The 237080-nt window shown below is 39.6% G+C and overlaps 4 protein-coding genes across 11 annotated transcripts in view; 3 read left to right on the plus strand and 1 right to left on the minus strand.

The window, feature by feature from the left end:
• LOC134542617 (GMP synthase [glutamine-hydrolyzing]) overlaps positions 1–6440 on the plus strand; it is a 417842-nt gene extending 411402 nt beyond the window's left edge. For both annotated transcript variants that reach the window (XM_063387016.1, XM_063387017.1), the window contains one exon: positions 2776–6440. In XM_063387016.1, the coding sequence (XP_063243086.1) occupies positions 2776–2877 (102 nt within the window). In that variant the 3' untranslated portion in view covers positions 2878–6440. The remainder of the gene's footprint in view (positions 1–2775) is intronic.
• Positions 6441–34270: 27830 nt separating this feature from the next.
• Positions 34271–36951, minus strand: LOC134542658 (actin-related protein 2/3 complex subunit 3-like). Its single transcript, XM_063387075.1, has one exon. The coding sequence runs from the start codon at positions 36820–36822 to the stop codon at positions 36292–36294; it is 531 nt and encodes a 176-aa protein (XP_063243145.1). The 5' UTR covers positions 36823–36951; the 3' UTR covers positions 34271–36291.
• Positions 36952–71924: 34973 nt separating this feature from the next.
• On the plus strand, positions 71925–218941 carry LOC134542659 (germinal-center associated nuclear protein). 7 transcript variants are annotated; one of them, XM_063387078.1, is made up of 25 exons: positions 71954–72146; positions 83375–83562; positions 93995–94112; positions 97660–97765; positions 101292–101497; positions 103017–103147; positions 123746–123958; positions 127275–127543; positions 135214–135439; positions 139930–140142; positions 142618–143121; positions 145829–145905; positions 147224–147349; positions 153649–153793; positions 157861–158024; positions 160533–160738; positions 163326–163543; positions 169568–169894; positions 170370–170528; positions 175393–175530; positions 179656–179780; positions 182397–182505; positions 197563–197746; positions 218029–218199; positions 218709–218941. In XM_063387078.1, the coding sequence occupies exons 1-25, from the start codon at positions 72035–72037 to the stop codon at positions 218711–218713; spliced, it is 4440 nt and encodes a 1479-aa protein (XP_063243148.1). In that variant the 5' UTR covers positions 71954–72034; the 3' UTR covers positions 218714–218941. The 7 variants fall into 7 exon arrangements, with proteins under 7 accessions (XP_063243149.1, XP_063243148.1, XP_063243147.1 ...); XM_063387079.1 differs by having other exon boundaries at positions 71925–72008; positions 218029–218941; XM_063387077.1 differs by having other exon boundaries at positions 218029–218941.
• LOC134542596 (uncharacterized) lies at positions 201902–207558 on the plus strand. Its single transcript, XM_063386975.1, has 2 exons — positions 201902–202617; positions 202704–207558. The coding sequence occupies exon 2, from the start codon at positions 203317–203319 to the stop codon at positions 205252–205254; it is 1938 nt and encodes a 645-aa protein (XP_063243045.1). The 5' UTR covers positions 201902–202617; positions 202704–203316; the 3' UTR covers positions 205255–207558.
• Positions 218942–237080: the final 18139 nt, after the last annotated feature.

Consider the following 237080-nt stretch of genomic DNA (forward strand, 5'->3'; position numbering starts at 1 on the left):
ACATAAAAAGGGTAGTAAAGGCCTATATCATTATTAAATGGCTTTACTAAAATCTTTGAAAAAATAATATTTAAACATATTAACTTCCCAATAAACAACAGATTAGCTCCTAATCAGCATGGCTTTAGAAATAGTATGACAACTTCTACTAATCTTCTCTCATTTATTAATCCTATATACAATAAAGTTACAACAAGGGGGCAGGTTGATGCATGTTATTTTGATCTGGCTAAAGCCTTTGATACTGTCAATCACTCCATTTTACTAGCTAAGCTTTCTAACTTCGGTCTCTGTAATAATTATATAACCTGGTTTACTAGTTACCTTAAAGATAGATGTTTCTTTGTTTCACTTAATAAAAACACTTCTACTTTATATCATGCTACTTCTGGTGTGCCTCAAGGGGGTACTTTATCTCCCTTATTATTCAATATTTATATCAATGATATTTTTAAAGTTCTTCATCATACTACTGGTTTTCTGTTTGCTGACGATCTTAAAATATCCAGAGAAATTTCCTCCTTAAATGACTGTCTGCTTCTTCAATCTGATATTACTGAAATTGATAATTGGTGTAAAATGAATTTAGTTTCACTTAACAAAGATAAAACAAAAATTATTTCTTTCACAAGGAAAATTCATCCAGTTAAATATGATTATTTTCTTGACAACTCAAAAATTTCCAAAGCTCTTAGTATAAAAGATCTTGGTGTTATTCTTGACTCCAAACTATTCTTTCATCAACATGTTAATTCTTTAGTATCCTTTTCCCGTAGAACCTTATTTTTAATAAATTATATAACTTACTATGCATCTAATACTGATTCCATTCTTACTCTTTATTTGTCCTTAGTTAGAAGTAAACTCGAATATTGCTCAGTTATCGGGAACAGTATTAACACCACCGATAGTGACAAAATTGAATCCATACAAAATAAATTTTTCAAAATAATTAGTTCTAGACACCATCAATTACCCAAATTAGAATCTCTTTCAAATCGTCGCATCCATCTGGATGCCCTGTTTGTGTTTAAGTGCTATAGTTCAAAAATTAATTGCTTATACTTACTTGATAACTCTGGTATTCGAGTCCCGCAGTTCAAAAGCCGCCTTCGATCCCTATTATGTTCCTTACACAATAATAATGATTTAATTTACAGACTTATCTCAAATTTCAATAAATATGAAAATTTTATTAAAAACTTTAAATTTTAATTTTTTACGATTACCCTAATATCTTGAGTAATTTTATAATCCTGTTTATTCTTCCCATTCTAGATGATTTAGTTAAGATTATCTCAGTTGCTGTTTTTTTTTGTTTGTTATTGTGTCGTCTTTTATTATCCTGTGTATGTTGTATTTATTCGCTTGTATGTGTAGTCTTTTATTATCCTGTTTATGTTGTATTTATTCGCTTGTATGTGTCGTGTTTTTATTACTTGTTCTGTGCACACCTCCAAAGCTTCGGCTGTTGGTGTGCATGTCACAAATATAATAAATAAATAATAAATAAAAAAAATGTTACTTAAAAATGTCAAGCAACAGTTCTGAAACAAAAAATTTGTCGGCGCTTTTGTGTTACGTAAAGAGATTTCTTTTGTCTTCAGAAAGCGGTAATCGGCAAAAAGGATCGGCATGGATGAAGCTGATCATGCAAATGGCAAAATGATCCAAATCGGCCGATCTTAATAATCGGCAATCGGCATCGGCTCACCCATAGTTCCCAGTATTGAGTGCTTGACTTCTGCAGTCTGCTTATAGACGTTGAATAACCGAGTCTCGTAGATAATACCCTGTTTTCAGCTAGCCACCAATATCAGCAAACAGCAATCCCTCGTAGTTTCACTGACTATGGGTAGAGTGGTATTCCGATGCGAACCCTCTGTTTTTGCTTGTTGATGTTCTTGTTCAAAAAGACTTTGTTTTTTGTTAGTATCAGACGTTTCTAGTTAGTGACCATCTGCTTGAAATTTTACGATAATTGCACTAACTATTATAATGACCATCGTAGTTGATTCCAATATTAATTCAGTAGTGTTCTGTAGAGAAACAATTACACAGCTGTGAAAACAACCTGCATATATGTTATAGGACTGTGCCGCCATGTAAATATCTGCTCTTTTTCGCATAAGAAAACAATTTACAACATGCCTGAGAGCCTTTGTTACCACACGGCTGGGGCCACTCCATCGCGCATCTGTCCTTTTCCTTCTTTACATGTAACATATACATTCTTGAAACAACAGTAGCCTAAAAATGAACTTAAATGTAAAAAATTGTGGCACTGAACCAATGTTTAAATACTTTAAATGAAATAATATTACAAAAATTATATGTACACAATTACTAGACTAACCAACAGTATCGAAACAAGCAATGGCTTTTAAGGGCTTTATGAACATAATTCAGAACATTAAGCAACTACAAATACAGTCAAGAAAGACCCTGTCTTCGTATCATCAACAGATGTGTATGGATTACCCTAACGTGCAGTAGAAATAAATGGTTTATTTTAAATTATCTGAGTAATAGTTACATCATAGAAGAATGTATGATTCATACTGGTTGTGTGACTGCAGTACATTAATTTTCAATTTAAATAAATTTTTTAAAATTATATTTGTACATATTCTTACGAGATGTTTTCCAGAATGTCACTTTGAAGCAAATGCACGGTGCTTGGCTGTAAATAAAATGCATGAAACGTTTCTTTCAACTTGAGACACTGTAAGAGCATGCCTGGCAGTGAACACAGGCTGTGTGTGCCGTGCGCAGGTGGTGACGCGCATGGCCACGGACGTGCTGGCCGTGCCGGGCATCTCGCGCGTGCTCTACGACCTCACCAGCAAGCCCCCGGGCACCACCGAGTGGGAGTGACCCCGCGCCCGCCGCCAGCTCCCGCTCCGCCGCTCTGCCGCTCGCGTTCCGCAGAGCCACCACCCACGGACTGTAAACAAACACTGTGCGTCCTCTTTGTGGGAGCCCACCAGGTACCATGTTGTAAAAAAATATCTCGTTTCAATCTGCAGGAATGTATAAATGGCTTTCGTAAATGTTAAATTTTGTTATTTTTTTTGCATTCCCTCGGGGCCCCTAACTCGCGCGACCAACTGACGGGTTTTCGACGGAGGATGAGACTTTATTGCTCCCCGCCCGTGGAATCATGACCGCGGCACGGCTCGAGTCGTGTCGGCTGGCAACAATCCGTCGTGTTACGTTCCAGTAGAAGCCTGGAGCGTGGGAGTCGAGGATTTAGTGATTGGTTTCCGGTGATATTGTGTACCAACGATAAAATTACTGTTTCGATTAAAAATAACTAATTGTTTTACTAAAATGATTGTATTTTTTGTTTCCCATGTCATGTTTTTGTTGATATCAAATTTTTAATCATTTTACAGTTAAATTGATTTATATGGTTTTTGAATTTAGTTACAATTAAAAATGGGCTGGTTATATTCTCAAAGATTCCAAGGAATATATTAGTAAAAGAGAAAATTCGAAGGATAACACTAACATCTAATTGTGTAAAGTCTAGAAATGTGGTACATTAGCACAACTGTTAACAACATAGCTTAGTGACAGAAGTACGACCATCTACCAGCTAAGTATTCACTTCAGGAAACTGTTGTGGGGGGAAAAGGAACTTCTTATATCCTGCACATGTATATATTATACATACCATTGGTGTGTTACCCTGTTTTATCACAAAATCATCGCACCAATATTTTAGGGCGTCAAAATTTTTATCAAAATACCTGTCGTGTAAACGTCGCATGATGTTTTTTGTCCCGCTATTAAATTCCTAGTGCTTTGTGTAGGTATCTTTTCCGTATAAAATGATGTATTTTAATGTAGTAATCTGATATTTATTCGGACATGACCACTTAATTATTTAATTAACAAAAATACGAAGTTGTCTGATGTGTAAATTTTCTTTTAAAGATGTTTTTAAACGTTATAACCTTTATCTGTTCATCTGCGTCACCACAGTGGCTGCATGCACGAAAAAGTGTCCTGTAACGCAATTTGTCCCACTACGGATGTGTCCCGTTACGCTCATTGTACGCATGCGCCGTATCTCTCTTCCACTCGATTGGAACAACAATCGATTTGACTTTTCAAATCATATTTTCGTCTTTTGGAATTATTAATATTATATAATTTATCGATCGTCCACCGATTTTCAGCACAATCGGTACAGTTATTTAAAAGTAATGTTGAATTTTCAAATACGTTTTTAACGAACAATGGTGTTTTACAGTTACACATAATAATTCAAATTATTATTTGCACAATGTTTTAAAAAACATTGTAACACATTATAAATAAGTTTGGTGTATTTGGGATGCGTATTTGGTATAAAATCGTATTATTAAAACAAAATAATATTATTCCCCTACGGTGCTGATATCTACGGTGACGGACGCGAACCGAATGAATCGTGCTCTCTGTCAGCTGCCGCGGGAACCAGGCACTCGTTAATTCATATTTTCCTTTGTTTATCGCGATGGGCGTTATTATTAATGAATTATAAATAAAATTTTGTGACTGGGGCCACAATTGCATATCATTTTGAGCACTGGAAGACATAAAAGCGTAAAATATTCTCGACGAATTTTAATCTGTGGTTTTGATTGCTTATTACAACAACTTCGGCAATAAAGGTTAATTATTCTTGCATTTTAAAAATCTGATTACTAGTATAATTTCAAGTATTTATTCTTTTAATATTAAAATTAAAATGATTCAATTTTATTCATAAAAGTATGCAATCATTCCATCAATGTTTTGTTATGACGTCACGTTAAACTATCGTCCGTAAACCGACTTTACAGACAACCAATTTTTTTTAATAACAAAACTGTTGCATGAAAATTACATTTAATGAAAATGCAGAGTGTACAAAAGTATTCCAAACAAAATTAATTAGTCATTCAACAAAACATATTTTGTATCAATTTAAATGATAATAAAACTGTGATTCAAACGTGAGGCGGAACTAACGTAGCGTACCCATAACTATCGTCGTAGTACACACTAACCACGAAAGAGTGCAGGCCAAGCTATCGAATGTAGTTTACTCAATACAAGACAGAGTGTTATCAATGTTAGACTACAGGCATTCTCTATACAGGCATCAACGTAACCAAACATGTATGATGCCACCTAGTACTTGGCTACATTTTCATTTACATAAGTGCTTCATTGCGTCAATGGAACAGATAAATTTTATAACTTTAAAAAAGTGTTTAGAAGAGAATTTACACATTTTAAACTTTATTTCTGATTGTTAAATAAGTAAACAATAATATTCTAACAACAATGGATTTCAGCTTAGAGAAAAATATAGTTTCATACTTGAAACAAAGCTTTTGGGGAACATCTTACATGGAAAAAAATTACGTACATCTAATGGAGAAAATGGCGGGACCGAAACATTTGACCGTATTTTGTGGGAATGTCTTAAAACTATTTTTACTATAATCAAAGTATTTTTCCATACCTGACTGCAACTTGAAAACTGTCCTGTGATATTTGGCAAAGTATGTTTACTACCTGCACGAAGCATCAGCATCTAATAGCGGGATTAAAACATCAAGCAACGTTTATGAGATAGGTAATTAATTTTTTCCAAATTTTGACTCCTTAAAATAACGGCGCAGTCATTCTGCGATAAAACACTGTAATTTTATTACTGACTCGTAAGGTCTAAATGTAGATTTTAAAATGTGATTAAAGTGATTTGACCCATCACCAGAGGCAAGATTATATTATCAATAGTAATAGGGCAGTTATACAAATAACAGTATTTATGTTTGAATTGAAATATCTACTTTAACGTACGTAAGTTTGTTTCCAGTTTATGCTTATTTATATAGACTTTATTACTGAAGATGTTATTTAGAAGCCCAAAGCTCACTGAATATATATATCTTGCTTAGACATGAGTAAAAGTAAGAGCATATAAGTAATTAATAATCTTTATTCTCCGAGAACTTCTAAGAATTGAACTTTATGTGAACTAGTTTTGCCTGGTTACTCACAAACACACCAGTAGTCCTGAGGTTTAATACTTGTGCTGCCCGATGTAGTAACGGCTGGACAATAATATATAAACTCTATACTGGTGATTGGTGAAGTTACAGTTGTGCTGAAGGGATACTACTATTTCCAGACTATTGATCACCGTGAAATGTATGTATGTATTTGGATATTTGAAGACATTTGCAAGTGAAATCAGGGTCCAGACTAATGAGTCATGATACTTTACATTTTGGATTAACTTTTATGTGATAAGCAACTAATGTTCAATATTGAGTACAATTTCAATTACATTATTTTATGTTCTAAATAATTATAAACTTGTTTATTAAATACTTTTTGAATTGTTGTAATGTATCTCAAAAATGACACATAAAATTGTTTGACTTGCTTGTTAATTATATGCAATTATTATTTGTTTGAGTATTAGTAATAATGGAACAATTTGCCTGTTTAATGATTACATTATCAACCTATCATTATCTAGTTTGTTTGATAAAATAAGTACACTAGAGTCCCGTTATAGCGAGATGTCACGGTTCCGGGTTTGATCCTCGCTATAACCGTGTCCTCGCTATAACCGAATTGGACAGATTTTGGCCCCCAAAAAATAAAAATTACCTGAAAATAGCATAAAAATTGTGTTTAAACCTGTATAATTCGAAAATAGCAGGTTATATTAACGAAATATTAATTTCTGTGAGCAGATGTGTGAATTCTCTTTAAAACGATACCCCATAAGTACGGATGCAATCACCGATTGTGTCAAAATAACCAGAATACCCTACCACGACACGTAAGTATAGCATATCAGCCCGCGGTCGACGCAGCATTGTCCTGCTATCTATTGTCGACACGGGCTGTCTGCTGGCGGCCATGTTGGTTCGGGATGTTGTTGACAGGTGGCGCTAGTGTAGCGCGACGATTAAAAAGGAGTGCGGCAACGCACGTACGCCTCAAACGAAATAGTCACTGGAAAACTATACTTTTTTCATTTAAAGAAACCTGTCAACTTTTTTAGAAAATAAATTTGGGATTAAACTCAAACCATCACCACCCCTTTCCCGGACAGATACCCCAACAACTGACCGAAACAAAAGTTACAAGAAAACTGCCCTAGCGATTCGGAAATAAATACGGTAGTGCCTACTAGAGGTGTAAAAGTAACGAAAAAATGTGTACCCGTACGTATTCGTTACTATAACAATTAGTACTCGTTACTATCGTTACGTTACTCGTTACTTCTGATACCGCATAACATGCTATGTTATGTTGCAGCAACGAATCCAGTCGTATTGCGTACGCGTACAGTATGACGTCGCATAAATAATAATAAATAGAATATAAACAATTAACAATATTTGATAATTAATAGTTTTTGTTAACCAAGAAACAATTAAATCTCATTAGAGCAGCTTTTTAATATTATCTCTTTTAAGATAACAACCAAAAAAATGTGAAAATACGCTATTATAAAAACTAAAACATACATATTTCTAATTTGTAAAAAATACTTTCTTACATTGTTTCTGTTCCAATCTCGAACTTTGTCTACACACACCATACCTTTAATAAACAGTAAAAAAACTTGGACGGCGAATTTCCAAATTATACTTTACTTAATAAACAAACCTCGTTCTTTGTAACGTAAATTCATTTAATATGCGCGCGCATGCGTAAAACATACGAAAAATGCGAGTAACGAGATGCAGCCGTGTGTAACGTTTCGTTACTCGTCACTAGATGGCGCACCCGTTACTCAGTACCGAATACATACGGTTTGCTACAGCTCTAGTGCCGACGGAAGTTTGATAAAAGAAAGAAAGGACGGGATTCTATTTTTAAAGCCACGCACTTAGGTGGCGACTGCACGGCTGAAGGATGTGACAGGCGTCAACGGCAAGATGTCTAGTGACGAGCGAGAGGGGTGGTGATAAAGCAGGCAAATAACAAAAGCGCGCTTCAAGCGATCACGCCGTAAATTCCTCAAAAATACCTCGTTATAGCCGTGTTCTCGCTATTACCGTGCTCTCTATAACGAGATTCTACTGTATTTACCATTGAAAATTATTCATATGTTAATTCAATAGCCTATTATAAAATACCCTGTTTAAATGCATAAATGTTGCACATTTTATACTGAAATAAAGTTTGAAAAGTAGGGGTACGACTATTATGCAAAAAAATATTTTTTTTTTAAGGTAAAATTATTTGTAAAAACAGAACCTATGCATGGAAAGTACTTTTATTTAAAAAGTAGAGTATACAAATGCACGCCAAACATTTTAAATTAATAAGTCATGCAACAAAAACATTTTGTTCAACTTTAAATAGAAAAACCAAAAATGTAACGCGAACATGAGTCGGAACGCATAACAATCGTTGTAGTTGTAGTACACATCACGAGAAAGCGCGGGCTATCAAATGTAGTAAACTCAGCACTAGACGTTGCATGTTATCGGTGAGCTATCTGTATCGATATTCGACTACGTGTGCGCGCTCTATACGGGAAGCAACATAACCAAACATGAATGATGCCAACTAGCGCTGGCTACATTTTTATAAGCGGTACACCCTGGCGACGACTAAGACGTAAAGATAAAGGCTATAACGTTTGAAACCGTCTTTAAAAGAAAATTTACACATCAGACAACTTTGTACTTTTGTTAATTAAATAATTAAGTGGTAATAAACCGTCTTTAAAAGAAAATTTACACATCAGACAACTTTGTACTTTTGTTAATTAAATAATTAAGTGGTAATATCCGAATGAATATTAGATTTCAACTTTAAAATACATTTTTTTATATGAGAAAACTACCTACACAAAGCGCTCAGAATCTATAAACCATCATGCAACATTTATGCGAGAAATTTTTTTCTCCAAATTTTGATGTTCTAAAATAATGGTGCGACAGTTATGCGATAAAACACGGTAGCTATAAACTTACATAACCTATATCAGTACCCCTTAGTTTTTTCGCCCCTTTCTTAGATAGATTGACCTACCATCCGTAACACGAATATAACTGCAGTTCATAAATTCTATGAAATAATACAGTATATGTCACTATGAATAAATCGACTAGGCCTAACTCATATAATAGAAACAAATCTGATGTTATAAAGCGTCTGCATGGATGGACTGGCGCCGGCTGCCCCACGAGGACAGGCCTGGAGAGTTGAGGCGACCGAGTGAGTGGTGGGGGAAACAGGAGCACACAGAGAGAACCCACAGGCCACGGCAACGTCTGACATGTTTCCCTCCTGCAGAGATCAGGGTTCGACCCCCGGTCGCTTGGCTGGAGGTGCTCACTCCCGGGACTCTCATATAAATAGTAAATATTAATATTAAATTATTTGTGACGTGATAACATCTTATAAATCGATGAACGCCGCCAGCATGCACGAAAAAGCATGACTCATTGTCACGTTCCGCCTGAGCCGAGCGTTCGAGAACCGGCCATCCACCGTGCGAGAAAATCTTCTATAATATCAAACAGGTTAAGGCAGGCTTTTAAAAAGCAGCAATTTAAAAAATTTGATTTATTTATCCAATTTCGTCATTTCAAATTAACAATTTATTTACATTGATTTTATTTCAGTTTATTTCTATAACTAATTGTTCGTGATTATATTTAAACAAATTATTTAAATTAAATTTGCAAAAACTGTAAATAATATTTAAAAATTAAAAAGTATGCAATTTTTCATCAATGTTTTCTTATGACTATATCACATAAAATTATCGTCCGTAAACCAACTTGACAGACATCCTTTTTTTTTTTTTTGTGTTTGACTAATCTTCAAGGTCAGACGGCAGCCTACTTCACCATGAAGGGGGAGCGGGGACAATTCCGCACGGCTTAACAGCAGGGGGTGCCAGTGGAATGCGTGCAACAGAGGCACAACTACTGTACAGCCCAAGAGAAGTGTGTTGTAGGCAGCTGACATAGTATAATAAAATAAGTGTTGCAAAACTAGATATTTTTTTAATTCATAAATGTTAATGTAATTTTCTTTTGTATTTTGCTGCTGTTTGAAACCGAGCTGAGGGAATGGTTCGCCAGGCACGTAAGATCTGGAGAGACAGGCTTCTGGAACCACAAGGAAAAGACTCTGGAGTTTGTCAGTGCTGTTGCCGTGCGCCAGATTGGCTGATATTTTTCCATGTTATTTCTGATTGGTTGAAAGTTAAGTTTTGTTCCTCCAGGACAGGAGACGGTCGTGTTTCAGTCGCAGTCTGTACGAGGTACCAGTTGGTTGAGTATCGGGCGGTGACTCCCAAACAACACGTTAACGTAAGTCGAATAGTAAATTTTGCGATTGTGGTCCGTGTGCTACCTTTTATATTCAACTTTTTTCATATTTTGTAACTTTTATTTAGAATTCAGTGACCAGTCATTGGTGACAGCCCAAAAAAAATATCGAGTAACATCTTTGTTCTGTGGAAGAGTCAGTCAGCTTGAACCGTGAGTTGCAAGCAACCGCAGGGTTTACGTGCAAACAGTATTTATATTCATTTTTTCAGTACTGCAAACAGTATATCTTCGTTTTATAGTCAGTGAAGAGGTGATGTGCGAATGTATAATATGAGACATGTATCTATTTTTCATGGTCGCAAGCTGGCGGCCATGATGACTTGTGAGTTTTCATGAAGTATTAAATAACAGTAAAAAGCAGTTTGTGACAGAGGGATCTTATTTCCATAATCAAGCATCAACAGTACATTTATTTTGGGAACTGAAGGCTCTGTCTCAGTCATGAAAAAATTGTCCTTGCGGCACTCAGGCCGTTGAGGGGTGGAAAGATGAGCAGAATTCACAACACAATGCCTTACCCCCTCTCTAGACCAGCGAGGGAGGTAGGTTTTCCTTCGCCCCTTGGTTACCCTTCACCCCTCCTCTACGCAAGGAACCGGTATTTACGGACTGCACCCCTTCCCCTCTTCCTTCCTGTAAGTTGTTATCTCACAGGCGACCGGGAGGGAAAATCCTTCCGTCTGGCCTAGGCTCAGTAGCCTCGCATTTCAGACATGTGATTTGTCACGGCGACTATCGGTAACACACCGCACCAGTCAGAAGGTGTCTGTGTGTCAACTGCTTTGATATTAGTTTGTATAGACCTGGTAACACAGGATTCTGCTCTGGTTTTATAACTGGTTTGTTTTTATATCTCAGAGCTATGGATAAGCTTATCAGTATAAATAGTTTTCCAATAACATATTGGTAAAAAATACGGTAATTATGGTGCTTATAAGAGCTTGTTTGGCTAGCCTTGCGCTGCATACCTACTCCATACATTACAATCTGTAAGTACGAGGTTTACTTTGACCAATGCCAAACAGCAAATCGACACATCAACACACTGCATTTCTTGGAAACACTGTACCGTTGTCATGTAATTTTCATAACACGTCAAATTCGGCCATTAAAAAGACTTAAAGGAAACTACACAGGCAAGATTTAAAAATGAGTTTGTTGACAATTTTCACAATTTTTTTTTTTTTTCATATACTAAATAGGATAAAAGCTAAAGGATCATCCCTAGATAATAAATGTTTAAATTTTATTTTAAAAAACATTAAGCCCACACCGTTTACTTCCTAAGATACGCATACAAACCGAGTCTCACAAAAAAGAAACTACGTCCCCAGTCCTCTTGTAGATGTATGGGAACGTTTTCAGTTTTCTGTATAATCAGTTTTAAGACACAGTAATATACAATAAAAGAAAGTAAACATCAATGCAAGTTACTCTCCAAATGAACAAAGTTGTCCGATTAAATGTAAAACGTCAAAGAACCATATTATAAACTCATCTGCTTAAATGTCATGCTGTAAACAAGGGAGCATGAAAATGTTCTGCATTTCATGGAATAAAGCGGGAGTACAAATTTGATTCTATATATATATATATATATATTTTTAAGAAATAAAATTGTACAGATTTGGTACTTACTACACCAGAAAGTGAAGTATAGTTTCTGTAAGATTTCTTCCCCCGGCACTCCGGCAGCAACAGTTACAACTGTGAGTAATGGAATGTCATCATGTCCTATGTGACCACGTTTCTTGGCCTCTTCAATTTCTTCCTTCACAGCTGTTTTCATTTCAGCTTGCACGGCCTTCGCCCAAAGTTCCTCCAAATTGTCATGATATTTTTTAAATGTGTTAGGTGCCATTCATGTGTTACCTCCTGCCCGGAAGGGCGGGAGGACAAGGTTTAGAATCTCAGAGAATGGTTCAAAATTTCGTGAAACAAAAGTTTTTTTATTGACAAAACTTGTAACAGCATCCCACCCTTCATTACACGAATGATCAGACTTTATAAACTTCTGAGTTATTATTTTGATGACTACCACAAGTGCCCAGGGTGTCTGTGAACAGAATAATATGATTAACAATATTGGATCACTGAAATAAATTACACACATTTAATTAATGCCTTGTTATAAAGCAAACAGCAATCAAAATTTTACTTGTAGCAAATATGAATGTATTATCTGTACTAACATGAATTTACAATTGCCAAACAATATCAATTTACCGTTAGAGAATAACAAATGTTAAATAATATAATCCAGGAGAACTGACATGAAATTGCTTATAGCACAGTTTAAATATTTCCTGTACGTTGGTTACACAGTTTATAAAAAATCTCGATTAAACTCTAAATACATACTCTCTCATTGTGGTCTGATTACTTTAAAGTTATCAAATAGTGTTTCTGGTGTAAGTCTCAAGTTGTAAATTTATGACACTAAAATGTTTATGTTCTTACACACATGTTTAGTTATTGTCAGCGAGTTCTATTCAAATGTCCTTTGACTAGTGACAGCGGTAGTCCGTGGTGCCCCGCCAATATTGCGGCGAGTAGTCTTTATTGTTACATTTTACATTTTATTGTGTCATGAGGGTAAGCTCTGCACGCTGGCGACCAGGCCCGCGGTTACTTTTTTTGCCGCTAGATGTCAGGGATGTGTCTGTCGGACCCGGGAGAAGGTTTTTGCATCAGGTCATCGTCCCGTCCGGTCACTGCTCTTAGCTTAATTTCTCAGAACTAAAGTGAGGAGGAGAGAGAGGAAGGGGGGGCAGAAATAGCCACTAAGGTGGGAACGCAGCTCCACTGGAGACTGCTTCGTGACGAGACATGCTTTTCTCAGCAGGCCTCTACAAGGTAGCAGCTTGCAGCCCAGGAGCTGCTCAAAGCAGTTTTGGTCATGCAGGGAATTAAAATTACAAACTCGGGGCGTGACTGCAGGCGAGAGAAATTTCAACCGGGCTGACCATGTCCACATTAGACAGCAAAATATCAGATTGGCCCCCTGGGAAGGGGCTTCGGTCCACTGGCACAAAGTTTAAATCCGTGGCGTACACCGGCATAACAAAAAGTAAATCACCCCCATTAACAACCAGATAAATTTAAAAAAAAATAGAAACCCCGAAAAATTTTAAAATTATAGAAAAAATTAAAAAAAAGTGACGAAATGCCTAATTTCCGGCACATACTCCCCCGCTTGAATGCGGAGCATATAGGGAAAATAAAACAAACACTTACACTGCTCATTAAAACTAGTACCAGGTTCGCCTGTATCCTACTACTTATATTCTAACACCTTTGAGACGCGTCCGCCTCTCAGGCACAACATATCGATAACCCTTAAACAAACTTATTAACTAAGAGCTTATTAACTAAGTGGCCACTTAAAACTAATACAACGTAAAGCTAGCATTCTTATTTCTAGTACCATGGATTTTTAAGACCTCGAGGATTTCTGGCATGCCTAATATTAGAGAGTTCCCTATGTTAGGGTAAAGAAATTAAACACATCTACTTTAAGTCAGCCTGTGTTTTCTTTAGATGGGAGATGTGCGCTCTGGTCACGAATTCTCCCGAACTGGGGTCAGCTAGGCTAACCGTCACTGGCGTTAAAAATCGCTGTATTTGAAAAGGACCTCTCCAGCGGTACGCCAGCTTGGCGGAAAACTTATCCACTGCCTTGCTGAGTGGGTGTGCCTTACAAAGCACAAAATCGCCTACCCTATAAGGGTTAGGAGATCTGTTTTCGTTGTATTTCTTTTTTCTGCTCTCATGAGCCAGATTAAGATTTTTACGAGCTCTTCTCCAAATCTCCCTGATGTCTCTCGGATCATCGGGCAATAGGTCATTCAAAGACCAAAGATTTGAAAGAGGGGTATTTGGTCGGTAAGTGAACATGAGTTCGAAAGGAGTACTTTTGTGTCCTTCATGATGTGCATAATTAAAGGCCATTTGCAGCCACACCAAATTCGAATCCCATTTATCCTGCTCCTGCGCATGGTAAGCTATTAAAGCAGACCGGAGATTGCGGTTGAATCTCTCAGCATGCGAGGGCTGTGGATAATAAGGCGAGGTTGTGACGTGCAGAATGCCATGTGAGAAGCACATGTTCTTAAAAATCCTAGCCGTGAACTGGGTTGCATTATCTGACACTACTATAGACGGGACTCCCGACGTCTTGAAGATCTGATTACGTAGCGCAGATACAGTGTTTTCTGCGGTGGCTTTTCGCATGGGGATGAGCCAGACAAATTTTGTGAAAGCGTCGATACACACCAGCAGCATAGTGTTTCCTGTCTTTGAGCGCGGGAAAGGCCCGACAAAGTCGATAAACATTTTTTGCATGGGGCGTTCGGCCACATCTGAAGTTAAATAACCGAAACGAGTGTTCTGCGCTGGCTTACTCAGCGCACAGATTTTGCATAGTTTCACCTGCTCGGTGATGTCCTTGTGCATGCCGTCCCACACGAAATGACGTCGGATACCCTGAATGGTCTTATATATACCGAGGTGTGCGCCCACCGGCGAGGTGTGATAATAATGGAATATCATATTACGTAGATTTTGCGGGAGCACGATTTTGTATGTTTTTGATTGGGGGGTGCGTTTTTGCAACAGCCCCTTAGACATCCTAAAGTATTTTGGCGCCGTTCCTGAACTAAAACGTTTAATAATACTGGAAATGTGTGGGTCAGCTTCCTGCTGGCTCTGTAAATCCTGAAATGCCAACGGAAAGTCTGTCAATAGGGCTTGACATAAGAGTGGTGTTCCTTCGGGCGGAGCCTGAGTTGGGTTTTCGAACATGCGAGACAGTGTGTCCGCTACTATATTCTGTGTGCCACGAATATGTTGGATTTTGAACTTCAAGGAGGAAATTTTTGCAATCCATCGCCCGAGTTTCCCTAATTGTTTCGGGTGTGCCAAAAGCCAGGCTAATGCCTGATTATCTGTCTCTAACAGGAATTCCCTGTGTTCTATAAATTGACGGAATTTGTCGATGCCGAAAACCACGGCGAGGCATTCTAATTCGTAGATCGAGGAGGCTTTCCTCTCGGCGTGGGTAAGTGTCCGCGACGCAAACGCAATGGGCTGTCTGCAGCCTTCGACTTCCTGTGACAGTACTGCGCCTATAGCCACACTGGACGCATCAGTCTGTAAAATGAAAGGTTTGGTGAAGTCTGCCATGCGGAGTACAGGCGGGGAAGAAATCGCCTGTTTCAGGAAATTAAAAGCTTTTTCTTGTTCCGGACCCCATGTGAAAGGTGTGTTTTTCTTACGCAACGTATTTAGTGGTGCTGCGTGCTCAGCGAAATTAGGAATATATTTTGAGTAAAAATTTGCCATACCGATAAAACGTGAAATACCCTTAGGGTTTGTGGGAGGCGGAAAATCACGAATAGCTTGAGTACGTGAAGGATCAATGGTGACTCCCTTGCTAGAAACCAGGTGTCCTAGAAAAGACAGTTCTTGAACTGCAAACTTAACCTTTTTTGTGTTGACAGTTAACCCTGCTTTACGAAATCTACTTAGGACTTCCTCTAAATGTTTGATGTGTTCTTCGAATGTTTCTGAATATACGACGACATCGTCTAGGTAGTTGTACACTGTTTTGAATTTTAGATCTCCTAGTATCTGATCCAGGAGTCGGGTTAGTACTTGGGCTCCCGTGGCAAGTCCGAAAGGTACTACTGTGTATTGGTACAAGTTCCAAGGGACACAGAAGGCTGTGATGGGTTTTGAATCCGCAGTAAGGGGAATTTGGTGGTAGGCAGAATTTAGATCAAACACACTAAAATATTTGGCCTTACTGAACCAATGAAAAGCAGTGTTTAGGTCTGGCAAAGGTATGTTTTGTATGACTATTTTCTCATTAACTTTTCTGTAATCAATTACACATCGTTGTTGATCCTTGCCCTTAGGCACCAGGAAAGCTGGGGAACTGTAGGCGGAGGTCGAGGGTTCGATTACCCCTTTTTCCAAAAGCTCCTGAACATGATTGCGCATCGTCTGCATCTTAGGGCCTAAAAATTGATAAGGGTGAGATCTCACTGGTATTTTATCCGCTAACTCAATTTGGTACTCGACTAAATTTGTGCGACCTAGTTTACTACTCAAGACATCTGGAAAACTACTGCATAATTTATCAATGGCGGCCCGCTGCTGTGTATTAAGGTGCTCGTGTGAAGTGGTGTTACCCTGATCCAAGATGGCTGCCGTTGGCTCGGCCGGAACTGAAACTATTTGTTCAGGGGTCCCACAAGGAATAGGATTACCCATGTTGAATTTAAAAACGAAATTCTTCGCCTGAAGATTAATGATTAGACCTGTCTTGGCAATGAAATCAGACCCGTAGATTAGGTCTGTAGCAAGTTGATCAGACACCAAAAATGGGAAATTCCATGAATATAAATCAATCTTCACCTTGATCACAACTGCTAACTTAATATTTAATGGCTGTTCTGAAGCTGTGAAACATTGTAACTTAGTGGTCTCAGTCCTTAGAATTAATTTGCTCTGTTTCAACTTGTTAAACAAACGTCCAGAAATTAGGCTGCGCGCTGATCCCGTATCAATTAGTCCCGGTACAGTGTGTTCGCCAATCGTTGTTACTGCATACGGAATTACTGTAGGAATATTGCCAAAAATTTGGTGGCACTTTCTCTTGCCCTTATTTGTAGGATCAACACACGTTTTACATGAGTACGTGTGCGTTGAATTACCATTTCCCTTATTTTTGTTATTTCTCCTGCTATTGTGCTTTCTTTGTTTATGTTTGTGAGCTCGCTTGTTACTTTTATTCCTGGACTCCTTGTTGTTAGGATTCTTGTTTTTGTGTAATGGTGTTTCTTGTGTACGGCCATTACTTGGCCCAAGTTGAACTTCCCACTTATAAGAAAAATTTTTAACACTTGAATTTTTCGGTGGCCCTGAATAAGGTTGTTCAGGCCACCGCGTTATGCGTTTTTTGGAGTGTCGCCATTTTGTTTGTTGTTTTTGTGGTAACACTGGGCCAGGGAATGCCCGTCTCTTTTACAGAAATTACAATGTGCATTTTGTTGATATCTCCCTTGTGGCCTTGAAGAGAAAAATGTATTGCCCTGATGTTTCTGTGCTGCATTCTTATGTTGCGAATTACTGCGCTCCGTTCCCGCGCTGCTACCTTGTTGACTAGCGAATGTGGCTTGTTTATTTCGCTGAAAATCAGCGTATTCTATGTTTGTGGCGTGTACGCAAAGTTTGTCAAGCTCAGCATAATTTTGGGGGCGTGCCTGGAACACTGAGCGCGAGCGCTCCGCTGGGTTCAAACCGTCTAGAATCGTACTCACGACCTCTCTCTCTGAAACCTTTAGCCTGAGTACCTGGTTGGCTTCGCGTATGTCAGCCACGTAATTTGGCAAGGCTTCATTACGCTGCTGCAGGCGGTTAAACCACTCCAACCGGATGTTTGTGAGTAGCCTACTCGGTATACAAAAATTTAACACGTCTTCATGAAACTCGTCGAAAGTGAGGTCATTCTCAATGGCTGCCATGATCCTCTCACTTAGGGGAGCTTGGGTGTACGGGTAAACAATTTCAAAAATTTGTTTGTCGGGAATCCTTCCCTTTTGCCGTAGCTTTAACAAGACTCGAAGGAAATCAATCAGTTTGTGTGCGTCCAGACCCGACGCCTCTGGCAAATCCTTGAGTAGCCTTTCTACAGGATGGGTGATTTTTCCGTAGAAACTATAGCCAGTTTCTGGGGCTGTCGTGCTCCGCAATACTGAGTCGTGGGGCTGAGCCGCGGCTCCTGCCGGCTGAGGTGAAGGCTGGTGTGACACCGGGTGCGACTGAGTCTGTTCCCGAGTCGCACCCGAGGGGCTGATTTGTGGTGGAGTGAGCTGGGGCGTAGTGAGTGGCGGCTGCAGAATACCAGCACTCGGAAGTGGGGTGGTTTGCCATGAAGGAAACTGTGGCTGAAATTGAGCATAAGGGTTAAAATAGCCCTGAGTGGTCGGATACGGGAAAAACATGTTTGGTGGGTATGGTTGCGTCATGTGGTGTGCCATGGTTGGTAATCCCTGTGAAAATGTCACGCTAGTGACGGGGTGGGTTGTCACATGACCCGTTGTAATGTTTGTCGCCGCTGTCGTCGACTGCACAAGCGGCTCTGAATGAGTGGTAGATACGTGTATCGGTTGGTTTGGAAGCGACGTTAGTGGCTGTGAGTCAGGGGCTGCGTCTGGTAATCTGCTCGTTTCCGTCTCCTGTCTGTTTACCGTCGCCCGTACTTCTGATTGTCGCGTGTCGGGTTGCTCTACTCCCAGGGGCAAGCTAGGAGCGTCCCCTTCCGGGAAGGCGGGACAATCGATGCCTAAAGCCTGTGCCTCAGCCACATAATGCTGACTGCGTCGTGTGTCTTCCAAAACGGCTACTCTCGCCGCCAATTTTGAATGGAAACCTGCCGTCTGTTGCAAACATCGTTCTACCTCTTTTATATAAATTCCATGGAGAAGGTCTGCCGAAAGCTGTTTCAGGTTTTGCAAACGTCGGGTAACATGTTTTAGCCTGACTATATGTCGCTCGACATTGGGTAAATTTTCCTCCACATCTAGATAACTTACGAAAGCCGATATATCATAAAACTTGGCGCAAGCCAGGTTGAATTCTTCAGTTACATCTAAATCCAAATTCGATACACTAGTGGGCACGCCATCATGAAGGGCGGCCCTGAGCCTCTTCCTGAGGACTTGCACATTGCCACTGGAGGGCAAATTGCGTAGCTGTAACTCATAGGTCAGCTCATCTGACAGCAATAACTCCGGCTTAAACATACTGCTCGGACGTAAATTACTGCTAATTAAAACAAAAATTTAACACACATGTACGATTCAAACGTACACCATAAATACTCCTCTCTTAACAACTATCTTAATTTTAAATACCTCCTAAGGCTTCCTATATTAATATAAACTACCAACTTACCCCAATGCGCGGGCAGTAAGTCACACTTTCAAGGTGGGGGGGTATGTGCCCAAACTTATTTGCGTAAAGAGTCGCCGTACTACTCAGACAACTGCGCGAGCTTCCCCTGTCAGTTTGACTTGCCAACCTGTATACTCAACAGGGGGACTGACCTGCCACTCGCAAGGTCGTCTGCCACGACGGACAAGGGAGAGGGGTGTGCGGGAGGAACAGGGCCGTGTCGTCGCCCTCAGATAACGGGCGTGTCGCTGGCTCAAGCGGGATGATGGTGGGGGGGGGGGGGGGGACGCCAGCTGAGGCGAGAGATAAGACACGTCACGCTGCCGGCCTGCTAGCGGACCGCACGCCGCGACTTCTTGCGCCGCGCGCAGACTAAGTCCACACGGGCCTTTAAAACTCAATCATAACTTTAAAATAGAAAAGCAATATAACTACCGGGTGTACCAGCGATCAGTTCACAATGTTATTATTACAAACTTGCTATCACAAAATTTAATTAATTTTTTTTATATATATATATATATTTTTTTTAGGTATGCCTACTCGATTTGGGTATGCCTATAGACCAAACCATGCTCTGCTACCAATTGTAACGCCCCTCGTGCCTCAAAGTTGAATTATTTTAAATTAATTAAAAAGGGCCTTGGAAACTTGCTGGGTAAGAAAAATAAGAATATTAAGTAATTGACCAGAGGTGGCACGAGGTGGAGAACAAGACAATTTGGAACTCCCTGACACAAGCAACTTGGGAGGAGTATGGATCTTTTAAGGGAAGAAGGTATATCATAAATAAATTAACACTACACAAGTAGCTTGGTCTATAGGTTCCCTGGTTTATTATTAAGGAATTTTGTGTTCGTATTATTCAAACCTGACAATAAAAATCTTAGTAAATAACAAAGTTAAAGGGGGCGCCCCAGGAGTAATTAAAACAGTACATGTTACACCTTAGCAAAAATTATTACATAATTAAAAATTTGAAAATTGCACCAAATTTTCATGTCCCAACAATTACCTCGATGATTAGTTTTATTGATTCTACATATTCTTGAGGAAAGCACTGTTCGCTGGTAGGCTATTCATTCGATTTATGTAGTTCGTAGCTAGAAAGTTGGGGGGGGGGGGGAATGTTGATTTCACATTACCACCCGGGTCTTCAAAAAATAACGTCGGGTCGCGGGAACCTCTCTTCTAACGTGACCCGCAGTGGAGGAGCAGGACCACGAGCTGGGAGCGATTTCTCTCTCCAGCACTTCGACCCTGTCTGAAACCCAAATCAAATTCAAAACGAATTAGACTTGCTTCCAGACAGTCCTATACCGTCGGCGCAAAAGGCCAACAAACGGGAAAGGGGGGGGGGGAAAAAGAAAAAAAATTACTCACCAACCAGGGTGTAGAGTTCGGAGCTCACTAGGTGTCTCGCGCCGACATCAGGATGCCGCGGACCGAGAAATCAGGATGCGCGGACGAAACCGGAATTTTTAGAATTAAATAAGAAGAAATAAAAATTTAACTACGCATGACTTTTCTAAAAAACTACCTCTGCCTGGCTACTGTACAAACGGGATCACATCCCTTAAGCAAACTGACTACATTCTCGTGCACGCGAAAATCACCGTTCCCGCAAAAAGCCTCTTAGCGCAGAGGACGTAGGTGAGACGAGGTCAGTAGCCGAGGTCAGAGGGCTGAGTGCCCCGCAATCGGCCAAAACCCCTAATTAAATCGGGCGGTAAGGCCCCGGGTCAAAGGAGGGGGTAGGTTCGGTTATAAGCCGAAAATTTCCGAAGGAGTCCGAGGCGGTCATGGCAACAACACGACATGCGCGCTCTCTACCGGACCGAAACGAAAACAAAGAACAATCGACTTCTCCGGGCCGCGAGAGGAAAGCATAGTGCCTTATGGCACCGCGACGCTGCCTTCTAGCGGCGTAAGGGGAAACTACTTGAGGTGGTGAGCAGACTTGCCACCAGGTGTCATGAGGGTAAGCTCTGCACGCTGGCGACCAGGCCCGCGGTTACTTTTTTTGCCGCTAGATGTCAGGGATGTGTCTGTCGGACCCGGGAGAAGGTTTTTGCATTAGGTCATCGTCCCGTCCGGTCACTGCTCTTAGCTTAATTTCTCAGAACTAAAGTGAGGAGGAGAGAGAGGAAGGGGGGGCAGAAATAGCCACTAAGGTGGGAACGCAGCTCCACTGGAGACTGCTTCGTGACGAGACATGCTTTTCTCAGCAGGCCTCTACAAGGTAGCAGCTTGCAGCCCAGGAGCTGCTCAAAGCAGTTTTGGTCATGCAGGGAATTAAAATTACAAACTCGGGGCGTGACTGCAGGCGAGAGAAATTTCAACCGGGCTGACCATGTCCACATTAGACAGCAAAATATCAGATTGGCCCCCTGGGAAGGGGCTTCGGTCCACTGGCACAAAGTTTAAATCCGTGGCGTACACCGGCATAACAAAAAGTAAATCACCCCCATTAACAACCAGATAAATTTAAAAAAAAATAGAAACCCCGAAAAATTTTAAAATTATAGAAAAAATTAAAAAAAAGTGACGAAATGCCTAATTTCCGGCACACAATTGCCAAACAATATCAATTTACCGTTAGAGAATAACAAATGTTAAATAATATAATCCAGGAGAACTGACATGAAATTGCTTATAGCACAGTTTAAATATTTCCTGTACGTTGGTTACACAGTTTATAAAAAATCTCGATTAAACTCTAAATACATACTCTCTCATTGTGGTCTGATTACTTTAAAGTTATCAAATAGTGTTTCTGGTGTAAGTCTCAAGTTGTAAATTTATGACACTAAAATGTTTATGTTCTTACACACATGTTTAGTTATTGTCAGCGAGTTCTATTCAAATGTCCTTTGACTAGTGACAGCGGTAGTCCGTGGTGCCCCGCCAATATTGCGGCGAGTAGTCTTTATTGTTACTCGCCTTGGTAGGTAGCTGCCTCCGGGAGAACTCAGCAGACAACTCCGCTGGTAGCGCGCCCGTTACACCAATTGAATGGGCAGGAAGGTTCTGGCGACGTCTATGTGGACTCGCCCCGTCATTCGTTCTACGAAGTAGCTGTGTACTGAAGTTTAAACAGGAATGGTGGTTACATTGTCCTGCACTGTTTGGGAACTTATAAAACTGTTCATTCGAATCCAGTTACGTAAAGGCTACGTTGGTTGCGGACGTGTCAGTTTGTTATGTCATGCTAATCATCAACGTACTGCTGGTTGGTACACTTTACGTTATGCGATACTCGACCTCTCCTCCGACACTTGCCACACTGCCCCACTGCCGTTTTACTATCAGCTCCAGTCTAACATTTGCTTATCCCGTGACCTTCACGAGACAGTTCCCTTTATTCTACAGACGAGGCAAAACTTCTGTTTCCTCACTCTAAGTCCAAAATAATTCTGCTTGAAATTATTCTAAGTCCCTCGTGGACTTGTGATTTTTCTACTGGATTGAAAATAATTTCAGAGTCCCTTACGGACTTAGTTTCTGACGGCGTCTCTTACCGTATTTTCTTGCTGAAGCGGTCGCCACGTCGTCGGGCAGCGTGACGGAGGAGGCGGTTGGTGTAGATCTGTGTCGCTGCAGGTTCACGCAGCTGGGCCAGTCGGAGACACCTGCAGGAGCGTTGGCTGGGCCGGTATTTATAGTCCGCCGGGGCCCGACCGAGGAACAGTCTGGATACCCGCCGGCGGAAGTACGTCACGTCGGTAGTTACGGACGAAGCCCGCGAAGCCGGGCGGAGTCGAAGCGGCCCGAGCGGCCCCAAAGCATTGCCGGCCGGCGCGCAGGAATCGAACGTTGCGCGCCCCTGTGCTGCGGGTGGTATCCATTAGAAGGGCAGGGGCGCTGTCTGGTTGTCCTGTAGTTACGCAGTGCGAAACTGCGTAACACATGGGATATCCACTGTAGTCATCATTTCTTCTAGCTGAGACTGTCCTCCGCCAGTACTTATTGATGCTGACAGCAGCAGTGTTTACATCCATGGATGTAGAGCTCCATTTTATATTCGTCCAAACGGTGGATTTCAAATCGCACATTTCGCATTTCAGTACTCTTCCCGAATTCTGGCCTTCTCTTTTCTCAGAAATGGGAATCATATTTTTCAATGAACAATTAAAGGGAATGTGATCATCTAAGTCTTTTAACTGTTGGAACAGGAAGCCGATATCAACAATACGTCTACCTTTAAAGAAATATGCATATTTCTGTGTATTCGTATCAACAACATTGATGTTTCTGGAAAAAAACAAAGGGCACCATATACGGGCAATGATAAATGTGTACTGCAAAGTTGCTATTAAATATGGTTGCTATTAAATACCTAAAAAAATAAACAGTACGCTGGTACAATTTGTAATTCTTCATATACTTCACAATTTTAAGGACAGTTTAACATAACTGGAACCGGAATAGTTTTTTTTCCTATGCGTAAAACAGCAAAGTACCAGTAAAATAATATTTAGATCCTAAGGCAAGTGCACAATGGAAAATAAAGTGGTAAGGACTATGAGAGGCTGTTCTAATAGACAACTTTTGTAAGGCATTGCTTAAATTCTAAATTGTGTGTCTACCAAAGTATGCACAACACAGTTTCCCCTCGTCAATACTAACACAACGCAGTTTATAACAGTAGGTGAATAATTTTAATTTCAGGGACATACAGAGTCAGGTAGGGACAATTTTCAAATGTTGATTTCAAAAGACCTAAACTTACCGTGAACAGCCTACACTGTAAAACAATACATACAGTAAAAATTGTTTTATACTTTTTAAAAAAGAAAAATTTCGAAACTAGCTGGCAAGAATTTTATGGTGACAATACACATTATTTACAATAAATTTTACAAGTAATTTGTGTGTGGTCTGCCAGCATTATATATCTTGTCCAATTGTCGAATGAAAATAATTTTTTGAAATATTTGGCTATAATTTATTTGTAAAATCGCAAAAATCTGTATGTATAATTTTGTAAATTTTTTGAAGTAGCTAATACCGCCATAGATCAGTGTAAATTATCTCATTTATGTAATTACCTTAGTTTGTATTATGGTACTTCTGTTAAAATAAATAATAGTTGGACGGCTTTTATATAAATGGAACCAAGTATAATGGAACATGAATGCCATGGTCACGTTGTCAAACAAACAAATAATACACCATTTTAATTACCTTAATACCCATCGTTCAGTAATTGTCCATTGCAAATCTACATAATCAGTCTTAAAACAATCTGGCAAGTGTTCTTCATCTGTCGGATATAAGTTTTGTGTTAAAAATGCCAGATACCCTGAAAGCATAACTTATACCATATGAGATGACAAATAAATCACAAAAATGTTCTTAAAAGTCAGTTGGTTATGAGAAACTATTACTTACACATTTCAGCATAAAACACATAAGCAAATTATTATTCATCTTCCATTGTGAAGTCTGTGTTATTCACAAAGCCATCTATGTCATCTTCAACCTCTGTACTCGACTGAAATTTCTGATAAAAATGCCAGACTCCTTGAGGTATAAGATGACGAATAGATTTAATATCCTTAAGCTTTTCCTTACTCATAGGTTTTCCTTCAGGCCACAGGGAAATTAATTTAGATGAAATCCATCTGAGGGCCTCCCCCGTCGCTTGTTCTTGTTAATGTTATCATCAATGAAAGTTTCTTGGGAATGGCTGGTCTTCATCTGAAGAACTTGTGGTTTACATCTCTCCAATTTAATTTGACTAACTGTGAGACAGTTAATTTTATTTCCTTCTGTGTCAATCTTCCTGTTGGTGATCTCTTTTTCTATTTCACTGGTTGGTCCCTTTAAAGTCGTCATTCTGCATTTGTGTCAAAACAAATTTTCTCTTTTTACGGCATCCTTCCATTACCTTTATGTAGTCATCCAAAGTATATAGTCGCTGTTGTTGTTTTATGGAAGATTCCACATCGCCAAAATCAGAATCATTCGGGAGGTAAGTGTGACCTGAAACTAATTACTTAAGTGTCACAGAATTCAGTGAGTTTAGATCACCAAACAATGTGTTCATCATTAGTACCATTTTGATATTCCTATTCTGGCCCCCACATGAGTCACACCACAAAATGATGTCTGTGACATTCCTTCCGACATGAGTAACAATATGCTTTCGCAAGCTGGAACCCACTTCTTGGGCACCTCTTCCAGCAGTGCCTTTTACCCAAACATAAAAAAACTTTTGGATTCTTTCCCAGAGTGTATCCCAGTATTATAAACCCATATTTGCCTCTTGTAATAAATTATATTTGTTGGGATTCTTGGCAGAGGCAATGTTATCCCCATGTCATAACATAACGTTTCCACATTTTCACATTCCTTTGCAGTCTTAAGATCACGATTCATTGCATCTCTTGCTTCTTCAGCTTCTGACTGATGCACATTTAACTCATTCATAATTGTTTCCTTTTCAATGTTGTTGCAGTTTTGCATTGCTGCATGAAATCTGTCACATGCATTGCATGTATCTTTTTTCAGCTTTTTCCGTTTTATATTAAAATCTCTGTGAAGTATCATTCTGTAGCAACTAAAACTTACTACTCCATTTTCTTCATTTTCCTCATTGTATAATTCATACATTTTTGATTCTGTAGGTTCTGTAGGTAGGTATTCTGTATCACCACTCACTCGCCGACATTAGTGTGATTTATACCTAGGAAACTTGTTGATGTATCCTTAATTTTTTGAATTTCAACTGGAGAAATTCGAGGCACACCTTTTCTTTGAGTTCCTCTCTTGTCAGTTACACAATCGGAGCGAATTTTGTTTAGTGATGTGTTGACTCGTTTTGTTGATACTTCCAAGGTATGAGTAAACATTTCTCTGCAGACATTCACTTTATCCAGTTCGTATTTTCTAGTGTATTGTCGTTTGTTAGATGACCTTTTTCTTTTAACATTTACCTCTTGAATATGTGCAGCAATGAAAGCAGTCTGGCAATCATAAGATCCTAAGTCCAAAAATTTCTCAAACATTTTTTTTTCTGGAATCAATATTTACATTGTCTTTGCATCGTTTGGGGCAGTTACAATTAAAATCATTGAATTTCTTGGGACTACAGTAAGTACCTTTAACTACAAAATGAGGTTTGTTGCTGTCTTTTAGTTTTTTCCGTGACTGAATTGTTTAACTTGCATGCTTTCGTTTTCTCCCCTTTTTAGGTCTACCTCCTTATTTTGAGTCGTTTGTCCATCTAACTTTTCAGGTACATTACTATTATATTCATTCTCTTCCTCTATGTCTTTGGTCTCTCTATGTTCACCTTCATTGCCTGAATCTAAATGTGGAGTGTAGTCTGGATCTTGAACACTATCATCCCAGTCTTCATCATCATTTGTATGATCCTTTTGACAATATACATCATGATCTTGTTATAAAAAAACACACAATAACTAATCTAATATTAACTTATAGAATTTTGTACCCTCAAGTATTTCAAAATCTACATTGAATTAAAAACAAATTGAATCCAACAGCTGTTTGATTTCACAATATTATTACTGTACAATCACCATAATATCACTTGGTTCTTTTTAAATCAAGAAAGAAAATACACATTAAACTTTCTTTAAACAGAACCAACCGCCAAATGTCACTTGGTTCAGTTTAAATAAAAGTAGAAAACCTCTATGCAAAATGGTTGTTGGTTCAAGTGCTCACAGATAGCAGCACAGCCTAGATATCACTTGGGTCTATTTTTTAAAAGAATTTAGTGTGTTTCATGCATTGTTATGGGTATATCTCAAAAATGTAAAAAATGGCGCTTGGTTCTTTTTATATAAAAGCCGTCCAGTTTAAGAAACTAAAAAACATGCTTTGATAAAAAAAACAGACTAAAAAGTAAAAATAAAGTTTAAAAAACTACAAAAACACACTTTAATAGAAAACCCAAATAAAATAAAAAGTATAGAATAATTTTCAGTAAATTTAAATTAAGAATAGTGTGACTATCAAAAAGAAATTATTTAATTGTAAAAATGTGTGGGGTGCTTTTTAAGATATTTCCATAATGACTTTACTTTTACCAAAATCTGTCAATAAAATATTATAATTGACATCAAGCACACCATGTGTTTTACAATAATTTTTTTTTTGTTAATCACACCAATCTTAATTTTAATTTATTGAAAATTATTTTATACTTTTTAGTTTGGTTTTCTATTAAAGCGTGTTTCTTTAGTTTTTTTTTTTAAATATTTACTTTTTAATTTTTAGTTTGGTTTTCTATCAAGCGTGTTTTTTTTTACTATTATTTATTTTTACTTTTTAGTTCAATTTATCATTAATGTTTGGTTTTTAATTTTAAACGATAATTTATTAAGTTCCCTCTGGAAACTTTATTTTATACGAGTACATGGTGCAAGACACTACCGTGTCTCTGGGTATAAAAAATCTCTAATCCTGAAGATCCTGATCAGGATAATGGGACAAACTGGTACTTTGTACAGAATGAAACTCGGTGGTGCTTTGTCGTCTCGAGCTAAACAGGGTCCGCTCCCGCGCCGACGAAGCTAAAACAATAAAACAAATACCTGGAACGCGGGAAAGACAACATCCGCCCGACCGACCACATCGTGTATCTTCGTGTATTGTCGGAAGCAAAAAAGAAAAGAGGGTCGCAGGTAAGTTGTGGCCACAGCGGGTGGTACCCCACCCCCTAAACCTCCCTTGCGAAAGTCCAAGCTCTCGCTCTGCCGGAGCGCGGAACTGCCGGTGGTGGGGAACAGATTTCAGGGTCGCGCATTCTTGAGGCAAACGCCGGAACTAAATATAAATATTTGAAATACTGTTTATAAGCAAACCATCTATCGAATGTACACAAATGTATATATATTCAATATCGTCGTAAAATTTCCTATAGCTGTATTTTAAAATAAAACCATTTTTTGATAATTAAGAAAATGAACAAATATAATATTTTTTTTAACTTATTAAAAACAGTTAAGCCGCTAACTTTTATTATGCAGACAATGTCTACTTGCTGTAGATAATTAATTTTATGTTTTCTGATGTTTCTAAGATGTGCTAAGAGTGCAGCAAAATGAACACTTTTTCCCATTGTATATCTGCTATGAGACCGAGCCTTAACATATTTTTATCTGCAAGTTTCATGGATGTGCACTCTAGACCGCACGTTAGCCAGCTGAGGTCAGAAGTGTCGCAAGGGCTAGGAGTGGCCAGTCCCGCCACACGGCAGGTTTGCCTTCGCTATGAGCTCACAACTTTTGCATCAGCATGTTAGCTGTACATGGATGAAGAAGTTAAATTGTGTTTTTACATCATTTAATATGTACTTGTACTGCCTGTTACAATTATACAAACACTCAGTGTTAATCTTTGTTCATTGGCATACGTTAGGACTTGAAGCTGTACAACTACAGTTTTGGAGTAGTCAAATTATCTGTGAAGTGACTTGTTTTTCGTCCATTTTAAAGTTACTTCTAATAATAAATGTTATTACGATTTATTAACGTGGGGAAAAACTACCGGGTTCGTATAGGGATAGCCCAATATTTGTTTATTGCACAGTTTTATTGACTGCTGATATTTACAACACTAATAAATAATGCCTACTAATCAATTACTCGCACTCAGTATCTCAAGTCCTTGCACCCCGCACACCTCGTCACACTCCGTCGCCGCCGTCGCACTTCCCTTCGCTCGGGATCCGCTCGGAACTCTGCTGGGGGAATAGAACCAACAAGCACAGCTGGGGCCAGCCGCGGTATCCTGCACCAAGCAGCGTCCATTCGCTGCGGCGGCCCGGGAATTCCCCAGGCTGCCCGGCGCCGAGGCAGGACGATGTGCGGGGAGCGGAGGGGGAGGGGGTAGCGACCACCCTCGCAATGCGGGCAGGCGCGCGTCCAGCCCGCGGTCTGGTCTTCACGTTCCTAACATTAACAATCAATATTTCCCATGGCATGTGTGTGTTGTCTCAAATACTTGAATAAAGATTCTTCCTTTCCCATTCCTCAAGCATCACCAACTGTCTGTAATTCTATTGACAACACTTGCTTTTCATTGTACTAGCTCGTAATTGAAAATGTGGGTTCAGCCAAAGAAATGAATTACTCCCCTTTATATTCTGCTGTGGCATACCCTTTTTAATAATTTGCCTTCATATTAAAGTTAATATATAGGCTGTGGAATTAAAAAAATATGTAGAGCCATCAGTGTTTATGAAACACATTGTGAACTCTCATTACCATTAGCCTTGAGTGTCAACCATTTAAAACGAAATGTGTTGCAAAACTAGAATGGATTGCAATGTAAAGACTTCTAGACCCTTCTTTAAAGAAACCAACGTGTGTTTCACAGAGCTAACAATGGATATAGTCGGGGCCGGATTCAGAGGTCTGGAGGCCTCGGGGGCAACAGGAGCGGAGGCCCCCTGGCCCCAAATTATTTTCCAAATAATATGAACAATTTTTTTCAGTCGAGTTTTTCAATAAATAATTTATTGTGAAAAGTAGATTCTCTTAGTATTTAAAAAACATACATAAATAGAATCGGAGACAAGAATTAATATGAAATTAAATTTTAGTGTTAATGAATATTTCTGTTAATATTTAACAATAATATAATCATGTATGTACAAAGTACTGTAGGTAAAGGTAAAACAGCGAAAAAAGAATATCAAAGGAAAAGATGTTTACTAGTGTTCACTTGTCGGAATTTGAAAGTCTCTATTGTGGGGGTTCTCTGTGGAGGCCCCGGGGCTTTCGCCCCGGTTGCCCTCCCCTAAATCCGGCCCTGGAGATAGTAAGTAATAAACAAAACTAATTAGATATTAAAATTAATTATGTGTGAAACAATTATGGTAGTTATATTTATTTGGCCTTAACAACAGTCAACAGCAAGGTCATAAAGCTCTACTTCTGTGGGTCCCGTGGGTACGTACATGCAGCACGAGAGAAGAAACAATCTGTAACTTCACACACACAATACCTGAAGGTCGACGTGCCACTTTCAAATGTACTTATGTTAAAAGAGTTGAGTATTAAATGATTGAAATACTTGCAAGACTTTTTTTTATCCTAAAAAATATATTAAAAAATTTATGTTAATTATTTTATGAAATCAGCGAGTCAATTATGCTGTTCAATGTATTAAACATTTGTAAATAATAAGTAGAGAAATTATTGAAATTAATTATAAGGAAATAGTAGGTCTATTAATTGTGATTTTGGCCTCACTATTTACTCTGGTTTTCATAGCCCTCCCCACTTTCTAATACCAAGAATCCAGTTAAAATTGAAAAAAACATTCCATTGTAGAATAATTAAGCCTCATTGTATTTGTTTCAATACAAAGAAAAAATATATGTGGGGTGAGAATGATCAGCAGGGGTGAGATTGATCATATGACACATTTGTAAACATCTCCATATAAATACTTAATCTTTAACATGGGAATTTTTTGGCTCCTATGTTGGTTATACTGATTGCATGATACACAGTATATTATGAACACAACTGGTTGATATGATGATGATGACTTGCAGGAGCAGATGAATTATATAAGTAATTAAATGTTTTTCTTCTGTATCTGTAAACTTTTGACTAGGAAAGGAAATACTGACATCATATTTTATTCAAATAGTTAAAGATGTTTAGGTTGATCATTTGTGATGTAAATAAAACTTATTAAAAACTTTTATCATTAACCTAAATTATTAAACATGCACAATTATTACCTGGGGTTAGATTGATCACCCTAAAGATATACTATCTAGCTTTCGGAATGTGTACATAAGGTGTGTATTTGTTGTGATTTTATTTACCAGTACAAAGGGTTTAATTTTTTCCCCCTACTTTTTAGGTTATGATAGTGCACTGAGAAATGTGTAAACATTTGGTGGTTAACTGTCAAATCTGAGTAGGCCATACAGTCTCCTGAACAACAAAATGGGAAGGATTTACATCAGTAAACCAGGGAGTCGGACCTACGGAAATTTTAGCGAACAGCAAATTGAAGATGCCTTGAAAGATGTGGTAGATAATGGACTATCTTTACGCAAAGCGGCAAAGAGGCACAACATATCGTACGGAACTTTGAATAACAAGTATCATGGCAAATGTATTAAAAAAACCGGTGGCCAACCTGTGTTCTCAGAAAAAGAAGAGACAGTTATTATTTCAAGTGTTTTGAAGTGTTCTGACTTGGGATACCCTCTCACATCAACAGACCTTTGAATGTTCGTGAAAAGTCACCTCGACAAATGTGGCCGTAATATTTCCAAATTCAAAAACAATTTACCAGGAGAAGAGTGGGTAAGAAGCTTGCTACGAAGAAACAAGAATGTTGCTGCCAAACGATCGGCAACAAACATTACTACTTCTAGATCCAGTGTAACACCAGACACCTTAAAAAAGTACTTTGGACATTTGGAAGAAACTGTTAATGACATACCAGAAAGCAATATATTCAACTATGATGAATCTAATGTGACCGATAATCCCGGAAAGAAGCTTTGTATTTATCGCCGGGGAACTAAATACCCGGAAAAAGTTTGTAACCACTCCAAATCATCGACTTCCATAATGATGTGTGGCTCGGCTTCTTGAGTTCTGCTCCCACCTTATGTCATATACAAGTCTGAGAATATGTGGAACACCTGGACACACAATGGTCCAAAAGGAGCACCTTGCTGTGACAAGCCATGTTGCTCATTAGGCGCTAGGTACAAAAGAACAGTGCATGGTTGGATAGACATGTCTACATTCAATGACTGGTTTTCCTTAACATTCCTACCACATGCTAGGCGGCTTGAAGGGAAAAAAGTGTTAATGGGAGACAACTTGGCATCACATTTCAACCCAGATGTCATAAGGCTGTGTGAAGAAAACAATATTTCATTTGTTTGCATACCTCCAAACTCAACAAGCATTTGCCAGCCACTGGATGTAGCATTTTTCAGGCCTTTTAAGGAAGCATGGAGAAAAACCCTTACTGCATGGAAATTGTGCAATCAGAGGAAAAGTGGCATTCCAAAAGATGAGCTTCCAGCGCTCTTACGCGACACACTTTTACACATGAACGCAGTGCCCCCCAAGAAAGGAGACCTGGAAGGTAGTGCTATTAAGAGGAACTTGATGGCTGGATTTAAGGCATGTGGCATTGTTCCCCTTAATGCACAAAAAGTGCTAGACAAACTTCCAGGTGGAGAATCTGAAGTGACTGTTGAAGGTATAAATGATTCACTAGTACAATTTCTTAGCAATCAAAGATATGGTTCTACAACTGCAAAATCTTGTCGAGGAAGAAAACGTGTGCGCGTTGAGCCAGGACGAAGTATTACGCATGCAAGTGCAATAAATGAATGTGGTACTGGTAGTACTAGTGACAGCAGTCCAAATGTTTCTACAGCATTGCCGAGTAGTGAAAGCAATGAAAGTGACGGTGACGATCATGAATGCTCATTAGAATATGAGAAGCCAACAACGGACAATGTTAAAGGTGGGCAGTACATTTTAGCAAGATTTCTGGGTGGCAACAGGAAAAAAACTGAGTTTCGATATGTGTGTATAGTTGAAGAAGTGATGGATGATGGGAATGTAGGTGTGATAAGAATGAAGTCAATGGAAGAGTCTAAGAAAAGTTTCAAAGTTGTTGACAATGATGTTTCTGTAATTAAGTTCAAAGAGATTCTTGCAGTTCTTCCAAATCCAATAATCTAAATGATTGGTGAGCGCATTAAATGCATTTTTAAAGCAAGTATTGATGTCAAAGAACGATGATGTATTCATCTACTTTTCTGTACTAAGACACTTAACCTTACGTAGTTCATATAGTTGTCAGTGTTTGTGAAATGTTTATTTGAAACTCTTGTCTGTCTTTCTTTCTAGGTATTTAACTAAGACATTGAAGAGTTCAATGAATATATTTTTAAGTTCACATATTAAAATCAGTGTAGCAAATATATGTACTCCGGTGGACTGATGTATACGACTTAAGCTATTACTCTTTATGCAATTAATGTTATAGTTATCTACCTTTTTCAAGTGTTAAGTAGGTGCCCAAAGTGTGTTTGAAATGTCATAAAATTTATTGGGTTTTATTTGTTTATGACATAATGTTAATAGGGAGACATTATAAAACAACATTAAGGTTTATCTAATTATTTACTAAGAATCCGTTCCATTTATCTAATCAGTCTCAGACCAATGATCAATCTCAAACCAGTGATCAAACTCACCCCAAGGTATATAAATACCTATAACTCAAAAACCACCTGATGGATTTATCTGGGGGTTAGATTGTTCATTATTGAAGCAAAGCCTAGCAGCACTGTCATTTAAACAAGGTGTGATCAATCTCACCCCAGATGTAGGTGTGAGATTGATCACCTCCATTTCTTAAATTTTCGTGCCTTAAATTATTTTTAGCAAAATTTGTTTCATACAAAATGTTCCCCTTGTAAAGCTGTATCTAATGAAGGAATGTGCATCTTAAAACAATAAATACTTATTTATCAAATGGCAATTAAATATATGATCAGATTGATCAATCTCACCCCACTTTACGGTATATAAACATTTTATTTCCCAGATACACAAATTTTCTCTCTGCTCATCATTTCTGTTTTACATGAAAGAATCATGACAGGCTAAATTTGCCACAGCAGTAGTTTAAGATAATGGATCAATTAGAAGAAATATTTGTTTATATTAGTATTTGATTGCAGCTGAAAGAAGCTCATGATCAGAACCAAGTGGGATAAAGAGATAAAAAATATTTTTATCAGCAACTAGAATAAATTCAAGGTTTTTGCCAAATGAGGCATTGAAATATTATTCATGACTTTTTACCTGTAAATATTTATTTGAAAGGTAGGTTTGCTACAGATTTTACATGGCACTCACCATACTGTAGATTCTTAAAAAAAATGAGTGATGTTTCAACTATTTAGGTGTACCAAACTGGTTACAAATATTTATTTATCACATTTAAAATAATAGTTATTTGTTTTAATGCAATTAGTAAACATTTTAAACAACAAAAATTGTAAATATCTATACACAATTCTTCATTTCGTGTACTAACCTACTTGGATTTGTTAGACGATATGGGTTGTCAGTAATGATACCTACTTTTATTGCTGAACAGTTCAAGCCGAAACCTTTGTTTTTATGACAGTCAAACAAATACTGTTGTAGAATATAGCAAATTTATTTTAATTAGTTTAGTGTTTCAATACATCTCCTGCGTGCCACTAACCACACTGAGAACCGAGGAAAGGTGACTACAGGGTTGTCCATGAAGTAACACAACTGGCCACCACGTGGCGCTCCAGTGGGAGGGGTCCACGCTAAGCCACGGACCGGCAGCAGTCGCGTCCCAGGAACACGCCCGGCACACAAGCTGGTTCTGAGGTTTTCGTCACGGCAGAAAATGTCCAAAATGGAACATCCGCTGGAGCAGCATTACGAGATTAAATTTTGGTTTTGCCCAGGCGAAAGAGACGCTTGCCTCGGTTAAGGAGGCTTACAAAGACGACGCCTAGGTTTTCCAGTGATTGAGTTGAGTTCAAGAACGGACGGGAGACATTTGAAGACATGGAGCGATCTGGACGCATTTCACGAGTGTTTTGGACGAAAATGTGGCCAAGGTAAAATATCTCCTGGACTCTGTCATTTGAGTGTAAGATTAGTCACTGAACACATCAATATGTGCAAAAGAATGGTTCACAAAATTATTTCTGAAAATTTGAACATGCAGAAGATTTGTGCGAAATTGGTGCAAAAAGTGTTAAGTGATAAACAAAATGACGAGGAGCTGACATTTCCCGTAAGACAATGGAGCAGTTAGAAAGTGAACCGGACTTTTAGGACGATGTAATAACAGGCAACGAATCATGGGTGTTCCAGTGCGACCCTGAAACCAAGCGCCAAAGTTTGCAGTGGTTCACCTCGAACTCCTCACACCTCAAAAAAATGAGAATGTCAAAGTCTGAGGTAAACACTAAAGACAATGTTCACTGTCATTTTTGACAAGTGTGGGATGGTCCACAAAGAATTTGTATCTGCGGGACGCATCCTTGCGCACCTGCACCGAGCCATGTAAAGGAAACGACCGGAGATGGGGGATGGCTGGAAGCTTCACCACCACTTCGCTGCCTTCGTTGCGAGCGCCACCTGACCCGGACTGCTTCCTGTTCCTACAGCTCAGGAGAATCATGGAGATGTTCCCGCCATCCAACGGGCTGTCAGTCAGTGAAAGAGGTCACGGCAGCTGACTTCCAGCTTGGGAATCACGTTGGCAATGGTGTATCAACACCCAAGGTGACTATACTGTAGAATTTTAATATGAACCGATCACATCAATAAATTCTTTTTACCAGATCTAGTCTCGTTACTTTACGGACAAACCCTGTATTTGTGCATTGTGTTTTTTATGTTACCTTCATGTTTCAATCAGTTGTATGAATTTTTTTACAAAGGAAATAACTTTGTAAAGTACCTATTCTATTTTTATAATTATGCCAGGTAGTGATAATGACAGTGAAGGGTTGGTTAGGTTGAATCAGCAACATTAAAAATAATGTAATATCTTTAGCATGTATAAATTCTCGCATAATATTATTTTATATTACAATTGTAGTCTGGAAATTTGGTAGTTGTAGAGTGCTTTCACATGAAGAAAAATTGTGTAGATCACCAAAATAAGAAATTGGCAAATAACTACTGATGAAAAATTGATAAAACTGCTTTGAATAATTTTTACCACACAACTTCCCTGCCTGCACTGATCTCCTCACGTTCAAGTTTACTCAGAATCAGTTATAATTCAGCAACTCCTTTTTGCAGGATACTCAACCAACATTACTTGTAGATCCTCACAAACACATTTGCTGAATTTAAAAAAAAAACATAAGTAGCAGATGTGAAAGGTCCCAAGGAAGATCCGCCTGATGCAGTAGCATGCACTAGAAGCCGGGGCCCGACAGCGACTTGTCCATGAACTTCTTGCGCGCGAAGCAGATCCACCACTTGGAGGGCGCGCCGTCAGCGCAGTACACGCGCTCACACACGCGCGCACTCGTCTCCTGGCGGAGCTGCGCCAGGTACTGCCGCATCAGCTCCAGCTCCGCATCGCTACCCGCGCGCGCGTACACCGAGTTCAGCGGGAAGCCGGGGTCGCCCGGGAGGTCGAACCTGGAGATGGCCAGCGAGTACAGCTCCTGCGAGCCCTTGCTCTTGGTGGGACACTTGAGCAGCCTCTTCAGGCACTCGCTGATGTACAGCGTGATGTAGATCAGCACCCGGTCCGCGGGACTCTTGATCTCGTAGGTCCTGAAGAACACGTTCGCTTTGAAGTGATCCAGTGCTTCGTCGATTATATCGGCTTCTTTGGACACGGTCGGTGCGGGACCCCTGTACTGAGTTCTCAACGGAAGTATTGCCATGTTGCCGACAGTTTGGTTGAAGTTAAGGAAACTCGAATGATATGCGGGCATTTTGTAACCCAGTAACCTAATTAAATTATTACTCAAAGTGCAAATAACAACAATTCTGAACAGTTTTATAGCACTAACCTCACGTTCTAGTACGTAGACAATTGACTAACAATAATCAGTACACGCCCCTAACCAATGTTGCCAATCGTATTAGCTAAAAATACTTAGCAGAAATATTACAATTTTCAAAGAATGAAACTGGCTGATGATTATTAAAATTATATCATTTTTTAATGTGGCACGCCTAACGATAACATCATTCATGATCGTTAGAAAGCCATTAACAATTTTTTTTATGTTGATAGTGTCCTACAGCATGAAGCCCACGGCCATAGGGTCAGGTGTCCTTATTCGAAGCTTTATCATATCTAATCAATCAAATCTCTGTATGTAAATTAACACCCATGCCTTACCCGGGACTCGAACCCAGAACCCCTCGCACCGCAAGCCGGTGTACATCCGACTGCGCTACGGAGGTCGGCAGCCATTAACAAGACTATTCCTAACGAGAAACCTAACATTAACATCACGTTCTGTCCCTGCCCAAACACGCCCGAATATTCACCTTCGGCCAACCTTAGAATTTGTTTTATTTAGGCACAGGAAAAATGAATTCAAATATTAAAAGTGTTCGGTTAGGTTAGATTTAAAACACTTTAAAACACTATGGACGGTTAGTTAGGTTAGTATAGCTACATTAAAATAAACAGAGAATATAAATATATATAAATAAACCCAAGGTTGGCCGAAGGTGAACATTCGGGCGTGTTCGGGCAGAACCAGAAATTGATGTACATCTTGATCAGGGTAGCCCCTACGCCAGGTAAGTATACCAAAATGCGAATAGGTTTTAACTTAATTCACCTGTAACTTTATACACCGACAGTTCCTCTATATTTAACTAGTAGTATAGTAGTAGATATTAGAGATTTGTAAATTAGTAATAAGTCCTAGATACCGTAACCTGGGGTGAATGGGGACAAGAGGGTGAATAGGGACAGAAACTGGGAAAAACTATATTTATAATATATTTTTCTTAAACTAATGAGTATTAAATTTCTATATAGTAGACTACGTTAAAAAATTGTTTGTTTATCTAAAATAGCAAGTGCAATTGTATTCTGTAGCTTTTATTTCATGTTGGCAGCCCTAGTTAACAGCTGTTGAATTGGGAGGCCATATTGTGCCATCACAAATGTTGTTTGCTACAAGCTTATTTCAGCTTCTATGTTTTCTTGAAGTAAATGTCAGCTTTTAGTGTAGTCTGGTAAGTTTTTACACAAAAAATATTAAAGATCCTACTATTTTTAAAAAAATGATCAGTTGATTTTTATCAAGCTTGTAATTTCTTCATAAAAATGGGGTGAATGGGGACATAAAATCAACTTGTATACAAATCACAAAAATTTTGTTGTTACAGTTTGTTATTAGTCATATTATTAAATTGAATTTATTATAACTAACATTATTCAGTTCTATATTTTGTTTTGTAAGTTGTAATTTAGGACTTTACTTTCTTTTTCAGTGATTAAAATGCCTAGAAAATACAAAAGGGATCCTCGTTCAAAAGAGCATCGTCCTATAGACAGGAAAAAGGTGAATCTGGCAGTGCAAGCAGTTAAAATGGCATGACTATTAGGAAGGCTGAAGAAAAATTTGGAGTTTCAAAGTCTGCCCTGCATCGTTATTTGAAGCAGTTTAGAGACAATGAAGGTAAACATATTGATTTCAAGAGTAAACGTGGTCAGACTTTGCTCCCTTCAGATTTTGAGAAGGATATTGTTGAGTGCCTCCAAACGTGTGCTGGATGGGGATATCCTCTAAGTGAGTTCGACTTATGCTGTTTTGTCAAATACCACTCAGACAGAGAGGGCAAGACCATAGCAAAATTCAAAAACAACATGCCTGGCTATGAGTGGGCACTTCGCTTTTTAACTCGACACAAAACTGACCTCTCTCAAAGATTATGTCAAAACATTAAAAGGAGCAGAGAAGAAGTCTCACCTGTATCAATAAGTTCTTTGATGAACTAGAAGCGACTACAGATGGCATACGATCACATTTAATAATTAATTATGATGAGACAGTACTCTCTGACGACCCAGGCCGATGGAAACTCATTTTCAAAAGAGGCTGCAAGTACCCCGAACGAGTAATGAATCGGAGTAAAGCAAGTGTATCTGTCATGTTTGCTGCAACTGCTTCATGTTTGCTGCAACTGCTTCTGGGAAGATGTCTCCATATGTGATTTACAAGTCCACATATTTGTACGATTTGTGGAGTGAAGGTGGACCTCCTGGAACCTTTTACAATCGTAGTAAGTCCGGTTGGATGGATGGCAACTGCTTTCTTGACTGGTTCAAACGAGTTATCATCCCATACTGTCGTCGATTCGAAGGAAAGAAACTTCTCATAGGTGACAACTTAAGCTCAGACTTATCTCCTACAGTAGTCAGATTATGCGAGGAAAATTAAATCTTGTTTGTTTTCCTTCCTCCAAACTTGACACATCTGACACAGCCTTTGGATGTCAGTCTATTCAGGCCTCTCAAGATGAGCTGGAGAAAAGTTATAGAAGAAACTAAGGCCAAGGCTCAAGGAAAACACAAGCCATTTGATAAGAAATATTTCCCTTCCCTCCTGAAAAAGACCATGAATTTGATGGATAGGGAACTTGAACATAACATCCAGGCTGGATTTGCTAAGGCAGGCATTTTTCCTCTCAACAGGAAAAGGGTGCTCGACAAGCTACCTGCTTGACATAATAAGGATGAACAAAAAGAACAGACTGTAGACAGCAGCCTAACAGAATTCCTAAAAACTATGAGGTATGGAACTTCTGATGAAGAAGTAACAAGGGGCAGAAAAAAGAGACTAAATGTCCCTGCAGGGCGTAGTGTGACAGTTGCAGATTTAGAGGGATCTGATACAAATGATTCTGAATCAGAACATGTGATGTCAGAACATGATGAATTGGTTTTAAATAGACACGCATCCAGTGAATGTGAGATACCTAACGGCAAGGAAGGAGAAAAAGATCCAACAGAAGGGGACTGGGTAAAAGTCAGATTTGCATACGATCGGGGCATCAAGATTTTCATAGGAAGGATAGTGAAGAAATTTGAGACGGATGAGCACCGGTACATTGGAACATTTCTGCGGCAATCAACCAAGTGCTCAAACATACCTATTTGTTTTTCCCAATGTGCCAGATGAAAGTGACTTCTCAAAGAATGACATTTTAGCTGTCCTGAATGAACCAACTGTGCGCAGGGGACATTACTCATTCACTCCAAATCCACTTTCGACTTGAACTCAGTGTAAATTTGAGAGCAGTTTCATGATTCTTATAATTATTGACATGTGTTCCAAATATTATTAGTGTGCATTGATCATTGCTATAACGATTTTTTAAGCAGAACAATATTGTCAACATTTCATTAGGAGCCTCCTTTCATTAAATAAAATAGAAAATACCATGTAAAATTAAATAATTACTATTTCCTTATTTGGTAGTACAAATGTAAATGTCTGCTTGATGCTTTGTAAATTATGTCCCTATATACCCCAGTGATTTAAAAATAGGGACTACCATTAATGATACACTATTGTCCCTATTAACCCCGACATTGGGGTGAATAGGGACACCAATAAAAAAAATTAATATATGTTAAATGACCGCAGGTATCAAACTTTAATAACAGGCTATGAATAGCTTAAGGGGAGTGCAAGAAGGAAAAAAAACTGTCTGTTCACAAAAAAATTACATTTAAAAGTTACTTGTAAAAACAATTAAAAACTGTCCCTATTCACCCCAGTTTACGGTACTAAGTAAAAGTCATTAAAATATATATTTCTAAAATAAAAATTAAAAAAAATAAAAATAAAATATTTTTAGTTCTTATTTTAGTTTTATCTTAAGCACTGCACGTCCATCCCTGAGTTGGGTGTATGCATATTTCGTAACGAAATGCCTAGTTTGTAAGTCATTTATCTGTTTTCGTCTTGGTTTCATAGTTTTTTAGGTGCTGACTGGCGGCGGAGTGAGTGGTCAGTGCAACCACTCACCACCAGGGGCGCTTGCGTCCCTGGTCACTAAATCCAGTACTGGACAATTATTAAAGCGGACCACGAGTCCAAGTGCCCAACCCCCGCATGGTAGACTCTTTTCTACTCTGTCCAACACTTCATCCAGACCATCCTCTGTCTCCTGTAAATTCCTACACGTAATGCATGCCAATTTGCATCCCGCATGAATGTGCCCAGGGTTTTCCCTGTGTCTATGCAGGTTTTACCTTGGCCCAACCTATCTCTAGTTATAGTCTAGATTTAAGAGTGAAGGGAGTTAGTCATGGCACCAATCGCTGCCATGGTTGGCCAATCCCCTCCTAGCACACGATGCATGCGACCCTCTTCCTGCATGGCTAATCCCAGCATGACTAGGCGTATAGGCTTCGGCCTGAGACGCACCTAGGCCCCTCCCTAACCCGGACCCCTCCAAAATACACTTAGTTTTAGTTAGGTTAGGAAAAAAAATGTACATCTTAGGCTTCCCCATTCTTAACACCATGTTAACAAGTCGGGAAGCCTAAGATGTACATCAAGTTCTAGGTCTGCCCGAACATGCCCGAATATTCACCTTCGGCCAACCTTGTTGCAAATGCAGATGGTAGGATCGAACATAGAGAGTACTGCATGCAGGGAAAAAAAGGGATATGACTTGTATAGAGGCTTTTTGGACAACTGTGTCGGGTCGATGTTATCGAACCAGAATCAACCATCGGCGAACTTAATTGACTGGGATGCATCAAAAAACTCGGTAGTGCCACCAGTCGTGTATGATGTACAGGTTGCCACAGGGGCCAAGTACATAGTGCTGCCAGAGTTCAGCAGGCTCGTGCACAAGGACCCACGTAGGTTTTGCAGTAGTATAAGAGGTGCATGGCACATTGCAGTGTGCCAGTAGAGAAGTGGTTGCAATGCTCAGAGACAAGTTGCATGGTTGAGCTCATGAGTAGTGGACCCTGTGGGGGAGTTACAACATGCAGTGGTCGGAGTTCACTTCGCATCTCATGCAGCACTTTGATGATAGCCGGGCAGTCCTGAAATGCAAGTCCTGCTTCTATCGTGAGGCCCAGATTCGGTGGAGAAAATCGTGGCAGGCAAGTTGCAGCTTTATCATTGCATAGCCCCAGGGGAAGTGACCCAACAAGAGTTGCTGGATGTCACTGCATTGGTGCTTGGAGAATTTAAACCCATCCTCAGGACATATGGCAACAGGACTGTTGAAGAATATGTGCGACAAGCCGCAACCACAGATGTCAACATGCAATGCCTTCTGGGATGCCCGACACTCACAACCACTCCTGGATGAGAGCCGAGACATGAATGCGGGCGCTCGCACTTCCAGATGGAGATGCAACACCCGAACATTCAAAGCAAATGGCAGCACAGAGGATCAAAGGCCCATCATGTGAGAGATGCCAGATCGCTGCCTCAGTGTGATGGAACACTGGCAATAGGAGTGATGGAGGCTGACCTATACAGTGCCACCTTGGATTCTCGCCGGGCATGTACCATTGACATCAGGACTGCCCAAAACAACACCACCACCACCAAGAATAACACCTGGTGGGAAAGGGGCAGCTGGGGGTTAAGGACCAACAGTTCTGCCCCTCGCACCACCTAACCCTCTTCCCCAAGCCACAGACTAAACACACCTGACACTGCGACAGCTTACCACACCAGACGACTGGCTTCAGGTCCATGTCACCCTGAACAGGAGACATACAGCCACTTTGGTAGACACAAATGTGAGCAATGTATTTGTAGCCCAACACTTTTTACTGTCAGCAGACGTCACACCAAGAAACTGAGTACTGCTCCTGGCTATGAGCATCACAGTCGGGGCAACAATCAGAGACACCATCATAACTGTGAGTGTGAGGGAGCTGGGTACCCATATTGCAGCATTTGTTGTAGAGGGACTCAGGGAGAACCTGGTACTCAGGCGACCTTGGTTAGTGGAGCACGACACAGCGATGGCACCAGCCTCGAGGCTAGTGAATGTTGACCAACATGAGAACCTGGCAGTATATGCACTAAGTAGAGCATCACATTCCCCGAGGTTAGAATACTTGGACAATTATGTACCCCTAAAATATCAGGAGCCATTCAGGCGGTTATTAAGGAAAGCGCAGAGTGTCTTTGTCACTGCTGACCCACTCAGGTGCACAATGGTGACAGAACACCGAATTCCTACTAACCATGACCGAGCAGTGTATGAGGCCCCTGGGGATATGGTTTCTGTGAGCAAAGGGATATATGCGAGCAGGTCCACAAAATATTGTGAGATGGTGTCATTTAACATTATAACAATGCATATAAGTCGTCCATTATCCTATCTGCCAAGAAGGATGGAAGCATGCATTTCTGTGAGGACTTCCATCCCCTGAAAAGTGTTACAGTCAGAACCCCACCACCGCAGATATGTGTGGTCTTGGCAAGCCTGGGCAATGAATGGGTGATTATGACCCATAACTTACATTTGGGCTATTGGCAGGTGACCATCCACCCAAGTGACAGAGAGAAGACCACATTCACTTTGCCCGATGGTAGACACTTTCAGTTCTGTGCCATGCCCTTCGAACTCAAATGTGCGCCGACCACATTTAAAACTATGATGACCCACGTACTGGAAGGGTACATTGGCCAGTTCGTGAAAGCCTAACTCGATGACATAATCGTGTACTTCGAGACTAGGGAGGATCATGTGTGGCACCTGACCCTGTTCCTTGAGCATTCTAGACACACCACCTGAACTGCACCACTCAAAAGTGCCCCACTGGATGGAGAGGGGTGCAGTTCTTGGGACTTGCAATGGATGCTGAGGGTAATCGTTTGCACCCGATGCACCAGGCGAAAATTGCAGGAGCAGAACCACTTAGAATACACAGCAATTTCAGAAGTTCTTGGGACTCGCCAACTGGCTACGGAACTATACCTCGCAATTCTCAACGCTCACTGCCCCCCAGACAGATCCATTATCACCCACAAAGTGGTACCACTGGAACCTGACTATACGTGAAACGCTGGAAAGCTTGAAGGTAGCTTTTACCTGATGCCACACTCTGTCGCAAATAAACACAGAAAGAGTGTTGTATGTCCAGACAGGCATGAACACTGAGGGGGTGGGCACGGTGTGCTGGAAATTAGGTATTTCGGAACATTTTTAAAATTTTTATTATAATTTTAAATTTTTTTTGGAAATTTTTTTTTTCATATAAATTGATTACAAAGGGGTGATTTACACTTTGTTAGGCTGGTGTACTCTACTTAGTTAAACTTTGCTGCAGTGGCCCGAGGCACCTTCTCACAGGGGCAAATCTGATCTTTTGCAAGTCTAAAGACGACGTTAGCAGCTCGGATGACATTTCTCCCGCTTGCAGTCACACCCGGGGCCTGTACAATTAATTCCCTGCATGACTAAATTTGCATACAACAGCTCAGGACGAGTTGTTACCACTTCTTAGAGACCAGCTTAGAGCAGCTCTTCCCGTCATGCATACGTCTTAGGTTCACTCATAGAAAGTCACGTTAGGGCGCGTTTTCCCATGCCGAGTGGTGTCGCTTAGTCCCCCCTCTTACCCCGCCCCCTAGCGACTGTCATTGACAGTTCATGAACCCAGTTGGGCGAGTGGCCTGGGTCAAGGCCGTTCAGCCTCCAGAGCTGCGGTGCGATTTGGAGACACCCACGACATCTAACGAGCTCCTTTTGAACTAAGCACCTCGTGGCTGACCAGAGAAAGGCCACCAGTGCTCCCTGTGCGCCTGAGATGAGTACTTCCATTCCCCCTCTCAGTTAGGCTGCCAGAGCGCAGCACTGGCTACAGCATAAGAACACAGGCTTCACCATCTCGACCTGGCTAGAGTCGATAGGCGGTTGTTTTCGGAGTGTCTATCTAGATAGCGCAGTGATCGCGCGAAGTTCGAGTTAACCACTCGAGTTGTGTTTTGTTCTCGCCCCGCCCCTTCGGGCATCTTCGGGTACCTTCGGTAACCCTCCCCCCCCCCCCCATAACCCATGTTCCTGGCCGGAACCCTGTTTTCAATTAAGACACTTTCCGCGCGCCCCAACACTACTGCGCGCGACCTCTTTCTGGCTGGTATATGGTAATCGTCGACGTGGATTCCGGCGGAGATCATTGCATTATGTAGTCAACATGCTACAAGGGATGAGATCCCTATATTAGATTATATTATATAGCCAGCCAGTAGTAAAAATTAGAGTTATTTCTTGTACTTCTTCTTCTATGTAAATGAAATTATGAAATTATTATTATTCTACCGCGTCGGGATTTGGCAAGCTTAGACGCGGCATCATCCTCCCTACTTTGGTGAGTGTTTTTTCTTCTTCTTCGCTAAATCCCCCCCACACCCTTTTAGGCCTTTTGTGCCAATGTTTTTCGGGACTGTCTGCAAACAGGTCTTATTCGCAAGAATGGATTTCTGTTGCAGGCAGGGTCCAAGAATCCAAGAATCCAAGTAACAGGAAGAGATTCTCCTAGAGCCAGCCCCGGAGCTCTGGTTGTTTTTCTCGGGAGTCTTCCCAGCGCTGTTTCCTGCGATGGCCTAGGGACTACTGCCCTGGTCCTCTAAGGCCTATTGCCACCTTTTTGATCCATCACCTACCAAATTGTCAACGATTCGTGATTAAAAACAAGCTTAAAAGTGTCAGTTTACAGACAGTTAGGAAGATGTGAACTTAAGCAACAGGAACTTACAAATTTATATATATCAAGAAGAAATAATTTTATTGTTTTGTTTGGTTAATGTCTTATGATTGGACCAAAAACTAATTTCACTGATAGCTTGTCTTTACACATTCATAAAATTAATATAATATATTTAATGTAATAATTTTTGTTAACATGTAATACGGTTTTAGGGCCCGTCTGTAGTTTATATATATATATATATATATATATATATATATATATATATATATATATATATATTGACGTCCCTCGGCTTCTGGTCCCCGTTTTCCCGTTGAAATAAATGTCCTGTTATGCCCGTACTGCCCTCGTCGGAGAGGTGTGGGTCCAGGCCAACGTGGCCGGGACCGGGAAAGGCGGGACCTGGAGGGAGAGTGAAGTGATTGCGAGGAATGTTGGTAGGTTGTCGCAAGCAGAACACGGCATTAACGAATTTCACGAGCCGTCTTTTATTATCGCTTATAAAGTCCTGCCGCAGCCTGGCGGAACCGTCGCGGAACAAATGCCCTACCACGGCGACACGGACTCCCTGATAACGGGGCGGTTCTCAAATACGTTTCGGCGCGAATCGTAAAGTTTATTAATGCTAAGCTGACCCAGTGAGAGAGGGCCCGAAGACGGAGCGCTGTACATACGCGGCCCGTTACGTAATGTTCCGTGGACGGCGAAAAGTTCAGAGACTCGTAGCACCACGTTCGCGTTGTAGAAACTGCCCGCTAGACACGTCTCCCGATGACTCGTAAGTTAACAATGCTAAGCTGATTCGCGGTGGCAGCTCAGCTGCCGTGACAAACTGCGGGCTGAGCGAACGTTCAATCCCGAGCGCAACGTGCGCGGCTCGCGGAGCAACGAACACGTCTGTCTCCGCTCGAGACCAGGACGCGACTGCCTCTCCCCGCTCGCCCGCGGGCCGGCGCCCGCGGGTGGCGGGGAGGGAGGGGAAATCGGCCGGCGTGGGAGAAAGCTCCGTCCCGCGGCGCGCCAGGCTGCGATTACATACTACGGCGAAACCCTTCAGAACAGTTATTGAATTATTTACAAAGACATACACGAGACATTAATGAATAAATAAGTTATTTACATTTAAGACCCTTGATCGTTTGCAAATATATATACACAGACATAACCCTCACTGGCATGCTAGGGCGCACGCGGGTGCGTCCCTGGCCGTCGCACTCCACTGGGGACACACAGGGAGGACGTTGACGAGGCATAACGGCCTGAGGGAGCCGAGGAGACACTTGGGTCGACGTCAATATATATATATATATATATATATATATATATATATATATATATATGTGTGTGTGTGTGTGTATGTGTGTGTGATATGTCCATTGAGTACTATTATGAAATTTAATCTTAAACAGGAAAATAAAATTCTAAGGAATAAACCAAGATGCCTATAAACATGTTTGTATTGTCTCTTTAATAAATAACGATCCTAATTCCCACTCCTGTTTTAAAGGAAAATATAAATTAGTTTGTCTGGTCTCGTTGCTCCCACTGATGGTATATTTGCTTGGTCTTTTTTGCTCACACACATCCAGTTCTAAATCAGCCACTTGGGCAATTATATTTTATATTGTAGCATGAGTGTCAGTTACAAAGTGATAGCAGAGCGTGGTTTAGTTCGCATATACGCGACAGTTATGTCTATGTGCATATCTTGGTGATTATTAAAAAAAAATCAAATTTTTAATTTTCACTAGTTTTGGTCTATCAGTAACCTTATTGTATCAAGAATTGTAAGATGTCTCTGATGCACAGATTTTGCTTTGAAGTATAAAGTTATATTCTAGTCCGTATTAGAGGCCTTCCAGTGAGGCCGTAACTCAGCGCATGACCCTGAACCGTGCCGGCCGCCCCCCTATTTGTGGAGCATATCACGATGTACGTGCCTGCGTGCTCGTGTGACCTCTACCTCCCTGTTCGCTTCGACCGTTCCCCAAGAGTTGTAATTCACAGCCGAAGTAACTTCGCCACGCAAACAGTAGCCTGTCTCAAAGAAATTGATTTTCTCTTTCGCTCGCCCCAAAATCCTTTTGGCACTCCAGCTGTGTTATTTACACTTGGGAAAGCCAGTGTCGTCCTCACGTGACTCTTGTTCCGTCTTGTGTGGAGGGCGACTATCTTATCTCTCCCCCCTCACTATATTTCTGCATGGCGTAGCCTGTCGGCCCGCGCCACGTGATTAGAAGTACGTCGAGCATACCCCGGTGCCAACAGGCGTCCATTTATTCTTTTCACACAATAATAATACATACAGGGATATGTTACCACTACAAATATTTATATTTATATATTTTTTCTAGCTGAATGCTATTTAAAAAACATTTATGTGCTTTCTCAGTCAAAAGGCACATACTCCCGCCGTATATAGGTATTGGCAGAACAACGAATTAAATGTAAGACATAGTGTAAGTGTTAAATTCTAAGTTAGTCTTAAGAGGTTCTGTGTGCATTAATTTTAAGTGTCGATGGATTAGATTTTGTCTAAGTGTTTTCGTTGGTTATCCACAAACATTAACGTAGCAAAATGTTCGCACCCGAGCTTTTGCTTAAGGACGAAGTCCAATACGAGTTAATGCTTCGAAACATTTCTGACTCTGGGGACGCTCAAGCTCTTAGACGTCGTCTTAGGGTGGCTATACAAGATGCCATCCCAATGTCTGCCCGAAACCTTGATATCGATTGTTTGAACGATTTCAATGTCACTTGTTTAAAGTTCCAAGAAATTGTCCAGGCCACACAGGACATAGAAAATGAACAAAGTTAGGCCAACATTTCTAGGTACCTAACAAGATTCGCTCATGTCACATGCAGGTTCAATAACCTAAGTACCTTATCCAAAGGAAAATTGAATGGTATCTACCAGCGTTAAATCGAAAAAAGTCTTCAACATGCACCCAGCCTTATGGATAAGATAAGAGATAAAGCTACAGTTCTCGACAATACCCGGCAAGATTTAGACCAGATTTCTCGAACCCAAGCCCTCGGGATAGATCCCGGAGCCATTTCCAAAGGGGAAATCCCTGATTAACCACCTGAGCCTGTCCCGACTGAAGTGCAGTACCTAGAGGTTACAGACAGAGTATTGCCGGACATTTCATTACCAGTTCATCCCACCTTCCGGCCACTCAGTGAGCATCCCGCTCTCTCCATCGTCCCAACGAACACCCACACAGCGACGGTCATACCCCCTGACCAGCAGGCTGCTGCCCAGCTGCTATTCACAGCTGCCCCTAACCAGTCGACAACCACTCAGCATGTCACTAGTGTGACATTTTCGCAGCCATTTTTAGAGGCCAGCAACTACCCAGTCAACCACAGTTTGAGCAGTATGTATTGGCCTTCCACAACCACAAATCTACCTTTCAACCCATACCAACAGATCACATCGGTTTTGCCCTCCTGGCAAACCACCCTGCTGCAACCCGCGACTCATGTTCCACACCAGCTGACCACACCCCAAGTCACACCCTCCCTCTCAACCCAGCCACTGTTTACCACCCCCCGGCTCAACCAACTCTGACCTCGCAAACCCACTAGCCAGCCACAGCACAATCCACTCAAATACCAACCAGTAGCCCGGAAACAAGCTACAGTTTTTACTCTAAAATTCCACACCCCATTGAAAGATTGCTATCAGGTCTACCGGAAACAAATGGTTTTAACCCAAAGAAATTAATCGAATTTTTGAGACATTTACTCAAATAACACGTTAAGGGTGGTATACATGACAAACAGCTTTTCGAGAAAAATTTTCCCTTAACACAGCCACCTTTGAGTGAGCGCACTATGTTTGCCATTCAAAATAACCTCTCCTTTGACCAGTATCATGCCGACATTTTAGATTTTTTTATTCCAGCGCGGCTACTTTTAGACATACGTTTAGAATGGTATAATAATTTGCAGCAACGCAACGAACCCCTCAAAAGTTACATTTCTGATGTCAAAGAAGCGATGACTGTTCTTAGACTAGGTGTTTCAGAACACGAGGTTGTCAGTACGATCCTGGATGGTCTCAGCCCAGAAGAACACTCTAGATCAGTGTTTCAGACCCGCCCGCAGACTTTTGCGCAATTGGATAAGCTGTGCATACACTCCACAAATGTTGAATTTGCTGATTTTCAGAGAAATTGGCTAGGATATTTTAGCAGTTACCAAAAACGCAGAACTACCGTCGAACCCAGGATGTTCCATAAACCACAACCATCACACCAACAACAAAAACATCAGGGCAGTACCTATTTAGCTTCCAAACCTAAGTCTACCGAGGCACAAGCATTGTTTTGTAATTTCTGCAAGAGGCCAGGACATAATATGGAACAGTGCCGAGACAAAAATAAGCGACAAGAAAATTACAATCATCCAAAAAACATGTAAGGCGGTGGCCTAAAAAATTAACTTCGAGTCCACCGAAAATACTCTCACAAGAAATTTTTCCGACATTGTCGACATGCGGCCAGAGATGGTAAACAATAAATCACAACAAAAGAACAGTTCTAATTTAAATCCACCCAGAACTCACAAGGAAGATAAGGGCAAACACAAAAACTAAAAACATAACATTGAAACAGGGGGAAACAAACAGATCAAAACAAACACAGAGAAGATCTTACTGAGATTCACACATGTAAAACATGCGTTACCCCCACTAACACTGGCAAGAGAAAATGTCACAACATTTTTGGTTGTCTTCCTACTGTATTACCCTACAAAAACCTTGATTGGCAAACATGAATTACCAGGTACAATTGACACTGGATCAGTGCGAAGTTTCATTTCTGGCAAATTATTTCGTACATTAAGACAGAGCAAGTTGATCCTGAAAACTGAAGCCACCGATTTACATTGTGTCACGGCATCTGAACAGCCCTTAAATGTGAACACTGCAGTAGTAATTAAAATCCAAATTTATCTATATTCATGGTGTTTTCCGTTTTAAGTGTTGGAAGAACTGGCTACAGACCTTATTTATGGCTCTGATTTCATCGCCAAAACGGGTTTAATTATAGACCTTCAGGACAGAAATTTTATCTTTAAGTTCTACAAAAACATTCGTATTCCTTTTGGAGTGCCAGAGAAAATGAATTTGGGACTTACCAACAAGTGTCTAGCCACAGCAGAAGATGAATGTGTGACTGGCTTAGATCATCTCAACCCACAGGAAAAGGCCGCAATTAGAGACTTATGCAGTAGTTTCCCTGAATTTCTTACCAGTAAATTAGGGCGAACACATCTAATTGAGTACGAGATTCAGTTGATAGATAAGAATCTGGTTAAATCACACCCATATCAGTTGTTAGGACCTAAGATGGAAATAATGCGAAACCATGTTTAGAATCTCTTGGATAAACAGATCATCGAACCCTCTACCTCACCATACAGTTCCCCAGCCTTTCTGGTGCCTAAAGGCAAAGATCAGCAACACTGCGTGGTGGATTTCAGAAAAGTTAATCAGCACATATCCATAGAAAGAACTCCTTTACCCGACATCAATGCGGCATTTCATTGGTTTAGTAAAGCCAAGTATTTTAGTGTTTTCGATTTGAACTCAGCCTATCACCAAATTCCCTTGGCTAAGGATTCAAAACATATTACAGCCTTCTGTGTTCCCTGGAACTTATATCAGTACACAGTAGTATCATTTGGATTGGCCACCGGCGCACAAGTCCTCACTCGACTCCTGGACCAATTATTAGGCGATCTCAAATTTAAATCAGTATACAATTTATTATCTGGACGATGTAGTCGTTTTTCAGAATCCTTTGAGGAACACACAAAACATTAGGCAGAAGTGCTACTCAGATTGCACAAGGCAGCACTTACAGTAAACACAAAAAAGGTTAAATTTGCAGTCCAAGAGCTTTCTTTTTTAGGTCACTTAGTTTCAAACAAAGGCGTGACGATAGATCCTTCTCGCACTCAGGCCATACGCGATTTTCAACCACCAAAAACCCCAAGGGCATAGCCCGCTTCATTGGCATGGCCAATTTTTATTCGAAGTACATTCCTCACAACGCAGAGAAGGCTGCACCACTTAACTCACTGCGTAAGAAAAACTCACCTTTTGTTTGGGTCCAGAACAGGAAAAATCCTTTCAAGTTTTAAAACAGGCGCTAGCCAGCTCCCCTGTCCTCCGCATGTTTGGATTTCGCAAACCCTTTTATTTTGCAAACAGATGCATCTAGTGTCGCTATTGGCACTGTACTATCACAAGAGTTTGAAGGCCACCGACAGCCGATTGCTTTTGCTTCGCGCACACTCACACATCAAGAGAAGAAATCCTCATCAGTATACGAATTGGAATGCTTAGGAGTAGTATTTGGAATAGATAAATTTCGCTAATTTTTGGAACACTGAGAATTTCTCCTAGAAACAGATAACCAAGACTTGGAATGGCTGTTGGCACACCCTAAACAGCTAGGTTAACTTGGCCGCTTGATTGCCAAAATTTCTTCTCTAAAAATTTAAAATTCAACACATTCGCGGCTCGCAAAACATTGTAGCGGACACCCTGTCTCGCATGTTTGAGAACCCTACAATTCAGAACCCTACAGACAAAAACCGATTTTGTGCCAATCACTTATTACCGATTTTCCTTTAGCTTTGCAGGATCTTCAATTCCACCAGCAAGCCGACCCACACATTTCAAATATTATTGCGCTTGTCAAGGCAGGATCTGGACCAAAGTACTATAGAATGTCCAAGGGACTCCTACAAAGAAGGTCTCAACAGTCTAAATCATACAGAATTGTTCTTCCACAAAATCTTCGTGACATGATATTCACTTATTATCATACTTCACCTCTCGGCGCACATTTAGGGATATATAAAACCATACAAATCATTCGAAGACATTTCATTTGGGACGGTATGCATAAAGACATTACTGAGCGTGTAAAATAGTGCAAACTTTGTGCTTTGAGCAAACCCGCACAAAAAACCCAGTTTGGTTTCCTATCTTCTGAAGTAGCCGATCGACCCATGCAGAAACTGTTCATTGATTTTGTCGGCCCCTTCCCACGTTCGAAAACTGGCCACACCATGCTTTTAGTGTGTATTGATGCCTTTACGAAATTTGTGTGGCTGATTCCGCTATGTAAAGCTATGGTTGCCACCACAATCTCAGCTTTGCGAAACCATGTATTTAAAATTTCTGGGGTATCCTCTATTATAGTTTCTGACCACAATTTGACCACAAGTTTTGGACCACAATTTATTTCCAAGTCATTCAAAAACATGTGCTTTTTACATGGCATCTTGCATATCACCACTTCACCATATTATCCAAAGCCATCGCATGCGGAGAGATTTAATAGCAATCACCATTCGGCTCTCATAGCCTATCATGCGCATGCGCAGGATATGTGGAACTCCAATTTGGTATGGCTGCAGATGGCGTTTAATTACGCACGCCACGAAGGACACAAAACAAACCCATTTGAACTGATGTTTGCATATAAACCAAAAACACCTCTTTCCAATCTTTGGTTGTTGCACGACCTTTTACCCGATGATCCGAAGGACATCAGGGAGATCTGGAGAAGAGCACATCGAAATCTAAACCTTGCTCATGAGGCAAGTAAAGTCAAGTACAATAAAAATCGTTCACCTTATCCTTACAGGGTAGGTGATATAGTGCTATGTAAGGCACACCCACAGAGTAGAGCGATCGACAAACGATCAGCCAAACTCTCGTATCGTTGGTTCTGTCCCTTGCAGATCCAGCGATTTTCTTCGCCGGTGACAGCTAGCCTAGCTGATCCCAGTTCCGGAGAATTTGTGACCAGAGCTCACATCTCCCATTTGAAGAAAACACTGGTAAACCTACAGTAGGTTTGGTTTTCTTTTACTCCTATCAAAGGAGCCTCACTGAACTTCGGCATGCCTAGCATCGTTAATATGTCATTTCTCAAAAAAAAACAAAAAAAACCCGGGTAGTCATTTTTTAAGTTATACAAAACCGTGGTACTAGATATAAGAATGCTAGCATTAAGGTGTATTAGTTTAAGTGGCCACTTAGTTTGTAAGTTTGTTTTGTAATAGGTTAAGTTTGAGTGGGAGGTATCTACATACCGCGCTCCTGTTTAGAAAGTAAGTAGTAGGATATAGTCGAACCTGGTTATGCGCCTAACTAAAGAGAATAAATGTTTTTTTTTCTCTATGCTCCGCATTCAAGCGGGGGAGATTGTGCCGGAAATTAGGTATTTCGGCACGTTTTATTTTATTTTATTTTTTGATGTGACAAAGTCTAATAAATCGATGAACACCGGCTGCACGCACGAAAAAATGTCCCGTTGCGCACATTTTTCCGTTAGGAGGTGTCCCATTACGCTCATTGTACATTGCGCTGCATCCATCTCTCTTCCACTCGACTGTTTATAAAGTGAAGTGAAAAGTTAATGTGGTTTTCATTGCTTATTACAGCAACAATTTCGGCAATAAAGGTTAATTATTCTTGCATTTTAAAAATCAGATTACTAGTAATATTTCAAGTATTTATTCTTTAATTATTAAAATAATAATAGTTTAATTTTATTCATAAATTATGCAATCATTTCATCAATGTTATGTTATGACGTTGTCACGTTAAACTATCGTCCGTAAACAGACTTTACAGACAACCAATTTTTGACGTGACGTCTAATAAATCGATGAACGCCGGCTGCATGCACGAAAAGGTGTACCGTTACCCACATTGTTCCGTTACGCTGTGTCCCATTACGCACATTGTTCCATTACGCTGTGTCCCGTTACACTCATTGTACGCTTGTGCCGCATCTATCTCTCTTCCACTCGACTGGTTAAAAAGTGAAGTGAAAAGTTAATGTGGTTTTCATTGCTTATTACAACAATTTCGGCCATAAAGGTTAATTATTCTTGCATTTTAAAAATCTGATAACTAGTATAATTTCAAGTATTTATTCTTTTATTATTAAAATAAAAATGATTCAATTTTATTCATAAAGTATGCAATCATTTCATCGATGTTTTGTTATGACATCACGTTAAACTATCGTCTGTAAAACGACTTTACAGACAACCAATTTTTGCAGTGACATCTAATAAATCGATGAACGCCGGCTGTACGCACGAAAAAGTGTCCCGTAATGCACATTGTCCCAATACAATGTGTCCCATTACACTCATTGTATCCTTGTGCCGCATCTCTCTTCCACTCGATTGGAACAACTATCGATTTTACTTTTCAATCATGTTTTCGTTGTTTGAATTATTAATATTATGTAATTTAACGATCGTTCACCAATTTTCAGCACAATCGGTAGGGTTATTTAAAAGTAATGTTGAATTTTCAAATACGTTTTTGTGTTTTACAGTTACACATAATAATTAAAATTACACCCGGGATCTTTTGCACAATGTTTTAAAAAAATATTGTAACACATTATCAATAAGTTTGGTGTATTTGGGATGTGTATTTGTTATAAAATCGTATTATAAAAACGAAATAATATTATTCCCCTACGGTGATGCCATCTATGGTGACGGACGCGAAACGAACGAATCGCGCAATCTATCCGCTTCCGCAGCAACCAGGAACTCGTTAATACATATTTTCCTTTGTTTAACGCGAAGGGCGTTATTATTAATGAATTATAAATAAAATTTCGTGCCCGGGACCACAATTGCATATCATTTTGAGCACTGGAAGACATAAAAATGTAAAATATTCTCGACGAATTTTAATCTCGGCCCCAGTGCACCACGAGCATCTGGGTAAGAGATTAAAGCTGAAATTCTTTCTTAAACTTACTAATACTTATTTTATTAACTTCAAGGGCATTTTTATTAAATTCTATGTTTAATTTCACGACAAACAAACTTTGTCGTTAAATGTGTAATTACGTAAAAGCGTAAAACATTCTCGACGATCTTGAAGTTAGTATAAACATGGCGGCCGACTAGCAGCTGACAATATATTTTAAATTCGAATTCAAATTCGAATTCCCGCCACCGCGATACCTCCCATTTTTGTACTTGTAAAAATAAAAACAGCGCGCGCGACACTACAAAAGTAATAAACATATTATTTGAATTAATGAGTGCAAATAAAAGTACATTTATCAATTAAATTGTAGATTTCATTTCAATCCTTCTTTGTATCCATACAAAATAGTGTTAATTCAATAAAAATTATTCAATTTTATCCATAAAAGTATGCAGAGGTAGATTTTATCATACAAAATTTAAAAATTAAAAAAAAATTACTTCCTCAAAGAATAACATATTTTTAATGCCTAAATGGTTTGCTTGCAAAAACCTATTACGGCTCAGTCTCAAACCAAAATGGATATTTCATTTTCTTCTGGATCAATCATTTCATCAATGTTTATTATGACGTCACATTAAACTATCGTCCGTAAACCGACTTTACAGACAACCAATTTTTATTTTATTTTAATTTAAATTATTTTCGGAAATTTTATTTTCCATATAAAATGGTCACAGGGGCAAATCTGATCTTTTGCAAGTCTAAAGACGACGTTAGCAGCTCGGATGACATTTCTCCCGCTTGCAGTCATGCCCGGGGCCTGTACAATTAATTCCCTGCATGACTAAATTTGCATACAACAGCTCAGGACGAGTTGTTACCACTTAGAGCAGCTCTTCCCATCATGCATACGTCTTAGGTTCACTCATAGAAAGTCACGTTAGGGCGCGTTTTCCCATGCCGAGTGGTGTCGTTTAGTCCCCCCTCTTACCCCGCCCCCTAGCGACTGTCATTGACAGTTCATGAACCCAGTTGGGCGAGTGGCCTGAGTCAAGGCCGTTCAGCCGCCAGAACTGCGGTGCGATTTGGAGACACCCACGACATCTAACAAGCTCCTTTAGAACAAGCACCTCGTGGCTGACCAGAGAAAGGCCACCAGCGCTCCCTGTGCGCTTGAGATGAGTACTTCCATTCCCCCTCTCAGTTAGGCTGCCAGAGCGCAGCACTGGCTACAGCATAAGAACACAGGCTTCACCATCTCGACCTGGCTAGAGTCGATAAGCGGTTGTTTTCGGAGTTGCGCTCTAGATAGCGCAGTGATCGCGCGAAGTATGAGTTAACCACTCGAGTTGTGTCTTGTTCTCGCCCCGCCCCTTCAAGCATCTTCGGGTACCTTCTGTACACCCCCCCCCCCCCCCAAACCTTTGTTCCAGGGCTGAACCCTGTTTTTAATTAAGACACTTTCCGCGCGCCCCGACACTACTGCGCGCCCCGACATTACTGCGCGCGACCTCTTTCTGGCTGGTATACGGTAATCGTCGACGCGGATTATGGCGGAGATCGTTGCATTATGTAGTCAACATGCTACAGGGGATGAGATCTCTAGATTAGATTATATTATATAGCCAACCAGTAGTAAAAATTAGAGTTATTTTTTTGTACTTCTTCTTCTATGTAAATGAAATGAAATTATGAAATTATTATATCTACCGCGTCGGGATTTGGCCAGCTTAGACGTGGCATCATCCTCCCTACTTTGGTGAGTGTTTTTTCTTCTTCGCTAAATCCCCCCCACACCCTTTTAGGCTTTTTGTGCCAATGTTTTTCGGGACTGTCAGCAAACAGGTCTTATTCGCAAGAATGGATTTCTGTTGCAGGCAGGGTCCAAGAATCCAAGAATCCAAGTAACAGGAAGAGATTCTCCTAGAGCCAGCCCCGGAGCTCTGGTTGTTTTTCTCGGGAGTCTTCCCAGCGCTGTTTCCTGCGATGGCCTAGAGACTACTGCCCTGGTCCTCTAAGGCCTATTGCCACCTTTTTGATCCATCACCTACCAAATTGTCAACGATTCGTGATTAAAAACAAGCTTAAAAGTGTTAGCTTACAGTCAGATAGGAAGATGTGAACTTAAGCAACAGGAACTTACAAATTTATATATCAAGAAGAAATAATTTTATTGTTTTGTTTGGTTAATATTTTATGATTGGAACAAAAACTAATTTCACAGATAGCTTGTCTTTACACATTCATAAAATTAATATAATGTATTTAATGTATTAATTTTTGCTTATCATGTAATATGGTTTTGGGCCCATCTGTAGTTTTCATAGCACTTAGCATTCTTTCTTTATATATATATATATATATATATATATATATATATATATATATATATATGATATGTCGATTGAGTAGTATTTTGATATTTAATCTTAAACAGGAAAAGAAAATTCGAAGGGTAAACCAAGATGCTTATAAACATGTTTGTAGTATCTCTTTAATAAATAACGATCCTCTTTCCCACTCCTGTTTTGAGGGAAAATCTAATTAGATTGTCTGTTCTATCGTTGCTCCCACTGATAGTATATTTACTTGATCTTTTTTGCTTATACACTTCCAGTTCTGAATCAGCCACTTGGGCAATTATATTTTATATTTTAGCATGAGAATCAGTTACAACGGTGCTATACCAATAGGACGTAAATGGAGACAGGTGTATAATTTACTTTGACAGCCTCAAGTTCAGGCACACCGAACGGAAATACGAAAGCAATTAACAGGAGTGCCGGACAGTGGTGTGGGCACTGAGGATGTACCACCCTCACCTGGAGGGTAGGCAATTTGTGCTGCCAATAAATTCCTCAAGAGATCACAGACCACCAAGGGTGTAAAAGCAAAGTCGTGAGGTGGGTGATGTTCCTACAATAATTTGTCCAGAGCATAAAATGAGCTCAGATGCTCTGTTACAGGACCTAGATGAGAGATCATTCCTGGAAAACAGTGTATAGTGGGATGAGATACTTCCGCCTGGCCGCAAGATGTGTGACCACAACTCAAGAGTCCTGACCTGCTGCCTGCTTGTGCTAGATGTGGATGACGACCCACATCCTGTGGACCTGGTCGAGTTGAAATGGGTTCACAATGCCCAACACACCTCTAAGGACACCAAGTGCAGACGAGCGAAGCAATTAGAGGAACCATGTGAGCCATGTGAGCCCTGGACCTCGAAAGATGCATGCTCTATACACGAGGAATGGAATCCGACCTAGAATGGTGCACATACATACAGCTGGAAGCATGTGAAGCAGTGTTGCGCTTCATGGTTTATAACATTGCAGGAAACTCAGGGGCAGACCAAACATGGCGAGCAGCTTGTCAGCACTACCACTGGTCAGGCATGGCCCGGGACGTGTGGGAGTATGTAAGGACATGTGAGACATGTCAGGAGCAAAATACGCATTGGAGCAATGATACGAAATAGTAATAATCCCACCTCACCACTACCCTGTTCTGGTTCATTGTGCTAGACATCATGGGGTCATATTTGAGCACCACCCAGGGAAAGAGGTTCCTGGCGGTAGAGACAGATTTCCTCACACACTGGGTAGAAGCATACCCAAACAGCAATGTTCGGGCCAACACTATTAGGACAATATTGCAGACAGAATTCTCCCTGCATTTGAGCTACCCGAGATACCTGGTGACAGACGTCAGCCAATTCGTTGGGAGGCAGTGGCGTGAGATGTGTAACTCGTGGGATGTCGAACACTGGAGCACGCTTCCCTACTATCCACGAGGCAACCTGATGGAGATGTGAAACCAGGAGTGAAAGTGCAGATGTGTATTAGGCTGGGTAGCGACCATACCAAGTGGGGCAACCACCTTGAAGAGGCTATTTTCTCCATCTTTCTCAAAACCAATGCGGCCACAGGGATGACCCCAGCGGAAATGGTCCAAGGCCAAAATTTGCCCATGCCAGGGGAAGACCCAATAGGCACTGTCATCTGTAAGAGGTGTGACAATCATGTGCATTATAGGCACCCTTTTTTAAATTTTATTTTAATTGAGTTATTAAATTTTTTTAACTTAAATTCTTTGTTCCTTGTCGTTTTATTCAGCCCAGTGTATGGCCGAGCCAATTCTTCTCCACCATGTATTTTTCTCTACCCCCCCCCCCAAACCATCCAGTTCACAGCTACGCTAATGCTACGCTGCGACTTGGAGTGCTGCTTGAAGCGCCCCTGTCCCATAACCACCCATCTTGCTGTCATGTGCTAAGTCTCGTTACACGAAGCCATTTCGTGACCAGACTTCTAGGGGCAAGCAGAAATTCAGCCCCTGGTGACTTCCCCGAAGTCTCGCAATCAGCAATCTTGGACAATCTACCTGCTCAAATATTAGGTGCCGCAGACACATCGCCTGTTTCGTTGCCTAGGTTCTCAGGAACCTTGCAGAATTTCCCCCGCACTCACCAGTCGCCTCGTCCAGAACCCAGGCCAGGTCAGTCAGCGGTCATAACATCCCCCTCCTCTCTGGTCCATGGAGGTCATAACCCACAGCCGCTCTCACACTCTCGTTCGCACACCCTGCCAGCGATGAGAGGAATTAATATCCACCGGACTGCTAAAATACATATCCGCGATCCATCTAGCAGAAGCGAGAGACACTAACACCTCCCTACCATCCTGGCTGTCCACCTGAGAGCAGCACTATCGTGCCCATAAGAACAATGTTCAAGTTGAATCGACCATCGACCTGACCGCTCGCCAGGCGAGTTGAGTTCCCCACTTCTCCGTCCAGAGTGCGCTGGCCAAGGATGACAACTTCGAGTGACTATGGTGACGAGTACCAATGAATACCGAAGGCTCCCCCCCACCCTCTTTCAAGGGAGACTTGGCATTTTAATTTAGCGCCCCGACCGCGCCCTGAGGTCACTTTTCTTAGGGCAGCCAACCACGAACATCTCCAGTCAACGACTCTCCTGACTTACGCGAGAATTAGAAGACCGCCGATCAATCAATTGGATTGTAGTCTACTACAGTTAAGACCTCAAGTGCCGATTTACTATTTTAGCTTTTAGTCTGCCCTAAGTAGTCGCAAGTTAATTTTTTTTTTCGGCTTCCAACTTTCTTCATATCCATCGTGGTTTACAAAGCCAACCGTGTTCTACCGCGTTGGTCTATGAGGCGGCAGCCAGGCAGCTGAATTCTCCCCGCAGTGGTGAGTTATTTTATGTTTTTACCCCATTTTTACCAATCCTGGTGGCGAATCCCGCCACCGTACCTAACGCCTGCATCCGAGGTAATTCGTACTGAATGGCCTTTGTTGCAGTGCAGGTTCGAGAACACCCCTGGAACCCAGTTCATCCCAGAACATCCCACATCAAGATTTTGAACCAGCAGTTTCACAACACTCGGTGAAATGACTTCATCATTTTGCTATCTCTCTCTCTTCGTCGTCTGCAGCTCACTATGCTTGACCGCCAACATATATCAAGTCTACCTACCACCCTTGCCAGTTTATAGATGTTTTTATATTTTTTATTTTATTGTTTTGTTTCATATTTCAGAACTGTAAATTTATAATTTCAAGTGCTAGCCAATGCCACGAAACAATTTTGTGTAATTATATGTTAACCTTCATAAGTAACCCTGTTGAAGCCCGGGTACGTTTATCAATTGTTTTTAACCATTTTTTTAATAATGCTGTCTTAAATTTGTAATATGCAAACCATATAAAAATTATGAAAGCACAGTCAAAATAAAATAAAAAATCAATTTTTATTCAGAATAAATCAAATAGCTCGCCAACCAAACCTCGGATTCTCTTTTATAAGCCTTACGATCCTCTCCACCATCTGTAAGCCCACAGGGGCGGTAATAAATTCTTGTTCACCCTCCTTAGTGCCCCTCTGAAGTATTATTGACATATCTTTTATTATAAGTTTATCTTTCCAGTACGTTTCCAAATTTTTGTATCTTAGAATTTTCTCTAAGAAATTACTTATTAAAATTATTAGCGCACTAAGGAGAGGCGTAACAACTGGTAGCAGAGCGTGGTTTGGGTATAAGCTATAATGCAAAATAAAGAATTAATATATATGCATATATAAATAAATAATTTTTTTTGTAACCTAAATTTTTATGTACTATTTAATAAGTATTTATCAGCTGGCACCTAACCTGATTCACCAAAATTAATTTTAATTAAAAATTTTCTCACTTTATTTTACTTTGTGCGCAAGGCATTGAACCGATGTAACCCCTCTTGCTCCCACAAGGTCACGCATCACCCCGCGCGATGCCATGCCAGTCGGCGAACGCGCCTTATCTTTTGCTTCACAAGAACGATCCTCTTGACCCCCCCCCCCTATAACCCTTGCCTGTTCGAGTGCTGACACTGGCCTCGCGTCAGGTCATTAGCCCTTCTTACCTTGTACTGCTGTCGCGTCTTTAGACCGACAATTTTCTAGTATATATTTCCCTGGGCCGTTCCTTTTAAGTAAAATTGTTTCTAGTGTTTTAAAGATCCACATTGGTGGATCACTCGGAACTACTTAAGCAAAATTATATACTCAATTATTTTGAGCACATACTTTCCCAACCTGCTGGAGTAACAATGATATTATTAAACTTAAGTTAAGTTAAGAGTGTTATGCATAAATATTAAGGTAATTATAAGGAGTACCTTTAAGTGCTTTGTTGGGATTTTCTGACCAACCAACATCAAAATTTAGCATTCCTTTTATTTTTGTAAGATTGGACCAAGGTTCAACAACAAAATTAACACAATGCTCATGCCAGAGTGTCTCCTCCGGGATCAGTTTATGTATGAAATACAGTACCGAGGCTTATCAGATCTTGGCAACGTGAACACGCTTCAGAAGCGACTACGAGCGGCGTGCACAGAAGAGATTCAGTCACAAATCGCTAATCTCGCGCACGTGGACCCATTGAATGAATTTAATTGTGTTTGTAACAAATTTCACTATCTCTACAGCTATACTAATTATGTAGCAGATGAAACAAATACGAGCAACATCCTACGTGCACTAACTCGCTTGAACCATATCGCCACAAGGTATACTAACCTCAAGATATTAGCCGCAAACAAATTAAATGGGATCTGCCAAAAGGAGATCGACAAATGTAGGCAACAGATCCCTGGTCTAACCTTCAAATTGCGGAGCAAACTAGCCGCAATAGATCAAGCATTACTTGAACCTGTAGATGCATTTGCAGGAGGAGTAACTGACACTCAAGTACACATACCTCTAACACAAATGGAACCTGAAAGTAGCATCAGCTCCCCACCACCTCCTTTACCCTTCCCTCCATCAACCACCATGATGTCACACCACCAGGCATTACCTGTCATTACCTCGACATCCACCCAATTTCATTTTCCATCTGCGACTGTCATGGTGATCGGTACTCACCTGAGTACCAATGTCACTTACACTCATCCCACCCAATCATTCACAGCTCACCAATTCCATCTACCCCAACCCATTTACCTCCCCTCCACCTCACCCGCCATGTTCAACCCTACCACCAATTTCTATCTGGCCTCTCATCCCTTCAAATCTCTCTGGAACCTCGCCCCACATCCTCGGCCGTTGGCACAACAGCTTCACCACTGCTAGCTTTCCCTTCCGCTCCGGCAGTAAATCTGCCACATACACCATCTGTGCTGACGGGTAGCCAAGTAGAGCCACATGTACCACAAATCAGCCCCTCCACCACATATCTGTCATTGGCACCGCAGGTATATCATATGCAATTATCCCCAACCCCAGCAACCTCCACCTCCATCCCATACTTTAACTTCGAACCCAGTACCCGTACTAGCTCCTTTCAATCAGACAACTGGAGGCAGTTTCTACGCAAAGATTCCACACCCCGTGGAAAGATTGCTGGCGGGTTTTAAAGAAGCAACAGACTTAGATCCAAAAAATTTAATTGAATCCCTCAAACACACGATCAGGCTAAAACAAAAAACAAGTATCCCAGACACGGAGCTTCTCGTAAATTTTCCTTTCACGCAACCACCTTTGAGCGAACGAGTAACACTTGCTATCGAACAAAATCTCTCGTTCGATCAATTCCATGAAGATGTACTTAATTTCTTCATACCAGCGCGCTTATTAACCAATATCTGGTTAGAGTGGTATAACCGGCTCCAACAAAGAAACGAGGCTTTGCCCCACTACATCGCCGACATTAAATTGGCGGCTCAGGTACTTCGTTTGCAAGTCTCCGAGGGAGAAATTGTTTCAAATATTCTTGATGGAATTAACTCTCAAGAACGATCGCGCGCAGTTTTCCAGGCCCGACCGCAAAATTTTGCCGAGCTTGACCGCTTGTGCATCTCCAACACAAACATGGAGTATGCTGACCACCAGCGGAATAGAGAGACTAATTTCACAACGCAGCAGTACGCAAAGAAAGCAACAGAAAATAAACCGCAGTATTCTAATGAACCTTTCGAACAAAGACACAGCCATGAACCCTTTGCTAAGCCACAGTACAAAGATGAGCGAATACCAGTTTGCAGATACTGTATAAAACTGGGACACTACATTGAACAGTGCCGTGCAAAAAACTATCGACCAAATTATCAAAATTTTCATCACTCAAAAAACATGTAAATCGCTGGCCAGAAAGAATTCTTCCTGAGCCAGCAGTCCAAACAACAGTAAGACATTTTTGTTTTCACACAGACTCAAAACAAAAATCCAACCTCAAATTCCAACAACAAAACACAGCTTCCCCAAATAGGTAGAAAAATAAACAAAGAAAATAGAAACAGAGGAAAACAAAGAAAACCAAAGTCCGCCAAATAAAACAAACTGAACAATGCAACATCGTTAGTCCCATGTGCAAGAAATGTAATTGTCCTCGAACCACTGACAAATGAAGCTGCCATAACATCATTGCTAATCTACCCACAGTTATATCCTATGCCAGCACAACCGTGGGAAAACAAGAAGTCCCAAGTCTAATTGATACGGGATCCGTGCGTTCGTTTGTGTCAGGCAAACTTTTCAAAAAGTTACAAGACAGGGCCATTTAGAAAATGCAGCCCATAGATATACAGTGTTTCACTGCGACTGAACAGACTTTGAAAATAAATATTGTGACTTTCGGTAAATTAAAATTGATTGGTTTAATGGATTTTCCCATTATTGGTAGCCGATGATTTAGCCACAGATTTAATTTTTGGTTCCGATTTAATTGGAAAAATGGGCATGATCATTGATTTACAGGCACGAAGATTTCACTTCAAATTTAAGAAACAAGTTTTTGTTTCCTTTGGGTCTCCAGACGCAGAGTGTCACAGTAATGTAAATTCCACAAAAACAGATGTTAAGGGTGAAAAGAAAATTTCGCTAACCCACCTTAAAGCTGATCAGAGATAGGAAATCGAGAAATTATGCAGACGTTTTCCAGATATTTTAAGTGATAAACTAGGACGCACCCATCTCACACAATATGAAATTAAGCTTTTGGACAAAACCCCAGTTAGGTGTAATCCTTATCAATTATTAGGACCTAAATTGCAGGTAATGCGTGAGCATATACAGAACCTGTTGGACAAGGATGTAATCGAGCTGTTCACTTCTAACTTCGCGTCTCCAGCATTTTTAGCATATACAGAACCTGTTGAACAAGGACGTAATCGAGCCGTTCACTTCTAACTTTGCGTCCCCAGCATTTTTGGTACCCAAAGATCAAGATCAAGGTCACTGCATGGTGGTCGACTTTCGACGGGTCATCAGACAAATTGAAGTGGAAATGACCCCATTACCATATCTAACTTCAGCGTATCACTGGTTTAGCAAAGACAAATGTTTTAGTGTTTTTGACCTCAATTCGGCCTATCATCAAATACCACTAACTTTAGAGTCAAAACATGTCACCGGATTCTGCGTTCCGTGGAATCTGTACCAGTACAAAGTAGTACCTTTTGGCCTAGCCACGGGTGCACAGGTGTTAACACGGCTACTCGACCAAAATTTTGGCGATTTGAAATACAAATAAGTTTTCAATTATTTGGATGTCGTCATCTATTCAGAAACCTTTGAAGAGCACCTGGCTCATTTGCAAGAAGTCCTTGAGCGACTACGCAAAGCTGGCCTAACGGTTAATACAAAAAAAGTAAAATTTGCAGTACAAGAAATTTCTTTCCACGGACAGCTGATTTCTAGTAGGGGAGTGACGATAGACCCAAGTCGCACCCAGGCCATAGCAGATTTCCAACCACCTAAAGATGCGAAAGGAATCTCACATTTCATTGGCATGGCAAATTTCTATGCAAAATTTATCCCCAAGTTTGCCGAACATGCCGCCCCACTCAAAGCTCTACGAAAGAAAAATTCTGTTTTCAAATGGGGTGCAGAACAAGACAAAGCCTTCACATTTCTAAAACAATCAATAGCCAGCCCACCTGTTCTCAGAATGGCTGATTTCAGTAGGCCTTTCATACTGCAAACCGACGCCTCCAGCGTAGCCATTGGCGCAGTGCTTTCACAAGAGTTTGAGGGTTGTAGGCAGCCTATAGCTTTCGCCTCGCGCACGCTAACGCACCAAGAACGAAAAGCCTCTTCGGTGTATGAACTCGAGTGCCTTGCCATAGTTTTCGGCATAGACAAGTTGCCGCCGTATTTGGAACATAAAGAATTTCTACTGGAAACAGACAATCAGGCCCTTGCTTGGCTTTTGTCTCACCCCAAGCAATTAGGTAAATTAGGTCGCTGGATTGTAAAAATTGCTTCTCTCAAATTCAATATTCAACACATTAAAGGTTCCCAAAACATCGTGGCAGACACCCTTTCTCGAATGTTCGAGTCACATTCCAATTCCAATATTCAGAAAGAAACTCCTGTTGCATGTCATGCATTGTTAATAGATTTTCATTTAGCATTTTCCGATCTACAAGCAAATCAAGATTCTGACCCACAACTGTCCGTCATAATCACGCAAATAAATTCAGGCTCACCTCCAAAGTATTACAAACTTTCTAAGGGAATTCTTTACCGGAGAACCCAGCAATGCAAAAGTTTCAGAATAGCCCTACCTCAAAATCTCAGGTACATGATTTTTCAATACTATCACTCATCACCTTTAGACGCACATTTAGGTATCTTCAAAACAATTGGAAACATTCGAAAGCATTTCATTTGGGATGGGATGCACAAGGACATAACCCAGCGAGTAAAATTATGTAAATTATGTGCGTTGAGTAAGCCAGCCTAGCAAACACAATTCGGATTTTTGAGTTCTGATGTGTCCGAAAGGCCCATGCAAAAACTTTTCATCGATTTTGTGGGACCCTTTCCAAGGTCAAAGGATGGAAAATCAATTCTTTTGGTATGCGTCGACACATTTTCAAAATTTGTGTGGCTAATCCATGTCAGAACAGCTACGGCCGAAATCACCATTCGAGCCCTTCAAAATAATATATTCAAGATTTCCGGTGTATCTTCCATCATTGTTTCCAACAACGCCACAAATTTCAAATCAGCACTTTTTAAAAACATGTGTTTCTCACACAGGATACAACACGTGACAACGACTCCCTACTATCCCCAGCCTTCACATGCAGAGCATTTCAACCGAAACCTCCAGTCTGCTTTAATAGCATTCCATGCGAACTTGCAGGATAGGTGGGACTCCAATCTCGTGTGGTTGCAAATGGCCTTCAACACGACCCGACATGAAGGTCACAAGACAACACTGTTTGAACTCATGTTCACATACAAACCCAACATACCACTCTCTAACCAATGGACGTTGAGTGAGTTACTATCAGACGACACACGTAACATTAAATATGTCTGGAGTAGAGCTCGTAAAAACCTGAACTTGGCCCACGAGGCAAGCAGGCAAAATTGCAATAAAAGACGTTCCCCCAATGCCTACAGAGTAGGTGATTTAGTGCTGTGCAAATCACACACCCTGAGCAAGGTGATCGACAAGCGATCCACCAAGCTCTCATATCGTTGGAATGGCCCCTGGCAGATCCAACGATTCTTAACGACAATCACGGTCGCTCTAGCCGACCCCAGCTCCGGCTATTATCGTGCGCGCGCACACATCTCACAGTTGAAGAAAGTGCATCCGAACATGATGTAAGGGCACTGTTCACTGGTTTTATTTTACAGGAACAGCGCTAATATATAAGCATGCCAAACTCAACACACACAGTTGATATTTCAAAATTCCTAGGCCCTAATTATAAGTATAAAAACAATGGTACTAGTTTATAAGATGTTTAAGTTAAGTAGTTTTAAGATAACAGGTATAGTTTTAAGTGGCACTTAGTTAATAAGTTATTTATAAGTTTTAGCTCTAATTGTAACCTGTAAGAACTCTACCTATTGTAAGTAGTTTACTATAATCGATCCTGGTACAGGGTAAGTCACCATAGTGTTTAGTTGGCTCATGTTGGACACCCTGACTCCGTCTTTCAGGGAGGAAGTATGAGCCAATCATGTGCATTATAGGCACCCTTTTTTAATTTTAAATTTTCGTGTTTCTTTTATTTTTTTACTTATATTCTTTGCTCCCTGCAATTTTATTCAGCCCAGTGTACGGCTGGGCCAATTCTTTTTCAGTGTGTTTTTTTTTCTCTCCTCCCCACACCATCCGGTTCACAGCTTCGCCAATGCTACGTTGCGACTTGAAGTGCTGCTTGAAGCACCCCTGTCCCATAACCGCTGTCATGTACTAAGTCTCATTAAACGAAGCCATTTCGTGACCAGACTTCTGGGGGCAAGCAGACATTCAGCCCCTGGTGACTTCCCCGAAGTCTCGCAATCAGCAATCTTGGACAACCAACCTGCTCAAATTCTTGGTGCCGCAGACACTTCGCGGTGTTTCGTCGCCTCGGTTCTCAGGAACCTTGCAGAATTTCCCCCGCACTCATCAGTCCCCTCGTCGAGAACCCAGGCCAGGTCAGTCACCAGTCATAACATCCCCCCTCCTCTCTGGTCCATGGAGGTCATAACCCACAGCCGCTCTCACACTCTCGTCCGCACACCCTGCCGGTGACGAGAGAAATAAATATCCGCCAGACTGCTAAAAGACATATCCGCGATCCATCTAGAGGAAGTGAGAGACTCTAACCCCTCCCTACCATCCTGGCTGTCCACCTGAGGGCAGCACTGTCGTGCCCATAAGAACAATGTTCAAGTTGAATCGACCCTCGACCTTACCGCTCGCCAGGCGAGTTGAGTTCCCCACCTCTCCGTCCAGAGCGCGCTGGCCAAGGATACCAACTTCGAGTGACTATGGCGACGAGCACCAATGAATACCGAAGGCTCCCCCCCCCCACTCTCTTTTAAGGGAGACTTGGCCTTTTAATTTAGCGCCCCTAACCGTGCCCCAAGGTCACTTTTCTTAGGGCAGCCAACCAGGAATGTCTCCGGTCAGCGACTATCCTGACTTACGCGAGAATTAGAAGACCGTCTATCAATCAATTGGAATGTAGTCTACTACAGTTAAGTCCTTAAGTGCTGATTTACTATTTTTAGATTTTAGTCTGTCCTAAGTAGTCGTAAGTTAATTTTTTTTTCGGCTTCTAACTTTCTTCATATCCATCACGGTTTCCAAAGCCAACCGTGTGCTACCGCGTAGTATTCCCTGTTACAGTTCAAAACGTTGTCTTCTTGCAAAGTCTTAGTAAACTTATTTAATGTTGGAACCAATTTCCTTACTGTATAAAACTCGTGAATTTTTCTCCGCACGGCACCACATGTAAAATCGTCTACTTCGATTATTTTCCTATGCTCTGTTTTCTTACCCGTCGGTGTCAAAAAAACAAAACTGGTTTTGCTCTTTAATTTCGCCTTACCTTCTGCTAGAATTCGTCTTAGGGCGGTATTCTAAGACATTTCAGTAAGGTAGCCAATATGCACTGCCTTGTTGGGCAGCTGCCATACCCTAACTCTCGGGTCATATTCCAAAACGTGTCCTAACTGAACCCCTGTAAGGTATCAGATCGGCAGCCGTTTTAATAAACGAGGACTTGTGCGAGGCTATAAACAGTTGTACTTCGTGGAATACATCGTAATTTTAGCTTATTTTTTTAAATCTATGGAATTATAATGCGAAATAAAATATTTAATTTTGGTTGTACAAGAATAAACAATGAATTTTTGGCCGTATTTATGTTTGCTGTTTTTTAAGAAATTAGGGGGGGGGGGGGGAATTGTAATCGTAAAAGTTCCGTTAAAGTTCATTAAAAAGGAAAAAATATATATACAGTTATGGATCAAATCGGCAATAGATAGGACACCAAAAATCAGTGCCCTAAAAATAAGGGACTGGCCGTGTCCTATCGTGCACTTGGAATATGGTTAGGGTACAGGTATTGCATATTCAACACCTAAACCCTTATTTTTGTGTCTTGGAATACGGCCCTTACTGTTGATATTGAGACACCTGTTGCATCACTTGTTGTTTCAGCGACATTGAACGTCAATTTATACAACTGTTTTTGTTTACTGTGATGTGTTGCAACATTGTAAACAATCTCACGAGCTTGTCCCTGCACTGGCGTGCCAGATTTAATACGTAATTTAAATCCCGACATAGAAGCCATTACGTAGATCGGTTCGTGTAATACAGAATGCGAGACAGCCGAGCACGAAGGTGTTTTCAGCCAGACAGTGGCTTCATTACTAACCCCCTCCACTTCCTGACGCGTTCATCATGTGACCGTCTGCTGGCAGTGTGATCTGCGCAGGTTCTTTTCCTTGTTGTCACACTATACCTATATGTTAGGGTATTGTTTCAATATAAAGGTATGTTTTTATTGAACACATGTTCAAATTTTTATATATATATTTTTTTTCAAATATTTGTTTCTCTCCCATCGAATCCTGGTAAAAAAAAAACATTGAGCGAACATCGTAAATGCAATTTGCCGTCACCCGACCTCTGTGAAAGGTCCGGGGGGTACCTGACGGGCGCTAAGGGCGTCGCGATGCTGCTGTTGTCTGGAGGGGCGCCAGGCTAGCGAACTGCTAGGCCGTTGATGTTGGGTCGTGGGTACTCTGCCCCCGCGTGCCCCGCCAGGTACACGGCTGGAATCTAACCTGAATGGCTTTCCCTTGACTGTGGAGGACGGGAGACTACGGAAAATTAGTGTACACGAGTTGGTGAGAATTACCTTTAATTTAGTCCCGCTACAAAACACCCTCACTATCACTTGGCGACGTCTAGCGGTTACACAATTAACACAAAAAAAAAACACTACGCGACACAAGTCGTTACCGCGGCAGTCTCGCGGGGCGTGGGTCGATGCTCGCTGGAGACGGCCAGCGCCGAAAGTTAACGGGTGCGTGGGGGGGGGGGGGGGCTCGATGAGCGGGCTCCTAAGTTCGGAGAAACACTTACGTGAGTGCAGCCGGCAGGCGTATGCATGGCGTCCTTAATTAAAAATATGTTCGCTGGAGTCGTCCAGTACCGTACGTTCCGTGATACGATACGTAGCGCTGTATCACACTGAAGACGGTCGGGATAGGTCCTGTTCCGCAAAATACGCACCGAGTCGACGTGGGCAGCGGTGAATTAATAAAAGGAGTTAGAAATTTGAAGATGTAGTACAGAATAAAAATAATCGATGAAACAAACTTGAATGCTGCCCACGGACACACGTCTGTTCCCGGTGCGGAGTGGTTTGAGACTGCCGAACATGGCCGCCTCGCAAGGAAGAGAAAACTTTCTCTTCTTTGTGAGTCGGCGTCAAAAAACTTATATTAATTGAATTTACTCTATTACCAGTTAAAACACGTTCCAGGTGCCCAATTAAAATGTAGCACCTGGTAATTGGGTGCTTAAGGATTAACAATGGGGTTTAATGTATTTAATTATTCAAATTGTGATGTCAAGTTGGCGACTGTAAATTTACTAACATATTGTCCCACTGCGAATTGTTTTAGAGGGATTTCTCCTAGTCTGACTTGATCATAGTCACGGTCATTTTAATTAAGGCCAGTGGTCGCGGTGACTGTTAATGAGGTTTGTTGTCTGCTCCGTGCGTGGTGTACTCGCCCGGAGTGGCTACGACGCACTTATTACATGTCGGATAATTAGTAATTTCGTACTAATGGCTTTTCCCTTAATTGAATTATGGGTTCGAGCCTCCGGGGTTCCGTACCTTTAAATTTCATTACGTCTATTGGGGTCACGCCCGAGGCGCTCGCCTGACTCAATCCGGCTGGGCAAGGGGCGCGCTCCGAAAACGGGATACGGTACTGGCGGTGCGGAGCACGGGCTTAATGGCCATGGTCGGTACGATGTCAAACTCTACAAATTTAAGAAAACAAATATGAAGAACAATTTTTTCCCCAGCTTACCTAAACAAAGCACATCGTAATATTTAGTACTATAATCATACGTATATATTAAATTACTTGCATCAGATAAATCATTATAACCTCCTTCTGTGTCAAAATATCTGGAATAGGTTAAAATTTAACCCACGTTTTTGGTGGTACCGAAGTTACAGAACGATCAAGACCTTGTGATTCTTAGGCTATTCATCTTTATAACCGTTGGCGTATATTAACCTGGTCGATCCCATCTCTGAGTTATGGCTGTGAGGTTCTTGCTGAAAAAAAAAAAAAATCAAATATACAAATAATATGAAGAATTCCCTAGGTAGGAAATAGTGTCGGTGTTGGAAAATGTATAATTTCGGGGTGAATCCAGGCGAGGATAAGGGTGATAAATCAACCAAACTTTTTGGGCCAAGTGATAGTAATGCTTTTAAGAAGGCATTGATAGACGCTACTAAAGGTATGCGTTTAGTCATAATTATTTTACTGTAATTAGTAAGTTGTGTAAAAAATGTTTGGGGTTTTGACTATAGAAATGTAGGATACCATACGCAGAAGGCACAGGCGTTGGTGTTTTTTTTTTTAAAATTTGTTAGTTTCGAATTAATTTTTTTAAAATTTTAAATTTAAACTCTGCTGCGGTTGGACGCAAGCATTCACCCTCTCACTCTTCTCCAGAAAGATATTTTTCAGCATTCTTCAATATTCACTTGGAATGCAAGCTACAGTAACGTACCGACTTTAAATATCCTTGTCTTTTTGACAAATTTATATTCTTAAGAATACCTGGAGAACTATAGGATCAATTTTCAGCTGGTATCAGTAACGTGGTGACGACAGGATCAAGGATACTTCTCGTTGAAAACACTCTCGGCTTCACTATTAAAGCACAACACAAATTTACTGCACTATATTTACATTACAGATAATATTTATAGTAATTTTATACAATCCTTTAACCCTAAAATATACTATTTTTCAAATGTGGCTGGAATAGTATTAAAATGTTTACACTCAAGCTTGGCCTGTCTGCATTTCTGCGTAGGCAAACGTGTAGATAGTTATATTAGGCCTACATAAGGATTTCATGAAATATGATATTTCTTAATGTGCCTCGGCAGAATCCTTAGAGATATACCAAGGACCTGAATCAATCCGTTTTCAGGTATTTGCATTTTTTTTTAGTGTGGTGCTCCTTTAGTAGACATTTTAACTATCATATTCTAAGAGATCGTGTTATTAAGTCAAGTAGTTTACTGTTTGAATGAATGGTTATGTTATTAAGTACATGGTAAATACAGTAAATTGTAGACTAGCAGCTCTTTCGTATAAAATGATTTTACAGTAGGTATTTTTAATGTTGGTAACTTAACCTAACAGACCATCCATAAAATTTCTCTTTGTGACTATTCCACACTACTACTCGTTCTGGTATACCTACAAAATATATTTGTTAACCATTTTCCGAGATAATTTTTTAAGATTTTTTATGATTTTAATGTTTGTGTTTGATTTAAATAATTAAAAATTTTAAACTTTTGTTATTTTTTCTGAGCTGGATGTTAGTAATTTTAGATGTTTATTTTCTGTGTGTTATTTTAGCAGTTGTTTAAAAATGTTTTAAATACTTTAGTTTATAAAGACTGTTGGAAATAAAGTGTCGTTAAGAACAGAGACAGTGTAATGTGAGGTTGCGAGAGCTGTTGAGTGTTAGCACGTCGGTTGAGTGGAGCCGAGCAGTGGCGTGTCACAGGAGACCAGCAGGTGGCTGCGAACGACTGAGTGAGCGGGGTGACAGCAGCCCGTGCACTGTGCTGTCGGCTTACTTCTCTGTGCTACGGGCCTGGTTGTGTTAGGTCAGTTGAGTCGACGTCTCACTAAACCCGGACGTTTCGCTACGCCGTGTGTGTCGTTCATTTGCTGACCTGTTTACGCTCGCGTGTACTCGGCAGGTTAGAGGTGGAATACCACAACTACATACAGTAGTCCCGAAGCTATAACTGTCCGACTGGCTCGGAATGCAAGGGACTAGGTCTCTCAGTCCGCATGGAAAGGCTGCGTGATGTCGGAAGGACGTAAAGCACCGACTGAGCGAACGATGAACCACTCACAATGCTGTAGCGAAGCAGGGCGCAGCGCTCGCAGAGAGACGAGCCACGCACCGGCGCACGGCGAGCGAGAACCAGGGGAGGGGAGCGCACGAGAGGCGCGGGATACAGTACGCTGTCTGGGTCAACGCGCTGACGTACAGGGAGTACACATACACACTTCCAACCAGTCAGTAAATATATAAAGCAATAAACACCAAAGAACAGAATGAAACTAGACTAGACGGTGACGGGCAGCAGCGGGCCTAGGGACCAGGAAGCACACACCAGATGTCAACCTTGTTTTCTTAGTTACAACTTCCGTGCCATTTTCTCTGTAGTACAACAGTTAGTGTTGTAATATTCTTTCGTGTGATTGAACTGATATTAAATAAAAGTAAATATGTGGGATCTATGTAACATTGGTTCGTTGATAATAATTAGGTCTCAAAAGAAAATAATCTAATTAAATAATCAATGTAATGGTATTTATTATATTTATTCTCAATTAATCTTAGAGTAAACTTATGACAACTTTTAATTAATAATCCATTAAGTAGACATATTATAACAAATAAACAGAAAAAGGAAATAATTATTTTAAATCAAATTACATGCAAATTTACCTATCTCGATGACCCATTGATACTGATGAATTATTCATCATTTAATTGTAAGTACGTGAGACTCTAAAATGATTAATATTTTTAATTTTTGAAGAAATATGCTCCGGTTTAGTTCAGGGGAGGGACAAAGGAGACATCGTTCTCCCAAGACTTCTGGTCTCGTCCTCAACCTCTTCAGGATATGTACTCGTACCGTCTTGCTGCAGAACAAAAAAAAAAACTAACTACGACCCAGGAGGAATACTACTGAAGACCACTCTTCTGGTCATCTTTCAGGATGGGCTGAAAAGTCTGTATATTGGTTGTATCTCACCAGCGTCGACAGGAATCGCTGCATGCAGAAGATCGGTCGTCTTGAAGCACACAAATGCAGATTACGATTCCCTATAGCCCGTTTGGAGTAAAGTTGGACTGTCTTTACTGAATGCTGACAGAAAAGCTAGCTAAATATGCGATCGCAGCGTCTCTTCTGGTACTCTGCGCACAAATCCCGCATCCAGGAACTGCAGAAAGCACGGGGGAATTCCGCTCGCTTAGCCGATACAAATTTCCAGTCTCTCCTTTTTTTATCACACTCAAACAAACCAAAAAAATAAATGTCCGCCCCAGCGAAACCTTCCAACTAGGAGGAATAAATCAACAAACTCTTTCTTTACCTGACGAGAATGCAAAACTTAAAGACTCTAACTAATAGCGCCCATATGCTGAATCGGTCATAGACAGAACAATATATATGAGTTAATTTTTATAAAGAAGAATAACATAACAAATATCGCTGACACCTAGTTACTTGTGGCGTATTTCTGGGTCATCGCACTTAGTATTACCATGCATTTAAGACAAAATTTATGCATATTCTTAGTTATATAACAAAATATACATGAAGCTAAAACATGATAATAATAATAATAACAAACATGTAAACATGCTTCAATGGTTACAGTGTAATAATGTATCAACACTATGGTCACACTTTTGAAAATTTTATTATATTTATTATGCTGATTCAGTAACAAAACTCTGTGAATAATTAAATTGCTGTGGTTTTAATGCATATATTGTGTGATACAGTCCCAATGTGTATAATGTGTCTGATTATCAAGTAATTTTTTCTGTAAAAATTATCTATGAGTCAAATTATTCTAGTCATAGAAACATTCTACCTCTAACTTTCATAGACTGTAGTGAGTGCATTGATGATAAAAGTAATTATAAAATAAAATGTTTTGTATGAATCATTTTTTCCTTTTAATAATGTAAAATGAATGCTACATATTGGCACAACATATAAAACTTTAAACAACACGACATGTAACTTATTCAATATCAACAAGCAATTAGGGCATTAAACACAATAATACCATTCTATACAGCACAAGTAAATAAATATTTTGGTGCAATATCCAGACAGTTTCTAAAAATAATAGGAAGCAATAGTTGGGTATAGTTGTGTGGGGCACAGATCAAATATACAGTTTATGCTGTTTACTGATTGATTTAAATAGCAAACAATAACTCTTTAGTCTCTATCAGTGGATTTGAAATAAAATTTCCATTTGCTTGCATTTACTTGTAGGGGAAATGAAAATCTTCATTTAAGAAGTCCTATTAATATTGGAAGGCTAAACTGATTTGTTAGTAATACGTATTTCTCTCAAATGAACATTCAGTTACTTTAATTAACTTTGTTATTTTTATAGTTCAATTATGAAATAAAGATATGTTCTTTATTAACAGAGCTATTGTCTAGAATTGAATTGAAACTTAGATAAGCTTGGAATGTTCACACTCACCAATTGACAAGTTGGCTAGATAGTAGTACAAACCATTCAACTATAAATTATAGTTGATGTATAAAACCTATACACAATATGTTGTGGTATTGACCTGTATAACACATACATTAATTCTTCCAGCATGTTGTAAAAGCACCTAACTAGCTAAGGCCTAGTTAATCTTGCAGAGAAAACGCCAAAAATTCATTTTCCTACTATCAGCCATGGAATAATCCTCTTTTCTAAAATTTATCTAGAATTTTCAATAATACAATTCAAAACTGACCACTCTGATACATAAACAGTGCTGGCAGACAATAGCATGCTGCACTTCAGTACAAAATAAGGGCTTTGTTCTAAAACTAAATTTGGAAACATTTAATAAATAACATTTGCAATGAAATAGACTAACCGAATGTCAAATAAATCTCGAACCAAGCATTTTAATTAAACATCAGTGACAGTGGAAGCATGACATTCCAAAGAGAAAATAAGTTAATTGAGGTGTGTGTGTTTCTTACACCGTGTGCAGGGATAAACTGAACTATGAAAAATGTAAATACTATACGACTTTAGTACACATGTGTGCATACTGTATATTGCAGGGTTTCCGTTTTAATTTAGAATTATTTGGAGAACACTTTGTTGTTTTTGAGCGAATAGTTTATTTGAGATGTATTTGAAATACTATCTGAATGACAAACTGAATTAATTTCCTTCTTTTATAGTACTGTATGAATATGAATTCTAGGATGTAGTGACTTAGTTCTCCCTTGATGAAGAGATTGTTGTCTCATTCTCTGAAGTTGGTTTTCTTGTGGCTGTAGGGTATTGGATATAACTCCACTGCATATTCACTGCCGTATGCTATGTAACTTATGGGCCATTCCATACCAAAATGAGCCTAAGTGCAAAAAATTTAAAAAAATTATAAACAATGTTTATTGACGTAATACTGTAGAAAAAAGTCTCACAGTCCATTGTCCAAAAAATTATTATGATTCATTAATTATTTCTTTTGTTTTCTACAGTTTAACTTTGTCTATCTGTGTGGGGAATCAAGAGTAAAATTGTTCATTAAGTTGGCAATATTGTTTTTAATATTGATAATCAGTTGATGCCTTTGATTTTAGTGCAGTGACCTTGTTGAAAGTTTATACTTTACTGCAGCATTCTCAATAATAGTAAGATAATTAAAATTGCTTCAATATAGCTCAAGTTTATTTTGTTATCATCTGTGTAACACCCGTTACCAAAAACATATAAAAGTTTACATAATAACTAAACCATAACACTTATAAAATTAATGTCTAACAAATGTGAGGTCATGTCTCTCAGTAGCATTTTGATTACCAAAGAAAATATTAATATTGAAATTTAAGGAGTAAAAATATGGTAACGGGTGTTACGTAGCATTGGTAACGGGTGTTACAAGCGCTATTAACATGTTGATTTTGTGTACAGAAATTGTTAAGGTACCATATTATTGTACTGGAAAACAAAAACTTAACCAAAAAGAATTTTGTAGATGTGTTATGAAACCAATTCTTGTTTTAAATGGTTAGTTGGAATTTTATCTGCCAAACTGTCCCACAATAACTGCCTCAAACTTTCACAAGCTATTTAAATTATAAATGTAATTATAGTAAAGTAGCTTACCTTGGATTATTTTAAGTAATATGTGTAAAAGAAAGTGTAACACTCTCCTGGCTGTGTATGCCAAAGTTGTGTGTTTAAATTAAAACTAGGTAGTAACATGAAACTTCTTTTTCATGTCTTGTCTGTAGTCCTTAATACCTCTTAGTTTATTTTGCTGGGAACACTTTAATATAATATCTACAGTCAAACGACATGTGTGGATGACAGTAAAAGGAGACAGAAGAATTCACATTGAAACTGCTAGAGATTTCATCCCATAATCACGTAAACAGGAAAGTTACTGGAATAGAAAGTTTTTATGTTGACAAGACAGAGGTGTTACAGAGTGAAACTGTACTAAATAACTACTGGAAAAGTGTTTTTCCAATTCCACAAATACAAGCAAGTCATCACTTCAGGGTGTACGATTTTAATAACATTCTAGTTGGGAAGACCTCATCAAGTTTGATGTCAAAAGACGATTAGAGCTGAAATTGATGAATCTGATTTTGAACCATCTGTATCTGTGTTGACAGAGATTGGGTGTCGTCTCCATTACAATGATGTGTACTCAGATTCAGGCAGTGAGGACAATCCTAAAAGTTGCCAGTTTATAGAAACTTTTCCTATTGCTAGCCCAGGAGATATACAGTCTGGTATGTTTTTTCTAATAAATGTTCCAAGCTTGCGAGGTCACAATAATTCAGAAGGAACTGTATATAGATATGCTGCAATTTCTCAAGGAAGCGTAGATGATGAAAAGTGTTTGTCAGTGATGTTTTTGAAATCTTGTGGACCAGACAAAACTGTCTTTATTGCTGATGATGGAAACATTACATATGTACATTTCAATCAAGTAATTAGTAAATTACCAAACCCAAACGTACAGCCAAAGGGTATTTTCACAATTCTGTACAAATTTAAAAAAAAAAGTAGATGTGTTTGAAAGAGTTTAGGTAGACATTTACTTGTAGTAATAAGTCAGTTTATAATTTCGTTTTGCTATAGTGTAATTTTTAATGGAAACTTGAGCATGTCGTCAGTGATATTTCAGAAATCTTGTGAATTAGGCTAATGAAAATTGTCATTAGGAGGATATTATATGTGTTCATTTAATTTAAGTACTTAATTAGTAAATAACCCAACCAACCAAACAGTATACATACACAATGAAACAATGATGTTGAAATTTGGAAATTATTAGATAAGTTATGTTTAAAAAAATGAGTAGATGTATATAAATATATTTATTTTAAGCTGTGAGAACTAAAAGTAAATATATATGCTTATTTTGAAATTAAACATATTTTTTAGCAAATAGACAAGTTACACCTTACTTTTATTTCATTATTTTGGCATCTTGGACCTATAATTTGGACAATATCCATGGGTACTTAGGATGTGTAACACCCGTTACTTTACTATTTTACTAATGGATTGGTTAATAGTTTGTCTACAAACAACTTCTTGACATCAGTGCGAAGCCTATAAGCTTGGCTTGGATTCATAATTTTTTTCCAATTTTTTTTTAATTTCAGTTCACAGAGTTTTGAGATTAATCACTCTGATCTAAAGTAAGATGTCCATTTGCTGTAACACCCGTTACCATTTTTTCCATACTTTATTTTGCATTTGATATGCTAATAAACTGCTTCTACAGCAATACTTATATTCATTTAGCAAAGTGCTATTAACAGGTATGTTAAATGATTTCTTAACCTTTTTTAGTTTATTTAATATTGACTTTTTTTGTTGTCCGGACGTAACACCCGTTACTATGGAATGCCTGTTATTCACTTACAAACCTGCAGGGCTTATCAGCCGTGCTTTTGGAAGTGTCTTTAAAATTATAAGTATTTTAAATACATTTGTACATAACTATTTTTGTTCTACATAACAGATTTAAATAAGTGATTACCATCATACAATTGAACATAACAATAAACGAGGTATATGGGACTGTCTGGAGCGACTCCTGAGTCATGGCATTGCTGCTCACGTAAGGCAGACGTGAGCGTGACGGTTAGCCCCACATTGCTGCACGAGGTGTGATGGTGATGCAAGAGTGGTATCTAAGAGGCTCTTGTTCTTATTGTTGTGTTATAACCATGTATTCTTTCTTCCTCACCATTCACCAAATAATTTGTTATGATTATGTCGACTGCAGTACTACTGACAGTCGTACGGACGAAAATGTGTCTGGAAGTCATAAAATTCTTGCAAGAACCTCAGAACAGGTGGAACATGAAGCACATTGAAATGTTTTAGAAGTGATAGGCGAAAAACAATGCCTACTTTTGTGCCACTATTTGGCACTCGTCAAGTTTTCTTTTATTTATCAAATTTTTTTTTACATTTGGGTAATTTTTGATATTTATTTGGTTGCCTCATTTTTTTTTGGGCAGTTAACTTTGCCATCCTGTTAAGAAGCTTGACTGGTAACCATGTAGCCTCGGCCAGCCACAGCCGTGTTCCCGCCGGTTCCCAGGGCGTGGTTTCTGTTCCCGTCTCCGGTGCCCCGTGCACAGGCCGCGCTTCCGGGCTTGGCCGGTGATGCCACCTCTCTGCCGGAGCTTCCGGTGCATACGCGTACGCTAGCATCCTCCCCTCCCCGGTTTAACAATGTGGTGCTGCGTTAAGACCATCCTCCCTCTGCCTGCGGGGGTGTCCAGGGTTCATGCCCGTCCTGTGGGCAGCCTTGGACCAGCTAGTCCTGGTGGGGTCACGAGCAAGAGCCACCGCCACATTCCCTGTACTGACCTTAGGACTGCACTTGAGCTCGGCACGCCATCTACCATGCTGTCCCTCCACCTCCCGGGTTGCCCTCCCGCGTTGTAATAACTCTGCTACTCGACAGGGTCCAGGGCCCGTCCACTATCTTCCTCCCCCTCCTTCCCCAGGCTGCGGCTGCTCCCACCCCGCACGGCTCTCGGCGGTACTGGGCTAGATACTGCATGTAGTTGAGCGAGCGTGCTTGTCTCTCAGCTGTGTAGTCTTCTCTGCTGGTTTTTGTTTTGTGTCTTCGCTGGTGGTGTGCTCCGCCACCGAGCGCTCCCGCTCGTCCCACCACGTCCGACCCACATGACATGCCAGTGGAATATAACTATATATTTTGGTTCTCAGTCTCCCCTCTTTTGGGAATCTTACGACACCTCTTCCTTCTCCTCACAGTCTTCATGTTTCTCGCTTCTTTCATCAGAAGATACCATAAGAACAATTTTGTCTTTCAATGATGATGAAACAATTAAAGTTTGCTGGTTTCAGTCCTCCTTTTTTTAAATTTCTCTCACCAGCCTCTTTGTCATTTTTTCTGCTTCTATAGCTACATTTTTCCTTTTTTTTTCCTTGGAAAAATAATTGTTTCAAGAACTTGAACTAGCAACGGAGGGAATTTTCTTTTTGATGCAGTTTCTTTTACTTGGGCTTCTGAGAATGCCAAAACAAAGTTCACTTGAAAGCGAAGGGATGGATGTTTTTATGGGAGAACAACAGAAAGACCTTTCGATGTTGATGGAATGGAACCAGGAATAATATACAAAGCAGTATTCTCAATGATAGTGCACAAATCTTTGTCAGTATTTGGAGAAGTAGATGATAGTCCAGTAATTATTTGTTGAATTCGTGGATTATGTGGTTCCTCACATTGTGCAGTTGAGATGTTTTAGACCTTTTTGTAATCTTTCAAGTCTCCAATGATCTCAGAAATGCCAACATTTGTCAGGTGCACAGGTGCGCAGGTGTGAGAGGTAGTGTTGGGTGTGCAGGCAGGTGTGAGAGGTAGTGTTGGGTGTGCAGGCAGGTGTGAGAGGCAGTGTTGGGTGTGCAGGCAGGTGTGAGAGGTAGTGTTGGGTGTGCAGGCAGGTGTGAGAGGTAGTGTTGGGTGTGCAGGCAGGTGTGAGAGGTAGTGTTGGGTGTGCAGGCAGGTGTGAGAGGTAGTGTTGGGTGTGCAGGCAGGTGTGAGAGGTAGTGTTGGGTGTGCAGGCAGGTGTGAGAGGTAGTGTTGGGTGTGCAGGCAGGTGTGAGAGGCAGTGTTGGGTGTGCAGGCAGGTGTGAGAGGTAGTGTTGGGTGTGCAGGCAGGTGTGAGAGGCAGTGTTGGGTGTGCAGGCAGGTGTGAGAGGTAGTGTTGGGTGTGCAGGCAGGTGTGAGAGGTAGTGTTGGGTGTGCAGGCAGGTGTGAGAGGTAGTGTTGGGTGTGCAGGCAGGTGTGAGAGGTAGTGTTGGGTGTGCAGGCAGGTGTGAGAGGCAGTGTTGGGTGTGCAGGCAGGTGTGAGAGGCAGTGTTGGGTATGCAGGCAGGTGTGAGAGGTAGTGTTGGGTGTGCAGGCAGGTGTGAGAGGTAGTGTTGGGTGTGCAGGCAGGTGTGAGAGGTAGTGTTGGGTGTGCAGGCAGGTGTGAGAGGTAGTGTTGGGTGTGCAGGCAGGTGTGAGAGGCAGTGTTGGGTGTGCAGGCAGGTGTGAGAGGTAGTGTTGGGTGTGCAGGCAGGTGTGAGAAACAGTGTTGGGTGTGCAGGCAGGTGTGAGAGGTAGTGTTGGGTGTGCAGGCAGGTGTGAGAGGTAGTGTTGGGTGTGCAGGCAGGTGTGAGAGGTAGTGTTGGGTGTGCAGGCAGGTGTGAGAGGTAGTGTTGGGTGTGCAGGCAGGTGTGAGAGGCAGTGTTGGGTGTGCAGGCAGGTGTGAGAGGCAGTGTTGGGTGTGCAGGCAGGTGTGAGAGGTAGTGTTGGGTGTGCAGGCAGGTGTGAGAGGCAGTGTTGGGTGTGCAGGCAGGTGTGAGAGGTAGTGTTGGGTGTGCAGGCAGGTGTGAGAGGCAGTGTTGGGTGTGCAGGCAGGTGTGAGAGGCAGTGTTGGGTGTGCAGGCAGGTGTGAGAGGCAGTGTTGGGTGTGCAGGCAGGTGTGAGAGGTAGTGTTGGGTGTGCAGGCAGGTGTGAGAGGCAGTGTTGGGTGTGCAGGCAGGTGTGAGAGGCAGTGTTGGGTGTGCAGGCAGGTGTGAGAGGCAGTGTTGGGTGTGCAGGCAGGTGTGAGAGGTAGTGTTGGGTGTGCAGGCAGGTGTGAGAGGTAGTGTTGGGTGTGCAGGCAGGTGTGAGAGGCAGTGTTGGGTGTGCAGGCAGGTGTGAGAGGTAGTGTTGGGTGTGCAGGCAGGTGTGAGAGGCAGTGTTGGGTGTGCAGGCAGGTGTGAGAGGTAGTGTTGGGTGTGCAGGCAGGTGTGAGAGTTAGTGTTGGGTGTGCAGGCAGGTGTGAGAGGTAGTGTTGGGTGTGCAGGCAGGTGTGAGAGGTAGTGTTGGGTGTGCAGGCAGGTGTGAGAGGTAGTGTTGGGTGTGCAGGCAGGTGTGAGAGGTAGTGTTGGGTGTGCAGGCAGGTGTGAGAGGTAGTGTTGGGTGTGCAGGCAGGTGTGAGAGGCAGTGTTGGGTGTGCAGGCAGGTGTGAGAGGCAGTGTTGGGTGTGCAGGCAGGTGTGAGAGGCAGTGTTGGGTGTGCAGGCAGGTGTGAGAGGCAGTGTTGGGTGTGCAGGCAGGTGTGAGAGGTAGTGTTGGGTGTGCAGGCAGGTGTGAGAGGCAGTGTTGGGTGTGCAGGCAGGATGAGCGAGGAGCAGTCTGCCACACCGGCCACGGACCAGCTGCACGCCATCTACATCAGCAGTGTGCCACACAGTCTCCTGCACAAGGACACCATGACACAACACTTCTCGCAGTTTGGCGGGGTGCGCAGAGTTTACATCAGCAACGTGCGTCGCAGCGCCATCGTGCACTTCAGTGATCACGTGAGCTTCCTGTTGTTTACCCTCTTTTATCGCATAATTGTTGCACTCGCATAATCGTCGCATCCATATTTTAGGGCGTCAAAATTTGGATTAAAAAACTTCTCGCGTAAACGTCGCATAATGTTTTTGGTCCCGCTATTAGATTCCGAGCCTTTTTGTGTAGGCATCTTTTCCGTATAAAACAGTGTAATTTAAAGTAGAAATCTAATATATTTCGGAAATTAACTATTTTACTTATTTAATTAACGGAAATATGAAGTTGTCTGATGTGTAAATTTTCTTTTACAGACTTTTTAAACGTTATAACTTTTATCTGTTCGTCTACGTTGCCGTGGTGTACCGCTTATTAAACTGTAGCTAGCTCTAGTTGGCATCATTCATGTTTTGTTATGTGGCTTCCGATATAGAGAGCGCACACGTAGTCGAATATCAATATCTCGCCGATTGCATGCAACACGTGCTATCTGTCGAGTGTCGAGTTAACTACATCTGATGGCCCACAATATTTCGTTGTAAATGTGTACTTTTGACAATATGTAGTTATGCGTTCGTTCTGGCTCGCATTCGGGTCACAGATTTTGTTTTTTTTATTTAAAGTTGAAGAAATGTTTTTGTTGCATGACTTCTTAATTTAAATTTGTTTGGCGTGCTATTTAATATTTCATTTTTTAAATAAACGTACTTTCCATGAATTTATATTGTTTTTATGAATAATTTTCCTAACAAAAATTTTTTTCTCGCATAAACGTCGCACCCCTACTTTTCAAACTTGATTTTAGTATAAAGTGTGTGACGATTATGCGAGAAAACACGGTACTTGCTTTCTGGTTGGCTATGGTCATTAATACAGTGCACTTATGTTGTGAGGACTGTGACGTGATCAAGCACGTGGGTACCAAGTATACAGCCAGGTGTTCGGAGCTCACTGTAATTAGTGGGATCCGTTCGTGACAGAGCTGTGTGTGCAACGCAGTTGGAAGAAGGAATATGATCCGACAGTATTCCAGAGTACCACATATCCATGTTTAGGTCTACACTGTAATTATCTTTTTCTACATCCTCGCACACATTAAACTATTTTCCTAGATTGTTTAAGTGACATGCAGATCTATGGCTGCTCCAAATAAAATGAGTCAGACCTTTTCCTAAAGCATATGCAACTTTTCATTTGAAGTGTACTGGTATCCACTCGCTCCCAGCACTTTCAAACTCACTTTAAAATTAAAGAACAGAAAACTGTGAAAACCTAATGTTGATACAAGGCTGCAAGAGAAAGGTTTAATTAGGAAGAATGGTTGCAGTTTCAGACAGTAATATAGGGAATTGGAGCAAACGACTATAAGTTTATTAAATTTAGAGAACATAGACTCTCACAACTCCTACATGGCCACAAGGGCAAAAAACTTACAAACAAGAGCAGAAACTGCTTAAAAAGTGGGACATTGTGATATTACATTTCACATAATTGAATATTTTATTTAGTTTCTCCCAACCATAAATGATAATTGTTTGTAAAATAACATTTATATTAATGCTCTATGCAATAGTGCTTTGAATTTATGATGTAAAGGAAAAAGACAATCTGTTGATTGGAATTCTTTAATGTAAGAAATTTTTTTATTAATGGTAGAAAGTTTTATCATATCAGAAGTGTAAGGGAAATGAATTACTGTTAATAAGACATTGAGGTAATGAAATGAAATATTATTCAAAAGTACTGACTACGTAATTAAATATGAATGTGCATCAAGAAATTGTGAAATACCATTATAGTTTGCTACGATGTGATATATGAAACTAGCTGGAATTCTAGATATTTTGAAGTTAGTCAACTAACTATGTTTTAAGCAGTTGAAATACGAAGACTTTTAATTCAAATTCGACGGAGAACTTCGAGAAGGAGCTGATAAACTTTGAACTACACCAATTTAACTACATTCTACAAGAGATGGTACTACAATTGTCTTTGAAGAGAAGTCGCCGCGATCGTCTGGAACCAGTCTGCAATGCAAAGAACACGCCCGACGAGGACTGATGCTGATGATTCCACTTTCTTCCATCGTACTGTGAGCTGTTTCAACTCAGCTTGTACTGCGACACATCCTATTGTACGCGATGTTTGAACAGCATCGTGCAAAATCATCGATATATCCTTTGATTAATTAATTGTCCAATTTTATGTATCATAGAACGGTATGTACTCAACTTAGTGTATTGTGCATGTAAATGTTTACTTCGAAAGTGTTTATGTAATTTTGTGATATTCCAAATTCCATCTCCACACATTGATATTATTCCTTCCCATATTACTTAATATTTACTTGTCTTGAACCAACTTAAATTGCCTTGTTGAATGCTTTTTTTGACCAATTTTAATGTCAATCTTCAGTTCATTTCTGTACTAACTAAAAGCCTATTGAGTACCCTAGAGAGAAAGAGATTCTTGCAATTGCTTTACTCACACTGAGCTTAGTCAGGATAATATTGTTTGACTTAATTATATGATATATATCTATTAACCTACTCTCTCATATCACTAACTGAAACTGGCTAATCTCCACCGATGGAAATTGGAATATCAAATCTTATATTATTATAATCTTAAAAAGTTATGTAAATAAGTATTTAGGTGTTAAGATATTACTGATCGACTATGATGCGGGAATTTGTATTCATATGTTTGTAATGAAATCTGGCCAGATAGTCGTTATAAATATAGATCTAACAAAGTTAATATTTATATTTCATGGTAGATTTGGCTGGACAGGTCAGTGATATACAGTTTATGAAGGTTAATTGGCGCCCTAGAATACGGAAGCAATTTATTACACTACACTCAAATTTTAATATTCAGAATACATTTAAATATTACATTAAACCGACCAAGTATATTTTAGAAGTAGGTGTTGGTTTCTATGGGCTTTGACTTTTCAACTTTGATACGAATCGATAGCAAAGTTGAAGGTGTGGTGTTACATAGAAAATGGCACTACAACGTGGGCCCGATAGAAAGTGGCCCGTCAACGTGGGACGGAGTCCGACAACGTATTTTTATGTAAGAAAGAATCAAACATTATTATAAGGTAAAACAACTTCATGAGGAATATAAGATTACATTCTATGAAGGGGAAAAACAGTCCTGGCTAAAACATGAATACATACCAGTCAAGTGCTAAACTAGGATTCACTAAAACTTAATAATTTAGGTTACAGGGCTCAAACAATAGAGTATAATACATTGATGCCAAGCACTCGGAGAAGGGTCAAACTATGTGAGAACCACTTTGCTGCAAGAACAGTTCAACCAGAACCCAGACAGTGTTGAAAGAGGGAAACAAGGAAACATATCCTAACACAATGGCTTTACGGGCCTCCGAGTAGAACATGGCAGATCCCAGAGGAAGGGTGCACAGCCTGGTGCAGAGTCACACTGGAGTGCGGCAGCTGAAACTAACCATTTAACAACCGGGTCAAACCAGAAAAGTTGCAAATTAATAGTTTGCAAAGACACCCGAAAATGCTCACTGGGACACTCATTGATCACTATAGCTCCTTACTCTGAGGCCGGCACCGTAACCTCATGTGCTCAGCCAGAAGCGAGTGATTGTGACACCAGGAACTATGTGTTTATATAATTCACTTTGGGGGAAGTCAATGGAAAATTGCAGTCTTTGTCACTTTTTTTTTAATCATTGGAAATGACGGTGGTATGCGAATTGTGCAATTTTAAGTTTAATGGTGGCTTATGGTCCAGAAAGAAGTAAAGAAAGCCATTGCTTTTTGCTTGGCCTTATTTTTAATATTGGCAGACTAACTGATGTGTCTGTACTTGATGCTTAGTTAAACTAGTGCGTGTAGAATGCTCGTGACGGTCATGCCACTCACATATCAAACCTAGCCCTGGAGGAATATCATTGTGTGAGGGTAATCCAGTGAGGCAGTAAACACCGAAACAGACGTTTTATGAAATCTAAAATTATAGTTTTAAAGTTATAATGAAACTGATGCAATGTTTAGCCAAAGTGACCATCGACACCCCAACCGAAGGCCATAATGAGGCGTATATTTGATCAACCATGGTAGCATAATGCTTTATTAAGATGTAGTTATGAATACTGGAGGGGGAATGCTTGTACGGTACAGAGTTTGGCTGGGTTGTAATCGGGGATAGCTCACATAAAAGCATTGGCATTGGTGGGGTGAAGGCCATCTAATGACCTATTTTGTCATTTTATGAAACCCGAAACATACTCTACTTTGAGCAGCCGGTGTACTTGGAAACTGCTGTTTACCTATTGCAGTCTGCAAGGAATCGGAGAAATGTATCCTGAGTTACCTGTAGCCTATTGATGTTACATTTTGCTGCATTACCCCAGATCTCGTAGGCATAAAAAATTTGGGGTTGAAGGATTTGTAGATGTAGTTGGAGCTCCATTCTCCTGAAGAATTGTGGAGCCTCTAGCATGGAGTGTAAGGTGCCAGAGGCTACCCTGCAACCTTAGTGGTGTGCCACTTTTACTAATCAATCTCGACAAAAACAATTCGTTGACATAAATGATGAACCACCTGGTGAACTTCAGTGTCTGAAAAGTTAAATGAAAATAAGTTTATTAATCACAGTCTGCATGGTTGCTCTTCATTGCAGAGCTGCAATCCATATACTCCCTGATGCCTGTGTTGTACAGCAGTGTTTCCTATCAAGATGTCCTGGTTGACGAGAGAAGTGTGCTGTCCCACCTACTTCGTGATCAGGGCCAGTGACTGCCAACTGCTAGTTCATATGTCGCAGGAGACTGCCAGGCGGGCCAAGGAGTCCGGAGTCCCGCTGCAGGGACACAAGCTGGATGTGTACTGGAGCATGTGGCCTGAGCTAGTTCATGTGTCTCAGGAGACTGCCAAGCGAGCCAAGGAGTCCGGAGTCCCGCTGCAGGGACACAAGCTGGATGTGTACTGCAGCAAGTGGCCTGAGCTAGTTCATGTGTCTCAGGAGACTGCCAAGCGAGCCAAGGAGTCCGGAGTCCCGCTGCAGGGACACAAGCTGGATGTGTACTGGAGCAAGTGGCCTGAGCTAGTTCATGTGTCGCAGGAGACTGCCAGGCGGGCCAAGGAGTCCGGAGTCCCGCTGCAGGGACACAAGCTGGATGTGTACTGGAGCAAGTGGCCTGAGCTAGTTCATGTGTCTCAGGAGACTGCCAGGCGGGCCAAGGAGTCCGGAGTCCCGCTGCAGGGACACAAGCTAGATGTGTACTGCAGCAAGTGGCCTGAGCTAGTTCATGTGTCGCAGGAGACTGCCAGGCGGGCCAAGGAGTCCGGAGTCCCGCTGCAGGGACACAAGCTGGATGTGTACTGGAGCAAGTGGCCTGAGCTAGTTCATGTGTCGCAGGAGACTGCCAGGCGGGCCAAGGAGTCCGGAGTCCCGCTGCAGGGACACAAGCTGGATGTGTACTGGAGCAAGTGGCCTGAGCTAGTTCATGTGTCTCAGGAGACTGCCAGGCGGGCCAAGGAGTCCGGAGTCCCGCTGCAGGGACACAAGCTAGATGTGTACTGGAGCAAGTGGCCTGAGCTAGTTCATGTGTCGCAGGAGACTGCCAGGCGGGCCAAGGAGTCCGGAGTCCCGCTGCAGGGACACAAGCTGGATGTGTACTGGAGCAAGTGGCCTGAGCTAGTTCATGTGTCGCAGGAGACTGCCAGGCGGGCCAAGGAGTCCGGAGTCCCGCTGCAGGGACACAAGCTAGATGTGTACTGGAGCAAGTGGCCTGAGCTAGTTCATGTGTCTCAGGAGACTGCCAGGCGGGCCAAGGAGTCCGGAGTCCCGCTGCAGGGACACAAGCTGGATGTGTACTGGAGCAAGTGGCCTGAGCTAGTTCATGTGTCTCAGGAGACTGCCAGGCGGGCCAAGGAGTCCGGAGTCCCGCTGCAGGGACACAAGCTGGATGTGTACTGCAGCAAGTGGCCTGAGCTAGTTCATGTGTCTCAGGAGACTGCCAGGCGGGCCAAGGAGTCCGGAGTCCCGCTGCAGGGACACAAGCTGGATGTGTACTGGAGCAAGTGGCCTGAGCTAGTTCATGTGTCCCAGGAGACTGCCAGGCGGGCCAAGGAGTCCGGAGTCCCGCTGCAGGGACACAAGCTGGATGTGTACTGGAGCAAGTGGCCTGAGCTAGTTCATGTGTCCCAGGAGACTGCCAAGCGGGCCAAGGAGTCCGGAGTCCCGCTGCAGGGACACAAGCTGGATGTGTACTGGAGCAAGTGGCCTGAGCTAGTTCATGTGTCGCAGGAGACTGCCAGGCGGGCCAAGGAGTCCGGAGTCCCGCTGCAGGGACACAAGCTGGATGTGTACTGGAGCAAGTGGCCTGAGCTAGTTCATGTGTCGCAGGAGACTGCCAGGCGGGCCAAGGAGTCCGGAGTCCCGCTGCAGGGACACAAGCTAGATGTGTACTGGAGCAAGTGGCCTGAGCTAGTTCATGTGTCCCAGGAGACTGCCAGGCGGGCCAAGGAGTCCGGAGTCCCGCTGCAGGGACACAAGCTGGATGTGTACTGGAGCAAGTGGCCTGAGCTAGTTCATGTGTCGCAGGAGACTGCCAGGCGGGCCAAGGAGTCCGGAGTCCCGCTGCAGGGACACAAGCTGGATGTGTACTGGAGCAAGTGGCCTGAGCTAGTTCATGTGTCTCAGGAGACTGCCAGGCGGGCCAAGGAGTCCGGAGTCCCGCTGCAGGGACACAAGCTGGATGTGTACTGGAGCAAGTGGCCTGAGCTAGTTCATGTGTCGCAGGAGACTGCCAGGCGGGCCAAGGAGTCCGGAGTCCCGCTGCAGGGACACAAGCTGGATGTGTACTGGAGCAAGTGGCCTGAGCTAGTTCATGTGTCGCAGGAGACTGCCAGGCGGGCCAAGGAGTCCGGAGTCCCGCTGCAGGGACACAAGCTAGATGTGTACTGGAGCAAGTGGCCTGAGCTAGTTCATGTGTCCCAGGAGACTGCCAGGCGGGCCAAGGAGTCCGGAGTCCCGCTGCAGGGACACAAGCTGGATGTGTACTGCAGCAAGTGGCCTGAGCTAGTTCATGTGTCTCAGGAGACTGCCAGGCGGGCCAAGGAGTCCGGAGTCCCGCTGCAGGGACACAAGCTGGATGTGTACTGGAGCAAGTGGCCTGAGCTAGTTCATGCGTCGCAGGAGACTGCCAGGCGGGCCAAGGAGTCCGGAGTCCCGCTGCAGGGACACAAGCTGGATGTGTACTGGAGCAAGTGGCCTGAGCTAGTTCATGTGTCGCAGGAGACTGCCAGGCGGGCCAAGGAGTCCGGAGTCCCGCTGCAGGGACACAAGCTGGATGTGTACTGGAGCAAGTGGCCTGAGCTAGTTCATGTGTCTCAGGAGACTGCCAGGCGGGCCAAGGAGTCCGGAGTCCCGCTGCAGGGACACAAGCTGGATGTGTACTGCAGCAAGTGGCCTGAGCTAGTTCATGTGTCTCAGGAGACTGCCAGGCGGGCCAAGGAGTCCGGAGTCCCGCTGCAGGGACACAAGCTAGATGTGTACTGGAGCAAGTGGCCTGAGCTAGTTCATGTGTCGCAGGAGACTGCCAGGCGGGCCAAGGAGTCCGGAGTCCCGCTGCAGGGACACAAGCTGGATGTGTACTGCAGCAAGTGGCCTGAGCTAGTTCATGTGTCTCAGGAGACTGCCAGGCGGGCCAAGGAGTCCGGAGTCCCGCTGCAGGGACACAAGCTAGATGTGTACTGGAGCAAGTGGCCTGAGCTAGTTCATGTGTCTCAGGAGACTGCCAGGCGGGCCAAGGAGTCCGGAGTCCCGCTGCAGGGACACAAGCTGGATGTGTACTGGAGCAAGTGGCCTGAGCTAGTTCATGTGTCCCAGGAGACTGCCAGGCGGGCCAAGGAGTCCGGAGTCCCGCTGCAGGGACACAAGCTGGATGTGTACTGGAGCAAGTGGCCTGAGCTAGTTCATGTGTCTCAGGAGACTGCCAGGCGGGCCAAGGAGTCCGGAGTCCCGCTGCAGGGACACAAGCTAGATGTGTACTGCAGCAAGTGGCCTGAGCTAGTTCATGTGTCTCAGGAGACTGCCAGGCGGGCCAAGGAGTCCGGAGTCCCGCTGCAGGGACACAAGCTAGATGTGTACTGCAGCAAGTGGCCTGAGCTAGTTCATGTGTCTCAGGAGACTGCCAGGCGGGCCAAGGAGTCCGGAGTCCCGCTGCAGGGACACAAGCTAGATGTGTACTGGAGCAAGTGGCCTGAGCTAGTTCATGTGTCCCAGGAGACTGCCAGGCGGGCCAAGGAGTCCGGAGTCCCGCTGCAGGGACACAAGCTAGATGTGTACTGGAGCAAGTGGCCTGAGCTAGTTCATGTGTCTCAGGAGACTGCCAGGCGGGCAAAGGAGTCCGGAGTCCCGCTGCAGGGACACAAGCTAGATGTGTACTGCAGCAAGTGGCCTGAGCTAGTTCATGTGTCTCAGGAGACTGCCAGGCGGGCCAAGGAGTCCGGAGTCCCGCTGCAGGGACACAAGCTAGATGTGTACTGCAGCAAGTGGCCTGAGCTAGTTCATGTGTCTCAGGAGACTGCCAGGCGGGCCAAGGAGTCCGGAGTCCCGCTGCAGGGACACAAGCTAGATGTGTACTGGAGCAAGTGGCCTGAGCTAGTTCATGTGTCTCAGGAGACTGCCAGGCGGGCCAAGGAGTCCGGAGTCCCGCTGCAGGGACACAAGCTAGATGTGTACTGGAGCAAGTGGCCTGAGCTAGTTCATGTGTCCCAGGAGACTGCCAGGCGGGCCAAGGAGTCCGGAGTCCCGCTGCAGGGACACAAGCTGGATGTGTACTGGAGCAAGTGGCCTGAGCTAGTTCATGTGTCTCAGGAGACTGCCAGGCGGGCCAAGGAGTCCGGAGTCCCGCTGCAGGGACACAAGCTAGATGTGTACTGGAGCAAGTGGCCTGAGCTAGTTCATGTGTCTCAGGAGACTGCCAGGCGGGCCAAGGAGTCCGGAGTCCCGCTGCAGGGACACAAGCTGGATGTGTACTGGAGCAAGTGGCCTGAGCTAGTTCATGTGTCTCAGGAGACTGCCAGGCGGGCCAAGGAGTCCGGAGTCCCGCTGCAGGGACACAAGCTAGATGTGTACTGGAGCAAGTGGCCTGAGCTAGTTCATGTGTCTCAGGAGACTGCCAGGCGGGCCAAGGAGTCCGGAGTCCCGCTGCAGGGACACAAGCTGGATGTGTACTGGAGCAAGTGGCCTGAGCTAGTTCATGTGTCTCAGGAGACTGCCAGGCGGGCCAAGGAGTCCGGAGTCCCGCTGCAGGGACACAAGCTGGATGTGTACTGGAGCAAGTGGCCTGAGCTAGTTCATGTGTCTCAGGAGACTGCCAGGCGGGCCAAGGAGTCCGGAGTCCCGCTGCAGGGACACAAGCTAGATGTGTACTGGAGCAAGTGGCCTGAGCTAGTTCATGTGTCTCAGGAGACTGCCAGGCGGGCCAAGGAGTCCGGAGTCCCGCTGCAGGGACACAAGCTGGATGTGTACTGCAGCAAGTGGCCTGAGCTAGTTCATGTGTCTCAGGAGACTGCCAGGCGGGCCAAGGAGTCCGGAGTCCCGCTGCAGGGACACAAGCTAGATGTGTACTGGAGCAAGTGGCCTGAGCTAGTTCATGTGTCTCAGGAGACTGCCAGGCGGGCCAAGGAGTCCGGAGTCCCGCTGCAGGGACACAAGCTGGATGTGTACTGCAGCAAGTGGCCTGAGCTAGTTCATGTGTCTCAGGAGACTGCCAGGCGGGCCAAGGAGTCCGGAGTCCCGCTGCAGGGACACAAGCTGGATGTGTACTGGAGCAAGTGGCCTGAGCTAGTTCATGTGTCTCAGGAGACTGCCAGGCGGGCCAAGGAGTCCGGAGTCCCGCTGCAGGGACACAAGCTAGATGTGTACTGGAGCAAGTGGCCTGAGCTAGTTCATGTGTCTCAGGAGACTGCCAGGCGGGCCAAGGAGTCCGGAGTCCCGCTGCAGGGACACAAGCTAGATGTGTACTGGAGCAAGTGGCCTGAGCTAGTTCATGTGTCTCAGGAGACTGCCAGGCGGGCCAAGGAGTCCGGAGTCCCGCTGCAGGGACACAAGCTGGATGTGTACTGGAGCAAGTGGCCTGAGCTAGTTCATGTGTCTCAGGAGACTGCCAGGCGGGCCAAGGAGTCCGGAGTCCCGCTGCAGGGACACAAGCTAGATGTGTACTGGAGCAAGTGGCCTGAGCTAGTTCATGTGTCCCAGGAGACTGCCAGGCGGGCCAAGGAGTCCGGAGTCCCGCTGCAGGGACACAAGCTAGATGTGTACTGGAGCAAGTGGCCTGAGCTAGTTCATGTGTCTCAGGAGACTGCCAGGCGGGCCAAGGAGTCCGGAGTCCCGCTGCAGGGACACAAGCTGGATGTGTACTGGAGCAAGTGGCCTGAGCTAGTTCATGTGTCCCAGGAGACTGCCAGGCGGGCCAAGGAGTCCGGAGTCCCGCTGCAGGGACACAAGCTGGATGTTTACTGGAGCAAGTCGGCCAAGGTGCTTCCCGTAGTCCCGGGGCCTGACCAGTCTGCAGGTACGTCTGGTTTGCTCATTACTGTACTTAGTTTATTACATTTCAAATTAGATTTATTTTTAATATTGATGTGATAACGTCTTTAAATCGATGAATGCAGGCTGCTCGCATGAAAATTTGTCACATTCCGCCTGAGCCGAGCGTGCAATAACCGGCCAACCACCGTGCGTGAAAATCTTCTATAATATCAAACAGGTTAAGGCGGGCTTTTTAACTAATTGTTCGTGATTATATTTTTAACAAATTATTTAAAATAAATTTGCATAAACTGTAAATAATATTTGAAAATTAAAAAGTGTGCAATTTTTCATCAGTGTTTTCTTATGACGTTATCATGTAAAATATCGTCCGTAAACTGACTTTACAGACAACCCCCTTTTTTTATTTTTATTTATTGAATAGAGATTTGCCTTCCAACAGTTATAGAACTTTAGGGGTAGGCACAACATAAAGATAAAAATATATTACACCAAGGACACGAGCAAGAACGACTTAACATATTTGAGTGAACCGCTACAAAAAAAAGTGAGGATAATAAAAATACAAAAACAATAACTTATTTGTAAAATATACTGATGTCATGATGTGTAAATAAAGAAATGTAAGTAAGTAAGTGAAGTAAATTTATATTTTTAAAAATTGAAAGTTGTTGGAAAATAAAGGATAAAAAGATAGAATACTGTGTTTTATAGAATAATAGTCACACATTTTATACTAAAATCAAGTGTGATAAGTAGGGGTGCAATTTTAATAATAATAAAAAATTAGGTAAAGTTATTCATAAAAACAAAACCCATCCATGGAATACATGTTTATTTAAAAAGTTGATTATACAAAAGCATGCCAAGAAATTTAAATTAATAAGTCATGCAACAAAATCCTTTCTTCAACTTTAAATAGAAAAAATCTGTGACCCAAATGCGAGCCTGTACTAACGTATAACTATCGTCGTAGTACACACTTACCACGAAAGAGTGCGTGCCATCAAATGTAGTTAACTTGGCACTAGAAAGAGAGCGCGCGTTGCATGCAATCGGCGACATATCGATATTCAACTACGTGTGTACGCTTTATACGGGAAGCATCATAACCAAACATGAATGATGCCAACTAGCGCTGGCTACATTTTTATAAGCGGTACACCGTGGCGATGCAGACGAACAGATAAAGATTATTTATAACTTTTAAAAACATCTTTAAAAGAAAATTGACACATCAGACAACTTTGTATTTCCTTTAATTAAATAAGTAAGTCGTAATGTCCTTCAACTTTAAAATACATTCTTTTATATGGGAAAACTACCTACACAAAGTGCTTATCATACAATTTTTATGCGAGAAATTTTTTTTCTCCAAATTTTGATATCCTAAAATAATGGTGTGATTATGCGCGCGTGACGATTATGCGATAAAACACGAAATTAATAGTTCATTCAAGTTAGGTCAGTTTATTTAGCCTATGAAAATAATAACACTGTTAATAGTTTACTGATATTCTTAAGTAGTGGGGTTCGCTTCAGCTAGTTGACACTCGGTGGGAGTCACAAGAAAACTGAGTGTGTGTGAGAACCTAAATTATAGGTAATGTCAAATTCTAAAAAAAGTTATTTCACTCAAAATACATGTGTTAGATATGTCATAATGCTGAGAATCACATTTTAGCAGTGTGTTAATGTCGCGATAAGCACAAATGAGAACAATACTGTTTCTTTAACACTTATATGTTTGCATCAGTGAGGCGAAAATGTGCAGAACAGTGTATTCACGAAGTTTGCTGTTTACTTTATGATATCGCAGATAATCACAAAGTTTTATATATCAAAACAAATAATATCGTAACTGGAACACTTTGTATTTGTCGTAGATAGTCAGTATTCTAATTTGCATACAAAATTCAACGGATTTCAACACCACATTATACCGTAGCACTAATCCATATTGAACGCTAAAAAATTCAATTTTAATAATTTTGAATGTTCTTAAATTAACAAAGTGATACTTCCTGATTGGCTGGAAAGCGTAGTTCAGGCTCACATTCAGGTCACAGATTTTGTTTTTCTATTTAAAGTGGAAGAAAGGTTTTTGTTGCATGACTTATTGATTTAAATTGTTTGGTGTGTTTTTGTATACTCTACTTTTTAAATATGTACTTTCCATCAATGGGTTTTGTTTATTTTAATGAATAACTTTACATAACAATTTTTTTTTCCTATAAAAATTGCACCCCTACTTTTTTTCAATCTTGATATTAATGTAAAATGTACTACGAATATGTGATAAAACACAGTAGTCCTGAGAGGGATCTGTGAATTGTGCTGACATTAAATGAATAGTCATAGAGTTCTGGGTTTTGTAGATACTGTTTGCAGTTCGAAGTAAAGGACTGTTTATAATAACAAAATTAATAAAATGCAGGGAATAAAAGTAAAAGTTATTAAATAACATCTATGCTAACACTTCTTTTAGTACACAGTACATATTAGCATTTGATTTTATAATTATAACGTTTTTGAACAAAACAAGCTCTAGCTAGTTCTACAATTTAAAAAATGAATAAGAGTTTGTTGTGGAAGCTTCTTTATATTAATTTAAGTTTTTTGTGTTTTGAATATTTTCTATTTTATTATAATCTGTTCTATTAATATTATCCGAAATAATAAAGCAATTTCCTAATTTGGTTGTAATTAAAGCAAAATAAATGAAACAATTGAATCAGAATTATTAGCATAAATAATATATTTAATTAGGGAGGAAGAATATAAATAATCATGTTTATGAATGTTTAATTCAGAGCCTAAAATGATTCTAAGATCTTTAATGCAGGTTTTTTTTTAGATATATTCAAATAAGTCGTACAAGCACAATCAAAGTGATTGATTGAAATGTATATATACATATGCGTGTGTACATATTGCAACAACTCAGGCTACCCTCTCCGCACTTGTCAAACAGTTTAAAGATTTATTGTGTTTTCTGATCATATGGAGTATCTACCTAGTGAGGTTTTTTGATATTGTATAAATAACAGTTATTTATCCTTTTGAGAGTAATTATTCATTTGCAACATTTATTATGAAAATAATTTATGTAGGACCCCTACATTATTTTTTGTTTTCACGTGTTTCTGATGATATGCTTGGTTAATGGTGTATAAGCCAATTAAAAGTAATTTTTATCTGTGGTTTACTTGCGTAGTTACTTTTTTATATTTTTCCACACATATTTTAAGATATTTTTTGTTCTATTTTCTTTGATTCATAAAGGTGTGGGCAAAGGGATCGACTGTTCCAGAACAACAGGGCTGATGCAAAGCGTTTATCAGTTTTGTGAGTGCGAAAGAGAGGGACAGACCTAGCTTGAGGCCTAGCTAGCGTGATGTGTTGCATGTGCCCATGATTGGCTAGTTATCTTTCCTGTGCATTCTTGTGATTGATTGGAAATGATGTCGAAGAGCGCTCTTGTCGCTCCAACTCCCTGGGATTGCAATCCCGCCAAGGCGCACCCGGAAAGGGCAACAGGTGACGATGCCCGCCGTGTTGTGTTCCAGTGAGCGAACCCCCGGAGGCGCGCGCGAGGAGACGGAGCGCCAAGTACACGGTGTCGGCCGAGGTGCAGGAGGAGCTGATGGCGATGTCCGGGGGAGACGTCACCAGGTCAGATGCCATGACTCCACAATCTTATACCTAGAGAATCACTAGAAGTGGCCAAGTTAAATAAGCCCAACTATATTGTTTTCATTTGCAATAATATTGTCAACATTTCTATGAAAGTGGGTTAAGAAATTAAAAACACACCCAGATCACACATACATTTTAGGGCATCAAAATTTGGATAAATAAACCTCTCGTGTAAACTTCGCATTATGTTTTTGGTCCCGCTATTAGATTCCGAGCGTCTTGTGTAGGTATCTTTTCCGTATAAAACAATGTATTTTAAAGTAAAAATCAAATGTTTATTCAGAAAAAATTCTCTTACTTATTTAACTAACGGAAATACAATGTTGTCTGATATGTAAATTTTCTTTTAAAGACATTATAAAAATGTATCCAGCGCTAGATGGCATAATTCATGTTTGGTTATGTTGCTTCCTGTATAGAGTGCGTGCACGTAGTCAAATATCGATATTGGTATCTTGCCAATTGCATGCAACGCGCGTTCTCTGTCAAGTGCCGAGTTAACTACATTTAATGGCCCGCACTCTTTTGTGGTAAGTGTGTACTACGACGATAGTTATGCGTTAGTTCAGTCTTGCATTTGGGTCACAGATTTTGTTTTTCTATTTAAATTTGATTAAAGTTTTTTGTTGCATGACATATTAATTTAAATTGTTTGGCTTGCTTTTGTATACTCCACTTTTAAATAAACGTACTTTCCATGAATGGGCTTCATTTTTATGAGTAACTTTACCTAACAAAAAATTTTTTTTTTTTCCGCATAAACGTGGCACCCCTACTTTTCTAACTTGTTTCTAGTATAAAATGTGTGATGATTATGCGATAAAACACGGGATAAGTACATTTTCTGACAGTGTTCGTATGAAATTCTCTCCTGCTATGATCTTTAACAGTCCTAATTTTTGTGTTTCACTTAACCCTGTGGACGTTTATATTGGCATTAAAAGACTAACTGATCCTGGGATATATTCGTTTTACTGTGATTCAAGTACACAATAAATTTAATAATAACTTAAGCTTTGGTGTCACAGCAAAGGAACCATCAACATGTGTGTGAAAACAGTGCACATCGCACAAGCACTGTTCACGCAGGCAGCGACCTGCTGTGCTCAAACAATAAACTTATGTATTTTTTTAAATGTCCTTGCACATGCCTAAAACCAATATTTATCTGACTTCTTTTAAGCTAAAAAATATTTACGTATAGGTATTCAAAATATAACAAGAAATTAGCTTTAGTGTACAAAAGACTAAATAAAAAAAATTGGTTGTCTGTAAAGTCGGTTTACGGACGATAGTTTAACGTGACAACATCATAACAAAACATTGATGAAATAATTGCATACTTTTATGAATAAAAATCAATCATTTTTATTGAATTATCACTATTTTGTACTAATATAAAGAAGGAGTGAAATGAAATCTACAATTTAATTGATAAATTTACTTTTATTTGCACTCATTAATTCAAATATGTTTATTACTTTAACGAAGAAATAGTTTTAACTATAACTTTTATACATGTTTGCTATTTAACTTCTTCCAATCTGTGTTATTCTGTTAAGGAAAGGACGATGATAGTAAAAGTAGGAAACGGATGGCAGTGTTTCAAGTTTAATGTGCCTCGAAAAAGTCAAATCGATGGTTGTTCCAATTGAGTGGAAGAAAGATAGATGCGGCGCAAGCGTACAATGAGCGTAACGGGAGTTATTTATTACACTGAGATTGAAATATTTATAATTAAGTAAACTTAATTAATAATAAACACTTTAAAATATGAAAACCAAAACATATTCGATTCTCCAACTCAATCGTAATAAACTGCACGCCACAGGGAAATCTCAGTTTTATAAACATTTCAGAAAACGAAACCATTTTTTCTCCAATAAATATCCAAGATGTTTTTTTTTGTAGGTATGTAATTGTTTTTAGTTTATAGTTTGCTATACGACGAAATTCGTAATTATAGTTTAAGCTCTCGAAATCTCGAAATTCTTTTAAAGTCACTGTGTTAATTATTTAATTTACATATCTTTCTTTGATACATCATGTTATAAATGCTTAAATAATAGTAGCCTAATTTTATTTTTCACTGCTAGTATTTTTGAGCTGTATTAAATTAATTTATAACTTTTGTGAATATTCGTAATACTGTTCGAATCCATGTACGTACAATGATTCCGGATTCGGGTAATTGTGGATTCGAACCGTACCCGAAAATATCGGGTACTCGCACATCCCTACTTTTAACCAAAAGTAGTTTCTCACTAGTAAAACTACACATTTCCAATCAGGCTATCGTTCACTCGCATGCCTTTGCAACGTACTATAATGTGGACTGCATTGCTCATCACAAACTATCAAGTCTCTTTAAGAGACTAATAAAACATACTTACAAAGGGAAAAAAAAATTTTAAAATTTTAATTTATGGTTAAAATTACCGGCAATTTGTGCAGGTACGTTAAAGTTACAAGTAAGATTTTTAGAGTCACAATATCTAATTATTAATGCTGACAAAAAAGAGAAAATGGTATTGAAAGTCACAAACAGAAAAAAATATGGATTTATATATGAAAAGCCTACGGTAGTTAATAGTTATTAGAGTCCCTTCACATTAGTCATTGTAGTAGTACAATAATTGTTATCGTTATGGAATATTGGAAAGTTGTAATTTAAACAAGAGTTACTGAAATTATTGATAAATCATTTTTCTTTTAGATATGTAATAGGAAACGTTGACGAAATCATGGGATAGAGTTGTTAAACCTGTAACATTTTGGTGATACATATGCTGATTCATTACTTAGATTGCACTCATGGCTTCTCCGACATACACAAAATTAATATTATAAATAAAACTAGTACTCCATACATGATTAAAAGAGAATGATATTCTGGTTGTACTCTTAAAAAATTATTATTAGTTTAGCTTATATAAAAAAATTAGTTGTCTGTAAAGTCGGTTTACGGACGATAGTTTAACGTGACGTCATAACAAAACATTGATGAAATGATTGCATACTTTTATGAATAAAATGGAATCATTTTTATTGAATTATCACTATTTTGTACTAATACAAAGAAGGAGTGAAATTAAATCTACAATTTAATTGATAAATTTACTTTTATTTGCACTCATTAATTCAAATATGTTTATTACTTTAACGAAGAGATTATTATAACTATAACTTTTATGCATGTTTGCTATTTAACTTCTTCCAATCTGTGTTATTCTGTTAAGGATAGGACGATGATAGGAAAAGTAGGAAACGGATGGCAGTGTTTCAAGTTTAATGTGCCTCGAAAAAGTCAAATCGATGGTTGTTCCAATTGAGTGGAAGAGAGCTAGATGCGGTGCAAGCGTACAATGAGCGTAACGGGACACATTGTAGTGGGACGATGTGCGTAATGTGACACCTTTTTGTGCGTGCAGCTGGCGTTCATCGATTTATTAGAAGTTGTCACGTCAAAAACCCTCTTGAGGAAGCACACACAATGACGCAGGTACGAGGAGCGGCCGGTGCCTCACAAGCGGCGGGCGGCGGGCGGGCGTCGCAGCCGCCCCGCCGAGGGGCCACGCCCCGGGCCCGGCCCCGGCCCCGGGGACCAGGCGGAGGTGGACGGCCTGCTGGCCCTCGCCGGCAAGCCGGCCCTCTCGCCCGAGGACCGCTACAAGACCCTGGAGGCTCGCGACCGCCTGCTGCGCAAGAGTGAGTGTGGGAACTTTCCTCTTTACACATGACTGTCTGTTTTTGTGGATTAAAATCACAAGTAAATTTTAATGCTTATTTTACATCTAAATTGTGCTCGGAAGCATTATGTTGCAGGTTTAATTTATAGTAACTCGGAAATCAATTGCATTAATTTGTTTCGGCTTTTATTTTCAAGTTCGGTATTCTGGATGTTTGTAACCTGGTTACACCACAGAGACATGGAGTATCACGGAGCCTGCATGGGTCAAGCGTAACACGTGGGGGAATGTCAAACACCTGTACTGCTGTTTCTTACTGGCTAAAGCAAAATGCAATAGAATGCAGCCTGTTTTTGTTCTCGTCTTATTAGCCAATTTTACACCTAGATGGAAAAAAAAACCTGTGCAAAGATTGTGGACGTGTTGTGTTTGGGTATCAACTAGTGATTAATCGAATCCCAATCTTCCCGAATTCAAATTTCAAATCCAAATCTCAAAGAGTGCCTGGAATTCACTCCTCGAATCAAAATTCAGGTATCAAGGGTTAGAAATTAAATAATAATAATAAAAAAATGCTTCATCGAAGCTCTTGTTGGTTGGTGAGGTTGTTAGCTACATTTGAAATGGGTAATTCCTAATGTGACCAAAATGTGCCTCGAAGTCATAAAATTCTTGCAAGAATCACAGAAAAGGTGGAACATGAAGCACGTTGACAGTATTTTAAATGAAGCTTACCTATACCAACATTACAAAACCAACCCATTTCAGAATATCACTGTACACCCACCCCTTGAAGTAAAGCCCTAATTGGTTCCAAGAAAACAAATCGCCAATCAAAAAAGTGCTAATCAAATATGTTTTGCCATTAGATTGTATGTTAATCAAAATAATTCATTTTCCATTCAGGTAAGTGTGCTTACTTAATACCATGTTAATGAAGACACTACTCTTGTTAAATTCAATTTACATTACTCATATATCTCTAAGTAAATTTGATGTACATTTAAACTTTTAAAACACATTTAAATAATTATGCCTATAGAGCTCAATTAAAAAAAATTGTCAATCACACTAACTCATCATACTTGTTATTTGTGCTCTAGAGGATTCAAAAATGTAATTTTGTTTTCTTCATACCTCACTCAGGGCAGCAATTTTGGAAGTTAATCAGGAGTAAGGTGTTGGTGTTAATCGCTTGTTTCTTATTAATACTCAGTATCTTATTTTCTGATTGATTAAAAGCTTAGATTTAATAGTTTTTATACGTACACCACTATATATCTAGTATTTTCACTTTTGTAATATAATGTAACTGAGTACTTCAGTCTGCTGCAGAGCTTACTAACAAAATATATTTATCGAAATTTGTTCAGTATTAATTCATTGACACCAAAATAAACAACTGGACAACAATTTAAAAAATTATACAATGCAAATTATGTAAATATCCATTTCTTATTTTCCCCCCCATAGATCCACACCAATGCTAGTAATCTTGTTCCCTGGGCGGTAGTGACTGCAGAGCCGTGTGTGTGCAGTGCACGGCAGAGGCGCGATGAAGAGGTCTCCGCTGCAGGGCACGTGTCCCGACATGTGCTCGGAGAAGGAGCGCTACCACAGGGAGATCACCAACCAGGTGGCTGTCTACGAGAGACTCTCGTCCTCCGAGGTACGCATCCGTGCACGTAGAGGGCACCGTGCCTCGGGACACCTCACAGTTCCTGGCAAACCTCGCATTCGTCATGCGTTGTGTTCCAACCCGGCACGCATGGTTCCCACCGTCGTGTGCGTGCCTGAGTTCGGCCGAGTGCTGCCCTGATGTGTCTTTTATTTAGATTTCATGACACTACACTTTTGTATTTTTTAATAGGTTAATATTTGTGCATTTGGTAACTTCAAGCATTATTTTATTTATTTGGGGCATTTTTTTATTTACACGGGTTGTTATTACTTAAACTAACCTGTGGCTGAAGCCGGACAGTGGTTACCAGCTGTACTCTACCCGTCCAGATGTGCGTTAGCAGCGAGGACTGATGTCACCATCTCTGCTTGCTGGAACCCACGCGTACCGCTCCGGTGCCCTGCACTGGAAGCCACATCGCTCTGATAGCGCGGGCTACCAGCTGTCGTGGGCCTGATCACAGCGCACCACTTCACATGGTGGTTGTCCTGAGGACCCGGTGCTGGGCTAAGACTAGATCCCTCCCTCTTCTCCCCTTGCCCTCGCACTTGGTGGTGGCCCAAGGTTATGCCAGTGCTTGACCATGTTAGCAACTAAAATAAGGTCCTTGCAGTTGGGGATTCTGCCACCAGGGAGCGCTATCACTCCTCTCTGGGCGTGACGACACCCATGTGGGAGCAATATTCGCACACCGATTACCAAGACCTGGCCCGCTCTCAGAATCGGGCACATTTAAGATGTTACTGCCCTTGTGTGGTTAAAGAAAGCTTTATATCAGTTTTGTTATAAAAGTCCTGAAAGCTGCTTTGAGTGGGAGAAGGACACTACAGTTTACTCAGAGGTACACAAGGGAGAAACATTAAGAAAAGGAACTTACTTCTCAATTAGGAAGAAGAAAATGGATCATATTTGAAAAAATAAATAAATAAAACGGATAGGTTGGCTTAAAGCTTACCCTTTTTATTGTTAATTATAATTTTTGTTATTTTCTTTTAATAGTTTTGTAATACCCCAAGTGTCTTAAAGAATAATTAAATAATAAGGTTAAAAGATTTGGAAGCTTTGATTACTGAGGCCCTCAATTAATAACTATAAAAGTCAACAACAGAGGCGACACTAGAAGTAAACAAAGAAAATTTAGGGACTCCCTACAAATACTTGGGAGTAAAAGGATCGTTATTATATATTAAATAAATAAAAACAACTGTTACGTCTATAGACTTCCTTATTTTATTAATCATTGTTCTTTTTTTTGATAGATTAAATTTTCCTTAGTAAAGACTGTTTTTCATTGATAAGTGATCTTATTTACATAACTCACAATTACACTTATTATATGATATTCCTTAACGTTATTTACGATAGGGCCGGCCCTTAATGTATAACAAAAATTAAAATATTTAAAAACAAGAATGATATTAACATTGGTAACTTTAAAGATTGTACATATAGTCCTTCCAAAACATAATATAAATTTCTTCTCCTCGAACTGCCTTTTACTGTCCGCTGTCTTAACTGGGTTACACTAATCTTGGGTTCGTGAATAGAAAGATAGAATTATGCGGGTATCACCCGGGGCTGTAGGTAGACGGTGATCAAGGTAGTAGGCCTAATGATGTTGGATTCTGCGCAGGAACCGACTCCAGAGGTTCTGGCAGAGGATTTTGGTTGCCCCAAACTTGGAACCCTGTCTGAAACAAAAGTCCAAATTCCAAAGAATTAGACCTGTTTCCAGACAGTATACTTAAATGGCGCAAAAGGCCAATAGAGGGAAATTAAAGGGGGGGGGGGGGGATGACGTCAAGACTTACCAAAACAGGGTGTTGGTCCTGGCGCTCAGGAGAGGGCGTCTCGTCTCCGCAAACTCGAACCACGATTCGCGGTAGCCACGGAAGTCATCATGATTAAATTTTAAAAAAAAATATAAAAAAATACTAAGTTTCTCTAGGTACTTTCAACTAAACTACTGACTGGTTAATAATTTTAGCTAGGGACTCCATCCCTTTAGTCTGAGAAGACTACATAATATACGATGTCGATGATTCGCAGAAGATCGCAGATACAAACGGTACCAGTCAGTCAGGAGGCGCGCACCGAAGTAAGTTCAGAGCGGGATCTCACCAGGATATCATAAGCGCGGGGTCTCTAGAGAATGGGAGGGGGGGTAGGCTCTGAGCCGAAAATTACCGAGCCCACCCGAAGGTGTCCGGCATAAAAAAAATTAGATCTTACTGGAGTGACTGCGCGACTGAGGCGCTATCTTTTGGTGGCGAGAGGAAGTACTAATAAATCGACTAGTGACCGACGAGAGAGTCAAGCTAGGGGGTTAATGGAGTAACCAGTGGTGCCACCTAGCGGCCTGAGACATAAGGAGGGGAGAGAGGTTGTCGTTACCTCCGCGCGAGCGCGGGTAGTGTCGGCGCTGCCGACGCCTCACAAATGGCATTAGTTACCACAGCCGTCGCTAGGTGTCGTTAAGGTGCAGAATCGTAACTGCGGCTGTCAAGCCTGAGATGGCCTTGACTTCGGTTAACGCACTCGAGCGGTCGTCGCTCCTAGCCACTTCTGAGAAGAGAGGGTGGGTGAGCAGGCGGGGGGTGGCTTCAAAAAACGCATGGTCTGTGGGACACAAGGCCCACGGGATCCTCCTGTCGTGTCTTGCTGCTAGTGAACCTTATACCGATTCGTGACAGAGTTAGCAGGGCTCAGCACTGCTTCACAAGCTGCTCTTAGCAAAAGGAGACCCGCGAAGAAATAACGTTACCGGCTCCGACGTGCCTGGAGGCGGGAGAAATATTAGCCAGAATGCTAGCCTAGCATGAGGCTGGGAAAGAAAATCAGCTCGCCTCTGAGAACAGAGGCTGAGGGCCTGGCCGTAAAGAAAATAAGATGAGAGAAAAAAATAATAATATTTCCAAAATATTTCAGATCACAAAATTTTAAATAAACGTGCCTAAATCCCTAATACACGGCACATACTCCCCCGCGTTAAAGCGGAGCTTAGGGGAAAGCAAAAACAAAAACCAAAAACTAGAGTAGGACGAGTTACCAGGTTCGCCTGTATCCTACTATTTACATGCTAACACACAAAAAAAATATTAAACACTCTTATGAACTAATGTGCACATTCTTAATGACTAACATGATTAAATTCATTATCTTAAATAAAATTAGGTATTAACTTAAGTGGCCACTTAAAGTAACACCTTATATTAAGTTTTCTTACAAACTAGTACCATGGATTTTTATTGTTACTTAATGTTACTACCTAGGTTTTGTATTCTTCAGTTAAACTTCTTATTGAGTCTTAAATATATATATTTCTGGCATGCCAAGGCTTAGAGAAAGTAATCGCTCCTATTTTAAATTCGGATGCGCTTTCTTAAGGTGGGAGATGTGCGCTCGTGTTACATACTCTCCGGAACTGGGGTCGGCTAGACTCACAGTCACTGGGGTTAGAAACCGTTGGATCTGTAATGGTCCAGTCCAGCGATACGATAACTTGGCCGATCGCTTATCGATGGCCTTACTCTGCGGGTGTGCTTTGCACATTACCGTGTCACCTACCCTGTATGGGTTAGGGGAGCGGTACTTATTGTACCTTCTCTGACTTGTTTGGTGAGCCAAATTTAAATTCCTACGCGCCTTTCTCCAAATCTCCGCGATGTCCTTGGGATCATCCGGCAGTAGGTCTTCGAGAGACCAAAGATTGGAAAGGGGTGTGTTGGGCTTATAAGTAAACATAATCTCAAATGGGGTGGATTTGTGTCCTTCATGTCGGGCATAATTAAATGCCATCTGTAACCACACCAAATTACTGTCCCATTTTTCCTGCGCATTCGCGTGGAACGCTATGAGCGCCGAACGAAGATTTCTATTAAATCTCTCCGCGTGCGAGGGTTTAGGGTAGTATGGCGATGTTGTCACATGCTGTATACCATGCGAGAAACACATGTTCTTGAAAGTTCTGGATGTAAACTGTGTTCCGTTGTCGGATACAATTATGTTCGGTAATCCTGAAGTTTTAAAAATATGATTTTGTAATGCACGCACAGTGGTGTCAGCTGTAGCCTTACGGAGTGGAATAAGCCAAACAAATTTCGAAAAGGCATCTATGGCCACAAGAAGCATAGAGTGTCCGGATTTGGATCGGGGAAATGGCCCTACAAAATCAATAAAAAGTTTTTGCATAGGTCTTTCGGCTACTTCTGAGGCAAGAAAACCGTACTGTGTATTTTGTGCAGGTTTACTTAGTGCACATAGCTTACATAACTTAACTCGCTGTGTAATGTCCCGGTGCATTCCTTCCCAAATAAAATGGCGTCGGATACCTTGAATGGTTTTATAAATACCTAAATGGGCACCGAGAGGTGAACTATGGTAATATGTGAAAATCATATCACGCAGATTTTGTGGAAGAACAATTTTAAAGTGCCTTGACTGTTGTGTACGTTTTTGTAGAAGACCTTTAGCTAACTTATAATATTTCGGAGCTGTACCAGTTTTAACTTGTTCAATTATTTTTGCCAAATATGGGTCGGCTTGTTGATGTGTTTGTATGTCCTGAAAAGCTAAGGGGAAATCGGTTAGGAGTGCCTGACACGAAATCTGAGGTTCCTCCTGAGATATTGTTTCGGAGGGGTTCTCGAACATTCGAGAAAGTGTGTCAGCCACAATGTTTTGAGTACCGCGAATATGTTGAATATTAAATTTGAGAGAAGAAATTTTGGTGATCCACCTTCCAAGTTTTCCTAATTGTTTAGGGTGAGCTAACAGCCAAGCGAGCGCCTGATTATCAGTTTCCAATAGAAATTCCCTATGTTCCAGAAACTGTCTGAATTTATCAATACCAAAAACTACTGCTAAACATTCCAATTCATACACCGAAGATGCTTTCCTTTCCTGAAAAGTTAATGTACGTGAGGCAAAGGCAATGGGTTGCCTGGCGCCATCTATTTCCTGAGACAATACCGCCCCTATAGCAACACTTGAGGTGTCTGTTTGTAAAATAAAGGGTTTACTAAAATCTGCCATGCGCAGAACAGGTGGATTCGCTATGGCTTCTTTCAAGAAATTAAATGCCTTGTCTTGTTCAGGACCCCAAATATATTGTGTATTTTTCTTACGTAATGCATTCAAAGGTGCCGCATGCTCGGCAAAATTTGGTATGTATTTGGCATAAAAGTTAGCCATGCCAATAAAACGAGCTATTCCCTTTGTGTCTTTAGGTGGTTTGAATTCCCTGATCGCCTGTGTTCGTTCTGGATCAATTGTAACACCTTTGTGTGATACCAAATGTCCAAGAAAAGATATTTCGGAAGCAGCAAATTTTACCTTTTTTGTATTTACAGTGAGGCCTGCCTTGCGCAGTCTTTCAAGGACAAGAGTCAGATGCTGGATGTGTTCCTCAAAACTTTCTGAATAAATTACAAGATCATCCAAATAATTGTAAACAAATTTAAATTTAAAATCTCCTACTACTTGTTCAAGAAGTCGTGTGAGTACTTGAGCACCTGTGGCCAAGCCAAAAGGTACCACATTATACTGGTAAAGATTCCAAGGTACGCAAAATGCGGTAATAGGTTTTGAGTCTTGCGTGAGTGGGATCTGATGGTACGCCGAATTGAGATCGAACACACTGAAATACCTGGCCTTACTAAACCAATGAAAGGCTGAGTTCAAATCTGGGAGGGGTGTTTGCGGTATTTTAATCTGTTTGTTCAGTTTTCGATAATCAGTGACGAAACGTTGTTCCGTGCCCTTGGGTACTATAAATGCAGGTGAACTGAAAGGAGAATTAGAAGGTTCTATTACCTTATTATCTAACATTTTCTGTACGTGTTTTCTCATAATTTCCATTTTAGGACCTAAAAGTTGATAAGGGTGACTTTTGACTGGCGTGGTATCAGTCAATTCAATTTGATATTCAATTAGGTTAGTTCGACCTAATTTCTTAGTTAGCACATCTGAAAATTCATTACACAAATCTCGAATAGCAACTTGTTTACTGGGCTCGAGATGATCCAGGGACAAAGAATTTCTCTCGTCAGTGTTGGTAGACACATTAGTAATTTGTCCTGACCTTTTATTTTCAGGTTCCACGAATGATATGACAAGATTTTTATTAAATTTAAATACAAAACTTCCTGCTTGTAGATCAATTAAAATACCTGTTTTAGCGATGAAGTCGGAGCCTAGAATAAGCTGCGTGGCTAAGTTTTCTGCCACAAGAAAAGGGAAATTCCAAGTGAATAATTCTATCCTGATTTTCACTATAGCCACTTTGGATATACTAATTGGTTCGTCCGCTGCAGTAAAACAGCGCACATCCGTGACTTCTGTTTTCAGAACCTGCTTGTTCTTCTGTAATTCCCTAAACAAATCGCCTGAAATAAAACTACGAGTAGCTCCTGTATCAATCAGACCAATAATTTGATTTTTGCCAAACATTGCTTTAGTGTATGGTAATACAGTTCGGACGTGACCGAAAATGTTGTGACACGTTTTCCTTTGTTAGTCAGGCTAACACATGTTTTGCAAATTCTTGTGAATTTCTCAGAATTTTCTTTATGATTAATTTGCTGTGTTATAATCTTCTGTTTGTGTTTTCTGTCTTTTTCTGTGTATTTCTTTCGTTTATTTTTCTTGTGTTTTTGTTTTCCTGTGTTATGCCTTTGTTGATTTTTGTTTTGTTGTTGTGATTCGTTAGTATGCACATTATGCACTGAAAAATTCCTCTCGGATGAAGTTTTAGGTGGACCAGGTAGAAATTTGCCTGGCCACCGCCTTACGCGTTTTTTGCCTTGTTGAAATTTGGTTTGAAATTTTTGTGGTTACATTGCTCAATGTAATGTCCTGTTTGCTTGCAATAATTACAGAAAGGTGTTTGTTGTTGTATGTTCTTGTTTGAATTATACTTATTATTTCTGTAGTAGTTTGTTTTCTGTTGTGGGTGGCTATTTTGTTGTTTCGTGTACGGAAAACTATTTGCAGTTTCTGCCTGAGAATCATGCTTATCCACGGACTTCGCTGACCTGTTTCTCTGAGTGTCTGCATATTCGTAACTCATGGCCTGTATACAGAGTTGATCTAGTTCTACAAAACTCCGTGGCCTAGCCTGGAAAACAGCGCGTGAGCGCTCTGCCTGATTTAGTCCGTCTACTATGCAACTAACTATTTCGCTCTCTGATACGCCCAATCTGAGAACCGCCGCGGCTTCTCTGATTGATGCTACATAGTGCGGCAATGCTTCATTACTTCGCTGTAGCCTGTTGTACCATTCCAAACGGTAATTTGTCAAAAGTCTGCCAGGTATAAAAAAATTCAAAATTTCTTCGTGGTATTTGTCAAAAGAGTAACTATTTTCTATTGCTTGACTCGTTCTTTCACTCAGTGGTGGTTGGGTGTAGGGAAAAACTATCTCCAACAACTGTTTGTCAGGAATGCCCCCTTTCTGTCTGATTTTAAGTAAGTGCCTTATGAATTCGATTAATTTATCTGGGTCAAGACCACTTGTTTCTGGAAAACCAACAAGTAATCTCTCGACTGGATGGGCAATTTTCCCATAACAGCTATACTCAGCCGCCCTTGGCGTAACTGGTAATGTTGTTTCTGGTTGATTCTGTGTTGATGGCGGAGGTGGGGGTGAAGGATGTGCAATTTGCGCGGTGGGGATGGTAGGGATCGGAGTTCCTTGCCCGGATGTCAATAAAGAATGAAACTGGGAATATGGATTAAAATATGGCTGGTTTGTGGCGAATGGGAAAAACAAATTTTGTTGTGTTAAAGGATGTGGATTTGCAGGCAAGTTACCGGAAAATGTGACACTGGTGATGGGAGCTGTAGAAGCATGCATGCCTGAGGGAATTTGAATGGTGGCTGCTGGGATGGGAGGGGTTGAAACCGTGATGAGTGATTGAGATGTTGATGTTGATGAAATGGGCGGAACCTGCCTTGTTTGACACAAAGATACTTGTGTGTCGGGTTGCCTTATTTCCTGAGGAAATTCCAGACTTTCACTCTCTACATTTCCTAGTGTTTCCATTCCTAGGTTTTCTGCCTGGGCATTGTTGGCCCGGAGGTCCTGTTGAGTTTCTAATTGGGCTGCCCTAGCTTTCAATTTAATTTGGAAGGCGTTTGTCTGTTGCAGACAACGATTTAGCTCTGTTCGATAAACACCATTGAGCACATCTGCGGAAAGTACCACAAGATTTTCCAGTCGTCTGGTGACATGCTCTAATCGCATAATGTGTCGCTTTACATTGGGCAAATTCTCTTCCACATCTGAATAACTTACGAAAGCAGCTATGTCGTAAAATTTGGAGCAAGCTATGTTGAATTCCTCGAGTAGTTCTAAATTTAGATTATGTACTGAGGTAGGTAACTTATCACGTACTGCGGCTCGAAGCCTTTTTCGCAGCTCTTGCGCATTTCCAGTAGTTGGTAAATTACGCAACTGCAACTCGTAACTTAATTCATCTACTAGTAATAGCTCCGGAGTAATCATCCTGTCCGGATTCATAGTATTACACAAAACCAAAACAATACCCTCTTAAAATTATCTCTTAAACTTTAAACTTAGGTATACACTTAAATCTAGCTTATGATTAAAACAATTGCTTTATTGCGTGGGAAGTATGTGCCTTCATATTTATTATTATTATTATTATTACTACTACGCGCGTCGGGAAACGAACAGTGTACTCGGGTGTAACAAGCTGTCAGGTTAGCTTGCACAACAGGGTACCTACAAGGAACGTCACGTCAGCCGGCAGGACTGACCTTGGCGCGAAGCGCCTTTAACTATGGGTGTGGGGGGGGGGGGGGAGGGAGTATCTTGTCCAGCGGACACGTCTCTGTTGATAAGCCACGCGCACGGCCCGAGTTGCGTGGGCGGGCAGCCAGCCAGCTGCTCACAGTGCGCGCTCAAATGTAAACACACAAAACTTATGATAATTTTAAGATTCAAGGGTCAATTTAGCTACTACGTGTATCAGCGGACAGTTCACAAATTACTTACTACAAAAAGATTCTAAGTGACAAAAAAAAATATAATTTTTTTTTTTTCAATTTTTTTTTAAATTTTAATTTTAGGTATGACCTTTCAAATTAGGTATGCCTATAGACGTAACCATGCTCTGCTACCATTTTGTAATACCCCAAGTGTCTTAAAGAATAATTAAATAATAAGGTTAAAAGATTTGGAAGCTTTGATTACTGAGGCCCTCAATTAATAACTATAAAAGTCAACAACAGAGGCGACACTAGAAGTAAACAAAGAAAATTTAGGGACTCCCTACAAATACTTGGGAGTAAAAGGATCGTTATTATATATTAAATAAATAAAAACAACTGTTACGTCTATAGACTTCCTTATTTTATTAATCATTGTTCTTTTTTTTGATAGATTAAATTTTCCTTAGTAAAGACTGTTTTTCATTGATAAGTGATCTTATTTACATAACTCACAATTACACTTATTATATGATATTCCTTAACGTTATTTACGATAGGGCCGGCCCTTAATGTATAACAAAAATTAAAATATTTAAAAACAAGAATGATATTAACATTGGTAACTTTAAAGATTGTACATATAGTCCTTCCAAAACATAATATAAATTTCTTCTCCTCGAACTGCCTTTTACTGTCCGCTGTCTTAACTGGGTTACACTAATCTTGGGTTCGTGAATAGAAAGATAGAATTATGCGGGTATCACCCGGGGCTGTAGGTAGACGGTGATCAAGGTAGTAGGCCTAATGATGTTGGATTCTGCGCAGGAACCGACTCCAGAGGTTCTGGCAGAGGATTTTGGTTGCCCCAAACTTGGAACCCTGTCTGAAACAAAAGTCCAAATTCCAAAGAATTAGACCTGTTTCCAGACAGTATACTTAAATGGCGCAAAAGGCCAATAGAGGGAAATTAAAGGGGGGGGGGGGGATGACGTCAAGACTTACCAAAACAGGGTGTTGGTCCTGGCGCTCAGGAGAGGGCGTCTCGTCTCCGCAAACTCGAACCACGATTCGCGGTAGCCACGGAAGTCATCATGATTAAATTTAAAAAAAAAATATAAAAAAATACTAAGTTTCTCTAGGTACTTTCAACTAAACTACTGACTGGTTAATAATTTTAGCTAGGGACTCCATCCCTTTAGTCTGAGAAGACTACATAATATACGATGTCGATGATTCGCAGAAGATCGCAGATACAAACGGTACCAGTCAGTCAGGAGGCGCGCACCGAAGTAAGTTCAGAGCGGGATCTCACCAGGATATCATAAGCGCGGGGTCTCTAGAGAATGGGAGGGGGGGTAGGCTCTGAGCCGAAAATTACCGAGCCCACCCGAAGGTGTCCGGCATAAAAAAAATTAGATCTTACTGGAGTGACTGCGCGACTGAGGCGCTATCTTTTGGTGGCGAGAGGAAGTACTAATAAATCGACTAGTGACCGACGAGAGAGTCAAGCTAGGGGGTTAATGGAGTAACCAGTGGTGCCACCTAGCGGCCTGAGACATAAGGAGGGGAGAGAGGTTGTCGTTACCTCCGCGCGAGCGCGGTAGTGTCGGCGCTGCCGACGCCTCACAAATGGCATTAGTTACCACAGCCGTCGCTAGGTGTCGTTAAGGTGCAGAATCGTAACTGCGGCTGTCAAGCCTGAGATGGCCTTGACTTCGGTTAACGCACTCGAGCGGTCGTCGCTCCTAGCCACTTCTGAGAAGAGAGGGTGGGTGAGCAGGCGGGGGGTGGCTTCAAAAAACGCATGGTCTGTGGGACACAAGGCCCACGGGATCCTCCTGTCGTGTCTTGCTGCTAGTGAACCTTATACCGATTCGTGACAGAGTTAGCAGGGCTCAGCACTGCTTCACAAGCTGCTCTTAGCAAAAGGAGACCCGCGAAGAAATAACGTTACCGGCTCCGACGTGCCTGGAGGCGGGAGAAATATTAGCCAGAATGCTAGCCTAGCATGAGGCTGGGAAAGAAAATCAGCTCGCCTCTGAGAACAGAGGCTGAGGGCCTGGCCGTAAAGAAAATAAGATGAGAGAAAAAAATAATAATATTTCCAAAATATTTCAGATCACAAAATTTTAAATAAACGTGCCTAAATCCCTAATACACGGCACAGTTTCAAGAATTACAAGAATACACAGATCAAAGTTAATTGGTGCCCCGGCCATCAAACTTATCAATTACAAACAGATTATTAATTTTACCTGGAATTTAAATCTGAAATTTTCCTTTCACATAAACAAGCTTTCACAAAAACTGACATAAATAATTTAACTAGCATTTGTTAGCCAAACCAGTATGGGACTTTGTATATTCTGATATAACAATATCTGATCGTTGACTGTTCACTGGCGGTGACTGGAAGCGGGAGAGACACGCAGAATTCATGTCCTTGTAAGAAGCCCGCATGTAAATTTAGTTGAATTTCGTGATGGGATATAGTCGGAGAAAAACCTGAGCTCTTGCACCATCTGTTGGACCCCACTGGAACCAAAAATAAAGGGATCCAGTGGTCAAGAATATAAATTAATGTGACAAGTCTGCCGGTAATTTACTCTTGTTTCGGTTTGCTAAACCTCACCAAGGTAAATTACGACGGAAGACTCCGGGATCTTATGTTCCATAGGATTGCTTTGTTGTTTTCAAATAAATAACAAGTAGAGAGGAAATATGCCGACTGGGAAAACTACCGAACAAAAGTTGATAACCTGTTAAGAATTTATATAAATAAGAAATTAAATAAAAAGGTTAGGTAATTGCAACATAAAATACATACTGATATCGGGTCAGCCATAACAAAACATATTTATTTAAACAAGATAATAAAAGAGTATTAGTTGAGTATTCGTACAGTCAAAACAATAATGGGGCCCCTTACACAATTATTACTTAGTTACATTACCAAATAATTACGTAAATTTAAGATACAGAAAGTATTAAAATATTATCATTAAAATACTACTCATTAATTAAATGTTGATTTCGATGCCAAAGGGGTAGTTGGATGAAATATTCGATGAAATTGCAAGAAGATACGCGTGGCCGAAACAGGTTAACTACCCATGCTGCATGCTTAGGATTTAGTCGTCGAAAACTTTCCTGGGATTTTGTTGGCGGCTCCCATCGCCGTAGAACCACGGGACAAGCCCTTGGGTGCCCAGAATATGGGCGAAGCTTATGGATCACGCCTCAGGCATGGGGCAGCGAGAGGTCGCCAACACCCGGACCGCTAAACAAGTTTTTAACAACAAAAAATAAAACTATCCCATAAATAATTATAAAACCATGATTCCCGGGGAAAAGGCAGTAAAACTCACCTAATGCGGTAGTAAATACACAACTTTCGACATGGATGTCGATGGATACTTGATGAGCACAAAAATTTTGAAGTCTACATCATGGCTGACAAAAACAGAAAGGAAAGTATTACCTTTTCCTTTTCAATAGGAAGATGACCATAGATATGACAAAACGTAGAGATGAGAAACTTAAAATGTTACACTTTCCTGCACTTAAGTGCAAAACTCAATAATTAATCTTAACCACAATATTAATATAAACAAAAGGAAAAATTAATTTATGATGTTTAAAGTCTTTTGAAGTCCATATGTTTTTCTTTTAAATCCACAAAGTTTAACAAAGACATAAATATATTTTAACAAAAAAATTATTTTTATACAAAAACAATTATTTCTTACAAATTGATACTTAAGATAATAATAATTTTATTATACTTCAAATAATCAAAATGTTAAAAACAATTAGGTATTGCAAAGCGATATAATAAAAAAAATGTAGCCTCCCAGTTTGCATTTTTAAACAACATATATAAGCAATAATGGGCGCATGCCCACACAACAAGTGCACAACGGCACACACTCCCCCCCTCAAAGCACACCACTCTCTTAAAAAAAGTTTCTTTTTTTTTTTATATGGCAATCTATAAAACTTAAATGCACGAGAATTATAAACATCACTATACGAGAGATATCAAAAGATCAAAAAATTAATTAATAAATATGTGTGTAGATGAAGAACAGAACATAATGGTGGCACCACTAGGTTGTTAATAACCTGAATAATAGACGTATTAAGAGATAGATTAGTAATGTTTGAAAACATTAGGTAGTTAATGTTACCATTAACCTTTGGGAGTTGTATGGTAGCTAAAAATAAGTTTGACTTACCGAATCAAACATCTTAAAGAAAGAACCAATGAAATCACAATGAGTGACGAACAAGTGGTAATGACGGAGTTAGTGGTGGAAACGAATGACCACGAATATGTTTTTGTCAACCAGATTATGGTAGACCTTGATTTTGTTTTGCGAAAAGTATGAGTAAAAGTACTCTTCCTATTAAGGATTTTTGGAGAATCACAGGATGAATTTTCTGCTATTCTCAAGTAAACAGAGATGAAACAACAGACAATGCACCATGAGGAATATACACCTCTACATCAAAATGGGGACTACTCACCCCTTCACATTAAAAATACTTAAATGCTCACACAAGTGAGCCAAAAAAAATTTGTCTCGGAATCGACATAAATTAGCTAAACGTAGGATGATCACATACCTACGAGAGAAAAATCTCAAAGCCAAAGAAGAACGAAGACGAAGACGAATATCAAAATACGAAAGGACGAAGAAAATGAGTGTGTAATCGAAGAAACAAAACAGGAGAGAAGGGTGGTACAAATACTCAGGACCGCCAGTACATACTACAACAAAAGAGGACCATACCTCATATAAAATGCACGTCGGCTTATTCATAATAGTGGGAAATCCTTACCTCCTCCATATTAAGAAAACTGCTTATTACAAAAAAATTGGTTTCTTTACCCCTACTTAAATCCTGGTCACTTAGATCCTGATCTTAAGATACCGCTCTGAACCCTGCAGTTCAAACAACACATCATGATAAAATTTAAAAAAATTTTCAAATAGAAGAATACCTACTCAAAGTTTAACAAAACTTACATTGACAATACTGATCAAATATGAAAGAAATATGAGCCACAAAAAAAAAAAGAAAACAAAAATCTCTAAAATGCTTATTCAGCGACAACACAAAATTGAAAAAATAAAAAATGAGAAAACGGTCGTCCAAAGGTAAATGACTAAGTCCCATACCTTAGACACTCAAGAAATAATTTAGCACCTGCAAAAGCAAGCTTGACCACTAACACAGAATATAATATGAACTAATTTAAGATTCAGCAAAAGGGAAGTGAATAAAACTAACTGCCTGTAACTAATCAAAGAAAATGTTATGAGAAGAAATCAAAGTAGAAACCATACCTTACAATGAAGAATGTGCCACTATACGACAGTCTCACCAAGCAGAACTCCACTACACGAAATTCACCAGAGATGGCTGTAACGGTGAGTCGCAGCAACACCGAGCCGAAGCTGCAACCACCCTAGCAAACTCCATGCAGCAGACACCCCACAGGAGAGTTTGTCATACAGCAACAAACCTATTACACAAAGCAAAACAAGAACAGTATCTAAGTTCAAAACAAAACAAACCTGCAAGAAATTGAAGACTGATTAGGTTGATGAAACTACACTGTGTAATGTGTGGAAAACATGTGCAATAGCTGTGTCGTGTGGAAAGATCTACAAGACACACAACACCTACACAACACACCACATCCCCACATGAACTAACACACACATAACCTACAAAACAGAATTTTCAAAAAAGTATATGTTTTGGATTACAAGACAAGAAACAAAACAGATTTATTAAAATGTTATTTTTGAAAGATGACACTAGTTAGACAAACAAAATAGAAAAGCAATAAATCAAGGTTAGCACTCAAAAAAATTAATTATTATTTAAAAACAAATAAAATCACCAAATATATTAACCTAAATTTAAACTATAATTAAAAATGAGTGATTGGATCTTCCATGGCCGATATATGGTTTGATAAAAAAAATGACTGAGGCCTGCAAAAAATGAAAAGTGCTGGTGAAGCCTAAACACTTCTAAACAGGACTTGGCACTGGCTCATGGCTCTGGCTCAGAGGACCTGCCTAAAAAAAAAACAACTTTGCTCACTGGCTAAACTTGACCAAAGTCAACAAAACAATTAAAAACAAAATCTAATGTCGTCTGGAAGTCACTTACTCCCAGAATAGAAAATTACATACATACATTAAAACTATAAAACTTTTATAATAGTGCTTAAAGAAAAGATTCAAAAGGGAAACGACAATATTTAAACAGAAGAAAACCACTGACCTTTTACTGCATCTCACTGAAACAAAATAATTAAAACAAAACAAATGTAAAATAATGAAATTAAATGAAGACAAAAATATTAATAGGCTCAAGAGGAAAAATTTTTAATAATGATCCAACACAACTTACGACAAAATGTTACTCAAATACTTGATTCAAAGATACTGCAGATTAAATACTTATAAAACAACTTCATAACCTCAATTATTAAATCGTGCAATGAAAAGTTATAACACACACATTAAATGAACATATGAAGAAAACGACAAAATGCCTCTGGAAAGAAACTAGATAAAATACATACCCAAGATGACCTGTAACACAACATTAGCTAAGAAAACAACATTAAAATGATTAAAACCACCTGATAAAAAAAAAGAACTTATTAAACGATGGCAACAAGCCAAGAAAATATACCTATCATGGTTAGTTTATGAAAAACGTGCCCCAATTGGTGATACACGAAAAGTAAACAAAACATCATCAATTAAAAATTCATTGAATAAACCACAGACTTTTCAACATATGGCAATCTGCAAAATAAGATTATAAACATTGAAATATTATGAAAACGAGAAATAATATGCAAACAATTCTCACGAACAAAACTTGCAACAATATTTTATTCAAATACCTTTTAAAATTATATTAATAAATAATATGCAAAAAATGAAATGAAAAACGACGACAATTTTATAGATTAACAGGAATAAAAGGTTAAAACCCTAAAACAGATTTATGACAAAATTCAACGACAATTACCAAACATAACCTCAATCTTACATGATTAAACAAAACAAAAAAAATCAGTGTTGAAATTAATCTAGTTGTTACACCAAACCTTAAATTACGTGTAATGAACGACACGAAAAACTCATGAAAACAAAACATGAAGATGATAAAAAAAATAACGTGTACGAAAATACATACCCCAAATACCAACTAATAACCACATGATTACTTGAACATAAAAAATTCAAACTAAGAAAACCCTATAACCAAACTTGTTCCCCAGAAATAATATATTAAAAAAATTAATGTTGCAACAACTTAAAAACTAGTACCATGGTTTTTTATTTATTTATTTATTTTTTATTTATGACTCGAGTACAAAAGTTACGAGGGACTCAAAGACTAGGACACGTGGGTGATCAGTCCACGATCAACTGAGTCAAAGACCCAAATAACAAAACAACGCCAACAGTAGTACATAAAGTTAGGCTGCAGCTCCTATACAATGCACACTTAAACTGAAGACCACAAATTATACTTAAAAGGAATACTTAATAACCTACCCAAATAACCTGTAAACTACATGATAAAGACAACACAACTGGTGTAAACAACAGGACCAATAACCACACTGATTCAAATATAGCCAGAAACTGTAAATAGAAAATTTGTTTATTTTAAGAAAGACTCACACATTAAAACAAAAGTTTAGATCTCTTGCAGATTAAATGTCACTGAAGACAAAACACCTTAGAAACTGAAAATTAAAACTTCAAGATTAAAACCAATGAGAGAAAAATAAGAAATCAAAGAAATCTCTTGGACAATACTAACTTCATAAAGTACCTTATAAGGAAAACACTTTAAAATAAAAAAAATAATAGATTGCCATAAAAAAATTATCAAACAATAATTACCATTAAATTAAATAGTTAAAACTGTACTTCAAAATGATAGATTAGAAATTATATAAAAGTTAAAACTATGAAAACTTAAAATTCGTTAATTTACTCAAAAAAAAAAATTTACGATTTATCCATAACAAGAAAAATATTGAAACTTAAAAAAAAAAAAAAAAAAAAAAAACAAAATACCAAAACAACCACGCTCTGCTACCATCTTTCTGCCGGTAATTTACTCTTGTTTCGGTTTGCTAAACCTCACCAAGGTAAATTACGACGGAAGACTCCGGGATCTTATGTTCCATAGGATTGCTTTGTTGTTTTCAAATAAATAACAAGTAGAGAGGAAATATGCCGACTGGGAAAACTACCGAACAAAAGTTGATAACCTGTTAAGAATTTATATAAATAAGAAATTAAATAAAAAGGTTAGGTAATTGCAACATAAAATACATACTGATATCGGGTCAGCCATAACAAAACATATTTATTTAAACAAGATAATAAAAGAGTATTAGTTGAGTATTCGTACAGTCAAAACAATAATGGGGCCCCTTACACAATTATTACTTAGTTACATTACCAAATAATTACGTAAATTTAAGATACAGAAAGTATTAAAATATTATCATTAAAATACTACTCATTAATTAAATGTTGATTTCGATGCCAAAGGGGTAGTTGGATGAAATATTCGATGAAATTGCAAGAAGATACGCGTGGCCGAAACAGGTTAACTACCCATGCTGCATGCTTAGGATTTAGTCGTCGAAAACTTTCCTGGGATTTTGTTGGCGGCTCCCATCGCCGTAGAACCACGGGACAAGCCCTTGGGTGCCCAGAATATGGGCGAAGCTTATGGATCACGCCTCAGGCATGGGGCAGCGAGAGGTCGCCAACACCCGGACCGCTAAACAAGTTTTTAACAACAAAAAATAAAACTATCCCATAAATAATTATAAAACCATGATTCCCGGGGAAAAGGCAGTAAAACTCACCTAATGCGGTAGTAAATACACAACTTTCGACATGGATGTCGATGGATACTTGATGAGCACAAAAATTTTGAAGTCTACATCATGGCTGACAAAAACAGAAAAAAAAGTATTACCTTTTCCTTTTCAATAGGAAGATGACCATAGATATGACAAAATTTAGAGATGAGAAACTTAAAATGTTACACTTTCCTGCACTTAAGTGCAATAACTCAATAATTAATCTTTACCACAATATTAATATAAACAAAAGGAAAAATTAATTTATGATGTTTAAAGTCTTTTGAAGTCCATATGTTTTTCTTTTAAATCCACAAAGTTTAACAAAGACATAAATATATTTTAACAAAAAAATTATTTTTATACAAAAACAATTATTTCTTACAAATTGATACTTAAGATAATAATAATTTCATTATACTTCAAATAATCAAAAAGTTAAAAACAATTAGGCATTGCAAAGCGATATAATAAAAAAAATGTAGCCTCCCAGTTTGCATTTTTAAACAACATATATAAGCAATAATGGGCGCATGCCCACACAACAAGTGCACAATGGCACACAAGCCACAGGAGTCGAGAAGTCAGGGTGAAAGTGAAGTAGAGAGCCAGCTATGGGTGAAAGGGCATTGAATTTCCCACTTACCACTCTGGGGGTGGAATGATGAAAATCACTCCTCGGAAGAAGCACTAGCGCTCGCGGTAGCCATGCGCGAGTCATGCTACGAAATTACCTACTCATCAGAACTAACTAAAACGACTAGCAATCTAGAAAAAAAAACTAGGGATAACTTCCGAACTAGGGATTACATCCCTTAAGGTAAGTCGCGGCGAGACTGCTTCTGAATAAAGTCGTGTGCAAAGCACCAGAGAGATGTGACCACGGTGACGACAGAAGGACGAACCGATCAATCCGTAGGGTTGCGTGTAGTTAAGAACTTGTGTTAGGGACCCGGAGGCCCAGGAAGTGGGGGAACTGGCCTCTGATTGGCTCGAGGTAGCGGGCAAGGCCCTCGCTCCGCCAATCAAAAGAAAAGAATTAATATAAGTGGGTGGTGGCCTGACTTAAGGGGCATCGGAGGTCACTTGCGCTCCGACAGCAGCGCGCTCCGTGGGGGCATGTCCTGCAAGAAGGACTGGCGTAAGCCTGGCCCTTATGGGACCAACTGGGAGCTGGAGAGAGGTGTGGTGGCCGCTAGAGTTCGCGGAGATGGTGGAGGCAGGCCTTTCGCCGGCCAGCGAGAAGACCTTGAGTTAGGTTCGCCGGGAGCAGAGGTTCAAGTCCCGGTCAGTGCTCTGGGTGGAGTTCGTGGAAAAGCTGCTGGCTCGTGAAAAAAGTGTTAGGGCGAGTGCCGATACATGCCCGACAGCCCTGGAACATAGAACGGGGCATGACTGGAGCTGCTAACCTAAGCTGGGCTCTAGGAAGAGGGCTGCTCTGGGAGGACGTTGAGAAAAGCACTCTCAGTCACGAAGTGTGACACTGTTACTGGTTGCGTTCTTGGCCTGAGGCGGGAAGAAAAATGATGGCCAATACTTGCTTGGCAAAATGACACAAGGCTATCAGTTGTGGCGCTGGGAAAACGTAGCGGGACTCTAGTAGGAAATATTTGATCAGGATGAACAATGGGCTAACAAAGTTTAAATTAGGGAATTTAGGTAAAAATAAATAAATTTAAGCCAATTATTTCAAATTTGCGGCACAAAGGATTAACGCAATGGCCTCTCAGGGCGTCCCACACACTGCCGTACAGTAGAGATTATACACGGGCACAAGAAGAAAGGAACATAATTCAATCATACATATAGGTTTATTAAGAAGTTACACACTCTTGTATACATCGTGAATCAGTGAACACAAGCGACGAGGTCCCCGGGGTGCTGACGCGTCTGCTCTCGGCCGGTGATGACGAGCTCAGGGCTCCGCTGGCCTAACATGGCGTCTCTCGTGTCCAACCAAACTACCGTTATGTTTTTATGATTGCGTGCCAAGGGTTTTGAATAACTAGAGACACAAAACATTCGTACAATTATTGTGCTCTTTATCGTCAATTAAAAACTAATATTCAAACAAAGTGTGGTGACGGAAGAGGAGGCCGGACAGAGAGCAGGAACAACGCGCAGTAACCGGCCCGGGGAGGGGGGGGGATGCAACTGGGCCCAGTTAGGCCCCACCGCCAGGAAGGAGGGGATACACGCCCCCGTCATGCCAGAGTGGCTGGGCGAGACGGCGCTGCAGTGCACGCTAGTCTGTGCAGCCGTGCAGCGCGCAGTGCGATGGAAATGAGGATGCATGGGCCAGCACAGTGCGATACACCAGGCACGCCGTGCGTGTGACAAGTTGCACGGGCTTACATGTGTGGTGCCAGAGAGAGAGGTTTAGAAATATGGAGTTGTGGAGAAAATACAAAATGAAGATTCTTTAAACTTTTAAAATTTGATTAAAAAATAAAAATAAACCCCATGAGAATTAATACAAGATAAAAATATAAACACATTAAATTAAAAAAAATAAAATATTAGTGCCATTAAAATATCTAAAAGTGGCACACATCATCTGTCTGTTCGACGACCATAGGTTTGAGGGTTGTTTAGTTTGCAGACTCGCAGGCCGTCATGGGCCCTCCTCGTTGCTCCTTGCTCGCTGTGCCTGGGTCCTGCAGCAGCTGCTAGGCAGGCCTGTGCGTGTCTCGCAGGAAGTGCGGATGGACCACGAGCGCGCCGTGAAGCAGTACTCGCGCAGTTCGGCCGACCAGGACGACACGCTGTGTCACGAGCTGAGACCTGCTCCAGTGCTGCAGCGCACCATGCGCTACCTGCTGGCCCACGTGGTCGACTCCCGGGACCGCGACGCCAACCCCTACGACTGGTTCCACTTCCTGTGGGACCGCACGCGCAGCATCAGGAAGGTATCGTGGCCTGCGCTTGGCCGGCACTAGTGCGACTGGGGTGCCGAGCGGACCTTCGCGTTTCCTCCGTGCTGGCATACCTGCACCCTGGAGGGGCGTGGTTCAAGTACTGGGGTGCAGTGTGATCCGGTTGGTCTCCGAAGTAATGTTGACTAATTTTTCTTCAGTAATTTTAAGATTAATTACTGTTGTTTTGGTTATCACAGCTGCATGTGCTTTGGAACAGAGTAAGGTTGTTTGCTTGTTTCTTTGACCAGTCTAACTCAAGAGTTTAGAAATGGTTTTGGGTCCAGTAAAAGGTAAGAAATTAATTGTTTTTCAAATGGGAAAATACAAGTTCGCAATAAAATTATTTATATTTTTTTGCTTATCTGTTAATAACAGTTGTGAACTTAATTAGCTAATTTAGCAATAGTAAAACTGTACCTAGGTGAGAGTTGGGAGTGTCTGCCTGGATGAACTGTGGTGTTGCGATTCCCCGAAGGCTACACACGTATAGTGTGACAAGAGGCGGCCGAGCTAGCAGTCGGTAGGCCATTGTACGGTGAAATTAAAACTTTTAAGCTACGCTTAAAATTAGAAGGTAACTTTAAGCTAAGCTTAATTACTAAAGGTTTAACATAGCTGTGGTGAAATTAGCCTTTATTAGCATTATTAAAAGAAGTACTTCAAGACGATGATGGATTTTTAAGCAATAATATTTTGAAAATTTTAAAATTTTTATATTTCATTATGTACTAATATTGCTTAACTAAGCTACTAAGGGCATTTTTTTAAATCCAACTTGTTTTCTAAAAAAAACTCAGTTGTCAGCATGTTGTAAACATTGATACATGTTTACATGTTTACACTTATTTATGTCTTAGTTATATGTTTACTTTTTCATTTAAATAAGAATAATTATATTTTTCTTTCATGTATTTAAGTACTTGTGCATAGTGCGACGACCCAGGCTATTTCCATAGCATATGAGTTGATATTCATGTTTGGGATTCTATTCTTCTTTGCTGAATATTTATTTAAGATTTATTATTCTATTTATTACTGATTTCGCTTCACTGGACTCGTTAGCTATAGTTTTGGAATATTAACTCTCTCATCAAGTAGGAAGCGAGGTTGTCTAGTCATTCTTCCTAGCCTAGATGCTCTCTGGCCGGCTATTTTGAAAGAACAATTACTCAAGTGTTGGGCCTCGGATTGAGAAGATGTCCTCTGGGTGTAGGGCGGGCCCGCGCATTTATGTAGCTTTGCAAGTGTCAAGTCGAGGAAGTCCGGGTTCTTACCATACGGACCATGGGGAGTCGTGTTTCACAGTCATTTACACTACCGCGTCGGGCGAATATCCGCCATTGTGCTGCGAGACTATACAGCTGCCATTCCTGTCTACACTGGCGAGACACACACATTTGAAAGAATTTTCAACCAATCCTGTGCGGAGCCAAGCTGAGTCGCCGTCATCAGTAGTTCTGCTGGGTCGTAGTTCTGGACTTTCTTCCACAGCGAGAGTTGCAGCACATCCTGAACCGGCTGTGGTCCAGACCAGAGGTCCTCGAAGAACGGAGTTATTGCAGTTGCCCTCCCCTGAACTGTGTCGAGAATATTTTATCTAATTATCATGTGTAGAATCATGTGACTGTTTCGTAATCTTTAAACTGAACATACTAGTATCGTCACTCAGTTTCAATGGGTCATCCATTGTACACTATAAACAAAGATAATTGCAAATATTTTGTTTAATGAGCCATTTCAAAATATAGAACAATGGTTGAAAGAATAATGATTTGATATTTTAAAATTATTATTTCAATAATTCTTTGGATGGGTTTCGAAAGATTCATATTTATAACAAGAATATTATTGTGTTTATTACGTAGTACATTTGCTAACAGTTTCCAAGTTGGGCAAACAGATTTCTAAACAAGTTAATGGGATAAATGTTAAAACAAAACAGATATATATAAATAAATAAATAAATAAATACATACATAAATATAAATATATATCTCTGTAGGTGTACACACACGTAGAAACACCGCAACTGGCGCCCAACTATCATACAACATGTGTGTTTGTTTCAAGTCATGTTAGCGATTCACAGACATTTACATACACAAAAATGTATTACAATGTAATTCTGAAGGAGAACTGGATCTCCATAAAAATTTAAATTTTTTTGTTACTCACATTTTTTCTAATTATTCTCTAAAGCATTTTAATACAAGTACATAGTTTACAGTTTTAACAACTTGTTAGGTTTTGGTATATTTAAACTAGCATTAAATTGTAAGAACAGATAGTTGGAGTTGTGCTGTCTACATAAAAAATACTGTTGAATCATGTTAGTAACTGGAAATTTTAAAGGTAACTAGTTTAACCAGAATTTATTTCTTATTATATTTTATAGTATTTTTAATGTAACGAATCTAACCTAACAATTTTACAGTATTTTATTATGTAGCAAACATTACATAACTTATAGTCCACACTATTTAATTGTATTTTAAATGTAGCTAACCTAACCCAATCGACCATCCACACTATATTGCAATGTAGCTAAGCTAAGCTAAGCACTTGTTAAAATGGGAACTACTTGATGTATCACAACACTATTTATGAAAATAATTTTAAAGCATGTCAGGAAGTTTAAATAAATAATTTCCATGATATTTTAGGGTTAAAATAAAACAAAGAAATATTGTTTATGTTACTATGTACCGGTATTGTATCTTTACTTTATTCACTAAACCACACAGTTTTGCTTTGCAGCTACTGAGTTGTCCAGAATCCAGTGGGAATCAAAGAGCTCAAACCTAAGAGTGACACTGAGGCGTGCCTAGTGCACGGGCCGTGAGCCTCGCAGTCCACGGGTACACACGGCCACCGTGCTTGAGGTGTGGCTCTAATGGCACGGTCCTTCCGTCCATTGCCGTGGTGGCACGTCGTAACAGCTTCAGTGCACCAGAGAGGCTGTTACGGGCGTAGACACCCGGTCACAGTGGCTGAGTCGTGGCCCGTGGAACGAGGTGGAGCACCGCCACATCAGGCATCTCTCTCTTCCTGATTGGTCAGTCGTTGCGAGACTTTCGCTGCATGTCTGGCAGGTGTCGTCATTGTTGGCTGTGTCTATGTCAGTCGGAGTGGACCTGCCCCGTTGGCCTAGAGCGTGGCGGTGTTGAGCCTTGTGAGCCTTCATACGTGACACTTCCGTAGTTGGCCTAGCTGTGATACTTTAATACAGTACTTTTATATCAGATATGACAGTGTGTTTGGCTTGAGAGCAGCACAGTAATGCACCGAGTGTGGTGTGCTTGCGCAGGACATCACGCAACAGGAGCTGAGCGACCGCAGCTGCATCGCTCTGATGGAGCAGTGCGCGAGATTCCACATCCACTGCGCGGAGCAGCTGGTCGCGGAGGACCCGGCCGTCTTCGACCAGAAGATCAACACTGAGAACCTGACCAAGTGCTTGCAGACGCTCAAGTACATGTACGGAGACGCAGCGCTGAAGGGGGAGCCCTGTGTCTGCGAGCCGGAGTTCCGTGCCTACACGGTGCTGCTCAACCTCAACGACGGCAACTTCCTCTGGTGACCGACTTCCTCTCTCGTTTCCCACCTCGTCTCTAGAACATACTGGCTTCTCTCTTTATTCCTGCAGCTCAGCTAAACCACGGGAACTGCCTCTTCATCCGTTATCCCCCATTGGACCCCTAGAACATGATTGCTTCTATCTATATCAGTGCAAATGCCACTATTTTGAATGATATTTGCTATTTTAACACTATAAAATCTTGGCTCTACTAATGGGGATTCAAAGTCTTTGTTTTCCATTTACTTCCTATCTAGTCGTATCGTATAGCAAATATATTCACTTTAGCAGTCACAACGCATTTTTAAATAAATTTTTTCCATGATATTAAAATAAACATTTTGATTAATTTTTTTTGCTCATTATAGTTTTACAATAGAAAATAAATATGATTCCCTTACAAAGTGAATTAGAACGTTAGCAGGAATGCCAGCGTCTGTGCTACGCATCCTTTCTTCTTTTCTTGTGTAACTTAAATGTTCCCTTGAAATGACTTTGGGAGACTGTTTTTTTTTTCTATTTCAAAAGGTACAATAATACAAAAGTGATTCCATCTAAATATAAGTGCCTCTATGTTTATTGTACTATTAGTTAAGTAAATATAAAACAACATAACATGAATATCACAAACAGGTTAAAATGGTAATTTAATTTACTTATAGGTATTGACAAATATATTAAAATTATATTCTTCAGTGAAATGATTGACAAATATATTAAATTCATTAAATTATACTAAACTATATTAAAATTACACCATTTAAAGTATGAGCTGGCCATAATTAGGAAATTACTCTTAGGTTACATTTGGCATGGATGAAGAAAATCAAAAACTATAAAAAGGTTAACGAAACCATCCCACAGTTAGCGCTTAGAGTGATTCAAGTCCCGTAGAGAAAATTTTTTTGGATGTTCCAGCTAGTCGCAGCTAGTCGCAGCTAGTCGCAGCTAGTCGCAGCTAGTCGCAGATAGTCGCAGATAGTCGCAGCTAGTCGCAGATAGTCGCAGATAGTCGCAGCTAGTCGCAGATAGTCGCAGCTAGTCGCAGCTAGTCGCAGATAGTCGCAGATAGTCGCAGCTAGTCGCAGCCAGTCGCAGCCAGTCGCAGCCAGTCGCAGCCAGTCGCAGCCAGTCGCAGCCAGTCGCAGCCAGTCGCAGATAGTCGCAGCAATTCGCAGCTAGTCGCAGCAAGTCGCAGATAGTCGCAGCCAGTCGCAGATAGTCGCAGCCAGTCGCAGCCAGTCGCAGATAGTCGCAGCCAGTCGCAGCCAGTCGCAGCAATTCGCAGCTAGTCGCAGCTAGTCGCAGCAAGTCGCAGATAGTCGCAGCTAGTCGCAGCTAGTCGCAGCCAGTCGCAGATAGTCGCAGCCAGTCACCGCCAGTCGCAGATAGTCGCAGATAGTCGCAGCCAGTCACCGCCAGTCGCAGCCAGTCGCAGCCAGTCGCAGCCAGTCGCAGATAGTCGCAGATAGTCGCAGCCAGTCGCAGCCAGTCGCAGATAGTCGCAGCAAGTCGCAGATAGTCGCAGCTAGTCGCAGCCAGTCACCGCCAGTCGCAGATAGTCGCAGATAGTCGCAGATAGTCGCAGCCAGTCACCGCCAGTCGCAGCCAGTCGCAGATAGTCGCAGATAGTCGCAGCCAGTCGCAGCCAGTCGCAGATAGTCGCAGCCAGTCGCAGCCAGTCGCAGATAGTCGCCGCCAGTCGCAGCCAGTCGCAGCCAGTCGCAGATAGTCGCAGCAATTCGCAGCTAGTCGCAGATAGTCGCAGCTAGTCGCAGCCAGTCGCAGCCAGTCGCAGCCAGTCGCAGATAGTCGCAGATAGTCGCAGCCAGTCGCCGCCAGTCGCAGATAGTCGCAGTTAGTCACAGCCAGTCGCAGCCAGTCGCAGATAGTCGCAGCTAGTCGCAGCTAGTCGCAGCAAGTCGCAGATAGTCGCAGCCAGTCGCAGATAGTCGCAGCCAGTCACCGCCAGTCGCAGCCAGTCGCAGCCAGTCGCAGATAGTCGCAGATAGTCGCAGCCAGTCGCCGCCAGTCGCAGATAGTCGCAGATAGTCGCAGCAATTCGCAGCTAGTCGCAGCTAGTCGCAGCAAGTCGCAGATAGTCGCAGCTAGTCGCAGCCAGATTATCTTGTATCTTTATAGAAAATAATCATATTATAGATTATGTATGTTTACTTAAAGACTACTCTGGATATAATCCTTTTTATAAGGTTTGCAAGAGTAGTTTATTTATATTTATTGCACACATGATTATATTTTTAACACACATATATATATATTATATAATATAATACAGTTTATATTATATAATAATTCATATCCTTTTAGCTTGCTTATACAGGTTTCCAGGGCGTTATTCTGTCATAATTCTTATTTTTATTTTCAAAGAGAGATCTGGTGTATATTTTTAATTCTCTTATTCTTAATTAATTCTTTTCAGTTCATTTATCTAATTTGATATAATATTCCGGCTGTTCGATTACACTATACACAAGAAGAACAGCCAAAGAAACTTGTGTAGGAGATTCAAAGAGTTATTTTATTTTTCTGTAATTAGTTATTCCGTATCAGAAAGCAGATCTTCCATCAGAGATTGTTCGTGCATCCAACTATCGAAACGCTCCAGTCTCTTGGATACTTCAAAGGTGTAATTTCTCCATATGTCATAAGTCTTCTTATCTCTCACAATTTGATTAATATCCTCAATATCAACATCCTCCATAGCCATCTTCCTTGTGTACTTGTTTCGTATGTCTTCTATTTTAACGCAATCATTTAGAACATGCTCTACTGTGTCTTCTTCCATGCACACAGGGCACATAGGGCTTTCCACTAAGTTAAAAGAGTTTAATTTGTGTTTAAAATTCCCGTGACCTGTTAGGAATTGTGAAGTGTAGTGGTCAGTACTTATCCATGAAAATTTCATCCGTTCTTCTATTGAAGGGAATATATTGTGTGTATGCCTTCCCTTGTCAGAGTTTCGCCACCTTTCTTGCCAGATTTCAATATTTTCTATGTGAATTCTGCGATATTTTGAAGCAGTGTATTCCTTGTTCATCTTTAATATCACAACTTTTGCTCTTTCTTGTATTAGTAGGTCTATAGGTAAGGCTCCAGCGATAACCTGCAGTGCTTCTAAAGACGTAGTTCTGTAGCTTTTTGTTACAGCAATTAGAGCTGTTCGTTGGGATGAGTTTAACCTTCTTCTTACATGTGAATTGCGTAGTAGTTCATACCAGACTGAGCAAGCATAGGTAAGTATGCCCAGGTATACTCCATTGTACAGTGTTGTCATAGTATTAGTGCTCAATCCTACATTTGTAGGTTTATGACTCCTTATTTTTTGCATTAACAGTAGGGCCTTTTGTGATGCTTCTTGTATGTGTTCTTGGTATCCTGTTCCCGTTGTGATTTGTACCCCTAGATACTTAACTTTTTGTTTTATCTTCACTATTCGTTCTTGAAATCTTATTAAAGGTGGTCTGTCTTTATGTAATTTTCCCTTTAGTAATACGCCTTCAGTTTTTTCAGATGATATAAGAAGTCGGACACTGCTTGCCCAGGTGTTGATAGAGCGTAGAATAGTTTCTGCTGTCTGCTCTAATTCGTAGCGTGAAGTAGCGGGTATAATGAGCAAGCCATCATCTGCATAGCCATATATAATGTTATTTACTGGTAACTCAATTTTCAGAAGCTCATCAAATATTATATTCCATAGCAGCGGGCCAAGGACTGAACCCTGAGGACAGCCCATGGAGAGCTTCTTTTCCACAACTATGTGGCCCAATCGACATTCACACTTTCTATCTTGCAGAAAGCCCCTTATGGCAGCATACAGGTTCTTAGGTGTGTTTAGATTCTTTAAGCGCCATAATACTTGAGGCCACCAAGCGTGGTCGAATGCTCCTGCTATATCTATCGTCACTCCAAGCACATATTTTTCTTGTAGGTTTTTAATATATTGATTTACATCGTATAGCGCCTTTTCTGTACTATACCCTCTTCTGAAGCCATACTGCTGTTTATCTATTCCCTGTATTACTTCCAAATAAGCTGTTAGTCTTGCATTAATGAGCCGCTCATAAATTTTTCCCATGTTAGGCAGCATAGTTAAAGGCCGGTATGACTTAGTTAATTTCGGGTCCTTAGCATTTCCCTTGTATATGATTTTGAGAACTCCTTCCTTCCATATTTTTGGAAATGTTCCTGAAGATAAGCATAGATTATACAGATGTAACAGTACTTCCTTGATTCGAGGGTAAGCTCGCCAAATTAACTCAGTTGTTATATTATCTTTACCTGGTGCTTTTCGTGGTTTTAACTCTTTAATGATCTTGTCAAGCTCTTGGATGGTGAAAGAAACTGTGTCTTCTGTATCAGGCAGTTCTTTCATCGCTTCTCTCTTCATCTTTTGAATATTCGTATCTTCATCTGGGTTGTCATTAGGTAGTAAATCATGTAGAATAGTTTCCAAATTTTCTGTAATGTCAGTAATTTGTCTATTTGCCATCATCATCCCTGGGATTTCAAAAGAACTTCGTACTTTGCCAGCCATCACCTTGTACACATATCCCCAAGGGTCCATATTCCCCTTGTTAAGGACAAGTTTTTCCCAGTATACCTTCTTCTTTAATAAAATATCTTTCTTATATTTCTTTCTCCTTATTCTGTACTGTTGTAAAATTAAAAGTTTATAAAATCCATTTGCCGCTCTCTTCATGATTCTTCTTAGTCTTTCCAGATCTCTTCTAGTTTCTTCTAATTCAACATCCCACCAGGGATTTCCAGGAATAATTTTCGTTTGTTTCCTAACACATTGCTCACAGATATTCTGTAATATAATTGTTAATCTCATGGCGAGTGCTTCTGCGGAGTTATATACATCTTCTTCATGTGATAATTCATTTATTTTGCTTGTTATTAATTCATCAAACTTCTTCCAATCCGCGTTCTTATGTATGTACCGTGGACTTATTATTATGGGAGGCATCTCAGTTCTTTGCAATTGGATTTCATAGGTCATCAATCTGTGGTCACTTGAACTGTCCAAATGAATCTTCCATTCATTGACTCTTTCTTTCATGTTGTTATCAGTCAATGTCACATCAATGAAAGTCTCAGTATTAGTTGCTGGTGATAGATATGTTCCTGTTAATGGATCATCATTAATAACATATAGATCTCTTTCCATGATAAAATCGTTCATGATCTCACCTTTTTCGTCATTCACTGGTGAATTCCAAAAAGAAGATTTTGCATTTGTGTCTGCACCAATTATTATATTTTCATGTCCAATTGTATCCAATATTGAATTAAGCTTATCAATATGTACTTCAATAGGATCTGAGAATTGAAAATAGGATGAGATAACGTATATTTTCATCATCCTCATCTGCATGATCATGCAAACATGATGTTCATTAGAAATGCCGGAGAGTAACATCGTAGTTAGAGTTTCATTTCTAATCCAAATTGCCGATTTCGGATTATCTCCTATTGCATATATTAAACCATGGATTCCTGCAACTTGTCCACGTAATACATAGGGTTCTTGTAATAAGATCACATCAAGCTTCATTTTTTCTGCAATCTTATTTAATTCAGCACTGACAACAGCTGAACGTTGTGCGTTTAGTTGCCCTATTTTTATGTTATTTTCATATTTCACCATAATTAGTTCTTTCTATTTCTCTTTCGTAAGCTCTCTTATAGGCAGGGCAATCAGTGCTATCTACCCTATGCTCGTGTGGTTTATTCTCTCGTCTGCAATTTGCACACTTATTTCCTTCATTTTTCTTACTACATTCTGTATATTTATGCCCATCAAGTCCACATATAGAGCAGATAGTTTTGCTTTTACATTTATGTGCGGGGTGTCCATAATTCTGACAGTTGAAACATCTAGTTATTGACACAAAATCCCTAATTTTACATGCAGAGAAACCAATATACATATGTGTTCTGCTTAACAAGATATTCCTTATTTTAGGTGTGCATTCAATGACAAGGTGCACTGTTTCTTTATTATCCTTTCTGCCGCGTCTTGTTCGCACCATGAAACCAGCTCTGAACTCCTCCAGTGAGACTTCATCTGCGCTCAGATTCTGAGCAAATATTGTGCCAGCTATATCAGGGTTATCGAACTCCCTAGGCACGTCGTACATAATAACTTTCGGGCCCTGCTTTGTAGGGCGCTCAGTACGTAGTCCTAGTTTAGATATTTTCTCATCTTTTTGCAGTTTTTCAATCGTGCTGGAGTCTTGTGCTTCGATTATAATTCCTCCTTTCGAAATTTTCCTTATTCCTTTGAATTTCAGCCCATTCTTTATTGGATCAATGTTCTTTAAGATCTCTCTTTTGGTGGTGTCACTTGTTTGAGTTTCGTCACTTGGCAGGACAATCAGCAACTCCTTCTGTTTAGGTATGATCTGTTGACGAGTAGTCCCTCCAATTTCAGCTGCACTTGTTACTTTCGCATACGTCTTCCTTATCACAGGGCCTTTACTTAATTCTATCCCCTTTATCACTCCGTTAAGCCGGGAATTGTCTATCAGAACCTTATCTAATAGGCCTCTTAGCTGTGTTACTCTGGGCAGAATATAGTTTGTAGATGCTTTGTTAACCTTAGATATCTCTGTGGTCATGTAGGTGGTTAGCTCAATTATTAATTTTTCAGCACATGAAAGCACCTCCTGTTCATCCCATTTAGGGTTTATCACAAACTCCTCAGTCGATTCTTCCTTCTCAGCCGTAGTTTTGTCTTTCCTGAAGATTTCCCTTATCATCATTTTAACTATAGTAGGGTCTTGTTCACATATTATGGGACCAACAGATAGCAGCCATTTTCTTTCAGTTAAATTTGGTACTGGTTCCTTAGCCCAGTTTACTTTCTTATCCAGCAATTTGTCAACCAGTATGGTCACTCTCTTCAAGTCCAATCCTCTGTCCTTAGTGTAATCCGTCAAAAGGGTTTTCCTTTCGGACCAGTCTCCTTCTATTGGATGTTTAACTGCCTCTTGCAAATCTTCATGCCACTGCTTTCGATCCATCGTAGAACCAGCGGGCTCACACTGTCTAATCAGTACTATTGACTGTCTGGCATGCGTTAAAGCGGGGGGCTATCACCCCAAGCCAGCTGCCCTCTTAGCCGCTGTTGGTCTTATAGCAGCACACAGAAAAAACCCGGCTGACTGATAGCCAACAGTCGTTGCCACCCACGGACCAACTTTGAGGTGGGGCAGTGCCCGATACCCTTTAACCTCTCTCCAAGAAAATTTCAATTCCAATTCCAATTCAATGCTCCCATTCACACCAAATCAGCAAAACAGAACGCAGTTGATTATGCAAACCTTTGCGTAAACAACCACGAACGCCCACTCAAGACAAGGTGCAAAATGGGGGGTTTAGCTCGAGGTATAGAGTATGAGCCCAGTGGGAGATACCCCGAGAAAAGTCGCAGCCAGTCGCAGACAGTCGCAGCCAGTCGCAGCCAGTCGCAGATAGTCGCAGATAGTCGCAGCCAGTCGCCGCCAGTCGCAGATAGTCGCAGCCAGTCGCAGCCAGTCGCAGCTAGTCGCAGCTAGTCGCAGATAGTCGCAGTTAGTCTCAGCAAGTCTCAGCCAGCCGCAGCCAGTCGCAGCGAGAGCGGTGAGCAAGGGGGTGGTTGCAGGGACCTGAAGCAAGTGCGGCCGGAGGTGCTGCGCTCGCCCGAGGTGCAGTTCGCCCTCAGGGTGCACGCAGCAATCAGCAGCCAGAACTACGTGCGGTTCTTCCGGCTGGTGCGGCACACCTCCTACCTGAACGCCTGCCTGCTGCAGCGCTACTTCTGCCAGGTGCGCACCGGGGCACTGCTGTCCCTCTGCAAGGCCAGCTGCCCGGGCCGGGCGCGTGTGCAGGTGAGCGTGCTACTACTACTAACATGTGTAGTCTTGTTGTCACTCTATTAGGCCAGCTGTGTTTGCTGTGCCATTGAAAATCATCTCAATTTAATCTGGTTTTATTCCTTGGATGATATTATTTTACATTAATGCCTTATCAATGGTATGTACGTGTTAATTTAATCTCATTTTAGTATTTTTTAATTGTTTTTTCTCGATATAATAAAAACATGTATTTGCACTCAATAATACTATTTATTTTTGCATATCCTAAATCATTAAATCCAGGAACTTGTAATATTGTAAATTTTATCACATTATTTTTGCTTTATTTTTTCCTAATGATATTCTTTACTGCCGATGTGATAATGACTTGCCCATTTTGCCCATCCACTAATATTTGTTTCCTATTTGTGTAAATGTTTCCATAACTATGTTGACTGCTACATGTATCCACCCTCTCTAGTTTTGAATCTGCAACTGAAACTCTGTAGGGTGCATTCCAGTGTGGGCAACCTTGAAAAGTCAGTGCAGTTATCAGCTCATATGTCTTTCATGTCCATTTGGCCAGTCCTATTCTTATAATTCAATGATGCAATACCAACTGTTCGTACGCGTACGGAAAAAACATTTGTGTGACCTTACCCTAAAATAAAGACACATAATTCCGTAAGTGAGATTTAAAACACGTCATCCCGCCTCTAAGTTTGCTTAAGACTGTTGAAGGATGGATTTATTTTCTGTAGTTTTCAATATGTAATGACAGTTGAGGTTATATCTATAACAATGACAATAAATATTGCATCCAATATTTAACCTTCTGGTTGAAAGAGAACCCAGGATGGATTGTAAATAACCATAAATATCATTCTTAATTTGTTGGCTTATAAAATTGTGTAATACAGTAAACTCCCGGTATACCGCGCCCCGATAGATCGCGGAATCGGGTATATCGCGGGTCAAACCATGTCCCCCAATCAGAAATGAATAATAATAATAATAATAGTAGAACCTCGTTAATTCGTGATGGTCGGGACCGAGATAATCACGGATTACAGAATTTCACGGACTAGCGATTAAAAGCCCGGAAGGTCTTGTCAAGCTTCTCAGACACCGGCGTGCAGCTGGGTTAAGGCCAAGGTCATGTGACGTAACATCTACCGAGGCTTACTGCGCCTTGGCAGCAGATGGATAAAAAATAGTAAACTCTCCATTATTCGTGTTAATTGGGACCCGCCGATGCCCGGATAATTAAAATCCTGTAAAAAAAAAAGTAATAAACCCGGATAATCCGTTCACAGTAAGGGCCGTCTTCGAATCAGTCTCGGCTTAAAAAAATACGGCACTGCCTAGCCATTAGTTCACGGTCATTTACAACAGCCGAAGAGAGAAAGATAAGATCGTGCTGAACTTGCACACATAAATTTTGGGTAGCGCCCCCCTCCCCCCCCCCCCCCCCCCATCCCACTCATCCCACTTCGTCCAGCCGAATGCCAGCCAGCCAGACACGTCACTCGCCAGGCGCCTGCCGTGCGTTGGCGGGTGGAAACAAACAAAGGGAGACGGGAAGCAGAAGTCATGACATCCCCCTCAAGTTTAAAGAGTGACAAATGTGACAGCTGAAAAGGGGGCGGCACAAAGGGTCGGTACAAACAGCGTTGCAGAGTTTGGCGGCCTATGCGAAGGCTTGCAGTGTTTGCCGGCGGCCGGCCCGCGTGCCGTTAATTTTAAGCGCTGACAATTTTTACTTCTCTTTTTTTTTCTGCACTTTTAAATCGTCCTGGATTATCCGATTCCCGAATTAGCGCGTCACGGATTAACGAGGTTCTACTGTAATAACAATGGAATAAATGGTTGACAGCCGATTAGGATAATTTTGCGTTGTAACTCACAAACTAAGCATCGGGCAGAAAAAAGCCTAGGCGTAGAAAATGTCCGCAGTGAAATTCTAAACAAGATATTTCCGTACATTATTCCTCTATCTTGTAGTGTTTTAAAATTATGGTCCAATCCAGCCCAGTGTTATTTTCTGAAACACTAGTTCTTAACATTTTTTTTAACCCACAAATAAAGCATCGGACAGGGGACCCGATAAAGCCCACCGTCCAGCGACATTATCCAGCGTGACTCGGCTGGGGATTGATTTTGGATAGGTTTGGTTGACGGCAAGCGCTGGGAGGGGAGAGGCGAGCCGAGAATATGCGACCAAGACACCCGGGTAGACGGGAGGAGTGGAATATAAGCGCCAGTGATGAGAGGGGCGATTAAGCCGAAAGGGGGGAAGTCTGGTGACCTTGAGTAGTTCACTCATTTCCGTCGGCACACTTCTCGTGTTCACGTGTGTTGACAAGCGGAGACATATAAATGTTTTGTTATAACTTGAACCTACAGACGTAATTTTATTCGTTGTATTATACACGTTCATCTTTTTACTTTGGTATAATGTTTTAACATTAAATAGTAAAGTAAATCAGCTAGCGTATTTTTAATCTTTGCCGAGGAATTCCCAGTGGACCAATACTTACGTGAACCATACTGTACCACTTTTGCCGTGAGGTAGTAAACAAGCCCCGGATATGTTTATGTGTAGCGGCCTCCCGACCTTTAACCAGAGGCTAGGGAATATAACACTTGCCGATCGGAGCCACACACACTCAGCAACTCGACACAGCGTTTGATGGAATAAGTAAAGACAACGTTTAACAGACTTTTTAATACGGCGCCACTGATTGCGCTAAAATTATTTTGGTGCAATTTTTGTATCCCACATGTGACCATTTATAATTTAATGTAAGCATGGATAACAAAGTTTAACCACTTTACACGATAGACGATTCTTTATTTTATATTGTACGAATGCTAGAATCGTTTTTCACGTATCTGCTGCATACTTCTGCAAAAGACACGCTATCTGTAAGTACGTAAATCTAGAATTTTTATTTTGTCAATCAAACTCGGTACTTTGCGATTCATATTCGGTTTGAAGTATTACTATGGCCTTTCTATTTAGAAGACTTTGACCACAGAATCGTGTGTAACCGCACACACTGCCCTTACTTTGTTACGGACACTCAGACGAAGCAGATACTGTGGCTGACACCACGAGACTGGCAGCAGCTTGTGTGCCGCACGTGTGTATGGCGGCGTGTGGCGCGCTCGTAGGCCGTGCGACAAACTGTGCGCGGCATGCGGAAAAAAAATATTCAACATTTACTATTTATCTTTAAAATTTATTATTTTTATTTTCTCACCCGCGTTTAGTGAAAACTGCGGATGCAAAGTCCGCACAAAGGCGGGCCGTCTATACTGTGCGTGCTTGCCGACCTATTAGAACACAGGCGGTGTTTTATGCCTTTTGACCTTGGTCACATCGAAACATCGCGGTTATACAACAACGCGGGTAAAAGTTATGTCCCCCGACAACCGCGTTAAATAGGGAGTGTACTGTATTTTTGCACTTTATAAGTTTACCAATATCCATATTATGAATGCAATTCCAAATTATAGGTCCATAATCAAGTTTAAATCCAACCAGAGCTATACAACACACAAAATGGAATCAGCATTAAATTTATTTTAAATAATATACGTAATGATGCTGAGCTTTTTACTATAATCAAATTTAAGTAATTATGTTTGAAGATTAAAAAATTACTCAGAATTAAGTAAGATACTAAAATCTTTAACAATTCAAGTTTATAATAGTTTTTTCCATTTTCAAGTTGCTATTCAAAATCAATAGAATGGACCTGTCTAGAGATGACATTTTTTTTTACTGAAACACAAAAACTTATTTTATGCAAATAGCTTAAAAACCAGTGTAGGTATTGGTCACCCAAACCAAAGTTAACCAATTTGGTTAGTAAAATGTGTTGATCGACTGTATCAAAGCCCTTAGCTGAATCAGAGTAACATTAGCATCTACTTGACGTGTTGTTACTTCTGTATGGATATGGTTGGTAAATATTAATAAATTAGTAGTTGTTTTACCAAATCTAAAACGGCGTTGGGAACAGAGTCTTTTTTAAATTTATTTTGTATTCAAGACTTTTAAATGTTTGATGAAAAACTTAAACAAATTGATAATAGGATATTGGTCGTAATTTAATACTTACATTCAACTTGCTACCTTTTATATGTATGGGAATGACCTTAGCTTTATCCCATTATCAATGCTGTTATTAAAGACAGTGCAAGAGAGGAACAAGAAGAAGACAGCATCCTTTATCATGAAATTGGGAATACCATCAGTGTCTGTTCACATTGTTGGATTTAAGGAGTTAATACCCTAAAGAGCAGGACTCTGATATATTAGCCATAGGAGTGCAGATGAAGGTTTATGGCTGCCAAGTGGTGATACGTAAACACTAAACAATAGCCATTATCGATGAGGTCTGTAGGTATAGCCTGCTGGTCGTGTGATGGAGTGGCTGTGACTGTGAGAGTGTGTGAGTGTTGTAGAGTGTTGTAGAGCTGTAAGGTTAAGGTGTGAGGTGTTGTTCTCGCAGTTGCCGGTGGCCAGACTGATGGAGCTGTTGGCGTTCGAGAACCTGGCGGAGATGCTGGAGTTCCTGGGCTGCTGTGGCCTGGTGGAGTACGACTCGGCCGGCCAGGACTGTGTGGTCATGTCGCGAGGGGCCGTGTGTGTTCCCAAACTGCCCCCGCAGACTTACCGCGCTCCGGCTCTCATCGAGTCTAAAATGAACTGCTCCATCGCCGAGGTACTGTTCCCTGTTTCATGTGTAAGTTTGGTTGTTATGTATTTAGATTTAATTTTTGAATTTTTTATTTGTTATGTGCCTAGTTACGTAATTTTTATTTTAATTTTTATGATTGGGTGATTCATTATCTTTCGTACATCTAATCTTTTTTTTTTAAATATTAAGATCTTTAAAAAAAATTTGAGTAAACTTTTTAATGTAAATTACTGTACTACAAAATAAGGAAGTATTTTTTAAGTTTCATAGTTATAAAACATTTTAAACATTTTTTATTTACATTTTAAGTGGTTTACTATATATGTTTAAATAACATTAAATAGTACTTTAAGATCAATGTTTATGCAACTGTTAATTGCATAAAAATAAATATTCTTAATTGTACAGAAGTCTTCCATAGGTGAGTTTATTACTTCTGCAATTGTTTGTCAGACTCTTAAATTTAAATTTCATGATATAATTATATTTGGATGAAAGAATTTGATTGGTAAAATTAATGTAATTACTTTGATGCTTATATCTGAAATATGACAGCAAGGTAATGAGATTAACAGCTAGAAGAGAAGTGAAACAATCCATGTTTGAACCTGTTAACCAGCATTGGTGAAAGTATGGCATGTGCGAATGTTAAATTTTCATTGCGAATTGAAGTGCAAAGCGAATACTAACTATTTGTGCAAAGTCGAATCAAATATAAAAAGCTGCATTTTACAAGCAAAAAAAAGTTCTCTTAATTTTATTTTATGTCAACTCGCCATCCCCGTTAATAAAGTGCCTCACATTAAAAAAATTGAAATTTTAATCTGTTTTATTTAAAAGCATGAAAAAAACTATTTTGGAAAAATCCTGATATGTAAAATTAGGTATCAGTTTTATAAACACATACACCATCACACAACATAAATTGAAGAACTGTTCTGTTGTTGATGGGGGGTTTCGGACCGGCGTACGTGCACACCTCGGGCGCCACCACGTGGACCCGGTTACCGTGACGTGACCCGTGTGGAGCTAGCACTCACCGGCCCGCTCTCAGCGGCGGGCACGCTATGTCACTGCTCGTGGGGTCACACCTCCGTCTCTGTGCTGGGAAACTCGTGGTCGAGAATTAAGTGCAACGAGTCTGGTGAATATTGAGTTTTATTTCCGCCGACACGTACACTCAGGACGCACACAGAAAACAGCACAGAGTCCAGGTTTCCTGCTGACCAGGACACCGCGTGGCCCGGCCTCGAAAGTACAAGTCCGCCGATTAATCCAAAATGCTCCGGGGAGCTTTAATTAATTAAGTTACACAGTCTGCCGCCGGGGTAGGCCTCGAAGGTTGATTAGATAAAAGTTAAAAAAAAATAGTTATGGCGGCGGATGTTAACGGATCGGTTACGAACAACAGTTGAAGTCGACGAGGTGCTGAGGTGCGTCCTGCCCCGCGCGGCGAACAGAAGAGACTGCCCCGGGCCCCTGGTGTCATGGCCGCAGGAAGTGCTGAACTTACCGTTAGTACATTAATATTAGAGACAGTTAAACATAACTATTAAAACCTTTTAAAAATTGCAAGTTAATTAAGATTTAAGGATTAAATATTACATATATTTAAGAATTACATTATTTAAACAACATGCAGTCTCCACAGTTAGGGTGGGCGCCGAAAGGGTTCGCGCAGGGCGACCGAACACTCGTACACACGCACTTGTTGGCGGGAGGCTTGAAACAGAGGGTGGTGGTGGGAGTAGAGGGTGGCGGCAGTGGTGTGAGGCACATCGGGCGTAGGGAGGGCGTAGCCCTGGTCGACGTCAATATTATGTGACTTTGAAAAAGAAGTAGAATACTTTCTTGTCAGTAGCAGAATGATGTAACTTTGGCCTGGTTGTTTAATTAGCTTAATTTTTCAATAATTTTGATATTAATAGTTGTGATATATCCTGCTGGGAGAATAGTTTGAAATTAAAACAGAGTACTATCTCATGATATTGTGTCCATATTTGTAATTTATAGTCTAGATTTGGTATTTTTAGTTTGGTGCTTTAAACCTGGCCATCTTGTTTTATGGTTTGGTGAAGCCAACATATATGTACTGACTGAAAGTCATTATAGGTGACTGTAATTTATTACGTTTGAATGTTGAATGATAAAAAGTTTTATGTGATAATGTGAGAATCAAACACATATCTGCTAACATACAATAACTAGCATTCCAGAATATTACTTGCTGGGTCATAACAATAGAATTCAGACTTCACAGCTACACAATTACTTGCTTAAGCAAATTTTTGATATGAATTATTAAAATAAAAAATAAATAAGTTACAAAAATTTAACTTATTGAAGATTTGACTGCATTAATTTCAGTTGACACTCAAGCTTTGTTATTATAGTATAAATTAGAAGGAAAGGTAGGCCTACATGTAAATGAATATGTATTGTGGCTGTGCGTGAGAGATAGGCCATGCACTTGTAGCTGCATGGCAGTGCTTGTTGCAGGTGGTGTACGGAGGCCCCCTCCCCCCCGACGCTGCAGAGATAGCCCCGGTGCACTCCAGCTTCGACGACAGTGGCCGCCTGAAGCCAGCTGCCTTGTACTTGAGCGACGGTGGTGTGTTCAGAGTGCCGGCCGGCGAAGCCGTGCCCAAACGTAAGAAAACTGTTTCTCCCGTGTCGGAGACTTTGGGGCCGAGCACGGACAGAGACCTGAATGTAAGATCAGCAGACGCGGTGATCACGCCTGAGACACCGGTGTCCGTGCCGAAGCCCGCGCCGAGTGTGCACGGCGCCGTGGCGACGCAGGGCGGCACGGCCGCGGCTGCGCCTGTGTTCTCCGTGCGCGCGGACCGACCGGGGGACAGGGGTGTGTCGAGCGAGACCCGGGTGCTGGGCAGCCTCGCCGGTACAAGCGGCGCAGCGGAGCGCAGTCCAGCCTCCATGTCGTGGGTACCGCGACGTGCGCCGGCGGTCAGCCGGGAGCCAGCAGAGGAGACTGCCAGTCCGGTGAGTGCATACTGTAGTTAGTTGTACTTCCCTTTATGTGCAACACAGCTGCCGTCGACTCTGAGGGTTTCATTCCCTAGCATTGTGTTGTTATGTGACCATGATGTGTTTGTTCAAGGTTGTCGTGGTTGACCCAGCCACCATTACCACTGACACCTTCTATGTGTTTAGTGAATGACATGGGAAAATAGCAACACCTTACAGTTGTGCTTTGCTTCTGGCACGTGGACATCAACTTGTTCGTTGTTTTAGCAGAGGATCCGCACTAGAAACGACCTTCACCCATCTGTTTAATGGATGAAAAGTATTTTATATCAAATTAAATATATTAGAAAATATATCTCGAGTGGGTTGTCTAAAAAATTCCTGGCCAGACCATGATTATTTAAAAATTGAAAAATGACTTTTTATTAAATAGCATACGTGTTCTCCTTTATTCAGCGGTCTCGTCGCATGCAGCTGTAATGTAGTGTCCTCTTCTATCGCATGGGATAGTTAGCTTGGACCTTTTTTGTCACAAGTTTCCACACACATTAAATTTTCACCTTTCAAAACTCTAAAACCGTCATTCAGGCCAGACTTTTTACAGACAATCCTATATCATTTTATTTGCAATTAAATAGCGCTCATTTTGGTATAAGATTTATTTATTAAACGGTTGAATAAAAAGTAATTTTTCAATTTTTAATTATTCATGGTCTGGCCAGGAATTTTTTTAGACAACCCACTCGAGATATATTTTCTAATATATTAAATTTGATATAAAATACTTTTCATCCATTAAACAAATGGGTGAAGATCGTTTCTAGTTCTGATGTTAGACTATTTTCTTTTTAATTTTTATGAATATCATTGTCAGAGGTTTTTAACTGTTTAACTTTTAAAATTATAAAAAAAAATTATAGATATTATGATACAGACAGACACAGAGAGCTACACACATAGACACACACACATGCACAAACACTTACATGCATATGCACATACACATACATGCACACACACACTTACATTCACACGCACATACATACATACATACATACATACGCTCACACTTGCACTCACACTTACATGCATGTGTATATACGCACACACAAATGTATAACTCTCATTGTGTTTATAATATTTTTGTTTAACCATTGGTCTGAACTATGTATTAAAAGTTATAACAATTGGTTGACGAGATAAAAGTAGTACTACATATATTTTTCTTTAATTAAGTGTATAAAATTTAATGAGAAGTTGAAAGAAATGTAGGTATGTCTATTGACAGTGTGTGGCAAATCAGTAATCTCTTGGCACAGTTCCAAGGTTTTACCTTATTTTTGTAATATTTTTTTTTGAAATTTAATGGATCTAACTAATTTAAATTTCTTTTCCGTACTATACTCTCCCGCTTGAACCATGCCGGACTGGTTACCGTTACTGTTTCCCAGCGCCACGGTTAGGTTAGCGAGGCTCGGTGATTTTCCCTCGCTGAGGGGCGTGACTCCAGATGTAATATCCCTTCCCCACCGTGTCCCGGCCGAGACTCGTTCTCTGAGTTACTGCAGCTGTCAGCCTCATCTGAGGCACAAGCTTTCTAAGATGTCGACTGAAGTCGGCGACTGTCAGGCTTGAAGATCTTGTTCGCCATCGCCAGGACAGTCTTCAGAGCTAGCAGATATTTGTTTTAAATTATATTGTTTCATATAAGTACATTAACTTTAAATGTTAGTGATATGTAATGATGTCCAATAATTACAAAGTCATATGAGCTGTACCAAAATATAGAATAGAAGTTTAAAAGAGAATAATTTAATTTTTTTTTATTTCAATAAATCTGTGGATGTGAATTGTCAGACCCATATTTATAACAAGAATATTAATAGCAATAAGTGTTTACTATGGAATATATTTGGTAATAGCCTCAAAGTCGGGCAAAGATATTTCTAAACATGTTAAGAGGATAACTTTTCAAACAAAACACACACACACACACACATATATATCTATGTGTACAGACATGAAAACACATCCAGCATATTTATTGTTTTTTTTAATAATTAAAGTTTTTCTAAATTATTTTACTAAATTAATTAGTTTTATACATATGTTTATATTTGAATACTGAGTTTTTATTTACATTTTTAATTCAATTGAAATTATACTTTACCGACTGTATTTATAATAATATTTAATTCATTTTGTTATTTTTTTCTATTAATTATTTGCATGCAAAATTAAAGTTAAATTTTTATTACGCCAAGTAAGTATAACTTATAATGTGCTTACATAAGTACAAGTGCCCATTTTTTTAGATTGAAAACTAGTAAAGTAACTACAATACTTGTTGAAATAAGAATTATTGTCATAAATGATAGCATATAATACTTTTATTAGAACCGTAGATTAAACTTAAGAGTGAAATTTTTTTAGTTTTATTTAGATGCAATAGTCTGTTTAAGTTACCTATATAAAGTGGTAAATTGTATATGTTACAAAATTAATGTACATAAATATATATGTAATAAACTTATATTCATAAGAATTAAAATTCCAGTAAGTGCGACACAAACAGTTAATATTTATAAAGTTTTGAATGAAATACATTCTGCAGCTATTTTCAATGTAGTGGTCAAACTGGTGGTGGATAATTTTGGTATAAATTTATAATAGGGTGTTATGTATAATGTAGTATTGTAGTCAGAGATGTCCAATGTTCCAGGGAAATACTGAAACCAAGATCTTCCCAGTTCCGTCCTCGTTCATCAGAAGGGAGCAGCAACATGCTAGTCTCGAAAGGTAAGGTTGTCTGTGGGTTTACCACGAAATTTCAGTTTATTGTTTTCATATTAGTTATTCACGACGCAGTAAATGTTTTTAAATAAGCACCTGTTCTTATCATCACAAACTGGCCTTTGCTTGTGGGAATGTTTACATTTAATTTCCTGCGGTGGGTCGGAGCTAGGGAGGATGCCTGCGGTGCCAGGCCGAGACAACCCACACACTGTCCGTCCGCCCGCCACAGCTGCCACAGCTGACACATCTTCAGTTTCAGTATGGAAAATAAAATCTTAAAACATAATTAGAAAATTGAATATGTAATCAATTATTTGCACATTTTTTTTTTTTTTTTTAAATATTTGTGGGAAAAAGTATTTACAAAATTTTGTATGGAGCTTCCACTACAATAAATACTATGTTTTGAAATGGTATTCACCAATTATAATTTTCTTTTATATGGTACTAATTACTAACTTAAACTCAATAAATTAGGATAGAATGATTTTAAAATGTACAAGAATGATATATTTTAAGAGATTTTGTTTTTGCCATGTATAAGCATCTGAAATTTTATTGGTTGATGGTTATATTGGAGCATTGATTATACTACTGTTGTCCACTCATTTTTAATGTTTTGAATTTATTTATGAAAGATTTAAAATGTTATTCTATTGTGATTTTTGCAATAAATTTAAATGGGACCTTAACACTGATGGCTGTGAAATATGTGGTTTATATGTAATGGTAATTATTTTGAAGCTGATGTACATATATTTAAATTTATCAGTCTTTAGGAACTACACATTATAGGAAACCTGATTGTTATCAGGTTATTATGTCTTATTGCTCTGTTGACAAGTATAAATATTTTTAGAACTGTTGTCAAACATTACGTACTGACTTCTGATTCATTTTTTTTATTTTTCAAATTTTTCTTAACCCCTTATTTGTGTTGGGTTATATATGATTTTTTTTCACCAGATACTTCATTATTGATGTTGCGGTGAAAAATCCATATATTGTGGAATAATTAAGTTTTTATAAAACTACTAAGATATGTTACCAGAAAACAACACAAAAAATATTCCCGTGAGGGCTTCTGTCGCCCCGACTGACGGCTGTGTGGATGTGCTGATGCCCATTGCACTTTTGAGATACCAGCATCAGTGGCATTACCGTTATTCCAGCATAACACCTCCCCTAGTCCAGGGTGGAGGAAAAACTAAACAACATATTTTTTAGCTATTGCAAATTTCAAAACAGGTTGAATAGTATTTGATAGGGCGCTTGCTGTAGTACGCTGTCCTAGCGTAGTAATTGTTTGTGCTACTGGAAGAAGAGGCAGCTGTGCACAGGAGGACAGCAGGTCAGTGTCTCCGAGGCCGGCAGGGGTGGCGGCGAGGGCAGCAGTAACACTGATCTCTCCACGTGAGTCCTCCCCCGGGAACATTGCCATTGCAAGGTGAACCTTTTTTTATTGAAGTATATTTCATACCTGAAAATTTAATGTAGCGCAGTTATAAATATTAATATATTTTAATAATACATAAGTTCTGCGAAGAAGGGGAGGGTTTTAACTTTCCTCGCTTGATTATGCCACTGACTTAGATAATTCCGATAATAAAAGACTTTATCATCATATACATATTGAGTGGGAGTTTAATATCATCCGTTACCTGGTACATGATGTATTCACACACACATGTCAAATAGGGTGTTTCATTTTGCAAAGCAAAAAAAAAAGGAAAATTTTTGCAGACTTTGCTTACACCCTGAGTCTCTCAGTGATGTAAAAGATATAAATTTCAAATTTCAAGAAGATTGGATAATATTTAGAGGTTACACCTTTGATCAGTTTGTAAAAGCAGGCCAAAAATACAATTTTTCAGTTTTAATTACTTTTATTGTAAAAAATAGAAATCATAATTAAAAATAATATGTCATATAGACACTAATATTATAAGTAGTATGAATGGGAAAACATGTGTTATATAATTAACTGTGAACGATGCAATCTCTTTTTTGTTTTGCTGGGTGACGCTCAACCACCCTCAGCAAGAGTGGTTTCTGTTGTTCGACCCTGACCGATCATTCAACTTTTTTTATCAGAGCAGTTCCTCTTTCTGCGGTATAATCGACCACCTGAAGAGCGTTCACGTAGCTTCTCAGAGAATCACTGCAGTATTGTGTCATGTCGTGGATCCCACACAATTCAAACAACATCTCTGTTTTATTAGTAACGAAATGGCTCAGGTCTTTTTCTTCTTATCTAGGTTTTTACCCTCTAATTGTTTCATTTCCTTTTGCTTTGCAGGTTTGGTTTCTAAATTTTTAATCATATTTTTTTTATCAGCCTGAGTAATACGTTTGTCCATAAAAGCCAATCCTAACAGATACCAAAGATGTTCCTTAACAACTGTGAGAGCACTTTGTTTTGACGTCTGCATCTGGGTAGGTGCTCAGAAGCTGTAGCATGTACAAATCATTCTTTGGAGCCCGTTGTCATACATTTGCTTCATGTCAAAACCAAACATATATGAGACTGACTAAATGTGTAATCCATTTCATTTTGTCCAATTCTTGTTGAGAAGTGATTCATGTGTTCAGCGAAGAGGACAATTTTAAGCGTATATACATATTGCCTTTGCCATGCACGTTGCTCGATTCAGAGCCCCTGGGATCCTGAGTACAGGAGTGGGAGTTGTAATAACACTTGTTCTTCAAGAAAGCTTTGAACGGGACTTTGTTCATCCAGTATTGTTGCATATGACTTCTTATCAAGGCCACAGACTTTGGATCTTATGAAAAATCTGGATGTGAGGACCACTTGATGGTATTTCACAACACTCCTCAGATACTCCTTTCAGTGTGATGATGGCAAGCCAACCACAACAATGTTCGTCCGAATTCCCTTTCAATTCTGGTACATGCCCCTTGGATCAGTCCTATAGTATCAGAAGATATACCTGCAAATGTCAGATAACTCTACCGATCACCTTTCAAAATTTGTTGTTTCACCTTTGCTTTATCGTTGTTTCTTGATTTCTCTCTACCCCGATTTTGGTATTCTTTTTACAGCTTCTGGATAGGGGCATGGATATTCTCCTACATCTTTAACAGGGATATTTGCTTCCCTCTACACTTTCTGTAGTTTAGTACTGGTGGATTTATCAATATCCATAAGTGTTTCTTTCATTTCCTTGTAATGGTAAATGAAAACTAAAAGTACTCGTTACTTTGAAAGGAAGATAGCTCCTAAAAACTCACCACTAGGCACCTTTTATAGCGGCCAAATTTCTTTTATTGTTCCCATTTTAAAGTTCAGTTTCCTGCCAGAGATGAAAGAAATACATGAATATCCCGTTAGTACGAAGCACTTCAATATCAGAAATTTCACTAGTTTGAGATAAAGGTGATCAATGAGTGCAACCCCTAAATATTATCCAATCTTCTTGAAAGTTGGCATATATGTCTTTAACATCACTGAGCCTCAGGGTGTAAGCAGTCATATGAGAATCATATCTTTAGAAAAATGAAACACCTAATGTCGAAGCATTTAAAATACAACAAAGACAGTAGATAGGAAATGCTGATTCAAAGACGGGTGGTGGATCATGTAGCCAGCAGCCATATTGGATCTGCCATTTTGAATTTGTAATTTCATGGCGGCAATCTTGGATCTGCCATCTTGGACTTGATCTAGACCTTTGACCTTGATTTCGGCTGCCATCTTGGATTCTGCAAATTTTTTTCTATAACCTACTGCCATCTTGGATTCTCAATCTTGAAGATTGACATCACTGTTGCATTTTCGTTATGGCCACCATCTTGGATTTGTGATGTCAAAGTTGCACCTTTTGTTACGCCTGCCTTCCTGGATTACATACCTCCCAAATAATACAACAGAGTGTAATGTTGAACACTAGTAAACAATATCTGCAGAATACAGTGGAAAACATTAGAAACCCTCACACCCATACAAAGAACATTACAACAAAAACTGAAAAAAAATATTTCTATAGTAAACATTAAAACAATCAGAGTGCTTTTACAACAGACATAAACAAAAACAAACACTTTTAAATTAAAAACACTAGAAAACAAAAGAATCCAATAGTATGAATTTAAAAAAAAAACTAAATACCATCACCAACACTAGAACATAAAACATTGCCTTGCAATGGAATTTTTTTTAAAAAACACCACTAACAGCATTAACCAATAGAATGCCTTAAAACATAAACCAACAGAAAAAAAAAAAAGTACCCTGACAGAGTGACTTACAAAAGAAACAAAAAAAAAATACAATATACAATGATAACCACTAGAAAACAACAGATCCCAAACGAGTGAATTGCAGCAGAAATCCACTACATACAACAAAATACAATTAAAAACACAAAAATACGTAGTAAATAATAGAATGTGTTACAACAGAAACCAACATAAGAACCTCAGAATAGAATGGAGAAAACTAGAACAAACAGTCCCTAACAAGGTGACTTACAACAGAAACAAACAAAAACGAACTGAATACAATGAATACAATGAATAAAAAAGGAAACATAATATTGTAACAGAATGCCATACAACAGAAACCAACAAAAACCCATAGGATAGAATCAAAAACTCTAGAAAACAACATATTGTAATGTAAAACACTAGGAGACAACAGAAACTATCAGAATCCAGTATAATTCATTATTAAGTGTAGCTTGCTAAAAAATCGTAAAAAAAAGAGAAAGATATTAATTTATTTATGAATACGATAATTATTTATATCATTCGAATTCACCAAAATCCTTATTACAGAAATCAGCTTAACTCAATAGAATCAATAAAACTAACTAAAAAAGAACAGAATTTAATGGAACATACTAGAAAATAATACAATGCTTTACAATAGAAACCTACAAATCCAACAGAATACAATTAGAAGCTCTAGAAAGCAATAAACCCCCAACATATTGCCTTACAACAGAAACCAACATAAACCAAGACAGTAGAATGAAAAAAAAAAAACAGACCCCAAAAGAGTGTGTTACAACAAAAAACAATACAAAAAATAACACTCAATTACTACATAAACTAATAGATGAAATTTTTATGTTATTTTTTTTATAGTTTCACATAGTGAATGTAATGATTTTATTGTAAGTATAATGTAATTTTATATTTATTTTAATTTTAATTATATATAATTGTATATCTGACATGTTTCATAACCCAGAAATGGGGTTGAATATGTAAAATAAATAAAATAATAAATTCAATAAATTGCATATCCATTTGTATTTGAACATAAAATATTAAAATAAAGAAGTGAATTGAATTGTTTGTGATGCAAAGCTGTATAATTACCAAAAAATATTTCATTTTTAAAGTATTTATCAAACTTTCAGGAACATATTTCTGGGAGTAACTGTGCTGGCAACATATCAAATATGTTATTATGTTAAAAAAATTTTATTGAAGTAAATTTTTGAATGTAATGTGTTAGTAAAATTGCAATTTTTTTTTATATTTTAAAGAAATGTGATATAAAGTTTTGATATAAACTAGATATGCAATAAGGAAAATTATGCATAAAATGTTTTATGTAACGTATCCAATTGTATTTTAACAACATATAATATTATATAAACTGTACACACAATAACATAAGGAAAAATGATTTTTTAGTGAGCATACACACAGGGCTCGATTTTAGCGCCTGTCCGCCTGCCCGGGACAGGTAAAATCTCGTCCGGGCAGGCAAAATAAAAAAGGCAACTGTCCGGTGGACAGGTGCAACTTGTGACGTCGAGGTTATTCGCACGCACTAATGCAGCAGAGGTGATTAATAACATTTATGCGACCGCGACCGCAAATGAAACATCTTTGACAATATCTATAAATAAACAATAATAGCTGCGCTTTTGTGACGGACGACTCTGGCTATTGTATACCGCGGGAAAAAAAAAAAAAGGTTTTGTACAAACCGTGCTGAAATCTTCTGAATCATAATTCTTAAAATCTTACGTTCACGTCATGATTCACATAACATAGTCGTATTCGTATGCTAGAGATGCAAAACGTCTCACACCGATTATGTATGTTTTTGTTGCCATGTTTTAATATTAATTTCGTTGCAGTGCAGCCAACAATTACGTAATTTACCGTTGTTTACTTTCAAAATATAATTTTTTAAATTTATTGTCTTTATAAATCGCGACTTTACTAATTACTTGCTCTACTTTAATATAGTTTGTTAACAGAAAAGCGTTTTCGCGTGGTTAACATTTCACGGCGTACTCCAGATGCAGGTGACAGTGGCCGCAGTGACTGAGACTGCTTGAAAATTCGCCTGTCAACTGTTGCATCAAAAAATAAACATTACTTGTTTACAGAGGACACTGTAATCTTTTACAGTTTATCTTGTTACGGCGATTGTTTAAGTATTTAATTAACTGCGTTACACAATGTGGAAATTCATTACTGGTGCTTAAAAACCACCAGAAAAGAAAAGAAAAACGGACGAGGACAAGTCAGAATATAATGTTAAATATGACAAAATCGCCCGGTCCCGTACCTTTTTAACGTCTTGGTGTTCCGAGTTTCTTTGGTTCGTTACGACACAGAAACAAAACAAATGTTTTGCAAAGTCTGTGAAACGCATTCAAAATCATCTGGATCAGAAGTCTATAAAGACAGACTGGCGAAACTGTCTAAATGATGATACACTGTCTGCCCTCATGCGTGTTCAAATACAGTCACCTTCTGAAAGTGAGTTTGATCCAGCACCAGCAATAAATCTCTGATATCATAATGTTCAGAGAAAACGTTGACCCTTTCAGCCTCCTTATCGAAGATGTTCAAGACAGAATCAGCCAAGTAATTCGTGCAGTGACTCGTCTGAAAATGATGATTAAATAAGGATGTTAAGTGTGTGATAAAAATAGGTGCAAAATATAGCAAAAATCCTTTTTCCTCACTTTTCCAGCGACTTTGAAATTTTTTTTATTTGGGTAAAACAGCGGACAGGCAAATTGGATGGCGGACAGGCAAATTTTCGATTACACCTGTCCGTTGGGCAGGTTAAAATATTCCTTAAAATCTAGCCCTGCATACACATATTATGGAGTGCTGTCAGATGTGGGGTATATATTAGTGTGCACACATGGTACATAGTGCTGCAGTTTACATTCAGTGGTACCATAGTGCAGTATATGTTACGCACTTATATAAGAGTAGTGAGTATACTCTTAGGGCAGAGTGCTGCTGTTTACGTACAGGGCTGGTAGATAAGTATTTATTATGCATAAGGATAGTCATCATACACATTGTGCAGAATGCTACTGTTTACTTACCGTGGTTCGAAACATTTGGGGACATGAGTGCTGTATATTTTATGTCAATATAAAAATTTCTTTTAAACATAAACATTTAATGGTGTGAGTTTTTAGTACCATTAACTCATTTCATAAAAATTAGATACTTTTGTATTCGTTTGAAGTTTCTAAAATCTTTTACCTCTATGGTAGAAAAAATGTTTTGTCAAAAAATAGTAATTTTTGTTTTGTTTCATATTTTGTGTTTAAAACAAAAATTAAATGTCCTATGTATTTCTTTTTAATTATTATTTGAATTTGAATTTTTTTTTTAATTTTTGAGATTTTGATGACATTATTGTTAAATGTTTCCATTCTTAAAAATGTAAAAAATAAAAAAAAAGGATTAGCACAGACTTAGGAAATGATACAATTGCAATTGTTGACCCAGGTTGGAAGAACAGCCTCATAAGCATGCTGAACCAGAAAGGAAGCAACAAGAAGGAAACAAACAGAAGATGATGCAAGATGAGGTAGTTAAGAAAGCAGAAGAGGAGAAGAGAAGAGATGCAGCTCAGACACACACAGCACAGCAGGTTAGTGGTCACTGCATCATTATGCTTGGAGCTTGGAGGAAGGGGGCAGACTCCAGTATGTTTCAACACTACCAATCGTACCTACTGACGGCAGGATCATTGAAATCCCATAAAAAACCTGAATAATCGGTTTCACCACTTTAAAATAGTAGTAATAATATACCTAATAATTTTTAACCTTGCATATTGATATTGAGAAAAATACTGACACTATTCTTTATAAAAACACCAACAAATGATATTTTTATTTTGAAAATGCTCTCTATTTCCGCCACAAAGAGGTGGCACATCGCCTGATTGGTGGCTGGCCTCAGTCTGCCGAGTGTTGGTGTGCTCTGTCGGTTTATCCAAAAAAAGTGAGTATTTATGTAAGTGCATTGGAAGTTATGCGTCTTTTTGATTCAACACACACAATTATTTCAAAATTTACTGTAACAAAAAATAATGATTTAATTTAGTAAAATAATCATGAGAAATTTTAATTAATAATGAAATGAAATTAATATGCTTAATGTTTATTCTAATTTATTTTTTAATTTATATACTTAAAATTTTATAAACACAATTTCTATCATTAATATTCACAGAAAAATTGGCTTTAATATTGTAAACCAGTATTCAATAACAATCTCATGTAGTTTTGCACCCACTACTAGAATTCGCTACCAGAGCACCCAGGTTGACTATAAAGTGCTGTCATGTCTCTTGTTGAGTAAATAGAGTGTTGGAGAACGTGCTGAGTTTCAGATGTTTGAGAGACATGTGATAATTATTAAATATTAATTGGTTAAGCATTATTAACACTCAGTGGATCGGAGCCTGTGGTTGAGACCAGATAAAGGAAAGAAACTACATGTACTGGACAGGAGTGTTTTCTTTTTTCATATTTTACGAAAACAGAAAAATCATTAACAAAAAAAATTTAAAACGGTGCTCTTTTAACATTATGATTTTACGAAAAAATTACACAAAAATTATATGTCTTACATTTTTTTCAATGTCCATAGGAATATAAGTGCTTGGAAGATAAAATGATAATAGGTACTGAAAGTACACATGGATGTTGACCAGTTGTTGAGACGTCTCAGGACGCGTCGACCAGGGAATCCCTCGAACGCCAGGATATCGGAGAAACAGTTGATTTGTGGCAGTAAGTACTTGGACCCACTGCCTCACAAATAATGTAGCGTGATTAGTGACTCGAAGTCATAACTTTACAAAAATTAAAGTGGTGTCAGTGTTATAAAAAAAAACATTCCACTTACCAATTGTGGGGTAAGCCAACAAGTAATCAAGACATGAAGAAAAGATAAAAAAAACACTAGAGCATCCTTGCTCAACTGCGTAACCTGACACACGGGTAGAATACCAAAAAGAGTTAGCAAAGACCAGAAAGGAAACTACATGTTACGATAGGTGGAGATTTTGGGAGTCAATCCCGTAGTTTTCTGACCACATCCCGAATCAAAAATTATCTCGGAGCATGGATACACGAAGAGCGATTCAGACTAGAGCGGTGGTCACATGCGATCATCACGAAGGCTTGGAAAATTCTCTCTGAAATCAAGCAAAGAGCTGAGAGGAATAGCAGGCCCTGTGTATCATTCCGCCAGGAAGCGAAAGTAGTGCTAGAGGGCGGGATGCACATGCATTGCCAGTATGTAGGCCATAAGAAGGTGGTGGGGGAGTAGACATAGAAGCTAGTCTGCAGAGGGACGATGGTGGGTCGGCCAGGAGCCTGCCGAGTAGCGACAAGTTATAAGGGGGCTGGGAAAGGAAGGGATTATTGGCACCAAGGGCCTCCGCCCTGGGCGGGGAGGTTTACAGGAGGACCGTCCATCCAGACCATAGTTGGCAACAGTGCTGCGAGGTGGCGCTCAGAGACGCCAGTACAACCTGCCGCTGGAAGACGGGGTCTAGGGGAGGGTGCTGCCTGGTGGGACAAGACGGAGTTAAGGGGCTTGACTTCAGCTCCGCAAAAGCCCGAGAGACAGCACAGGAGGGCGCTGCGCTCGGGGCCAACGTGGCAGAGGAGGGGAAGCTAGGGAAGGGGCCGGGGTTCCGAGGAGCACAGCGAGGGGGGAATGCTGGCACCGACTGTGCTCGGCTCTGGGTGCGCTGGCGGTCGCAGGGCTCCAGTGCGGGGAGACGGGAGGAACAGCTCAGGCAGCCCCTGTGGTCAGACCCACGGGCTAGTGTCCCCTGTATCACTCTCTATATACTGAACAAAGTGCAAACAAAATAGGAGTATTCATGGTGCCGAGAAAAATGCCTAATTTGCGGCACATGGCGAAAGGTTAATAAACTATATAATGAAACTTCTCGAATAAAAGCAAAAAAGACTTTAAGATAAAGTACCAAATCCCGGCCTGGACCTAATTATTGACAAACAGTTTTATTAAAATACTGCTTACCTTGTTCATATTAATTAAAAAGTTAATACTGTATAGTTTTTGCACATACATATTAGAAAACTATAAATGATTAAGTATTAAATGATAGTTATAATTATAAAGTTTTATTTTTTTTTATCTATACAAAATCATGGAAAATAATTCAACAATCATAATTATTTTTTTTTTTACATTAATCCCTCTCTTGGCATGACTAATGCATTCCTAAAAATGTTCGTGTCATACAAATTGGCGTATTCTGATGCATTGGTTTCTGTAAATAGCAAGGCTAATTTACTTAATGTGTTCCAAAATGTGTAGGGAAATATTCTTCCCGTAATAAAAATGCATAGAATAACGCTCAACAATAAATATGTAACACCATTTATCTTCATAAGCCTACCATTGAATACTTTGTATTACAAATACGGCATTGCCTAACAGTACTTATCGTCAGTCGGCTGGTTGGCTTGCCATCCATGCATGACCTTCAACTCACGTCACGTACCTTTCCAGTTTCCACGAACTTTCCAAACCATCATTTACTGGCTGTAAAACTGATATTACTGTCCGGATACTTACATTTTAATTTAAAAAAAATTAAAATACTTACTCGCATATCACCACCTGGTTCACACCAATCCTTTCAGGCCTGTGATTTTTTTTTTCATTGCACCATTCATTTAACAATCTTTAAGTGTGGCCTTCATGACATTATGCACGACGTAATACTTCTAGTTTTGTTTTAAATACTTGAACACCGTGCATTATGCTCTCACTTGGAAGCCATTATTCCACTATGATTCCAACTGCAGGTGCTTGCGTACGTACAGTTACCGGCAGACGAATGGGCAGACATTGCTTAGTGTTTGTGAGAGTTCCCTGCTACTGGATAGACTGAAGTTCATCATGGCCCAGCCTGGGGCCGGGCGAAAACGATACGGCGGCATACATGCGGATGTATAAAAACATTTATCCTTTACACTCCATGCCGCAACTGAACTTGCCATAGCAGATGTTAGTACAACAGCAGATAGCATAGACAGACCTGCGTGCGCATCTCTTCACCCCTCATACAGCTAACTGTATGTCACGGTACATCTGTTGTTTACCGAGTTAAAGCAGACTTCGTGGTGTCATGCCCGACCTTTTTCTTTGCTGGCGATTTCGTTATAGCTGAAATTTACATACGTGCTATTCAAGACTAGGGCAGTAAAATTAACATCACGTTAAATGAATTCACGCAATTTGAAGTTGTGCTAAGTAAGGGATTGGTGTACTTTAAGTAAAAATAGGGGATATAGCCTACTTAGTATGACATAATAAATCCAATTGGCTCAGCTATGTATTTAATAATATTTAAGCAATACAATAAACAAATAAAATCTATTTTGTATATTTGTCCTAATCAAAATATTTATAGTCAAGTAATATAAAAAAAGTAAAAAAAATTCCCACGTCTAGTGTGTACTTGAGAAAGGCACACTGCTCAACTCTGCCCAGAAACTCCTACGTGAAGTACGTTGGCAGGCCTGGTACGTATGAGGGATGGCTGTTGTGTTGGTGTGTCTGATCTCAGACTAGTCCTTAATGTGTGCAGTGCGTACCTGAGAGAGTTACATTCCCCAGCGAGTGCTCCACGAAGCATGTTGGCAGGCTTGGTGCGTGTTGCAGGTGTTGGCAGGCCTGATTGTGGACCTGGCCCGCGATGTGTGCAGTGCGCACCTGAGAGAGGCGCAGTGCGCGGCTCTGGCCCAGCGAGTGCTCCACGAAGTAGTCCACAGCGTGGTGACTGAGCACACTCGAGCCCTGCTGGTCGAAGCTGTTCGTAGCAGGAGGTGAGGTGTTGCGGTGCGGATTACGTGTCTTTAATATCATGTTTAGTTTTTTAGTGAACCTTTCTCATATATTGTTTACAGTTCTATGTTATTTAGCTTATAATTTTTCTCCTTAGAAAAGGAGACTTTGAGCAAGATAATTTTAGTGATTCATGTTTAAAAAATGCCAGTATTTATACTAATACCATTAAATATTATTTCACTTTTCTTGTCTCAAACTCAAAAAAACCTTTGAAGAGTATAAAGAAAGATGGAAACAAAGTTTCATTTTATTATGATTATAATAGAGAAATTTCAAAAGTATGTATGTATATCATAAAACAGTTATTTACTTCATTTGTAAAATCAATTCACATTTAGACTTAAAAATTTTATTCACATTTCGTTCTTCCTGTAGTGCATTAGACGGACATAATTGCTTAATTAATTATGTTGGAAATATGTATAAAATCTACTCTGTATGCCTACAGACATACAGAATGAACAGTAAATTCATTTCTTCTGTTTGAAAACCCTGTTTGAGATATTTATATTTATATTTAATTTTAGCTAAATTACATACTCTGTGAGATACACCTCTTTGCAAAGTGATGTCTATGGACAGAAAAATTTGTATATGATTTGGAATTATTACAAAGAGAAGATAATGTAGATTGTTATAATCGAGTATAATATTTTTTGAGAAAATAAGTTGTGGTCTTGATAAAAGTAATCATGAATATATTTTGAAAATATTAATAAAGTATTTACAGCTAGTAATAACCAATATTGGTGGTAAAGTATTAGTATCCTACATCATTATATGACTCAAGTATTTGGTGAGTCATTGTAAGTTGCAGTTTATTTTAATCAGCATTTTTTTATGCACAAAATTTAATATCCATTAAAACTGTGTGTCATGCAAGTAAAAATTATTATATATTTTTTAAAATTAAAGTGAAGTAATGAATAGTAAGAGACACAGTACATACTTAACACCAACTCTATGAACAAACACTCAGTGGTTTGAAACTAGGAACTCTTGCCAGTTGACTGAGCAATAATCGGATACACTTATATATAACATTATAGGATGTACCTATTTATCGACTGTTTTAAAGACTACATTATATTTGTAGAACGTTAATCTGGAACCTCATCTTGATCCAACGATATATATATATAACACGACCACACCTGGGTTATCAATGATATTGTTGTGTTGTGCATGTGGCTACTGAACCACGAACATTCGGTACAGTAGGCATTAGCACATGATGTACCTATTGATGATGTGGTGTTGTTTCAAGAGTAATTGTATGTAATAATATTTCGCTACACGTATACAGTACACTCCAGATTATCCGCGAAAGTGGCAGGGTCACCGCGGATAGTGAAAATCGCGGATTATCCGCAAAAGAGCCGAAAATGGGAAACGAAAAAGGAAACATTAATTTCAACTTAAAAATCTAAATATTTATGTACAGTAAAAGTTACAATTAACAGTAAAAAAATTTAAATGATGCTAAAATTTTAGTATTTTACTGAATAATTAACATACAATACATTTAAGTAATGTAAACATAAAAGTACTCAACCATAGGACTAGAAACAAAGTGTGACAGAGACAAAAATAGCAACACATGCCAGCCTACTGCGTGAATTCCAAGAAGGCCTGTGGCATTTTACTGTATACTGCACAAAATACACTCATCAGTAGAGGTCAAATTTGCTCACTTGTAATAAAATACAGATTTACATAATATGTTTTGTGTTTTTTCGTAGCATGCGCGGATAATCCGCACCGCAGATCATTCGCCCGCGAATAATAGGGAGTTTACTGTAGATTGTACTATCCAAGCCACTGCCGATAGGTATAGAATTTTATAACCAGGGTCATAAATAAATGTTAGAAATTAAATTTTGCAGTGATGACAATAAAAATTAAGTATGATACAATATTATCTGAAGTTTTAAAGTAGGTAGGCTATATATTAACGTAACATAACCAACTATAAATAATGAGCTAATCATTATTGCATTGCATAAGTAGTTAAGGATTGTTATTTTATTACATATTAAATTATTAAAACAAGCATATTAAATGGTTAATATGATGTTTCTAAACAGTGTGACTTGGTGGTTAGGTTTCAATGTTTCACATGTGAAAAAAATGTTTTTTTTTTTTTTCCTTATTTGTTTTAATTATTGATGCACCAATATTTTAATTACTAATTTTCACTTCATGTATCAAGTAGCTAAATGAATCTTATTGGTAGTTATTTAGCAAGTTTTATATGTATATAAAATTGTTATTGTTATCAACTAAAATTGTGGTATAAATAACAAACCATATTTTTTTTTTTAGTTTTATAAATTTTAGAGGAATGTTAAGTGTTTTAACGTGTATTTAAGTTTGTAACACAAAGTGTAGTTTACTACTTACATTAAACCAGACGAACCAGGATCACTTCACATTGCAGTGTATGAGTAGCAGTGGAGCGAGAGTGGCGTGCGGTGGTGTCGCAGGCTGGGGCTCCTGGCGGAGAGGGTGGCGGCGAGGAAGACGCGAGCCGTGTGCCACAAGTGGCGGGGGCTCGTGGCTCGCCACAAGAAGCACCGGGAGGCCGCGGAGGGGTTCCCGCCCCTGACGCTGCTGCAGACCAGCCCGGGCGACCTGTACGTCCCGCGGCCCGCCCAGGTGGCTCTGCTGCACCTGCCCGGCAGCAGCCCTGGCGAGTACCTGCCTCTGGACAAACTGCCAGACCAATAATCACAAGGGTTAAACAACATATCAGTTTATAAATTGAAAACCCACAATCAGCTATAGCGGAACACTCCTTGTAAACCAGAAGCAGCACTGATTCTACTAATTCCGCACCATAGCCAACATCCGACAATACAAGAAAAGTTACATTCGAGAATCAGTAGAAATATTAAATCACCCAGAAAACATAAAAAATAGAAGATGGCTTCAAATTAAGCAGACTATGGGATCCACTCTTCAGAAAACCTCAAAACCTAGCTCCGCATGTAACAAACGACAGGTTGCCTCTGGTTGGTCAAACAGCTCAGAAAATCAGAAGGGGAGAGGCCACTGATTTGCCAGCACTCCCAGCCAATCACAGAAGCCCAGCTCCCATTGGCCAAACCAACATGCCAACAGCTGCAGCCAGTCGGGAGACACTCCTCTCAGGCGAGAGTATTAAAGGCAGAAGAACTTACTTGTAATAACCGTACCCAGATGATGGCGACTGCAATGTCGACCGAAACGTCGGTGATATATTCGCCAGCTACAACCCAGAAGCCTGGCTACTTCAGACAACGGCAGCGAAGGCCTGCAATCTTTATTAATTAACGTTTGAAAAGCTAATAATCATAGATTCTCAACTCTGCTACGGTGTTTCGTCCCCGAGTAGTCCACATGAAGAAGTGCACTCTCTCATGCACATGCCAGGCGGTCATCCTTGAGGGAGTCCTGTTGAACTACTGAACACAAGACGATTCATCTGTACAAACATCCGAATGTCAGCCACATTCAGAGTTACATTATTAATATTTTTTTAATAATGTGACTTGTGAACTACTGTAATTTTACTTTCTCTCGTACTTTTTTTTTTTTTACTCGGACAACATTTTAGTGTAGAGGAAACCATTGAAGTGTACATGGTTTAGGCGAAACAAACAACCTTAAAGTCCGACGCCTTACGAAGTACAAATTTTAAAGATTACAAAACAGGCGCAAATGCTATCATGTGTGCCCTATGCTAGAATAGTGAGAAAGCTAGTTGAGGTGTGTTCTTGTACATTGAAGTGTTAGTCATAGCCAGTTAAGTAACCACCTAAGTTTTCAGTTGTACTTGGGTTAGCAAACATCTCTATTGTATTACATCTTTCCCAAAGAAAATTGTATTATCACAAATTTTTATGTAGAACGTACGCATACGTAAACTTTTACACATTCAAGTTTTTAATTAAACTGTAGCAACAAATTGTTTTATGAGCGAGTACAAACATTTAAAGCTGTGGAAAGATAATTTACGTGTGAGTATTGATCAGGTTCATAACACAACACAACATAACACATGGCCAGTTGACAGCAAACCCGACAGCTAGGCATTGTGAACACTTAAATAATGTACAAATGAATATAACTTTACACATTTGATATACTATTGGAACCCACAGTTTCCAGAGAAAGATAACGAACAATAATATGTACAAGCAAATGACCCTTACAAAAGCAGCCCATGTAAACCTGGCGAGGCAATTCAAGTAAAGCGGGGCCGTGCAGTCGAAGTAAACTCGTGCACAACAAGTACCAGCACGTACCAGGCGTCCACCAACACGAGCCATGATGTAGGTTGAACTGAGCAAACGAGACACTGGGTACAACACAAGGGGCTCCATGAGGGTTACAGAGCTCTATGAACTATCAACAGCAGCCCTGTCAAAACACGTAGCAATAATTACCCATTACATGGCAGGCCAAAACGGCAGTTCAGAATTGATGAACCAGTAAGTTAACAAGTTACATTTACTGTACGGGACTGTGCCACAGCCGTCACTAAACTAAACACAGCCCCCACCATGTCTGGCCGGCCTCGCATCGTCACAGACGATCAGCAGTCAAAGTTGAAGTTACAAACTACATTTTTGCGGTAGCCAGCTAGTAACGCACACGACCTAACCCGATGAATTGCAAATGATGAATAAGCCAATGCACAACACGCATGTGCTCAAACCTGGAGGGGGAAGCAAATCTGAAAAGAAGAGGGAGGGAAGGGAGACGGCTGTGCCTGGCTGGTATGGTGTAGCAACTATGAAATAGTTTGATAACTGACTACTTGGGCGTCTACCGCTCCTGCACTGCGACACAACAAGGGCTGGTGGCCACATCTGGCAGTACTTAAGTAACATATCGCTTTATTTTTTTCATTTCCCCCCCTCCCTTCTCATTTCCAATTATTTATGAGGAATTCCTTCTTATATAATGCTGTATAATGTTAAATGTTTGTGTTTTATATATTGCTTTAACTTTATCAAGACATATTTACGTAAAAAATTATGTTATAACTTTTGAATGTTTAAGGAACATATATCTTTTCTTGTTCAGATATTATTATTTTATATTCTTTAACCGTTAATAAATCGGTTTTTTTTTAAGTAACAATTCTAACCTTAATATTTCTTTGCTTTTCACAGAATGTATTGTCATCCTATTAAAAAAACATTTAGCATTACGATAATTTTTACGTTATGAACATATTCAATCCAATTAAGCTGGCAAGTTAATTAGTAATTGTTGTAATTGTTTCCCAGGCTCGCTGGACGCGACATGTGCTCAGCTGGATGTCGCTGCAGCGGTGAGCCGGCAGCTGCTGCTGAGGATGTCGAGTCTGGACTGCAGCGACGCGGACGTGACCTGGAAGCTGGTGGTGTCCCTGCCGGACGACCGAGAATCCATCTACGAGCAGGAGGCCAGTGTTTCGGCTCGTGAATTGTTCAGAGGAAATAAATGTGCCATCCATCATTCAGATGTAAGACTACTTTTATAGTTGTAACTTATTTCCTAGCATTAGACTAATTTTATGTTGAAGGTGTGTGCAAAACTTCAGGAAATGAAATATATATGTAAATATTTTTTTTTAAACACTTCTTTGATAAAATTCACAATTTTGTTATATTGTGAAATATTTTCAGATTATAATACAGTAAAAGTGTGATTTAATGTAATTTTTTTTGGGAAAGTAACAAGCACCTTTGTTATTGGCGAACGGTGTTTTACTGGGAATATGACATATTATTTTGTTTAAAAATTAATTCTAATAATTTTTATGACAAGGCTAAATTTATGACTGTAAACACACACAGCTGGCTAAGGAGTCTGGGTCCCTACGGGAATGATTGCTGACCAGTGACATGTCAGAGCTCTAGCAGGCTCTAGAAACCGAGTGATGCTCTCACCAGGAATCCATAACGGGCGAGCGATGCGAATATATAGCCTCTCCCGCTTACGGCATGCCATAGCCTTCTCGTGGCGCATGTGTCGACATAATGGCTCACTCCTCTGACTTCCTCGGTGTGTCGGAACGAGTATTCTGATAGGCTAGTAGGATGTGGATGGGAGGTTACACCCATGGATGATTCAAAAACTTATCGGGAAGTTTTGGACCCCCGGACCCTAGGTTGTGTCTCAAGGCATTGGGCTCACAGTGAAGAACCCAGGATGCACATGGAATAGCAAAGAGAGGTTGTGTGGCTCGGGGTCGCCAATCTGGGCCTTATTGGCTGTAACCCTTCGGCGGGGGAGAGTCTGGCCCTATCGGGGGCAGCTCGGCGCCATCAGCACTCTACCTGAACATGAAGGGTGCTGCTGGGGTTTCCTCAGATGGCCGTGGATCAGTGTTGGTGGTCGGAGCACACTCGGAAGAGTGTCTACTCCGGTGACGAGTGGAAGTGGTGAGCTGCTGGCCTGCACAGCTAGTAGGGGTGGATGGCAACTGGGTGACAGAGGGGTCCCAGGGATGTGAGAGGTGTGGGCCCGTGTCGGTACCTCTGGCCCCTCAGTTGGGGCACCTGGAGTTACACGGCGGGTTGATGACTGGTTCAGTGGCGCCGAGTCTCCTCAACCTCTCTGGCTGTCAATAACCATACCGTGTATCCGTTTCTCGGCTCTCCGAGCCCATGCCCTTGGTTGGAATTTATTCTAATTTTGGACATGTAAAAGTACCATCCTTTACTCCTCCTCGGGTTTGCAATCAGGGAATAGTTACCGGGGGAGTACCAGATGTGCACAGTTTTGTAGACTGCGAGAGATTCTGTAAACACACACACCAGAAATCGGCAGCTCTCAGGACTTTTCGATCCAAGTTTTTGGAAGGTAAAATGTTTAGTATCATCTTAAGTTAGTATACCGTATTTACCCATGTACCACCCGCCCCCATGTATGACCCGCACCCCAAATTTTCAACATACTCTCTGGAAAAAATTTTTTTTCACTGTAATGTCTATTTACATGTGCCTGCATAAATAGGGAAAAAGAGTCTGTCATTGTAACAAAGAAAACTCTTTATAACTGCAGCACAGAATTTTACTAACACAAATGCATGAAATATTAATAAAAAAAACCAGTAATATTCATTGTCAAAATAGTAGATCAATTTTGCTAAACAACAGACGTAAATTTGGTGAAATAAATTTTAAAATGTTTGTATGCAATAACCACAATCGTCAACTGTTCAGTCCGTTGCAACATCCTGCAAATAAAAATAAAGCTCGTAGTGCCAAATAATTAAAAATAATGAGTGATGCCATAAAACCATTTTATTCAACGTAAAAAAACCCGTAGCAAAAACGTGAGTTGTATTGATACGCATAAAATGGCGCGGGTTGCCAGTTGTAGTTAACTCGGTTGTGAACAGAGCGCGCGCGTAGCAAGAAGTTTGCGAGCTATCGATCTTCGACTACGTGCGCGCGCTCTATACCGAATGATGCCAACTGGCGCTGTTTACGTTTTATAGGTGGATTACAGCGACTCCCGACACGTTACGGATAAAGTTTAATACTTTTAAAAACGTCTTGAAAACACATCAGAATACGTCGTATTACGATTATTTAAATTAGAAAGCGTTAATCTCAGAATAAACCGCGTAAATTGCAGGAAGCAGTTTATACGCGCGTTGTAAACAACGGCAATTTATTGCATTGCATCATATGAGGTTAAAACGGGACCGAAATAAAATGGTGAAAATATCGGGAAAAAGTAAATAACGGTAACGTAAATAAGGGGTTTCGTTGTATTTTCATTGTAATAAATGCGTCCAGCATTCGGTAATGTACTATAAATCCAATTTTTTCAGTCTTCATTGTTGTCAAAAACCTCAAATTTCGTGTATGACCCGCACCCCGACTTTTGAATGTTGTTTTTCAGAAAAAATGTGCGGGTGGTACATGGGTAAATACGGTATTTCTTTATTTTTTGTTTGTTTATTCAACAGTTGATAAAGTAGATAATGGAACACAGACTTGTTGGTTAGCATTACCTACTGATCTAATAATTAGCTTCAATAAAAATGTAATGAAGAAAATGAAACTTATATTGATCTGGTAGAAAATGTTTGGTCACAAACATACAGTGTTACAACTTATCTTCTCTTGTGTGGGTGACAAAATGTCTCACGTCGTGAGGAAGCAGTCAGGTGACGTATGAGTCCAGGAACCTCGGCAGAAGATCAGGAAAGAGTTCTGTCGGGAAAGAATGCACCACGGCAGCAGGAAATCTGTGGGGAAATATTAAGATTTACAGTCAGCCAAGCAACCATTGTATTTAAAGGTAGGCATTTATTTGGTGCAGGAACCTGGAAGAGTTTGGGAAAGAGTTCATGTAGATATCTTAGGCTCACTTTTATAATCAAGAAAGGGACATACCATCTTTTATCACATATTGATTGCACGCGCGTAATCGTCGCAGCCATATTTTAGGGCGTCAAAATTTGGATAAAAAAAAAAACCTCTCGTGTAAACGTCGCATAATGTTTTTGGTCCCGCTATTAGATTCCGAGCGCTTTGTGTGGGTATTTTTTCTGTATAAAACAATGTATTTTAAAATATAAAATATAAAATGGGACTCTAGTTGCCTGCTGTAAACATGACTGTGATCTCGGTGCCACACTTGCTACCCACACATCATCCTGTATAGTGTTACTGGGGAGGGAGCTGTCTCGTTGTCTGTTCAGTTTGTAGATGGCTCTGGTACTCGGCAGGCAGACGTAGGAGGTTTGGTATGAAGTGCAACGTGGTGTTGAGAAGGCTCGTAAATAATGACAAAGAGATGTAACAATCATTAGGTAGAGTAATATTTCATAAGGAGACCTGGTTGGGTTTTGCAAAATATAGACTTTGTGCCTATTAGATTAATTTTAGTTTTTGATAATCTTTTTTGAGGCCAGTCTTTCTTAACAACTTGAACAGTAATTCTTGTGGATCCGTAAGAAGGTCAGGTGATTATGTAACCCCATTTATCAGCTGCGAAAAAATTTGGCACCAACATGAGATACATGCATTTTATAGTCCTTTGAGTTTCTTATCTTTTGTTTGCCTCCTCACATTTATATTTTTGAGTAGTACCTGGCAAATTTTATACTTTTCAGTGTATTTTGTTCTTGGCTATATGCCTCAAAGCTACATTTCACTGTTGAGCTTAGAAGGTCTAACTAATGTTGTCTGCCAGAGTTTGCTGCAAGTGTGTGGGATTAATGTGTACTTAACATTGTGATTCTTTTTGCGAGCCTTGTTAGGCCTTATGTTCATCTGCTTAACCATTTGCGAATAAATCTGGAATTTGAGTTTTGTTTGTAATTCCTTGCTATGAACTCTGTCCTTCACACTACATTTTTTACTTTGCTAAACGGCCAGGAGTATACTAAACCTTCCACAGACATTGCTGCCAGTGACAATGGAAGCTTATGAGCACTTAACACTGTTAGACATATGGGAACATACCCTCACTTATATAAATATACTTGAAAAAGTTCATAAACATATTTTTATCATTTGTATTCACAATTAATAAATGTTTTTATTTATATGGACCAGTATACAATATCAATCACTAAAATATAAGTTTTAAAAGCACATAGGTAATTTTTATTTGTAGTGTTACTGCCCTTGTGTAAAGAAAGCTTTACATTAATTTTGCTATTAAGCCCCTGGAAGCTGTGTTAAGTGGGTGAAAGACATTTGAGTGCACTCAGAGGTACGCAAGGGAGAAACATTAAAAAAAAAAGAGGAAACTCACGTTTCACAATAGGAAGTTGAAAATGGATCGTATTTGAAGTAATAAATAAAAAATAAGACATGCTTAAAGCTTACCCTTTTTATTGTTAATTATAGTTTTCATTATTTTCTTTTGATTTTGAAAATTAAACTAAAAATTTTTTTTATTTATACTATAACACTAGGGTATGCTTATAAGTAAACCACGCTCTGCTACCATCTCTTGGACCCCACTGGAACAAAAAAAAAGGATCCAGTGGTCAAGAATATAAATTAATGTGACAAGTCACAAGAGTCGAGAAGTCAGAGCGAAAGTGAAGTAGGGGGCCAACTATAGGCAAAAGGGCGTTGAATTTTCCACTTACCTTTCTGGGGGTGGACTGAAGCATATCACTCCCTATGGAGCTGCACTAGCGCTCTCGGTAGCCATGCGCGAGTCATGCTACCAGATTACCTAGTAGTCGGAACTAAAGCAACTAGCAATCTAGAAAATAAAAAAAGGGATTACTCATGGACTGCATGGGATCACATTCCTTAAGTTATTCGCGGCGAGATAACTTCCTAATGGAGTCGTGGGCGAGAAGCACTGGAGAGATGCGACCACGGTGACGACAGAAGGACGGATAAATCAATCCGTATGGTTGTGTGTAGTTAAGAACTGGTGTTGGAGACCCAGAGGTCCAGAAAGTGGGGAAACTGGCCTCTGATTGGCTGGAGGTTGCGATAACCAAAAGAAAATAACGAAGGTGGCTGGCAGCCTAACTTGAGGGGCATTGGAGGTCACTCACCCTGAAAGCAGAGCGTTCTGTTGGGGTGCATGAGAAACAGACACGAGGTTAGTTCACAAAAGTCCTGCAAGAGGGACTAGCATACGGCTGGCCTTATGGAACCAACTGGTGCACACTCTGTCGGGCTAAGAGGGAACTAGAGAGAGGTATGTTGACGGCTGCTAGAGTTTACGGAACTAAAGTTAAGTGGTTGTCATTTTCGCTGCGAGATGGCGAAGGCAGACCTTTCACCGGCCAGCGAGAATATCTTGATTCAGACTCGCAGGGAACGGAGGTTAAACACCCAGTCGTTGCTCTGGGCGTAGTTCCTGGAAAAGATGGAGGAGGGAGGGATCTGCTGGCTCGTGAGAAAAGTCTTAGGCTGGGTTCCGATACATGCCCCACAACCTTGGAACATTAGAATGGGGCATGACTGGAGCTGCTAACCTAAGCTGGGCTCTAGGAAGCGGGCTGCTCTGGGAGGACACTGAGAAAAGCGGTCCCGGTCACAAATTTGGACACTGTTACTGGTCGCATTCGTGGCCCGAGGTGGGAAGAAAAGTGATGCTAAAATTATGTTTCTTATTACACCCAAAACTCTCCCTAGAAACTAAATTAAGCCTGCAAAGTTATTTTATGGTAAAATATTTACAAATAAGTTGTCTAATAGTTTCTTAAATTATTTCTTATGGTAACATTTTAAATGTAAACAAATGCCTGTGCTAGGTGTTGAGGTGGTCAAGCACTAGAATTGTTACATGTGGGAAAACAGGTTATTAAACTACTAATTAAACTACAACACTTAAAAAGTCTGTCCACAAATTGATCACTCTTGCACTCGCCCCACTGGAGCTCGGCTGGTCAGTGGCTCTCTCTACTGCTCACCTCTGACCAGCACACTGCCCTGCACTGCTCACTCGTCTGTCGTGCACAGCTCAGTCCTGATGCCCCGGTCTCCACGGCTGGTGTCGTGGCATATAGCGCAGACGACTGGGTCTCAGGTGTGTGTCGTGCTGGCAGGCGGCCACAGTGGCATGCAGCGTGGTGCTGGTGGCAGCCCGTGGCAGCACACAGGCGGTGCGTGGCAGGAGTGGCGTGCTGGTGTGGGTGGCATCCGGCCGAGACGACTGGGCGGCCGTGGAGCGACGCCTGCAGCACTGCGTCGCGGGGAGTGTAACACGGCCAGCTGTGCCTGTTTCGCTGTTGCTCGTACGCAACACTGCCCGACTGTCGGCCAGTGACGTGGCAGCAAGGGTGGGCGTGCAGCGTCTGGTGTCTGCCGGCTGTGTTTCACATTTTACCGTGCACCAGCCTTCAACCACCTCTTCACAGGCCGTGCGCCGGGCGGTGAGTGTCTGTGGATGAGCGCCTCCATCTGTTGTAATTTTCATCATCCTTAAGCTTTTTTTTTGTTCTATACATGTTAAATTTAGTGTTATTGTAATCATATTTGTCGTATATACAGTTTTGAGAGTTGTAGAGAGAGTAACGGAGTGGCTGTTACTTGGGTGTGATGCCTAGAAGTACGCATTGCGATAGCAGTGATGATTCAATGCAATGCACACAGAACGAGGATCATTAGGCACTCGCAGCATGGTTCCCTTAATGTACACACCTCAGAGAGATTTCATTATAGCCACAATATACTCAGCTATGTGCCCCCGTTCTTTACTTACACTGCTCTTCACTGGCGTTCTGTTTTACACTTAAGCTGTTTCATTTAATGAAAATTTTTTACTGCTGATACGTGAGTGTAATAATCCTGTGTTGTTGATAATGTTTACTTCATGGACAGTTGAGCATGTGTTGCGCGTGGTGCCAGGTGGAGGGAGCCGTGCGCTGGCTGGCGGAGCGCGCCCCGGACCCACGGCCCGTCGTGCTGTGCCCCCTGCACGGCCTGATGGACGAGCTGCTGCGCGGCGCGCTGCGCCAGGTCGCGCTAGCTGCGCGGGACTCTGCCTTCGGCGCCGTGGCCGCGCAGGTACCGCACCGTCTGCCGGGTCTGTTTGTTCCCAGAGTCTTCCATGCTCATGTTTATTGGTGCGCTGAATCTGAATTCGAGGTTTGCTAACAAAATTTAGTGATGCAACGTTAAAAAAAAAAAAAAAATTAAAAAAAAATGGTAAAAAAAATCTAATTTTTTGGGCAGTTTTTTTGCTTATCACTCGTAAACTGTTAACTTTTCTTAAATATAATTTCTATTCAAAATTAAAGTAACTAGAATTTCCTGCAATTTTTCGTTTTTATATTTTTTCTCCGACTAGCCATTTGGGCTCAAGCGCTAGTTGAAAATTGGTGAATTTTAGCTGTGACCCTAAAAACTCACTTCTTCCACTCCAAAACTCTAATTTGTTATTAACGGCTTTCATTTAGTGAATCCGTCCTAGTTTTTTGTTGAACACAGTGAAGCCGGGTTTCAATTGTTTTGCCATCTCCAGTACTAAAAAAGCACTTTTAAAATTATATTGTACTTGAATTCTGTGCAAATATAATTCCATCTGGTACATTTTTTTTATATTTTATTTCTTCTCTTCCGAACTCCCCAAATGATATTATAACTGCCCCGTCTAGTTTAAAAGTGCTCTTATTTTATATTTAATATCATTTATTATATTATGTATCTCTTGTTGCTGTGAATCACCTTATTACTTTTACGCTTTACATTTGGATTCATTACTCGTCTGTACTGTGAATATACTTCACATGGTTAGTAATGCAGGAAGGGAAATGGAATATCTCCACTGCAATACACTGCCATCCCCTTCTTTCCCTACTTTCCCTGACGCCCTTCTTCTATGTGCCCTTCGCCCGCGTTTCGACAGCTCGCAATATACCGGGGCCCTACTGTTCGTCACCGTCACCCATTCACGTGTACCTCCGTTCCCAGTCTCGAGGCCCTTTGTATTGTTCGGTTGGGGGGGGAGGTGTCCTACCCTCTACCCCCACCTGACATTTGCTCATTGCCCTGGCAGTGCGAAGCGAAGGGAGTAGTTCGGCGTTAGAGTCCAACGACAACATAATTTAAGTTATGTTTACGCGTAGTGTTAAAAATGGCTTTAAATGTGTGTTTTATGTGTGATGAAGTGCTGGATAGTGATGTAGAAACGGTGACAACAGTTTGGGAAAAAGGTTTGAAAACATTTATCGAGCCAAGCAAGAAGAGGAAGGATGGTGAGCATGTTAAGCTAAGTAAAAAATCTGCAGTTGAAGTTCATGAGTGATGTCGTAAAAACAACAGTAATGGAAGAATGATTGCAGCTCAATTGAAGAGACGGTGGAGCAGGGTAGGGAGCAAGTCAAAAAACGTTCTACTGATGAAGCACCTTTCAGTTTCAAAACTCATTGTTTTATGTGTGGCCTTGTCATAATGCCTGAGTTTATAGAACAAAGAAAAAAGAAAACCAATCGCAATATTGTGTATCAGGTTCGAGTTTTGAATGTGAAGGAAAAACTATCGTAAAAAGAGCAGAAGAACGTTGTGATGACTATGGACAAGCCATAATCAAACGTGTTTTGCCTGTCTCAAGACTTGGTGGCCGCTGAATTCCTGTTTGCTCTAGCCTGTTTTTCTGTCTGTTCGCGAGATCTTCCTTATTCCTTTATCAAATTTCATGATTTACTCCTCATTTTAAAGCTTATCGTGCCGGCTATTGACAAAAAATAGACCCACAGACTAAAAATGTACCGCTTATCTTAAATTTGAGATTTAAAGTCATTTAAGAAGAGGTCCTTTAGTGAATGTGTCGGTTTTTCGATACATTTTGAATCGGATTCAATAAATATCGAATCTGATATCCACTTGAAATATCGGCGTTTACATATTTCTTTTTTAAATTGCACTTCCGTCATAATAAACAGAACTTACGATAAAGAAATCTTAGAGGATCCTTCAACTTAACCAAAAGACCACTTAATTAAAACTTCTGGCACGTCAGACTTTTCTTATAAGTAAGTACTTTTGAAATTACTGTTGATAAAAAAAAAAAAACATCTTTCTGCCGTTAATTACTCTTGGTTCGGTTTGCTAAACCTCACCAAGGTAAATCACGACGGAAGACTCCGGGATCTTAGGTTGAATGGCATTGCTTTGTTGTTTTAAAATAACGAGTAGAGAGGAAATATGCCGACTGGGAAAACTACTGAACAAAAGTTGATAACCTGTTAAGAATTTATATAGATAAGAAATTAAATAAAAAGGTTAGGTAATAGCAACATAAAATACACAGATATCGGGTCAGCCATAACAAAACATATTTATTTAAAACACGATGAAGAGTATTAATTGAGTATTCGTACAGTCAAACAAAAATGGGGCCCCAAAAAAAAATATTATTACTTAGTTACATCTTCACAATAATTATTACTTAGTTACATTTTCAAAAAAAAATAGTATTACTTAGTTACATTTTCAAAAATATTATTACTTAGTTACATTTTCAAAATAATTAACGTAAATTTAAGATACAGAAAGAATTAAAATATAGCTCAGGAATTAAATGTAGATTACGATGCCAAAGGGGTAGTTTGATGAAATAGTCGATGAAATTGCAAGATACGCGTGGCCGAAACAGGTTAACTATCCATGCTGCATGCTTAGGATTTAGTCGTCGAAAACTTTCCTGGGATATTTGTTGGCGGCTCCCATCGCCGTAGAACCACGGGACAAGCCCTGGGGTGCCCAGATGTTATGGGCGAAGCTTATGGATCACGCCTCAGGCATGGGGCAGCGAGAGGTCACCAACACCCGGACCGCTAAACAAGTTTTTTAACAACAAAAAAATTAAACTATCCCATAAATAATTATAAAACAATGATTCCCGGGGAAAAGGCGGTAAAACTCACCTAATGCGGTAGTAAATACACAACTTTCGACATGGATGTCGATGGATACGTGACGAGCACAAAAATTTTGATGTCTACATTATGGCTGACAAAAACAGAAAGGAAAGTACTACCTTTTCCTTTCCAATATGAAGATGACCATAGATATGACAATACATAGAGATGAGAAACTTAAAATGTTACACTTTCCTGCACTTAAGTGCAATAACTCAATAATTAATCTTAACCACAATATTAATATAAACAAAAGGAAAAATTAATTTATGATGTTTAAAGTCTTTTGAAGTCCATATGTTTTTCTTTTAAATCCACAAAGCTTAACAAAGACATAAATATATTTTAACAAAAAAAAGATTTTTATACTACAACAATTATTTCTTACAAATAGATACTTAAGGTAATAATAACTTCATTATACTTCAAATAAACAAAAAGTAAAAAAAAAACAATTAGGTATTGCAAAAAGATTTAAATAAAAAAAAGTAGCCTCCCAGTTTGCATTTAATTAACAACATATAAGCAATAATGGGCGCATGCCCACACAACAAGTGCACAACGGCACAAAACATATAGGTATATTATTTCTCAAAGGTGTTTTTTTTTGTGACAATGCCATATCTACTTTAATTCTTCATCAAATATAATTATTTAATCATAATTTTTGGGGTTATGTTCCTAGATATTGATAAAAAATAGATGCAATTTTAAAACTAATGTTTTAGTTCAAAAAAATGATTAACCAAATTTTTTATAAAAAAAATTTTCATTGGGAATGCCATTTGTTGATGACATTCGTAATGAAAATATATTGAACTAACATTTAGGAGGCGCCATCTATTTACAGTCTGTTTAACGCTGATCACGATTCTGTGCGAAATATTTGCACAGGTCAGCTACTTTTTATAACTAGCTTATGTTTCATTCAAATGGAAACAATATGGTAAATGCTAAAAGGTGACTAAAGTCATGATTCAATGCTGATTAACGTTGAAAAAACGATTGTTATAGCTAGACCTTTTTTTAAATTTGTTAGCATTTTTCATTTCTTTTAATTTTGTGCAAAGAGCGAGTCCTGTAATAATTTCTGAGGTCATGGATGATCCGTGGCAGGCATTGTAGGCGGGGTGGGGCTTTACTGCTAGGGCTGCGGATGACTTGGGAGGAGGCTGGTTAGCCTCTTCTTGCTCAGGGGTAGGCAGGTTTGTGCCTGTAGACCTTCATGGCGTTGTGGTGTACATAGCCTACGCTTTTTCTGTGGCGGCAGGCATTCGTTCAGCCGGGGGGTGGGGGCCTGGAGACCCATGTAGTGTTTCAATGTGTAGCAGGATCACGCTAGCAATGAGTTTGTTTTGCTTGCCAGTGGGTTTACTGTTCTTTAGTGGGTGTTTTTGATTTGCCTATTCCTTCCTCTTGTGCTGGGGAAAGCAGTGGCATGCATGCTAATGATGCAGTCTCGTATTCTTAGAGACAGGTGTGGCAGTAGTTTGCACCTTTCTCTGCTTGCTAGAGCGGGAGTAAGTATTAGGAGTATCTGGGTTTGAATCACTTTTAAGTTCTATTCTAATTTATCTCATCAAGGTCACAGTATTTGTGTCTGATGGTTTTAATGTTCATTAATTAAAATTTAAAAAAAATAATATCATGTTAAATAAAAATGTTAACATTTTTTCTGAATCTTACTTTTCTACGATTTGAAATTAGAGTCCACTTTTCTATCTCACTGGTCTTATAGAATATGGAATTCTATTCCGTCTAAGTAGATTTTCCACATTTAAGTGATGCATTTCTGTATGAATTAGATGAAATAAGATTTTAAATATTGAGTGATATGTTTTAAAGACAAAAAATAATGAATTGTTTATAATAACTAAAGATCATGATATCATGAACCTGCTGAGTGGATGTTATTAAGACTAGATACCTATTTGAGTGTGAGTGTTTAAACGGTCAGTCACCCTCACTGAGTAGTCCTCCTGATGCCGACGGCTGCTGGCGTGTTGCAGAGTCCCAACAATGTGCTCCTCCTGTACAACAAGATGCTGCGTGTGCTGCAAGAGTACCTGCTGGACCCGGAGCTGAGGCAGTACGGCATGGGAGCCCCAGTGTGTGGCACTGCTCGCTACTGCGGTCGCATCGCTCAGGTCAGCACTGCTCCCCTGCTCTACCTTGCGACGCCTTCATTATGTTTTATTTATATGATCTTCTCTAATCTCTTTCCTGTTTAGATTTTATTCTTTTTACAGAGAAATTAATTTTTGGTGAAACAAAATTCAGTAGTTTTTTTAATTGTATAACTAATTGTTTTACATTCAATGTCCTACTTGAACTAGGTATTAGAATTTCCTGTTAGATACATCTTTAATGTGCTGGTATGATTTTTTGCTATGTTCCATACATAATTCTGTTACGTGGCAGTAATGTTTCATGCCAATGCTTGGCCCTGCAAAGGCCATTTGAAGGTAATAAAATCAAGTATGATAACAGAAGCTAACACATTTTTAAATTGTAAAATCTGTTGTGCCTCTGAGCGTACTAAAAGGACAAGTCACACAACATTACTTAACAGTTAACACTTTGTGCACCAAACTCAATTATTTACATTTTCAGTAAAATATTCTCAAATGATGCACATATTTTCACAAATGATCCAAGGCAAGCCACACGGAAGATGATGTTGTTTACAGTAAAGTACTGAAACAGCCTATCCTACTAATATTATGCATGTGAATGTTTGTTGCCTGTATGCGAACACAGACGACACAGGCCGGCCGGGATGCCACTTATACCTCTATCCCACTATCCCAGAGCCCTCTGCGTGAAGTGGCGGGACTAGGACTCTGATGATGCGACCCCTCCGCAGTGGGGCTGAGCAGGTTGTAAACAAGTGGCAGTGAAGTGCGGCTGATAGCACGTGGCACTCGGGACAGAGGCGCGCCGCTGTGGAGCCCGAGCAGTGGACTTGGTTCAAGTGTCGTTATTCTGTCACAGTTTGATTAATAGTTGTTAAATTGGCTAACAAATAAAACTCGTAAATTAATTGAGCTTTGCTTTTTGGACAGGTTTTTCTCACTTGTAACCCTTGGTGTCAGTTTTGGGGATAGCCCAGATTTAGAAGTTTGTTTTTAAATTAAAATAAACAAATTATATGTATAATTAAAATTTACAAAAATTAAAAAAAATAGAATTGAGTTTGTTTGGAAAATCGTTAGTTTTGGGAACTTAGTTAGTTTTGAGTGTAATTAGTAGGACATAAGTGACAGTTTAATTTATAGTGTACATGAGCGAGGAAGATGACAGCCATCAAACTGAGGAACATAATGGCTTTCTTGCCCGAAATGAAGAATTAATTGGAGAGTAATTAGGAGGAAATGATAAAGGGACCAAGAAGAGATGAAGAATAAAATGAAAATGTAAGTGGTTAAGAATGTTATAAAGAGCAAAATGGATGATGAAGAAGGGCCACGAAGAAATGAAAACAAATTATAAAGCCATAGCTTCTCCTGCCATTAGTTAGCATGGCAAAGAAATATTATCACATAATGGCTGAACTGGAGTTCACACACATTCCTCCATATAATCGACTTACAGTTCATGTAATGTTGACGTCTTCTTGTGCAATGATAAATCATAACCTTACTGCATATGCTGCCCCTAAAATAATGCTGCACAACTTATATTTGCAGTAAATAAAATAAATTATTGTGTATACTAACACAAGCCACACAATTTGTATTAAATAACCACCTTAAAAACTTTTCAATAGTTATCTGTTAACAATGAGGAAGGCTAAAACATACTAATAAGTACAAGGCAACATCTATGCATTTACGTTGCTAACTCTGCTGTTCTTAGAAACCATAAAATATATAATTTATAGTGGCTGTGCCGCCAATTATCATTTTTCGGCACAATTGTAAATTTCAATTTTTAAATTATTATTTTATCAGTAATTTTGTAGCCAACACTTTAACTTTTTCCACTCACTGCACACTCCCACTTAATCTTTGTCAGGCTAGTTCCCCAATTTGTTCCCAGCGATGTATCTGATTTTTGCTAACCATCTCATGAGCCAGCATTCAGGCTCGTCTTATCTTCGCTTCGGCGCACAGTCTCCCAAAATGTTCCCAGGGAGTGTAACATGGCCCAGTAAAATTATGAATAAAACACAAAAGGAAGATTTAACATTGCATTTAATATTGCATTTGCATTAAATATAAACAGTTTTCAGTTGTCAATACTGATGTATCAGTATACTACACCCAGATGCCACCATGTACCATTACAATTGCTGTACGAGAGAACAATGACTATGACAATAGGAACAGCTACGTACTTGTGTTACCTCCCTGACTGAAGGAATCCTGTAAAATAAATATCATATATCCGTCCCAAACACATGACAGTTAAGCAATCTATAAATATTTGCAACCTACCTTGTCGGAATGATCAACACTCATATTGCAATCATGAATAAATTTCCCCAAATGTAAGGAAGTGTGCAGTTCTCGCCCACACACTACTTATAATAAAACTTTTTCATTAAAGAAATCAATAAATCAGGTTATGGTAATTTTTATTAAATAAAATGATGTGTTTTATTTATATTATAATGGTGCAAGGTATCCAGTATTCCTCCATGTTACATGAACCAAAAATAGTATGTCACAAAATTATATTTATGGTAAGTAAAAAAAAATATATTAATCTTTAATTTTCAATATTTCTTCTCTAATCATGCTCCAATCATTCAATGAAATCAGGATCCAACGACAAATGTGATTATACTAACATTACTTTGTATAGTACAAGTAAATGTGATTATTTAAAATAATAATAATTAAAATTGTAGTAGTTAGCAAGTTTCAACTTAGGTGTATGGTCTTCTGGAAATATTCTTTGAGAAGCGTCGCTCTTTTCGGAAATGTTACGTTCTTTGCTACTTTTAACAGGATATCACATGTATTTTATTTTTTATTTCGATTTTTCTTTATTGAATATTATTTTCATTGTAGGATACAATTATAAAAATTCTGAAATAAACCATGCTTATAGTAAAACAAATGTTGTAACATTTTAAATATTTTAAATCAAATTAATAATTTTAAAATCTCTACTCTAGGCATTACATCATTTCACCCAGGCCAGAATGTGGAGTAAGAACACAAAATAAACAAGAATCTGAATACAGAAAAACTTAAAATGCTTCTTTAAATGTTATTAATATGTACAAAAATTTTAACCTTTTTGCATTAAAAACACCCTATTTAGCGTAGTTGAGAGAGAAGCATAACTTTAGAAAACCTTCCTTTCAGAGCTTAAAACAAACATTTGTTAGTTAATTAATGTAAAATAATATAATACACTAAAATTTTTGTACATGAATCATTAAGATCAATATCCGTATTGCTGGCACAGATAACAAATTTTTAATACGTTTCAAAAAAAAAAAAAAAGAAATATTTATTTTATTATTAATTTTACCTAGAAAGAATATGTATTTTAATTTATCACCTTTCATCCATTTTCCTGCAATATGTTTACAATTCAAAACTTCATAAACCAAACAACAAGCATATATATTGACAACAGCTGTCGTGTCTATCCTGGTCGCTAGGTCCGCTGTTGCCCATAGCCGTCTGGTCCGGGCATGAGTGTAACAAAGTGCTCTGAGTGGTGCTTCTAGCGGTGAGCGGGTGTGTGAGGAACGACAGTGCAATCTCACCCGGACCGCGTACTGTCTCCCACGCATCTCGTGCTTCCCCCTCCCCTCCTTCGCGCTCGCCGTGCGCCGGTGCGTGGGAGGCAGTCGTAGCTCGCCAGTCGACGGACGCGTCTGAGCGCTGCTCCACGCTTCGCCGTTAGCGACTTGTGAGTGATTCGCAGTTTAGCAGCCACTGCCTTGACGACGTAGACCGAACTAAGTGGCGTCTCGAGCGGCCGACAGCTGGCCTGGCCCCCTGATGTAGGCCACAAGGTGAGAACCCGTCCACTCCCTGAGTTCTAGGCTGGCCGGCGCTCTCGTCACGACAGGGGTCAGAGAGCCAGGTGTCGTCGTATTTAATAAATATTCCCAAGTATAACCACTATTCAGAGGGAATGCAATGATTTTTTACTATGATACACACACTCGGGAGGCTCCAGACACAACTCATTCAGTAAATAAAACACACAATCTAACTAAAAGACCACATCACCACCCCCCTCCATTGCCACGTGTGCAGTACTGCGGCATAAGCGAGGGACTGAGAGATGGTGACTTGTTGCAGGTGCTGAAGAGCGCGCAGCTAGCCCCTATACGACCCTGGCCGCCCGCCTCCCTGTGTGAGCTGGTGCTAGTCCTGGAGCGCTACTGCGACACCAGCTGTCTGCTGGACCACTGGCCTCTCTACAGGTCCGTCTCTCCATCACAACTGTGTGCAGTTGCCTCAAACTGAGTGGCAATATTTAGTTTCAAGTCTTTCAGAAAAATTAACTGGAAAAACTATAAACTAATCTTTTAACCTGTTTTTTTAATTTTTAATTTAAAGTAGAGAACAAACGGTTGGTAAATTTTATAGAAAAATTTTATGATGTTTCATGAATGACAGATATAATCCAGAACCATGAAGAGCACTCATTAAGTTCTATGCTGCTGCTGGAGATATTTACAGTTTTAAGGGGCCCGCCTCGTCAGGGGTGTATGTGTGTTAGTGAGGCGGGATGATAAGCGCGACGCTCGCTGGTGCTTCCAGCGCGGTATAGCCTCAAAGCGCAAGTCTCTGAACTGGCGCGCATTCGTCTCGTCGTCACAGGATAACTGTGAAATTTGAGCGGTGACCGTAACATTTTATGGCCGATAAATGAAGATAAAGGTGTTATGCAAGCCCCTTAAGTGCTTTCAAGAATCTGTACTGATTGTTTTATGCCTAAAAATTACTCTGAAAACACGCGTTTTAGGCATTTTAACGCTTCTAAAAATACAGTTTAAAAACTTAATCCGAAATTAAAAGTACTTTTCGGTCCTCAGCGAACTCTTAAATGCTATTCGTAAATAGGCCCCACTCGGATATCTTGAGTAGTTTTGAAATCGTGTTGTTTTTCCTGAAGCTCTGCACACCGTATGTGTGCCCAGGTAGGCGGGCCCCTTAAGGTGCATGCCCAGTGGTGCAAAGCAGCCAGCAATACAGCAGGGATCTTGTTACATGCTACTGTTCAGCAGAAATATAAGACTACAATTGAATCACCCTGAGGTGAAAGGGACTAAGTTCTTAAGGAGAGACATAAAAACAGGTTTTAAATCACACAGACATAAAATATATACATAATATATGGAGTTATACATTTCTGTACAATTAGATATCATTTTCATTTCTCTGCAGTAAATAAAAACAGGGAAATAGATTCTAAAATATTACAAACAAAAAACACGCAATTTTTGACTTAGTCCCTTTCACCTCAAGGTGTTCATTTGGTTAAATAACAATTTGAGCTGTATTTGCAGTTGTGCACGTTCCACATAAAATATATTACTTATAAAAAAACTTGAATGCATTTTACTATTAGTACTGCAGTGGATGTACAAAAATTAGACTTACCACAATGCGTCATTTTATCCGCAACTTTGGTTCAAATGACACATTTATTTGTGCAATATGACGCACTAAAAAAATTTGGAAGAAAATCTCTTAGTTAAGTAAACATTATATTTAACATGATAAAATAATTAGTATGATTATTTAATACTATAAAATATTCTTAAGTGTAGTAGGAAAGTTTTTTAGTCCTTTAAATTAATATCATTTTTGGCAGTGTTTTAAAAATTGTTATTACAGACTTTTTGTAATTAAATGTTCAAGGTCATTTATGTGCTGTATATATATATATGCGTATGTGCTGTGGTGAAACACAATTGCAGATTACGGGCTTGTTTTTTTAGTAAGTACGGTTTTGAAACTAGGCAGCTGCAGTGCAAGCTACAGACGTAATTATAGAACATTACGCCATGATTACGTTTGTTTGTGAGTATTTTAAATACCTTCGCCGATTGAGGATCCCGCAGACTGTGTGAAATAGGCACTGTAATTCGTTAAAACTTTTCATGTGTCAGGTGGTGACAACTTAAATAGTTATTTAGTAAAAGTAAAATAAAATCAAAAATTTGTTTTTGTAAATAATAATCATATAATATAACCACCATACATTATTAGCTCTCTTAAAAGCAAAGATAATAGTGAAATATTTTTATGTTTTATTTAATAAAATGAGAGAAAATGTGAAAGATTGCTTAGGTAGACAGTTTCTGCAGTCATTCACTCAGTCCGTGGAATAGAGGAGCTTCAGAATGTTCAAGTTTAAGTTGTGTACGAACATGCACATATTTGCTACATGTAGCTTGTAAACTCACTTTTTAACATCTCTGCAGTTTTGAATAGATCTAAATTATATATAATTTCAACAAATAAAACAAATTTTAACAAATCAATGTTATTTTTAAGATGTAATAGTTGTATATTTCTCTGCGGAGAGTTTGAATTGGCCAGATATTCACAACGGTACGGAAGTGCACAGCGACGGCTGTTGGCCTTCAAGCGCCACCTGGGAGCCGGTGATGAGTGGGAGACCAGTGCCTCTCGTAGAACCAGTAGACAACACTGATGCAGCGTGGCAAAATTGTGGTGAAATATTCGAGTGAAATGTGGACCACGTTCAAAGACAGCCAGCAGGGCAAGTCATTCTGGTGTCCACGCCAATTTAGATATTTTATATGCAGTAAAAGGAAGGAATTTTTTATTTTTTTATCATAAAACTTTCCTAATACATCATTTTAAAGTTTTGTTACACCGCCTAATTTAACTGTGTTTCTCATTTTATTTATATTTAATCATGTCATCAGAGCCACCAAGAATTCCCAAACTTAGAATGTATGCTAACATCTTCAATCAATGGTACAATGGATATATTAATGAACTAATGTGATGTAGACAGGAGGATGTGTTCCAACGCTGGCCGTGCCAACTGCATGTTGCAGCTACATGGAGCGTGCGGTCCGAGACTTCTTCCGTGAGGGCAGGTCACCCGGCCGTCATTCAGAATGGGCAGAATTTTTGCAGTCAGTCAACTGGATGAAGGTTGTGCAGGTACTGTGTTCTTTATGTCTTGAAGTCAGTTGTGAAACCACTTTACTTCAATGTATCAGTACTAGGAATTGTATTTGGCTGTAGCTTTCTTTTTACTTGAGTCCTATGTGGCAGAGCACACGGAGGAAGCACAATGCTCATTTTTTAATCTTGCTGTAGTACTGGGGGTTGATTACATGTTTGCAGGGACTTAGTGATCTGCCTAAGGCGCCCCCACATGTATTACAGGCATGTGAATCCAGCTACTCTCTCCTCAGGGCCGTGACATATCCTGTGTGCAGCGAGGCTTGTTTCCCCCAGTATAAGTAAAATACACAGAATACATTCCCTCTCAGCGGGGGTCACGCTGTATGTGGAGACAATAAAGGCGGCCCACACGCCTCAGTCTGTGTTCTTTCTCCACGTGGTCACCCGCGCAAAGAGAAACTGAGATGTTGATTTTATTGACGTTGCTCGTCTGTACATTTCACATGTTATCACTGTTAATAAGAGCTGGTGGCACAAATCAGTATAAGGGTGGTGGACTGTGTTAGCGTTCGTATAACATGACCAGAATCCGTCTAGCTGCAGTAAAACCTTTTTGTTGCGACCCCATTTATTGCAACCACCTCTCTATTACAACCCGATTTCGAGGAACCGTGAAAAAATTGCCGAAAATCCGAAGAAAATCGGACAGAAAATAAGTTTCTTGTGGTGAGTAGCGTGTTACTGCATTTTTCTTGCCGAGTGCCGACTTGTTTTAACTGCCGCAGCGATGTTTATTTTGACAGCTCAAGCAATTATCTTTTCCCGTGGGTTGATAGAAAAAGATCGCTTCACCCAGCATAAAAAAAAAAGCTACGCCACTTATTCCCCACGCAGGAAACACACAGGCTGCCGTCTGTCTCCCCCGCATTTATCTTTCTTCTATCATTCCACGTCTCGCCTCTCGCGCGAGCAATAACGTAGCGACCACGCATTGGGCTGTTTTATGCTTTGTTTGGTGACAGCAGCTTGATTTTATTCGGTACAGTAGAATCCCGCCGTATCGACCCCCCTCTGATGCGTCCATTCCGTTTATACAACTGTTTTTTGAGATACCGTGAAAAATTTGAGCAGAGAAAGTCAAAAATTTGAGTAAAATCGGCTGAAAAACAAGTCTGTTACACTTTGTTGGGCGCTATGTGTTCACGTTTATCTTGGCGAGAGCTGGACTGTCAACGCGGCAGTGTCTAGCCAAGCTCGGCGCGTCCACTATCGCACGAAAAGCCGTAGAGCGTAAGAAACTCGTCCGGCCAGCATCATCCTCCCCTCCCACACCGCGTGTGACAAAAGACAGGTTGTATAGTCCATTCTCGGTAAAATAAATATTTTTATGGGCTTATACGACAGTCCTTCGCCATTAATAAATACTATATAAGTTTAAGTTATTATGATACAATTTGTTTATTAGTCATACAGCAGTTTCTGCTGAAAAATCACTAATACCTCGAATTTTATTGAATAGAAAAATTTAGTAGGGCCGTAAATATATTTATTTTACTGCATAGTTACTTTTCCATCTGCATATCTGCATTCCAACGTGTTTTTTTCTTCTTTTTTTTACGCTGCGAAGGGACGTGGGAAAGATAATTGCTTGAGCTGTCAAAATAAACATCGCTGACAGCAAGGGCGGGAGCGCATCCTGTCGGTCTGTTGCTGTGATTATCTACTCCAAAAACATGTCACAGCATTTCAGGATAGCATTGTTCTTATATATTTCGTTTATAGCCGAATGTTTTCTACCTGATCCACACAAGTTCCTTCGCCACGTTTTGAACGAAAATAACAACCAGCCGGCTAGCATAGCCGAACTCGCGTGACCCGAATTCCTTTAGCGCGAGTATTTTATGTATTTGGATATATTTGGGGGGGGGGGGGGGGGAATTGGCCCGAATTCTCTATTGCGACCATTCCGTTTATAAGTCAGTTTTTCCGGAAACCGTGAGGAGTCGCATCAGCGAGATTCTACATTCCTTTTCATAGGACTCTTGCTATTAAAATACATTTATATTTAAGTTTGAAAGCTTGTAAATTCCTTGCCAGAGATGACTGAACTCGAACTTGGTGTGAAAAGTGACATATTTTGACATACTTTTTTTGGGCGTGTGTTAGTGGGGAGGGAGGGGTCCGAAAATATTTACAACGGTCTTACCCCTCCCTCATAATAGCCCAATTTTACGGGAGAAGGGAGGGTGAAATGAGCATTTTCTCACTGAAGGTTTTTCAAAGGGGAGCAAAGTTGGGGTGTTATAAGGGAGGACACTAGATGGCTGTGTGTCTGGGAGGGATGAGCTAGCCTTGAAGAATGTTACGGAGGAGGGAGGGGTGAGCTTATGCGTCATGAAGCCGCTGCCGCCAGCCAGCCGGGCGAGCTTCGTGTGCGCCCACTCACGTTGCAGAAACTAGAGCTGCCATATTTTTAAAGGAAATGTCCCATAATTTTTTTTTGTTATTCTTACATGAACATTATTGGAAGTATTAAAGCCGACACAAAAATACGCTGTGTGTTAAAATTAACAGATTTTAATGATCTTTCATTTCATTTCGTTTTTTTTTTAAATTTTTTTCTGATTTTCACATTTTGGTCAAAATGTCCAATTTTTTGACGGTTCCCGAGAATGTATTCGTAAAATCACTGCTTCGTTTAATCCGGGGTTCATGACATCGGGGTTCTAGTGTATTTAACTACGGCAAGCAGAAAACGTACTGTAAACTAAAAATAAACTGTCTTTTGACATATTTTCTTTAGAGGTGGCCTGTAGGGTGACGGACTTGTCATGAAAATTGAAGTGGGTTTAAAGCCAAGCCGTCTAGCATTGTGAGTGACAGCATCCTGCCATTGTACGGCTGGTTTCTTAGCGAGTAGTGGTTTGTGAGGGGGGGGGTTGAAATAAACTGAAAATTTCGGAAAACATCTATTACGACACCCCCCCCCCCCCCCCTCTATTACGACCCTATTCCTGGGAACCGTGAGGGGTCGTTTCAGAGAAGTTTGACTGTAATTAAATAAAACTTGAGTAAAACAGCCTACTGCAGGTAAGCCCTGGAGTGATGGACGTGGATCAGTGACAGCACAGAGTTGCAGACGACAGGTGCGTGAAGCTCCTTACCCCGGGCTGCCGCGGCGACAGACTGTTTCTCCCAGCGTGCCCACAACTCACATCCGGCCCACGGCCGTTACATGTATTTACACATAGCGGGCCACCGGGAAAAGCAATGAACACACACAAACCCTTAATCAAATTAGCCTACTGGCTGCAAACAATAACATTACATAACTAATTGGTTTAAAATAATTTAATATTTAAATATAACCTGCCTCGGGAATGTATGTCCCTGCTCGGCATCGTTTGGGCCACGGAATATTATTTGTGTTACACTTTAAAGAAAAGCCCGTCTTGAAGCAATTACTCCGTTTGCTAGAGTATAAAGCACTGTAGGGGAGAAACGAGCAAGTCACAATGAGTTAGGCTGGCATGGACAAGGGAGCGGAGCACTGACGTCACACCGGAGGGCGCGGGCCGACACACGCACACACTACGGGGGGTGGGGGCACATCGGGCTCAGAAGGACGCAGCCCGGGACGGTGTCAAACTGTATGTTTCTCTTTGGTTCTATTCAGTTTTTCTGTAACAAAAGAAAGAAGCAACACTAACATGCTACAAAATTAAGGCTAGTTAAACCTTAAATAATTTTCTTCTTTTTAATAACCTAATCTCTCTAATAACCATCCACTGTGCACAAACACCTAGGTTCAGCCTGAGCACAAACATTAATTTATTTTGTCATGGTGGTTCCACCGCTGGTGTTTTCTAGCTAAGGTTTTATTATTTCATGCTGATCCAGTACGTTTTTCCAAAAATATTTTTTAAAAATTTTTTTGTGTATATTATTATTTTTTCAAAGGAAACCACTGCAAATAATATGCTATTAGAGCTATGTTTATTTAAATTCCAGGTACTTTTAACAATTTATAATGTTTCTGTCTGGTAGCTATGACAGTCACCATGTCAACATGTAACTACCTCTCTTTTCATAGAGCTTATGTAATACATTGTTGGCTGTACTTGTGTAATGATCTACTATATAATTAGCTTCATAAATTTCAAAATTTATATAATTTTTGTGATTTGCTTGTCAGCCAGTATTTAATGAGATTTAGTTCTCTTTGGTTTTTGAGTAGCCTCTTACTGCTCTTTCAGTTCTTTTAAATATGATCAATTACTTATGTGTAGGGATGGTGATTTTTAGTTTTTGCTAAATAGATGCTAAAATATGCTAAATTATATTTTTTCCGCTATAAAATGCTAAATCTAGACTATTCCGAGATAAATGCGAAATCAAGGTAAAAACGTAGATTCGTCTTCACTCTACACAATTTATTTACCGATTGTATTTTGTTTCAGTTCAGTATCAAAAGAAACCATCATTTTATGGCGTATTCAGCACAAGTATCTTATTGTCACGTCATTCACAACTACTATTGTTCGTAAATATTGAATGTAGAATGGCCATCCATGCCTCGCGATTGTAAACAAAGCAAAGAACAACTAGCTGGAAGATTGTCCGTCATCTTGCAGAGTACAGTTTTCAGGCCACCATATTGCGACATCTCTGCTTCGTTGCGCTAACAATTGTAAGTCCCATTTTCTGGCTGTGTTTCACGTTAAAGCCGCATTCTTGTGTAGTCTGTGTAATCTTGCGTGTTTACAAATACGTGCATACTTGTGAATGTGTTGTATACTGTTATTTCTCATGGTAAAAATTGTACGAAACGTCATTCCCATTCGCAATCGCATAAATGAATATAAAAGTGAACAGTTATAGGAAAGTGATACAAATATTTTAATGCGCAATTTATGTAATCGCCATCTGGAATGGAAAAAAAAAGATTTGCTTGAAAAGCACATTAAATATGAGGGACATCAGACTGCAAAAAAAAAAAAAAAGATTCACCGAGAAGTCGGTTGAAGAAAAAACGGCAAGCAACGGTTTCTTTTTTAAAAATATACTTTTCTTCAGTAATGTAAAATGAGAGAATTGGCTAAATTGTGTTTTTTAAATGCTACAAAATGCTAAATTTCAAATTCAAAATGCTAAATGTCATTATTTTAAATGCTATAAATCACCATCTCTACTTATGTGGAAACCTTTCTTGCGTACGTAGCTTTATTACTCCTTTTGAAATCAGCTAAATAATATTAGGTTTTTTTTTTTTTTAGTTACTGTGTCTTTCCTGACCAATTTTCCACCATCAGAAGGACAAAGGATTTCCTTTAAAGCAAATTTTGTGTTTATTTACTTTTGCTCTATCACTTGTTATGCTAATTTTTTTAGGCTCGTGTGGCTGCCAGCCATGTTGTATCATGACTTTTATTAGTTACTTATTTACCCGACCGTTAGTCCGCTCAGGGCAGCGAGTAGGCGAGTATTGCTTCCTTCTCCCTCTCGCGCGTCCCTCGGCCAGGCCCGACGGCATCGCAGAGCCGCCAACCCGCCAGCGAGACTGGTCCGCCTCCACTCCCGCTCGCTGTGACGTGGCGCTGACCCGACCGCGTGCGACATACACTCCACAATCTCATGATCTTGAGCGGAAGGATCAAATCTCATAACGAACAAAGTTTTTTTTCCCCCCCTGAATAGGTTTACAAACGGTTAATATGATATTATTATATTATAATATTAAAAAGAGTAAAAAATAAAAATTCCCAGTAGCAAGATTTGAACCCGCCCCTGCAGGTTAACAAGTGCACGTTCTACCATTAATCTATCGTATCACTTTGAAATTAGTGAGGAGACTGTATATTGTCAATATTTGGTGCCATTTTCCTAACACATTTTAAATCTTGGGATTACTTTTTACTATGATTATTTTACTTTACCGAATACATTCCAGGTTAGTTTCACTATTAGTATAAAGTTTCATTTGTCACACCAATACGTTTGGTATGTACCCAGATTTTTAACACACTAACCTTGGGGTGCTCTCTTCTTTCATTTTCATAATGACCCTGTTTTAAACAGGGTGTCTACTGACCCTGGAAAACCTGGAAAACCTGGAAATATCAGGGAATTTTGTAATCAGGGAATAATCAGGGAAAAATCAGGGAATTTTTTTAAAAATCAGGGAATTTTTGTTTGGTAGGTTGTAGTTGGCAATACGTTTTTTGTTTATTGATCAGCTTGCATTGACGTGGCATCATGTGTATCCCCTCCCATTTTTATTTTTGAATGGCAAATAATGAACAGTTCCCACATCCATTTTCTTTTATTTACCATCGGATTCGGAAGAGTCGTCAAATCACGTGATACAAACTGGTTCAAGATGGTCTGTTATCCTGCTGACGTACGTGCTGCAGCATGTGCTTCCCACGTTCAGATTATACCGACAGGTGCATTTAATTTTAAGTATCTATGGATGCCCTCAACGTAAACTGGACATTTTTGTTATCTTTGAAAACAGATATCACAGACACTTTTGGTGAAGATTCGCCATTGTTGTTAGAAATTGGTATCTGTGGGCTTCATACGGTCCATGGTGCTTTCAAAACTGAAATTTCTGCTACACAATGAGACGTTGTTAGTTTTTTGAGGCACAGTTACTATTTGTTTAAGCACGTACCTGCAAGGAGGGCAGATTACATTAGAATAACTGGATCAGAGCTTTTTCCCAAGAAATTTTGTGCAATCAGATGGAATACTGCAGTTGCTGAGCGTGCCATGAAATTGTTACCCCATATAAAGAAATTTGTTAGTGAAGTTTCTATTTCATCTCTCTCTTTCAGTGTAGTGAAATGTGCTCTTGAAGATAATCTAAAAGTAAAATTGACATTCTTCCACTTTTTGGCGTCAGAGCTGGAATTGTTTCTCACAATGTTCCAAAGTGAAGCACCCATGGCACCTTTTCTCTATGATTCACTGGTAGACATTTTATTAGCTTTGGCAGGAAAGTTTTTGAAACCAGAAGTACTGAAGAGCTTTAGGGAGAAATGCAATTATCTCGATTGGATGTAGATAACCAGGAAAATCTATTGACTGCTAACAATATCAAGTTGGGTTATGCAGTACGCCATGCCATAAAGAAAGAGAAAGAACCAGAAAAGTCTGTCCTGTTACAGAAAAATGATAGGACTTGTCTAAAGGTTATGGTAAAAAAAACTTCAAGACAAAAGTCCCCTGAAGTACAATCTTACCAAGGGAATTTCCTGCTTATGTCTGTCTGTGGCTTTAAATTCGGGTGCGAGGAAACAGCGTGTGAAGTACAGTTTAGAATGTTGTCTCAAAACAGGTGGCTATCAGAACAAGAAGCTGATAACATAGAGTGATCATATCAGTTGGTATGTTCCTCGCAAGATTCTGCAGCACTGTTCTCGTCTTTTTCTCGAGAAGACGGGCGCCTTGATCACTTGTGGATGCTCATTCTTAAGGCACATACAGTAGCTTCCAAAACAGGCCTTCTAAAGTTTGTGAGGATGGTGTTGGTACTTTCCCATGGAAATGCATCATTGGAAAGAGGATTTTCAGTGAATTATAATCTGCTGACAGAAAACTTGCAGGAAGAAATACTGATCGCATGAAGACAGATGTATGACTTTGTTCAACGTTCTGGAGGTGTAGAGCATGTTGATATCACCAAGTACATGTTACAGTATGTAAGAAATGCTAGTTGTAGGCATAAGGAAGCCCTGCAAACAAAACAAAAAGAAAAGGAAGCTACAGACAAGAAGAAGGCAGAAAAAAGAAGAGTTTAAGAGATCAAGGCATTGCAGTTGAAGAAGGCTTGAATGTTGGATTTGGCTCGTTCTGAAGTAAGTGCAATAGACGCAAAAGTTTATTCACTGCGAAATTGATGGGAGCTTCCTTTTACTAATGTTTTTTGCAAAAGGAAGTGTGTGAAATATTTGTAGCAGCATGTTTTATTTGCCATCAATTGAGTCACTTTGGCCACGTTTGGAAGAAGGTAATTTTTTTACTAATTTAAGTATGTAAGTTGAAATACTTTGAAACCCGTCAATGTAATATTATGCAGTTTTTTTTTCAGTTTCTTGGAATGTCGTAATTTTGTTAAAGAAAACCTGGAAAAATTCAGTTTTAGACCTGGAAAACCTGGAAAAATCAGGGAATTTAATTTACTAGATCTGGTAGACACCCTGTTTAAAGAATAGACATTATTGGTAGAAACTTTAAGACAACTGATATCAAGCACCCCATGCTTCTTTTTTTTCTTCATTAAAATTAATTGTTTTGTTTATAACTTGATTCTCATTGTTAGGTTATTAAAAAATTTTGTTACACAGAGTTGTAGTTAATTCTGTTGCTGTTAAAAAAATTACTTTAAAGATTATTTTTTACATACAACAATTAAAGCAGGTTTTTTTTTTTTTTTAAATATAATTTTATTATGTTGTTGCTAACCATGGGTCTGCCATCTTTTTCCCATATTTTCGTTCATTGACTTCCATTCCATTTTCACGAGAAACTCCTACCAAATGCTGTATACTGCTAGTTAATATGTTAACACATAAAGAAACTGCCACTAGGACTATAGTACTCTGTACTTCATATGGCACTTCACCCTTACATTCAACAGCAAAACCAGCTTGTTCTAGTAGAGATTGGAATGAATGAGGATGCTATCGACAGACGACATCACCATCCTGTGACTTGATGTAATCTTTTGGACATACGCCATTGCTAAGCACTTTTTCTGTAGAAGAAAACTAAAAAATACCCAAAAGACAAAAAAACACAAACTAAGCAAACAATTGCTGTTGTCAACAGGATATAAACACCACATAATATTCCATAACAGGAATATGGTCAACAAACAAAGAAAAACAAAGAAAAAATGGACTAAGAGTACGAAAAAAAAACCCACAAATGATGACAGCACAAAAATATTGAACCCAAAAAAATTCAGCACAACAGTTGAAACGAGACAAAAACACGACAAAACGAAAAGACAAAACAAACACAATAGTTATCCCAAACAGAAGAGAAAGAAAAAACCCCCCACAAATGATGACAGCACAAAAATATTGAACCCAAAAAAATTCAGCACAACAGTTGAAATGAGACAAAAAGACGACAAAACGAAAAGACGAAACAAACAAAATAGTTTTTCCAAAACAGAAACAAGCGACGTTTCGGTAACTGCTATCTGCTCCCGTCCTCAGGCAGAGACGCACATGGTACGGAAACACAGGTGCGACTGAGAAGGGGCTGCCGCCGTTTCCTCATATGCTCGGCCGGGAGCGTGTGACAGCGATACCGGGAACTATTACGTTCCCATAACTCGCTATGTGGTCGCCAATATAAATAGTGCAACCCCGTCACTTTGATCGAATCATTGGAAACGTCGGCGGGGCGCGATGTGTGCGATTTTAAGATTAAAGGTGGCTCACGGTCCAGAAGAAGTAAAATAGCTGTCGCATGTTGCTTGGCTCTATTTTTAATAGTGTAGGTGTCAGGCGGGGGGAGGTCACCCTTTCCCCTCAGTTAGTTGGCTAACTGATGCATGAGAGTGTCGTGATGTCTGTATTTAGAGGCGTGTGGAGTGTGCGCAAAAATGGCCTAATTAATTTCGTTGTGTGAGTGTAGTGTATAGCTCCAAGGCCGCACATACCCGGCTGACCAAGCAGGCATATCATCGTGTAAGTTTACCGATGTGTAGGAGAAATTACATAGATTAGTAAACACCTGGCCGCCTTAAGGACCGAACTATTGCGTTCCAGTATAGTTCGGTCAAAGTTAGGCTAAACCAGTATTGCTGTAGTTAGCCCCCAGGCTGTTGTCGTCTAAACCTGAAAAATAGAGAGTGAAATTAGTAAATGAATGTCATCCTATTCTATTATTGTTCGAGCAGAGAGATGCCCTCGTCCAGTGGGTTTTTTTTTTTTTTTTTTTTTTTTGCAATTCAAAAACCCATGCCTTCCGAAACGCGGCCGGCACTGGAGGTGAAGCCTGCCAGGCGGGTCTCGCCCTTCAGGCATAGGGAGTCAGCCCTAACACACAGGCAGTGAACCTCTACGTGGGTCAAAACCTACACCTGCATGCTTCGGACCATTTCGAATTAGCAAGAAAATGAAAAGTTACATTAATGAATTAATTAATAATGGCTGGGGAAAACAACTAGCAAGGACTAGTGGAGGAGGTGGGGGAAGGAAAGATTTGGTAATTAAAGGAATTTGGGCCTGCGGTTGAGTTGTCGCTGGTTTATAATTAGAGCCCCGCTGGGTCAAAGGTAGTGTTGACGCAATAAAATAGAGCCCCGCTGGGCCAAAAGTAGTGTTGACGCAATATTTACGAGTCCTGGGCATGTCAATCATTGGCTAGTCCAATGTTGATTATTTGCACCGCAGGACGTAGACAGGCACATCGGGGCCAGAGAGAAACGTCTGCTATGTTTGCTAAGTTGCCCTGCGTACATGGGATGTGTGGATTCTAGTATAACCTGGCTTAGGCAAGTCGCGGTTTTTTAAACTGTCGCTGTGCAGCTGGGTCGTAGTCCGGAAGTGAATTCATATAAGTATTGGCATGTTCAGGGAGCTGGCCATAAAAAGACCTGTTTTGCCGTTTTATATATTCCTCTACATACTCTACTTTGAGTAGCTGGTGTACTTCTAGTGTGCTGGTGTACCAGCCGCAATCTGCAATGGCTCTAAGAAATTTATTTTGAGTGACCTGTACTTTATCGATATGGCATTTTGCTGCATAGCCCCAGATTTCGCAAGCATATAATAATTGAGGGCGAACTATTTGTAGATACAGCCGTAATTTTTTCTTTCTAGGAAATTGGGGGGCCTTAAACATTGAGTATAGGCTGCGCAAAGTGCCTCGCGCAAACTGTGTCACCTTAGTGGTGTGAACTTTCCAGGTGAGCCTGGTATCTAGAGTTAAACCTAAATATCTAGCCGATTTAACAAATGGTATGGCTTGATTAAAAATTTTTAATTCGCGGTCGGGGGCGGTGTATTTTTTAGTTAAAATTAAAGTTGTGGACTTGGCTCCATATATTTTAATGCGCCAGCGAGTGTACCATTGTTCGAGTGAGGTAAGCTGCCTCTGAACTTTGGTTAAAGCAAACTTCAAATTCGGGGATTGATATATTATTGCAGTGTCGTCTGCATATAATTGCACGTGGGCATGTTCCCGCGGGATGTCGGCTGTGTAAACATTATAGAAAAAGGGTGAGAGTGGGGACCCCTGCGGCACACCTGCTGTCAGCTCCCGAGTGGATGATTTCGCCCCCTCTATTGATACAAAAAATTTTCGACGCCATAAATAGTGGGCCACCAGATGAATAAATAGGTCGCCTGTTTTGTGGTAGTGACACATTTTTTCCCGGTTTCGGAATGGTGATAACTTTAGCTAGTTTCCATGACGATGGGTAGGATTTAAGAATAAAAATAGCATTTATTATTTTAAGAAAGTATTGTATAGCCTGAAATGATAATTTCTTTAAAGTATCAAAATTTATTCCGTCAGGTCCGCCTGCTTTATTTTTTGGTCGCGAGTGAATAGCTTCTAAGAGCTCTTTAATTGTTACGAGTTCCGGTTCGGCTTGTGGAACGATTTGTAAATAGTTATTAACAGCTACTGTCGTGGTCCTAGTAAACTGAGGCTCGTTTATGTCCTCGTTTGGTGAAAATTGTTTTTCAAAAATGTCTGCTATAGCATTTGCTTTATCTATCGCGTCATATTTAATGCCCGCGTTTGTAACAATGGCAGGTGTGGAGATAAATTTATTTTTCCCTCATAAATTGCGTTTGAGCCGCCACATTTGCCGAGGTTGAGTTGCGCACTCTGTTATTAAGTTTCCGTATTTTTCTATTTTTAAATCTTTAAGTTTTCGCGAGACTTGAGCTTTAAGGCGATTGTATTCAGTCCTAGCTTGCGGTGTTCTCGTTCGTTGAAAAGTGTTGCGCGCCTGCCGTTTTAAAACAATTAGCATGTCTACATCTGGGTAATTTATTCGCGTAAATTCTCTTTTATTCACTATTTTCGTGTGTTTTTTGCGCACGTCTGTAATTGTGTCGGTGAAAAGTTTTACGTGAGTTTCGAGCTCATCTGCTGTGTCTATCGCTGGAGTTTCTGTAAAAGTTAATTCCAGGTCTTCGCGAAATTTGTCCCAGTCGGGAATACCAAAAGTGCGGCTAAATATCGCTGCGCAAAATTGAGCATTAAAAGTTAATTGAATTAGTACCGGAAAATGGTCTGAGTCAAGCTCATCTAATTTTTCTGAAATAACCTGCGCACCTGGTATGTTTGTAAGAGCTATATCTAATATGTCAGGCATGCCACCATTCGTTGGATAGCAAGTTGGCGAGCCTGGAGCAAAAATTTCGTAACTATTTGCTACCGAATGATCTAATAATTTTCTGTTTGCTGGGTTAGTATTTTTGCATCCCCAGTCTTCGTTTTTGCTGTTTAAATCGCCTGCGATGAAAAAGTGTTGCTGTGGATTAATTAATTTATTTAAATCCCTAGAAAGTAGTGGCTTATCTGGGAGTTTATATACTGCCGACATGCAGACATGCGCATTTTTATTACGAATATTTATGCTGGTGGCCTCTAGGTGCTCTAAGCCAGTTATTTCTATCGGATGGTGATGAATCCCGTGCTTAATTAATATGGCTGTGCCGCCCCCACGAGTGGCGCGGTCAGTGCGGTAAGTGGTGTAACCACAAATATTAAATTGATGGTGCGGTGATAGGTGAGTCTCAGTAATGAATGCCACATCAATCCCATATATTACAAGGCACTGTTCCAACTCGTAAGACCGAAGGCGGAGACCACATGCATTAAAGTTTAGGAGTTGTAGTGTTTTCCCCATATTTACTGCCATTTACTGGAGCACTGTCGCGAGTGCTTCCAATAGAATGGTTTGGCGGTATTTAATGCTCTCGGTGGAGCGGATGCGCGCGTAATACGGTTCGAGTGCCTTCACTAAATTCCAATAATCGCACATGCGTAAGATCGCTGCGAGTTCCGCGAGGCTAGTGATATTATTTGTTGGCTGTGCTTCTGGCGCGGTTTCTGCTCTATGTTGACTTTTTTCGACGTGAGCCTGCACAATTTGCTCCGCCGTGTGCCGCGGTGCGCTTACGCCTGACGTAGCTGCCGCGTATGACGTGGAAGCTACTGCCTGTGATTGAGTTATGCCCGGTTGGCTGGCCTGCTCGCTGGGCCGTGCGTTTCGCGGACTGCGCTCTGTTGTTGTTGTTGTTGTTGTTGTTGTTGTTGTTGTACGGTGCACGTGTTCCCTGGTGGGCGCGGGGGGAGGGGGGAAACTTTCCCGCGTCGGTGCGGCCGGCTGTGCTCGCGAGGCTGTGCGCGCAGCTTTCTGTGCTGCCTGTTCCGCGGCGGCCTGTCTCCGCGACTCTACGATCTTCAAAAACGCGGGGCACTGTCGCCAGGCCGCGGTGTGGCCTGTTTCCCTGCAGTTCGAGCACACCTTTGGTGCCTCCTCTGGGACGGGACATTCGCTGCGGGGATGCAAACCCGCGCACCTAATGCATTTCGGAACCTCCGCGCAGTTCTTTGTGGTATGTCCGAAGGAACTACACCTCTTACAAAGCGGGACGTCCTCCGCGCGGGTCGTGTACCGCTCGATCTTTATTCCACTTGTATAGTACAAGTGTTTTACGGCGTAGATGTCGTGCGCGCTTGGTGCCACGCACACCACGAATGACGGAGTTGGTTCAAAAATTTCTTGCCCTGAGTTGCGGTCTGTGAGCCGCCGACTAAGCTGTTTGATGAAGTTTACCTTGAAACCTAGTGCGGTGAGCTCCTCGGAGATCGCGTCTACTGGCGTGTATTTACTAAGATTTTTAATTACAACCTTCTCGCCTCGCTCGCTGGGCTGGGAGAAGGTGTGGTAGGGCACATTGTTGGCCTTGAACCACGCGGTCGCCTTGTCTTGATCGGATTTACCGTCGAACGTGATGCGTATTTCTTGTCGTTTCGTCAGCGTCATCCGGTTTTTGACGCCGAGTCGCGCGAATGAAGGGCCCAAGCTGCCGATTGCCTGGCTGTTGCGTACGACAAAGGGGACGCGTTTGTAGCGCGGAGCCTCGTCAGTTGGTGTCCGTTGTTGCGGTGTCGGTACCGCTTGTGACGCATCGCTATTACGCCTGCGTTGTCTACGCTCAACAGTGGTGAAGCCACTGTTGTCGTCCTCGGTTGTGGTGGGCTGGAGCCCTGACGGTTTTTTAGACTGAACAGAGTGTTCAGTCTCTGAGTCGCTGCCCTCATGCGTGCGCTTCGTCGCGGTGCCGACCTCCATCTCCTCGTCGCTACTACTCATCGCAAGTAGGTGCCCCGCCTTGAAAAAAGCAGGGCACATAACAGGCGTATCGTCCGACCTAACTAGCGTGGTATTCCTATCTGTTCGCAGCGTCCTAACTAGCTATCGAACCTAGCACCTTACGCACTGGCCACTGACCTGAGCTTCCTTTGTAGGAACGCCAGGCTAGGCAAAGAGAGAGGCTGACCCTTCTCCGACCAGCACGCGGTAAAGAATGAGGAGGGGCTGGAAAAATGAGGGTATTTATCAAAGAAAGGACTACATCTTGCTCAGCCAATGGCAGACAAGCTGTCTCCCCATTGGATGTGCACCATGGAGTTAAAGCGGATTGGTTATGGTAGGTTGAGTATTGGCTATTGTTTTGTGCTGCAGGGATGTTTCTCTCTTAATCAAAGGGATCCACATATTTTTTTAATTCAATGCTCTAATTTCAAGTGGGGAATAATTGTAACATTGTTTTGTTGTATTGTGATAGATGGACATTTGACTATATTTCAGTAATTTTTTAGGAGGATTAAATTATGAAAAAAAATTTTTAGGTTAATTTTTTCATGATTTTTATAAATATTAAGAAAATTGGACCAGATTTATTTTTACTTAGCCAATAATTAGTGTTATGGTCAGGAATTTATCCTCAGTTTATCTTCAGTCTGCTACCTTTCAGACTCAGTTTGATGATAAATACAAATTTTGGGTCACGTGCTTTACCATTTCTGTTGTGATGGCAGATTATCGTGTCGAAGAAGCTGGAGTCCATGCAGATGTTGGTCGCGCCGGAGGACGAACTGCAGGTAGCCATCAGCAAGAAGAACCTTGCCGCCTTCCTCGACACTTTCTGGTGGTTCACTCCCCAAGAAATGGAGGTCGTCATAGAAACTCCATTCATAAACGGCAACCATCGGCAGAGAAAGGGTAAGATACTAAAAGTACTTTGTTGCAACATGTAACAAATATCAGTTTTATAGTTCATGTACTTACTGTATTAATAAAACTAACTAGTTATCATGTAAGTAAACTGCATTAGTCTAAAAATAATGTACGTGTCTGGGAATAGAAGGGTGCAATAAGGTTGAAGCAGGTTGATGCAGCCCAGATAAAAACAATCCAACACCAAAACAGTTTATAATTCCAGTATATGTAAGAGCACTTCAGCAGATGAGGAAAAAAAATTAATTTTGAGATTGATTGATTACTACACTCAAATTTAGGATGAATTTTTACTTTAGTAAAGGATTTCACAAATGTTTTTAAAACAATTACTTTCTGCCCAAAATATTCTACCTACATTATCATGACACATTTTCATATATTTCATTATAAAATAATGATTGTCTAATAATGTTTGTCCAGCAGACAATCAGTATCGAAAAAATAGATTAAAATAGTTTTTGATTGTTTGATCATCAAAGAAAACACCCGCTCCTACTACATACCTAACTACGGTACAACTGATGATCTATTTTCCTCAGGACACTATACAAGCTATACAAGGGCACACCTTTGTTTCACTCTAGGCCTGCAAGCCGACATCTGAAGTCAGATAGAAATTAAAACTAAAAGTTCCAAAAAGGTTCCATCACGGGTTGCCTCACACTTCATTACAATACTGCCAAGGAGTAGGCCCTATCAGTTAAACATCAAGTGAAATACTTAAACAAGAATGGTTTGTGTTTATATCATAAATCCATTTGCTATTAATAATCTGTATCTTTTTTATTAGTATTAACTGAAGTAAAGAATAAAACAATTGCATTAATTGGAAGCACTATCAACTATCTATAATTTTACCCTGATCACAATCATTAGTGCAATTAAAAATAAATAGTTAATAATTAATAAAAGTTTGTTCAAATATATTTTTTTTGGGCTAGCAGTGTTGGTTACTGGGTGTATGTAATTTATAACAATTTGTTGTTGTGCAGGAAAACATTTTATAGTCAGTTCTGCATGCTATGTGTATGTTTGTAGAAATCACTTTTAATAATAATTTTTTATTGAGTGCATGCTTCTTCTTGCCGGACAGCCAGCCTGCACAGGGACAAGGAAACGGGGAGATGCAGCGATCTGTCGTCCGGTATCTTAGCTGAAGCTCAGGAACTGGCTCTCCTTGCATTTTCCGATCGTACCCGAAGCCAGTAAGCGACCGACTGCGGAACCAAAAAGTTGCTTTCCTTCCCTCGTATAAACAATGAATAGGGGTGTGCAAATACTCGAAATTGCAAATATTCGTGCAAATCAAATATTTGATTTGAATCACATTCGAAACCAAATTAGGTATTTGAAAATTTCAAATATTCGAAAGTTTTTGAATGTATTAAAATATTACTTTTGTTTGACAAAACGTGTGATACAATAATATGTCGAACCTCGTGAAATCATTTTCCCGAGAGACTTAATGAAAGAAAAAAAAACTGTAAGTGGACCTTTACATACATCAAATTTTAGGTTAGGTAAGTGGGCATACTGAGAACAGTTAAAACCAATGTAGCGTGAAAATTATTATAAATGCTTACGATTTTACTGCAAACTTTATGTGATGTGTAGCATAATTAATTTAATATATCCGGTTCTCCTTAGCACAATTTTTGGGCGAGCCATGTGCCATATAAAAGTGTAAAACTATTTAAAACAATGCCAGTGCATCAGCTTTCAATAATAACCTTTAAGAACTAATGCACACATACTCTTTGGTCACCATTCTATTAATTTTACTAATACAAATCTAGAGAATTTTTTTTAACGATAGAAAAGTAAACAGAGCGGCCATCATGGCTACAGCAAAAAAGAAAACATGCCCGTTTGTGGATATGGTCAGCAGAGCAGCCCATGGCCAGAGAATTGTGTTGCTAGAATTGCTCCAGCGCAATCGCTTTTTAAACTACCGAAAATGTTACATAAATAATTAGATAAAATTAAAAAGACACGATAAACAAAATTCATTAAAAATTATTTTGCCTTGACACATTTGATTCCAAAAGACTCTGAGAATGGAATGGAATTGTTGACCATGCTTACGAGCAGTTGTAGTAAACAACTCTTCGATATATTGATTGGTAATCGCTTGACTATTGCGGAAAATAAAACTGATACATTGAAGATCTGTTTACTTTCATGAACTTTTTTTGCCGTTTTTAATTTTCAGAAGAAGAAGTAAAGTTCAGAACGATGTTTTTCTGCTTCTGGGAACATTGTCACTTCCAAGAGGCAATGCCTGGATCCAGAACATGTAAAGGAATTGGTCTTTTTGCACTGCAATTTACGTAATGTTGATAACAAGGTGTAGGCTTGGCTTTTAATGAAAACATTTCTATATCACTGATTGTGTTTTATTACTAAACCATTAGAAGAGACATAACAATTTACATGTTACTTGAGTAATAAAAATGTATATAAAGCTAAAGAACATTACTCTTTTAAACAACAATTTATAATATTAAAAATTTTGACTATAATTATTCAGATTTATACTTAGAACTTAATTAGAAAATATTCGCAAATATTTGCAATTATTTGATTCACATTTGATTTGCATTGAAAAAGTCAATTTCGCACAGCCCTAACAATGAACATGCATTTATTTAGAATCAAACTGTGTCTGAAGAATGGCATGATGTACGCCAGTGCGCCAAGTGAACTGTCGCCCCTGGTGGTGGACGTACGTCTAGCCACGCCAGACTCCACACGTGCAATATGCTTCCTCATACCAAGTTGAAAGGCAGGAATTGAAAAATACTGATACGGGGTAAAATTTTACAGCTCTCACGAATGGCTTACTGTCTGAACAAAAATTGAAAACCAATTTTTTTGGCCATGTTTAACGTTTACTTTGTGATGGAAACATGGATTAAGTAGGAGTTGTTAATACATATAAGAAAAGAGAGGGGAAGGGTAGGGCAGAAGCAAGGAAATGGAGAATCAGGTGGATGATTGTGTGAGGGAGGGGGGGGGGGGGGGAATTAGGCCTGTGCGAAGCTTCGCAAATTCGAATCGATTCGAATCATAACTTAATATTCGCTTCAATTCGAATACATTTTAAATATTCGCATGTTTAGTATAATTCGCAGCCGAACCACTACGTATCGACTAATAGCGTGCGCGAGTCGACAATCGATCCTTACTTTGTAACAATCGATATTGCTTCTTGACACAATCGTTTCTTTGTTCCTTTGAACGGTAAATAACAGAACACTTGCTCGCACTTGCTTTTGTTTTTGAGAACGTGGGAGAGGTCTGCGCTTGTTAAGTTTTTAAAAACCACGAAAAGATACTGGTAATTAGCGGACCGGAGATAATGTCTGATTTAAACTCAGAAAATACGCCCAAAAGAAGAAAGAGGGAAGTATGGCATTATTTCACAAAAGGGAACGACGACGTTGCGTAGTGCAACTCCTGTAATGTGAAACTAAAAACGCTACGAGGTAAATTACTTTGCGATGCTAAATTTGTTTGAAATAAAAATTGTGCTACTTGTCCAAACCGAAAGTTTATTAATTCAAACTTGACGGAAACATACATTTTTAATTACTGTAACCTAAATGTCCCGTTTTAGTTACTCTAACCTATTGGTTCAATGTCTGGAGAAATTGAAACGGAGAAATTGAAACGCGTGTACATAGGATATAATTCGCCGAGGTGGACTGGAGTTACAAACCAATGCCTTTATACAATTATTTCAAAAGGAGAAATAATGTATGGGAAATTTATTGACTTACAATTTGAATGGATTTAGAGGTTAGGAAAAGGGACGTGTAGGCCTGTATTTGAATAAAACAAGCTGAGACTGTATGGGGAAGCTGGGTGAAGGTTTGAGACTCGATGGACTATCCAGACTAGGCTGTTAATGGTAAAAAGCATTTTTAAATCAATATTGGAATAACATTACAACATTCTTTGTTTTAATTTCAATTTGAGTATTATTTTATATGCTTAGTGAAAATAGCAGCGAATTATACAAGTCCATATTTATTATTAACGTCTTAAAGTTTAACTATCTACCATGTTATCTACCATATTAACAAAATATATAGAAAATAATTTCTCTATATCTTTGGCTCCAGGGAGTAAGAGTATAAGTCAAAATATTGAATTTTTTTTTTTTCGGATATTAGTATTTTTTAAGTAGCCGACTATGTGTGTCTAAGAGTATAAGTCTCTACTGTACTTTGTTTCCAGTGTAATAACGATTTGAACCTAACAGTCCAAGAGAAATAAAGTTCATTATGTTGGGTGTAAGAGTACAAGTCAACTTATACTGTTACACCCAAGTCAAAATTATGTTGGGTGTAAGAGTACAAGTCAACTTATACTGTTACACCCAAGTCAAAATTATGTTGGTACTGTTGCTTGTTTACTGACTTATACTATTGGGAACAACTTCTCCCAGCTGTTGGTTGTGGTTAGAATTTAACTTATAAAGTTATAACAATAGTAGAAGATTCTGCGTTATTTTTCACTATTCCTCTGATTTTTACATTATAATGTATAGTGTGTAGGAGAAATAATGTATAGCAGAGGAAAAAAACTTGTTGAACTTGTAAAAACGAAAATAGCTAAAGAGAATACCTCCAGTTTAAATGCAGGTAAGTGCTAATTAAATTTAGTGTGGTACTCCATTTATGTCTGTAACTGCAGTAAAATCTTTTGCATTATTACTTTTGTCTTTTATTTTATTTCAGATGTGATTGAAAATGTGAAAGACATACCTGTTGTAACAAACGACCGAATTGAGGTTAGGGACGATATAGATGAGAAAGGAACTGTGAATATCGCGGAATACTGGTCAGGTAAGGACAAAAGTTATGTTGCTTTTATAGTGCAGTTATTCTCATGTTATGATAGTGCCCATATTTTATTTGTTTATTTATTGCAGAAAGAAAAACAAACGAGGACGATCATGTCTTTGTTCAAGATACTAGGAACACAATTTCGAATGGTATGGATGAAGAAATTTCTAATGTGACTGAAGAACAACTCGTTAATGTTGATGGCACACAGCTACCAAACACCTCATCATACAATTGGGAACTTGATGAAGTTTTATTTGAAGTTGTTGTTGAGGACACAGGCCTTGCAAGTAAGTTACATAGTATGAGTTGGCATGTAAGCGTAGATGTAAAACTATTATTATATTGTAGTCTTTGGCTTTATTGTGTGGTTATACTTACGTCATTATTTTTATGTGTAGGTAATAATGAAGATGGAAGTTTGACAGTGCTCCAACCAATGGTTATTGAAGACATTGCAGATGCAAATAACAGAAATAAAGAAAATGAACCACATTATGAACAGAGTGAATTTTCCTATGATGTTGTTGATGAGGACAGAGGCCTTGAAAATACGCGGAACACATGGGCAGGTAAGAGAGTTGATACAAAACTAATCATTCTTTTAAAAGTCATTGGCATTATTGTGTGCTTGTAGCTAAAATAATTGTTTTACTTATAGGTAATAATGGAGATGGAAGTTTGACAGTGCTCCATCCAATGGTTACTGAAGACATTGCAGAAGTAAATATTGATAATGGAGAAATTGATCCAGATTATGAACCGATAGAAGAGAAAAGCTCAAGTGAAGATGATGTTTCCGTTAATGTTCCTCGCCAGAGGAAGGCTGGTCTCGGAGAAAAAGAAGACAATACACAAACAATTGAAGCTGAAGTGAAAAAATGTAGGTTTTCAAGAGCAAGAAAAAGAGAAAAGTGTGTAAACCGTAACAGAGGGGTGTCATACACAACTTTAAGCGGTAAAGTTGTCAAAGCTAGAGTAATGAAACCTCTTAGAGACTGTCGAGCAGAATGTAGAAAGAGACTTCCTGAAGACATAAGAGAAAGTATTTTTAAAGAATATTGGTCTCTTGGTAGTAGAGACAGGAGAGTAGCATATGTTGCCAGCCTTGTTGATACTATGGAAACCAAAACATCAAGAAAAAGAGCTTACAATCCTGATAAAGAGAAATTTAGAATGGTTACACATACGTTTCATTTTAAGATAAATGGGAAAAGAGAAAAAGTTTGTAGGGGATGTTTTATGAACACATTAGATGAGACACAAATGTTTGTAACTCTTGCAATCACCAACAGAAGTACCTCTACATCTGGTATCACACAGCAGGACAACAGGGGAAAAACATCACCTGGTAATGCAATTTCTGATGAACGACTGGATGAGGTTCGAAGGCATATACAATCATTCCCTTCTTACGAATCTCATTACACGCGAAGAACAAACAACAAGAAGTATCTTCCTTCTTTTCTGGATTTGAATACTATGTTCTCATTTTACAAAGAATCAACTTCTAATCCTGTGGGGCGTACTGTATATACTAGGGAGTTTAAGTCCTTGGGACTAGCCTTTAAAGCACCAAAAGTAGACACTTGTCATAGGTGTGACACATTACAAATGAAAGTGAAGCTAGCGAGTGGTGCAGAAGAAGAAGATATAAAACAGGAAATATCTGTGCATCATGCAGAAGCTGATAAAGCATACCTACAGAAAGATCTCGACAAGAAAACTGCTAAAGATGATCCTAGCAAAAGGTGTTTTACGTTCGACTTACAACAATGTTTGCCCACACCTTTTGTTCAGTCGTCTGTGTCTTTTTACAAAAGACAGCTCTGGACGTATAATTTAACTATGCACGAAACTAGTAAACCATCTGTTCGTTGTTATATGTGGCATGAAGGCGAAGGTGCTCGTGGAGCAAATCAAGTTGCCACATGTGTATTGAGAGAGCTTTCTGAGTTACCTGAAGATGTAACGCACATTATTTTATATTCAGATACATGTGGCGGCCAGAACCGTAACTCGCATGTAGCAGCAATGTTTCTGTATTTGATGCAACAGAAATGTAATCTTCAGTTGGTGGACCATAAATTTATGGTGAGTGGGCATAGTCATATGGAATGTGACACAGACCATGCACTTATAGAAAAGCAGAAGAAAAAACTGCGCTTCACTGTGTCACACCCCCATGACTGGTACCAGCTTGTCAGAACTGTTGGAAGGAAAAACAAATTTGAAGTTGTAGAACTTAATCATCAGGACTTCCTCAATTTTGCTGAGCTGTACAAAACTAGTCTCTTTCTTAGAAAGAAGGATAGTTCAGGAGAACCCTTCAAGTGGACTGAGATGAGATGGCTCAGATACACTCAAGAACGACGAGTGATTCAATTTAAGAACACACTTGATGAAGACGCACCTTTCAGAGAAATTTGTTTAAAACGACGGAACCGCAGTCCAGATGAGCTGTTACATCCAAAGAAATGTTATAACTCCACACTTGCCATTTCCAAAGAGAAAAAGAAGGATCTCTTGGAGCTGTTGCCATTGATAGACACAGTTTTTCACAGCTTTTATTTAAACTTGAAAACTACTGTGGATGCAAGAGATGTACTTCCTGATATAGAGGAATTCAATGAATGAATATTTTTGCACTTTCCGGAGCTTTACCTTCCAAAGGTTTTTGTAATAAGTATACGAATGTTGTCAATTAATCATTTTCTTAGCAAAAAGTGTCATCTAATTTAAGAAAACCTGCAATATTCTCACCAGTATAAGTCATGTAATTAATGGTCTTAAGAGTACATGTCTTTAAACCTGCAGTGTTCTCACCAGTATAAGTCATGTAAATGATGGGCCCTAACAGTACATGTCATTTATTTAATCTTTAGCAATAAAGAAAGAAATATTGTTGTTGTAAAATGCTAATAAATCATTTACTAAGCATATGTAGCCATTTGGTTTATTTAAAATAATGGAAATTTGATATTGTCACTAATTTAAAATCTTTAAACCTCTCTCCTGAAAAATAGAAGTTTTTGACTTATACTATTACTCCCTGGAGCAATAGATATATTATTTATTTTTTAATACACACACCACACATATAAGTACCTTTATGTTGTGGTTCGGTTCCAGGTACAACCACTACATTGCAAAATCACTTGCAGGCTAAACATGCAGCATTATACCATCGCATGATACAAGATAAGAAAGAGACCTCAAAATTAAAACCAAATCCCGAACAAGCTACTAAAACAAGCTTGCAGCAGCCGACCATTTCACAAGTATTAATGAAATCCACAAAAATGCCACCAAGTGACCCCAGAGCTCAGTCCATTACGAAACAAATTACAAAAATGTTGGCAACAGAGTTGTTGCCATATGATTTCGTAGAAGGTCAAGGTTTCAAAGAACTGATGGCCAACCGGCACGTAGCACCAACTTACCAAGTACCTTCTCGGACCACATTTTCCGAACACTATGTCCCGGCCCTCTACGAAGAAACTAAACAGACACTTCAGTCAATGCTTGTTGCAGACCTTCCATCACTGTCAGCCATATCATTAACATCAGATGGCTGGACTTCTCGTTCCAATGACAGTTACATCAGTCTGACGTGCCACTACCTCAGGCCCGATTTTTCCCTGGTTTCATTTGCCATGAGCAATATTGTAGTTCAGGAATCTCACACAAGTGTCAACATTGCTACAACAATTAAATCAGTTTTATGTGACTGGGGTATTTCTGTTGAAAATGCCACTATACCCATTTTTTGCATCACTGACAATGCTGCAAACTATAAATAAGCATGTTCTTCACTATTTCATGAAAATGCCCGAAATTGTTTTGCCCATTCGCTTCAATTAGCCATTGAAGATGCAAAGAAAGAATGTGCAGGTACACAAACACTCCTTTCCAAAGCAAGAGCTATTGTTGGTCATTACCGACGCAGTAGTTCTGCAAGGAAACGACTGCACAAACTTCAAGAACAGATGAACATACAAAAACTGGAGGTTATCCAAAATGTGGACACACGTTGGAATTCTGAGTTTGCTATGCTGAAGTGGCTGATTCAGATAAGACCTGCTATGGTGGCCGAACATGCAGATTCAAACAGTACAGAAATACTCTCTGTGTCAGAGTGGAAGCAAGCAGAAGGTATTGTTGAGATTTTAAAACCACTTGCAGAGGCCACTGATGAAATGAGTGGGGAAAAATATGCTACATCATCAATGGTAATCCCAATTTTGCACTGCTTGTTGGCTAACCTTGAGCTGCATATTCGCCAGAAGAAAGATGGAGTAACATTTGCAAGAGCGTTAATAAAATTTTTGAAATCCAGATTCCAAAATTTTATTATGGAGTCAGTGAATCACATTTCAATGTTAATAGATCCAAGGTTCAAGGGTGTGTTAATTTCTGACACAGAAGCACAGGCTACACTGATTTCTGCACTCAGACTATTGCCAAAAGAAAATAAGTTACCTCAAGATGTACCTACATCCTCTCAGAGTCCAGCATCAAGTTGTGGTGTGTCCTAGATTCTATTCCTAATCAAGTCGACATAGTTGAATCGGAGGAAGTGAGAAGATACCTCAAAGAACCACGTCTTAACAGAGGAGATGATTCCCTTCACTGGTGGAAAATTGAAGGCAGAAACAAATATCCTCACCTAGCACAGATTGCTGTTAAATACCTGGGTATTCCTGCAACTCAGGTATCGTCAGAGAGACTTTTTTCTTCTGCAGGAAATGTGGTCAGCAGCCGTAGGGAAAGTCTCTTGCCCGAACATGTGGAACAGTTAGTATTTTTACATGCTAATTTGAAGCATAAGAAAACTGTGTAATGTCCTTTAAAAATATGTATACTCGTGTGTATTTTGGCAATGTAAAACTAGTATTAGCAGAGTAATGTATGGCTATAATTTTGAATATGTAATGTATTTTTTTTTTAATTGTTAAATTGCAACTGGAAGGCTACAAGTTAATTTATTATTGTTCCATTTGAGTGTTATTTATTTATGCTACTTAAATTTTATTCCTAATATACAAAAAGTAATGAGGTTAGGTACATGTGTTTCACTATAAATAATTGCAGTGAGAAATTATTATGTTGAAATTTTCAGTTGTATTGTTTAGTTTGGAAGTGAAAAAAAAATTTAGAGGATTATGTTGGCTTCTTATATTATTCTTATACTCAATGTTTCTTAAGAATCTGTAATTTCTATTCAGTAATTTTTATAAGCAAAAGCAATACAGGATTACCTTTACTTTCAGTAGCAATATGTTGTGCTGTTACTATTTTCATAATGCACAGAAAGTTATGACTTATTTTAATGATATTATTATTTATAAAATCTTATTATTTTGATTGTTATTATTATTATTATGAAATTTTATTATTTAATTTGTATATTGTTCGCCCGCAAAAGTTATTTAAATATATTTTATTAATTATGTATATCTACGAGAGCTATGCTCTATGACCTGAAATGGACTTATATGGACAGCCAATTGAGTATACCCCTCTAAGGACTAATGAACTTAACGAATAAACGATGATTTTATTCGGGGTATTACTTAAAGAAATTTTCATTGTTGGAAATTTTCGTTTTAAATTTACTGCATTTTTGTGTTTTCAATTGTATTAATAAGTGTTATTTACGGTATTTATATTGTAAATTACGCTAACCGATTTTGGTTTCGGCCAATGAGAGGCCGTGTTTTAGATGTGAGGCGTCTAGAACGTATTAATTAAGAGGTTGGTTGTATGAAGGCGTCTGATGCCGACGCAAAGGCGCGAGGCCTATTTTAAATTTGAAATATAGCTAGCTAGATTATGCCATCCGACACTCAGGATGAGCTTAAACGACGTATAAATAAATAATGTGTAAGATTATAAGGGCATATTCTGACGGATATGTTATTAGGAGTGAAAATCTGTAAGTAAAGATCTTGTATTTTGTATCGCCCATAGACATACCCAGCTGTATGTAATTTCGTCGTAAATAACTCCGATTTGACTACAAACTGATTAGTTTTCACGTAAAAGGTGTCAATTATCCTGAACTACGTCATGAATTATTAGTTCCAAGATTTAAATTATTATTTTATTTTGTGATACCCAGAGGTGAAATGGGAGTACAAGTTTCGTGTCTCTACCATATAAACTGAGTTAAGCCAAGGCAAATACGAACCCAAATATAAACATAAACAGTAATCATACTAATTATTAATTGTGCTATGATTGCAAACATTTTCTGGTATGTAAGAATGCGTCCGTAAAAACATCATTTGATTTATTTTCTGAACATACACTAACGAACTTTTGTGAACGATTCATGTGTGCTACGTATTTTCCTGATGTTTTAATTTACATAAGCGCATATCCACGAGTCATGTTCAGTATCGTTAGGATTGTTTTTCTGTGATTTTTTTTTATCTAATTATATTAATATTGATTTTTATCTCTACACATATGTTAGTTGTCCCTGATGAATAGCAATTTTTATTATTAATAAAAACCTGAATTCTATCCCTATGTGTTGATATATGTTACCTAGCTACCTGTGTCCAAGAGTGTGTGTTTTATGATAAATAACATTTTTTTTGCATGTTTCTAAGGGTCAGAGTACAAGAGCATAACAGTACCATTGACACATATATATATGTCTATATATATATTTTGAAAAATAGTGACAGCCAGTGTATATCGTCCCGACAACACACACACAACAAAAGGGTCTATATATAAATAAACGAGTACTATTAATGGTACTGGCACCAGCAGTAAGAACACACCGAAGAAGTTTAGCAGCAGTATAGTATAGAAAGTGGCGCCCAACGTGGGGCCCGAGTGTGTTGACACTGAGTTGTCACACCTTATTTCAAGTTGTCATTTGATCCTGCATAGTGTATCTAATCTAGTATAATAACATGGCACACAACCACCCCACATACTCGCTCAGGAGTAGGCATGACAGTATGTGTGAAGACGGCGATAACACAGGGAATTCAGGAAGTGACACGGCGACATCATCAGCAGGGGGTTCACCAGGGAACACTTGTGTGGAGGGACCTAGTGATCACTCTACCACCGTGGCTGAGAGGTTAGGGCGGCCCATGTCACCAGCAACAGGGGAGCAGGAGGAAAGGGAGGCCACTGTCCCTAACATCATACCATTGCCAGATAATACTTCTACATCACCTGTGACACTGGAAGCACTCATGCAATTATTACGGCAGAGTAATACTCAACTAAATGCAAAATTAGAACAGAACAATACTCAAATGGGGAGGCTTACGACTGAGTTGGGAGCGCTGAGGGATCAGACCAACTCAGGATTAAAGAGCCTGGAACACAGCATTGAGGTTAGGCTGGCCCAGCAACACGAACAGGTCCAGCAGATATCTGAGCAGGTATCACAGAACAGTAGTCGTGTGGACAGTCTGGAGACTCATGTAACATCCATACGAAACATGATCTCAAATGAACACCAGGGACAAGCTAGTGCTAGGGAGGAGGTGCGAGGACATCTCCAGCATCTCGAACATAGACTGGAGGACATGGAGGTGGCTACTGCCACACTACGAGATAGAATCGAGCACCTTAGTGTACACCCCAGTCCCAGGAGTGAGTCAGCTGACCGCCAAGCTCATGTACCGTCACACACAGCCCCTGTGTCAACTGTACCGACTGCCCCAGTAGACAGGCAACCGTACCCCAGTGAGATGTACACAATTCCACTGCTACCCATCCACAATCATCCTACCGTTCAAATGGATCTGCCCAGAGAAACCCCTGTATTGAGCCCATCCAACATTGATGCGGCCACGCTCATGCACCATCCAGCTAAGCATTGGGCAGAAGCTATGCCCACGTTTGCTGGCAGAGCTACAGAGAACCCCATCCGTTTTCTGAAAAGATTTGAGGAATACACCTCAACCTTTCATTTGAGAGATACAGAGATACTGAAGTGTCTCAACAGCGCCCTGAAAGGACCGGCATTTTACTGGTGGGAGATGCTGAGTGCATCAACGCATAGTTACGCCCAGTTCCAGTCCCTGTTCCACAACCAGTATTGGAACATCCGAATACAGAGTCACCTCCGTGCACAGCTTCACACGGAGAAGTATGACCCAAGGAAGTGCGCGTCCTTGGAAGCGCATCTATCAGCAATGTTTGAGAAGACACGCTACTTGGATCAGCCCATGACGGATGATGAATTCATCGCGGCCATCCTCACGCAGCTCCCACTCAAGTATCAGAAGCAGTTATCAGGCCTGCCGTACCGTGATGTGACAGAGTTCCGCGAGCGCCTTCTCAATTATGATAAACTTGAGAAAATGGACAGAGCACCCAATACCAAGGAGGAGAGTGAGAGGGTACCACAGCCCCACCGACAACAGCCCGTCCACAACTACTGGCAGAATCGCGAGGGAAAACCCAAGGAGCTCAGACAGGCAGCGGTGAACACAATGAACTGGCAGCCAAGAGGAGGAGGACCTAGCCGGAACGATCAATACCAGACAGGCTACAGGAAGACCCCCTATTACAAGAGAAAGACGTGGTGGTCCAACTCCAGGAATTACCACAGCAATGTTGAAGCAAACCACCGCCGGAGGCAGGGGGACTACCGAGACAGCAAGCGAAGATCATTCTCGCCAGAGTCACGGCCACCCAGGGAGTCAGCAGACCGCCGCCGGAGAGCATCGTCAGAAGACGAGCTGGAGTACTGCAAGAAGTACCGCCGTACCGACGAGCCCCGCTACAACGGCAAACTTGAGGACTACCGCCCGCCATACCACTATGCCCCCAGGACTCACGAGACGAGTGGCGGCCATGCCCAGAACAGCCACCTCTCGTACAACCGGAACACACAGATGACAACATTCCCACCACCATTTGCTGCACCGTCTACATCTCAGCAGTCGACGTACTACAACCAGGGACCAGCAAATCAGTTGGCAGCAGAATGCAAAGCTGCTGTGTCTGAAGCAGCAGGGAACCGACAGTGGAATCGTCAAGAAGGAGCCAGATCACCAGCTCCAGGTGGACGTGCCAACACTGGCACGTTAAACTATTAAGGATAGATCGGCGGCGATCAACCCTGAATTTATTCCCCATTGTGACAAGGAGCCCGAAAGGACAAGACTACCCACAGGAGAAGAAGTGGAAGCATTCGTAAGGATGAAGCTCACAGCAGAAGCTGATGTACGAAGAAGAAGGAAACCAGCATCCAAATTGTCTAAATTTAATCTCGGCGACCTTGTGCTCAAGAAAACATCTCCTGTCAGCAAGGCATGGGAGAATGTCACCAGGAAATTATTTTTGCTTTTCGACGGACCATATGTCATAACTGACATAGTTCAAGAGAACTGTTATGCTCTGGAAGACCCATCTACAGGCCGACCAGTAGGCCGGTATAATATTTCGCAGTTGAGAGCCTACAAGAAACCTGTGTCCCAGTGAACAAGTTCGGCACAAGCTAGTGAAACACCTGTATAGTACGAGTATAGGTACTATAACAGCTGAGCGCAATCGGAATGTCTAGGTCAGAGCCAGGACCTGACCAGTATAAATGTGAAAGGTATTAAATGGTTACTGTGTAATTTGATACGCCATGTGAGGCGTATTGCAACCACTGACAGGTACCTAATGTGTAGCGGAAGTGTGATACCCGCTTGGTACATTATCGTCGCGTCGATGCGGAAGTGCAATTCCCGCTTATTATTGCCTGTAGTGAGGTGAAGTGAAATGCCACCCACACAGATGTAATGAATCTTCGAATTTAATAGTGTATTATGTGTATAATATTGTTTGTCAGTTGGTCTGCATTATTCTTCGTGTGAGTATAAGTTCACTAACAGTAATATCTGAATCTATGTAATGAGATGCGCCTATCTGTAAGTACTATCATACTAACTAGCAAAAAGAAATGTCAAGCTTATGTGTTGTCGACTAACTTGTGTGAGAGAAGTATGGCCTAGCTGTGTAAACATGGGTGAGCACTGTTCTACAAATCATCTAAGAAGCACATGAACACTTTGCAACTACTAGCATAACAATAATAATAATAAGGTTACCTTGAATTACTGATGTGGTTACTCCATTTTTTCCGAAGCACAACACACCACTGAATTTATTAAGAATCGCCGAGATTTATCATTTTCTGTTATTAAACACTGCTGCAGAAGAAGATAAAAAAAAAATATTCTTTTTTTTTTGCAAATGTAATACTTTTGTTTTACACGAATTCTATGATTGAAGTAGGGCTTTGCAAACGATCTCATAGGGTTGCATTCTGCCCTGAATGCAGAGTAGAAAAGTATGCATTCCTTTCGCATACAAATCCACTCAGTATTAGAAAGCTATTTCTTTAAATTAATTTGATTGGTTATTTTAAATAATGATATTTATGAAATGATAACAAGATATATACGAGCGACTTTGTGTTATTTATTGTGAAAAAAAAAAACTATACAAAAGACTTGTAATTTCATTCAACGTGGCACTTGAGATTTTGTTTGTTTATGTTTGTAATCGTCGAGTAGGCGAATATGATGTCAAACGAAGACCTGAAAAACTCAATGTCTAACAACTATGTCGCGGACTTAGTACACTGTTGCAGTAAATGTCAGCAGTCTGTATTATAAACAAGTACTAAGTTACTGCAAAATTGAGCCAGCCAGAAAAGAAAAAAAAAATTTTTTGCAAGCTATCATGAAAGCATTTTTTTTTTGTTTCACATAGATTTGTCAGGATAGAATTATCCTTTTCATCGAGATCATGAATCTCAAGTGATTTTAACAAGAAACAATTCCTATCAGAGAAATTTCTGAATGATATGAATACACAGTCAGGATCCTGCGAAGCCCGCATCGGATGCCTGAAAACGAAACTAATGGTTGAGATGAGAGGGAGACTGCTATACACTTTCCAAACAGCTGTTTGCGTTATATGAGAACCCAGCTGATTACAGAAAAAAAATACTACCTTGCGAGAAATGGTAGAAATAAAAGTTCACCAGACACTCGAGTAAAATAAAAGAAAAAGAAAGGCCGCCTTCGCCGAGCGAAAAGCTGCGATAAAAGAGAGAAAAAAAAAAAAGGAAACACTGTGCGTTCCCTTTCCAAGCACAAGTTACACATGATGCGTGTACTTAAACGAAATCAAAACTATTGTTGATTTGTTTGCTAACATAAACAAATGCTTTTAATGATGTAATATATGAAATGTTCCTTGAAGTGATATTGTAAATATGATTTTATGTATATGATATGAGATGTTAGTGAGAATTATTAATTTTATCAATTGTAGATATTATGAATTTATGAAAGATTGTGAGATGATGCTTATGGAAATGTACGAGATGCATAATGAAATTGTACATAGAATAAAACAGGTACAACCTGAAGGCATAAGGATGCCTAACAATGATGTACACAAACCCTTTCATTAACATGAAAATAAGTTTAGTTAAAGTTATGCTTGAATGTTATCTAGCTAATGATACCTATTGTTAAGATGTAACAATTTCACTTTGAAAGTTATTGAATGTTTTGCCTAAGTTAATATACTTATTATTTAATATCTGATGTTATTTGATCCCATTAGTTACTATTTGTTTTAATAGAGTTAGTTTATACTGAACTGGCTTGTGGATAGGCTACGTTAAGCACAGAAGATGTCTTAGCCTGCCGACATTCGTGCGTTACAAGTGCACGATTCACACATGAGTGAAGAGTTTTAAGACTGTTTAAAGACCGGGACACTTGTTAGTTAAAATGTACACAATACGGTTCGCAACGGCTGTGTACCTATCAGTGATGGGACCCGACGAGTGCGTCCTTGTGAGAAGTGGCGGTTCCGCCGACACGAGCAGCACCGCAGACGTCTCGACGCCGCCTCTCACGTGTTCGTGAGTTAGGGCGGCAGCTGCAGCCGCAGTCCGCCGCTGCAGATGTTCGCCGCGGAGCTAGGAGCCGTGGTGTCCGGTACTGCGAGCCGCCACACGCCAAACCCGCCGACGTCTGGTGTGGAGCAGGTGTTGGTGTTGGCCGCTTTGAGGTCGGGCGCTGTCCCGATGCCTCCTCAGCCGCCGCCGTGGATGTCGTTTGCACCGCGGGTGGACGTTGATCCACTGCCATGACGTGTCCTGGAGAACGTCACATTGTTGACTCACATGTACATACACCCGTTACAGCCATATGAGATTGCTACTTACAGTAAATATGTCCTCCCACGTCCCTCTCAACAGGAGCGGCTCAAGGGAGTAGACGTCGTCGGAGAGCTGTAGCAGGTCCAGCAGAGAAGATTTTGCGCGGGAAAACCCGTGGACCATTCGAGCGCAGGTCTGCTAGCGGCGACGACACGATGCAAAGTGATTAAAATTGCGCGAATTGTCTGGTGTAACGGTCGAAAGGACGATAGAAAAAAAATAAATAAAAAGGAGGAGAAGAAGGAGCTCGGTCGCTCCAAGTTTTTTTTTATGTGTGGTGCGCGCGCCGCTAGGCGACAAGGCTATTCGTTGTACACAGTGCGAGAGAGACGGTAAACTGCCAATCACATTGTACTGTTTTGAACAGGTCAACGATTGCAGTTCAATATGATTGACAAGGGCGGCAATTCTGTGCTGTTACTATTTTCATAATGCACAGAAAGTTATGACTTATTTTAATGATATTATTATTTATAAAATCTTATTATTTTGATTGTTATTATTATTATTATGAAATTTTATTATTTAATTTGTATATTGTTCGCCCGCAAAAGTTATTTAAATATATTTTATTAATTATGTATATCTACGAGAGCTATGCTCTATGACCTGAAATGGACTTATATGGACAGCCAATTGAGTATACCCCTCTAAGGACTAATGAACTTAACGAATAAACGATGATTTTATTCGGGGTATTACTTAAAGAAATTTTCATTGTTGGAAATTTTCGTTTTAAATTTACTGCATTTTTGTGTTTTCAATTGTATTAATAAGTGTTATTTACGGTATTTATATTGTAAATTACGCTAACCGATTTTGGTTTCGGCCAATGAGAGGCCGTGTTTTAGATGTGAGGCGTCTAGAACGTATTAATTAAGAGGTTGGTTGTATGAAGGCGTCTGATGCCGACGCAAAGGCGCGAGGCCTATTTTAAATTTGAAATATAGCTAGCTAGATTATGCCATCCGACACTCAGGATGAGCTTAAACGACGTATAAATAAATAATGTGTAAGATTATAAGGGCATATTCTGACGGATATGTTATTAGGAGTGAAAATCTGTAAGTAAAGATCTTGTATTTTGTATCGCCCATAGACATACCCAGCTGTATGTAATTTCGTCGTAAATAACTCCGATTTGACTACAAACTGATTAGTTTTCACGTAAAAGGTGTCAATTATCCTGAACTACGTCATGAATTATTAGTTCCAAGATTTAAATTATTATTTTATTTTGTGATACCCAGAGGTGAAATGGGAGTACAAGTTTCGTGTCTCTACCATATAAACTGAGTTAAGCCAAGGCAAATACGAACCCAAATATAAACATAAACAGTAATCATACTAATTATTAATTGTGCTATGATTTCAAACATTTTCTGGTATGTAAGAATGCGTCCGTAAAAACATCATTTGATTTATTTTCTGAACATACACTAACGAACTTTTGTGAACGATTCATGTGTGCTACGTATTTTCCTGATGTTTTAATTTACATAAGCGCATATCCACGAGTCATGTTCAGTATCGTTAGGATTGTTTTTCTGTGATTTTTTTTATCTAATTATATTAATATTGATTTTTATCTCTACACATATGTTAGTTGTCCCTGATGAATAGCAATTTTTATTATTAATAAAAACCTGAATTCTATCCCTATGTGTTGATATATGTTACCTAGCTACCTGTGTCCAAGAGTGTGTGTTTTATGATAAATAACATTTTTTTTGCATGTTTCTAAGGGTCAGAGTACAAGAGCATAACAGTACCATTGACACATATATATATGTCTATATATATATTTTGAAAAATAGTGACAGCCAGTGTATATCGTCCCGACAACACACACACAACAAAAGGGTCTATATATAAATAAACGAGTACTATTAATGGTACTGGCACCAGCAGTAAGAACACACCGAAGAAGTTTAGCAGCAGTATAGTATAATGTGGATTTGTGAATAGTCAGTATATTGAATCTATTACTAATTTTAATAAAATTACCTACCAATATGCAACTTGCATTTTGTTTTCACTTGTTTAACTACATATGTGCAGTTAAAAAAATTTTAGAGTAACAAATTTCAGTATTTAAAATTACAGCAGAAAAAAATATTTACTATTCAATTTGGTTTCGCACGAATAGTAAGTATTCGCTTCGCACTTCGCTTCGCATTGAAAAACTGGTATTCGCACAGGCCTAGGGGGAATACATGTAGGACACCAATACTCTGTGTTCTTCTTTAACGACTCAGTGCAATGAATCACTGCTCACAATAAGTCAATAATAATTGTTTTATTTTTATTTGTTTTATTTATTTATTTTGGTGTTTGAGTGCCCACCAAAAGTGAGGCACTTAACAAGAAATACAATTAATACATATAGGATATAACAACACAGGATACAACATAAACAAAAACATAACACACAATAACTTAAACATAACAGTAATGACAAACACAAGACTAGGATAATAAAAAATAATAATTTTAAAAAATGTTGGATGTTAAGTCAAGTGAGATTATATTATAAGTAAAAACTGTGGTAATTGTGTGATATATTCAGAAAATATAAGGTTTTATAATGCCTTTCATTGAAAGGTTTGGTTTTATAAACATTTCCTGAACTTTTAGACAAGTGTTAAAAATATTTGTTCGGCCTTTTGTCTGCCTGAAATAATTGAGGTGTCCTGTGTTTAATAACTGGAACTATCAGCCCAAATTTTTCAAAAATTTTGGATCTTTAGTAAACATATAAAAACAATTTATCACAAAAACAGCAACTACCAATTTTTTTCCAAACTGCAGTGTATGTGTACTCAAGGCGTTGAGAGTGTTGTCATTGTCATATTGTTTAAAAGTTTATTAAAAATGTATTCTGAAGTGGTGAGTGGAGAGTAGGCTACTCACATTGTTTCTTTCAACCCTTTCTCAGGGGTTTGCGAACTAACAAGAAAGTGGGGGCTGGGTATATATATTATGGGTGTTGCATCCCTTGACTGTGTTTTGGAGGTAGAATGGTGCCACTTAGTGTATAATTGACTATCCAGATTATTGGTTGTGGAAGTTGCAGTCAGGGCAAGTACCTTTACTAACTCACCACGTACATTATAATATATTATGCCAGTAATGTATTAGTGCTTTATGAGGTGTAAGTGTTGTAAAACTTGCAGGTGTGTTGACTGTTGCAGTGGTGGCACGGACGAGCTCGGAGCGGTCGCGCGACAGGAAGCGGAAAGACTCCGCTCGCGACGAAGCGTCGGGTCGCTCCGCAAAGAAGAGCTGCAAGTCTGTGACCAGCGAGATTGATGCTAGTCTGACTGCGCTCAAATCCTTGAATGAGGAGATAATGAAGATTCTGGGTAATTGTTGTGTTCTGCATATTGTCTAAAAGAAGTGTTCATGGAGTCATGCTCAAGTTTAAGGTTACAAATAGCTTAATCAACGTTAGTGAAGTGACTGGGGTCCTACAGACGCTCCAGAACTTAACTTGTGGTAGCAATGTTTGGTGTTGGGTGTTGGGTGTGTCAGCGCTCTGTGGAGCGGGCATCTAGACTGCCCAGTGCAGGGCTGCCTGCATCGACACCGACTGTCTGAGATACTGCAGCAGTCTGTTGCAGAACTAACAAACTAAGCATTTCATCTTCTCCCACTGACCTATTTGAACAATGGAAATAATATAAATTTACTGAGTTCTGAGTTAAACATTGTTAGTAATAGAAAAAAATTTTCTTGCACGCTAATGAGTTACTCCTTTTTATCGTAATATGGTTACGTGCAACAAGGCAGTCGGTAGCTCTACTACTCCATGAGAGTTAGTTGTTGGTGTGCGACCGTGTGCACACTGCATGAGCCGTGCGTGCTGTTGCAGACTGAGGGCGGGCGGTGGCTCGTCTTGCCGTGTGTTCCACGACGTCAGCTGTGTTGTTGCGTGCTGTGCCGGCCACTCCTTAACTTTCAGTTATTATATTACAACTACAAGCTTTTTTAAAAATAAAACATGTTCTTATTTTCAGTCCTTGTTTCTCAATCTTTTTTTTTATTTAATAAAATATATTTTGTTATCTATACAAAAGTAAAATGACCAATAAAAATTTGAAAATATGCATTGTTATTTTTGGTGTTATAATCATTGACACTTGTTACATAGTATTAAAAATGTAATCCTTTTTGAAAAAAAAAAGTTTTACCACACTGTTTTGTACTGACTAAAAGTATGTGAATAAGGTTAAAATGCCATGTTAAAATTTTTTACTGTAATAAACAGGCTTCTGCTAATACTTTTTTTTTGTCAATCAAAACAAATTTTGAATTTAATGTCAAATTATTCACGAAAAACAAATACTTTAAAATTGAATTCAATTCAGTAAAAAAATTCATATACTTCTCTGAAGTCCAAGGAAAATTTAAATAATATTTGAAATATCTTAAATATATGTAGCAATAATGGAATTAACATAAATAGGTCATAGTTTGAAGTTAAGTCTACTAACCTGTAGGTGTTTTTAGTTTCTGTGGACAATAGAAGCATTCTGCCAAAAAACTAAAATTTTGTACTGTTGAATTGTTAAGACAGATGGTAGGAACTAAAAACAGTAATACACAACTCCCAACATTTGGTATTAGCTACAAAATGTGTACATTTATAGATGTCGTATAGACAAATTAAGTAAGTAAATGCAAACATAGGAAAAAGGGCCAAATGTACGTCAAACATATTATTACTTGTTTTATCATACTGTTCATATTATTTCTTGGCCTAAAATATAAAATTAAAAAAACTTAAAATGTTAACAAACAAGAGGATAGGTTAATTCCATATTTTTTTGTATTTCTTCGAAATTTTTAATGTAAACAAAGATTTTCTCCACTTCAAAAGACACAATTTTTGTGTTGCATCAAGTAATTAAGGAAAAGTAACATAAAACCCAGTATAATATAAAATGCATAGTAGCTTATCTTGTAAACAAAGATATCACTACAGCTTTTACACCAAATAACCAAAGATCTAATAAACAAGATGTATGAGATTGCGTTATACGCACATAAAAACACAGATATCTATAATTTTCCACATTTTTTGGGAAAACTGATAAATGAAATCTAGTGTTGAATTATGGTTTGAAATTATGCTAACAATAAGGACATATTCCTAACAGAAATATGGTCTCTGTGAAGAAACAAAAGTTTTTAATACATGGAAAATTATCCCAAAGCCGAAAATTTGTACAGTAGTAGAATGAACATTTCTTAGTAACACGTCAAAAGTTTAAGTACTGCCGCAAACCTTGTGCGTCACACCAAAAACGAGCAGTTAAGTCCAAAATGACAATTTTTTGCAACGATCCACAATAATGGATATTGCAAATGCAGTTTGTGGAGTAGACCGTCAGTATGGAACCCAAAATAATCTAGAAACATTGCCCTATCTGAGGATAGTGATAAAAAGCACAAAGTTTAAACATGTTTCTATAAAATAGACCATTTAAATCATTAAAGTTAACGAATTCACTTTCATTCAATTTTAAGGAAATATAAATACATCTTACATAAACTTAAAGAGCCCAACGTGGAAATCGTTTAAAGTAAACGTTTCATATTTATTCATCTTTAAATTGGTATATTTTTAAGTGTCTCATGCAATTAGTCTGACCACTAAAGCGATCCGAGCCGCGTAGTGTATACTACTGCGAGGTTGTCGAAGTAGGCTCGGGTCGGGATGAATTTCGCTGTTAAGAAACAAAAATTTTTAATACATGGAAAATTATTCCAAAGCAAAAATTTTGTACAGTAGTAGAATGAACATTTCTTAGTAACACGTCAAAAGTTTACCGATGAAACCTTGTGATCACACCAATAATGAGCAGTTGAGTCCTGAATGGTAATTTCTACAATGATCCACAAAAATTTTTCGTAAATTTAATAACTTTAATATTTTTTTAAGCCGGTTCTCATTATGGCACCAAAGTAATATAAAAGAATGTCCTACATGGTAATTGTGATAAACACCTCAAAGTTTAAACGTCCTATTATTAAATTGGTAATTTTAATCATAAAAGGTAAGTAAAAAATATTTTTTTTATAGAAATTTGACTACATGTTACATAAATATGTTGAGCGTAGCGTCAAAATCACTTCATAAATATTGTCTGCGTTTTTTTATTTTTTGTTTTAAATTTTTAAATGTGTATATTTTGAGTGTCTGGTACAATAGTCTGACCACTGATGTATTTCAAGCTGCGTAGTGTGTGTGCAGCAGTGTTAAAGTCACTCGTGCTGGGACGTTTTTTGCTCCAGAAAATTAAGGTTTTTAATGTATGGTAATTCTAGACTGAATTTTACTCTGAAAGAATAAAAGTTTCCTAACTACAAGTGATTTTTGCTGCAAACGTAGGTAAAAATCTTCCAGGATGCGATTTGCTTAGGTAAAAATTTTAGTATGATTGACTCTTTAATTTCTAAATTATAAATAAATAACAACAATATAACTTTCCGGAAAGTTGTGATAAACTGACGATATTGCGCGAGTAGCAGACCCGTACGTGACTACAGAGAAAGGCTATTTTCCTTGACCGTTAGGATTTCTGGGACGAACACCCTCTCACAGCTGGGGTCATAAAATGCGGTCAAACTCTTGCAAAAACATCCACCACCGCTCTTTGCCACTAGCAATTCAACGAAGTAAGCTAGGCGCAGCACTCCAATAAATTAACTTAGAAAAAAAAATACTAAATACGTATGTAATTCTATCAATACATTTTACAACACAACTTATGTTTTATTTATTTTCTGGAAAAAATAATATTATCATACAAATTATGTTATAAAAGTGACAAAACTCAATAATTACATTTACGGTGTATCGTTTTCTTCAATTGTTATGTAGTAAACTAATTTTATACAATTAAATATATATTTTTTTATAATATAGGCTACATTAAAATTTTGCATGGTTCTGATCGAAAATAATATAATGTATTAGAAATAAAAAATAATTATATCTTTTGGTATTAAAATAATTTTTAATAATAACATTTTTGTAACAAAATGCAAACACACATATATAAAACCAGAGGTCCTCTAGAATTTTGATTTACAAGTTCCAAGCAGAAATTGTTTATTGTTAATTTTATTGTATCAAAAATCATTCATATAAGAAAAAAATATGTATATCTCAAAAGATGTAACGTGAATACACCCTATCATATGCATTAAATATATTTTAAGTAATCCTTAAATAAGACCAAGTTTATTGTGTGTCGCAGTACGCAGCGTGTTTCAAAGCCCGCCGGCCGTGAAAGATCAGTACGGCCGCAGTACACTGCAACGCTCGGACAGCTTTAATGAGGCAACTAATTATGCTAGACTCTTTATAAATATACTATCTTAAAGCTAAAAGTATAATTATAAACATTTATTTAGACATTTTTTCGCATTGGGCTCTTCAAATTGGTGTAAATCGTATTTTTATCTGGGTGGCAAAGATAAAAAAAATATATGTCGTGAATTAATCGCTTTATATCATATCTTAAATATTAAAAAATTTTTCTTACATTAATGGGTGTATTATAGTTTCTAGTTTATTTTGGTAAGTTTACGGACAGTCAAAACTAAAAACTGTATAAATGGGTAGCATTTTAATGGACTGATGTAAGTTGCTGTCACCTAGGACTTAAATGCAAATTTTCGGTGATAACGCACAAGGTCTACAGCGGTAAACTGTCGATATGTTATTAAGCATAGTCATTTCTACCAAAGTACAAAAATTCAGCTTTGGACAAATTTTTCACAGGTTGTCATGGTTTCCTGGAGTAACACGAAAGTCTACGCGGGGAAGGGCGGCTACCTGATCCGAGAATGAAGGATAGGGCGAGATGGGAAGCGAAGATAAGAGCTGGTTATCGCGGTTCGCTTTCCGTCCGTGTTGGAGAGAGAGAGAGAGAAAGGCGATATTGTGGAAGACCTTCGAAAGATTCCCGCTAGATGGCAGGCCTCCGAGCTGCAACCTTCGACAACCTCCCCTCACGGAAGCTCTCTCGCCACTAACTTGCCAAATCTCACCCGCTAGCTTATATACGTGCTGGCTGGCCGTACAGTAGTAATAAACAAGCATTTATAAAACACTTAAGCTCATTTCCAACAAATTCTGACGAATGACTGTTTTTTGTCCTGCACCAATCCCCTTAACATGACTTATTGTTAATTCGTTTACCCCAATTACTTTGAATTTTTGTGAAAAAGGCGTGATGTTTTCAGAATATTTTTCATCATCTTTGTAACACACACCTGTCTTTTATTTAAGAGGTTCAGCATTTATGCACGCTTAGAATAAAAAACAATAGGAGTTAAAATATTCTTATAACCCTTATTTTTATAATTGAATGAAATATATTTGACCAGATCTATTTGTATTAAATCAGGAAAACCTCGAATTTCCACTTTGTACGTGGAAAACTTGTGCCAGCACCGTTCGTAACTTGTGCATGATGGCATGCTAAGTATTCATTTAGAAATTTTGCCAGCTTTGTCCATTTTTCTAGAATGGAAAGTAACTTGTTAATATGCAAAGTATTCCCTGCAGTTTGAGAAGCCATAATAGTAGTATATAATAGTTCCTCCGAGCCCAGGCTTTAGGTCGTGAAACTGGAACCGTGTCCGCCATCTTGGATTGTGACATCATGGTGGCTGTCTTGGATGACCTTGACTCTGGCAGCCATCTTGGATCTGCCAACTTGGATACCGCCATTTTGTTTTATAGAACTTTCTGCCGTATTGGATTATGACATCACCATTGCAATTTTCGTTATAGCCACCATCTTGAAAATCTGTTATCAGAAAATTTTAGAAAAAATTTAAAATTCATAAAAAATTAACTAATAAAGTTTTAATAATATAATATTTAAGAATTGCACGTCATTGAGCTTGGAGTCCGCGGTTCGAACTCCGTAAGGGCAAAAATAAAAAAAAAAGGTGATGGATCTTTCCTCTACAGAAGCCACCGGCAGAATAAACTCCCACCTTTATGTCAAGGTAGTATATTATATAGCCAGTTAGTATGATGTCATGTTCGCCATCTTGCATTCGTTTGCTGGATGCCACCATCTTATTTTCTTCTGCTATAGTGCACTGCTGGCATGTTAGTACAATTTTTACCCACTAGAGTGCAGTAATCATTTATTATAACGTGGTGCCTGCCATAATGAAATTTGGATACGATCTTGGAAATTCATAATTATTTAGCTATAAATTCGGAAAAAATTTCAAAATTAATTTCTAAAAAAATTCTTCAATTAATATATTTATTGATTCAATCGATTCCTGTTCTTTATTGGGTACTTGATCGAGTAAAAAAAAAATTGTATGTAAAAAATATTAATTCCAATAAAAATGGTGAAAAATCCTAAAGGAAGCTTAAATTCTACTACCAACCTCTAGTAAATAAAATATGACATTGGCCGCCATCTTGAAAATTCAGAATAATTAACCTAGAAATTCGGGAAAAATTCAAAAATAATTTTTAAAAATCACTCATTAATTTACTGATTGATTCGGTCGATTTTACTCCTTGTTTCAAACCAAAATAAGTTATTTTCATTAAAATTACCAACACGTGTTCATTTACAGACATAAATTCTACACTACTACAAGTACAAAAAAAAACCAAGCAAATTGCTTTAAGTCTTTATCATTTCTGCATCTGCTACGCACGAATTAAAGTGAGGTGGGAAGCCCCACGACTTGACGTAGGATCGTCAATTTCTTCTGATAATCTTCTCCACCAAGTACGTATCAGGATACATCGTAGGCTGAATCTCTTCTGCATAGAAGCCGCCACAAATAGGCTTGTGGTCCAAATCTTTGAGGTAGTAGGTCCTAAGCTCTGATTCACGAACATGTGTCACACAGGGACTCCAGTTCGCAGTGAAACCTTTCTCGAAGACACCTTTCTGCTTTGAGATTCGCACAATGTCACCGATGTTACCTTTACGCTTTCGTGGATCTTTCTTCTTTGTATTGGAAAACACTGTTTGAATTAAGTGATCATCATGTACGTCTTTAGGCTTCATGTTGGTGGTAGAATGCATTGTGGAATTGTATTCGCTTATTAGTTTCTGCAAAATATCAAGCGACTTGTAATTTCCATTAGCCGTGAACTGTTGCCACATCCTGGTGCGCAAAGTTCTGTTAAACCATTCAACAATGGAGACTTTGACATTACTAAATGTAGAGTAGTGTTTGATGCCATACTTCTTCATCAAAGCCTTGAAGGTTGCATTGTAGAATTCTTTCCCGAGGTCCGTTTGCAGGTGTGACGGTACACGTCCATCACACAAAATATTGTTCATGGCCTTGGCTACTTCAGTTGCAGTTTTCGATTTCACAAGTCTAGCCCAAGCGAACTTGCTATACACATCGATGACTGTCAACATGTACTTGAAACCTTTATTCAATCAGGGATATGGTATCATCTCAACACAGCCCGCCTGGAATAAATCATCAATTCCGCGAACTATGACTTTGCGACGAAGGTATTTTTCTCGTGCAGGAGCATGTAGTTCATGAGCGATTCCGGTTAGACTCATTGTATGTAGCCGAATTCCTTTAGTTCTTCGAGTATGGAGACTATATCGTTGATGTGCGAATAGTTTCTTGTACTAAGCGAAGCATGTAGAAGTGTAAGACGATCAACTAATTCATTGGGGTCATCCCAATACACATAGTCAAAGTGTAGACCACTTTATAACTTTTTTAAACCTTCACCATGTACCTACTACTAGTTCACTGAAGAGATTAGTGAAAATGACGATTTTTTTCATTATCTTCGTCTTTATGTATGCCACTTTCCGGATCGTTATCGCGAAAATGCGCATTGGTTAGCAAATACTCTAGTAATTCGTTCTTCATACTTTCTACTTTTTGGTCCAGTAGTGAAATGTTTTTGCGGATATCGGCGTCGAGAGACTTGAGAGCAGTACGTAAGTCTCGACTGCTACGACCGAATATCGAAATGCTATGACTCATGTTTGATGATACACTGATCTAAACCTTGTTTGTACCTGCCCTTATATAGAGATCAGTCCTTGACCATAACTAGGAATCCATGTTCGTTTTTCCAACACAAGGAGCACATGTCTTTGAATTCTTGGAAAGTCGTGTCATTATTTACATGATCATCACAAATGTGACGTAAATTAAGTTCATCCAAGCAAAAAAAAGTACTACGATGTTTGCGTTATCCCGTAGATGTTTTGAAATACGACTGTACGTATGACACAAGTAAATGCAGTCTACTTTGGCGTGTCTGCCCATGGAAAAGTACTCTTGTATCATTTTTGCTGCTCGCACATGATATCGTCGAAAACAAACACAGAATTGGCTTTTGTTTCGCTAGAATGCGTTTTCATTAAATGAGAAATACTCCATGCCATCAACCGATCGTAGAACCTTAGCTAGACGCTGGTACTTTGGCTGTTACAGATACCTACTTGAAATAGAGGTTTGGTTCTTCCATAAAAATTCAGTAGAACATATTTTTCCCCACAGTGGGACCAACCTGTCGTTATGCATCGCACGGTAGAAGGCAATAACGAGCCGTGTCGCGACTTGCATGGTACTGGTGGGTACTGGTGAAAGTGTGTAAAAGCAAACACATTTATACGGTCGTCTCTCGGAACGCGCTCATCCCTCCCCCACCCCGCACCCCTGGAGCACATCAGGGGGGCAGCATTCACGTCAGGGCTGCCAAAGTGTGTATTCCAATAATAAACTCCAACTATGTTCAAACAGATACAATGCAGTCGCTATGAACTTTCTTCAGATTAAAATGTAACCAAACATGCAACACAATCTTTTTTTTATTTCTAGAATAATACCCTTGAGATTTAAAACAATATTTTACTTGCTGATTTAATTTTATGGATGAGCAAAATATTTTTTATTATGTAAGGGAAAGGTGGCTAAGAGTACGCACTTTAAGGAAACACGAAAATATTGAATATGTATAACTGGAAAGAAATGGTAGAGTTGTTGTTAGGTAGAACAATAGTTTACTTTTATTACTATTCCTATTTTAATAATAATATAGTTCATAAATTCTCCTACACTCTGTTAAGAGGCTCTCAGTGTAATAGGGTTTAAATAATAAATAGTTCTCTTTGGCTATTTATTGCTCAGTCAAATAAGTATATTCTTTGATTATTTTTAAAATTGATATATGGGCGCCACCCTTATGCACAACTTAATTTCCTTACTATGTCAAGGCTAATGTAGTGTGGTACATAAGAGAAAGATTAAATATTCTCACACTTTAAATCTTCAAAAAAAAGGCACGAGAATAAACAACAGACAAATTGAAATCATAGGGAAAACATACATATGCACTGAAAAATAACGACAGGGTAACATATGGTTAACACAAATATTCTTTAATCAAGTAATAATATAATTAATTTATGGTTGGACCAGTGGTATACCATTCATATTTTCTGAAATTACTGGAGTTATGTTGCACACATGATGGAATAAAACAAAAGTTCATATAGTTCAAATTAATTATGCCTGTTGAAATCTCAATTTATACTCGGAAATTACCGCGAGAAAAATGTTTATTTGTTGTGTTCGTGATTAAAGTCAATTTTTGTATACCGCGGCTGAACTCAAAAGATAATTGCGGTAAAGCATCGTGAGAAATCTGTCTCAGTTCACCTCTGGGTGTTTGAACTAAATCAAGTGTAGAAACAGGATACGTAATTGTTTTTAATAAAATGTTTGTCTCAATAGGGCCTTTAACGTACTCAACAATAAAATGCAATGTTTTTAAGTCCGTTGGCAATATTACGATGCTTGTAAGTAGAAAAACAGTTCAATTAGGATAGCATCATGAGTCGGTATTTTACTCACGGTAAATCACTCCTAAATACACGTCAATTGGGACGTGCCCTAATTAAACAATCGGTAATTTAGGTTTATACGACGTTTTAAACATCCTAGTTGTAGGATGATCTACCCAGCTATTTAATTCCGTTGATTTTTGAGGGGATTTAAACCCGGGCTATGTAGCCATCATCGCCGTTGTTCCAAGACTCTTTTCCGTTAATTCAGTAGTGACGCTTATCTTAAGTAACACGGCCTCTGATTGGCCGAAACACTAAGATTGTTAACTTAATTATCACGTCAAATTCAAACACAAACAATATACAATACAGATTAATACACCAAAATGCCTTAAATTTAAAATATGATTTTCCAACAATGAAAGTTTTGTTATGTAAATTATGAATAAAAAGTTCAATTTGCCGTTTAAGTCCATTGCTCCCTAGAGGGGTCTTGCTAATTCAGCTTCGACTTCACTCAGATTACACCATAGAGTATGGTAGTTGCAGATACGTCCAAATACATAACCATAGAACAAAACATAAAAATGTCAACAAATAATAATAATAATTAAAAATGTTATTTAAATAAAACAAAACACTTTCTGTGCGTGGGACAGTCATGTTTCAGCACAATATCTTGACTCGTTTAATTCAAAACAGTAAACATAATATGCATACAGTTACTATAATGGTTCAGTTTCACCAAAATATGTACAAATATGTTTCATAATTGCTTACAAAGACAGTACAAGTTGTTCAGTGTAAAAGTACACTCTGCGTACTCTTGGACGACATGGAGGGCAAGAGTACGAACTGTGTCGGGCAAGAGTTCCCGAAACTCATCATCAACAATGATCGCATACATATGGTCCACTGCCTTCATAGTCGGAACATGCCTCATGCCACCATGCACTACAGCTATTACACTGTACCCAGTCGTCATCAAAATCACATCCACAGCCTGGGCATTCATATTTCCCCCCTTGATTATCTTCTAGCACATTATCCGATCTTCATTTTGCTGCCACAACAATTCCTCTTCTCATCCAGTTTTCTTTCGCTTGCATTTTTCATTCGTTCCTTTTCTTCACTCTCTCACTTTTTCAGTTCTATATTATTCTTCACTGGTATTGACGTCAGTATTTCTGATTTTTGTGCTCGTCTTTTTCGTTTCCCTGCCGAATTGTCCTTTGGAGATGGTTGTATCTCGGATATTGGTGTGTGGGACAGCTGAGATTTATTACTTGTCGAGGTACTTGGTTGGTCATGTAAGTTTATCATAGCCTCTTTGTTAGCTTCTGAAGGCGGTCATAATGGGATCTGAGAAGTTTCATCTACGGTACTTCTTCACAGCTAGCTGCATGAAAATCAGGCCTAATATCACAGTCGTGTATCTCGCGGAAAGTAACCAGAGAGGGTGCGAAATCGTCAGCAGAAAATACATTTGCATTGAAAGGGTATATACCAGTACATTCAAAGGATTTTATTGCTTTTTCTACAGTGGCCATTCTACCATAGCACTTCGAAATAAACCTGCTACGCGTTTAAGCTGAACAGCAGATGCATGGTTCCCTGGTTCCCTGGTGTTGTCATCCATGCCTCCACATCTCTAGCGTAGGCAAATTTTAATGGCCCAAAGAATAATTTGTCCAATGGCTGAAATATATGGCTGGAATGAGGAGGAAGAGTTAACAATGTAATGTTATGTTCCCTGCAAAACAGAATTGCATCCAGGGTACAGTGAGAGCGGTGTTTGTCGAGTATCAACAATGCCGGGTCGTCAGCTGATGCTTTCATGTGTTTCTGATAGTGCTTTAGCCATTGTACAAACAGTTCTGAGTTCATAAATCCAGAATCCGATATTAGAGGAAGGGTTCCTTGAGGCGCGTCTTTGTATAGTTCATCGTGCATTCTTTTCCTTGGAAAAATTAATGCTGGAGGAACAGGAAAACCTGTAGCACTAACACAACAGACAGCTGTAACATTGTCACCTCTTTCCCCAGAGGACACTTTGCATACAGCCCGTTTACCTGTTGTTGTGTAAACTTTGGGAGTGGTGTTTGGCACCGTAGAAATGCCCGTTTCATTCATATTTGTTATGCGGTGGGGAGGAAATTTGAAGTTCTCATAACATACCCTTAGGTTCTCAAAAAACCTGCCACACTGCACTTCATTAAACCCGATTACTCGACCAAGACTACACTGCTCAGGTGCTCTCAAGGAAATATGACGCCCTTTAACAAAGTCTACTACCCAGTCCTTGCCAGCCATTCGATTATCTTTGTTAAAGGGATGTGCAATGTTAATTGCGTCAGCAAACTTATACACTAACACCATTAATTGTTTCCTAGTAATATCGTAAAATTTGCAGTCGAAGTCTTTGATGAGGTCTTCAGTTTCCTGTTCTTGTTCATCGGTGAACACTTTGTGGAAACGCCCCAATGATGTAGGAATTTTCCCCTATAAACATATAAGAGCATTCGGTATTATTAGCCAAATTTATAGAAGAGCAGTGTAATATTAACTTAACGTTTTATAGAATAATACTTACAGATCTCAGCCTCTTTCGCACAGTGGCTTCATTCTTGCTTAGTCGAAGTCCAATCTGGTGTATGCTTAATCCTTTCTCCCTCAGACTTAGGGCTATCTTCATGTGTTCAGCAGTGAAGAGCTTTCTGTTCGTGGTTCGTTTCCGTCTACCCATTTCTGCACACATAAAAGACATAGATACTTTTAGTGTTTACATGTATAAAAAACGAACATAAACAGATAATTAATTTCTTTAATCCCCTTCCCTCTGTTTATATTTATATCCAATGATGAACACTGCTGGAATAATGAATCGGGTAAGAGTACGCAAACAGTGCGGGCAAGAGTACGCGCGAACTCTTAGCCGATATCACCGTGAGTACTCTTGCCCGACTTTGTACTGTTTCCTTTAAAATCCGACAGATAGCATCAGATGCTACTTTAATAAAGTAGCGAGCCTGTTAAAGCCAAAGTGGTGTAACTCCACTTTTGGGGAAAATGGAGTTACAGGCAATAGTAAATAGCACATGTTGAAAACTATTAACTGGAAAGGTGGTGTAAGTACTAGTTCATCTAGTAGCTGCATTGATTGCAGCACAAGTTTAAGCAGTAAGTGGAGCCATCTATGGATTTACAGGCAAAGTGGTGTAACTGGGAGTTACACCACTATTCCAGTCATTGCCGTACTTATATTGTGATCACAATGCTACAATAATTTTCATGTTCTTTAAAAGTGAATGTACTTAGGTATTATTGGTCCTATTTGAATATACAAAATGAATGAAGAATCAGATGAGAGTCCGAGTGAACCAAGTATTCTTCTTGATAATGGTTCGAGTGATGAGTATTTTCCCAGTGCATCAGAACTCTCCGGTAAGTGAAAATTGTTGTTTTTGTGCTATTTTGTAACACAAGTGAAATAGCTGTTTTGGGTTATTTTTTAACATTCATGTAGTTGCAGTTTTAAGTTAGTTTGCTACATAACAGTTTATACTGCTAAGAGTTAATAAGTTATTGTTGCGTGTCACAGCGTCACAGTATTTTTATAATTTCATTAAAACTAGCTGTGTAGGCTATTTTGAGGTTATGTTATCTCAGTTTAGTAATATTTTAAATGATGTCTGTTAAAGTGGGAGGTTCGTCAAAGAAACCCGTGGTTTTAATTTGTTTTGTAGATGTTTGGGATAGTGTGTTTTGTAGGTATATATTGTGACTATATTTTGCTACAGTTACAATTTGTTTGCTTTTGTAGTTTTAGTGTCATGGCATATGAAAGTCAAAATCTGCATTTTTCAGTATAAGCCTTTATAAAAACCATCACACTAAACGGAATGAAAACATTGACAGTGAAGTACGATGTCATGGGCTACAATATATTTTAGGTAGACTATATAAAATCGTAAAAAAAAAAGTTATTTTTATCTTTAAAATTTTTTGAAAAATAAAACAATATTTGCAAAATTGTTTTAATACAAAAATAATTCCGGCCCATTTTTATAATATAGTTAACGTTGTAGGCCATGACATCGTACTTCACTGGGAATTTCTTCATTCTGCTTGGTGTGGTAATTTCTTATGAAGGCATAAAATATAAAAAAATGCATATTTGAACTTTGAAACTCCTTATGGACAAACTATGAGAGATGAAATTGTTTCACAAGAAGGAAGTATTGTCACAAGTTATGTATTTTCAAAATGGGCTTCACACAGTGTTTGTACTGTTGGAAATACAATTTCTAGACAATTTTTCTTGCTAATAAACTATGTATTTCTTGTTTCAGATGAAAATGGAGTCGAGGAAGAGAACGAAGTAGATAATCCAGCACAAAAGTTTGAAAATGAAGAAAGAAAAGGTATGCCAAAACGATTCCGAAAGATAAAGAAAAATTGAAAGAAAGAAACAAGCAAGGAAGAGAAGGCGAAATTTGGGAAAATCCTACAGAACTACAATAGGTAAATCAGTAGAGGAGAAAACATTTAAGAACTCTAATTGTACATGTAGAAAAAGGTGTTTCAAACAATTTTCAGAAGAAGAGCGAAAAATTGCATTTGAATCATTCTGGAAAATAGGTACTTTCTCTGCTCAAAATGCATTTGTATGTGGTTCAATAAAACAGGTAACACCACAGCGCCGTTGGCCAACAGTAGGTGTTCGGTCACCAAAGCATTCTACAAACAAATATTACATACCCCAAAATGATGGAAAAAGCGTACATTTGTGTAAACGATATTTTCTAGAAACATATCAAGTTTCCGATGGTAGGATCAGTAGGGCCATAAGAAAGGTACGAAGTGGCCAATCACCAGGTTCGGACAACCGGGGAAAGAGAATCCCAGTAAATAAAACACCTGAAAAAACACTTTTCAGGATTCCCTTCATACCAATCACATTACACACGATCGCACAACCCGAACAGGAAATATTTGTCAGAAAACCTTAATATTCTCCTCTTATACAAACTATACACTGATGACTGTGCTGATGAAGGTAAAGAACCTGCCAAAGAACACATTTACCGGAGAACGTTTAATACAGAGTTCAATTTACACTTTCACGCACCACACAAAGATACCTGTATGAAGTGTGATTCATTTAAAATAAAGCTTGACTGTTCTACAGATAAACATGAAAAGAAATCCCTTCTCCAGCAACATGAGCTTCATCTACGAAAAGCTGATAAAGTAAGGGTGTTCATGCAAACAGACTAATGAACATTCTGCTTCTGATAGCTCTTATTACTCCTTTACATTTGATTTGGAAAAATCTTTAGCTTTCCCTAAATTGACATGCCAAATAGCATATTATAAACGTAATTTGTATGTTTATAATTTAGGTTGTCATGAGCTCTCAACAGGATTACGTTACATGTATTGTTGGGACGAAACCATTGGATCTCGAGGCTCACAAGAAATTGGAGCATGTGTTATCAAACACATAGAAAGTAGGGCAACAACAGCTAAACATGTGGTCATGTACAGTGATACATGTACAGGACAAAACAGAAATTGTAAACTTGCATTACTATTGATGAGGCTAGTCTTAAGTGAAAACAACAGTATTGAAGTTATTGACCACAAGTTCATGCAAAGTGGTCATTCCTATCTTCCCAATGACTCTGACTTTCGATCAATTGAACTTTATAGTAAGAGCCAACAGATATTTTGCCCTTCCGACTGGTATAGAGTTATCACCAAAGCTAGGACGAAACGTCCGTTCCATCTTACCGTGATGTCTAGTGAAGAATATGTATCCACAGAAAACCCAAAGAAATCAATCACCAAGAGAAAAGTTGCTGAAGACAAACATCCAGTGTCATGGCTCAAGATGCAGTGGATTCGGTACAAGAAAACTGACCCATACAAAAAAATTTTCAAAGAGAACACATGTGATGAAATCGACTTTTACACCTTAGACATCAAGCAATCATCAAAACGGGGACGGCCAATATCTCTGGCCAATATACCTCTATAACAACTCTACAATGGAGCAAGGCCTGTCACAAAATAAAAACAAGATATGCAAGCACTTTTGCCTTATATACCCCTATCAACCACGAGTACTACCATAATCTTTGTACTGCAGACTCGGCTGAAGATTTTAGACCTCTTGATGCAGATGACGCAAGCACGTATGAGTAAAAACAGAAATATTGAGTTTGTGACAAGCACTAGTGATGAGGTGTAATAAGGCGCTGTTAACATTATTTTATTTATGCAAATTAAGGTATTCTTAGTGTTGCAAAATAATATTCTGGATGTTACAGCAGTCTCTTCAAAATACATCAGGTCACTGGATGCTGGTGAAAATACTTATGTTGAGTAACCAAAATGATTTGTTGGAAACTTGTAAAGTTGTGTAAGTGTTTTCAGTGTGTTTATAATAAATACTTTTATTATTTGATTGAAATTCAAAGTCATTTTCATAATAATTCTGTTGTGGTTGTAATTTTTTAATTTTTGGTATCTTTAAATTGTTAAAAGCCAAAGTGGTGTAACTTACTTTTGGGTCTGACAATTTTTATTTGCATGTTATTAACATATTAAAAACTTATTAAATAGTTAAAACATTCAATATTAAGTACATTTACTTAGATTTATTGGAGATATTAGTGTTCTGGAATTTTCTGTGACAACTCTACTAAACGTCTTTATATCTCAATTGCAGGTTAATGTGACTTACACCACTTTGGCTTTAACAGGTTCTTATGGGAAACATACTCGGGGGCTACTACAGGAAGACATTCATCAATTCTTACACTACTTGACAATGCACATCCACCATACCAGCATTATTACATACCTTATTTTATAAGATATAAATATTACAGTAAAAGCAGAAAATATGTTCTTACCTGTACACTCTACAAATCACGCACTACACTTTCCGTCCAACTACGACTGGAACAACAGTTAAGAACACAGTGGCTGGCCCATAGAGTAAATGCCGATACTAGTTTTTCGCCACATGTTGCCAACTTAACGGTAACATCACTGCGTACTCTTAGACGATGTGTCTAATTAGCCACATTTCCCCTACTAAAAAAGTAAAATGATAATTTTTTACATGATTATATTTTAAAATGTTTTGAAAGAGTAAATAATAAGCTTTTGCATTTGTGATTTTTTTTGTGCACCCACTTTTGAAAGAGTATAATTAATAACAAACTTTACATCAAACAAAACTGCAATGAAATTAAGGTGAACAAATTTTTTTATACTTTTTTATTTACAACAATCCATAATTCCAAAAGTGTTCCACAATCTGAAAAACTGTATTCACCCGTACATGGGTTGCAAATTTATTCAAATTTTTTGTTTAGTAAAATGTATTGAACCCAATGTGAATTTTCCATTTTGAGTAAAAAAAAATTTACATTTCCACTGTTATAGTTGACTATGCGCTTAAATGACTCGCCTGTGTCTGTTTTTAATATATATTTCACTAAACAATATAAATGGTTAAATGAAAACAGCTGAGCAGAGCGTGTAAAGCTACGTCTGCCGCCTGTCACGCGGCTGCCCGGCCGGCACAGAGGTAAGTGACGTGGCAGTCTGCCGCCATGCTGGCACTCCGCAGGAGGGAGGGGGAGGCTGTGCATGTGGCCATGCAGCAGTGTTTGTGGTTCTCACTCCCTCTCTCTTCGTTGTAAATGTCCATGAACTGGCACCAACATTTCTATCTCGCAAGGTTTCTGTGATGCAACCGTGTGCAAACATTGTTGTTGCGTGAGATTTCCTGCTTCCTACTGCAACATTTCATTCATGACAAAACTCTGTAAGAAGAAACTGAAAAGAAATAATAACAAGGAAATAGCCTGAAGTATTTTCTATCTTGGGGAAGGTGACGGGGAAGGGACACACTTTTCCTTTGTAGTTTTTGTGAGATATTGCAAGGGCAAGGAGGATGGGGTGAGGAAGGGCCATAAAGGATAAAGAAGGGAAAGTTGAAGGATATCAGTGCTGTGTTTCTTACACAGAAATCAACTGAGACATGGAACATAAAGACTGCACTTGTATTCTACTGGAAACAGTTTATTGGCGTGACTCATACAAAGAGACGACCCTGCAGTTATAAATACCTAAGATACAAACCATATGTGTCACCTTAAGTGAAGTAGATAAGGAACAGAGGCAAATTTTGTCCTCGAACTAGTATCTTATAGTGGTTTTACTGGTATTTAAGTTGCACTGAGTATAGGTGTAAAACTGTGTCTGCATATAGCATGCCAGATACTCCTTACTACTCTCATTGGCTATGCAATGTGGTGTGATAGTGATTCAAACACGAGTCTTCTGCATGTAATTTGAGTTCTTATAGTGACTCAAGGGCACTGTTGAATTAGAAACTCTTAGAGCATTCCAAAAGGGTAGGGGAACCTGGCCTATAATGACATACTAGGATAAAATGACACAGTGGCTGTTCCATGAAAACAAAATGGCTGACAGTTTTTCTAAGGGCGTGTAATTTCTACAAAGTTGGTATCAGTTTGGCTACAAAAATGGTGGTTAGCTGTGCTGCATAGTTTTTCAGTGAGATGTGAATCATTTAAAAGTAAGTCCAGAAATATTTTTGTGTCCTTTTTTTCATTCCAAATGAATGTTAAATAATATTTAGTCATAAGAAATAATAATGTTCCATGATGCTGTGTGAAATGTGCACTTTCTTTGTGTGGTTTCAAACTTAGGTTAAAATGGCTGCTTTGTTCCCAAAAAATTAACTTTGTTGCAGTGTAGCAATGTGGGTAAAATGACATATCGGCATGCAGGGCAAAATGACACAGTATGTCATTTTACACACAGTATGTCATTTTATGCTAGGTTGAAATTTTAAAAATAATTCACTCGCTTAAAAAACATTTCTATTAATGGCATAATTAATTTTTCACCAATTAATTATTTAGCCTCTAAAACAAGAAACAAATTTTATTTGTTTATGTCACAGCACAAAAAAAAATTATTACAGAAATACATGCCAAAGCACACTGACAAGAACATTTATAACTCCAAGCATAATAATTATGCTTATATATATATAATTATTATAGCAACTAGATACACTAGTTTTTGAATGTAGGGCAGTCCAACTTGTGCGCCATTATTGTAAATACTAGCGATGCTGCCACACCTGCTTGCCTGATAAAGTAATTTTTAGTGAGGGTGTCCACATATATATATATTATATATATATATATATATATAAGCTTTTTCTACTTTGACCTTATGTTTCAGGGCAGTATGGTTGGTAAATACACACGCAAAACAGATCGACAGTCATGGTATGAAATTCAAATGCAGCATGCCATTGATGCTGTCAACAAAAATGAAATGGGATGGCTTAA

Source organism: Bacillus rossius (genome assembly GCF_032445375.1).
Source record: "Bacillus rossius redtenbacheri isolate Brsri chromosome 9 unlocalized genomic scaffold, Brsri_v3 Brsri_v3_scf9_1, whole genome shotgun sequence".
NCBI classification, from domain to species: Eukaryota; Metazoa; Arthropoda; class Insecta; order Phasmatodea; family Bacillidae; genus Bacillus; species Bacillus rossius.

Excerpts from the sequence above, each read along its gene's own strand:
- LOC134542658 (XM_063387075.1), bottom strand. The coding sequence starts at position 36,822 with ATGCCCGCATATCATTCGAGTTTCCTTAACTTCAACCAAACTGTCGGC.
- LOC134542659 (XM_063387077.1), top strand. The coding sequence starts at position 72,035 with ATGTATAATTTCGGGGTGAATCCAGGCGAGGATAAGGGTGATAAATCA. Across the intron at positions 83,563-93,994 it reads TCGTGCACTTCAGTGATCAC|GAGACTGCCAGGCGGGCCAA; the intron begins GTGAGCTTCCTG and ends CATGTGTCCCAG. Across the intron at positions 170,529-175,392 it reads TCGGCGCCGTGGCCGCGCAG|AGTCCCAACAATGTGCTCCT; the intron begins GTACCGCACCGT and ends GGCGTGTTGCAG.
- LOC134542596 (XM_063386975.1), top strand. The coding sequence starts at position 203,317 with ATGGTTACTGAAGACATTGCAGAAGTAAATATTGATAATGGAGAAATT.